A 288,358-nucleotide genomic window follows, 5' to 3' on the forward strand; every position below is an offset into this window, starting at 1 on the left:
TTTCCTTAAAGAGTATCTACACTTTTATTGTAGCACACCAGGAATCCAAACAAATGATTTTATTGCAGGTATAAAAAATGAGAAATTTAATTAAGTTATAAATAACACTATATGACATTCTACGAAAACAGCATTTTTGTGCAGTTGATTTTAACATAACGTGAGTAACTTTATTTGAGACGATGAATAGATTGCGTTTGTATTCACGAAAGACCCTTTCAGCGAAAAAAATCAATAAAACCATTGCACGCTAATTTCTCAGATAGGGAATATACTTTCTTTCACTTCTTCTTTGTTAGATTTAAAAACAAAATAAAAACCAAAAATGTTCATTAGTTTTTAACAAAGCAGTCTCAACAGTCCAGTATTGCAGGCATAGCATTGTGTGCTGTCAGTAATGACCCAATTCCCAACTAATATCTTCGAAAACCAGTGCCACTAGAGAAATATAATTCCTACTTGAGTGAGCTACAATATTCCATCATATCGAAAAGAGATTACGAACCCACAGTGCTCTATGTCTTGTATAGGGTTATTTTCCCCAATCAATACCCGCACTATAGAAGCCATATTCATAATCCGAAGGGCTGAGAACATTTCTTGGATGATAGACGTTTGTACTGGATGAGTGCTAGGGGATTTGTACGGCAATCTCGAGTTGGATTGCGTCTTTCGCATTGTAAGCCGGCTTGAGTAGCTTTTAAGACAATGTTAAACCTTGGGAAGGCAATTCGAAAGAAATAATTAAGCTCCGCTAAGCCAAGCTTAATTACTCATCATGTGTTTCACGATTTTTTCGACTACAAGTAAAAAAACCTAATCTGTGATAGTAATAAAGTAAAAACAGGCCGTTTTTTCATGGTTCTAAAAGTTTGAGGGGTTTTATGCAAACGTTTTACCGTTCAAACTGGCACCAATAGTTTTTTAGTTTAGGGAGATTAATTACAAACACATCAAAGCCCATGCTGAACTACAGATGTCATTTTAAGCGCCTCGAGTAATTAACCCTTCATTTATTTTCAACATTGTTAAACGAACGGCTTAGTGTATACACTGGCACCAACCGTTTTGTAGTGTAGGGGTAATAACAAACAGATCATTTCCTGAAAAAATCGTGAAGTTTTTTAACAAATGTTTTAGGGTTTAAGCTGGTACCAACGGTCTTCCAGTTTAAGGCGAGTAATTGCAAACAGACACTTTCCTGTGAAATTCAAAAGGGTATAGGCAACGTTATTGGGTTTAAACGGGTACAAACTGTATTTTAGTTTAGGGCTAGTAATTCCAAACAGTCCCTTTCTGAGAGGTTTTAGTATACGTATAGTAGGATTATTAAAGCCCATACAGAAGTAGGTAGCATGTTAAACGTTTCTTTTTGGCGACAAAGTAAAATCTATATGAAAACTTTCAATTTATTAAAAAAATTCAATGTATTTGCCGCACTATAGAGAAATAAGAATTTTTTATCCTTCCAAATTTTCTTAAGGTTGATTCGCAAAACGCTATAAAACGACGGAAATCAAGATTACTGGTTTGAAGAAACGAAACTATAGTCCAGTTAATTCTGCGAACCCAGAAAACACCTCTGTTAAGTGAAATAATAGTAAAATATGTTCATAAGAATACAAGTTGTATGCAAACCAAACGTGTCACTAATATGTAAAAATAGTGTTTTAAAAATAAAATTTGTGCATTTCGAATAAATCTTTGTTAATTTTCAACGTCTTTAAGCGAACGTTTTAGGGTTTAAGCTGGTGCCAACAGTCTTCTAGTTTAAGACGAGTTATTGCAAACAAACAGTTTCCTGAGAAATTCGGAAGGGCATAGGCCAGGTATGTCCAACCTGCGGCCCGCGGACCACATTGCGGCCCGGCTGAAATTTTTGTGCGGCCCGCTAGTCATTTTCACTCCCAAGTAGTAATAACTCTAAAAGCCAATACTAGGCCAATACCCGTTATAACTCTAAAGGCCAATACTTAATCTTGAAACTTAACAGGTTCTGCGGCCCATTAAATTATTTCAAGTGTCAATGTGGCCCACTATAATAAAATGTTGGACATCCCTGGTATAGGCAAATGTTTTAGGGTTTAAACTGGTACAAACATTATTTTAGTTTAAGGCGAGTAATTGCACACAGACCGTTTCCTGTTAACTGGCAATCAGCGCTAATTGGCGACAAAGTAGCGTTGCGAATTTTCGCCGCATAGCTCAACCAACCGAAAAACCTTGACCCGCCAAAAAGGAACAGCGGCCGGAGCCGGTTTTATATTGTTTTACACCCCCCCCGTGAAATTCACCCCCGCGTTTCGGCTCCGATTCGGCTCCGTTACATTGTTTCATCCTTCCTTTACGCTTTTAGCGGTCCGGTTCCGCTTTTTGGCTTTACACACCCTTAACGACCGTGACACTTGACGTAACGCACCCGTGCGCGAACAACGTCAGGCGCTAAGTGACGAATGTTGTCGGCCGGGGGCCTCGGCGCCCCGTGGAACCGTCCCGGTGAAACCACGGTCCCCCTGGTAAGATTCGACACGCCTACGAAAGAAAATGGAAAAAACATTATCCGGCGCGACGTTTTGAAGGAGATTTTGAATTTTTTGGCTATAAGGTTTTGTGTTAACTTTTATTTTGAGTGTTTAAAAAACGAATTTCGTCTAAATGTCGCAATGAAGCCTAAGATTATGTTTATTGATTGTTACACTCGAGTTTTCGAGAAGTTGTCCTAAGATCATAGTTGTCCTAGGATCCAAATTTCATGTTGCTTGTAATATACCCAGGGGCACAAAACAAATCCTGAAAATTTTTTGGGCAAAATTTTTTTTTATTTGATGGAACAATTTTTGCTTAATTTAATATGAATCTTCATTGGATATTTTAAATTTAGAATTTTTTGTAATGATTGAAAATCGAACTGCGCTTGAACTAATTTCAGCTCAACACAAAATAGAACGCTGTTCCTCAGTAAAGATGTCTGAAATTCTTCTAAAGTTATCAAGTTAGAAAAGAAGACTAAAAGCGATTCCTTAAAGATTGAACGTGCATTAGTTGTCAAAAGACGTGGGAATGAATTTGTCCAAATCGTCCCGACATATTGCTTCGTAATAACTCTAAAACTTGTCGCATATTCCTTTGAATTTCATGGGTAAATGTCAAGAGCCGCGAGCACACAATCCCTCTTTGCCACGTCACATTCGCGCACCATTGTGATGTCGCAATGGATACGTCATAACAGCGACGCTGTGGGAAATTCGGCGTCGCGTCAAAATAGGCGACGTCCGCTTTTCCTATAACCGGCAATGCAAATAGTGCGGCGCATGATTTAACGGCCGCCAAATATTGCACGCGATAACATTAGAAACGTCGTCGGCGCGACTTCGATATGGATGCATTGTGACGTCACAGTCGTGGGAACGCGGAAAACGCGTCGCGCCGAATGTTGTGTCGTCACAGCGAGCGTCGACGGCCAAGTTTGGATCCAAATATTGATTTATGACTCCGTGGCGATCTTATTGTGACGTGAGAATATGCGCGATTGTTTAATTGGGAATTGGCTACGCGCGTGGGAAATGTAATTAAAAAAATATTACAATTTTGATTGTTTTTGGTAAAAAATTATTGTACCGACTTAGGATTGATATTAATTACAAGAAAGTTTGTAAAAAAATGATTGCAATTTTTGTTTACTTCACGTGGTAAAAGTTACGAAACATTTTTAAATAATCGTTTAGACTAGTCGTTTTGTCTTGAATTTACAAGTCAAAAATGAAATAAAATATCAAATCTTCCATTTTAAAGCGAATGACGAAATTACGGTCTCACGATAGAGAAACAGTTTCTGATTTTTTATCCTTTCAAATTTTCTTGAGATTGATTGACAAAACAATATAAAACGACGAAAATCAATATTATTGGTTCAAAGAAACGAAACTAGTCCAGTTAATTCTGCGAAACCAGAAAACACCTCTGTTAAGTAAAAGAGTGCTAAAATATGTTCATTGGAATACGAGTTGTATCTGAATCAAAAGTTTCACTAATATGCAAAATAGTTTTTTGATAATAATAAACTTACTTTAAAAAAATGTTTTCCAGCTTGTAAATAAAACAGAACTAAAATTAGTTTTTACTAAAAAATTATTTTCACTTTAACCCCAATTTAACTTGAAAAATCAATCCGAGTAGTTTTTAATCGCTTGTATTCGATTTTGCGCCATCCATTATCTGTGATGTCATAACTACGAGACGTGTTAATGACGTCACGCCTTGTCACAATCGCGTGACGTACTACGTTTAATTGGCCAATAGCGGGTGAGAATTGTGACTTCACAATGGGCAGTATTCACACGAGAATGGGATTTGAAAGTTAATTGCAATATAGTTTCTTACGCCGCCATATTGCGATTACAGAAAATCGTTTAATGCGAAATCGATCGGCTAAGTTGGTATATTTTCCAACGTAAAAAAAGTTGAAATTATTTTTTTAACGTTATATCGAAAATGAAATAAAATAATTTGTAAAATAATAAAAATACTAAAAATAATATAAAGTAAGAAATGTAAATGATTCGACTATGCAAATTTATGTCAGTTATGTTTATACCCTTGCAAAAGTAAAGGCACATGCGCAAGAAATTAAAGCGAGAAAACTTTGAGTGAAATTATTTTCGCCTTTTTTCGCAGAAAATTATTTTACATAAAATTTAAAAAATATGACCAACAGTTGAACAAAAGTGCCTACAAAAAAGGGAGTGAAAAAATAGAATATTAGTCGTCAAATGTTATGTTCATAAAATAACAAGACACATACTTGGAGACTTTAAGCAAAATATTTAACTTGAAACAAAATAACCCTTTTAATATTTTAAAGTCATGGAAATACTTAGAAAGGGTGATGTGAACTTAACAGCAAAGGGTTACATTGGGCAAATTTATTAATTATTTTACGACGATCAAATTTACCAATTTACTTAACGACCATCGCATTTCCTTGTCTTTTCCGCGAACTTTTCTTCCTATTGCCCCTCTCAAAACCCACCCAGGGGGTAGGGTAGGTTCCCACGAGATTGATGACGCCGCCGCCATCACGCCTTGTTACGTCACAATCGGGAAAGGGTCGAGCAAACTCAAATATTTGAGAAGCGCGCTCAGTAGGAAAAAACACACATATACACAAATGGACACAATGGCCACAGAACAATGGCGAGAAGTTTTCAGCCAACTCATCAAATGCGAAAGTTTAATTCGCCCGCACTAACCCTGACCCTCCCCCATTCGATTGACAAAGCGAACGAAAACAAATCATTATCGGCTCATGACGACGGGACGCCCCTTGTCTCAAGCGCTCGCATTTTCTACCTTGCCGAGCAACTGGGTCACTACTGAATGCCCGATACACTCGCCAGTCTTCGCTCGTCGCTTTGCCACTGTCCCTCCCCTAATTAATTAGGCAGTCGTTCGCCACGGTCGCGGCCCTTTTCCAATTCTCCTCTGCCTGAACCCTGCAATGCTCTATTGCTTCGTGGCCACGCGCCCGCTTTTTACGACACCCCTTTCGTTGATTTTGTTGTTTTGTGCCTTTGCGAAATTAATTTGACTTGAGTCTATTAAAGAACATGACTTGTGTTAAAATGACTTGTTTTCATTGAGCATTTTTCAGTATTGGATTATTTATCTTAAGTTTTGCACATAATACAGTTTGCTTGCTATGTATTGCGTTTTGCATTTTATTTTTAGTTTAGTTACTGCTCATCATTGGACGAGTTTTCCTATTTTATTAGATTAACGTTTAATTGTTGTAACAAGAACTTTACTTGCTCCAATTATGATCTTACCACAACCTGAAACTGCTTCCTAACGATGGCATCAAAGCCTTGGTATCCCGACATATGGCTTAGTTATAGAATTAACAAAAAAATAATCTCTCCTTAAAACGTTTAAACAATAGCAAAAGGTATGCGTGGTTTCACAGCACTGAAAACTTGGACTTTTGTTTCTTTGTTAAAGCAAGCCGACAAAAATTTAAACAAACAATTATTTTATTTGGGTACACTATACACGGATCTGTAATGTAGCTTGATAATGAATTTTAAAGCATATAAGGTCGAGTAGATCGACATCGCCTTAATTAAGACGTTTTGATACGAACTTGTATAATCTTCAGTTAATGTTACTAGACCTACAGTCAATTGGGTAATGGGGAAAGTGTTATGAGCAACCAATTTCGTTTTTCACCTTTAAAATGGCTCATACAAAAAAAATTGGAATCTTGTTTACCCGACGTGGGCCGTTCGTTTTATCGGTTTGCGCAATGTATCATTTCCTGTTCCCGCGAACATTCTCTATCGATTTGCGGCCTTCCGAGTGCGCACACCGTCGCGAATTTTCTGTTGAGCTTGCTAAAAAAATGCCCGTTTCTTTTATAATATCGATTTTCGGGCTGTTTGTTTCTTAAAATTTTGTTTGCACACTTTGTCACGATATCTTGTGGAGCACGTAACGCAATAAAATGGTGCTGTATTCGTGTTAATGGCCTACGCCTTTAGACGATAAAATTTGACGATCGTGTTTGCGAATTTTGTGCCTTGCTGATCGAGTCTCGCAATATGTACAATGTGCGACCATTTCTTTTCCATGAAGAAAATATTGACAAATCACTAGTTATCTGAACTTCCTGTCGTAAAAGCAACAACATGTTCTGTTTTGACTGCAATGTGTTACACACTATAAACAAAAAACAATATTCCCAGGGTTTTACTGGCATTTTGTACATGTTCGCTTTTTCTATAAAAACTGATGATTCCTATCCATAAGGCAATATATATATTTCTGTAAAATTTGAAGAAATGATTTTATGTTTTTAACCTGTTTTTGGTCCTAACATCCTCTGATACAAGAATCTTCTTTTATTTTATTGTCTTTTTATTGTCAATATTCAAAAAGTTAATATTTTTTGGGCTTTTCTTAAAAAGCAAAGAAATAAACTCACATTTTCCGCTTCGGCGACTTCTAACTTTGCATTTTTCTCGATCGGTGATGGATTTTTTAGATTTTTTACCTCCGAAAGTGTTTCACCTTTTTCCAGGGTCCTAGATAAAACAAATGCAGTTTTAAAATTGAAGGTGTCTTCGACCAACGTAAAAATGTCCATTTATTTAAAAATACGCAACTATTAAACATGTGTGTTTTTGGAACAGGGAAGGGAGGAGGGGGGGGGGGGGGTATTTTAGACATGTAATATATCTAAACATTGTCAGCATATGACCCATCATTGGAAATGTTGATATGTTTTCTTGATATCCAAATTGTTAATCATAAAAACTCAAAGTCCCAGAAGTGCAAATTACTTCCAAAGGTGCAGATCATCCTAAAGCAGGGGTGGCCAACCAATGAGTTACCAAGAGCCGCATAAAATAATAGCCCATCACTCCATTTCTTACTCACACAAAGCGATCGCACGAAGCGCGAAAAAGGTGCCTTTATTTCGGTAAATAGAAAAAAGTTTAACTTAAAAGAATACGTTTTAATAAGCTAAAAGGCGTCACAGACCGAAAGGTTTGGAAAACCCCGATAAATCGTACTGTTATTAGGCCCTGGGTAAGTTAAATTAAATCCCCCAAGAGAACAGTTAAAGCAGACAAGTAAAGTGTGCCTAGTTGCCCGTCCTGTGTATTGTTTGTTCAAGCCGGGAATAGGGGCTTGGTGTATCCGTCTCAAGATAAGACTTATCCACGCTCGACAAGGCTAAATAAAAAGGCAAACAACTTGGGTCGCGTGGGCAAGAGACAACAGGGAGACAGCGCCCCATCAAATCAGTGTCATCTGATTTACATAAGGGTCAGCCGAAGTAGCATGGGACATTTGTGTTGTATGCTATAAAACAAGCGTAACAGCTTCAGACTCTATAATTTAACTGCGTTTTTCGAACACCAGCCGTAAAAATATTGGTTGATTGGCACAGCTGCCCCACCTCTTTCTCAAAATTAAAATAATGAAACGCTTCCAATTGCTGATAAACGTTTATAAACATATTTTTAGCTTTCTAACTGCGACTACCCCCTTAACATTATTGGTCATAAATACTTTCCATTACAGCGTTTTGTATTTTCCATTTACTCATCTAGAAATAGTTTTACTGGGGATGTTCCACTAAATAAAAGTTCAAAATATGTGGACAAATTAACACTTGATATTGATATTGCTTTAACAGTTTCAAACTCATATGGAGCAATTTGACATCACAATTTAAAACCCGAATTCAGAAATGCAAAAATCACTGAAAATATACAAAATATAAAGCGGGATTAAACTTTTGCAGACTTCTCGCCCCCAAATAAAAAATATTTTTCCAAAAAAAGTCTACCGATTTACGTAATAAGAATATCAAAGCCCATACAGAAGTAGTCTACCGATTTAGTTTTTCGCAACACTTATATCGTTATATATACAATACAGTTTTCCTGACAGTCAAACAAAATAATTATTTTTAAAACTTTTATTTCAAAGCTGAACTGGTAACGCCTTCCTTTTTTGTGATTCATAATTACGCCGTTGGTGAAAAATGTAAACAAAACGTTTTCCTTATTTACCGAACCCAGGATAGATTGGCAAAGTGTATCCAATCGAAGGGCAAACACACCTCGCACATACTCCTCTATGACGACACAGTCGTGCGATTGTTACGTGTGGCCACGCGCCAGGCTCGCGACCGAAACGCGACATACGCGCAGCGGTGGTCACGTGACATAGGCTTCTGACAATGACTGGGCACCTCGGGCAGCGGCCAGCTTTTAATTCCGGGGACCGCGGCGCAGCTGGAATTGGGCGTACACGAGAAAATAAACACTATTTTCGATTCGTAATATTTCGTGCTTCGTAAATTTTGCGCTCGCAGAAGAAATTTTACGAACTTATTTTTAATCTTTTTGAGATTCGCTGTATTGGCCACAAAAATCTCACTTGAAATTAAATGTTTTCGTTGTTTGTAGAGTGGTATGTTTATAAACGTTCCCCAGGATTTCACTTGTTGTTCAGTGACAAAAAATTACTATTTAAGTTATTTTGTAAACAGATGTGTATACAGATGTGTATACTGTTAATTTGGTAAAACAATCTCACAACTTACAAAGAAATACAGAAAAAAGTGATTAATAATTTTGATAGTTTAAATAAAATGTCACCTTCGGAAGTCAAATGTAACATCTTTACATCTTTAACAAATGTTTTTCGTAAAATTGTAAAAAAAAACAGTTAGAAATCAAAGTGACATTTTCCACAGTTTCAAGCTCTTGTCTTAAAATTGATATCCCATTTACACACGGCTAACTAACTTATTAAATCTAGTAACTACATCCTCTACAAAGGAACAAAAACAGATTTAAAAATCACGGTGACATTTTCCCAGTTTTAAAGCCCAAATATTGCTTATATTTTTCAAAGATTGTTTTAAAAATAGAACGAACACGTGCAGCAGCAGCAGCAGAGGCCAAATCGCTGATCCACCGAGGCACGTCGGGAAACCCGCCGCGACAGAAATGCTGTTACCAGTCGAGCAAGGCGAGCGTGAAAAGCGAATATACGGCGCACGCTCTCTCGCTTCACCAACGTAAGTGAATTTGGCTTGGCACTTTGATTTAAGGCGCCGGCGGTTAATTGGCCGAACGGTGCGCCCCTGGCCCCCTGCGTTCTCCCCTGTAATTCGCTTACCGCTGCACCCCCTCCCCCGACTTTGAAGAGACCGCGCGCGCGCCGTTTTAGCTTCTTAGGATTGCGCAATGCGGCGAGAAATATGATTTGGAAAGTGCCGCGACGGATTTGTGGAGACGCTAGTTTTTCAAGTGGAACTCGAAGACGAGTTTTTGCTTTTTCGTGAGATGTTACCGCGTGAATGCAACCAAAATGGAATGGGTTCGTCAATTGGCTGCAACAATAAAAGGGCGTGTCTTTATGGATTATGAAATCCAAAATCATTGGCAGCAGTGCATGTTAATCACTATTCCGCTAACGCGTATATTAACAACACAGTTATAGGCAGCAACTAACGTCACTTAAATTGCACTGCTTAAAAATTCAAATAAGCATTCGCACAACCGTAGTACACAACTACTATAAATGCTTTATGCCAACAATATCCGTTTAAAGAATTGACACGAATACCAATAAATATGGTGTTAACTGTGCCGAACAGGCAAGGAATTTTGTTTTTATTCCAAAAGGTTTTCGCATTAGGGCCAATTAAACTCTATGCTCACGCAGCTGTGGTAAATAATCCAAATGAGTAAAACAAGCGGACGTGTGGAGATGTGAACTGTATTTGAATTCTTTTCAGGCATTTTCACATTTTCGTCTAACGCACTGTAGGAATGCAAAAGCATAAGAATAAAATATTGCAACAAGTATTGTGACTTGAAAGTGTATTTCGATTATTCAAATTTAGAAGAATACCATTTAGTCACATTTCTTCGCATTTCGATTGCATTTTGAAACGATTTTTTGTAATAAAACTTGAGTTTCATAGTCCTATAGTAAAGGCCTCAAGTTATTACAGCTAAATCCACACTTTAGCAACATTGTGTACTTTTTATGAGTGACATAATCGTTGGCCAGTACGACTCCAAGCGCTTGATCACAGAATACACATGGTGTATATGTACGTTTCAGTTCAGCAACATGTTAAGCCTTTGGTTTTCACCCCTTTTTTCAGTATTATATTGCGCACATTTTCCATTCAAAAAATGAACGAATTTTCAATCTTGTGGCGCAATTTGGCGATTTTCGGGCGGATTTGGCTCGCTCGGCGTTGCTGTTTGAAAAATCAAATTCATTCTTACAAAAAAAAACACACAAAAAAGCGACCGCATAACGACTTGTCGTTCGTCATCTCGACAAGGCGATGTCCCAACATTGCCACCCGTTGCTTACAAGATCCAGTATCAGCATTGTGCGCCTGTCACAGTCGACGACCGCGTGTCGTTTCATTGCAAAGCCCCCCTCTTCTATACGGCTTGGGCCTGTGATCCGCCACAGTCGCGATTTAAGGCCAATGTATCCATGAGCGCGAAGCTAAATGCGAACGCTGGCATCGCGCCCGTTCGATTTTCACGCGGGCCCTTTTTTAATAGGCCGTAGAGTGTGAATTGCCGCTTTTAAACAAAGAGTGTACCCCCATCTTTTTTACGTTTTCTTTTTAATGAAACAAAAATTAGGGTGAATTTGTATAAAAAGTAATTTGCCACGTGCTGTTAAAATTAAAAGTGGTTTTAAGCACTTAATAATTTGGTCTGGAAAACAGCCTTTTTAAATGCTCTATTTTACAAAAACATGGTATAAAAATCTGCGTTTCAGGGTTAAAAAAATCAGTAAAGTAGTAAAACTGGCCCGAAGAGGACAGGGGCGAGTATTTCAAGTCAAGTTTTCCAAAAAATGAACGAATAAAACGTTCAAAATCAAAACCGATCTTCAGGTTGCAATACGGGATCTACTAAATTTTGTGGGAGGAATATCAACCAAACTTTTGAGATAAAGGGCGCGACGACCCTCCCAGGGGGGGGGGCGAACTTGTCGCGAGTCGCTCGACTATTTAAAATTTAAAGAGACGCGACGCTGCCGGGCAAAATGGCTGGGCACGCGTGTGACGGAAAGCTAGCATCAGTCTGGTATCGCTGCTGCTGGAGAAGGGGCGCTGTAAATTTATTTAAAAAAACGACACAAATCGCTTCTAATCGGTTAAAATTGTTTTATTTTAGTGCTAAAAAATCGGCATTTTTTCCTAAGGATGTCAAATTTATTTTGGTAAGGCCGCTTTTGGAATTGAAAATGTTGCACCAAAGTTCAAAGCTAAAAAATTCTCAAAAAATGGGACAGTTCGACTTTTGGGAACTGCGACTATATATTACGCACAGTAAACAACCTAGTTTAGCAATTTAGGCGCTTTTTTTCTTACACAGATGGCGTTATAAAACCCTAATCCGTAACTCTCCAACAAAACCATAAATAAACAAAAACGTGGAAAATCCCAAACATGACAGCAGAAAAACGCCGGAATTTCCGCAACAAATATGGGTCATCCATCGGGCGTAGCAGTCCATGCTTAAAAATAACTCAAAGCGCATTGCGTAAAATCTAAGCCGCAAAAAGCTTCTCGCGTTCAGCAAGTCATCTGGGCGCGCGTGTCTGCGCCGCTGGCCCGACGGGGTTCCTAGGCGGTCGCGCCCCTTGGGCCAAATGGATTTTCACGGGGCCTGCGGCGCCGCGGCCTTTGAAGTGGCACCGGGCGCACGGCTCCGGGACTTTAAGCGCCCTTTTCGGGCTAAATTTTGGGACAAATTCAATCTCCCGCGGCCCGCCGAGATTCGATTTTACCCTGACGCGAAATTTCGCCCTGTCGCTTCGGCCAAAGTTGCCCCGCTAATTGTTAACTAGGTTAGGACTTTGCTCGCGATGCCTTGACGGCAATGGAATTACCGCTGCTGCTGCTGCTGATTAAAGACGTACAGCTCGCTACCGGCGTTAAAATTACTGATTGAATTTTACAGCAGAATATAGGCTAAGTTTTAACAGGCTTGCTACATTATTGAACGCTAAGCCCTAATTTTGAACATAAAGCTGTACAGCGGGCAACCTGCGTTAAAAAATGATCCAATTTTACAGCAGGATATATAGGGTGTGGTTCTTTTTAAAGGTTTGTTACATTATTGAACGCTGGGCCTAATTTGAACATGAACGAATTTGCTGAGTAAAGCTTTACAGCGGCTACCTGCGTTCAAAAAGCCTGATCGAATTTTACAGTAGGATATAGGCTGTTGTTATTTATATATATAGGCTTGTTACATCACTGAACGCTGAGCCTTAATTTAAAAACCTGAACGATTTTGCTGCATAAAGCACTACAGCAGTTAACCTATATACAAAAAGGTTTATCAAATCTCACTACAAAATAAAGTTAGCCTGTGCCGTGTATTTGGATCACAAATAAACAGCAAATAAATTTGGATTTTCTATACGTACAGACTTGATGTGTATTTTTAAACACTATAATAATTTTTTTAGCGGTAAGCATGAAAATTTTCAGAGATGAGAAAGGCGTTTTAAACAAGTAACTCTATAGGAAACATGTGGGTATCGTCTGATATCGTGCACAAATATGCTAGCAAAACAGGTCTGAATATATTAAAAAATTAGCAGGCTGGCTTATAGTGAAAAAAGACACGGCCTGATAAAAAAAAGAATATTTTAATTTTTAAACAATTATTATCTCACCGAAATGCGTTGTTTTAATTTCTGAAAGTAAGGTTTTAACATGAAAACAGCCACTTCATGCTGAACTAACGAATTTGCTGTTTAATATTCATGTTTGCTTTCATTAATCCTATTCAGAAATACTATAAAGAATCGTCGTTTTTTTTCAAGCCTAAACCTGGTCTAAATTTTACAAATGCTGCACTTTCACTTAAAACCTTGCCGAAATAGGCTTGATTATCACTATTTCCTATTTCTTCCGTCATACAACATGATTTATAAAGTTTTGTGCAAAATATGTATTCGTAAATAGCGGGAAACGGCAGTAAAACAATCAAAAAAGAAACAAAAGTTGGCTGTGTTGGGAAAACGTCAGATAGCAGCGTTGGCACAAAATGAAGGCAGCAATTCGTTAACAAGCAAAATCGATCCATGAAATGTGACTGTCAAAAAATTATAAAATGGTGGCAGTATCAAAACGGCGGCTCATATCAGTATAAAGCAAAATATAAGAAAAAAACTAGTTTTCTTACAAAACAAAAACAAACAAGAAGAGAATTTTATATAGTCAAGTAGAGATAAACGCCAAAAGCAAAAAACGACGAAAAATCATCGCATCATTTGCATTGAGTAGCTCGGCACATAGGACTTAGGGACTTCGGGCGAAAGATGCTGTTTTTGCGGGCTGTTGAAGGGAGAACTGCCGCCAAGGCTGCCGCAGTCACTTGGGGTCGGTGGCATGCAGAAGTTGTGGTAGGCGCTGTGCGGGGTCGAATTGAACTGGGTCTCCGGGCTGGGGCACATGGGTGAGGTGGCTGAGAAGGGTGGGGTGACTGGGGCCAGGTAGTGGGGCTGCAGTTGGCCAGCGTAGGCGATGGTAATGGGCGACGGGACGTTTCTCCTCGCTTGCAGAGTGTTTGAAATGGACGGGAGCGCTGATTGGCTGTTATTGTTGTTGTTGTTATTGTTCAAATTGGCGTTTTGAAACATGGCGTTCGGCACCATGTCGAAGTCACTTTGTGACGCGACAAGCGATGACGCTTGGATGCTGTCCAGGTCGTCCAAGCAACCCCCAGTATTGACGTCATCAAGCAAGTTGGCGTGCTCTGACGTCATCACGTCGTCGTGACGTAACTTCTGGTCGAGCTGCATATCGTAAGCGGGGTAATACTGTTGCTGCTGTTGTTGCTGATAAGTGACGTCACTGTGCGGTTGGGGGGCCTGGGGGTGCATGTTGTGCTGTTGGGGCTGAGGTTGGGGGTGTCCCTGATCGGCGGGGGTCTCGGGGTAAAATCCGAACATTCCTGGGTTTTCGCCGCTCATTTGAGCCATTAGGTTCTGCGCGGCCACTTTGGCATCTGAATAATAAAAAAAAGTTCAAATTTCAATTTCAAAAATAATAAAGAGCAACAAATCAATCAAACTCAAAGTTTACAAATTTTTCTTATGACCAACATTACGTTTTACTTAGTTTGCATAATCTTCGTGGTTTATTTACATTATCAGCTTTTAAAATATTCTTCAAAAATTGTAGAAATGCTTGCTTTGCTTTCGAGATTTAATAATAGCTTTTAACAACTATTTTACATGAAGAACAATTTCAAAATAAATGTCCGAATGAAATTAAGATGCTTACCGCTTTCGCTGCCGCCCGAAGAATTCTTGACCATGTCGCTGAGGCACCAGATGTAGTTGTAAGCAAAACGAAGCGTCTCGATCTTCGTCAATTTGGTTTCGTCGGGGTAGGTTGGCAGAACTTGCCTGAAAAACGTAAAAATAAAGTTAATTTACTGGTTATTAAAACACCAAAATGAACAATAGGTTGGCTGTGATTTGTGGTCGAGACAAAATAGTCCCTGTTCCATGATATAAAATTATTAGGTTTCTATAAGTTTTATCGGCAAATATACTTATTTGGTTAAAATGTTTAATATATACAGAAACCCAAATTCGTTTACCAGTTTTTAACAATATAGATTTAACGGTTATCCATAATTGTAAAGTCAATTTTCTACAAAGGAGTGGCTAGTTGTTAAATATACTAACTTATCCATAATTTTTGTGTAAATTTCAAGCAAAGTAAGCCACAAATTACCTCAAATTGTCGAGTGCATCGTTGAGACCGTGCATTCGGTTTCTTTCGCGATCGTTGGCCTTGGAACGTCGAACTTTCTTCAATCGCGTGACGGTAACCGGGCTGCGGTCGCGACGCCGTTTTTTACGGTTCTTCTCGTTCTTTTCCGGGTTGCCGCAAGTCGCGTTCTCACTCTTCACGTCGTCCTGCGTCGTAAAAAAGCGAGCCGTTAAAATGTGCAACGTTCAGCTACTTTAAAGATATTCCCATAGGGCCAAATTTTTCGATAAAATTTTCGTTTTTTTTTGTAAAAAATATTCATTTAACAATTGCCGCGTTTTCAATTGCGCTTCCAAACTAAAATAAATAAATTTAAAATCAACACTTACATTGGGCGATAACGTTTCCATATCGGTGTAGTTGCCGAATCCAGCGACCAGAGAATGGTTGTCGTTAACACTGGGAGCTTCGTTTGCGTTCTGCGGGACTTGGAGTGTCCAAACCCCGCCGTCGTTGGAACAAGCGTTCGATGCCGGTCCAACGTTGGTTGCTGCTGTGGGTGCCGAGTTTAGCATTTTCAAATTATAAGACAGTGTGGTGTTTTTCGGGAAAATGTAGACAATAAAACAGTCTAAAAAAAATAAAGTAGATTTTATTATTAAAGCTGTCTAAAAAATAATTAAAAAATCGGGCGAACGAAAAATTCTAAATTAAGACTATACTGCTATACAACTGCATATATGGATATACTATAACTTAAAGCGACTAAGCCTGAATTTCAAATAGAAAAACAGCGGCATCGGATATACTAACTTTAAGTGTATAGAGCTTCATTTTAGATACAAAAAACTACAGAACGAATGCTGTCTTTGCTGCGACTTTCCTTGCAACATTAAACCCCATTCCTATTTCCCAGACGCTCACACTCTGTGTTCCTCTTTCTTTCCTTCTCCTAGCAGCCAGCTTTGCGCTGTGGGAGAAATTTAGGAGCGCGACCAATCGATGAGGCCGCTTCGGAGGGGAGGGGGCCGTTGCCCGGCCGGAACGGGCCATAAGGCGCCCTGGCCCGACCCGCGTTTCTGACTCGAATAAATCGCCCTGGTCCCCCGGGAGCAGCGCCCGCGACACGGATTTTGCATTTGCGCATTTTCTCATATTTTTTTTTTTTTTTTGGGGGGGGGGGCGTTCCTCCGTAAAACGCGAGAGTTTGGATTTTTTCAACGAGTTAGTATGAAGCTTTCTTGTTTTTTTTTAAATAAAAGTTAAAAAATAAAAGTGTATTAATAAAGTTAAACGAACAAAGTTTTTATTTTGTTCATAAAAGCGAACATTTCTTGTAGGGTTAAAAAAAAACAACTTGCGAAAAAAAGAGACTCGGCGCTTTTTGAAATCCCGACAGCCCTGCTTAAAGTTTTCTAATCGTCAATGTCTACAGTTTTCAAGCAAATAGTTGAATATTTTGTTATACCATTATCACTTTTAATGCATTCAGACTGATCTATCAACTGAACGACCTCACCCTAAAGACACTCTCCTTGCACGATATTCGCACATAATCTTACTGAAATTTTTTCACGCTGTATGCCTCATGATAAGCACAACTAGGAAAACCTCTCGGTTCCTTGCCGGCCAAATTAATCCCCGAAAACCGTTTGCAAGGTTTGCGGTCGCTGCTCGAAGCGCAAATGCACTGCCATTCGTTTCTACGCGTCGCATTTAAATCTCGCGCGGTCGGCGGCGAGAGAAAAAAGGGAGAAAGCGAGCGAGAGAGAAAAGAAAGCGATTAAAGGCCGAGTAGCGAAAGCGGTCGCGCGCCGGCCGCGAAAAAATGGGTCGTCAGATCGCTTTCCCTCTAACCTTGTCTCTGTGTCGGGCCGCCCTTGGCCTATCGGGCTCGCGAGAACAAACATTGGCAACAAAGCTATCGCATCGCGAGTTCCGATTCCGATTCTCGCCATATTCTAGACGCGCGTCTCGTTCCCAGCTCGGACTGGTTTTTACCTGTTGTGACATCACAGACGACGCGCGCGGCACGGGGTAGGAACGATGGGAACTTGGTCGTTTTTTCAGGGGGGACCTGCTCGCCGGAACCGGCTCACGCCCGGTGCAAATAAGATCGTCTGATGCGAGGGTGCGCGAAATTTGCAAACCTGTCTCGCGAATCTCGCACAAAACGTGATACTGTCTGTTATTTGTAACAAAGAACAATCTGTTCTGTTGGCTTGAAACTCTTTTCGCAAAAAATAAGAAATTTATTCATCACCTTTAGGGCAAAAACAAAGGCGTAAAACAATAAATAACTAGGAGTAAAAACATAAAGTTGTGGAGGCAAGAAAAGAATAAGGGGAAAAGCCAATCTTAGTAAATTAAATTGACTATGTCTGCAATAATGTATCGCCTAGCCTTAGAAGAAGATTTTGCGGATTAATGCTTTTTGTGTAATGCAATTTTGTTTAATTACTGCTAAAATAATCGCAATGTCAAGTTTATCTGTTAAAAGATGCCCGTTATTTGTCACCATTTTTGCGTGACATTATTTCACAACCAAGTTCAGCCGGCTAACATACACTGACATAAAGTGTCTTGGCGCAATATTGATGACGTTCAAATGCTTGCCGGGTACACCTGCCATAAGTCGGGGATACTTCTATTTATTGTGGGCAAATATTTTTCTGAAAGCATAAAGCGAAATGACAATGGTTGATTTAAAGTTAGAAAGGACATTTTTAAGTGTGAAAAAAAATATTGACCTGCAGTTTATTCAGTCCGATTCTGCTTAGGATGTTCAAATTTGCATTCCCTTATACTTTAACACGGTGGTTCTCAAAGTATGGGTCGCTCTATGGCCATTCAATCCTGCACAAACGAACTTTTTTCATTTCATTTTTTCAAATATTTTCCATTCAATCATGGCTGAATTATTGCATGATAAGCTTTTCACGTGGCTTCAAATCCGTAACCTTGATTATTGCATCATAAGTGGTTTTATGAACGTTTTGGTGGCAACCAGCTACAGTATAGCCATAGACAACTACACTTTTAGTCACCAAACAAGTCACGCTGATATTATAAAAGGAAAAATTCAGTTTCACCAATCACACTAAAATAAATAATCATTTGTTTGTAATCAATCATTGTTTCATAGAACTGTGTAGGCTACTACATCTGGTTGTCGTGTCGTTTTCTATTTCATGCATATCAGAAAAAGTACATTTGTTGATGTTTGAGGCTTGGGTCGTGAGATGCTCCTAAAACTCAGATTTGGGTCGCGCTCAAAAAAGTTTGAGAACCACTGTTTTAACCCGTGCCGCAACGTAACGTTTTCACTATATCGAAAAAAAATCCAGTGAAACATTTCCAACAATAGAAAACCAAGCAGCACAATTTAGGATTTCAAACAAACATTTTCGGTTAGTTGAAGTTAAATTACAATTCACTGCAAAGCCTAATGAACAATTATCTGAATCGAACCAAAGTGATCATTTTCCATATTAGATTTTTTTGCCTTTGCTTAGAAAAACACTTTTATCCAACAGTTTATTAAAAAAAAAGTACACTAAAAAAATCCGTTTTTTTAGGAAAAATTCTTGCATTAGCAAACTCAGCAGGGTGCAACTTTTTCGGCTTTGCTATAGTGAGGTTGGTTGAAGCCAGCTAAAGGCCACGCCGTGCTTCGTGAATCATTAATCGGGAGGCGCATTAAAAATTAACGAGGCCCGAATTTCGCATTATTTCGACGGAAAACCCGTTCCCAACGGGATTTCGTTCATTTTCGCCGCACCAGGCCAAAACAAGCCCGGATCCCGTTGCGAGAAAACTGCTGGTTCTGTTGCTGTTTTGTGCTGCTGTATACCATCGCCTATATACCATCGCGTTTTATTCAATTAGGACCCTGGAAATATAAACGTTTGAATATGCTGTTCCTGCCAGACATTGTTTCAATTGTACAATTTTTGAAAGGCAAAAGAACAAAATAGGCAAAGAAACAAATACAATTTGCTAAAAGAACAATTGTACAATTCAAATCGTTTGGTTTAATAACGTTCGCGCAAAGATTTATTTAAAGCGTTTACCTAATATCACTTGGTCCCAAAGTTTAAACCAGTGGTTCTCAACCTGTAGGTAGTAAACGTACCTCTATAATAGTGGTACGCGAGGGCATTTTACATATGCACTTAGCGCCTTTCGTATTGCGCTAAAAATGAACGCAAAAGTAATATCAATAAACTGAACAAATTTCAATTTTGTCAAATGGTATTTAACTGTTTTTTTAAGCTTCCGCACAACCGTGCTTCATCGGGTATGAGGAAGACCTATTTTCTCTATGTCACTGTAAATCGTAATCGTAAATGTGACGCTAACGCTGGGGCGAAGTGTTTTAAATTGATTTTTAGCTATGATAAACTTATGAAAGTTTTGAGAAATATGCAACTGTAAATGGTACGCGACCAACAAATTAAAAAACAACACTGCTTTAAACTGTTGAAACACTTTTGATGTCTATATCTAATCGTATCCATTAGTGTAACTAATAAAGAGGGTTCATGTTGTTTTTGTCAGAGACAACCTCACAAGGTATGATTTATATATCTAGAGGAATTGGTTTTTAAACATTTAAATTTTAACAACGATAATATCATGAGATACGTATTTTTTTTGTTTCGTTAATATAGCTTCAGGTCGCTTAAAGTTTTCATCTATACGTTCCTTAACTTTTAGAAAACTGCTTAACCAGATAAGTTTTCTGAATCATTCGAAAATGTACACATGTCAGTTAGAGAATTTGAAAGCCAACGACTATAGCTTACACAATGTGTCAAAACGTTTTCTTTAATCTAAAGACTCGCCTTTGAAACGGGAATTCTTTTCCGATTAATTGAACCGCCTAACAATGCACTTCTCGCGTTCACTATCAAACAGCAAATAAAACAATCGCCAGGCGATAATATTATGACATCACAAAGCTTCGCCGCGCGCGCTTATGCATTGTCTTTCGCGATTCGAATCCTTCCGTTTTTGATTCCGGGCTTTGATGACGCGGCGTACCTGCTCGCGCGCCGCATTGTCCTTTTCCATTGTTACGTCACGATAGCGGCGTTTGTCTAATGGACGGATTAACGCTCCATTATCGCACCGGCTTTGATGCGAACGTGATGCGGGCAAAATGCGGAATCCGAAACCTCGTTTCCGCGGACGCCATGGTTCCACGAAATGCACGTAACGTGCGATAGCATATTATGATTGACTGAAAAGCGGAAAAACGCTATCCGGTTCCGTTTTTTGGCAACTAATGGCACGTTACGCACTTTCCCGGCATATGCGCGGAATTTTTTTCCCGCCCTGTTGGAGTTTTCGGAACTGCGCCGTCGCTTTCCATGTATAATTCACGATTATTGATAAACAATTATTTATAAGCCGCGCTTTCTAATGACCAAATCGATTTTTAGCGTTTCTGCGTCGGACGCTTATATCGATTTGCACATTACGCAAATGAGTTTGCGCGGCTTTTGCCTGGATTGGCAATATTACATAAACATAGGCGGACTGCTTTGTTTCATAACTGTGTCAGGCGTTAATTAGTGGCATCCGCTGCTTTATTAAACGGCAAAAATGACTATTTAAAGCTGTTTGAGACTTTTTAGCTCTCGTGCCACAAAATTCTGACGGATTCTTAAAACTTTCTTTACTCCGTTGCGCCGCTAGCGGAAATTTGAAGCGATGGCTGAACAGAACTAATTTAATTTTGACGAAGCTCACAAATTTAACCGCCATCTTTCAATGGGTTTAAAATATATTTTGTAAATGTTCACTCGAATATTTAGGGTTTTTACCAAAGTAATGATGTGCCCCCCCCCCCGCCTCCCTTTAAAAATCTTTTTTTTAACATTTATTCAGGTTTCTTAAAAAACTAAGCGACGCAATAACTCTCGTGTTGTCCATTGAACAGTAATCACGGAGCCATCTGTAGTACTGCAATGACCTTAAACAATAAAATGCATTTTAACAAAAAATCTAAAAAAATCATGCATATTCACAGAACAATTTTTTTTTAAATTATGCATTATCACAAAACATTTTATTTTTATTTTTTAATTTACCAGGCAATGCTAAATAGTTTTAAAGAGCTGGCGAGATCGGATTTGAATCTTTGAAAACATCAGCATCATGCAAAACCATACCTTTAAATATATTTAGCGATACCACAGAAAGTTACCGCAAATTACATAAATGACTGATACATTCAATTGTAAAATCGCTCTTTCGACTTGCTACTTATTCAAAAAGACTTCATCTGGACTTAAACTAGTTTACAAATGACTAAAATTGGACTTGAGTTATTTTACAAATGACCTGAGTTGGACTTCATTTCAAAATTACTTGTTTACAACACTGGCCCACGAACACCCGTCAGTTATCGCATTTACAACAAGGCAACGCAGGTGTGCTTCGTCGATAGCTCGAGCCTAGAACTTGCACGGATATCTCGGCGTAAAATCGCCTTAACCAGTGCGCGCGTGCCAGCCACATGACCACCAAGTAATTGTTGCCTCATCAGTTGGGTTCAATCAAGCCAGGTACAGTTAAAAAGCGGGTTCACGCCAGCCAACACCTTATCGTGTTTATCAACGCGGATTAAAGCGCCGTAAATATTTGAGTCGCGATTTGCGCGATGATGTTGGCAACGAAACGTTGTAAAAGGGGTGAAAAAAAAATACCAGAACGCTTAAAACATTGAGAGACTATAGGCGCACAAAACAAGTAACCTTGGGAAACCTGAAGTTATATTGCTCGCTGCAGTGTACAAATATGCAACTAACATCTTAGCTAAGTACATACATTCAAAAAAAGTGCCCTGATAAAACGATGCATGGCCTAGTAAAAACACGAACATTTGATTACCGATAATGCGTACTGGCAAAAAATCGTCACCGGAACGGCATTTCGGATCAGTTTCACCACTGTACTGATCTCGATTTTTTCATTTAATTGCTCTTTTATTTTTGTTCGATATTTTGTTTTGTGCTAAATTGGTGAAAGTGAAAATAAAAACGAAGTGCCTGCGCCTTTTTTGAAATTTAAACCTTGGATTTCTCCTACATAGCCAATGTTTTTTTATTTGTCATTGGCCCAGCCCTGAATATTTACGTTGACAGGTATAGATAATATCACTTTCATTTTCGGCGTAAATGTAGATTCCTTTTGGAAAATGCCTGAGCCCATACATTCAGTTTAGGGCTGGAAATTTCGATATTACAGGGACACACGCAGATACACTTAAAATAGCTTATACGCTGTGGAAAGTCGTTTTTTTAAACGATTTGTTCCGTTTTTCGATTTAAAATGATGTCTTCCGAGACACTGGAAAATTCCCAAATGCCCCTTTTTTGCATATTGCGTTTTTTTACTTATATGTTTTGAACAGAATTATATATATTTTTTGTGGCTTTTTGGCATGAACCTAAATTTAGTCAAAACTTTTAGATTTAAAAGTATTTTTGCTTATCAATGTTCCCTAAAATGTTGCCCTAAAAAATAAGGACAATACCAAATATTCATGTTGCGAATCTGCCAAATAATCAATTTGCCTGATTTGTATGTTTTTTTGCTGTTACTTTCGCCGTGTATTCGTATAATTAATCAAAAGTTGAAAGCCTATTATTCATTTTTGACCTTCTGTTGAATGTTTTGATCATTTGAAATCAAAGTGGTTGAAAATGTTGCCAAGGAAAAAAAAACTTCTTTCAATGCGCTGTTTGTTTACAACAAGAATCGATAAAACGTCATGTTTTATTCCGGTTTAGAGTCACCCAATCCAATTTGCCTCCCTATGCGCACCAAATGTCAGCCCACTTTTACTTCCCGCATTTTGGCTTTTGTGCAAACACTCTAGCGAGTTCCCACGTATAAAACTCGCTTTTAATCCTGTAAATTCGAAACCGAAAACAAAACACAACAAAGAAAACATTTTCGGTTTCCTATCGAGATTAGCAAAAGCGCGGCACAAATATTCCATTGACTTCGAGTGCATTATAGGTAAGTCCCTAATTCGGAAACCGCGCAAGGCTAATCCGTACAGTTAGCGGCTGCTGATTGGCTTTAATCCCGAAATCGCGAATGTTTTCGTTTTTGCCATTGATTGCACGCGAAATCCCAAAGCTAGGAAGCGATTAGTCCATTCGCCGATTGCTTTCAATGCTGGCGCGGTCGCTTAACGGCCGAAAAAACAATTTGTGCACTCAGGCACGATTTTGCGTTGGTAGGATCATCCGTGTCGTAAGCGCGGATACGATTTGTAACGTTGTACGGAGCGCTTCGGATTCGGCGTGTAACCGTAAAGTCACGCAATGCTGGTGCCATTGTGGCGGGCGGATTTGTAAAGGCCAAGACCGTAATGGACATAGTGAGTGCGTGTGTGATCTGTATTTAGATTACATGCCGTGCACAATCATAATACAACGGCATTACACTGTAGAGCTAATCTGTAAATTCCCAGCGAAAGAAACATTTTATGGTAAAGGAAAATTGACATGGATCTTTCCCGCTTACAGAACTCAAATTTCAGTATTTGTGCCGTAACAAGAGGTCTTATTAAGCTGTATCACATATGTTTTTTATTCTGTCTCACAAAAAGTTAACTTTTTTAATTGATAATTAATTGTAGGCCTACTAAAAGTTGCAACAAAAATAGTATACAGGCTAAGTGCGGTAATCTCTGAGGTGAGCGGTTATGAAACTCGTTTTTTTAACGCGGACAGCTGAAGAATTATTTTGGTTTGCGTGGGCCAGGGTCGGCATCATAAACTGACGTCGAAAAACTAAAAGGCTTGAGAAACTGCTGTTTTTATTCCAGCAGTTGTGAAACAGAAATGGAGTCTCTTTCAAGATGGCGCCAAAGCATTTTTTAATGGAACTATTAAAACCTATATATTAGGCCTGCATCGACCCCCTTATATAACCCACGTACCCCACGTACCCCAAGTGGCACAAGCACCCCGATTTAAGACCTCCTGTCTTAGGCCAACTGAGTAATAAACTTTTTAAAAGTACCCGGTAGTCATATTATAATGTTCTCAAATAGGTTCGAACTGCGTTATGATACTCGCTTTGGATATGGAAACGTTATTAAACTCTTTCTGACAAGTTGATCAACAAATGTGCTCTTAATCTGGTCTTCCAGCTAGAAAGCAATAAACTTAAAAAAAACATGGATGAAACGACTCTTATTTGTAATCACACGATTGACCATTTACAGTTACGTTGTTAACTACAACTTTATTAAAAGCGACATAATCGATAAAATTGGTACTCTGGTTTAAACCAAATTGTAAACTGAACTGTCGACATAAAGTTTCAGCTAACCACATTGAGATAACTTCAGAGCTCTAAAATGACTTTACCCCAAAATGCTAGTTTGCCTCCGTCCCTGAAATAAGCTTAAAATGACATTTTGCTGGTCTGGTGCAACTACAGAATTAGAGCCGACATACCGCTATCAGCCTCGAAACACGAATACAGTCTTGAGTAAAGTGCGTTTACCAGGCACAAGTATACAAAAATAAGGACTATTCAAAATTAGTTTCCATAACATTAAAGGAAATTTAAATATAGCTTGCCTGCAGCTACGCTGCCAAGTTTTCTTTATTTAATCCATCCTTACGCGCTTTCTTTCTTGTCGGCCGCATGGCCTAATGGATAAGGCGTCTGACTTCGAATCAGAAGATTGAGGGTTCGAGTCCCCCTGTGGTCAAATTTTGTCAATCTCTTTTTGGCGCATTGCAAAAGAACTATTTGTTCAACGACTGGAGTTTAATGCTTCAGAGCAACATTTTCTTTACTTTAAAGGAGTTAGGACTGCGTTTTTAGTTAGTCTCACGGCGATGTAGCCTATACGCAGCAAACAAACTCTAAGCAACGTTTTCATTGAATGTTAACCCAAAGCTGTAACGTTCAGGTTTTTCAACAAATGTCGTTTAATTTGTACCCACTTCCAAGCATGTTCAATGAAATATATTGATTTATTTGTCTGTGGGCGCCGGAATAGTGTTGTTTAATAAGGCCTTAACTTAAATATTTCCTTTCTGTTACCGTTAAGCCCACAGAATTAAAAATCTACCGATGAAAATTGAAATATTTTCAAATGATCTAAAAGCGTAAAAAGTAGCTTTGTTTAACCTGTACCCCTGGTTATTCAGGAGATAATATAAAGGTATTTCATTGCAAAGTTAACATACAATTGACAACTGTTCTAAATTTGCCTTTAACACATAAAATATATGGGTTACCAGTTACCACATCAAATATTTTTGGCTAAGTGCATCCTACATAAGAGATAGACCACCTGCACCTCTGGAACAATATTTACCCTTATAAGCACTTTTTGTTGTGTGTTTTTTGTGATGTATAACTAATAAATTTTGAATAAAACACGTCATTAACTTACCACAATGTAGGGAATATTTTTTTTTAGGAAAACCGTCCGACCCATAACGAAGGATGGTGAGCGGAGGGCACCAGGACATGTACTTCTCAAACTATATTATTTTAAGTACCACAGCCTACAAATTTTTGAGATAGGCCTAAGTAAACAATAAAATTCCACGCATTTCTGAGCTAACCTTTTTCCGTTTTCTAACCGTTCGGTCGTTTTAATGCAGCAAATGACGCATAATTCATAAAGGAATAATATGTTAAATTAAAATATAATAATCTGTTAAATTAGAATATAAATGCCTTTTTTTGATCAATAAGCGATTTTATCCAATGCCCTTATTTATGTACCGCATTCGTTTAAATTAAAAGTTTTACCAATTCGAAGCGCGATTTTTTCCATTTTTTTCGTGAAACGCGATTTTTTCGCGCATTGTGCGATTAAGCTGAGTTTTCAGCCGAAGTTTGCGCACGAGTTCGTTCTCAAACAATAGGCATTTTAGGAATATTTGTGACATCGATTGGCACCTGGCGGGTGAACCTATTTCATATAACAGAATGTCCCAAAGACAGTCCCTGGAATAAAGAACTTGCGAAACATGATGGCATTAGGGATCTCCGATGCTCGATATTTAATTCCGACAACAATACCAGATAATTTAGTGAAAAAAGTAAAACCGTCCGATCAGTTAATCGATCGAGAAATTTGTGCGGCAAAGTTCGAGCCTAGCACTTGGGTCATATCGGTACGCTCTGTTTTTTATCTTTATTAAAGCTAAATAATCGAATGTTTAAAAGCAAAGGGGCAAATTTCGTCAATCTTATAGGAAATGTATCGGCATTTACAACGATTTAATTGAAAATTTGTAATACTTTAATCATTATGTTTTTTATTAACCTCGGCGCAAATCCACTATAAGGAGAATCATCATGGTTAAGTGAGAGTATGTAAGCATTTATAAAGTCATCCTTTCCAAGGCCCGTGAAATAGAAAAACATATGCGCAAACAGCGCAATAAAATTGTGCGTAAAAACAAAAAAAATATTTTATTGTATGTGGTGCTATTTTGCTATTTCGTTTGTTTAAAATAAATATTTCGGCATTTCACAGCGGGCCAGGCCGCTCTTTCTACAATTTTTCAGCAAACAGGTTTGGCAAAAAATCTGCAAGCAAAATTATTTTATTTGCAATACATATTGAACTCTGGAGCATAATGGTTGGAGGTTGTAGTAAGACGTAATAAGAATATCAAAGCCCATACAGAAGTAGGTATCATTTTGAACGTTTCGAATAACTCTTTATTTATTTTCAACATAGAGAGAAGTCACTGATGGTAAGTGTATATATAGTGCTAAGGCAGACATCAGAAAGAAGGAAACGTGGATAGAGTTTAGATTATGTATCTATCCACGTTTCCTTCTTTCTGATGTCTGCCTCAGCACTATATATACACTTACCATCAGTGACTTCTCTCTATGTTACAAATAAATAAAGAGTTATTCGAAACGTTCAAAATGATACCTACTTCTGTATGGGCTTTGATATTCTTATTACATATTGAACTCTGATAATAAAACTTGATAACACAACGTTTAATCAACTGAATAAAAATTAAATCCGAAGCGCTACTGTACAGTTTCTAATTAAACCACGAAACTTTTATGAAACTGTTGTCTATTTTAATTTTTAATGTCAACAAAGACGACAGGTTTTCTGGTTGTGGATTATAAAGCAAAAAGAGAAAGCACCAATACAAAAGCTTCAACAAGCAAACTTTTTTTGACTGTTGTGAAAAATTTAAATGAGAAGCACTCTGTACTTTTTGCGCCATTTTACTTTTTAAAGTTACTCGACTATGGTCAGTAACGTGTTACCATACCAGCAGTGCTTCACCGAAAGAAGCCTTGCTTCCAACTGGTAGAACTCAATCACGTTACTTATTTTCAACCATCAACCAAGGTCATTTATAAACACAAAAAACATATTTTTTTTAATTGACATATATATTGCCCATATATGTTATCATATACTGTATATGATTTCCAGGTTGTTACTCAGGCTGTTATCTTTACCAGCTCATCAACGCCGGTCCTTCTCCAGATCGAAAACCTTGCTCTTACTTTCCAATTATCTATCCTCCAGAAATCCCCGCTAGCCTCATTGTACACCGCATACATCAAAAGCTTAAGTAAACTTTCTACAGTTTACATAAGGCTGTGTCACAAGGCTTAATTTGTGAATAATTAGGTTTGCCTTGCGATAACCGGCGACCAGAAGAGTAGCCGAGCCTTTTTTCGCACTTTTTCCTGACTAAGTGCTTAACCCGTCGATACTCTGCCGGATAACAACTCACGGCTTGTTCACACTGGGTAAACGTTTGCCCACGCCATTTAGCAGCAATTTAAAAGGCTTTTTAATAAGACAACAGTTGTTTTGCGTTTGTAAACCGCCTAAGGACCGCCACAGGCCTCTGGAGCACGAGTGGAGATGTGTACTTTTGCCACCTCAACAAAACCTCCTTTCAAGGAGCACTAGGTTTAAAGACCCCGAGCACCGTGGCCCTTTACTGCTACATTTCCGTCATGTAACATCTGCCTTTAATGTTTGCTTTTCGATAAATCAGCAAAACGCAAGTCGAGAAGGTCAAAAGCGTCGCCTGACAGGCAGCACCGTTCCCTGTGTGTCCTGTGACTCTTGTTGGGACGCTATCCGGTTTAAAGGTGCCCCTAGGCGACTGGTTGGTCGTAAAATGCTTAATTTTTAACCCAGGATCGATTCCTTGGGCTTACGTGTGCCCTCACAAGTGCCCCGCCATGCAGCAGATGGAATGAAAGGGCCGGTATAAATTTGCCAAACGTGCATTTTGACGAGTTTTCGCCCGGAGTGTACGCAGCGCCGTCTAGCGGCACCCGAATTTGCACCTGGCCCTGGAAGAACAAAAGGATTCCATGGTCCTTTGTCACACGACGCATTCAATTTTATCAGTTTTTGATTGATTTATTTTTACCTAAAGCTGACGGCGGTAAAGTAGGATTGAAAAAAAATGTGGGGATTTTTCAAAAATATCTTAACAAAAACTGTTAAGCCTAAGTGTGAGAGTATTGTATTAATTAAGGTTTAAATCATTAACGAAAATGTACTAAATGCAGCAAATGCAATAGTAAAAACCTTTAGTAAATATGCAAATGCAAAGCACTTTTACGTCCGAACAGCGAATCTACAGTGGATAGCATTTATCATCCGCACTAAGATGTTTATGTCGCCGATGAAACTAATAAACAACATTGTGCGGACATTTGTCAGATGTTAGATTTGACTCCAAATCTATAAACTACCTTTCAAATAGATTATCTCACAAGTCAAATACTCCCAAGAACCCTGTTGTCAGTATCAGTGTTGTAAACAAGTCATTTTGAAATGACTTAAAGGTTCCAGTCATTTGTAAAACAACTTAAGTCCCAATTAAGTCATAATTATAGCAGGTCCCTTTAAAGTCCAGTTCTTTTCATAAAAAAAATAAATTTAGTCCGATTATAAGCAATTACCTCTTCTAAAAAACAACATAAACCCAACAAACAGCAAGCAAAGTGTTTCACGTGCGACACTTGTTTCACGTGCTTTGTAAATAACTCAATAGGTTGATGAGGGCTTTATGAAAACATTTATTTCAACCCAGCAAGTCATTTGAAAACCGTAACTTATCACGTCATTTACTTAAGTCATTACAACACTAAATTATGCTCTAGCTTTGCAGGCTTGAAATGTGTAGTCGCAGCGCCAAAAAATTGCTTCACTTCTGGACAAACCTGTATCTGGGCACACGTTAGCAGTAACAAAACCAGGCTACACTCATGTTTAGTTTCGTTTCTAAATTTAGAGCAACCTTAACAGCCAACGCACATGGCAATTCAACAAGGCAAACACACAAACAAACGGCCGAGTGGCAATTAAAACAATACGACAACGACACACATGGCGACGTACGCGCACGAGAGACGCGCCGCGAAATTTAATTGCGAAGTAAACATGGAATTTTACAGGTTCCGGCAGGTGCTGTACGCCAGGCTCGCAGTACGTGCTTCAGTCAGCATTCCAGAAAAGGCAACATTGCTGTTTAGATTGTCCAACAACAAACGACGCGCGCGTGTCCGCAGTCGTGTTTTTTCCTCGAGTGGACCCCTTCTGTCCGTCCCAAGGCACGCACCGATGGGCCGAACCAAATATTTGCCAAGTTGGACGCCGTTGGGAAAACAGCCACCCCTCCCCTGGTCAGCAGTTTGTCCGCTTCTGCGCCCGGTAACAATACAATGGCTGAAGCTCTGGTGATGGTGAACGCAGGAGTTGCTTAACTGTTATGCTGTGGCAGGTGACGCGAAAATTGGGCGGACGAGTATTTCGTGTTACTGTTTTTAACACGTTACCTTTCCAATAACACCAATCATTTAACAAAAATCAACTGTTTCGGACGATTTAACAAACCAGCATGCCTTTTCCTCCAATTTGTTTGCGCTTAGCGCGAATTTTATCTTTGATTTTGTACTTAGTTTGTCCCCTGTTAAGAGAATCGTTTTCATCTGGACACCGTGTAATATTTTTACCTTTTTTATGTGTCCACAGCCAAAAACGATGTGTGGACTTTATAGGACTAATATTGTTAAGTACCCAATGCGATAAGTTTCTTCTAAGGGAAACACTTTGTCTACTGAAACCAAATACGTTTCATTTTTGCGCGAATAACTTAACTTGAGGTGAATATTTGCATGTCAATTCCTTCGAGAATAGCGCGCTTTTAAGATTATTTAAATTGGGACATCGCGTTATGACGAAACTTGCAACGTCATATCTGAAATTTTGTATGCAAATATCGTTCACCCTCAACAGACCATTGAAGTTGTCTAAGCCTAAGGTACAACTATTTTTGATGATATCATACATGTGACAATACCAATGGCAATTTACTTGAATCGATAAATTAAACTAAATGGCTCTTACTAATCCTTGTTCGACAGAGCAATCAATAATAAAAAATATAAGCCTAGCACACCTTGCGATATCCCTGCAATTAAATTGTATTACACTTCTTCAATTATACGATAAACGATCCTTGTTTAAATAATTTGTACGATGTATTATAGGCTACCAAACGATATTAACCATCTGACAGTTAATATATTCTCTGTTTGTCGATAGCCAGACGCTACTATTAGTAACACGCAGTGTTGTAAACAAGTCACTTTTAAGTATTTTTGTAATATAACTTTAGTCATAGTTAAGTCATCTACAAAAAAACAAGTCAAATCTAAGTGTAAGTCGTCAGTATCCCAAGTAAAATACCAGTCCACCCGTTATTAAGCCACCTCCAAGGCGTCATTGTTTTAAAAATATTTTCCTAAACATTCACTTTTCTATCTTTTTTATATAGGAGCAAAACCTAAACTGAAAAATATTTAAAAACAAGGGAGCTATGCAGATGACGTCATAAAGTTATGTCATATAGCGTATTGTTACAAAGTTATGTCAAAACGTGAACTTCCAACGGAACATATCATTGTGACGTCATAAAAAGTGGCCTTATAAACCCACACAGTTTATTTATTTTGTTAACGATTTAGGTTGTAGAGGTGTTACTTTTATTTATCTTTTCTGTCAGTGCCGTGAGCTTCAAGAGTTGGGATCCACTGATTTATACTATAACTATAGTATTTTGCTTTGTTTCTGTTCGTAATAATGACTATGCTAAAATGATTTTGCCCATAATTTGCCTAACCTTGTGTTACCTGTTTTTAACACCTTTTAAACGCACGTGGGCGCTAGAGAACCAAACAATCTTTAATGTAAAGCCGCCAGTAAAACAGCTATAGGCCACATTTAAAATCCGTTTAAGTTTTGTACGAGGTATTTAGACGATCTAAGTAGATCTAAGTACGGGAGCGGCTGACTTTGATGACCTAACGGTCTTTCGCTGCTCCCTGGGAACCTGCTTTCCAAACAATAAACTATCTATCTATCTACGCAGGAAAGATGCGTTGAACCCTTGTCGTAACACTTTCTGCAGCCCAATGGTCGCCGCCTCCACTATTGCGTTTATAAATGACAAATATCTTCTTTGATAAAATTGCTTTATCCCCCGCTTAGAAAGGAAGTTTGACGTTCCTCAAACGACTCTATTTGCAAAAATAGCGTTTATCCAACAGATTTTGTCTCCTCAATCCCAATTGCGTGTAATTTATTGTATTCGAATTACCAAAGAAGAAAATGAATTTGTTATACTTTTTTTTTTTTTTTTTATGTATACATTTTTGCATGTTTGTAGGTATCTACTTTGCTTTTTGTTATAAAAGATAAATGGTTGCGCTAAAAAACACATGGAATCGATTTTACTGGCCGATAAGTTTGAGTTTGGTCGCTTTAGAAAACACTCGAATGGGTAAAAGCTGACTAAATTCCATGAAAAGACATATCTTTCCTAAAATTACCTGGCTTTTTATGTAACAGCTTTATTTATGGGAGGATTTCCAGTCAATTTATCTCTCATCGTACAGTCCCTTAAAAACTTAACTTCACAACCCACTTCAGTTGCCTTCACGCTTCAACGATTGTGTTATTTGCTCGGTTTTGGGAAAATCGAGGTTCTCAGAAAATTTACGGTTTTGTTTACTTAAAATTACAGTTGCGGTTGTGGAGCTGGTTTAAATGTTCACTGCTGCTGTTTTTGCGTGTTTAGTATGATTATTTGGCGCTGGTACAGAATCCTACCACAGAGTTCAAACAATTATTAAAGCAACGTACGATATTAGGGTTAGGGTGTCGGTGAGTGTTTGGGTGAGGCTATGGTGGGTCAAGACAAGTGTTATTGTTTATATTACTTAACCTACCCAAACCCAAATAATGTTCGTTGTGGTAGGATTCTAGACCAGGGCCAAAAATGCTAAATAGAGTTTCATTTCATAATATTTACATTTTTTTTCAAAAACTACTAAACAGATTTCTGAAACAAATCATCTCATTTAGATCTGCTTATTGTTTAACTATGTTATGATTCAGTGTCATACAAAGCACTAATATCCATGAGATGCAGATTTGCCACTTTGATTCGTGATTTTAATGTTACCCCACTGTGGAAAGTATGGCAAGTGCACCCGCGATTTTTTATCAACCTTTTGAAAGTGTACCCCGAACAAAATCTGGCATGCGAAAAAAAAAACGTGCACCCTTATTTATCACATCAACGTAGGTTTACAGTGCAATGTATGCATTATCACGATGCAGTTGAGAATCATAAAGTGCAACCGAGGTGTACTTTTTAGACCTTTGTTGCACCCGGTCACCTAAATTTTTTCTGCCGTCTACCCGCAAGATCTCGTCTAAATCTGCCATACTCTCTAAACTGGATGTTACCCAAAAACAAACAAACATGAATTAAAATTCATTGTAACCTGAATGCCTCAAATCAATGGCTCGTTGGACTTGTATAGTAACAGCCCTAGGGGCCGGTTTCCTACCCCAGGCTGGAAAGTAAGGCCTGAGCGGATGATTTATCCCTCCTGCATTTTCCCGCTTGGCAGTGTTTCTAGCCAGGTAAAACCAACGTAAATGCGGTCAACCGCGAAAAATTGCTCAAGCACGCAAAACTTAGTATAGTACTCCATTTTCAATTGTGCAAATTTTCAAATAACATTATAACAGCCGCGCAAATTTCCTACTATTAATTTCATCTGTGCTCGTTCAATTCCTATTTTCGTTCAATTCTTTTCCGATTGTGTTGCTAACAATATTTGGGTTAGTGTGCGAGTTTGGGTTCGGGTGGGTCAAGCATTATTCATATATTTACTCTTCCATGTTTATTTCATCCTTGTTATTTTTAATTTTGACAACTTGTTTCATAATGGTAAACAAAGTGATAGGATTCTAGACCAGCACCTAGCCCTGCCATTAAAAGCCTAAAATGTTTGATGAACATCTACTTTTTTATTTGCATATAATTATATATAAGTGGGTTTGTGTAATTCTTCACTGGCCGACCATGTTCCACCTTTAAAAGCTATTATAACGCTCTCACGTAAAAGCATTTAAAATTTTCTAATAACTTGGTTGGTACTCTGACTGCATTCTGTGGTAGATGCACAACAAGTATTTTATTATGTTTGTAGCTCTTAATTTTACACATACGCCTTAACGCTTGGTGTTTCAAACCTGAAATCTTTGCATAACGTGACTTGAAATGCTGACTTGGGTTTATACAAGATGTACATAAAAGTAAACTGTGGGCTTAACGATTATACTATGAAAAATTCATAACCAGTATAGGACAAACTGTGTATTGCTTGTACAAAAGCCACATCTTAATTTTTGTTTTTTATCTTTTTTTTGGTTTTATCTGGTTTACATACTATTTAGCTGATTTTAAAACTTCTAAAAAAGTTAATATTTATCTGACAGATATTTGTGAAAGTAGCCGTTTGTGAAAAATATAAAGATTTTCAGTATTAGCTGTGTTCAGTATTGTTTTATTCAAGTAGATGGCTAATTTGTTTAACCTTCTGTATACACTCATGAATAATTGATTTCGATTGAAAACACGTGTTTCCACTAGTGTTAAATAAGCAATGTATTGCATCCTGTTTGAAAACTGGATTACTTGATTGTTTCCTGCTGAAATTGTTGCATAAATATTCAACTATTTCCTTCAATTATTGATGAAATTTCATTTATGTATAAATATAAAATCACAGTTATTATTTATTAACCGAAACATATGTTTTGTTGATAGCTGAACATTTACTAACCTAATATTGTTTGTCTTTGCCAGTTTTTGTTGGTAACATTTGCATATTATGCCCACGTGAACAGTGTTCATTTTTCCTTAAATATAACAGCAGTATATATTAGCCAGCTAAATTATGCAGGAAAAATATCTAAGGTTAACTACTATCTTTTCAATGTTTACGCAATCTGCATGCTGCTGATTTTTCAAAAACAAAACACTACTAGCTCCCCATTCTGATTTCAATGTACGATCAACCTGGGAGCTTTTTCTTTAGGTTTTTAGGCAAATATGTTCATGCTGTATGTTGGGAGTTGACAAATTGCCAGCGCACTCAACGGCTTGACCACATAAAAAGAAAATGAGTGCAGGGCAAGGTCACGAAGGTAAGCAAAATCCTCAAACAAAGTTAAACAAAGTTTTTGATCCGTGTTTGCTTTAGTTTGTGTGCCGTGCCATGTTCAACCCACAATTGTAAGCTGTGCTGCTGCTGTTCTAGGTTGAAAAAAAGGACTAAAAATGAAACAATAGAAGCTGTACACATCTAGAGAAAGTTTAGCAATATTAGTAGGTGATAACTGGTGACTGTTTTTAAACTATACCTTTGAAATTTAATTTGTTATACTCTGTCAAGAAAGACTATTATTTGCACACACACTTGTCTTCTTGCAACATTTGTGTGTAAAAAACGTCTATTGAATATATTAGGCTTATCGCATGTCACCTACAGTATATATTGAAAAACCAAAGGGCAATAAAAAAATATTCCATATGCTTGAAAAAAATGTTGTTATCTGCAATTAACTGTTTGGGAACGTGCTGAATAGCCAACACTGGTAGTGATGGAGTTTGGCCTGCGTATGATTTATGATTCACTGCCATTTAGTGTTTTGTAACTAATCTTATTCCTGGAAAATAGTTAATTGTATATATAACTTTTAAAGCAATTCTTTTTTAATTGTTTGTTAAAATATGTGTAATCCTCAAAACAAAGTTAAATAAGATAACAAGGTTTCTAGTTATACTGACACATTTGGTCTGGAATATTGAAAGTGAACAGTTACTTTTTTGTAGTTTGATGTCTCAAGGTTGAAAAACATCGCATAAATTGTTTTGTCATAAATCTTTCTGCATTGCTGGAAATTGTTTTGCATCAACAGGCAGCAATATCTTATCAGGTTAACTGTAAAGTTGTCAAACTTTACACCATGCCCTACAAATTTTAAACTATTGACAGTTTCTAAAGTTTGTTTTACAGTTTCTCAAGTTTGTTTTAAAAAAAGTAAAACAAATATAAATGGTTTAGTGAAAAATCTGTACCACCTGACTTGTTTAACCAGAAAGTTTTGATAGAGTAATATTTTTTTACCATACAATCATTTTTGAATGCCAATGATCAGTCAAGTTCATGTTCGGAAAAAAAAAACAGTCCCCCAATCCTGACATCACGTTGTAAGTAAGGGGGCGAGTTGGAAGTAAGCGAGCCTGCCGTGTTTGCTTTTGCACTTGAGACGAGACTCGTGCGTGAGTGCGTGCGCGCTTTGTGCGCCTGGGCTCCACCTGTTCAAGTGCACAGTCAATATGGAGAGAGATGTAGAGCAAAAGGCAGTTGTTGGCTGTTCGTGCTGCTCATGTTTTTGCAGATGACTGTCATCATGTTACCTCACTTCAGCTGATATTTTACTTTTGTTGCCGAAACTGTATTGGTCGCAATTTTCCTCGAATATATTGCTCGCTACAAATTGACTAGGAAAAATAGTTTTTGAAGTTGTTCTGTTAAAGTTTAGCGAGGTAGTGTGCAATGTGGATAATAAAGTGCTTTGTTTTATCCAAGGTTTAGTTGAACACACAAGGTTGTTTAAATGGTTGTTCACTTTTCCGAAATTAATTTAAAAAGCAGCAAGTTAGTAAACAACCGACTGAGACTCGGTGACAATTGAATGTACCCTTGTCACTTCTGACTGATGAATCACTACTTCATTTTAAAGCAGTTTTGACTAGAGGCTTGAGTTTTTCTGAGAAGCTTTTCTGCCAGACAAATTTTCTCATTGGTAAGAGGGCCTTTGTACTCTGTCAATGGGCTGTCGATTGATGTTGTGCCTTTCCAATTGTCAATTGTTTGCTAAGGCTTAATTTTGGAACCTAATTGTTCGATAGTTTTTTCAAAGAGTTATTTTTGTCAAATGTGTTTCTTAAATAGGACAACAAAAAATATATCATTATTAGAATTTTACATGTAAGCCAGTTTTCCTGTTAATGCTTCAATTGTTTTCATCCCTGTTTTATGTATAAGATATATTATGGCAAGAAACATGTTTAAAAAAACATATAAGTTGCATAAAACCAATGGCTTTCAAATTTAAAAGTGCTGCAATCAGATGCGTTTCCAACATTAGAAAAAAAGTTAAAATTTCATAACCTTGAAATACATTTATTTTTTGATCAATAAATAAACTTGCTTCCAAATCTTTTGCATTTAAAAATAAATTTCCTGCAAATCCAAAATCTCACAAGAAAAATCCTTTGGCGAAAACATATCAACACCTCTCCCAGAAGCTCAAACGTCAGACAACAAAAAAACCCGTGTTTTACGACGCAGGACATTTACAGAGCAGTGGTGAGAATGACGACGGCGACAGTTTAGCCTTCGGGACGTCGTTCAGCGCTCCGCCAGTGCAGGAGGAGCTGGCCCGGCTCAAACAGAAGCTCCTGGCCAAGGAAATGGAGGTGGCCAACCTGTCGGCGCAACACCAGGCCAGCCTAAGCGACAAGAATCTGATGGAAAACAAGCTGAAACAGCTACAGGAGGAGGCAGTCATTGCTGGGACCAAGTTAACAGAGTATAAGGTAAATTTTTTTTAGATTAAAAAATACCCACTAGGCAAAGTAGTAGGTATTTTTTTTCAAATAAAAAAAGTTTTTTTTTGCTACTTAAAACAACATTTGGGTTGATTGCCAGGACCAAGTTATCCAAGTAGTAGGTAAAAAATTCAAATGAGAAAGTATTTTTACTTGAATAAAGCAAAGGCGTTGACTGTCTTAACCAAATCAACAGAGTATAAGGTAATTTTTTCACCTCTTATTAAAGTAGTTTTGTTGAATAAAGCCCAGGAATTAATTTGTTAAATATTTTCAATAAAAATGTTAAATATTTTCTATATAAAAATTTTTTCAATAAAAATTTAAATTTTGAAATAAAAAAGTGTTTTTTCACCGAATAAAGCAAAGGCACTCCTTGAACAAGTTAGCCAAGCAGTAGGTAAATTTTTCACCTCTTATTTAAACTTTAGTATTTTTTGTTAACTAAAGTTAAGGCATTGATAGCCTCGACCAAATTACCCAAGTCGTAGGTAAAATTCTTTAAATGAGAAAAGATTTTTTGTTAATTAAAGCACAGCCATTGATGGTCTGTACCAAATTTACAGTTTAAGGTAGTTTTTTGAAAATCAGAAAGTATTTTTCTAGGTTAATGTTTGTTACTTTTTTGAAGCACGGACATTGGTTGTGACATCAAGTTGACAAAGTCTAACATTATTATATTTTTTTTTTCTGTTTTTTTTTTCGGCAGTGGTGGAGGGGTAGGGGTTCTGGTTGTAGAGAATTGTAATGGTTCACTTGGCCTTTATGTGTTTAAAGCACTATTATACTTATTGAAACCAAGTAACAAAGTGTCAGATAGTTGTTGATTCATCTTTTTGTCGAATCACAGAAATTGAATATAGAAAGATTTTAGGCATATATAACAAAACTGAACTCATATTTTTTTGTGAAATTAAAACCAAACTTGGCCGAGACATGAAATTACACAATCTTCCAAATTAGTTTTATCAATAATACTGTAATTAAACTATTTATATCTATATCAATATATATATACTGTATTTTATAAATAAGAAAGCCCCTAATACTATTTAAGTCACTTTATACCTTTAAAGCATAGTGAGAATAAAAACGAATAAAAATGAAAAATATTGTAGTCCAAGAATGAATTGTTTGAACCTGCCTTGGTCGTTTACTTTTTGTACCAATTGTGTGTGTGAGTTGTTTGACTATTTGCTTGAATGAATGAATCATCATGTGTTTGATACCCAAGTCTTGTATTTTATCCTGGATAATGACCTGTTAAGTTTGTTTATCCAGTGTTTATGAATATATACTCGTTGGCACATTAAAAAGTATTTCTTTTTAGAATTTTGTTTATCATGAAACTTAAAACTAAATTAATAAACTAAAAACTATTTTTTTGTGACAAACTTTTAGGTAACATATATTTATAGACCTTTTTGCTTGGTAATTTTTATCAAAACACACCTAAAAAATAATAATGCCCATTAAGTCGTTTGCCCCATACCTTATTAAAATCATTTTTAGAAACAACACCGCTTGTTTTGTAGTAACTGCTTATTTTGTTAAAGAATTAAGCGAAATGTGCTTTTTGAGAGTGGTATTGACTTTTTTAAGTTAGCGATAGGTCACAAAATATGGAATGTCAGTCAAGTCATTTTACAGGGTTGCCACAACGTTTTTAAATCTTGTAAAATCTTTTAAATTCTCGTTTCTAAAAACGTATTTTAATGTTTTTATTTAATTTGTGTATTAAAAAGTCTTTGAAACCTTATGTTTTTCCCAAAGTCTTTATAATTTTTTTTATATGCAGCTTCAAGCTAAACGTTAAAATTGCGGTTAAAAAACAATTTTTCAACTAATTTAAAGTGTTTGCCGTGGCATTTATAATGTTTTATTTTCGAATTTTGATTAAAAAACATGAAGTAAACCAATTTTAGGGCTTTGAAAGTCTATAAAATTTCTTTGAAAAGTCTTAAATTGTCTTATTTCATATTTTTTTTATTTCATAAAACTGTGTGGCAACTTTGTTTTAGAACACACCTTGTATATATATATGTAAACTCAGAAAAACGTTTCTTTTCTTTTTGTTGCTCCAGGCTGAAACTGAAGCTTATATGAGGCAAAGTCAAAGCAATCAGCAGGAACTTGCCATTATGCGCCGAAGGTCATTGGTGGGTGGTGGAGGTCAAATAATAACGCAGATGTACGAAACCATCCTTATAAAGTAAGTGGTTTGGTAAAAAAATTGTAAATATTGTACTAAATGCAACAGGATTGCAGGCTTAAAAGCTTAACAAGCTCTACCTTAAGTTAGCGGAAAGACCACTTGGGCAAGCTTGTGTATATTATGTATATATATATTAGATTTGATTAAAATGTAAAAGCAATAAGTTTCTTGTAAAAATTTTCAGTTATTTTAAAAGGGGTGCAGGCTTAACTGTTTAAATAGCTTTACCTGAAAGAGCAGATCACTGGGGTTAGCTGTTGTTCAGTGGGTATGAGATATGATTTAAATATAAGAGCAGTAAGTTTTTCGTAAAAATTTTCAGTAATTTTAATAAATGCAATAGGGGTGCAGGCTGAACAGTTTAACCAGCTCTACCTTAATTGAGCAGATCACTGGGGTTAGCTGGTGTTCAGTGGGTATTAGATATGATTTAAATGTAAAAGCAATAATGCAGCATACATAAAACAAAGTGTGAAACACCGTTCGTTCTTTTTGGTGAAAGTAGGGAACAACAGTAGAGAACGTTTCTGAAAAATTATTTTAGCAATTTTTTTTCTCAGGAATAGAAGTTGTTGCAATGTGTAAGTTGCTTGCAATGAAGCAAAGCAAAGCAAACTTAACTCTTTTTTTCAAAAAAAATGAACAAAATCAACTTGTAAATTAAATTTCCAATTTTACAAATTAATCTCTAAAAAAAAATGGGCCAAAAATCTAATGAACAGCGGACCGACAAAAATATCGGCTTGTGGCCTGTTAAAGATTTACCCGGGGAACAACTAATCATCGACTTGAGTTGTCGTTGGGGGCGTTATTCGCTCTGTGTATTATGCACCTTTCGGCAGACGCTCGACGCCCCAATCTTTGCTTAACTCTGTTTATTTTAGTCAGGCTAAGCTTAGAAGCGACTGCCAAAGGTTGATTTAGTTCACTCTTGAAGTGCATGGAAGCTACTGCTTTTTTATAATAAGCGAAACGTCGAACTTTGTTCTGGTCACGAAAAAACATGTTAGGAGTTTTAGTCTAGTTTGTTTTGATGCAGCATATTTTTATGATAATAATTTGAGCATAGGTTTGATATTGTTTGGTGTTTTTTTTTTATTGTTTATATTTATATATATGTTTATGTTTTTTCTGTTAATTGTACTAAAAATGTTTGATTTGTTATGAAACAGCTGACAAGAAATTGTTGTGTATATCTATGAAATATCTATAGTTTAACTGGTTGTGTTTAATTTTTTGGTAAGACTTTTTATATGATCTATGTACATGTTGTTAAATGTGGATAATTTAGTACTGTTTTTATGGCTCCTTATTTTGAAACCCAGTAAACTGTTTTACAGGATCATAAAGCAGGACATAAACAGCTTAGTCAAATATTGTCCTATACAAGTTTTGTCTGTTTGAGCAAACTTTACAATATGCCACCTTAATTTACATATAAAAGTAAGGCAAATATTTTGTTCTTTAGTGTACAGAAGTGCTCCTAAAAGTTGATGTCAGTCATTAAAAGCCATTAAATCTAATTAGCCATGCTTGGCGGCCACTTGACATTACAGTTTATCTTTCTTTTTCTATAATCCATTCTCCTCTTTGTAGTCTATATTGCTAATTTCAAGTGCACAATTAATCGTGGGTTAAATCGCGGTCGATCTTTTTAACGTGAGCCCAACTGACCCTTTTCATTTTCAAGGGTGCTTAATTTAATGTTCGGGCCTTGTTAAGTCATTTTTTGTTAATTATTGACGAATTACTTTGAGCCAGTTTAACTTTGTCCACTTGAAAATTGTATCTGATAGCTCGGTTGCACCCAACTCTGTTTATATTGTCCATATTTGGATGTTTGACCTTATTTGGCCTATAGTGTATTTTAAATGTTAACACCATCATACACAAATAAAAAAAGTTATCAATAAAAATGCAAAATAATTCCTGTTATACCCATTTTTAGTTCAACAAAAGTGTGAAAACTTTCCTAAATTCCATAATAATCCCAAAAGCTAGAAAATAACGCCCTGAAATTTTGAAAGTTCGGCGTCCATGATTGTGTCATGACTAAAATTAATATTTTTCACCAAATTTTTGTATTTTTTAGATATGAGGAACTTAATTCATCACACGAAGAATTGCGCAAGCGTTTCGCCGATGAAACTGTCAAGCGAAATAAATTGCAAAAGCAACTCGAAACAGCAACCTTCAATCACCCTGGTAAAAATTGTTTAGAAGCTTATTATATTTCATTTGAATACTTTATGCAAGGTAATTAACATTAGTTAGCATGGCAAAGATACAATTTTATAAATCACTTATGGCCGAAAAATACTTGTATTTTGACCATATTTTAAAACTAAATATTTAAACTCTTGAACTTTACCAGTATTTGTCAATTAGTGTTCTGTAAAAGTGAAATACCAAAAAAATTACAAATCCAGAGCTTGGAAATCAGTGAAAATCTTGTAACATCGATTGATGTTGCTTTACTCAATCTGAATGCTTTTAGTTTAATTATTTTTCTTTTTTTAGACAAAGAGTCGATGATTAGACAGTTGGAGCTTATGAATGAACGAATGGAATCACTTCAGGTATGATGCAATATGCATTCGTGAAAGTAACTTGCATACAACATCTTGTTACAATTTTATTAAAAAGATTATTTACGAAGATACTTGTTCCTAATCAAAGTTAATATATCAAAATATTTTTATGTTTTAATTTTTGTGTTTTAATACTTAGTGCAAACTTCAAATCTCACAAATCAAAATAGACTTACAAATAAAAAATGTTTTTTTTAAGAAAATCATCTGTTTAATGGACTTTAGTGAATTTGTTTCTATTACGTTGCTTATCGTTTGTTAATTTCAGCAAAATGTATAAATGCTGACATACAACTTTTCTAATTAAATATCACTTGAAAAATCACGATTTAATACACAAATCAACCTTATTTCGCGGTCAATATTTGCCTAATCAAACACACACCATGTACCGTTTGTATTTACCGCTCAAACTAAAAATAGCCATTTTATTGGCGAGAGAACCTGTATATTTCGGGTTTTACGATGATCCACGAGTTTGTTTTGCATGTTGTAGCCCTTTCTGTTTACAGAGGGACCTTGCAAGGGTGAGGGACGAACGAACGACCTACAAGCGCGAATATTCACTTGTCATGAGCGAACGGGACAGCGTACTCAAGGACATGAACAAACTACAGGAAGACCTCGGCGAAAAAGAATTGCAATAGTAAGACTTCTGTTTTTTCACCTTTTATCAGGTCGTTTTGTTTTCAAATTTGGAAGGTACAAAAATTGCTATCGTTCAAAAAATACCTTTGTTACGTCATAGGGAATTTAACCATCACGGAGCAAACCTTGGCGGAAAAGAATTTGCAATAGTGTGACTATTGATATCGTTCAAAATATATTGTTGTTTTCAGCGGTATTTTTAACTGTAGCAGGCCTAAAGTGGTTGTGGCAATTTGTTGATAATTCGCTTATAAAATGTTTCAGTTTCTCTAAAAATATTTAAAACTGCGTAAGATCTTATACCAAGCACAATTTTACATCTTTGGAAGTTTTGTAAATTAATTTACGAATTTGTAAACTTATCCAAACTTTTCAGCAAAGAGATTCTGTCAGAAAAGCATGGAATGTTGGAGGAAAAAGAAAAAATCCAAAGTCAACTGATGATTCTGCAACGTGGTTCAGTACGTCGCTACACTTTTAACATATTACACACTAAGCCTTAAAGAAATCTGGTCCTGTTCAGTAAATTGTCTACAGGCCATGCTGGTCAAGATATTTGTCAATAAAAAGACCTGTCTGAGAGTGGATTCGAACCGACAACCTTGTTACTTACTGACACAGACTTTTGTAGTTCAGTTGTTAAGTTTCTTTTATAGCGACAGTCGTAAGTTTTAAAGTGTTATGTTTTTCTAAAATGCCAAAAAATATTTTATAGCTACATATCAAACATTACTTTAAGAAAAATTAAACCAAAAAAATCGCCTTTTCAAACCTCGTCGGTGGACATTAGCAGCTTAAAAAAACGAAGAAGTTTAAAAAAAATAATGTTTTAGGTTTCCCTAATCAGTATTCATGCTTCGTATATGTACTAAAAAAAGATGAATTTTTTTTATTTTAGTTTCCATTTTAATAGACCCCGTCGGTTGACAAAATGAACAAAACATTCTAGCCAAATAAAAAAAAAAAACTTTTTTTAATATTTTTTTAAACCTTAAAAAGGTTAGTATTTAAAAAATTAAAAAAAGATTGTTCACTTGATAATATTTATGCAAACTTTCTGCAGCGGCCTAGTGTTCGTAAAAAGTACCTTTTTTGTTCCCTATCCAGACTTCATCTGTAGACATCGACAGTTTAAAACAGGAACTATACGCGGCGCAACGCGAGCGAAGACAGGCCTTGCTCGACAAAGAAGCCCAACTACAGGAAGCTTATAACGAGCGGAAGGCACATGACATCGCAATGCAAACCATAGAGCAGATCTCCCGGGAGAGGGATGCCTTTAGGTCCAAGGTGGATATCCTCTCGCAGGAGCTGGAGGAATCAAGGATTGAGTCGGAGGCAGCCACCAAGTGAGTTGGGAGAAATTTTTTTTTATGTATTTCCCCATTTTTAAATGACTTTCATGAGCATATATATTAAGTAAGAGCACATGGTGCAGGTAACTTATTTATGTTTTATTTAAATAATTTTTGGTGAATAATACGGGTAAAATAAAGCCACAACAGGGTCGTCAAAAAGTCTTTGTTTATATAATTGGTACAGTGAGTTAGAAGGAATGTTTTTTCATATATTTTGCACTTTCTTGTTCAATTTTTTCATGGTGTATAATGTATATGCAATGTATTTCTTTTTAAGTAAGAGCACTTTTACAGGTATTTTTTTTATTTTTTATTTAAAGAATTGTCGGTGATTAATAAGGGTAAAATAAAACAGGACCGTTAAGGAGTTGTATTTCACACTTTATTACTCAATGTATTATGAGTATATGCATTATGTAACGTTTTTTTAAGTAAGAGCACTTGCACAAGCAATTTTCAATTTTTTTTAGGTGAAGAATTGTAGTTGATGAGGGTAAAATAAAGCCAACAACAGGGTCATCAAGAAGGTTTTTTTAAACTATTTAGCACTTTCTGATTAAACTTTTTAGGAGTATATGCATCATGCAATGTTTTTAAGTAAGAGCACTGGTGCAGGTAATTTTTTTATTTAATTTATTCCATTTGGTTAAAGAATTGTAGTTGGTTAGTCATGGTAAAATAAAGCCACCAACAGGGTAATTTTGCTAATGATTTTCTTTCTAATAATTTTGACCTTTTTTAAACAATTTTTTTTTTGCCGTCAATTCTAACTTATAATCTGATAGATATATGTTTTTAAATAAAACTAAAAAATATATATTATATATACATTGTTATTATTTTTTTTGTAAGATTGTTATGCGTAAACCAGATATATCTTCAGTACAAAACAAACTCATGCGCAAAAATGCGAAAACGCTTAAAACCATTGTCAGTAATCAAATACAGTTTTCTCGTAAACAAAATTGTCATTTTTATAATGATACGTCCCGCTAAAATTGGCCATGCATGTTCAAAACATTACCAAATTAACCTCATAATCCGCAAGTTGACTGGATTGTATTTACCATCTACCCACAAAACAACTTAAAATTGTGGACTAAGATTTGTTATTTGTCGTGCTTTAAAATTTGAAAGCAACATTGCTCAGGTTTTTTTGATACAGTGTGTTGCGCTAACCAGCAGTATTTAAATATCCATGGTTAAACTGTATAGTATACCTTTACAGTTTACACAGCGGGCAATAAGCCTGTTTAAAAACTTTGTTGTTTACATCCGTTTCTACAATAAACGAATAAAAAAAACAGCCAATTTAATTGCCAAATCTAATCGAAGAAACGACGCCTCGACACAGATTAGTAGTTCTTGAGTGTCCTTTACAACCAGTTGCGCGTTATTTTGGCGACTTGACGCCATCTTAAAGCCAATTACAAACACCATGAGTCACACACACTTCAACAAGTCAAGGCCGACATTTAAATCAAGTTCACGACAACAATGTTTTCAAGGGTTGAGAGTTTAAGGAAAAAGGGAAAGGATTATTCTTCAGAGGGAAGAAATGCGTTTTTTTGTTTAAAGCCCTTGTGATTTGGCGAGTTATAAAAATCATTTGTTAGTTTGTATTTTTATTAACGTGTTTACGATAATGCTAAATTATTTGAACATAAACTTACTTCTTGGCGCATTAACGTAAAGGTAAAAATATTTGTGCTGTTGTTGAATTTAGTTTAGATTTCTCGTTACTTTGCTTTGTTTGTGCTGGAAAACTCAGTCGCAAGTTTTGCATAAAGAAAATATGATACCCGCGAGAATTGGACAAAACAAAAAAATTCATACAGTAAAATGAAAAAAAAAAAGTATTGGCTGCTCCTTATTTTCAGCCTTTTCAGAATATTTAATGCACAAATATCTATTTTTATTTTCAATATTGTTGGGAAGGGTTGTTGTTAGTTTTTCCTATTCCTAATATTTTAAATATGTAAAAAAATGCACAAAAATTATGCGCAAAAAAATGCCAGATTTGCTGAAAATAATCCATCAGTAGCCGCAGAGGCCACCAAACTTTTCTCATAAAGGGCCGAATAACTGTAAGGCCTGACCATCGTGGACCGGATAACTGTTAGGATTTTATGATTGCGGTCCGGATAAAAAAAATGTCGAACTTTATTAACTTAATTATTGTCGTATGAAGGAAATATAAATAACTCTGCAATAACAGTGGTAGTGGGCCCTAAAATTGTCGTACAGTTTCACTTTCATCAAAATTTTGTTTTAAATTTTAATGGACAAGATTTCAACTGTAATTTATCTGCTTTTGGAACAAAGTTGCGGGCCGGATTATGCCCGTGGACCGTAATTTTTTTACCCCTTAACTAGAAAACATGCTCTAACTCGGAAACATCTCCATCAGATTCTCACAACCCCCATTTTCGCCACCAGGTGGCGTAAGCTGGCTTTCTCGGAGCGCGACAAATTACGCAGCGAACTGGAGGAAAGCAGGAAGCTTTGTGACCTCATAAAGGAGGAACGCGAAAGTCTCGTCAAGCAACTCGAAGAGGCGGTCAAGGTACAGAGGTCGATGGTTCGAATCCCGGCTCGGTCCATATCGATGTTTTTTTGTTTATTTTGCGTTTATATGGGTAATAAGTGTTGTCGGGCTATCGTGATTAAGGATGTTCAAAGTAGAATCCCAGGAAGTTCAAGAATATTAGGTTTCGAATCTAGAATAACGAATCCAGAATATCGAATCCTAGTATACTTGTATTCAATTCTGTTTTGTGGGACCGAGGAATTAATCATAATATTACAGCAGGGGCGGGCAACTTCTCCAGTCGGCGGGCCGGATATGGTAAAATGAAGTACTTGGCAGGCCAGGTTCCTGAATCGATACATTAATTGTGTATTTATCCACCCATGAATAAATCGTATTTTGTTGTACTCGTTAAACAGGTCACACTTTCATTGCACAGCAGACACACTGCATTCTTGCCGACTTGAGTAAAAAAAGTACTTGGGCATCCAATCCTTGTTAATTTCTCGACACTCCTTGTAAACTTTACATCTCTTGACAAATCCATGGAAAAATATTTATTGTAAATTCTATATCGAATTTGAACCCGAAACAATGAATACAAATAACAAAAGAATAACTCACTATTATTTGACGTAGTAATCAAGTAGTGGGGGATTGCGGCAGACTGTGGACGCGGGCCACATTATCATGTAACACCGGAAACTGTCTGCGGGCCGCTCAAAATCCCATCGCGAGCTGGGTTAATATAAAAATAAAAGTAAAAAGGGTACGACAAACTTTATATCTCATTTCAGGAGCACGACTCTACAAAAGAGACGAAAAACAAGATCCTCGGAGAGCTTCGCGCGATGCAGACCCGAATCGAGCTGAGTCACAATAGCGAGAACACCACGCACAGCCATGACTCAGCAATCGATGCCGGCGACTGGGACGGCCTGTCACAAGACTGCGCCCTGCGTCACCGCCGCCTGGTGCGCCTGTTGCCACGGCAACATGACGTCACGATCGAGCTGCTCCCAGTGGTGAAGTTCTCGTCGGTTGAAGGGCTGCTGTGCGGCGACCGCCTCCTAGCGGTAAACGACGTATCCGTGGCGGAGAAGTCCTCATTCCAGGTTTGAGCAAAACAAGTTATTCTTTGTCGGGGAGAACTTGTAGGCTGTATTCTATTTTTAGAGAACAAATTAATCGGTTATTGCCTTGAATTGGTATCTTAGTAGGTATGATATTTAACGTTTCGCCCCGATTTTGAACAAAAAGTACATCCAACCCGACGAACGTTAAAAAAGTACGAAAATTATAAGGGGTTCGTTTTTTAAATATTTTTTTAATTTACTTGATGTGCAGCTTAGCGTATGTGTGTTGTAAAAGTTACCGGATAAAATCATTTTTAAACTACTTGTCATTGTGCCAACCGTGCTATTTATACCGTTTTGTTTTTAATTTGTATTCAAAGCACATGGAGCGATCCAATTTTAGGTCCTGAAATCTATAAATTATGTTTGAAAGGTCTTTGAATGTCTTTGAATTTATTTCATAAAAATGTGTGGCAAACCTGGCCTGTAATATGTAAAAAAACAACGAACCCCTAAAAGAAACAGTGGCGGATCCACAGAGAGAGGATCACCAGACCAAGGACCCCGAACTATATTTTTTGCCATCTTTTAAATAAACCTGGCAGTGAATTATGTGAAAGCCCGCTCATTTCGTCTATGTTTTAATCAGTGTTGCAAACAAGTCCCTTTAAAAGTGACTCAAGAGAGCAATTACTCCAGCTAAAAATTAACAAGGTGCGAAATTGAGATAAATAAATCAATTTTATTAAAAATATATAATTAAAACACTTAATTTAAACCCAGGTTGTTTAACACAATGACTTAAGTCCAAACCAAGTCATTTATCCAAAAGACTTAAACCAATTCAAGTTATTGTGGTCGAAAACTTAAATTAAGTCAAGTCATTTGAAAACAGTGACTTCAGTCCAGTTATAGTTAAGTCGTTGACACAAAAATAATAAAGCCATATTATGGCATGAGGCATTGCTGAAACGTCTGTAAACTGTGAAATGTCGATTTTATCGAATATTATGGCTTTAATATTTTTATTAAAATTACTAAAAAAGACGGGTATTGTGTTCCAAAATAGACAATACCGGTTTTCTAATTTAAATAATTAGAGCAAAATGCAGCTAATTCTCAAAATCAATATTTTTCTGTATTCAAAGGTCCGCGAACTACTCAACCAGAACGGTGACGTTGAGGTTCGGTTGGAGCGTTCTTACGCCTTCCAGGAACCAAACAGCAGCCACGACGAGATGCTCAAGAACCTGGGGCGGGGATTTCCCGTCAACGGGGACCCGGGAAAGTCCCCGGCCCCCGACCTGTGGGACTTGGTGAGGGGTGAAAGGAGAAAGGATCACAAGCAGAAGGTGGGTTCTTTGCCAAGGTTGCCAAAAACTCATTACCTATATTTTTTTGGCGGGATTTTTTTGTTTAATAAACTATTCGAATCTTTTTTATTTTTTTTTCATTTTATTCTTTTTAAACTCTTAGAACCTTTTTTGAAGGTTTTTGATAGGGAAGCTGTTGGCAAAGTGACAACAAAAAACTGTTTTTTTTTTCGAGTTTTTGGAATTTGGAGCTTAATGGTTGGAGGTTTTAGTAAGACTTAGTAAGGACATCAAAGCCCATACAAAAGTAGCTAGCAGTAAATAAGTAAAGAGTTGTTTCAAACGTATAAAATGATAACTACTTCTGTATAGGCTTTCATAAGTCATTGAAATAATTTGCGCATTTAAAAGTCTTAACTACCTGTAATGCGTTGAGTGTTGACCATGGCCTTTATAGTGAATTGTTTTCAAATTTCATTAAACGTCAAGCGACTCAATTTTGTAAGTCTTTGTAAACCCATTACTGCTATTTGAAAAGTTTCTGGCCAACATGTTTGAGTGTGTTTAAAACACCTTTGAACCAATTTGTCAAAAAACTGCATAAACAATACATTTTTAATCTAAATTTGTGATTGTATAGACAAAATAGGTAAAATCTGAACCAGCGGTTTTTAAACAGACATAATTGCCACAAAAGGAGTTTACTATAGTCGTTTTTCGAGCACATTTACAGCGATATATGAAAAAAATGCGTTATTTTTTTACACTTTTTTACTAAAACTTTAAAACTCTTGCTCATAAATGAACAGAGATATTTCTAGTTTTTAAATCTAATTTTAAAAAAAATACTGGTTTTAATTTTTTCATCATTCTAGTCTGAATGTTTGTTTTTCAAATCAAATAGCAAAACACTTTTTTACCAGTATAGTAACGAAAGACGATTTAATTGCATTGTTAGTTCTTTAGGACTAACTTGTTGAGACTATTTGCCATAGAACGGAGTGGAGCGTATATCACGGATACGATAAACCGCAGTTGGTAATGGTCCTTTATACTTGTGTTTGCTAAAATCGGCCTTGAAACTTTTCCATGTTTGCACGTCTGTGTCGGTTTTCAAAAAGGATCATTTTCCTTTGTTTGCTTTTCGTTTGTTTAGCGCTGGACTTTATCCAACTGCAAATACTCAACAAAAAGTATTTTTTGGTGTGAAAGGGGGTTAATACTAACACAGAGGACCAAAAGCTCCCATTTTTTTGCATTTAAAAAGTTCACTATCTTGTAAATCAAAATAGCTCCGCTGGTAATTGTTTTAGTTCTCCAACAGTTTGACTGCCCACCCAAGTACTTTTTTAGACTTAATGGCGACATTGTGTAGTTCTTAGATATTTGCGCAGTGGTGCAAACAAGTCATTCCAAAATGACTTTAGTCGCAGACTCGCAGTCAAGCCATTTAAAAAAACACTTGTCCCAGTACATTCATCAGTTGCTCAAGTCAAGTCACTGTTATTTTACTTCAAGTCATTACAACATTATACTTTATAAAACCAAAATTACCTAACCCGTGCTATTTTGATTATTATTATGCCTGGTAGCAATGATTTTTTTATTAATTAACGACAATCAGATGGCAGTCTTACGACTGAAGGTTGCGTTTTGTCGTGACACCATTTACACCAAGTAACAAAATAGTTTTCAGGCACGACATGTTAATAATAACTCAATAGTGTACAAAAGGAAGAATTTAACAATAAACCTACGAGATGAAAACAAAACTGATGTACAGCGTTAAATTAAGTTTTTTAGAGAAATTGATATCAACAGTTTATAATTAAGTACCTTACAAAACAAACTAAATTGAACCAAAATTATTCCAAAACGATCGCACCGTATTGCTAATGTCCAACTTTCAATGTAAAACCCAACCCTCACAATCGTTACAGTGATTTTCTGCATGACTGAGTGGTGCCACTCAAATCCTAAACTAAAAACACAAAACCCGTCGCTACCTTGTTGAATGTAGCGTTTATCAAAAGACCTGTCAGTTCGCCAACCGTTGTGTGTTTAAGCGGTGCGCGCAAGCCGTCTCTCTTCATGGGGAATTCCCCGCAGCAACCCGAATCGAACCTTGGATGACTGGTAAACAACGCTGTTTGCTTTTCTTGTTTAAACACGCCTCTACTGACTCGTTAAAGAGAGCTATGGTGTGAAACGGGGCATGACAACTTGGCTGAATTTTAGATGTTTTACGTTTAATATTTGTATGTTTCTAGAAAAAAAAAAGTATTATCTTACAGCTCCACAATGTTTGTTGCTGTTGCTTTTTTCAAATTCAACTGATTTTTTTATTTTCTTGAAGGAAATGTCCAGTTTTGGTCAATTTTTTTCAATTCACATACAAATGTGAAGTACTGTTCTCTGTTTCATGTTTTGTAGACACACAATTTGTAGTGCCCTAAAATTTACCGTTTTTCACTCGTAAACTTAACAGCGGGAGCTAGTTGTTTTGAGTTGTTTTAGCAATACTGTCGTGAACTAGATTTAAGGCAAACCTCCAATTTACTCGTTTTCAGTCCTTTTTAAACCCTGACCTTATTTTAGACCTATCAATAAAGGTAAAAAGCGCTATTTTCTATACCTCTCATTTTTTGTCACGATTTTTTAGGTGGTGCCCCCTTCAATGGTCTTTAAACCCTTTGTACCCCCTGTTAACGTTTCAGAAAAAAAAACGCCACGGACCATCACAAGAGAGGTCTTTAAAAGTATAATAAAACCCAAAATTAAGATGTAACTACAATAAAAATATGAAAGCCACAAAATTCGATAAAATCGACATTTTGCGGTTTACAGACGTTTCAGCTACAGCTCATTTTTACACTGATGATGGCATGAGGTATTGCTGAACGTCTAAATATAAATATTTTGGAAATTATACTAGTTAAACAACTTAGGTAACTAAACTTCTTCGTGCTAAAGCAAATTTCGTCCTAAAACCTGTAAAAAATATCGGGTATCGGTATCAGAATAAGATATTAAGTATCGGTCATCCCTAATGCCAGACCAAAAAGCGTTAACAAATCAAGCATTGTAACAAACGGCGAATCCCTAAGCCTTGTCCGGCCGGATTTAAAACAACGCTCTCGTGTTGAAAAATTATTTTCACCTTCGACAGTGGCGCTGCCAATAATCCGTGTGGACAGCGCGCCCTTGAAATGCCCTTGAAACGTCCTCGAAAGGCAGTTGTGCCACTGCAATTGAACTTTGTCGGAGCTGGGTGTTGGCAAACACGCAAGCACAAGTGCCACGATAAGGCCTTTCGTCGAGGCCGCTCCAACTCTCCACTCAGCGCATTATACTGAACGGCAGCCGTGTTGTGTAACGCGCTTATGTAACCTTTGCTAGGTTTGTGCAAAATTTAACAAAGTTCTCAGTAAATTTATTTACTTTTTGCTAGTTAATGAAATTTAAAATCATGTCGATCTACTCGACCTTTTTGGCTTTGAAAAAAAATTATTAAGCTACATTTACCTTTGCTAGGTTTGCGAAAAAAAAATAATTTTAACGAAAATTAAAACTGCACAATCACGGCCTGCGAAGTTTTTTTTTCGTTAATTTTTTTTTGCTTGATAATTTAGTCTATTCAAAGCCAACATCATTATCAAGTCATTATCAAGCTGCATTACGCATCCGTCATCCGTGCACAGTTTACCCAAGTTTATTTTTTTGCCTTTGTCAAGTTCATTTGCCATGTACATCTTTCAAAATAGTTTGAGCGTTTCCTGATTAGAAATGTTCAATCCATCCTATTATACTTCGATAAGTGAGATTTTTTGGACTTTTAAAGCTCTCGTTTTGCCCACTTTTAGCAACGGTAAAAATACTTGGTCGTCACTGCTTCGCAGTTATGAGATTTGTTTTGCCTAAAATGTTTTGATATCATCAAAATGTGAAAAACTTTTTGAATGTACAAAGTTTTAAAGAGGAGATGAACTTTAGTTGCGTGTTTACAGACTTCTTAAACACACACTATTTTAGATTATATCAGGGGTGGTCAAACTTCGCAACGCAAACCACCGGCCAGCAACCTATTTTACAAACTTATATGTTTTGTCTATGTCAAGTACATTAAAGCAACATTTTTTTGAGCTTTGTGCAAATCTTGTTCCTGCATCGAGTGTAACAAATGTTAGCACCTTTTTTAATTGCAAAATACCTTCGGCTTATTTCTGATTAACAATCGTTGCGGTTGTTATAGAACAGTGGTTCTCAAAGTATGGGTCGCGACCCAAACATGGGTCGCTCTATGGTGATTCAATCCTGCGCAAACGGAACTTTTTTCAATTCAATCATGATAAGCTTTTCACGTGGCTTCAAATCTTTAACCTGGATTATTGCATCATAAGTGGTTTTATAAACGTTTTGATGGCAGCCAGTCACAGTATAGCCATAGCCAACTACAGTAGCTGCTAAGACTGGTGTAAGCTTTTAGTCACCAAACAAGCCACACTGATATTATAAAGGAAAAAGTCAGTTTCACCAATCACACTAAAACAAGTCAATCATTTGTTTGTAATCAATCGTTGTTGCATAGAACTGTGTAGGCTACTACATCTGGTTGTCGTGTCGTTTTCTATTTTATGCATATGCGAAAAAGTACATTTGTTGATGTTTGAGGCTTGGGTCGTGAGATTCACATAAAACTCAAGATTTGGGTCGCGCTCAAAAAAGTTTAAGAAACACTGTTACAGAAGGATGCGTAATGTCTACACAGTTCAAATTTAACGGTTCGCAGAGACCTTTTTGGGTCTGGCTTTGGCCCGCGACAAGAAATAGGTGGTTCACCCCTAGTTTATACACTTAGCATATATGGGACTGAAAGAGGGTTGAGAAACACTGAGCTAAACGGGTGCAAGGGTTAGCCTAACACCAACACTGTTCGATATGTTCCAACACCAAGCCAAACTCCATGCTCCTGGCGCACACGACCCAGCCATCGAGACGGCGCGTGTTCAAGTTATTGACTGTCAAGTTTTATCGCAGGGTGCCGAGCTAGCGGATGCGGATGGCACTCGCACGCCTAACGATCAACCACACCACAACCACAGCCAGGTCCAACAACAGCACCAGCTCCAGCAGCCGAGTGCCGTATCACCAGACCTCAGACACCACCATGGTACGTGATCGACACAATTGCGTGCTTTGTTGGCCTTTTTCGCACTCGTTTGACTATGCTGTAAAATAGGCGACTTTTTTTAGATTTTCGCATTGTTTTTTTTTAAACTGTTTCGAGTCAAATTCTGATAAACGGCGTATAAAAAACACTCACGCTTGTTTTTTTGAAATTTTTTCACATAATTTACCCTTTATATGTATTTTTAGTAACCACGCATTTTTAGGTGTGCTTACCTATCAAAAGGACATTTAGAGGTGCGTAAAAATATCGGATTGGGATAATCGATAAATAGGCAATTCTGCAATGGCTAGGTATTTAACTCAGCGTTTTCTAATTTAAAACTTGTAAATTTACCGAACTGATAAATATTCTACATTCTATAGTTTCAATTATACTGCTTTTTTGACCATCAACTAACCACAGCATTTGTTTTGGTCAGTTTTTTTTGCCTAAAATATCGGTTATATTACTATCACGATAAAATAAGACCTATGTTTGAATTTGCTGGTCCATAAATCTAGCAAATAATTAAGTATTACCTTATAGCATCGAATGTAATACATTATAAGATAAGCCATATTCTGCGAACTGCGTATAGTATATAGGTGTTCACAACTAATAAACATATGAACACTATTGCTACGTAAAAACAGCTTTTATTATTGCAACGTATGTCCATAAACGGGCATTTTGTCATTAATACAAGAACTTGTATTATATTCGTTAAGCACGAGAAGCTTACATTTGTGAACATCTGTTAATTTTGTCAAACTCACCTTGATGCCTTTGCTTATAGCAGGGGTCGGCAACCTACGGCCCGCGGGCCGGATCGATGAAAATCATCCGGTCCGCCGCCTCTTTGACAAATTAGACACCATTTCACATACTTCTTGACTGTTTTAACTACATAAGTGCTAAAAAACGCGAATGATCTTTCTGCGTCCGGTTTGTTTACATTTTGATGCTGTCTTTTTTAAGTAGATCAACACTTCTTTACCGTTGCCGTGGAAGGCTGCCAAGTTCTCTTTTTAAACATTCTTCTATTTTTTATTTTCGGCAAGTAATAAAAACGTTCAAGAAATTTAACAGAAATGCCGGTATACCAAAGAAAATTGCGTTAGCTTCGCTCGCCAGGTGTGCCTTGATTTAAAAACGTTAACAGACACTGAGCTACATTAACTTTAAATGCTATCGCGTTCCCCGAAGTAGTTTTTTACAGTTTTCATTAGTAGTATCGATGACGACATGTGAACTCGAATTTTAAACCAAACAAACGCTGTTTTTCGCGCTTTGCGCCAACATTTTACTGCCTCCTTAAATACAATTAAACTCGTTTTTAAGTGCAAAAACGATCAGAGGCCCGGCTGATTCACAGTTGTTCTAATATTTTAATAACACAATTCGTAGTTATCATTTCGTGCGGCCCGCAGAGACCTTTCTGAGTTTGGTTTTGGCCCGCGACTAGAAAAAGGTTGCCGACCCTTTGGCTTATAGCATCTTTTTTTGTAATGCATAGTTAAATTAACTATAAGATATAGCATATTCTGCGAACTGCATATATAAGTATATGGGTGCTCACAAAACTATATAAACACTAAATCTACGACGTTTTGGAAAACCGCTGCAAACACTGTTTGATTGAACAGCATCGTATACCTAAGTCAAGTGCTTTTTAATATAGCCCTCCTGTTCTTATTTTTAGACTCTTAATAGCTATCTATATCAATTCGAGTTTGTGGATTAAATATAGAGTGGATGATCCTATCTAATCTTCTGAGCGTCATAAGTGTTTTGTAGGTTGTGCAAAGATGACTCTCTTTACTTAGTGACGTACATCCTACAGTTATCTGAGACTTCTAGTACATAAGCCGGCACTTAATTCGAAATCGGATTAAGTTTGGTCCAAATCGTTTTTTCCCATTGCCCATACAAATTAACTTTGATGGAAAAGATACCCGAATAACATTTTGTTAACTCACCTAAAATGTGTTTTCGTGCGAAAAGCGTCGCACCATTTCTATGCGTTATTATACATGTAAGCAAATTACACATTGTCTTATTTGTTAAATGTCGTGGTATGGGGAATCTAATACTTTTGTTGCATAATTTTTCAGTGTTGTAAAAAGTCATTTGTGAAATAACTAAAGTGCAAGTCAAGTCTTTTCCAAAAATAATAAGTCAAGTCCCAGTCCAACTCATTATTAGAGAAAGTCAAACTTAAACTCAAACCACCAATATAATAATAATATTAATAAAACGATAATCCATAAAAATTGCAAACTCGTCCTAATATGAGCAATAACTCAACAAAAAATAACAAAAAACAACAAGTAGCAATATAATGGTTCTATGTGCAAAAATTAACAAAAAATAACTCGTTTTTATATTAAAATGTTAAATATAAACACCTAGTTTCAACTTTCAACCCAAAACATTTACTCAATGACCTAAGTCCAAGTCAAGTCGTTTGTCTAATAGACATGTGTCGAGTCGAGATATTTTACCATATTTTTATATTTTAGACTTAAGTCAAGTTAAGTCATTTGAACACAGTGACTTAATAAAGTATATACTTTTCACAGGCAACTTAAGCGACGCGTCTCCTGTAAGGATGCCAGTCGAAACCTCGGTTCCAACCAGAAAAAGAAGGGTAAGTTTTTACAGGTTTTAACAAATCAGGTATCAATCGAAAAAAAATAACGAATGCGATAAAATCGTGTCAAACTTAAAAATCAATTCTTAAGTGACTTGGAAATTGTCAGCGTGTTGCTTTTTATAATTATCGATTAAAATCAATCTTTCATCGTGAATAACGCAAAGTTGTTAAAATGAGATAAAACTAAAAAGCATCATAGTCCCCTTTAAACTTTTTAAAAGCAATCACTATTTATATCCACCTGATTTACGCTCCATTAATTTACCCCCTTTTCACCCAATAAGGATTAACAACAAAAAAATGATAAGGATAACAACAAAATTATCTGGGTTTTTTTTCTTTGGAAAAAAAATTTCTTTGGAAATGTAACTGTGTAACAATACTATCCTTAACCTGTACACCGCTTGCCAAAAAAAGAAATAAAAAAGCAATCCGCATTTCACCCCCCCCCCCCCATCTGATTTTACGTACCTCCTAATCTCCCCCTCTTTTCACCCAAGGGTAAGCTCAACTCAGCCCGGTTCCCGTGGGCTCGCAAGAAACCCGTCAAAACCGCCCCATCAAGCGACACTGGCTCCACAGGAGGGAGCAACGGAGGCACGTGGCCTCGAATCGACAGTGAGTCGTTAAGCAACATCATCGCCGGTGGGGGTAAGTACCCGTTTCAGGGGTTAACGCCCCTTTTGCGGGATTTTAGCCCCATTTTGTGGTTTAGTTTCTAGTTTTGGGGGTTAGTCTCTAGTTGTCTGGTTTTGTTTCTTGTTTTGGGTTTATTTTCTGATTTTGAGGGTTAGTCTCTAATTTGGGCGTTTAGTCCCTTATTTTGTTTTTAGAGTTTAGCCTCTTGTTTGAGGTTAGGGGACTGGTCTCTTTTTGGGGGTTAATCTCTAGTTTGTGAGTTTTCAACCTAGTTGGGGACTAATCATTAGCCTGCTGTTATCTACCTCTCGCTGTTACTCCTATTCTTTTTTGTCGTTTGAATATAAAAGTTTTGGGGCCCACTCAAAAATATGGTTGGTTGTCACACTAGAGTACAAGTCGCTTTTCTTTTTCCTATTGCAGTCTGGACTTCTACGCTATGGCATTTATACTGTTTTGTTTTCGAATTATATTAAAAAATGGTCAAACGAGCCGATATTAATAAGAACACTAAAGCCATTATATTCGATAAAATCGACATTATGCCAAAAAAAATACAAAAAAAAAAAAAAAAAAATACAACTATTTTTACAACTGATGATAGCATGAGGTATTTCCAAAACGTTTGTAAACAACGATCCGATTTTTAGATCTCTCTGAAATTCTTTTGTAAAATTGTGTGATAACTTTATTCTTTGCTTTTCAAGGTCGCCTTTCCGTCTTCATCAAGAACCGGCCCCGGCCCGCAGTGACCCCCAACACCTTCACCCCTCCAGGGGGCCACAGCGCCGGCCACACTCCCCCAACCGCCATCAGGGGCGCATCGAGCATGCTCAGCTCACCACCGTCGTCACCACCTAGCGGCAGTTTAGCGTCATCGCAGCCAGGTGCGTTTTACTTAGCTTAGTACTACTTAATTTAATATGTATAGCTTAGAAATGATTTTCAAAGTCAAAAAGGTCGAGCAGACTGATATCATTTTGATAAAGGCGTTTTTATTACGAGCTTGTATCATCTTCAGTTTATCTACAAGTTCGTATCGAAACGTCTTATTCAAGATAATGTCGATCTACTCGACCTTTTAGGCTTTAATTTCATTATCAAGCTACATTACAGATCCGTGCATAGTGTACCAAAATATGTGTTTTGGTATTTTATTTATATTTTGTGTTTATGTATTGTGTTTGGTATTTTTTTTTTTGTTAAAATACTGATAGTTTAACGTTTTTATTGATTCTTTGATACTTTGTTTTCAGTGGTTTAAAACATTTGTGCGTAGGAATTTTACATATTTTTCTCTTTTTTTTCTTTATATGTTGTTGTAGTAAGTCATAATCAATCGGTGCAGTTTTCTAGTAGCAATAAGTTTGAGTGCACGTCTCGGATAATACATGTATGTATGTATAGGCATTTTTTGGCGCAATTGAGTTGAGATATGAAACGGATTCATTGTCACATACAGTTTAAGAACCATGCATTATGTCACTAGTTTTGTGAGTGTATAGAGTTGTGAATAAGATACAGCCTGAGCCCTAATGCTGACGCAACATTTAGTTATTTCGCGTCACTTGGGCGTCTAGTGCGCAACTTGGTACAAGACCAATTCAAACAAGGCAACCGCATAAGAGTTAAATGTCCTTGTAAAAGCGTTCACCTTTTTTCGTTTTTTTGTATTTTTTAACACATTTCCCTTCCATTTTTAGCCTCATTTTCTTCACCTTATTTTACAGTTTTGGCCAAATTTAGCAGACGTACTGTAAAGACTAGTAGAAGCGCTAACCCATTCCAATCACCCGTTAAAAAAGTTAGTCCAAATTAACTAAGCCTGCCATCAGGTAACATCGGCAAAGCGTAGATAGTGTTCGAAAAAAAATGTCATTCAATTTCATTACCACTGAAATCTTAAAAGCCCATAAAAATGATTTTATTCCTAACATATTTCATAAACTGTTGATTTGCTTTCCTTTCTTCAAACTTCGGTGATTTTCGCACAAACAACTTTATGACGTCACAAGGTATAATTATCACGATTCCGTCGATCGATTGTATTATGTTCTTTTCGCGTCTCTTGGCCGGCTTTGCATAGTTGCTTTAAAAGTTGGCTTTTAGTTTTAGTTATGCCGTGGCCAATATAATAACGCTTAGACCTCCTTCTAAGGATTATTTTTAAGCCTATGTAATCGCCCGTATTTTGTCCAGCCGCTTTATTGCTATTTCCTACCTATTGTTTATTTTCATGGAAGTTTGTAAATCAGTTAATTTTTTTCCCTAAACCCACAATTTTTCGGCTAGGATAAGATAAACGTACTGTCTGCTCAAAAAATGAATTAAAATCGGCCGAAAACCGTTTTAAGGCCACAATTTTTTGTGCTTTTAGGCACCAAGCAGGTTAAAAAACTAAGACCTAAAAACAGCTCAGATTGCTTTAATACGGACCGGCAGCGGTTAAGGCCACGTCAGGTCTGCTTCTCTTCAGATTTTTTTGTTTGCTGGTAGCTTTTCGCTTGAAGCATATGCTCGGCATCGATTTTTCGACAAGGATTAATCTCGAACCGCTACCATTTCCTTTCTCCCTCTACCATTTTCCAACCCCTTCTATGGCTTTCGGGCAAACAGCGCGCGCGTCGCATGATTGTGACGTCATTTTTTGTTTTTTCGCCGACTCGGACTTTGCACTTTGTCCAATGACACGTCATTGGTCGTCAGCGGTCGACTAATTTTAGCCGTCAATGGAAGAATAAAGGCAGTCAAGTTATCCTTTTTTCTTATTAGTGGTTCTCGCACGTCATTTTATATTGACTTGGCTTGGTAAACAGAACCATAGATTATGGCGCTATTATTGCACTCGAAATACGTGCACCCTATTTTAAAGCCATTACTTGCGTGACCGTGACAAGCTTGACGTCTACCATAGTCACCTGGCATATTTGAGGTGATGAAATGCGAATTCTCATCATTATTTGTGTTATCCTACAAGCCAGACCTGAGCAAAGTAACGGCCCGTTGGCCTTGACGTTTTTTATCTTGATTTTGAACCTACTTTTACCAAGTTGTCAGGGCAATGTCATTTACAGCTTTCTATTAAAATGTATCACACTTTTTAGCTTGTCCAATCCAAAACATTTTCCTATTGTCATGCATCCCTTGTCACAAATGAATGCTATCCCCTGCTATAAAATAACTGATGTCCCCTGCTATTGCTGTTTAACGCCCAATAGGCCTACAGGTTTGATCAAAATAGTTACATATTCAAGTTTATACTTTTAGTAAATTCCGTTGGATGTGCTCAATTAGTCTTGTAATTTTTTAAAAGGGTTTGTTTAGACTTTATCTGAAAGCTAAATGTGCTAGATTTTTAAAACGAGTAGGCAAATATTTCCACACAATCCATTGATAACCTGTTAAAGATAGGGATATATCGGTTTTCTGTACAATCTAAAATTTAAATGTCTAAATAGTATTAAAAACGCTTGTGAGTAGAAAAATGCTAAATACACAAAAATCGCCGACGCAAGCGTGACCGTGCCCAGTATGCCGGAGATCGTGAGTTCTAGCCTCATCGCAGGCTAGTTGTTTTTTATAGCCCGCCCTGCTTGCATTGATCAATGATCGACAAACATATTCAGTGAGTTTGCGATGGCATTCGGTGTACTAATGATACGTGAGCCGTACTCGTGGGTCAAAAGCAGCTTCAGAAGTGCTAGATCAGTTGTTGAACCCATACGTGTGTGTATCTTTCATTGTATACGAAATAATTACAAAATATGTCGTTTTTATCTACAGTGCCTGTACGGACGCGACCAAAACACGGCAAGCGGAGACGAAGACCGGTTTCGGCTCCCATGGCCCCAAATAACCTCACCGTAAGTTAGTTGTTGCCAGGTTTCGTTTACTGCCTATTTTTCTCTCCACCGATGTAGTTTTAAAACCTAGATTTTACTTTACTATAGGTAATAGGTATATTTGAAGTCGGTTTTGAAATATTGACCAATACTGGGTATTTTTGTCCGATACTGATCTGATACCAAATGACGTCTATGCTCAAGTCAAAGATAAAGATAAAATTAATACGCCCAAATTTGTTTTTTCTAGACTAGTATGCATAAATTTTCTTAGTGTTGAGATGTAATGTTAACTCAGCCTTAAAATGGTCTTTCCCGATAAAGCAAACATTCCAGATGTTTTGATAACGACATAAATTCTGTAAAAAGTGAATCATTTATGTGAAATAACGGGATTGCTACAAATCACCACTAGCCAAACCAAAACTCAAACCAAAATAAAACCTTGTGGTATAGCTCAACGTTCAAAGTCCTCCTACTATTGTAACCCTTGAATGCTTGCATTTTCAGACCTACCCCATTGTGAACGCCAACAATAACAACACTGTGAAGCACTGGAAAGACGAGGTAACGGTCGGAACTCGAGCTGAGGACAGAGTATCATCTGGAGGGTAAGTGAGATGATAGTTAAACTCATTTGGCAATTTAGTAAAGATAATTAAAGGAAATGAGCCAATCAATAAATAAATAAATCAGTTAGATGCAATTTTACCAACTTTCCAATTTAACCCCCTGTTTAATAGCCTCAATTTGTTTTCAAACCTCATAAATAAAATCGCAAAACTACCTCATAAATGTTATGTTCCTCTCTATTTAGAGTGAATAATTCTGTGCTCGGCAAAAAAAGCGAATTTTTAATTTTTGAATTTATTATAACATGTGCTTCGGGCGTTTTTCATTTCTATTAAAACGATTTATTCAATGTTATGCTAGGTTTCAACCTTTTTAACCATCAGTGTCGCATCTTTAGCAAAACAAGCTTTTTTCACTCTTTAATCTTGCGATTCTTGCTTATTGGTTACAAACTTTCAACTACCGTCGTACTACGTGTTATCTGTGTAACATTTTGTGACGTCATGCTCAGATCCACCAACCGCGACCAAGTGCACTCGCCCGTGACGCCGAGCGCCGAGAAGAAGCAAAGTCGACCGAGCGTGACCGTTACGCCCGACTTGTCGCAGGCAGCAACCCCGCTGTCGGAAAGGTACTTCCCCTAAAACTAACCTTTTATTTATGTAATTTAAGCTTTAAAATACAAACGAAAGCCTTAGTTATAAGCGTTTTTGTCAAACGTCAATTTAAGTCGCTGTAAAACCAATTTATTGAAGTCCGTGGTAATAAATTCCTTCTAAAGCATTGATTCTTGAACATTTTTACCCCGGACACCTATAAAAAAATTCAGTTCGCTAGACTAAGGTAGATATGATTTTTTTTAGACTGGCGTCATAATTTGACGTTATAAAACACGTCGACCTGAGAAACCTGCTGGTTTTGGTCCAAAAGGGTAAAACTGAAATGGAGTCTAAATACATTCAGTGCTAAACGTTTGTTTTTAAATTAAACTGTTTTGCTTTTAAACAACTAAAACCTACAGTCATACATAATTATACAGTTGTACACCATGTGTATATTCTGTTAGCAAGCCCTTCTGATGGAGTCGTACTGGCCAACGCTAACGACACACGTATATAGTACACAAGATGCCTTCGGAGAAGCTTACCGAAATCAGTCTGCCTTATCAGGATTGTTGCACAAACAAGGTCAGGCTTAAAAAGCAACCTGCCTGCGGTGAGCTTCGAACTCACCGCCTGTGGTCATACCGGGACCGTCGCTCTGTGTGTTATGTTGTTTTGAACAAATCATCACTTAAAAAAAAAAAATTAAATACCCTAATCTATCAGCTAGGCCTTTATGTGTCCCTAAACTAATTTACGTGCCCCCAAGGGATCCATGTTCCCCAGTTTAAGAACCCTGCTCTAGTGTCTTTTTTAACAAAAACACTTAATCTAGGTCGACGTTTTCGTACAAGCGACAACAGAGTTATCCCGACGGCGGATCGCACATAGTAAGTTGCACCGTTTTATAAGTTCTTTAAAAAAGACGTGTTTAAAAAACAGAATTCAAGTTTATTTTCCAACTTTCATTTAATTCATTCATCGTATTACTTAAAAATGATTAATTTTCGTTTGAAAATTCTGTTTTTCTAATCAAACTAGACTGCATTCTATGACAATGTTTAATGATTTCAGTGCAAGACTTTGACATAACTTGTCAAATAAATTAAATTAAACCAATAAAGCCTGCAATTTTCACTTTTTGTGAGTAATCACCTTTTGTGATATCCACCTGCCCCATAAGGATTTTTATAGATTGACACCTAAATGTGGTATGCAAAACTAAGTCTCATTTGAACCATAGTTTGACTGAAAAAATCGCGTTTAATTTTTGCCGAAAATTGCGAAATTGGGTAAAAATACGAAATTTTAAGTTTTGTTTAATCTATACTTTTTAAATGAAATTTATTTGCTGTGGGCTTATACTTACTTTAAAAAAAACAGTTTTGGACTTACTCAAGCAAGTTACAGAGACTGCATTATATTAATTATTAACACTAACACACATTCAGTCTCTCACAAAACAAATTTCGACTTTGTATATTTATGTTTCCCTGAACTGTTGAACTGTTGAACTGTTGAATATCCCTGTTTACCACAACTCTTAAGCATATTTTTCAACTTTCAGAGCGTTTCATCGGCGAGCATCGGACGAGTGAGTGAGCAACGACCGAGAAGCGCCTACTCATTACCGAGGCCGTCGAGGTAATTACTTGTTGAATACCATCAAAGTATCGGAATAAAATGTGAATTTATTATCGGACATCCCTATTGTCCACCATAGCTTGAGTTACATTTTTTAAACTGTTTCTACCAGACATAGTAATAAATATCAAACACAGCACCTCTGGTGATTGTAAATGTTCAAATAAGTTGCTTTTACTTACGCGGGTTCCACATTCAAATTTTGATCATTGCTTGTTTTATAAAGCGATTTTAACTTTGAATTTTCTGGCCTTGGCATTGGCGCTTGAAACTGAAAACTGTAAGCTATTAAACCTTACTTCTCAAGTCGAGTCACTTTGGTCGAAAACTTGATTCAAGTCAAGCCATTTTGGACAAAACAAAAAGTCATTACAACACTGTGTCGTTTTATAGTAAAGTCCGTTAACGAATAATAAAAAAAATCACTAAAGTCATGTTGAGTCATTTTGGTCAAAAGACTCACGTCATTACATCACTTTATCGTTATTTAGCAAATTCCGTAAACTAATAAAAAAACTCCCTTTCGCTGTTTGTGATGAGATTCTTTATTAACATAGCGTTTCAATTCTTTCCAGCAAAGGCCCAAGCCTGTCGCGCTCCCACGGGGGAAAGTCCCGGACTATCGACTCACGAAGGATTCGTATTCCATCGGAAGCATCGGTCGGTTACAGGAGTTCAGAGCCAGGTATGTGCAGGTCATGCCTTAAAACACGTCTTTCTTAGGGGTAACTAAGGTTAAGAATCACCATCTCAAATCATGAAGATGTGAATAAAACCGGCAATAATGCTGTCCAAGTTGCAAAATTTCGAGTCTAGTGCCAAGCTGACTTGGACAACTAAATGATTCGATTTGACAAAAATCTAATTTGTGAATTGCTTATATAATCGAATTTTAGTTCTTATCTAATTCGGAATTTCCAAAAATGCTACTTTGCCCCGATCTTCCGTACTTGAAAAGACAGTCACAAATTAAAACAGGTGGCTGCGTAGAATTCACGATTAAAAGTCCTTCTTTTATATGATTACTTCTCATCTAATGAAGCTTTGCATATATGCAGCAGCCTTTACCAAACCAGCCAACACAAATGAAATTTACCTTTAAGAGAAACAATTTAAAATGGGAATGTGTATCGCCAATCGCGATGTATATTAAATTTTTTGAACTTGTTAAATTCATTTTTCCTTCCAACTTGTTAAAAAAATGAATTTTTACTCATAAAATTAAAAAAGGCCAGTAAACAAGGTTAAAAATCAATCAAATTCAACAGAAGGTTTTTTGTTGATTTATGACGAGAAAGGGGCCAGAAACTAAAAAAAAACTTACCTGCCAAAATTGTTTACTTGTTTTATTACACCAACTAATGTTAGACCAATCTATATGCTAGAATCTAGCATTTAAAATCACTTTAAATAGGTTGCTGAAGAATAATTTCGTAAATTCCACGAGAACAGTTTTTTTTTTAATCACAAAAATCGAAACTTACTCGCACAACCGCCATGTTGGAAGGATGTTTAAATCTAACAATATGCATATAAATCTCACAGCCACAATCTGTAGAACCCCCTTTTTTCACCCCCTACTTTTGCCGCCCCAGGTTCGATCACCCTGTCGGACCGCAGCACCCCCGTTCACTTTCACCCCTCGAGTTCACCCGACCCCAGTGGGGGCCGGGGAAGTACCAGCCGGTCGACGTCACAAACCGACGCTTCGCTCAGTTCGCTCTCTGTCGAGTCAAGTGTATCGTCACGTGGTCGCAAGTAAGTTGTTTTTTATTTTAATGTGAAACAAGTAAAAAAAACTATGGGTTAAAAGCCGTAATTTTATTTCAGTGAAATTATAAATTACCTTTCCGGGAATGTCGACTGTTTTGTTGACGATTTAACATTTTTATCTTTTTTATTGCACAGTGTTGTAAACAATTCATTTTGAAATGACTGAAGTTCAAGTCAAGTCCCATTCCAAGTCACCAGTTGCCCAAATTAATTCCCAGGTCAAGTCATTGGCGTACAAAAAAGCCCAAAACTATTAGGATTGGTAAACTCTTCCGATTAAAATTAGTCAACTCTTCCGAACAACTCAAATAAAAAAACACATTATTCTGCTGGCAAATTGTTTTATGTGAAACATTTTAGATTTGCATCTTAATTTTATAAACAAATATTTCATAAAACACTTCATTTTAATCAAGTTATTTGACACTATGACTTAAGGCCAAGTCAAGTTATTTGTCCAAAATACTTCAGTCCAGTCAAGTCATTTGAAAACAGTGACTTAAGTGACCTAAGTCATTACAACACTGTTATTGCAACATGTGATAAAAGACAATAAAAGTTGCCAAACCTGTTTTTATTTGGTAAAAAATTATCTTAAATATATTTGTCAAAAAAACAGTCCGCGGCAATTGAGTAAAATATCCAAATGTGAAAAGCTTTTGGAAGTATTTTAATTGAAAGCAATAAATTGAAGCAGATTTCTCTCATTGTAAAAGGAAAAAATTAAAATCGAAAAATAGGTTTATTTTTATCATTTCAGTTCAACAAAATATACAATAAATATCTACACAATTTAATGGTACAACTTAAAAATAACGACAGTCCAATACTTAATTGCAAATCGCATTTTGCAGGCCGGTGAACTGTGAACCGCGCTACGTGAGTATGATCAAGGGCAGCGAACCGATCGGGATTTCGATCGTTAAAAGTGGAGACAACAGTGGAATCTACGTGTCACGCGTCACTGAGCACAGTCTGGCCGCTAGGGCGGGGCTAGAGTTCGGCGACCAGCTGCTGGAGGTACGACAAAAAAATTGTTTCGTCTTTACTGAATAAATCGGTGTTGTTTTGTAGATTTTGGCCAGTTTGGTATTTCAGATATTCCAGTCTTTGAATTTAGCTTTTTTTACTCGAGAGATTCCATTTCTTTTTAATTTTGGAATAACATTTTTGGCGGTGCAGACAGACTTCAATAAATGTGATTTATTTTACGTAATTTCTATAATATTTTGAGTTATTTTATATAAAAACACTATTATTATTATAACAAACTGGCCCTAAGGAGTATGTATTTCTGTTGGCTCTTGAAAATTTCAGCGTCCTCACTTTCAGTGATAATGGTTCAACACTGACCACTGACAGTTACCTAAACGTTTTCTACTAAAATTAAATAAGTTTCCAACTTGTGAAACATTTAATCCCTGCATACATTACGTATACGCCATCATACTGTCTTGAAAACAAAAACATTTGTTAAAAACATATACTTTTATTAGTTTTCAACTTCAAACAGCGTTCAACGTGTTATTACTAATTTTTGACAATATTTAGTGTTACTCATATCATCATATGCATTTTGGAAACCTTCTGTTGAAACGTATATTAAGTTTAGCGTGTTACCGATTGCGTTTTATCGACAATCGTCCCCAAATCGGGGTTCACCAGTTTTTTCTCATAAAGGGCCGGACAACTTAAATGCTGAAGATCGCAGTTAAAAAAATTAAAAAATTGTCGTGCAGTTTAAAATTTCATCGAAATTTAGTTTTAAATTGCATCCGACAACATTTTAACTGTACTTTATGTTGATTTAGAAAACCTTTCGCGAACCGGATATAGACTTTTCACGAACTTTATAAACCTGTTTTCAGAATCAACGATGGAAATATAAATAACTATGCAATAAAAATTGTAGTGAGCTTTAACAAAATGTATTACAGTTTTTAAAATTTTTATCAAAGTTTAGTTTATAATTGGATTGGACACATTTAAACTATAGTTTATCTTAATTTAAACATATACGGGGCCTTAGTTTGATGACCTTGGTTCGTAACGAAACGGCGTCATTCAAACCGTGCTTTTGTTACGTCACAGTACAACGGCATCAACCTGCGCAGCGCACGTGAAGAGCAAGCTCGCGTCATAATGAGTCAGTCGGTTCCTGGTGATACGATCAAGATACTGGCGCAATACAACCTCGACAGTAAGTAGATAACATCTGTATTTGCTACATGTTTGTTTGGCGTTTTGTTTTCGCCCAAAGTTTGTCTTTAACTTTTAAACTTTTTCCATCAAACGGCCCCCAAGTTTAACTTTACGCAAGTTCAGCAAAAAATTCTCAAGAATTTTCGTTTTTTTTTAACATATGAGCACCTTGACCACTCTTTATTCTCTAGAAGAGGTTTTTTAACCAGGGGTGCAGAACTATTCCAAGGGGGTGCGGAGATGCTGATGAGACACAGAAAATGTGTTGCTGTGATTCATTGCTTTATCAGTTAAAAGTTAACCTAACTCAAACTTTGGTTTTGTGTTACTGTGTTATCAGCTCCATTTAGAAAAATAAAAAACTTTGATTTTGTTATTTAAGCAATTCTAGAAGGTGGTGCGTGAATTAGTTGGTGGTTTAGCAGCAAGAAAATCATTTAAGAACCTCAGCTATAGAAAAAAAATCCTTTCACCAATAAAGCTTGTTTTTTATCGCTATGTTACTTTTACCAGAATACCAAAAGAGCCTCGGTATAAGCGTCACCGACACGCTTGGTGTCACAACGCCCACGTCTCCAGTGGGGCGTGACGCCGTCACCCTATTGGCTGCCGACGAGCGTGATAACCAGACCTTGACGCCGGACGCCACGCCGCGTGCAAGGTCAGTACAAGGTCAAAGTTATTGCTGCCAAAAGGCAGCCGGATTTTTTTTGAAATTCTCTTAAATCTTTGTCAAGGTTACATTAAAGCAAACTGTTCGCTTTCAAATAGCCCTTTTCGGCATAATTTAAATAGCTATTTTTTTAATGTCAGAGATCTATTTTTAAGTCTTGCTAAATTACCCGACGTTGTTCATTATTGAAAGCTATATTTTGTAGAAAATTTTTGCAGTAACTTTATTCGAAATTTTTCAAAATTTATTTTCAAAATCATAACAAATTTTGCATATTCTGAGCTGTAATTTGTTTTTGTTTTTCGATTTACAATGGCAACCACTGGAATGGTAGTGAGTACAAACAAGGTTTAATGTAACAGTATCGCCAATTGTTATTGATTTAAAGTCTAAACAAAACGTCTGTAATTGGTAAAATTAAAAAAAATAGGATATAATATATATCCTATTTGCTTCCCAACCAACGCGAATAAATTTGCTCTCTGCAGCCCTCACGTGGAGGACTCTCTGCGCTCGCAACGCATCACTGAGCCTCGTTACGTGTTCATCGCCGGTGGGTGTGGCAACATCAAGCTGGTCGGGGGCAACGCCTACGGAATCTACGTGGCGTCCGTCCAATCAAACGATGACACGTTGACTGCGAGTCCTTGCGATCTGAGGATAGGCGACAAAATCTTGGAATTCAAGGGGTAAGCCTCACTTTAACCTGTGTCATTTTTTTTGTAGATTTTCACCAGTGTGGTGATTGTGACATTTCCAGTCTACGATTTTTTTTTTCTTTTTAATAATTTCAGAACATTTATTTTGGTTAAATTTTCGAACAATATGGTCGGCGGTGCAGATCAACAAATGTTCAAAAATTAATTTCAAGGTTTGAACCTTACTTGAATCCAGGAGTTCTTAAACTGTGGTTTAATGGACCGCTTGGGAGTCCGTGAACTAATTTTAGGGGGCCCATGAAGGCCAAATTGAAATATTAGTTTATATTTAAGAAATATTTAATTTTTACTAGTTGGTTTCATGATCAAATTAAAGAACTTCTCAATAACAGATTCCTTTATTTTCGCTTGATAACTTTTATATATGATTAAAACAACTGCGTCTTCAAAACTTACTTTTTTACAAATATCATGTTTCCGACCAAGGATGTCCGATATATCGAACCGGTTTCGATACCCGATACCTAGATCGGTATTGTTCGATACTCTATTTTCACACATCTCTATTTTCAACTAGTTCAAAATAATCCCTCCAATTGTTTTGTAACTTGAATATAGAATGCCAGCATCTTTTTTTGTCAATCATTTCAAATACGAACACGTTAAAAAAGTTCTCTCTATTTATCAATTGTTTTCGCTTCAGTACTCGGTTCGAGAACACGACTCTAGAAGGAGCCTCCATTGTGATGTCACAAGCGAGTGAGAGCGCGTCAATGTGCGTCATCTACGAACCGAACAAGTTCAAGCAGATCTACGGAGTGCCCGGCGACCATTTCTACGTCAGGTAATCATTATTTACACTAATAATTTTCTAAATCAATTTTTTTCTTAGATCGCATTTTAAGAATTTTTTTTAAGAGCTTTTTTCCGTACAGAACTAGAAATGTCCGTAAATATCGGATCGGAACCGATACCCGATGTCAAGTGCTAGTGTCGCTAAAGATTAACACTAAAGATTTAGTAAAGCATATTTTATTGGTGCTATTTTTGCGGACAAACTGATTTGGGTTTTTTTAGGTTTTGCAGAAGGTAAAAGATACCTTTGGAATTCAATTTTATTATCTTTTTTTCGTACAGAATTAGTGTGTCCGATAATGTGGGATCTGAGCCGATACCTAATGCCAAGTGGTGGTACATCTTCTGAAGACATGCTAATGTTAACATATTTTATTTGTTTTTTCAACTATTTTTTTTTTCAAGATATTTTTTAATTTTGCATCAAAGGTGCTTGGCCTGGTGGTTATCACATGTTAAATAGGACATTTTACATGGTGTTTTGACAATTATACAATATGTCAGTGTTTTAATGACTCATCAATGACGTAATACTTTGATATTTGGGATTTTGAGATTGACTTACTATGGAAATGACTTGACTTAAGTAACTAATGAATTGACTTAGAATTAAGTCATTTCAAAACGATGTTTTAGAAACACTGTTCAGAACACTGCAAGATTTTATCTTTAAGTAAAAACTTTCTGTTAGCCTTCTAATTATTTTAGGTTTTAATCGACATTTAAAAACAAATCATCATTCTTGTATTGTTTTTACGTTAAACAGTCTTTTTTTGAATACCTAAACTTGTTTCCCGCGGCTGAGTAACAATACTGGATGTTTCGAAACTCAGACTAAAATCCTTGAAAAATCTCCACTCAACCAAAAATAGTGATAAAACAGCTTCAAAATCTGCAATTTGTTTCATTTCGCATTATTTTCAGAGCGCTTTTCGACCACATGGTGGAGCGCGAGGGCGCGCTTCGCTTCAACCGAAACAGCATCCTATTGGTGGAGAACACCTTCCCCGACTACACGCTCGGCCAATGGGTGGCCTCGCTGGTCGACGAGCAGGGCGAAAGGTCAACCAGGGGTCGGATTCCAAGCAAACTAACGTGAGTGGCTTTGTTTGTTTTCTTTAAGTACAGTGGCTAGTTTTTACAATAATACGTAAGCCGTAATCGTTGGTCAAAAAGCCGCTTCAGAAAGGCCAGATCACAGTTGTTGAACACATTGATGTGTGCATTTTTCGTTGCCGGCAAATTGTCTATCAATTTGGTAAATTCGGCGATGAGAGCGAAACATTTTTGCTTGTTGAAGTATGGTAATGACGTCATTTGTAACATGATCGGATCGCGATAATTTTTGTCTGAAATATCAAGTATCGGAATAAAAAGCCAAATATCGGACATCCCATGCAAACATAAATGTGATATCGAAAAATTTCTTAAAAAAAATTAACTTAAAACAAAATTACGTTTTATTTTCAGGGTTGAAAAGGAAAACTCGTCATTCGCGTTAGATGACGTCACATCTTCGACCGGAAGTAATTCGGGCAAACGCTTGAGCGGTTCCGGTCGACGCAGCTTCTTCAAGGTCAGTTGTTGGGTCGCCATGGTCAAAATATTTAAACCGTAACGCAGAATATTCACATATCGTAGGAGTATTTTTCAACCGTGGACCTCAATCGTATGATAATTAACTAGTTTTATATTTAAGTACAGGTAAAAAATACACTGAAAGCCATTGCAGATTCACCGAATCTGTCGATCATTGATGCCAGCAGGGCAGACTAGAAAAACAACTAGCCTGCAGTGAGGTTTGAACTCACGACCTCCGGTCAAGCCCGGACCGTCGCTCTACCAACTAAACTATGCAGGCTCAGAAGGGAACGAGTCGAGAAACAACCATATGCCAATGCTTGCTCAATCTGTTAGTACAAGCAACTTCATATTGAAGGGGATCCACAGTACCATATCATTCATACAATGAAACATGAACACATATTTGCGTTAATAACTGAGATCTAGCCCTTCGAAGCTGCTTTTTGACCAACGATTACGGCTTACATATCATTAGTACACTGAAAGCCATTGCAGATTCACCGAATCTGTCGATCATTGATGCAGGTAAAAAATATTTAGATTTAATCTTGACAAGCGTAACATGTTTGTCCGAGACCGTAACATGTTTAATTGTTTAATATCAACATTGACCAAGAAAGCGAATAACAGCTTACTTCGAAGTATAAAAGAAAAAATTCAAAATTTTGACGTGTCTTAACCTATCAGTCATTTCTAACACAGCCTTGACCAAGAAAACAAATTGCAGCTAACTTAGAATAATAATAAAAAGAAAGCTCTTACAAATTTTTTGACATGTCTCAACCTATTAGTCATTTTTAACTCGCTCGTAAAAAAAATTTAAAGCAAAATATTGTAACTTTGTTCAAATTATTATTATTTCTGTTTCGATCAAGGATTTTCTCCAGAAAAAGCAGGACACCGAATTTGCGATTTTTGCTTTTTTGCAGCTCAAGCTAAAAAAATTTGTCAAACAATACTTTTTAGTCGGTTTAAAGTCGAAAAAATTTCATTTTTAATTAGTTAAAAATATTTTTTTTTAATTTGTAAAAAAATATTTTTTTTTTGCAGCGCCGCAAACCACATCGCACCTCGTCACGCTCGAGCGGCGACGTGCAGCTCAACAAGTCGGTATCGGAAACGTCGATCGAATCGGTGGCCGACGGCAGCGCGTTCGACCACCAGGGGGCGTACCAGGTGGTGGAGAAGTGCAGCAGCGACATCAAGCGGCCGGTTATCGTCTTCGGGCCGCATTCCAACCTGGTCGTTGAGAAATTGGCAAGAGAGAACATAACGCAGTTTGTGAAGTAAGTGAATTTTTGGACGCACTGGTGTACAGAGAAATCATTTTGCAAATACATAGCAGTTCTATTTAAATAAAGTGAGTTGACCCCCTTTACAACTTTACCTGGTTAATTCACATTTTCCCGACCACATTTATGGTCAATGTGTATAACCCAACCATAACACTCACCTTTTTTCTTTACCGTCTCTTGGTTAGGTCCTATTTTGTGTCCACAACAAGAAAACGAAAACTTTAATTGCGTAGCAAATATAGGTTTCAAAATTTCTTGGTATCGTGGAGTTAAAGTTATCTTTGGACAAATAAGGTGTGATCGTCAAATTATCCACCTTGCCTTGGATGCCAATCAAATAAATGTGTTACTTTTGGAAGTTCAGTTAATCCGAAGTTTGTCCGTCTACCGAAACGTTGAGCCCCTCATTCTCGAAAAAAATACTGTTCAAGTTTGCTGAAAATCCTCAAAAGTCACACATTGACTTTCCTGCAGTGCCGTACTTCCTTTTTAATTTTTCAGCTATATATTTGGAGCATAATAGTTGGAGGTTGTTATATAACATAGTAAGAATCTCAGATCCCATACTGAAGTAGTCGAATCACTCATTATTCATTTTCAACATACTTGACAATTGTGCTGTGATTCTTAACAATCAAGCATGTAGAAAATGAATAAAGAGTTATTTGAAACGTTCAAAATACTAACTACTTCTGTATGAGCTTTGATATTTTTACTACAGAAATGTCTAATTTGACGGCAGCTCATATTCTATTCTATACACGTGTTTGAAAAAACGTTAATATGCGATTCATTTTTTTTTACCTCCCATACTTTAACGACCAAACATAAACACCTTACAAACCGATTTTTAACCTGTATGCCTTCCCGCTTTAGGTGTTCTCCCGTGCAGATGACAAACGACGACCATGAGAGCATTATAGTTGAGAGTCGAATGCACGATGCTGTTGCTGAGACCTTGGTGTTTACTGGAGACCTGCTGCGAAGGACCATGACACAGGTGGGATTATTTATAAAAATAAAATACTTCCTAAACTAAGTTGTTGATTCGGTAAAACCACGATTAATTATTAAATCAGGTTTTCTTTTGGGAGGCAACAAATTGCAATTTTTGTAATCGTACTTTTACTACTTTTGCTGTTAGGGCTTGTTTCATCTAATTTACTAGCTTAATATACATGTTTCAAAAGAAGTTTTATTTAACTTAAATAAACCAAGATATTCGACCAAAGGATTTCTGAAACACCAATTGTCATTACGCATCTAAAAATACGCGTTCAGCTTTTCTTTCCAAAATACCTTTACAACATAAATTTAAAATAGTTTTGTCGTGAAAAGGTGTTTACAGTATTGTTAATCACAAGTCTTGTAATAACTCAAATCAATGACTTGACTTAAGTGCGCTTAAGTCCCTGTTTTCAAATGACGTGCTTTGACTTAAATATTTTGACCAAAATAACTTGACTGGAATCGTTTGGACAAATGACTTTGGTTGACATGGAATGTTTTTATTAGGCATTTTTTATTTGTTGAGTTATTACTCATAATCGGACGAGTTTACCGACTTTAATAGTTAAACGTTTACTTTTTAAAGACTTAACATCAGGGGTTCTTAAACTGAGGTCCATGGACCCCTTGGGGGTCCGTGAACTAGTTTTAGGGGGTCCATGAAGGCCTAACTAAAGAACTAGTGTATGCTTAATGTACTTAATTTTTAAAAGAAAACACTTTAATTAAAAATTAACGGCTTTGCAACTCAATGTATAGTTAGACTCCATTTAACTTTCACATTTTTCGGACCGAAATAACAGAGTCATGAAGTCTATTTGTTGTATTGTGACGTCATTTTGGAGCATTTCTTGTCTACCGGAGTCCATGGAAAGCCCAAAAAAATTTTAGGGGTCCGCGGTAACAAAAAGTTTAAGAACCCCTGCTTTACATGGATTTGAATGACTTGCTCTAATTATGACTTGACTGTTTTCAAATGATTTACCATGACTTGAATGTTTTGAACAAAAAGACTACACTTGGACTTTTTTTCTTTTAAAAATTTGACTGGGGCTCAAGATTTTTTACAAATGACTTTACTGCGACTTAAATCATTTAAAAATGTTCTTGGATACAACCCTGTCAAACACTAACCAAGCCAAAATACCCCATACAAATCTAAAAAAAAACGTATTGCAAGAATATTTCGTTTATCCTTTGCTTTAACCGGTGCTTGACCAACTCGAATATTATTTCCAAAGTTTCCTGACCGCCATGTGCTGCTTGAGATGTCGGTGGATGCCATCGACCGCTTGTACAGCATGCACATCTACCCCATCATCGTCTTCATCAAGTACCCTTCCTCCAAGAAAATCAAGTGGGTTGCACGTTTTTTTATGTGATATTATATAGGGCAAACCCAGTGTTGTAAATAGCAATCTGTCACTCATGCTTAGGGCTGCGAAGTTAATAATAACCCGAGTCTGACTCTGACCGAAAAAAAAACAGCCGACTCTGGCAAATGTGCGCCTTCGTCAAGTACCGAGTACGCCTCCGACTCTACAAAACTATATTTCACCCGTTTGCGTAACTAATATAGGGCGGATATTCAGCAATCCACTCGCAGGGGTTTTACGGGGTTGCCACGTATCTTTGAATCTTTCAATTTTTTAAATGTCTTTCAATTGATTAACGTATTGAAAAGTCTTTACAAAACGCTATGTTTTTCCATAAGTCTTGGAATAATATTTAAATTAGTTTTATTTCCAGCTTAAGTTATGTTTTTTTTAAATGCTGTTAAATTTTTTTTGGTTTTTAAAGACCCTGGCATTTGAATTCAAACACTCCAGGTTGAGCGATTCAAAATGGATTTTAAAATGCGTTCCCAGTTAAAAAGAACTGAATAATATCTTGATCAGTGGAATTAAGTTCAGGTTGTTAACATTCCGAAAAAACGACCTGTGGTTCTGATAAGACTTTCATCAAGAAATGAGAAGCAACTGAAACATTCATATAAACAGTGTATATTCCGTGATCACTGTTATCACTGGTCGTACTGGCAAACGATAACGGCCACGTACACAAGTTGCCTCCGGAAAGGCTTGCCGGAACGTTTATAGCATCTCCGAATTATAAATTACTTCGGTAAGCCTCTCCCAAGGCATCTTGTACATGAAATGAAAAGGATTGATTTCAACCAGCTTTATTACTTTTTTTTAACTAGCTTCCGTTTTATGTTTGCCAGGGAAAGCCAGGACCGATCTTTCGACCGAGCCAAGCTTTCAGGCAAGCAATGCAAGGAGCTTATGGAGAGATATAACGCCGTGGAGCGAAAACTCATGTCCAAGTACTACGGAACAGGTTCGTTCGTTTTCTTTACATTTGTTCCGTCTTTGACCAAAATATCTGCTTTTTACATTAGCTAGGTTGTAGTAAATTTTGATTGTTTTAAATCTGATAGGTGACCCTACAGATACCTATTACCAGAGGAGCTGTATTTGATTACTTTTACTATGCCAACATTTTTTATTTTTAAACTGTTTAACTTATTGTCGTGTATTTTGATTATTTCAGTTTGCATCAGCGGCGGCACCTCCCACCAGGTGGCGGGCAAGATCTCCAAGGTTGTGAGTCACGAGCATTCCAAAGTACTCTGGCTGCCATCCAAGAACAGCCCCCTTCGCTATTGACCCATCATTTAACCCCTGTAACGGATTGGACCCATACTGTGGTTTTAATATCGGGAAAGTCCGGGTTATTGACCCATCATTAAACCCCTGAAACGCGTTGGACCCATGCTGTGGTTTTCTTATCGAAACAGGCTCAAATAATTAGGAAAAGGCCTTTTCCATTTTATGCTTTATCCAGTACGCGTCCAAATCTGGCATATGTTGCTTGGTTTTGGGCTCGCGTTTTAAGTTGGCACCGAAAAAAGAGCTTAAAGTCTAAAAGTTTCTCGCTGGAATGGAAACATCATCCTATTTCTTTTCGAAAGCCACCAAACGGGTTCTGATCAACTTTTGAGAGGGTGAGGTGTCATTTCGATTAGACGCGCGCAAGGCTGTAGCCAATCTCTTCAAGATGAAAAACGAAAGGAAAGAACGTGTTAGGTAGTTGCAATGTATAGGGACCTAACTAATTGGTTATTTTTCCATTTAAAATGGTATATTCTAGAACAAAATTAAACAGCATCAATCAATTGTCAGTTTGAAAGAAAAAAACGAGACTGAAAGCTTGAATCTGTTTTAATATTGCAAAGCCAATCATATATGCCAGAATTCGCTAGAAAAAATATATTTTTAACCTAATCGTTTGTTTGAGGTTAATAACTTATCGACCAAGAATGTTAAGAAAAAATCCTCCAACGAGGTTTTGAGAGTTTCATGTTCATTTCTGTTAAAGACGACTTTTTGTTTCACTCGCAAACCTATTATTATTGTTGTCTACCGTTTTTCTTTCTGTTTGTGCGATTTCTGAATACCGCGTTTTTCTACTTCTATTTATTGATACTATTTCCTTCATATATATACTTCGTCGCTTATTCCCTGCTATGTCAATAACCGCTATGTTACAACGCACAGACCGCAAAAGTTATAAAGAATAAGGTCTTTGCGCGCATATTATCGTCACAGTACCATCTTATAAAACAAACGAGTTATACGCTTAATTACAGTGACGGTTCTTGCGATTCAACCAAGCGCTCAAGACAAGAGTATAGCCAATTTACTGTTTAATTCGTAACGTTTCTTCAGCACCAAAACACTGAACCAAAACGGCTAAGGGTTCACTTTATTTACCATTGACGTCATACAAACAACGTGGTTAGATTACTTACAGCTCTAAAATACCATTTTTAGGGAATGAAAGATTAGATAACCTGTTTTTACCAAATGTTTAAGATGTGGCGTTAGATTAAATCAGTGTTTCTCAGCCTATGGGTCGCGATTCAAAATCGGGTCACCGTTTGGTTCGGTTGGCTCGCCGACTGCAGTAGTTTTCAGTGGTTAGATTCATGGTTCTTGGCAAAATATATCTAAAATACCACAAAATTGCGGGAGAAATACGGCGACATGGCGCATATTAATCAAATTTGAATTTTTTTATGCGTTTTGTCCTTTATTGTGTTCACATACGAAAAGTTGGTTTTAGATAATTGTGTCGCCAAATCTTCGCTCTTGTACTTGCGCTTAGAATTTGGGTCGGCGCGAAAAAAAGGTTGAGAAACACTGGACCAAATTAACATTTTCTAAAAATACACCTGTAAATCAACGAGCAATCAACCAAATTTCAAATTTTATCAAGCAGGATGAATTCTACTTTTCTCTTGAAAGAGTTCAGCAAGGTTCGTTTTGATCTGACATATGCGGGAGCGGTGGCGCTAGAGAGCAATATTCGTGTTTCATTTTGTTCGCTTCGCGTTTGTCGTAAGCTTTTGTGACCCCAAGCATTCTGTCGCGTCACCCGCGCATTTCGTTGACCGCAATTTGTTGTTTTTCCGCGCGCTTTGCGAAGTTACCTTATAGTTTCAGAAAAGCTTATGTTTTTGCTCAAAAATCTTCTTTTTTTTTCGAAAAAGAATTCGCTCTGATTTGATCGACACTGACTCTACAAGGTCGGTAGTGCGACGTAAAATAAACATCATATTTTTTAATACTTTTTTGTGACGGAAAACATGCGGTAAAAATGAGTCGTGACGTCACAGTTTTAAAACGCTTTTTGTTTCTAGAGGAGTGTTACTTACAATCGCAGCTGTGTTATATTAAGCGAGTCCATCGTTCTTTAAGGTTTTAGCTAAACGTTAAACCCAAAAATAAGACGAGAAAAAGTCGTTTTAGCGCCATATTGTTTCTGCATTTAAAAACGTTGAGTATTGATATAAAACGGTGCTAAACAAAATCGTGCGAATTCAGTTTTTTTTAGTAGTTCGTAATGCTGCGCTTATGTATTCAAATGGTGTCTTACCAAAACCAAAGTTTTTTTAGACAAAAAAATGATCAAAAATCGCGAAACACCATAGTGACATTTATAAATCGTCAGGAAATATCACTCTAACATCGACCAAAGTAATTTCGCTTTGCCGTTTTAGTTGTCGTCAAAAGACAGTCACGAAGTGTGACGCAAAACTGTTATATTGTAGGGTTTAATCGTTGATAGCGACCCTAGGTGATTTGTAGGGGGCTTTTTTCGTATTTTCTGTTCATTTTGTCGCCCTTAACGCTTTCGCTGATGTCCTTTTCGTTTTTCTTTTCGTGATTACGTTTCTGTGCTGTTCGTTGAAATCACGTGACCAAGTAATAAAGCACTGTGTTCTACGCTTCAGCAAAATCTGACCGTTTTTTGTCTAACAGCTATAGGGAAGGCGAAATATATAATATACCAGGTGTATCGTTTGGCAATATGGCAAGTTACCAAGTTACGGCATGACAGAGTCACTACAATCCCCTACATGTATGCGATTTGCTATATTTCCTACATTATTCACAACAATATATTTGGGTCCTTTCATAAGTAACGTTATGGTTTTAGCTTTTCTGGCATGTTATGCGCTTCTGTAATAATCAGGGATGTCCTTACATTGTATTCCGATACCGATAGCAGTCGACTCCATTACTATGCGCAAAGAAAATCAAAATAAAAAAGTTGACAATAAAACGTTTAACTGTATTATTCCAGGTTATTCGGCCAAAATTCGCTTTAGTGTTATAGAGTTTATTTACCTCCAGATGTTAAGGATCGGGTCTGGTACCAACCTAGTATCGGTGAGTTTCGATACTACCACTTGGTCATGCCATCATCAGTGATATTCGGGAAAAAAATCGAAAATCAACTTCATAAAAATATAATTACTAGTTTGTGCTTCACCAATGTTTTTTGTAAAAATACGAATTAAAAAAAATAGTAAAAATCCGAATTTAAGTTTTTTTTAAGGAAGCATAGATATTTGGTCAGATATAGCCTTGCAATTAACCCATATTCTCTAAGTACAGTTTCATGCGTTATTTTGTTTGTCCATTTAGGCATTATTCTGATGAATTTAGGAAGTATTTCGACAGGTTTAAGTCTTATTCAGACGATTTCGATCTTATTCTGTGATATTATTGCGTATTTGGCTGTGTTATGCCGTTGATCTTAATACTATGGTTTTATAGATTTTTCTCCGGTCCTATATTATCGAACATCCTTAGTAAGCGCACTTACTTCGTGGTCCGATTTATCCATCGTGTTTCTAAAAGTCGCTCGAAGTGGTCGCTCGAAGGTAGCAGGTACGCCGCGAATTATACAGTGTGTCATGTCTGTACAAATTGAGGTTTCCCGCCGTTTGTCAAAAATAAATGATAAAAAACCTGGGATACATATAAATTTAAAAATTACATGCCGAAGCGTAGGGATGCCCGATACTTAACAATTTAGTCCGATACCCGATATTTTGGGCAAAAAGTATCGCGATCCAAACCGACAGTAAATTAACTCATTACTGTGCTCATTAAAGAGAAATATGTATAATTGAATCACTTCAAGGCAATCGTTTTTCTGGGTATTAGACAAACATTTGCTTTTGCGTTAATGGCTTGGTAACCTCTAGTTTAAAGCCTAGTGGGTTTAGATAAATTTACATTTTAAAGTAGAAATCGCTTTGTTAGATCGTAAACCATGGCTGAAATTCCTATTTTATTTCGGTTTCGGCGCAGACTACTATCGAACGAGTGCCGATATCACCACTTGTCATCGTGTATCGTCTCCGATCGGATATTTCCGGACAACTCTAACGAAGCGTATAACGAGAAACTTTGAGGGGGTATACGTGTTTGCATACTAAAACTACAGTAGCAGTAGTGCTTTATTTCTATTGCTTCCATTTGGCAAGTTACGACACAAAACACGGGAGTAAAGAAAGTCTGAGCCACACAGCGACTCGGAAGCGCCACACTTGCGCCAATCATTGGTTGGAATGCGCTGCAAGCAACGTTTGTCACGTGACTTGTGACGTTTCAAGAAAAAGTTTGTCGCGTTTTGGCTGACAAGCGTTCAAATGCTGTTTTGCAACGGACGAGTGGTGTCGATTTTTAAGGTGAGTTTTAATACTATTACTAAATAAAATAAAACTTAAATCATTTGGCTGTAACCTAGGTCCTAATGATTTGGCTAAACCTAGTTAACTGTGAAAGATTTTAAACCTAATAGCGAAGTTGAAATACAAAGCCCTATTATGGCAAACGCGTTTTATTTTTGGAAATCTGTCGGCTTGGTTAAGCTTATTTAAACATGTTGTGGGTTGGTTGTGATTCTGGCTGTGTTTGAGTGAGATACGCCTGTTGAACGGTTATTGCTGGTCTGGTGTGGTTTTGGTTTGTGAGTGGCTTTGGCTATATTAGGTGAAAATGTAGGTCGGGTTATGCTTTGTTTTTGGTTAACTACTTGTGGGAGGGATAATATAGTTAATCTTACTTGATTGCTTTGTTAACTATCTTGCTTAACCAAGTCGACGAAACAATGGCACGCTTAAAACAAAATCCAAAATTTTACTGCAATTAGTTATAGTGATAACACCATCAGGCCTGTTTTTGCATTCTTATTTTTTTCAAATTTATAACGAATACTCTTATTTTACATAATGTGGGAATTCATCATCCCGTAGTACGACTGGTCAACGGCTCTTATCTCGGACGTCCGTTAACTACAATCAATAAAGGTATACTCAGTCGCTTTAGTTAATTATATTTTTTATAGTATGAATATAAAGGCAGTTTTTTTTCACGTTTATAACGCATAATTTAGTATTTTTATGTTTTATCTTTTTGTTAATACAATTTTTCGAATTTCTCTCTGTAACTGAATGAATTTCTCATATTTTTTTTTCGTTCAGTTAACCTGTACTTGTTTTACACAGTTCGAAGGCAATTCGGTGAAATCTTACGACGTCATCCGATCTACGTTTCGCTGTGACGTCATCACCCCATTTCTCCGTCTAATGACGTTGCAGTTTGGCCTTACGTCATTGCAACGTCCGACTAGTGAACAAGTAACGTAAAACCACAAGTGGCTGCCGCGCGCGTCAAATTCGGCTGATGGGGTTTTTAGGCTTAATAATAACAACCCATTCATTGCAGGGAAACCGCTTGGGGCAAAGCAAGGTACTGGCAGGGTCCCTTGCTTGTTCTTGGCGGTGCAACGTAGTTTTTGGTGCCACTGGGAGATTAGGGTGCGTTGTAGGTGTCCCATAGAAAGGCCGTGGTACCGTTTTTGAACTAACTAGGTTGCATGCATTTTCTAGTTTCGCGCTTTAAACATAGGCTTGAACCGCCATGTTTAGTTTCCGTAGGGTTTATGTAGCGACTGGCGGTTTAAAACATTAACTAGGTTTTTAAGGTTTAAGATTCCGACGGTTGTGTTCGTTGGGTTTCGGCTTTACCCGGGCAACACAAGCCAATATAAATCGGTATTGGCACCAAACCTCGACGCGTAGGGTTATAGGAGGAACCAGTCTTTAGATTCCTTAAACCAGTTGCAATTCTTCCCCAATGTAAAGCTTTAAATAAGGACTATAGGAGATTAGGGTTTAAGACGGTGTCTTTTCCGAAAAACAGTTAGGTTGCGCCTGCTAGACACTGTTCTTCAAATGCTCGTGCTAGCTTTAAAATCTTAGACAGAGTTGTTGTAATTGACTTTATTTCTTCTGGAGCTGTGACTAGTCCCCGATAGATACTGGTTTGTAAGTTAGAGCACGTATGTCAGGCGGTTAGCGCTCTGTGTACAGAACAGGAGTTTAGACTCTTCCAGGGCATTTCCACCATCTTTCGTTCGAATATTGACTATAGGAATAAGTAAGTCCTTGAAATGCCCAGGCAAGAGAACTGCTTGCAAACCAGTCTATTTCGAACGGGTTAAAACTGCATAAAGCATGCTTATAGTATTGTAATATGCGCTTTCGTCTTAACGACGACCAAAATACTGGTTTACCAGTTAGGTCCCTGGTACAGATCCACTTTTTGGATGTTAAGATGCCAAGCCTGCCTGGAGGCATCCCCCTGGTCACAAGCTCCACTTTTTTTGTTTTTTTCTTTAGTCCGACAGTGCATGAATTACCAGGTATCGTATTTAAATAAAACAACCCCACGGTCAATTTGGCGTTTGTAAATAACCTGTCAATCATAAAAGTTACAGCCAAATGAAATTTAAACGTAAAATCACCTACAGGTTATTGCATAATCGCGCGGCAGCCACGCCTTCTATATATTTGCACCTTTTTGTTCCCTATATACTCTTACAGGCAAGGTAGGGGTAGGTTTAGGTTTGTTGTGGAGCATTTCACAATGCACGCTAAAACACTGCACCGCTCCTAAACATGCAGACAAGCGTTTGACAGCAACACTATTATTTTATGATTTGGTTTTGTGACGCCGCTTGATAATATTCGAACTCGCTTCAACTGCAATAATCGACTTGTTTCGGGTGCAATTCAACAAAATACTCGCCCAAGCGATTTCTTTGTTGCTTGCTCCTATTTACAAGTTGATTTTTGCTTTTGAAAATTAACCAGGATGAGACGAAATGACGACGATTCTTCTGCTCAAAGGTGGTACTTTTTTGCACTTAGTTCAGTAAATAAAGCTTCCAACAGAAATTAGGGCTGTGGCACTGGTGTGACGTTGCTGTCAAACTAGAAAATAATAAAATTTGTCGAAATTACTTTTGACTAAACAACTAATAATATGAAGTCAGAATAGTCTAATAATTTGGATTAGGGCTAAACTTCGCAACTCGCTCGCTCGCATTTAATAAAAGATTCGCTTTTGTTTTGCGACCTTGTGTATTTTTTGTGCGTTTGTGTATGTTCTTACTTTTCGCTTATTTCTATTTCGTGTTGTACCTGGCTTGTTTAATAAACGTCGTTCGATATAGGTCGGTGTTTCAAAGCTTTTTGTTGTTTGAGTCTCAATTCTTTTTGTTTCCACACATTTCCATTTTTTCGGAGTTTTTGTTGCAATTTTCTTCCTTCTTAGCATCGTAATTACAGCTTTCTTTTCTTCTCTGTGTACCATTTGCTTTTGTCGTGTTATTTTCCTTCAAACTGCAATAACTGTACTCGGTATATTGACGTATTGGTAATTTCACTTTTCCGTGGTCGTCCCACTAACCCCCTTTTTCCCCTTTAGGTCCCACTACGATGGACTGGCACCTTGCCGTGGGTGTAGTGGCTTTACACTAAGACCAGTCTGAAGCAGATGAACCAAAAAATAAAATGCAGTAGGATGTTCGTGGCTCCATTCCCTTAACGAGTGCCAGTCAGCATTTAAATAATACTAGGGTCCTTTTTAGATCGGTACGTAAGACCAAGCAACAAAGTTTAGGAACCGTGGCAAGGGCAATTTTAAGAAGTTAAAATCCCAAACCTTAAAAATTAGATTTTTTTTCAAATTTAAAGTAGAATATCTTAGTTTTGTCAAATTAGGTTACCTAAAGCAACTTCAACTGTTGAACTAGAAAACAGTCTTTTAATTCAAGTTCTTTGTTTTGGTTGAGAGGTTAAAATTGCTGTTGACCAGGTAGAATTTTTGTAAAACCCCGAATTAGATTAGAAATTGGTTTAGAGCACAAAAACAATTCACATGATGAGAAGATGAGAATTAGCAGGTATTAAGTATGAAGAAATCGTGCAACTAAAAAGCAGGTGGCCTTCCCCATTTGGGATGGCTGATGGTAATGTAGATAATGTAAACCAAGTATCAAAACATCCTAATATAGGTGGCACTCTTAATAGATTAGAATTAAAATTAGCCGCATTTTGGTGTAATTCATTGAATAGACAGACAACTGGTACTATTTTGTTGTTCGTGCGAATAAGCAGATGGCCTTTTGCCATTTGGGATGCCCGATGATAATACATAAACAAACCAAGTATCAAACAATTTCAAATTATACGTGCCACTGTGCTCGAATGTCTTCCGCCTCGCCCGTATTCAGTTTCGACTTGATGCCACAAATTTACGCCAGATGTTGCGACCACAGAGAACCGTCCGCCATTTAAGCGCGATCTTCGATTGTAGCAAATTGACGGCAACAAAGAGAAGTGAATCGCAACCCGATAGTTGCGGACAATAGGCAATCCCGGGCCTTATTAAGCTGCGCACAAAATATGGGCGGGATGGAATCCTGTCTGCCGCGGCCAGGGACGCTATTTTGAGGGGGCAAGGGGGTGTTGCTGTTATCACTGATGAATTGAAAATAAATACAAAGGTACTTCGAAAAACATTTTTTGTAGGTACACTTTTAAGATGGGACACAAAATTTGAAACACACAAATTAGTGAATATAGTGTTGCTGTCAGGAATTGTTTCAAATGTAAAATAGTTCTTTCGGAAAAATTTTAGGTGCGACTTGTTTTTTGTGCTGTTTTACTGAAAATCTAAGAATAATAGAAACAACCCTAGATCCATGCGGTCCAAAGTTAGGTTGGAAAAAAATGAAATTCATAAAACGCTTCAAAAGTTTTTTATATCCCAGTTATATTTTCCTTTTCATTATTAGCAACAAATTATACCAATTTAGCCAGTGCTGTTTACTTGATAAAACATACACGAATAACAGCCTTCACATTGTAGAGGAGAACAGTCGAATCACCATTTTGCATGCAAAATAAAACAAATGTGCATTTTAAAGTTATATTTGTGAAACATAAAATGAAACAAAGCAAAACAAACAAACAAAGGTTATTCACAGTCAAGCGCACGGTGTTATTGTTAACTGCAGCAAATAAAAGAACTATGAAACTTGTAAGAAGTAAGAAGTGAAGAGCTTGCAGAAAAAAATGATTGAAACTATCGCCGAAATGGGAGCTTCCTTTTAACAAGTCTTTCCCCATTCCAAACCGTTTTACTCCATTCCCTCGTTAGTGACGTCACAAAGGCACGAGTGCCGCCGAAAGAGAAAGCTGGTGTTTTTTCGCCAGCAATGAAAACTACAGGCACTCTAGGCTCGGTTAGTCGACGAGTGTTTGTTTAGGCATAACTAGGGTTTGCGGCGGCCATTTGAGCCCGCATTAGGCCGCGCCTAATCGTTTAAACTCTGTGTTGTTTTTTCTTTTGAAAGTTGGCTTGCCGCGAAAGGGTTTGTGACATTCGATGTGTAACAGTAGCCAACGACCGGCAGGTTTTTCAAGTTGACACTGGTGTCTGGCGGTTTTGTGTAGTTGGTGCTGTTAAGTGTAGTTTAAAAACAGGGTGAACTGAAGGTGCATTGCCATTAAGCTGGCCACTGATACCATAGCAAGTTTTAAAGGACAGTTTTTGCAGAAGACTTGACCAACCTTTTAAACTAGAAAAAGTTTAATGTTGGACCTAGTTGAGCTAAATAGAGAGTGGTATTTTTCCAGTCAGTAGTAAAATATATTCTTTCTTAACAGGTACTTTAACAGGTACTTTCAGACCAGTGCGTAAGGGTTTTTGGTGAGGATCAAGCCAAACAATTATACCAGGGGACTTTACCTTTTTTTAACCTATGTTTTGATCGAAAATTGTTCCTTTTATTTAAGAGACCTGGCGCCTTAGGTCCGGGACATTTTGCTTGTAATAAAATTATTTTCTTGAATGATTTGCTGTAATTCCATATTTTTTGCGTCTTGTCGTAACATTGTGTGCGCTAATTGCCGTTTTTCCATAGCCTCTATAGGTCAGTGTTTCCCAACGTCGGCGGTGCCACCCCCTTCGGACGTTAAAAAGTTACAGGGGACGTTGTGAGTTTCTTGATTTAGGGGGCGCCAAACCCACACTAGGAGTGTTGATAAAATTTTATCCTATCACTAATTATGCTACGTAAATCACGCTGCAGCTACAGCTTTTTAGTTCACAAAACTAGTTAACCTACAAATATTATTATAAAATGTAGGCTGATGTCTAAGATTGTATATCGTGGTAGCCAACTAGAAAAACAATATAAGTGCGTTGTCACCTTCTTAACGTACTTCGTTAACTGTCGAGAAACACACATAACAGTTTGACAACGACTTAGGCAAGTTGTAATGTGCAGTGACCAATATATATTCTATCTATAGGCCTACATAAAAAGCAGCAGGTGCCTTATGACCCGGTTTCTAACTCATCCGTAAGTGAAATAATTGACCGAGAGCACTTTTAGAAACTAAAATAAGGCAAACTAAGCACACAACCCAAAAATAAGCACAAATCTTAGAAATAAGCACGTAATGGCAACACTGCCCATAGGTTAAGAACCGATGAATTATAGTGTTAGGTTCTTCAACGCATTACTAGTTTGGTTTAATTTCAAAACATGTTTTTTTTTTTTTGGGGGGGGGGGGGGGGGGGGGGTGGGTTACCAGAATGAATTTAAAGCAATTGCAACTACGAAAGTTTAAATTTAAGATCAAGGCAAGGCTTCCCTCCTTTTTAATTTTTAAAAAGAAATCACTTTTGTTGACGAATTTACAGAATGTTTTTTCAGCAACCCGTTAAAACCACCTCAAACTGGCTTACGCTAATAAGTAAAGCAATTCGGAAGACAAAATTCAATTTGTTTTTTGAAAATTTGTCAGCAATGCATTCACCTTTTTAATTTTAGAGTTTCGACTAAAAAGCTCCTTTTGATTGAGAATTTACCAGATTTGGTGTCAGAAACCGTGTAGAACCACCTTAAACTGGGTGGATTTCAGTTTTTTCCCCATCAAGAAAAATAGTAACGATTTCGGGGTTTTCCCCATCAAAAAAATAGTAACGATTTCGGGGTTTTCCCCATCAAAAAAAAATAGTAACGATTTTGGGGTTTTTCCCATCAAAAAAATAGTAACGATTTCGGGGTTTTCCCCATCAAAAAAAATAGTAACGATTTCGGGGTTTCCCCATCAAAAAAAATAGTAACGATTTCGGGGTTTTCCCCATCAAAAAAAATAGTAACGATTTCGGGGTTTCCCCATCAAAAAAAATAGTAACGAATTTGGGGTTTTCCCGCCTGAAAAAATAGTAACGATTTTGGGGTTTTCCCAATCAAAAAAAATAGTAACGATTTTGGGGTTTTCCCCATCATAAAAAATGGTAACGATTTTGGGGTTTTCCCGCCCCCCAAAAATAGTAACGATTTTGGGGTTTTCCCAATCAAAAAAATAGTTGCGATTTTGGGGTTTTCCCCGCCTGAAAAATAGTAACGATTTTGGGGTTTTCCCGCCTGAAAAATAGTAACGATTTTGGGGTTTTCCCCCCATCAAAAAAAATAGTTACGATTTTGGGGTTTTCCCCGCCTGAAAAAATAGTAACGATTTTGGGGTTTTCCCAATCAAAAAAAATAGTAACGATTTTGGGGTTTTCCCGCCCCCAAAAATAGTAACGATTTTGGGGTTTTCCCAATCAAAAAAAATAGTTGCGATTTTGGGGTTTTCCCGCCTGAAAAAATAGTAACGATTTTGGGGTTTTCCCAATTCAAAAAAATAGTAACGATTTTGGGGTTTTCCCAAGCCAAAAAAATAGTAACGATTTTGGAGTTTTCCCAATTCAAAAAAATAGTAACGATTTTGGGGTTTTCCCGCCCCCAAAAAATAGTAGCGATTTTGGAGTTTTCCCAATTCAAAAAAATAGTAACGATTTTGGGGTTTTCCCGCCCCCAAAAAATAGTAGCGATTTTGGGGTTTTCCCAATCAAAAAAAATAGTTGCGATTTTGGGGTTTTCCTGCCTGAAAAAATAGTAACGATTTTGGGGTTTTCCCCATCAAAAAAATAGTAACGAATTTGGGGTTTTCCCCATCAAAAAAAATAGTAACGATTTTGGGGTTTTCCCGCCTGAAAAAATAGTAACGATTTTGGGGTTTTCCCAATCATAAAAAATAGTAACGATTTTGGGGTTTTCCCAATTCAAAAAAATAGTAACGATTTTGGGGTTTTCCCGCCCCCCAAAAATAGTAACGATTTTGAGGTTTTCCCAATCAAAAAAAATAGTTGCGATTTTGGGTTTTTTCCGCCTGAAAAAATAGTAACGATTTTGGGGTTTTCCCGCCTGAAAAAATTGTCACAATTTCGGGGTTTTCCCCATCTGAAAAAATAGTAACGATTTTGGAGTTTTCCCCATCGAAAAAAATAGTAACGATTTTGGGGTTTTCCCGCCCCCAAAAAACAGTAACGATTTTGGGGTTTTCCCGCCTGAAACAATAGTAACGATTTTGGGGTTTTCCCGTCCTTCAAAAATAGGAACGATTTCGGGGTTTTCCCGCCTCCAAAAAATAGTAACGATTTCTGGTATTTCAGGTTTTCCCTATCAAAAAAAAATAGTAATGATTTTGGGGTTTTCCCGCCCCCAAAAAATAATGATTTTCGGGTATTCATTTTGTCATTTTAAATTAAAAACTGATTAAGGCATGATGATTTTACTGGATTTACATCGCACCCAAAAAATATTCTGGCGTTGTATTTGCGGTGCCAATTCACTTTCAAAATTTACTTGATTCATTTCAGAGTTATAAAAGCGAAAACGCTTTAAAGAAAGGGTTTAAAAAGTACTGGCATTCCGCAAAGACCAGAATAATTTGGACCAGGAAAAATAGATTGTAAACCGAAAGTAAAGTGTGCTTGAGGTGACATTGCGGCAGGCAGTATGCGCCCGCTGTAATCACTCACAGCAGGTTTAGTCTCCTTCAAAAGCACTTAAAACCTCAGGCGAAGTCACAGTTCAAGGCACTTGTGGTGTAAGCTGGAAAGTTGTGCTCCAAATCCGGGCCAAAGCCACTCGTCGGTGCGCCGCGGAATGGAGCCCGTTGTGCCGGGGAACCACCGGCCCCTGGACCGAAATGAAGCCCTGCTGGTCCGGAGGGTGGCCACATCGGCCAACCAGCTCGTTGTGACGTCACAACAGCAGACGCGAGCGCGCAACAGCAAGCTGCAGAAGGACATACAGCGACAGCTCAGGTAAAATGTGTGTTTTTTTGTGTTTCATGTTCAATTTTTTGGACGAAGTCTATAACTTTAGTTTTAGTGCTTTTTGTGACTTGTGGTTTGGTGAAACTTTGAAGTTTGTAATCAAAACGGTTTTAAAAGCTGAAGCACATCTAAACTGTCAGGCATCAAAAAGAAGTCAATGACTTTGGGTTTTCCCGCCTGAAAAAATAGTAACGATTTTGGGGTTTTCCCGCCTGAAAAATAGTAACGATTTTGGGGTTTTCCCCCATCAAAAAAAATAGTTGCGATTTTGGGGTTTTCCCGCCTGAAAAAATAGTAACGATTTTGGGGTTTTCCCAATCAAAAAAATAGTAACGATTTTGGGGTTTTCCCATTTCAAAAAAATAGTAACGATTTTGGGGTTTTCCCGCCCCCAAAAAATAGTAACGATTTTGGGGTTTTCCCAATCAAAAAATATAGTTGCGATTTTGGGGTTTTCCCGCCTGAAAAAAGAGTAACGATTTTGGGGTTTTCCCGCCTAAAAAATAGTAACGATTTTGGGGTTTTCCCCATCGAAAAAAATAGTAACGAATTTGGGGTTTTCCCCATAAAAAAAATAGTAACGATTTTGGGGTTTTCCCAATTCAAAAAAATAGTAACGATTTTGGGGTTTTCCCGCCAACCCAAAATAGTAACGATTTTGGGGTTTTCCCAATCAAAAAAAATAGTAGCGATTTTGGGGTTTTCCCGCCTGAAAAAATAGTAACGATTTTGGGGTTTTCCCGCCTGAAAAATAGTAACGATTTTGGGGTTTTCCCGCCTGAAAAATAGTAACGATTTTGGGGTTTTCCCCCATCAAAAAAAATAGTTACGTTTTTGGGGTTTTCCCGCCTGAAAAAATAGTAACGATATTGGGGTTTTCCCCATCGAAAAAAATAGTAACGAATTTGGGGTTTTCCCCATCAAAAAAAATAGTAACGATTTTGGGGTTTTCCCGCCTGAAAAAATAGTAACGATTTTGGGGTTTTCCCAAGCAAAAATAATAGTAACGATTTTGGGGTTTTCCCAATTCAAAAAAATAGTAACGATTTTGGGGTTTTCCCAAGCCAAAAAAATAGTAACGATTTTGGAGTTTTCCCAATTCAAAAAAATAGTAACGATTTTGGGGTTTTCCCGCCCCCAAAAAATAGTAGCGATTTTGGAGTTTTCCCAATTCAAAAAAATAGTAACGATTTTGGGGTTTTCCCGCCCCCAAAAAATAGTAGCGATTTTGGGGTTTTCCCAATCAAAAAAAATAGTTGCGATTTTGGGGTTTTCCTGCCTGAAAAAATAGTAACGATTTTGGGGTTTTCCCCATCAAAAAAATAGTAACGAATTTGGGGTTTTCCCCATCAAAAAAAATAGTAACGATTTTGGGGTTTTCCCGCCTGAAAAAATAGTAACGATTTTGGGGTTTTCCCAATCATAAAAAATAGTAACGATTTTGGGGTTTTCCCAATTCAAAAAAATAGTAACGATTTTGGGGTTTTCCCGCCCCCCAAAAATAGTAACGATTTTGAGGTTTTCCCAATCAAAAAAAATAGTTGCGATTTTGGGTTTTTTCCGCCTGAAAAAATAGTAACGATTTTGGGGTTTTCCCGCCTGAAAAAATTGTCACAATTTCGGGGTTTTCCCCATCTGAAAAAATAGTAACGATTTTGGAGTTTTCCCCATCGAAAAAAATAGTAACGATTTTGGGGTTTTCCCGCCCCCAAAAAACAGTAACGATTTTGGGGTTTTCCCGCCTGAAACAATAGTAACGATTTTGGGGTTTTCCCGTCCTTCAAAAATAGGAACGATTTCGGGGTTTTCCCGCCTCCAAAAAATAGTAACGATTTCTGGTATTTCAGGTTTTCCCTATCAAAAAAAAATAGTAATGATTTTGGGGTTTTCCCGCCCCCAAAAAATAATGATTTTCGGGTATTCATTTTGTCATTTTAAATTAAAAACTGATTAAGGCATGATGATTTTACTGGATTTACATCGCACCCAAAAAATATTCTGGCGTTGTATTTGCGGTGCCAATTCACTTTCAAAATTTACTTGATTCATTTCAGAGTTATAAAAGCGAAAACGCTTTAAAGAAAGGGTTTAAAAAGTACTGGCATTCCGCAAAGACCAGAATAATTTGGACCAGGAAAAATAGATTGTAAACCGAAAGTAAAGTGTGCTTGAGGTGACATTGCGGCAGGCAGTATGCGCCCGCTGTAATCACTCACAGCAGGTTTAGTCTCCTTCAAAAGCACTTAAAACCTCAGGCGAAGTCACAGTTCAAGGCACTTGTGGTGTAAGCTGGAAAGTTGTGCTCCAAATCCGGGCCAAAGCCACTCGTCGGTGCGCCGCGGAATGGAGCCCGTTGTGCCGGGGAACCACCGGCCCCTGGACCGAAATGAAGCCCTGCTGGTCCGGAGGGTGGCCACATCGGCCAACCAGCTCGTTGTGACGTCACAACAGCAGACGCGAGCGCGCAACAGCAAGCTGCAGAAGGACATACAGCGACAGCTCAGGTAAAATGTGTGTTTTTTTGTGTTTCATGTTCAATTTTTTGGACGAAGTCTATAACTTTAGTTTTAGTGCTTTTTGTGACTTGTGGTTTGGTGAAACTTTGAAGTTTGTAATCAAAACGGTTTTAAAAGCTGAAGCACATCTAAACTGTCAGGCATCAAAAAGAAGTCAATGACTTTGGTTCAGTGCATTTAAGTCACTATTTCAAATCACTCGACTTGTTTTAAACAAATGACTTGGGTTGAAATAAATGTTTTCAATTAGTATTTTGTTAAAAATTGGGTTATTAGTTTAAATTGGGGTATTTAGTTTATTAAATAAAGCAATTTTCTTGCTAAATGTTGCGGTTTTGTTGTTTTTAAGTTAGAAGTGTAATTCAGATTAGCTAATTTTAAAAGTTTACCATTTAGGAAATTTTGTATTACAAGGACTTGACTTTGAGTTAACTTGCTCTAGTTATGACTGGACTCGTTATTTATTCACAAACACTTTACTTAAGACTTAAGTTATTGTACAAACCACTTGACTGGGACTGTAAAAATGACTTATTTACAACGCTGACTATCAACCTAAAACTGTTTTTAATGAAAATACATTAAGACGAGACACACTTTATAATCAATCATGCTTTACTTAACCACCCCTAGAAGCCAACTTATCCACGCCTAATGAGCACTCAACGGTTTACGGGTTTTACTTCCCGGTTCAATTAGGAATGTCTAATAATATCGGAGCCGACACCCGATGCTAATTGGTAGTAGGTGCTGATACGATACCAATTTAATGTGATCTAACGTAGCATTTTTTACTTTGAAAGGTCAACCTACAAACTGAAAAAGTTTGATGGAATATATATTGTTTGTTTGGGAATATTAATGAAGTCACAGTGTTGTCAAAAAGTCATTTTGAAAGTCTCAGTCAAGCCAATTGTAAAATAACTTAAGTTTAAATCACGTCTTTTCGAATAAATAACCAGTCCAGTCATACTATGAGCAAATCATTTTCAATTGAAGTACTTGTCATAAAAGTTACACGTTAAGCTATTAAAATAGGATAAACTTGACCGAGTATGATTAATACCTTAACTAAAAAACGAAATAGAGAGCAAGCAATTTATTTTATGTCCGAAAATTAGGATAAATAATTCAATTTTACAAAAAATGCTTGTTGAAAATACTTCATTTCAACCCAAGTCATTTGCCCAAAAAATCAAGTCCAGTTTAAAAAAAAACTGTGACTTAAGTTTGAAAACACTGACTTAAGTGCAACATTGTGAAGCCATTACACTTTTTTAACAAAAAATATCGGGTTTTGGAATAAAATATCCGAAATCGAACTTCCCTAGTTCGAATCTGAAAATGCTCAACTCAACTGCTGGAATTAAGTCGAATATTTTACCAAAAGCTAAATTTCTAATTTTGCACGTAAAATTGAAATATATTTGTTTTTTTTCTTTCCTCAAGGCGAAAGGCTAACGACAACCACCGACTGCAGGTTTTCATTCGACTCATTCACGCCGATCGCTTTAATAACCACGATGACGTCACAAAGAGCGACGAGAAAACGTAAGAAGGGCGCGTCTCGCGAAAAATATACAAAATGTGGAAAAAATAAAAACAGACGACGCCATATCGTACACAAAAAATCGTTTCGCACAAAGATAAGAAAAAATCCTGTTAAACACAAATGGCGTCGTGACGTAATTATTGGTACGTAATTATTACGTCACAACAAATTCGCACAATTTATAAGAAACAAATCGCAGTTAGGGGTGTTTTTTTCTTTTAGGCATCCCTCGGCGCCGCGGACCAGCCCCGAGCCAACAGCCGCCGTTCGCAGCGGCATTGATGGTGACGTCATAAGTGGAGACGACGACGTCACGTTGGCGCGATCGCGTCAGATGGTAGGCGAACTGAAATAATAAAGTTGGACGTTTTGAGCTTGATGGTTTAACGAAAACGAATTTTGTGTTCAGGAATTTAAATCGTCCAATGGCGGGAAGCCAGGAGTTATGCTGGTGAGTAATTTATGCTGGTGGCCTAATTAATATACTTGCATTTTTTTTAGTCAGAACAACATAAAAAAACACTGTTATCTTTTTCGATAAAGTTCAATTTTTTTTACGATAAAAGTTGAATTTTTTTAAACTTGTATCGTTCACATTTTTTGATCCTAAATCCATAAAAGCAACTCCAACAACCAAATAAAATCGTTTAGGCGTTGTCGCTATGAAATCGTTTTTTTTAAATAACGCTTTTAATTACTACTTTCGCCGAATATGCTTCCTTGTACTAGAACTTTTACAACTTCATTATTTTGTGAATAAATACCAAAAAATGCTCCACATCACTTTTTTCTGCTATTAAGCCTTTTCATTTTCACATCAGCGCTTTGGAATAGTTTTATGAAAAAAATCGAAGGGCGGACGAAAAACCTCCGAGAGAAAATTCGAAACTCTCGCCAATAAATTTCTCCTGAGATCTAAACCTTACCCCCGCATTTGTCTCAATAAGACAACAAACATCATACACTTGTCATTCCAAATCAATTTAAGATTTTAATTTGAAGACAACCTAATACGGCCGCTGTTTCTTTCTAACAACTAGTTTTTCAGAACACCTGGATCGGCGGAAATGACGTCATCGATGGAAACAACAACAACAGCTACAACGACTCTTGGCTTGTAATGCGCGGCAAGAACATTCGCCTGCAGCATCAGGATCACGTCAGAAGCGTCGTGAGCGGCGGGCGTGACGTCAGAACCCACGTGGGCGTGACGCGTGACGTCAGGAGCGCTCAACCGTGTCTACAAACCACAAGGGGGCGCAGCGGGTCGGTGACGCCCAGGCTTTTGGCGCGTTACGGCACGCCGCTCGGTTACCATGGCAACGTGCCTAGCAACAACAGCAATTTCCATGGCAACGTTGCTAGCAACAACAACAATCACCATGGTAACGGCCCTCGCCAAAGCGACGCCAAGGCCCGACCCGGGTCCAACAATGACGCGTTCAGCAACAATTACACTGCTTTCGTGGGTCGGCGCGTTGCCCATGGCAACGCTGAGTCGCGTTGCTATAGCAGCAGGCCGGCCGGGCGGAACCGAGACCGCCTGGGGTTCCGCTCAGCACCCCAGACCCACCTACAGCCCCCGGAACACGTTTGGACCCAACGGACCCCGGAATCGACAAAGTCGATCGTTGTGAGGATACCAGGGTCCAGTCCGACTTAACAGTGGAAAGTTGAAAGTTTAATGAAGGTTTTGGACCAAGGGGCGGTGGTGGCGAAGTTTAATTGAGTTTTTGTTGTTGTTCGAATGTTAACAATTTAAAACCCTGATAGATGGATGTAAATAGGGATATACGATATTATTGGATCGGATCCAATACCCGACACCAAGTTATATAGTGTCGGTACTCGTCCAATCTTAAAGTCGATACCAAACTAGTGAAGATATTTTAACCATAATCAAAAACAGCTCATCTGGTAATTGTACAATGCACATGTTAACCAACGTTTCGGCAACCTATTCAAATCGCCTTCTTTACATTGAAGAATTACAATTACCAGAGGAGCTGCTGCTTTTGATTATTATGTTTTAACTATGGTTTGCGACCAACCAGGGGTTTTTGACGTTAAGATAATTCCTAAAAATGTTAAGTTTGTAATCATAGTTGTGACGTTTTTTGGTATCAGACGGCCGTACTTGTTGTTGCCCAAAATATATCTTCTTTATTTTAAAACGATTTGCACGTATAATGTGCGACACGTTTCACAATAAATAACTGGAATCAACGAAGGACTTTTTTTAAGTTAAATGAAAATAACAGAGCATTTGGTTTAAAGCGCTTCAATAGATTTTTCGAAACTTAAAGCTGGGCACACAATGCACGGATCTGTAATGTAGCTTGATAATGAACTGCAAAGCCAAAAAGGTAGAGTAGATCGACATTATCTTGATCAAGACGTTTCGATACGAGCCAGTTACTGAAGATGATACAAGCACGCATCGAAATCTACTCGAACTTTTGGCTTTGCAATTTATTCAATTATCAACCTTAAAATTTACACTGCAATCAATTTCAGACAGTTTGGGTTAAATCATCTTGACAAATTTTAGACTCTTGTGTGCATTTTTTTAATATGTTCCAACGCGACCACTTGCTCTCGTCAAACAATTTGAGCCTCCAATTGGGCAAGATGTGCGCTTTAGCGATAAAGTGTTACTTATACTTCCAAATAGTTCTTTTTGTGATTTTCAAATTTTTTTTAAATATGCTTGGAACCACGGTTTGTAGAATTTCAGCCGAAAACCGTTTTTATTAAGCGGATTGCTACAGGCCTCTTAACACTGCAATACTTACGTTTTACTGATTTGTACAAGTTCTTAGAAAGATGACCCACTGTCTGACCCATGTAGGGGGGTCAGGGGTTTGTCGCAACCGGTCGCGTGCAGTGTGATGTCATACTCGAACGCGTCGTGGGTCCCGGTCTGTTACGTATACAATACAAAAGAGTTACGTTTAAAGGTGTTTCTAACTAAAATTGATGTTTATAAAACACACAAACTAGCTTTCAAACATCAACTTAAAAAAAACATTCGTTTTTAATTGGTTTTGCTAATTTTGTGTTGTTTTTTGTAACTTTATTGTTTTTTTCAACCTTATTTTAATCATCGAGTGTAACATAACAATTTATCAAAGTTGTTTACGAAACTTTTAAACAAACTAAATTTTTTTATGATTTTTTTTTGTCATAACAACAACATGAATGCACAACCATGTTTCGAGAGTGATTCATGTATCTTTTAAAGTTAGATAGCAACCGCGCATTATTTTTACGGCAAATCATAAAAAACATCAACATTATGACGTCATATGTTATTGACGTCATAGCCACCTGTTGCACTTGTAGGTTCCTGCCGACGTCCATCGACCGATGTGACCTTCGAACCGCAGAAGGTGACCACAAGAGGGAACTCGCGAGCGCAGGAGAGTCCTAAAAATAGAAATCTTACAAAATTAAATCGAAAAAATCGGATTTAGTTTGGCAAAATATATACGCTATAGTTTGTAAATAAGTTTAGGGTTAAAAAGAGTACCGGTAATAAAATAATAAAATAAAAACAATTGTGACGTCATATCAAGTTGTGAGGTCAAACGACCGATAAGTATGCTCACTGCTTTTTTTGTAAGAGTACAATTAAATATAATATATAGTGTCAAACGAACATTTTTTTAATTTCACATAACTAAAAAAGGAAACAACGTTGGAAAGTTGCTATTTCTGAAACGTTTTGCAACTTGGAAGTTCGTCAACTCATGAACAAGAACAATAACAACAGCATCAATTTGACATACCGCCGTATAACTTCTTCGTACTCTTGCATCCGCTCCCATATTTGTGAGATCTCCCTTTACAACGTCCTCCCTAAATCATAAACATGGGGTTTAGGAAAAATGCACTTGATAATGTAAATAAAAACACAACTGTTTACGATTCTTCGTACAATGTTAAACAAGCCAGTTTTGTCAGTTTTTTAATCACAACTAAAGTTTAGGATAAAGCAAAGTGACTTAAAACTGAACTCACTCAAATTTCTCCGAACTTGGGTCTTTGGGAATGCTACGTCTGCAATCAAGAAAAAAAAGTAGATTAATTTCCGTGGAAGTCAAAGACTAGACTTATGTGCACTTAGGCCACTGTTGTCAAATGACTTGACTTGTTTTACATAATTACATACATTTTTACAAATTTCGGGTATATATCTTAATTTTTCTTTAAAAAACAATTCGATTGCTATGTGTTTTTAGTTGAGTTATTGCTCGTAATCGAGCTAGTTTGCCAATTTAAATAGTTCAACGTTTACTTTTTACGACAAGGACTTGACTTAAAAGGTTTTTTCACGAATGACTTGACTGGGACTTGTTTACACACTGCGATTTACTACGGCCTTTATCGAATAAAAATGACTCTATTAGACTTGACCTACGTTTGTTGTAAATCTTCTTGAACGTTTTCTATTGAAACGCGTGAAGTTGATTGATCTTTTAGAAGTTGAATCTCTTTTTCATATCTGAACAAATTGCAAGAAGCAAACAAAATTAACAATATTCCAATCAGACAGCGCTTCTCACAATACAATTAAAGTTACTAAACATTAACTAAAACGATAAAAGGTTTTCGTTTAATGTCACGTTAAGAGCGATAAAGTCAACATTATGCAACATAATTTAGCAGTCATAAAGCGCTTTTCTTTTTTTCTTGTTTATTTAAATTCGATGCAATTTACTCATTGGACGAAGTTTTCGTTTCCATAGGTATAAAATTATGCGGGTGAAATAAAACGGAGAAAATGATTCAAACTACTTACGAGCGCCTCATGCGGAAAAAGAGTAGCGTGAAAATAACGAGGACGATTACGAGCAGGAGAACCATGAGACACACGCCGACGCGAAGTGCCATGACGTCACTGCTGGTGACGTACTTGGTCGTCTGGATCTCCTATCGACAACAGGCAAAGGCATAGAAGTTAGACAAAGGACAACGAAACAAGAACTTACTTTCAAATCGACTTTGGAATTTATTGTTTCCAAATTTTTGGATTATTTTAATCCAATAAACTTTTTATCACATAACATTGACTAGAAATGTCGTATGCTGAAATCTTGTTTTATATTGAATTTAACAATTATTTCAAGTATAATTACACATTAAGTTTTGTCGGATGTTTAAACCTTTTTCAATTAAACTGTAAATTTATAATAAATATATTTTCAAATTCGGTTTTTCGGATGTTTAAACGTTTTTTACTTGAATTTAACTTTTAAAGTAAATATAATTTCAAATACATTTTGTTCGATTTATTGGCATTCGATTAAGAATGTCGGATCCTTGGCGATATAAAGATAACTAAGAATCTTCAAGCAAAAGAAAAATTTGTCTTTTAATCCTGAAAAAGCCCACGTTTTGCACGGCTCTTTTGTCAATTTTAAATCTTTACAGATCATAACGACATATTAGTATATTAAATCTGGCGGCCGTTTTTTGCATTTGCGAAACAAATCAGACCCGTGACGTCATCGTTACGTCACATGCTGCGTCACAAACCTGAAAAGAGAAGTCGCTGAAGAGTCGCTTCAGGTCGCTCGACCCGCGCTGTAGCTTCACGGCGATGCCTTTCACGTCACGATCGTCGCCGAACACGCGTATTGTGACGTCACTGCGGGTGACGTCACGCTCTTTCTGTGCGTTGACGTGGAACTGGACGTCATCGATGGTGACTATTGAGCCTGTGGCGTTTTCTGCAGAGGAATGTTTGCTTATTTGTTTGTTGTAGCCTTATAGGTCAGTGGTTCTTATACTTTTTATAACAGCGCACCCTAAAAATAAAATACATTTTTGGCTTTTTTTTTCCTAAAAAACATTTTAGCTTTGTGTGGATCTGGGTAGGCAAGGTCATAAAGTGACGTCACATTACAAATAGACGTCACAAATGTTCCTTTTAACGTCCAAAAAATGTGAAAGTGTAAAAGGATATAAATACCTTCAGTGCAAAAAGTTTTACTCTTTCCTTTGAAAAATTGATTACTTCTTAGATATACAGTAATATTTAATCAGGCCTTCATGGAACCCCGTAAAACTAGTGGCGTACCCCCAAGGGGTCCATGAACCATAGATTAAGAACCCCTGCCTTGGGTAAAGCAGTGCTCGCGTATTCCGGAGGATGTTGATTCGATTCTCATTCAATCACCAATTTTTCAGTTTTTAGGGATGATTGTGTCGTTTTGCAAAAGTTATGTGCAAGAAGTGGTACTAATATTTTAGCGTATTGATTTTGCATGTAAGATAACATACAACAATTTTGTTTTGTTATTTTTATAAAAAATATCTGAGGTTCGCCGTGAAACGAGTGGTTATCTAGACGTTAAAAGGAGTTTGCATTACTGGTGTCGATATTAACTTGATTATAATTTGAATTCCCCTCTACATTATTTTGGAAATATATTTTTATCTACAAAACCTGCACATATACGGATGATAAATAAATTGAAAGTAACTAACATATTTTCGGAAAATAGAACTAAAGAAACAATTCAAAAACATCGTTCATAAAACAACCACAGCAGTTTTAACGTACGCAGGATTCCGATAAATTTGTCTCTCTGCTCGGCAACGACATCTGGCGGACTGTCGAAAACGAATTTCAACTTTCGACTTTTTTCTTGGATTTCAACGAGAACTGTTGCAGTTGCTGTTAAGTTAGCAGAATCGCGAGCTTGTACCTTCAATGTGTAGTGTCTGTACAAATAAAACACAATAGTGATGAAATGCACTAGATCGTTTAACAAATTAGAGTCAAAATTGGTTTCACTTTGATCTTAATTGGATAATTAACCCGATTGAATATCAACATAATATTATCATTTAGTACTTATTTGTATACCTTTCGTTTAGATAAGGACCAATTTCTGCAAAGTTTAAAAGTACTTTTGGTTCACTGTACAGAAATAAACCATAAATGTCTTTTCCGTATCGGGAAATGTTTTTTATTTATTTTGACCTGAAAATGAAATGTAGCTTATCTAAAACAGAAAATCAGTGTAAAAAACTGAACTGTAAAAAATCTAAACTTAAGTAATTTGTAAATAAAATATACGATTATGTTTCGCCTTTTGTACACTCAGACTTAAGCCAATCAGCAGAGTTAATCTTTAGCATAGCCAAGCGACAATATTATTTAATAACAATAACCGCGCGGTGACAACCAGGAGCAGTCGCTTTGGAAACGATTAATTTCCCGCGAAGCCGCGCTGTGTTTGAATACAGCCTGCCAGTCACGCACTTCAGCTGAGAGCCGCGCTTAACAAGGGCGTGTCTAGTCTGGCGCTGCGTTACCGAGTGATAGTTGCCAGGCTAGGGTAGGCAATAAAGAGGTGTTATAAAAGTTCTGCGCTGCTTAGTTTAGCTTTATTGGGAGGACTGTAGGTTAAAATGATACAGTTAAAGTTTTCTGAAGAGATAGTGATAGATAGTACTGGTTGCATTAAAGGGCCTGTATCAACAGACTGGTCGTTTACACCTCAACCTAAATTATGTGCCACAAATGAAAGAAAAACAATATTCAAATGTTACAGAAACTACAAACTGCGAAAAGAGGGTCTTAAATTCAATGTAAGTTATACAACTGATTTTTGCGGTAACTTGAAAGTCATGTCATTAATGCAAGTTTCCCAAATAACTAAAAGCATTATATAAAACGGCTTTATAACTGTATTGCCTAAGTTTTAAAGTCCTGCGCCCTAAAAGCAAGTAAAACACAATCTTAGTCTTTTTGAAGATTATCGATTTGCGGCTGAAGGTTACATGACGTAGAATGGGCCATCTTGCAAAACGTGCATTACCAGGCTAATTAGCCCCTGCATTAAGTAGGCACACGACCACTGTTTTAGCACATTGAAGGGAAATGACTTAACAGAAGCGTCCTTCCTATGAACTACCACGTGCGTATCGAATAACGTTCGGCAACAGCCTAGTGCTGGTATTAGAAAGGACTGCTAGCTAGAAGTAGCTCATAGAGTTTTAGCATTCAGTGTGCAGCTACATTCCGCCTTTAATTGTTACTGGGTTTTTGTTTGCTTTTAAATGTGGACACTATAGGCATCGCTATATGCTTGAATGCAAAACGGGTCGGCTTATGCTCGGCTGCACACACTCTATCCTTACAGAGAAACGTGCTGTGGATAACAACTGGCAGAACTGTAGAATTTTATTATACAGGTATTGTCAGTGTTATAATGACTCAAGTCACTGATTTTAAATGGCTTGACCGGAGTCTTTTGGACAAATAACTTTGGTTTAAATGCCTAATATAGTCGAACGAGTTTACGAGTTTTAATAGTTTAAAGTTTTATGATAAGGACTTGACTTGAAGTTGACTTAACCTTTATGACTTGACTGGGGAAAGGTAGGTCTTTACAGTGCATTACCGTACTAATGTTTAAAAATAAGCCCGTGTTACAATGGTGGATTGTACATAATGCAAACTTCCAGCTGACGGCAAAAATCCACGCTAACTGAGAGCAACATACCAGCAAAAGTCCTCGAATTTCAGCCCTATTTGAAGCCATATGGCAAGAACCAGTCTAACAGCAGTCCCAGTTTGAACAACAGACGTGGAGATGAAAGTCGATTGTCAGTGGATTGTGCCGTAACAATGAGCGGGGACTTATTCATCCACTAGTGCGACTAATTAATATTTTAGCAGCAGGGCTACAAAGGCATAAAAGCCTTTTCATAAAACTTATGTGAAATATGCCGGTAAAAGGTTAGCCCTGAAAGTACTTTTCATTGTTGTACTGTACTTCTATGTGAGCGGTGCCAAGGGTTTAATTAAACATGTTGGAGCCTTTTAGGGCCTGGCATTGAGTCCAGAGTTTAGTAGTTCTAGTTTGGGTTGCAGCTGTTAGCAGCCATTTGTATTGACGTGGTGTCAGTTCACTTATTAGGCAATTTTTCATATAACTTAATAAAGCAACAATGTTGGCAGTTTAGTAGGTACAAAAACAGGTTTATAAGATTTGGAGGCTTTTGAAAACTAAACATAACCTTTCACCTAAAACGTTTTGCTGTTTTTTTTTTAAAGAAGATGGAATTGCTTTAAATGCACACAAGTAACTGTAAAATTATGAGCCAATTTGTCAAAAAATTACATATATTAGCAATACAAAGCCAAAACGTTTGGCCTCGTTATAACGCTACGTTTTGGCTTTGTATTGCCAAGATATCCCGTTAAACTGAAATGTTGTTTTAGCCGTTCTTTCCGGATATGAATATATTTTGGTGAGCAATAAAAATGCTAAGCAGCCTTAGCCGAATAAAGCTAATAACGGCTTTTTACCTTCGAGGAAACAAAAATTGTATAGAAAAAAACAGCTGAGTCATCACTTTAGCGTAGAATTTGTTTGTCATTGCAAACAGGTCCACGGCAATTTTTCTCCAAATACGAAAAACGCCTTTATTTCATTCCCATTATAGAATATAACTAATTACCAGGCATAAAAAAAACACCCACTTATGTCCTTACTACATTTGTTTGTGGCATTAACGTACCGGTAATCACGTGTTCGTGTAGTTTTTCCTAAGCGTAAACAATTCTCCTTTAAAATATTCGCCTTCATTCATTAGCAATAGGCTGTCATTACAAGCTTTTCAAAACAAAAACAAGTGTCATACAGCGTTTTTTAGGCTTTCTAAACAACTCCTTTTATATAGAATTAGCCTTCTTTACATGTTTTGGGCCTTATGGAGTAACCGGATGCATGTTTTGATGATTTTAAATCGCCAGCGCCGTGTGCTTTGACGCGTTTGTTTGACAAATGGACGCTCAGCCGCTATGCAGGTCACGAAACTGTTTTCAGTAGGTGCTATAATTCTTGTTTACTTTAAAACCTCGGCAAACCACTATCGCAGAAGAAGGATTATAATGCTTAAGTGTAGGTAATTGTCATTTCGTAGTAAGCTTGAAAACCTTAACCGAAAACACTATAGCAGTAAGGAGATTTAAAACGTCTAACGCTGTAGGTATGGTATTTGCCAAGTTATCGCATGGTATTTGCTAAGTTACCGGTATGGTATTTGCCAAGTTATCGCATGGTATTTGCCAAGTTACCGGTATGGTATTTGCCAAGTTACCGGTATGGTATTTGCCAAGTTACCCTTTGTAGAATGGTTATTGAGCAGAATTGTAAAAATAAAGCGGAAGTTATGAGAAAGCTATCGATTCACAAGACTAAGTAATTAGCTATAGACGACAAGATATGTTGACTGGCTAAGCTATTTTTATTCTTATATAGGACTCTATTTATGCTGTGCATTTATACAGGCAACAAGTCAATTGTTGTGTCACACTTTCCGCATGCGATATATATAATACTATAGTCAAGCAACCGCATAAATTTTACATTTTGCTAAAACAAGAAATATACGACAGCACAGACGAACCCATAGAAAAAACAACAGCCGGCAACATATAGCACACCTTCTAAAGACTCCTCGAGTTTTCGAAAGAAAACGAGAATTCGAGATATATTGTGATTAGAATTTCCAGATGCATTGTCACATCACAATGTTATTTTAAGATGATTGACAGGCCTACAGGACCATCAGCATACCCGCGCAAATTCTTTATCGATTGTTATTACCACATGTGGTTTTACATCGATTTATGAAAATCCGATAACGAAACATCCAACCGACTAACGGTTGAATAATTTTCGTTACACAGAATTAATTTTGCAGCAGTACTTTACAGTTAAGATTAAGTGTTCACAGAATTTGAATATTCAGTATTATCATTTTTGCAACAAGCCTGTTGCCATTTTTACAGTCGATTTTGAAAGCGGGCTTTTTTGTGTTTTCTTTTAGGCTTTCTGAAATGTGTTTTGTGTATTTTCAGGAATATTTTGCGGTTTAGACCAGTTAGGCAAAATAATGTCGTTGACAGAAACCATCACTGAACACTCGGCCACTAAAACACATCACCGAAACCGCCACAAAACCGATTCGCAGCCCAACTCGAAAAACCTAATCTTTACGCTCCGTCTCTTATGCCTTTTGGTCATTTACGTCGCCTACCTCAAAGCTGACGTCATTCAACACGCAATAAACGTGACGTGGGAGTTTCTACGTCATCAGTGGTGGTACACGACGGTCTACAACGAAACGGTGTTCGTCCAGGTTTGGGCTTACATTCCAATGTTCGCGTTTAGACTGATTCACAACTTCAAGTTGGGCGAGAAATACAAGTGAGCATTTTAAGGCAGCAAAGTTCTTTTTTGACCAAAAATGTCTATATATGGATATGTTTTAAGCAAGTGTTTATTAACCTATATGTCGCAGTTGAATATGGTTGGGTCGCTGCTGCAGTTTAATTGAGAAAGATTTCGTAAGATTGGACCTAAGCAGGATTGCTCATAAAATTTGAGAAAAATGCGTAAACAGGGGTTATATTTATTAAATTTCAATTTGCAAAAATGAAAAATATTGGGTCGCCGCGAATATAAGTTTAAGATCACTGTTTTAAGCAATTCACCCAACCATCATTCCATTTTATGTCAGTTTTAAAAAAAGTTTCGCTGAACAAAAACTTTTAAATAAATCAAATTTTAGCAATAATGCGTTTGTAAAACTCAGAAGAAACAACGGGAAAATTAAATCGGCCGACATTCAAAAACCATCAAAAGACCTGATAAGGCTTGGTTGCTGTGTTTTGTTATATGAAGCTGTTTAATTAAAATGCTGTTTTGAACATCCTGTCAGGATATGATTTTATTTAGCTTGGCAACTGACTCATTTTCAAACAATTGTAAAACAATTGTTTGTCATATAATGAAAACGCGGTGATAAAACATTAGATGTGGTTTGATTTAGAAAGAAAACTCTATAAAAACTAAAAGATACGGTGTCAGTTCGCCGCGCTATATAAATTTAAGTATGGTTGGACGTTCGACACAATCTTGACGTCACAATTTATGGCGTCATCAAACGCTATCTGTTAGTCTGTAAAAATTTTAAATTAAAAAAAAAATGTGAAAATTTTTGTTGAAACTATTTTTTCAGGGTAGAACTTTAATTTTTAATCCTATTACGTAATCAATGACGTCATCATCGTTTTTTTTCAGGGTTACGGAAAGCAGCGCCGGTTACCAGCGCACGTCGGTGGCGATGCAATTGTGGGAGGGATTCCAGTATTCGTGGCCCCTCGTTATTTTGGACACTTTACACGTCAAGGGCTACGCCGGGGTTCCCCAGGACGTCCTGGCCGAGAAGCGGACCCACTGGTTCCAGGTATGACACGTCATCATGACGTCATCGTTAGTTTGCTTGAAATCGACACGTTGCGGTTGCCTAATGCCTAAGTTGTCAACAAGCGGATTTACCGGGTTTGGATATAACGTGGTTTAATGCTATGTATAATCACCAGAATTTTTTTTTAACTCTGGTGCTTTTTTTAAATCCGAAATTTATATAATTTTATAAAATTTAAATTTTGCATTTTAAATGCTCCTCAATACATCGCAAAAACTGAAGGATTAATTTCATTTTTCGCATTTTTGTTTAGAAAATGTCCAGTGCATTTAACGTCTGAACCCATTGCGCAAACAAAAAGAAAAACGTAATTGGCCGCAATCTTGCATCTTAATTGCTTTAACAAACACAGGCCATTTCGCCGTAATTCTGTAGACCCTGTCCCCATTTGAACGAATGTGAATAATTCATGTGATTTCTATGTTTTAGGTGACGCGTGCCCTGCCCGAGGCCCCTCCCCTTCTGAGCGACGTGCTGCGACACCTGCTGGTCGCGTTGGTGGTCTATGACGCGCTTTTCTTTCTGCAGCATTTCATATTTCACAAGAGCGCCACACTTTATAGGTAAACCCAAGGCTAGTTTGTTTGTTTAAGCCGCTGTTGTTAAAAGCAATAAGTTTATTGTATATATTTGATCGCTTTAAGTTTTTATGTCCAGCTTGAAGTACGTGTTTTTTTGTAAAATCAAATTTTCAACTATTTGGTGTTGTGTTAGCCATGGTTTTTATACTCAAGCTTACATAAAATAACCCTTTTACGGCCCTTTTTCAATGTTTTTCTTCCGCTATTTCTGTAAACAGTTTCCGCTAAATACCTGTTACTGTCTTTAAAGCAGTAGGTGCATTGTTTTGTGTGCTTTATTAATTATTTAGCTGCTTTTGTAATGCGGTAAGTTTCATAAAGAAACGGCTCAAACTTCGTTTAACTCTGCGGTTTCAATGAAACGAATGAAAAAACATTTAAACCCCAAACTTAAGGTAATTTTAAATGGTCCTGGGCTACTATAGAAGTTTTAAATTAAACAACACATATTATAACTCTCGACGCATTTAGATAAGCATCGGTTTGAATAATAAGTTAGACTAGCATTTTAACAAAACAATTATATTTGCCGGCATTACCTTTTATAATATAATTTTACACAGGCTTTTCCACAAGACGCATCACACGCACGAGTCGCTAAACGTTAAAGTCACCAACCAGCTGCATTTAGTTGAAAGGATGGCCTTAGTACTTGCCGCAAACGCAGGATTCAAGGTTAGTATTTTACGTTAAACTAATCAATTAATCCCGACCGGTCTCTAATTAAAACGCCACTAGAACGGAGTTTGAATAAATTGCCTAACCTAGCCTTTTTTTAAAAGTTCACTTTTTACCAATTGGAACATTTCACCACCGAAGTACCAATTATAGTCAGTTAATGTCGAATTAAAGCCGATATTCGATGCTAAATGGTGTAGTATCGGTACTCGTCCGATACTGGGGTGGTATCGGTGCCGATCTGATGTTAAGTTTTTATAGGAATTTTAGCGATATAGTTGGCTAACCAAAGCAGTAATTCTGCCTTATAAATGTTGGGGGAAAAAATAAAAATAAACTTCTTAACGGTAAATTATTTTTGTTGCTAAATACCTAGAAGTATTTATTTTTGTCACTTTTAGTTTCTTCTATTTTGCTTGTTTAAACATATATGAAGGATCTCATTTGGTGTCAAATCGGGTCGTGATAATTCGTTCCAAAAATACCCCGTTTGAAAAAAATATTAAGTATAGAACATTCCCAGTGTCAACCCTTCACTGAATCACTTACAAGGTCGTTTACTTAATTACTAAAGACGTAACCGTTTACATAATTATTAAATATTATGTAAACCTTTACTGAATTACTTAAAAACCCAAGTATTTTACTAAACAACAGATGCAGGGTGCCCATCCACTGACGCGCACACTCTTCATAATGACCTTCATCCCAGTGTTAATGGACAACCACAGCGGCTACGATTTCCCCTGGGGCTACGACAAGGTGCTTCCCCTGGGTTTGGTTGGCGGCCCCAGACGGCACCACAGGCACCACGAATGCGGCAACAGGTAAAAGGTGGATTTAGCGGAATTAGGGTGGTTTGCGCGGAGCGGTTGTTCGTTTTAAATTGCGAAGCCGGGATATGTTTTAAGACAGTGTTCATCAACCTATGGGTCGCCGCTTGACTTGGTTTGGTCGCCGACTGCTGCAGTTTTATGGGGTTAGATTTATTGAGATTGGTTCTGAGCAAGATTGCTGATAAAATTTGAAAAAAACGAAAATGAAATACGCAGCCATGGCTCATATTCATTAAACTCGAACTTATAAGAATGAAATGATGTAGGTTTTGCTAACTTACAAAAAGTTCAATAAAAAAATGTATTTCATTGAGTTATAGGCGAAACGTTATTTTACAAAATGGGAGTAATAGATCTTAATTGTTTAATTGAATATTTTTTCCAGTCTTTTAATACCTAGATATAGTTTACAATATGTACTTGTAAAATATAGCTTTTAAACTTATTTCAAGTGCCTTATCAAATTATTATACAAAACAGCGTAAGACAGGCTTAAATAGAGAACATACCACATATTGCTAAAAATGTCGCATGCAAACCTATACTTAACTTCAAATCGATGATCAAATCACTCGTTCACAGAAGCAATGCCAAAATGTTAATAGCGCCACAGAACCAAGCCCATGTCGCCATACTTTACCAAACAACTAAAATTACTAATCTCATCAGCTTGACTAACTCTTTCTTATTTTTCGCCCAGGTACTACCAACCGATTTTCACCTACCTAGACTGCATGGTCGACTGGTGGCGTGCGAGATCGCAAAAGCATCGGCGACAGTGACGTCACGTATCACAAAAAAGTGTGACGTCATCAAATTCCGCTGCTTCGCGTTGACGTATCAACAATTTGTAATAATTTATAGGAAAATACCGTTCTTATAACGAAGTTTAGGCTATTTATTTATTATGTTTTACCCTCTCCGTTGTTTCATCGGCGATGCCAGCGAAATGACGCCACTGTTGGGGTTGATGACGTAATCGTGACGTCGAATCGTCGTCTTGTTGTCCGTTGACGTCAGTCGACATGAGATTATTTCGTAGGCGATGTGATCGTTTAAATCCGAGTCGCTAGCGTTCATCTGCGAGAGAAGAGCGTTGAAAGTTTTTTTTCGCACACGAAAACCAAGTTTGCTGTGAGATCGTCAAACTTGTGACGTCACGATGTGATAATCGCGTCGTGTGACGTAACAAAGAATGTATTCGTTGGTGACCCTTTTAAAGTAACACTCCACTGCCTATGGTTAAATTGCTTGTTCGAAGGAATAATGTCTTTAACTTTATTATTATTTTACAATAAATGTTGCAGTAAGTTAAATGTTATTGTGCGAAAGATTGCTGTTTATCATTATATTTTATTCCATGGCAATTATTGCCTGAATCACGGGTTGTTGTTTGTTATGTTATACCCTTGTGTTATGTTAGCGCAACTCTGATTTATTTGTTGTTTTTTTTCTAATACTTCAACCGACTTTGAAATGAACGCATGTTTCCTGTATGGCACATCAGCAACCATTTAAAAGACGATATATTTTGGCTCAGAATTGTTCATCGAATTCTTGTTGTTTGTTTTCTTTGTGAATGTTTACTATCCGCAGTACTTACCCCTGTTTTATGAAAGTAAATGAACAAAAATGACAATCACATGTGGGTGACCATTTAGGATCTTTAATATGCAACCCACAGCGTCGGTTTTAAATAACTTTTCCCATCTAAAACTTTTGCAAATTGAAAAATAGGTTGTGACGTTGAATATAATGAGGTAATTTTATTCAGAATGAAATACCATTGTTTGAGCGTTCCAAAAACACAATATGCATTATCAACGTCATAATGACTAAACGTCGAAATACGATAGAAAATAAATGGTTTGATCAACATGAACTGTAAAAATAATATTAGATCTATTTACATACCTTTATCACTTCGGCTCCCACTCTTGCTGACGTCACCACCGCTGTGACGTAACGATGACGCGCGAACCGCGGCGCCTCATCAATGACGTCATCAACATCGATCACAAGCCTCAGTAGGGAACTGTCTCGGGCCGGGTTCAGGGCCAGGGTGAGGGGTTGCGAGATCCTATTGGTCAGGATGCCCTGAGGTCGGGGTCTTTGTGACGTCAAAGTGGCGTCCCAGGGGCCGAAGGGGAGGGGGGCAGTGAAGTTGGGGTTGTTGGTGGCGCCGACTATCAGCACGTACCTATATAGGGGTGAAAATGTAAGTCTGTTGATCTTGCATAAAAAGCGGAACGCTGGTTTGGGATATTTTCTTCAACTTGGACTTGACGATTTTGCTGAAATCCAACTTAAGCCATATATTTGTAACTGGGAATGTCCGATTTTATCGGAGTGTAGCCGATACGCGATGCTAAGTGCTAGTATCGGTACTCGTCCGATACTAGGGTGGTATCGGTACCGATCTGATACTAAATTAATATTGGTATTCAGCCATGATTTGCAATCGATGCGATTTCTGTCATCAAGTTTAATATATTAACGAATACTTTCTCCACAACTGAAGGCAACTACATGTTCTAGTTCTAAAGTAAATTTGGCCTCATAAACTGAAAGAATGGCTTTTAAGCGTTTCGAAACTTTCTAATTTGAATATTTATGGAATAACTTTTGAAATTAAAGTCCCATATTTGTAACTAGGAATGTTCGATAATATCGGATCGGAGCCGATACCCTGATACCAAGTGGTAGTATCGGTACTCGTCTGACACCGGGATCGTATCGGTGGTGATCTGGCACCACATAATATGGGAATTTCAGCCAAGATTTGGAATCCATGACAGCGATTCTATCAGAAAAATTTTTTATCAACTAATAATTCCTTATAGACTGGAGGTAACTACATTTTGTAATGCTAAAGAAATTTGTCCTGAAAAACATCGAAATTATTTAATTTGAATAGCTAAGTGTAGTAATGACGTCATTTGGAATCGGATGGGATCGAGATACTTTTTGTCCAAAATATCGGGCATAGATATCGGAATAAAATGTCAAGTATCAGAAATGCCTATTTTCCGTTATGGAGCGGCGTATGGTTTTGTTAGAAACGCATAACGGCATTTCAGTTAATGCGTTCGTGACTCACGGAATGACAAGGCAAAATTCGTCGTCCGTAAATAGCAATGGAACGGGCGTAACGGCCATTCCACAATGGAGGCACAAGTCCTATTTAAACAACACACTCTGACAGACAGCTGACAAATCGTTGTGTTTATAATGTAGTTTGGAAAACGTCGGTTAAACGCCCGGTGTTGATATATCTCGTGAAACCAGCATAAATAATTGGCCTGGCAATTAAATTAAGTGCTTTGCAGCGTTAAAAATCTTTAGTTCGTAGAATTTTACGACTTGCGTATACGTTATACTGCCTGTGTTAAAAACGAAGTGCAAGCGATTATAGCAATGAAAGAAAAGGAATTTATTTTCATTTTTTCGTTAATTTTAAATTTTGTACAAATTGGGTACAGACACCAAACACAGTCAAATCGTTTTAAACTAGAAATATCCAAATTTAGCCAATTTTTTTACCTGCAACTTTGCAAAATGTTGTTCCTACTTGCCCAGAACAACTCGTACTAATAATATATACATATAGCTAGACTTGACAGTTAAAAACACACAGACGCATACAAAATACAAAGGGTGTCGATGTGTCAACAGCGTTTTTCTGTATTCAGTTACAAATCAAGGCTGCGAAAAGCGCGGATTAGGTGTTTACACTTTCCAGAAACCCATATAAATATTTAACTATAGGGTTAAACAAACATGCCTTACTTGACGCACCAAAGTTAAGTACAGCAAATGTAAAAAGGCTATGAAACGGTGATTTGTAAGCTTGTCAGTTTAACTACTTAGTAGAAAAGGACATAGTTGAATAACTGAGACGTGACAAAAATAGTTTTTGAACCCGCTATAAAAAAAATGTCGTAAGGGACAAAATACAGTAAAGAAAGTACATTTTTCCTAAGCGTTTAACCTATGAACACTCTGAACCCTGCAAAATAAAAACAGCACTTACCGGTCCAGTGATTCGCGGTCCAACGCTCGAGTGAGCACCAATCGGCTGCCTTCAATCGCAAAGAAATCAATCTGCTCCGTACTGCCATCTTGTGACAGTATGTGATAGTAGATTTTAGCGTTCTGGTCACGATCGAGTGCTCGTCTGATCCGACCAATCACGTCGCCAGGTTTGGCCGTCTCGAGAACGCTCATATGCTGGACAGCTCCAACTGAAAATGTCGGAAAGGTATCTTACAAAATACAGTAAAATAAACTTTTAACTGTATTAGACCAACAGGGAATCTTTAAAATGTTTTTATATTGTGTTTCATATAAATATATATATATCACGCTTTCTCCAACCGAGAGAGAAATTTCGGATTAAGTTTATTTTCTTGCAAGTGTAACGATTTTCCGTAACAGTGATTAACGAAATTTTTGCTGATGTTATTTGTGACCAGCTAATACAAGGTTTAATCTTAGTAAGTGCAACGTCTAAGATACAGCCGCCAGTAACAAATAATCACAGCTAATGGAAAGGTATAATTAGCAATCCATTAAATATTTCCACAATAAGAAACGTTTTGTTGTGGTACTATTGTCTTGCCCATCGAAGGTAATTATTGACTGTATTTCCAAAAAGTAAGGTTTTACATTGCTTTGTGGCGTAACCGCCCTGTACAGTAAACGTACCAAATCTCAGTTTATGTACTGCATACGCTAATGGGTGGGCAGCTAAAAAAAAAAGAGAGCCCCATGTATTATATACTTCAACCATAAGGCTTTTAATTTTTTTTTAATTTCTAAACAATAATTTTATTATATAATAGAAACTAATTAATATACTATTCGGTTGGACCGAAAACTACATACTTCTTTTGGTATAGTGCAGTGTTTCGCAACCTTATTCGACTTGCGGCACCCTACATATAATATAAATCATTCGCGACACCCTTGCACGTATTTTTGTTAAATGGTTAACTGTAACGTTAAAATAAAAAAATAAATAAAACAGCACATTAACTGTGCAACAGGGTTGATAAAACGTTTTTATTATTAGCACTTTAATCGTACATAAAACATTGTACCAAGAAGCTTGCCAACTAAACTTAAAGAATTTGGAATATTCCCAGGCACCCTTGAGTGTCAAAAATGAATTAGCGTAAATATAACTGCGAAGCTTTGGCGATCTAATTCCTATTAATTAGACTTTTTAGAAGTGACCAAAACATAAGACAAATAGCGTTAATATATCATAATTTAAGATCCATGTTTTCATAATTTTTCAACATTTTTTTGTATCTAAATGATTTAGTTCGTTAAATCTAGAAACGCCCCGGTTGAAAACCACTGGTATAGTGTTTTAAAAGCTGATTTATCCGAGCTATTTTTGTACCCGAGCGTCTCTTTTGCATTAATACTCATTTTATCGATTTAAGTTAAACACATTCACATAGCGGCCAGAGTTTCTGTGAAAACCTTACCTTTACTGTTGCCCCTCGGAAAAGCCGGCCTATTGTCGTTGACGTCATCAATAATGACCTTGATGATCTTGTTGTTGTGAAGTTGGGGCGAGCCAAGGTCATGGGCCTGAATGAGTAGCGAGTAGGTCTGTCGTTCTTCTCTGTCTAACCTGAAGAAAGTTATCATGTTGGTTTAAACCAGGCGTCATCAAACTTGTTTATAGAGAGCCGGATAACTGTAAGGATGGTTTAAACGGAATTTTTCAATTTTAAACAGGCCACTTGTTAAGTTTATAAAAAATCTTTAGATTTAGATTGATGGTACTTACGTGGCGAACACCTGACAACGGTCTGAGGCAACCTTATTGGCAAAACATTTTAGGCTTTTTGCCAGCACATTTTTGTGTTAAAAATTTCTCGCGGGCTGCACGAAATGGTCCTCTTGGCCGCATGTTTGACCACCCCCCCCCCCCCCCCACACACACACTATCGAATAAAACAGATAAAATATAACAGTACAAAACAAGGTTTTCGCCTAAATACCGGTAAAATTTACTGCTAATTATGTATAAACTTATGGCTTTCCAAAGGTTGACAGATCAGATTTGGAAACAAGTCATTTGTAACACCAAACACAGCTGATACCGCCACATTTGTGACGAACTTTATTTAATTGATTTTATCGTTACACTAAGGAAATATAAGTGATCATGGAGTCAAAACTGTAGTGGCTTCAATAAAATTCGGTTGAATTTTAAGCTTCAGCTAAATTTAATTTTCATCCGAAAACAATTCGAGTGTATCTTTTATCTTAATGATATGCCGCGGGAAAGGGAAATAAGCTTGGGAATTTATTTACTTAGACGAAGGCCGCGTAACGAGTAATGAGAAAATACCTGTTTAGGATTTCAAGTATTTTCCAAAAATATAGTAGGAAGCCTATTAAAACCGTCGGTTAAACAATATTTTTAGTTGTGCGGAACGCAAGTTCCTGGAACTTAAAAAAAAAGAAATTTGCTTACACACAGATTGCATGTGAAACCCAATGTTTTATCATTATTTAATATTTAAATATTTTCCTTATTCTTTAAAACTTTCTACTGCATAATTTTCATAAAAACATTTTATAATACAAAAATGTAAACTTTTTAAAAGGTTATTAACACATTAAAAAAAAGTAATTCGTCCCTTAATCGCATTTACTTCGAAAATTAAAAGGTTGCCACTACCTGCGTGACGTCACGATTCGGCCTGTGACGTCATCGATGAGAAAGGCGTTCTGGTTGGCTGCGTCGGGGTCGTGCAGCTTGTAGCGCACCTGGGAGTTGAGACCTATGTCGTCATCGGTTGCGATTGCTTGCGTCACAAACGTTCCGCCCGGCTGCTCCTGTGGCGGGAATGCAAATCGTGATCGTGTTTTTTTGTTCGACAACAGCTAGATTTAAAGTTAACTTTACCGAGCGGATCTAGTGAATTGCCATAATTTTCGATATAAATGGCAAATTGAATGTGTGGAATATTAAAATATCTCCTCACCCTTACACGTAAATAACGAAAATGACGAAATGGAGCAAATAGTTTTTAGACTTTCCTGTCTTTATTCAAAGTCATTCATGAATAAAATCTTGTTATTTGAAAAAAATATCGGTCCAAAGAATATTTTCGAGGTAAAAACTAATTCTCTTTAAAACAGATATACAAAAAAAGACCATAACACATCGGACCTCGTACTAGATTACAAGTTGTAGGTCGACTACTCGCCCGAGGTGCTGACCGATACCAACCTTATATTAAGATATGGTTTGGTTTCAGATTTAAACCTACAACTATTTTTTTCAAAAAAAGTTTCTTGTGCAGCGCTTCTAAATTAAATGACGTCACTACCATGGACAACCTATACTGTTAAAATCGAAAGGTACAAAAGTAAGTTTTCCAAGTTGAATATCCGCATTTTTTTCTGGCTTAAACAGTTGTAATTACCTTTCAATTACTTTTAGGAAATTTGCTTTTTAAAGTAGTAATCGCGGCGTTAGTTTGCAAACCATGTGGCTAAAATGTCTAAGCAAATTTCCCGTCAGAATGACCCAAAAATCAAACAAGAACTACCTGACGACGATTGTAAAATCGTAAATGTGCCAATAAACAAGGAACGCAAACGATTTGTTGTTTACCAGTTAAATCAAACTTTACCTCCAGTATTGAGATGACTCCAAACTCGGGAGCCACAAAGTTGGGCGCGTGGTCGTTCACGTCAATCACTTCTGTTTGGATCGTGACGTTCGACTCTCTGCCGCCACCGTCCGTCGCCGTCACCGTCAGGTTACCGACCGTTGGGTGGCGCTCCGACGCTACGACCTGCTTGCTTACTGTGACGTCACCGGTGAACGCGTCGATCGCGAAAAGGCCTGAAAAAAGGGTTGAGGTTAGTTGTGGACCTGTGGTAACTTATGGATATGAAAAATATTTATAGAACCAAAACAAACAAAAAAAGATTTACAATGTGCTGGATTTTGATAAGAAACTTTGTTGCTAATATATCGAGAAAAGAATATTCTTCTTCCGTGGATTTAACACCCAGCTACCTAGATATGGTATTTATTAGCAATTATAGTCGCTCTTGTTTGTTTTTACGGCAATTTGTGGGGTCACAACGGCGTTAAAGCAATAAACCCAGGTCCGATTTTAAGATAAATCCCCAAACTTAGCATTGTAACTGTGCGTCATAACTTTGGCAAAATTTAGGAATACAGGATTGCCAAGTTGTAGCCAAACTCATATACAAAGAGAATCACATTGGTTAAAGAGCGAAACAACTTAGTTCAAAATACAGGATACAGCAGATACGCCAAAAAGTCGAATGAATGGACTTAATAGCTGATCCCAGTCTACACAAATACAAAACACTATAATATGTGCATATAATATAGTATAATATGCACTATAGGCTAATGTGACTGTAGGCTATTGTGCATATTATACTATATTATGTTGAGGTCATAATACAAGCGCTGCGAACTATGGTTCATTGGTCCGCACGTAAAACCAAAAAAACTTTTTGTGTTGCTACAAGGTCCGGTAGCCACCAAACTGAATACAAAAAATGCCCAAACAAACAGCACAAGCTTAATCTCAGCAGCTGGCTTAGCAACGGACACGAATTCGGTTTTCACCGCGGACCATTTGCCAACAAAAGAAGACCCGACAATGCACATTCCCGACCCTATAGCCGCTGTTTCCGACAAGTTGATTGAGATTCGAGACACGAGACACTTCCTGCAGCTATTTCGAAACGTCTGAACCTCCTAGTTTTTTGACAATGGATAGTGGGCTACATTATATCCTATTGGGAGCATTAAGGACTAGGCGTCATCTCATTTAAAGAATTAAATTCATATCGGGGAAAAAACTTTTTCGCCTATAGTTGCAATAATACTGCCCTAAAAAAGATTGCCCGAATAGGTGTTCGGAACGTTGGTACTTAAATAAAATGTTGCCAGAAGAACAATTTTTTTGGAAACAATGCCTGACAGCAACAGCGTATTCATTTTTAAGTTGTTCTGATATTTTTTTGCGTTATTGAGATTGGGAGGAAACATTTTTAAACCGTCAACAAAAATTTCTTTTTGCGTTTTGCTTCCAAATGTTTCTGTTTTAGAGAAACTAAAGAAAATGATCAACATTCAACACAAGACGTTTCTGTAAAGTTGTGAATGTATTGTAGGTTTAAACACGAAGTATAGTAGGTATGATATTACTTGAATTTAGGACGGTAAATAGTTAGTAAAATACCCAAATGAGTAATTTTAAATTATACTTGTAGTTTTCCCGAAAAAAAACTAAACTTTAGACTTCCTGCTGTGTCAGACTATATATGTAGACTAGACATTTCGAGTTCTTGACAAGACCCCTAATAGAAACCCAAGATAGCCTACACACCATGCAGTGTAATTAGGGGTGCGACGTCACAATTTGACTGACATTCCAATAAACCCATGGTTGTTCAGAGCGACCTTTTATTTCGAGGCACAATCAAAGTTGCGTGGAAACCGGATTGTGACAATCCTAACCATGACACCTGTTCGCTGTCAAAAGGTTGACAGTAGGGTCAGAATACCAGGGGTTATTTTGCCATTTAGGTGAACAGTATCAACATCAAAAAAGCGCGGGAAAGTTTAATTGCCATTCATATGAAAATTTGTTGAAAGCTTTAAAAAATAGATGATTATTATCATTTGTAAATTAATATCTTAAATCGTTTCAATGTGTTAAATTTTACCACAGCTTTAAAATTTTAATTGGTTATAATTGTATTGTAGTAATGTATCCTTTTATTTGATAGAAGCAATTTATTATTATGGGGTTTGAATTTTATTTAGATGTGTTGTGGGGTTACGAAGATTTGATTTAAAAATTAATTGGATTATTTATAGTACATATCAAGTAAGTTTACTTTAATAATCAACACAATTGTTTAATCAGCGGTGGGCGTATAGAACACTGTTGCATTAAAAATCGTGAACTTAACAAGTTTGAATCTACCGTACGCTTTCAACGTACAAGTTTAGAAAAGGACAGTCCACCCAATTTCGCGCCACAAAACAAGCTTTTCTTTCGCAGAACAGGTCTTGGTCTAAATTACAGGCGTGGCCGTATTGTTACGTCACAAGCGAGCGATCGCAAATGGCTCAATTGGCAAAATTGCCGGCGACCTTTTCAGCAGAAGTGGCAGCAGTTTATCAGCTGAGCCAGTCGCTCATCGAAAATAAGCGCCGTATCAAAACAAGTTTGCAAGGCAAGGCCTAGTGACCATCGCGTTGGGCTTCCGTGAGGGCCAGTCAGTTTATTTAGCCGTAATTGACAGCCAGGGCTTGAAGATAATTGAAAAAATTCAGGATTTTTTGAGCAGTTAAGCCACTTTTTAAATGGTAAAGCAGTATTTTGCAGTTTTGGCCGAAATGATTTGCTTAAGTTGCTCACAGGTTTATACCGTTTGAGATTGGTTGTGAGCAAGATTTCCTCCAAAAAATTAATAGGAAGAAACTGAATATATTAACTGAATTCGAACTTTTAATGCTAATTTATTATTATTTGATCCAAAGTTCAGCGTAGAGAGTTGGGTGGTAAGGTTTTGTTGTTATACTTATATTTAGCTTAATAATGGTCTCCGCTAAATAAGGTTGAGAAACACTACGCCAGTCGTTTGGCGATTCGTGCTGTACTAAATGTCAAGTAATGATAAATTAATTGTTTTTACTGGGAATAATGTAATACTTAATCGTAAAAAATTGCAGACAATTAAAACAAACGAAAAAATGATTAATTTTAAATCAACACCATTACTGGCGTATAAGTTAATTTAAAAAAAAAATAACTACCGCATTTACGAGAAAAAGGCGTGGATTTTATCAGGAAAAATAGAAACTTTTAAAATTAGCTTTAACATTGGCTAACCGATGTAGCAGAAAGCTCTTATGTGTGTTACGACAAAACCATACCATAACTAAAAATTGTGCGGTGTTTTAAAAATATTATACAAACGCACGGCGAAAAAATCAATAACGCCGCATTACGGCACTGTTAGGAAATCGTTTAAGAACATTTTGGCGCGAAAGGTGTAAAAAGGTCATAGATCCCACAGTGTCCAGTACTTGTCATCGGCAGCATTGCCGACCAGTTTATTTAGCAGCCCCCGTATAGCTTGCACTGCTGGAATTGCTAGTTTGTACAGGGAGGTGTTTTGTCGTTTTATGGAGACGGATCGGGGGTTAGTGTCGTTTTGAGGGTCGCAGAATCCAGTACGATCGGTTTTGGATGCGATGTTTGTTTTTCTATGGTCGATGTGAGGTGGTGATTAATTACGCCGCTGAGGTGTGGTTAATTAGACTTTTTAATTAGTGTGCGGTGAACTAGGAATCTATAGGTTAAAAGGAAATTGTTTCTATTTGTTATGGAAATAGCTAAGTGAACCCATTTTATGTCAACATATTTTATATACCTGTATAGTTAATCTCTTGTTAAAATTTCCAAAGTCATCTGACGTATCAATATAAGCCAGGGCGTAAAACCTATTTTTACAAAAAATTACGCAGACATATTGCTTGACTATATACCTGGAAAGTACGATTTGAATAAAATAACCTTTTAGTTGGTCGAAAAGGCGATTTACTAAACGCAAAAGCCGCAGTTTAAAAACGCGCTGTCAAAATTCTGGCGACTAGGAGCAGATTTTTTCAGACGGTAAAATCCCATCGTTGCGCAAATACGAATTTCATTTCCGCCCATCTGAAAGCTACAGCTTCACAGCGCAGTGAAAATGCGTGGTCCAGATACGGAAATGGGAAACGGCTTGGTGCGTATTTATTGGTATATTACAGAGAGAGAGAATAGAGATGTCTGTTCGGGTCGCCTGGTGTATGTTTTATATCTCACTGACAGATCTTCGAAGGGCGTAACGTGTGCTATAGCTTATGCGTAATGCTGCGAAGATAACACTAACTTATACGCTATTCTGTAAAAGATAATAAAATGGACTACGAAAGATAGAATAAACAGCGAAATCAGATCGATCGTGAGGTTGCAATGAAATATTTTCACGTTTTGTAAAAGAATAAAAATCCAAGTTATTGAGTCGATTTATGAAATGTTATGGAAAAATGAACTTTTTGTGAAATAATGAACTTTTTTTTGAATAAATTATAGTGCCCAAAATGAAAATAACAGTTAATGCACCCTTTTATTAACAATGCTTTAAATCGGTAATAAAATCATTTCAAACTTTATAAATTTGCTTTTTGACTTTACAAAAACATTTCATTGATCTTTACAATGTAATAATTATAAGCAACACACAAAATTTGCTGACATTTTTTGTTTTTGTTAAGAACGGCAATAAAATAAAGCGTCTTAATTACCGATTAAAAACTTGTTTGATTGACACCGGCTTTGGAGACACATAAAATTGCCTTTAAAAGGCTTTCTTTTGTGGTGTGCCTGGTCTTTGTATTACGTTTCGGCAAAATCCGTTATACCATTGGGCAATGTATAAGACCGCGGTCATTCTCTTCAATGGGGTGCATTTTGTTTAATTCAAAGCTTGTTTTAGCCAACTTCAGGTCGGATGTCTTATCTCTCTATGACACTGGTTTTCCCCAAGGAGTCGCAAGTGGTTGTCTGGGGGGTCGCCGTTTAGTATTTGATAAAAAAAGAAATTACAAGAAACAACAAACACAAACTAAACGTTTAGTATTAGAAGTAGCAAAAGCAGTCGCCAGCTAAAAAACAAGGTTTATGTGGCATTTGCTGAAGGGAACCAGGCTTGTTTATGACATAACCATTATGGTTAATACAATTAATCAAAACATCAAGCATAGATTAGTTAAATAGTGTTATCTGATAAAAAATCGTGGGGCGAATGGAGGTATAAACCGTAAATTTAGCTAGTTGTGTGCATACTTTTTAGAAATTCGAGCATTTTAGCCCAATTTTCGAAACAATCAGTTTGGAAATGCGAACATTTTTCCAATTTGGACGTTTTTCTAATTAATTCTGACTTTATGTGTTATACGCCTAAATTGTGGTTGCGTAAGTTTTCGAAAACTGAAAAAGGGGATGCGGGAACCATAAAGGTTGGGAACCACTGCTATAGCATTTTACCGCAAAGCAGACACATAGTAAGGAAAGGTTTGAAAAAAGGCAAAACACCGCGACTGGCAATAACTCCATGAATGGCGAGCGGGTCAGATTCAGGTTACGTGTCATAGGCGAACACTGAGGTTTTGGAATGTAAACAAGCACAACCTGGAACCGCCTCCCAACACAGAACAGCCAAGCACTTAGCTTGCAAGCTGAGGCGAGATGTGTTCTTTGGACTGAGAAGAAAAAGTGTTTGAAAATAAGTGGAAGACGGTTTACTTGTGGATTACAGTAATGCTTTAGCGTTTGGAAACCTAAGGAAATGAGATGTGTTCTTTGGAATGAGAAGAAACGAGATTGAAAGATAGGCAAAGAAAAATAAAGAAGGCGGAATACCGTTTACTTGTGGATTACCAGCAACCCTGTTTAGCGTTTGGAAACCATTGGGAATTTCGCTGGAAATGAAAGGATATAGATTTTAATCTGTGCCTGCCAATTTTTGAAATGAAAAATTGAGTCACATATTCATAAAAGGGTTATACGCTATATAGATGAGTTTTAGAGTTAATTCCGTTACTAATGAAAGGCTAAATAGTCGCTTATACACAAAAGCTATTTGAAGTTTTTAAAATTAGAGTCAGATTTTGTCCTGTCCTTGAAGTTCCGCAAGGCACAGATGTTTTTAGATTGTTTTGCAGTCCATTCAAACGAATTCAAGCGTTAACCCTTGACTAGCTATTGTCAGGTTGTGCAGTGTAACTCTACGACGGCAGACTAAAAAGGTGACTGTAAAACTCCTAAAAATGCATTTTAGTTCAACGCATACCGTTGCAAAAGAAAAAGTCACCTTGCCAGAACGCATTGCCACCCAAGGCTCAGTTTAAGGCTTTAGTATAATCGCAAATCAATATTTAATTAAAAGTTGTTTAAATCGTTGGTGACATTTGATTGCGATGGCTTATGCACCGTAGACCCTGATTTCAGTAGAACGATTTTATCAAAGAAAGGAAAAAAATTAATAATGTCCTGTAGTATCAAGATGAGCTTTGACAGTTGGTTAAGCATTGTGTCTGCTTCGGTACTCCATCTTTCACGCGTTTTTATTGTTCTAGATTAAACCGCTAGACTCGCATATTTATATTTGTATTCGCAAATGTGTTGAAACCGCTTATACAAGATGGGAGGAAATTTCTCGAAAGGACGCAGAAAGAAACTAGAAGAATCCGACGGTAAGAGTTCACTATAAGGGATTTTTTTTCTTAAAGTCAGTGGTTTAAAAAAATTATCATTTTATTTCTTTTGCTATCCAACAATTGTTTTGCCGTTACCAAGTTGAATCTTAAAAACCTGTATATAGTTGTTTGTTGTATTTATGACGCTGATAACAATCTCACAATGTGCCTATACATTTTTACATAAATTTTATACCGTTCATGGTTTGAAAGATGGCAATTTAGCAAATATACAATATACTTCTATATACCGTTTGTATTCTTAATCGTCAGAGAATGCTTGAGATTTTCTTTTAATAGCAACGATAAAGCATTCTATATCCATATATATATATATATATATATCCATAAATTTGCTTTTTATATATATATATATATATATAAATATATACCTGCAAGTGTATGCAACAACGCAATGGTGGCTGTAAGTAAAATTATCGATAAAATTTCGTCACGTATTCATAAATGTGCGAACTAAGCCAATTTTTTTGTCCATACACCAAAAGAAAATCGCACACTCGTCGTAACGCGTTTACGAGACAAAAATAAAAAAGTTACGAAACTTGAGTTTTGAAACTCCCAAAGGGGTTTTCCTCCATTCTGTTCTGCGCTATTTTTATTACAAACAGGCGTGTAAGAAAGCTTGTGATACTTGAGTGCACAATCTCCGTTAGAAAACTAGTAATATTAATACATTTACCTTTTGTCTTGCCATGTATAGCGATGGCGATTGCCAGGTTATGATATCGTTATTTTGTAAAAACACATGTTCCGCGAATATATATATGTGATTTGCGTAATGTGTTGTAAACAAGTCACCAAAATGCATTAAATCCTAGTCAATTCATTTGACCAATTACTTAATTAAGTCCCAGTCCAATTCATCAGTTGTCCAGGCCCTAAGTCCCGGCCAAGTCAATAAAAGAGCTAATGAACTTTATTTTTATAAAGTTTATTTTTATAAACAGAAATTTTATATAAAAAGAATTAATAACAGCATTTAATTTTAACCCCAATTTATTTGATACAATAACTGACAAGTCACTACTCTAGTCATTTCGCCAGAGACATTAACCAAGTCGGGTCGTTTAAGGACAGTGACTGAAGTGCACAAGTGATTGACAAGTTTTTACAACACTGTAAACAACAAAATCACTGCTCCGACGAGTCTTAAAAACACACCGCTCTGTAGGGTAGCTCTGCCGAGACCAAGTCGCCGACGTTTCTGGCAAAAAGCAATTATAAAAGGTCCATAAACATAGATTGAAAAAAAAATACAAGCGTCTGTCAGTCTGTAAGCTTCTCTGTCGAATAAGCAACCGCCAGACTCTGTCCTTCCGTTCCCAGCAGTCACAAAACCACGTGAAATCGAAACCGATCTGACCCGACGACCCCCTGCCCTTTGGAACGGACCGCAGCGTTTTATTCACCGAGGGAATAGAAACTTGTAAAACATGGCGATTTATTAACGGCCCGGCTTTGTTCACGGTTTAGAGTGGCCTACAGCTTATGTCAAACTATTTTAGGCGATTGGCCTACGCAACTGGATTTAGTCTCGTTTCGATGTATGTCTGATTACAAATTTCGCGTTTTTGAAGGGTATTATTTTAATTAAAAAATAGACTTGTCTTTAAAAGTGGTTAAATTAACATGACATTTGGTTTTGGAGCATTTATAATATGTCGTAATCCGTTCGCGGCCTTATGCGTAGTTTTGCTGTCGTTTTGGACTATTATGAATCGCTTTTAACCCTTTTTAACAACGATTTAGTGTTGGTCCCCTTCAACTAAACAGTTTATAAAGACACATAAAAAACAGATAACTTGGTCGCCCTGATTGGTGTTTTTTTTTTATTTTTTAGCGCTTAAAAACGAGTAACCGCAAAAGAGTTCGTAAACCATAGACAAAAAAGCCGAGTGTTTTCCAGCAGCAGTGTTAACCTGGCCTTGTGTGGATTGTTGTCCTCTGATTGTCCCTGTCTAACGGTGCGATAAGCTACTCGAGATATACGCGTCGGCCAAAGCAGATTTTCGTGCGATGAGCGGCTTTGGCTAAATGTTGGGAGCCGAGTGGGTTATACGTGGGAAATTCCCCTGCCAAACCCCTGGGTTTACAGAGGTGTGAACCCGCGGTTGACAAAGTCCCTTCTTCCCATGATTGTAGTGAAATAAGTAGTTAAACTTCACTTCACGCAGTCCAACGGATTATGTATTAAAGAAAGATCTTAAAAATGCCTGATATTAATTTTATCGCCTTTCTCAGGATTTCCACTTGTATTACAGTTAAAGTAAATAACTTCTGTTTGTTTTGCGGTTTTTTCTTCACGTAAAACACTTTCAAGAACTGCACATTTTATAGTAGAGGAAAAAGAAGTATTTGAACACAGAACATCAATGTGTAAAACATTAACTCGAGAATGTTCTACGGATGTGTAATCATTCGAACAAGTGTCGCCAATTCTTAATGCCATCGTCATCAGTGTAAGATTGAATCAAGCGTTTATTATACGCCCCGAAAACAATACGTTTCGTAACGGCCAGTCGGCGGTAGGAACAATAATAAACAAGCGAAACCTTAACCAGGTTTACTTTCTCATTACAGGTCTGACTGGCGACGGTAGAAACAAGCAGAATTCCAGGTGAGCGTTTCACCACTTTCACCAAAACACATTTGTGTATAAACCCAATACAAAAGGCCAGATACTGGCCGGTTTTTGTATAGCCAATTCTAAATCATGCGTTTGTTAAATTGTATCCACCGTTGGTAGAGAACTAAAAACTCATTTTGTGCTATTTGAAATAGTTTTTCTTAAGTTTGGTAACCAGCTTTTTCCTTTAGGATTACGTCTTTCTACTTACTTTTTTGTTTAACCTTGTTTAAGCATTTGTTTACTCGTGGTTTAGTGAAATTTTATGAACACATTTGACAAACGAACATGACTTTTAAAAAGCGCCCCTTCCAAATAAAGAAACGTGCTCTTTTACGCCGTTTTTCTTTTTATGAAAGTTAAGTAGGTATTTCACGGCCTCAAAACTGAAGTAATTTTACCTTATTTCAAATTTTTAACTTATGATTCTACCAAATTAAATCTTACACCTTCCAAAAACAGCCAAAAAACTGTACTGCACTTTTTAAATGTTTTAGTTTTTTCAACTATAGGCTTAAGGATGTTTTGTCCACTAGTAGAACGTGGTTAAAACCAGCCCTGACCCCCCCAAAAATTCTTCAAGGCTATTTCTTTTTAAAATTTAAACAAAATCAAAAAGGGAGCCGGCCGCTTTTTGAAACGGCCACTAAAACTGGCCAAACGTGGTTCGTGTAACAACAACACGTGTTCCTCAACCTGTGCCAAACAATCGTCCATTATCGCGTCACAAACACCCTTTGTTGCAGGCGAGCCGCTGGCAGGCGACGTCACTTGAAACAACTGAAGCGTGACCGGCGGTCGCAGCGACTGACCAAGCAACAGCTATACACGTGAGTTGGACCAACGCTGCTTTTTGGAGCTGATTTAATCGGGAAAACACTGCCTGCTCTTGAAAGCTTAATCTTGGTGGTCACACCTTGGTTTTTAGCTTACAGTCTTCGGTTTAAAATCTTTTTGCAGTGTTTTAATGACTTTTGACTTGACTTCAGGGCACTTAAGTCACTGTTTTCAAATGACTTGATTTGACTTAAGTCTCTTGACCAAACTGGTATTCACTTCACTTGAGTCTTTTGACCAAAATAACTTAACTTGAAAAATACTTGATTGTACTTTTTAACTGCAACTTAAGTCATTTAAAATGACTTGTTTACATCACTGCCTTTGTGGCTTTCGGCCTTCTACAGAAAAAAATGAATAGTTTGGCACTATTTTATACTAGTATCAAGTGATGTCACGAACATACCATACCGTAAGTAAGACACATAAAGCTGCACTATGTCGGAATATTTATGTATTGCAGTATAATCCTACACAAGCAACCGTTGTATCAAGGAGCTTACAAATGGAGCCAAAATTTGAGTGTTACTTAGGCTAATTCAAAATAGATCTCGGCGCCCTTGAGCTATTTTAAACGGCACTCCGCTGGGACCACTGCTTTAGATGTTTGGTGCTAATCGCAATTAAAAAAATACAAAATTAAACTTCATCCAAACAAAGAAAGTCCACATTGAGAAGATATTTACCGGGCTTATGGGGACATGCCTTTATTTTGCAATCGAAAGTTAATTCTGTCACACCTAGTATAAAGTGCAATCGGCTACTATATAGTCACCGTCATTGCTCTATATGGTGTTTGTCATTTTCTGGCAGGTAAAAAAAAGGTTGGGCCTCAATTGTCAGTGCGGTGATGTTCCAAAGCCATTATATATAAAACAGTCAATGCTTTTACATAGACTTGTAATCTTTTTTACCAATTTACCAACCATGACAATAGGTTTTCCATTTACGTCCACTATTAATAAATGAGCATAATTCGGCGGCATTGAGGCAATTATAAAAGTATATATGGGTCACTTGGCTTAGAAACAGCGAATGCGAGGTTAGCAATAATTCATTCAAGTGCAAACCGTAACGTGTTGGTTTTGTATGAATTCGAGGTTAGTTTTTGGTCACTTTTTAAGTTTGTCCGAAACCCATTCAAATGCAAAGCGTGGGTTGCATTGTTTGCGTTGCATTTTATTCCTTTTGTTTGTCCGGTCTATTTCACCTGTTAATCGCAGTCCAGTGACTTTCACGTAAATTCATAACATTTTTTTAAATATTTTTCGTTGTTTTTACTAGGAGGTTATTTTTCAATTGATTTCTTTTTCAAAAAAAAATATTCAAACTAAATTTTGTCACAGTCTGTATTGTCGTAATTAAAAATGTCCATTATTATTGAAGCGAAGCCGATACCCGATACCAGGTGATAGTATCGGTAGCCATTCAACACAAGGTATGTATCGGAATTTGAACGTTTCAAAAATCTAATTAATTTGTACGATTTGAAATTGGTTTTCTATCCAAAAAACGGAAAAAATCTGGTTAAAAAGCCTTTGTGTGTTTCGATTTTACAATGGTTGTTAACTTGTCGGTATTTACATCATTTGATATTGAACGCACGGACATATGTTTGGCTGAAAAAATATCAACAAAGTATTGTTGATATACAAAAGTATTGGGCAATAAAAAACGAAGCATTCGCAAATAAAGGCGCAAAAAGAAGGAAGCATTCTTGTTAGTTTGCAACTATAGCAGTATCACACCGGTCTGAAGTTCATATATATCATGAGACTTTAAATCAGTTTCGTTAAGAAGGCTTGTTGTTAAATTCCTCAGAAATAACCGCCCAGTAAGTTGTTTCCTTGTTTCGTGAATCAGTCGCTTTCATCGCCTTCTAATAACGCAACATTTGTTTTCGAGTTTACCAAAATTCGACTCCCGGCGATTTAAGTCGCTATATAGTTTGCAAAAACGCTGTAAGATTTACTAGTTCGAATTTAAAGCTATAATACTATTTTGTGAATTGGCACAAAAACAGGGTAAAACAGAAATCTAGCATTTCAAAGCGCTTCAAGTTATTGGAATCATTCTCTAGAAGCCAAATGAGAAGCAACTTAACCTATGAAGTTCCAGAAGTAATTAAAAAAGTGCGATTTTGGGTGCTTCGGAATGAAAGGTTTTTTGCTTAACAAAAAATAAAGTTTAATAAGTGATAACGGAAGTAAAGAATCGCTTGAAAAAATAGTCTTTAACTTTTAAATACTCAATTGCTGTCACCAAAAAAGGACCAGCTGGATATTTAAAGTAGATTACCAGAACGAAGCAAGTATAGCATCACCCAATCCAATAACTACCCCTTTTCAAACTCGCGAGACGCGAATACTCATATACACCACAAAACATAAAAAATCAGACCCGTTACACAACAACCAATAACTGCCACCTATACGTAGCTTGCAATTACAATGGGATCATTTGGATACGGACGAAATTGCCCCCAAATAACCGTGGGTTTAAGGTAAATCACTGGGGCTCAGCCAATTCAACGTCATTAAAGTTTTACCCATTGAAGATTTGGAAGAACTGGTTTGACTTGATGCACTGTAGCGTGTGTTGTAAACAAGTAATTGCCACAGTACAGTTTTTAAGTTAGTTGGGTCACGGAAATAACTTTTCGCGCAGAACAAGTCCAAATCCAAAAACATTAGAAAACCAAAAAGGTTAGACCCAAAGATCGAGTGTTTTTATCAATATATGGATAGGCTTAAATATTTTAGGTAAACACAGTTTCAATTCATTTCGTTAGTAGTCAACAGGGACTTCATTCTAACATATAACCTGTAATGTGTGTTGTGTATTCATTTCTTGTTTTTTGTGTATGCAATAAGGTATTATCATGTATTTACACGTCTTGTCGTCTTCCCTATGTAGTTCAAATCAGGACCATTCTTTATAACATTAAGATGCGAATAGAACACTACCAGAGGGAAGGTGACTCGACGTTTCTAAGTATTTAAAGGTTGATGCGCCTTTCTGAAGTTATATACATTAAACCTAAAATGACTTTAATCCTATAGCCTCCCTATATAAGTCCTCCTCAATTTTGACAGACTCTCTACGGAGTTGAAGAGGACACCTTGGTACCTCGGAAGATCTCTCGGATTCAAGGAGAAGCAAGTCCGCAAAGTCCTCATCAAATTCGAGTCCTCTCAGGTTAGCAACTATTCTTTAGACCTTCATGTCTTGGTCAAAGTCAGTCATTCATAAGTTGACTTGGGTTGAAAGGAAGTGTTTTCATGAAGTATGTTTTTTAAGTTGGTTTACTTTTTTTCATTTTTTGCGTAAACAATTTGCTTGCTGTTGTTTTTATGTTAACTTTTTGCTTATAAATCGACCGAGTTTACAAATTTTAATAGTTTAACGTTAATTTTTTATGAAAACGACTTGACTAGCTTTAATTGTGACTTGACTGACAGTTGATTTGTCATTTTGTCAAAAGACTTGACTTGGACTTAAGTCGGACTTAATTTTTACGAATAACTTGACTGGTACTTGGGAGTTGAAAATGACATGTTTACACCATTGGGAATTCGTCATAAAGATCGCAAACGTCAATCCTATACAAAACAGTATTACGCAGAAACAACTCTACAAAAAGGACCACTATAATTTATCGTACAAGTTCCCCAATATTTCCCACTTTACGTGCGCCTTAATAAAACTGATTTTAAACTGTAATCTGATCTTTAGGAGCAGAAACAGCACTTCCTTCTATGGTGGCGGTCATCCAGAGGCTGGGATGCCACCGTCCAGTCACTGGTCATCCAGCTCGAATTGGCCGGATACGATTATGACGAGTACAAGAGCATTGTGACGTCACAGTCGGGCGAGCTGGACATCTACGCCAAGGCGCCGGAGTTGGACGTAAAGAAGGGAAACGCCGATTCGTTTCGATACGACAATTACGACGTGAATAAAGTTGTCGATTATAGCACGGTGAGGAAATTGGTTTTCGTATCGAAAAATCCAAACAAAAATCCAAAAAAAAAAAAATAATAAATAAATTATTATAGAAACTAAAAAAAAAAAAAAATTATAAAATTAAAAAAAAATGTATTTTCTACAATAATGCAGCACTGAAGGAGGAAACTACCAAAATAAATTTAAATACTTAGCAAGAAACCGAAAAAAAAAACTATTTAATTGTGTTTGTTTTTTGTTTTTGGAAATAAAAAACATTAAATTTCCTCTTAAAAGTTTTAAATCTTTATAATTTTCCACAACGTGCAGCATTAATATGTGAGTTGTGAATTATTTTGACGACAACTTAACCAAACTTTGCAGACAAACGACCTGAAAGCGTCTTTAGACTTTGCCTTGTTCCTTCGAAACAGCTGGAAAAAGCCGCGAAGCCGAAAAAGAGGTGAATGTTGGTTTTCTCACAAATCTCGAAGTTAACCTTAAGTTTAAACAACTTCGGTTGACAATTTTTGATTTTAACCGTCTTGCGTTGGTATAAATTCATCTTGGGCGCCACAGAAACATCATTTTTATTAATTTTTTTGCACAGGTAATTCTCACAACGAGCCGTGCACGTCAGAAGATTCAGGCATCGTGACGTCACCAAATCTGTCCATCACCGTCACGGGTCAGTGACTTGCTCGTTTAAAGTACACACGCTTTACATGTGTTTTACAAATTTGCAACTTCGTCTGTGCTTTGAAGCATGTTGGTTGGAGGTTTTAGTTTACGAATAGTAGGACTATATCAAAGCCCACATGCAAGTAGGTAACATATTGAACGTTTTGAATAAATCTTAAGATAATGGTTGGATGACGTGGTTGGAAAATTTACAGCCCAACCAAAAATTGGTAACAGTTTTTTCTAATATCTGATAAAAATGGATAGAGAGAAATTCAAAACGTTTAAAACGGGTTTCGAAATTTAAAAGAAGTTGTCTGTGCTTTATGGTCTACGTCACTGTCTGTTCGTTAACACAAAATACCTGTTAACATGAATAAGTTTCTATCATGCTTCATTATACAATACATTTGTTTAATCAAACCAACTACGCATTTACGCAAAAAATAGATTCGGCGTCTGGCGAAACCGAACCAGAAAAACCTTCCAAGCGAAAGATGACGTCATCATCGAAAGCGCGTCGCCGCAGTGATTCGACGCCCGACCATTCGGTGACGTCATCGCCACGTCACGACTCGGATTCGGAGCTTCAAAGAATCTTCGAGAACATTAGCTTGGCGGCCGAAAGCGGCTTGAAGGACGACCGCACGCTCTCTGGCGCCACCGCCTCGCCACCGATGACGTCACAAACCTCGTTACGTCATCACCACAACGCCCAGCCGTCGATCGAGTCGCAAACGGAGTCGTACCGAGGCGAGTTGGAGCGAGTAGGAGCCCAGCAGTACGAGTCATCGAGTAGAAGTGAGTTCGGAGGTAAATCCCATCTTTCTTTATTATGATTGCGTAAAGAAGGGTTTTTAAACTGGGATATATAGTATCGGACGAGTATCGATTTTAGAATTTGGCATCGCGTATCGTCTCCGATCCGATATTACCGAACATCTCTGTTCACCAGCTGTGAATTCGAGCAGTCAGTTCGGAAGCTAATATAAGCATCAATCCGGTCATCTAGTATTTGGGGTTTTAGAAAGGCCCAGTAAAATTGTGCGTAATATGAAAATGTAAAAAAAAAAAAAAAAAAAAAAAAAGGATTTAAAAAAATACATCTTGGTGACTTCTGGAATGTATTTAAACTCGATGTTCAGTTTCCTATTTACGCACGAGTTCAGCTAAAAGTAGCTTTACGGATCGTATCTTTGTCCACGCGAAACATTTTTTGTTCAGAGCCTGTGCTAAAAAGCTGTAAGAACCCCTGCGGTATAAAGGGATATATTTGTATTATTATGACCTGGAGCCGCTGACTCTTGGTAACAGTTAAAGAACACAGCCAGCTAAACGGTTAAAGAAGTTGTTTTTATTGTTGGACTTTTGGAAGAGCTTTTTTGTAAGTTTATCGTTAACTCATGAACTTTTACGTTTAGGGTCCAAGACCAATTATAACTTCTTCAAATTCGGAGGTCGGGGGAAATATCCAAGCCGATTTAAAGGTATAAGTTGTAATCAGCATGTGAAATTCATGTTGTTGTTGTTTATGTCCGAGTACAGATTAATTCTCGAAAATTGTAAAATATTTTTTAAACTTTAACAGCTCTCAGGGTCTATATTTACGTGGAAAAGCAATAAAAAATTTATAATAAATTAAATTGATTAATACAAATTTATTTCATATTAAATTAATTTGAGGTTTTTCATTTTTTGTTTATTATTAATAGTAGTAAGATTGCTTCCAGTCTGTTTGCTGTTCCAATGTTTACTGATAACTAACACTTACAAACCTAAGCCTAACCAATCAAAATCCACACATTTACCACAAAAAACTCTTAATCAAACTCTTAATCAAAGTTTACAGCAAGCTGTTGGCTTTTCACAGATAAAATCTCGGGACTTTCCCTAACCAGCGACGAGGACATCGTGCTGAGCGACAGCGACAACAAGCGGATACAAATATTCGATCGCTTCGGCAACTTCAAGCACGCCTTTGACACCGACACTGAACTCAAACCGAAGGGACTCACCGTGAGCCCAGATGGAAAGATATACGTTTGCTGCGGCTGCGAGATCAGAGTGTACACCATTAGTGAGTAATTCTGCTTAGCTTGTGATTGCCTTTACGGCTAAAGACAACGTGTTGCAACAACTAACCTAGGGCGTGATTTACAACTGATGCCATTTTTGTAAATTTATTCATTTCTAGCCTAATATAGTGCAGGGGTTCCTGAACTTTGTGTAACGAGGACCCCTTATATAATGTTTGGTTCGCGTCGACCAGGGTCGACGCGATTTTTTTAGAGATGACGTCACAAATTGACGTCATTAAACAAATCGACTTAATCTGTTTTAAGTACAACAAATGTGGAACTGAAATAAAGTCTAAATACATTTAGGGAGAAGGCGCCAAAGCATATATTTTATTAAAAGATTTTCTTTAGAAAAAACGAATTTCGTGTTTAAGTTATACAGATCTCAAAGAGGCCTTCAAGGCTCCCTAAAACTAGTCCACATATCCAAAACGGGTTCATGTACCCAGTTTGAGTACTCCTGATATAGCGGCACCATTAAAGAGGTATTGTTTTAGGTCACAGAAAAAATTCCCTTTCATGTTTTCGTTTTTAAAACTGTCCCTTACAGCAAGGGTAAAATTTGCTGGTCGAAAATGTCTACACATTTCACCATACAAAGTCATCTTTTACACAAATGTATTTAACAACAACGATTCACTCTTCCAAATCAAAAGACCTTCAGCGTTTTGTTTGGTGTCTAATTAATAATAATCCCCATGTCGTGCTGCTGTTATATAAGGTCGTCAATAAACAAGGTTGAGAAATGCATAAAAAATTGTTTGAGTTCAATGAAAGTTTTTTCACTAAAACGCCATTTATTCTTTACGTTGTGCACTCTATTAAGTATATCTCGTGAAAAACACATTTTGTTGTTTTGTTGCAGACGGCGAACTGAAAATGGCTTTTGGCCAGGGAACCTTCCGCAACAACTCCTACAGCGTCTGTTGCGACACAAACGGCAACTGTTACGTCACAGACATCGTGGGCCACACGGTCTCGGTGTATGACGACAAGGGTGACATCAGAAAGAGATTCGGATACTTGGGTAAGCGATGATCACCCACTTTGTGGTAAAGTTTTACTGATTTATTGAGAAATGTTGTAAAGTAAATACTAAAGATGTGAAATATATAAGAAAAAACAAAGATAAGCCAGTTTAATGGTATTTGGATTGGTAACCAATTACTAAATAAATATACGTTTGGGACTTGTGTGGTAAACTTACGTTGCCATACAGTTTTTTGCTACGAAAAAGACTGACGGATGTAAATACTGAGTTTTAGATGACTCTCTGATAAAAAAAAATGCTCTTTAAATGCTTGACATAAACGTTTGAAGATTGATTGACGTGATTCGGCGTAGTTTACAATCTTTCAAAGTGGGTAATATCTTTTGTAAGTAACTAGGCTTGTTTAATCGGTGTGATCATATGTGTGTTCTAGTTTTTAAACGTTAAATTACTTTTAAATTTTAGCAGTTCCATGTTTACATGCCACCACTAACGACCAAGTGTTGTATTTTCGCTCAGGCCACCGTATGATGAATTTCAACCAGCCGGTGGCGCTAGTGATCAGCCAGAGAGGCGAGCTTCTCATAAGCGACACCCAAAACCACGCGGTTAAGGTGGAACTTTTTAAAACTTATTTGCTGCCTATGTGGAAATGCTTGCTATCCATTATTTTGAAAAGATCAAGTTTCAGTCAAGTCATTTGTAAAATAACTTAAGTCCAAGTCAAGCCTTTTTAAATAAACAACGAGTCATGCCCAGTCCAACTCACAGTTGCCCAAGTCCCACTGAAGTCATAATTAAATCAAGCTAACTCCAAGTTAAGTCCTTGTCCTAAATATAAAACGTTGAACTATTAAAATAGATAAATTCCGCTGATTTTAAGCAATACCTCAATCAAAAACTAACATAAGCGTAACATATAGCAAACGTAAATTGTTATATGTGCACAAACCTAAATAGCCCAATTTACCAAAAAAAAAATAATAATGAAAACACACATTATTTTCCCAAACCAATCGTCAAATCATTTTTCCGAAAGATTGAAATTCAGTTGTCTGTAATACTTAAGTCACGTCAAGTCAAGTTAAAAGTTATTTTACCCAAAATACGAATATTACTTTACCCATCTGATCAATTATTGTCTTGAAATAGCCCGATAATGAAATTTGTGTTCACCGAATCCGTTGTTGCCAATTTATTCTGGTTTAGTTAATGTTTTTGTAGTGATTTTTCAATGTATTATTCAAGTTTGACTTATAACGATGCTGTTGTATGCTTTTAGGTTTACTCGTTGGCGGGAAGACCGCTTTACGCGATTGGTGGAAAAGGCACCGTTGATGGAAGATTCTGGAATCCTTTTGGAATTTGTTTTGATGCTGGGGGTCTGCTCTATGTGGCAGATTGCGGAAATGACAGGTTCGAAATTACAAAATTCCAACGTAAAATATTGTATAAAATACACCTGCGTATTTTGTTTGATCATACGGCAATTAAGTTGCTCTATAAATAAAGACAAAATTATTGAATTCTCGACAAGCTTTCGCACAACCGTGCTTCATCAAGTTAAATTCGTTATAGTTTTTGTTACAGCCCCTGAAAGTCTGGACCACATGTTCTTATACCTGCTTCTTTGCAAATTGTAAATAATGGGAATATAGTCAACCTGCTATAAACTAACTCCAATATTTCAATTTTCAACAAACTCAAACAGTGGAATTCTAGCAATGAACTCTATAGTAACAGACTAATTTCATTCTAGGTTTTACGTTCTTTCGTTTAATCAACAATTTTCCCTTTTTTCTCAGGATTTCTGTATTCGACCAAAAGTACAAGTTCCTACGTCATGTGCTGACGTCAGACGACGGATTACGTATGCCGAGTTTCATCCAGATCAACTCGGCAAACCAACTCGTGGTCGCCGAGTGGAACTCGCAGGAAATCAAGATATTCAGCCTCGAAACCGCCGTATGACGTGTCACTACGTCACAAAACTCGAAAGTGACGTCATGGGTTCAAATCGAATCTCGAAAAACTTCGCAGTTACGTCAAAAAAATAAAAACAGAGGCGATTTGGAAACATCTTGCTAACGATTAAAAACTTTCGAACACGTCATCAAAATCCATATGACGTCAAACAAGTTCTAACCAACTTTTCAGGAAACTTATACAAAGTGACGTCATATTTACAATAATTACGTCACATAAACAACAAAAGCAGTAACATCTGAAATACAGATTACTTATGCTTTCCACACTTATTAAAACAATGAACAGAATGACGTCACCGCTTACCTGACGTTGACGTAAGAGCATACGTCACGAAGCCATAGGTTGCGTCATCGATATCGTTCGCCGTAACCCTGGCAACCGCAGTTCCGATCGCGGTGCTTTCCGACACAACGATGGCGGGCGGTCGCGGTTGAGTGAACACTGGGGAGTTGTCGTTGACGTCATCAATGTTGATTGTTACCTGACAATGGTCGGTGCATTGTTTAAAATTGAAATATGGCCGTGAAAACGTCGACGCCAAAGCATCGGTTCTTAAACTTTTTTACCATAACGGACTCTTCCTTGATGAAATTATGGCGATCACATTATTTTAAAAAAAGTAAAAAAAAAATAGTAAAGTACTAGTTCATTTAACTTGATGCTCATAAAACCTTATTGGTGTAAACAGGATGGCAAATAATGCATTTAAATATGTTTTCCTTACACCCTCCAGCTTTTCGTGTTACCCCTGTATTTGAGCCACTGCTCGGTAAAGAGTGGGAAAACTTAAACAGTTTAATTTTAATATTGGGTGGGGGCTTAAAAATCTTGATTTTTATAATTATTTTGTAGTCAAAATATTAAATAACTAAAAAGTAATTGATGATTTTTTAATGGAACAAACTTAACCGCTATAAAACCAAACTTGCACTTCTCGTACCTTCACCGAACTTTGTCTTTGATTTTTCTCCGCGCCTTTTACGTTATCGATGGCGACCACGTGGAAGGTGTGTTTGTCCTTGAGTTCGCGGTCAAGGTCACGTAGAAGGATAATTGCACCCTGAATACATATTATGGTTAATAGACTGTTGTTATTATTGTCGCCTTGTCTAAAATGTTTATTTTAAAAATGTTTGTTTTGCATTTTTGTCGACATTCATACCTCAAAAGTATATTGCTTCCACGTCCCAATAAACTACACGCTTTTAAAAATTTGGTTACTAAACTGCAAAGAGAGAGCTGAAACTTTGGGCGTGGTAATAATCAATTAATAAATATGGAATGAATTGAGAAGAATCGAATCAAAATCTTGCGGTTTTAGAGAATTGCAATATGTTGATTTATTATAAAATTATAGTTTTTGCCTGATTTGTTCAAAGTCTTTTATCTTACTGGCATGTTTTGACCTGAAAACTGGAATCTACCCTTTTAAATAATATTGTCTTTGAACAAATGTTCTAAAACTGCATAAGTGCCCATTTTGACTAATCTTTATTTTACTGACAGGGATATCCCTGTCTAATTTGTATCCAGGTACTCTGTAGCAAAATAATCCACTTTTCGGCAACTAAATTGAGTCGAATTCCCACCGTTTCTTCGTCGACTCCGAAATACGGGTTCGAACCCGCCATCTTGTAAATGACGTCACCAAAATCGCCGTCGTCAATGTCTGTGGCGTATACTGACGTCACAATGCTGTCAACCGGAGTGTCCTCGGTTATAGAAACCTGACAATTTGAAAACTTTTTTTCGACAAAATATAGTATCAAAAAATCCCTACTCAAGTAAAGGCAAACTTCAAGTAAGTAAATTTCTACTCAGCCATGTATTTAAACTATACAATGCAACAAATGGTTAGCATTTTTTCTTTGAGGACGTCGATCATATTAATCTAAGTATGTAAACAACTGTTGGTTAAGCTCTCGTCCAAAAGAATGGGTCCAAACAATTTTACCGGCAAATTCAATTCGAATTTTAAAATTTTCAACGTACTTGTTTAGAACTATAGTTTGAATTAGAAACTTTATATTACTTGAATATGTTAGTCGAGTAACACAACCCGACAGCTCACCTTGTACTCTGACTCGCTGAACTCAGGGCTGTTGTCGTTGGCGTCGTTCACGCGCATGCGCAACAGGATCCGCGTGGGTCGTTGTGAGGGAAAGCCAAGGTCATGAGCGAGGAAGGTCAAGTTTATCCAACCGTGACCACCGGAGGGCGCAAGACGCTCGCGGTCGATCCGAGATTTTGAAAAAATGGCACCTAAAAAAATAATAACAGTAAAAATAAATTATTAAAAAAATAAACAAAAAGTTGAAATTTTTCGGAGCATAAAAATAAGAAAACAAAATGAGAAGAAAGCAAACAAATTGTCAAGTTAAAAAAAATTAAAAATCTTATATATTTTATTGTTGTGCCGTTTGCAAAAAAAAAAATTGTTTTTATTCATTGTTTTCTTTTAGTTTTCTTTTTTCTCATTTATTTTTAATTTGTTGAGAAACGTAAAATGATTTCAAAAATATAAAATATATATCCTATTTATTTAGCATTTTTTTATTGGGTTCGCTACAGTTGTTGACTATTTTTGGTAATCCATGAAACTATTTTTTGGTCACTTAATTTATCAAACTAACTAATTTTTAGCAACTATTTCTTTACCAAGTTATTAAATTAAAAATCTCAATTTTCTAATACGAATGATTAGATACTTATTACAAAATTTACTAAACTCATAAACTCTGTAAATTGATCAAAGAACTTGTCAATGAACCGAATAACTTATCGTCCCCAACCTGAAGTCACATCTTCCAACTGTACTAGGTTCGATCCCCGGTCCGACAGTTCGAAGTTCACTTTCCCATTACTGCCCTGGTCCACGTCACTGGCCTGAAACGTCATCAGCCTGCTGCCCACGGCACTCTCCTCAGTGACGTCAACAATGAAGTCATCACCGTCTTGCAGAAGTCTGTCTCCCAGTCGCAGTTCAGGAGAGTTGTCGTTCTGGTCGACGATGTCGATCTAAATTGAAAAATGAAAAGTTAAATTAGAAAAAAAGCACAGCAGTGTTTATCGAAATAGCAATGTTGTTAACAAGTCATTTTGAAATGACTCCAGTCCCAGTCCAGGTCATAATTACAGCAAAGTAACTTCAAGTCAATTCCTTAAATGAAACTTTAAACTATTAAAACAGGTAAAATGAGAAAAAAAGACTACAAAAACGCAAAAAAGTCATTTGAAAACAGTGACTTACGTGAACTTAAGTCATTACAACACTGCTAAATAAAAAGAGAAATAAGTAAATTAAGAAAAATATTAGCACATGTTTTAAATGATTTGTCATTAACCGTGAGAATAAATTGAAAGATTATGTTTGATCTCTTTAAAAAAAATAGCAATTATGCCCGGAAATCAATAAACGAGGAAGCAACACAGCAAAAACAACGAGAAAAATTAAAATTAAATTAAAATAAACGTAAGGTAATGTTGAATTTCTGGGTGGTCGCTAAATCTCTCTAGAAAATGTCAAAACACAACAAAAAATCATAAAAATCAAATGTAAAAAATATACAGGGATATATCTACATATATAAAACAGTTTATTAGGGAAACCTAAAAAGTTAATTGCATTTATTCCGTTATTGGACAGAAAAACATGTTAAAATGTTACTTACTTGCAGCGTCATCTGTTGAATGGAGGACGACGTGTCCTCGAATTGTGCTGAGTCATCTTGTACGTCAAAATTTAGCAAAATGGATGAGCACAACTCTCTGTCTACAGTTGTGCGTGCCTAAAAAAATAATTTTTTGGCAAAAAAAGACAAACAAAGACACGAGAACTGAAAATTTGAATATTTTACGCCACAAATTTAAGCTACAAATTTATTGTAGTTATTTAAATTAGCCTTGTGTGTTATTAATTTTCAAAATAAAATCCGACATCTATAGTGATTAACTATAAGATTGTTCGACTAACGGGGCAATGTCTGGCAGAAACAGTATCTTTAGTCATTAATGATGTCAAACAAGAACTTATGAGAAAAATATATAAATTTAAACCTCGATATTTTGGTTAAACTCAAAACCTGAATTAATATGTATATCGAAACTAACAATCGAAGCATTGAAATTTAACTTCATTAACAGCATCTAAATTCCAAATCAAAACTTCAACATAGCATGGTTAGCTACATCCACCTTTAAAATCTCACTTAAGCCTTGCAATAATTCAAAACCGTAACCTAAAACAAAACCGTGATTCCTAATCTGACCTGAAAAAACACGGTTGTGCGAAAGTTGGTCAACAGTGAAATACAATTTGTCAACAGTTACATTTGTTTGTAAAATGTAAATCAATTACCTTAACTTCAGTATTTTTGTATATATATAAATTAAAACACCGACAAATACCGTTTTATCGCTGGAAGCCAGTCTTATCTCTCCAGTCGTCGAATTTAGAACGAACCATCCCAGAATGACGTCATTGTCCGAGCTCATGATGTCATCAACCGGGGTATCCACCTCCACGGGACGCCCCTGCGCGTCATAAATGGTCGCTGACGTCATAACGAAGCGCAGACGGGCGTCGGCGTCGTTGTCCTTGGCAACCAGTTGGGCGATTTTTGAACCGACTGGAGAATTTTCGTGAATCTAAAATATAATTGTTTTAAAATTTCGTTAACCGATAAAAAATGATTGTTTTTTTAAACCTTTATTTTTTCTCAAAGCTTGATTTTTTTGGTAACTATGTTTATTTTCGCTTCTACCAATCATAAAGTTTTATCCCTTTTTCTTGATTTTCGACTTTTTTTCAAAAAAGTTATCGGGTATTTTTATCGGATTTAAAGCGATATTCGGAACTTTGTAATAATTATCAATTCGCATCCGATACTAGGGTTTCGGATCTAATTGTGTTCTGTTATAATATCTTTACAGGTAATAACAGGTTTATCCTTCAACGAGTGAACAATCGGCAACATTTGGAGTTTATTAAACGTTTTTTGCATGTTTCCATTTTACCTATAATTAAAGCAGGAAATTCCCCAAACTGAAATGTCTAATATCCGTATCGAAATAAAATAAAAATCACCATACTTTTAAAGTTTATACGTTGTTTTATTTTTTTTTAAATGGTTTGAAAAAATTTTAAAAAAAATTTAAATTTTTGAAATATTTGCTTTTGCTTGGGTCGGCGAAAATATTCACACAAGTACAAAATAATTTAATTCTTACAACAGTGTTTTTCTTCAAAAAAGTCTTTAAAGTTCGTATAAAAACATTCTTGGATCAACGAAATTTAATTAATCTCTTGTGACAAAGATGCAATAGTTTAAAGATACATTCAACCAAAACTGTTCTAGGCTTAAACAGAAAAGAAAAATCCAATAAACTGATTTTGTCAACGTTTTGCCTCCCAAGTAAACCTTTGCAGCTAACAATTTACTTACAGAAATCCGGCGAAAATTGTCGAGAAACTTGGGCCTGCTGTCGTTGACGTCATCAATCACTATCGTGACGACAGCGGTGCTCGACATGGGGTTGCTAGGGGCGTGGTCGGTTGCCACCACCGACAAGCTGTATTGTGACGTACTTTCGCGGTCCAGGGACTGCCCCGGCGCCAACGATATGGTTCCTTAGAAAAAATTGAAAATTTAATAGAATACTTTGTTAACAGAAATGCGATTTTTAATTTAGATCGCTTAATAATAAATCGCAAAAGGTCGAGTAGATACAAGCTCGTATCGAAACGTCTTAATCAAGATGATGTCGATCTACTCGGCCTTTATGGCTTTGCAATTCATTATTAAGCTACATTACAGATCCGTGCATACTGTACTCAATTTAGATATTAAATTGTATTTAAGTTATAGCCATGGGTTTCTAAATTATATTTAAGTAGCATTTTTAGAAAATATATACAAATATGATTAAACCCAGGTCTATTAAACGTTGGAACGTTGTGTCTTAAACGCCAACTTCCGACAAACCTTAGTGTGGCCTACAGCATCAGAACTAGTTTCTTCAGACTTGGATTACATAAAAATATTTGACACTAAAATATATTCCTACATAATTCAGTTCTGGACACATATTTTGTAATACAAGTACACAAGCGATAAAGTTCCTTTGTGGCAAATGGACCCCACAAATTAATTGAAACAATTAAACATGGTACACGAAAGTGGATGAATAGTGAATATTCTTAAGCTATTTACCTTACCTAAAAAACCCTAAAAAAGCTAAAAAAAAAATTCATGATGGGTTTACAATAAAAAGAAATAAACCAATTCGGACTAAAATCACATTTAACTTTGGCATTGCTATAATGCCCACTTTCAAAGGGTGGGACGCAATTATTATCATTCTGAGTTTCTGGTCGGAGCATTAATAGGATTATTAACTAAAATACAGTACATCACACAAAAAACGAATAAAAACGAAACAGCTATAATGGGGAAGCATTCACACATTTCACGTTTGCATTACTATAACGCCCTCACCGTCCTGCGAATTGATGGCGAACTTGTCGAAAGCCCCCCTCTGGATCCTATACATGACGTCACCATTCCGACCTTTGTCGGGGTCATGCGCACTCAAGCGTACGATAACGTGGCCAGCTTCAACCGACTCCAGTACCCGAGTCTTAACGCGACGTTCACTGAAGCGTGGCGCGTTGTCGTTGACGTCATCAACCGTCAAGGTCACTGTGACGTCAGAGTAGAGGCCGCCCGCGTCGGTGGCGCGCACCACGAGGTCGATGACGTCATTACGCATTGATTCTCGATCTGACAAAAGAAAATAGAAAATATAATTCTATTGTTTATCATTACTGAGTAGTTTGGGAAAACATAAGTAAAATATATTTTAAAATTTTTCTATTATTGATCTATTTTAAATTCTTTTACGTAGATAAAAAATACAAGAATTTGGTTTGCAAATTTTATTTAGAAATTTGGAAAAAAAACTATTACAATAAAATACATTTTTCGGTAGACTGACTTAAAATAATTATTTAAGTCTTTTTTTTTTGTTAACTTCAAATGATTTTAAGCCTTTTTAAAGTATTTAAAAAAAAATTGTGTACAATAAAATACATTTTTCGGTAGACTATACTGCTTTCTTGCCATAGCGAAACACAAGAACAACATGTCGAAAAACTTTCTCCTAACCGATGCCAGTTGTTGTGTAGATGCGGGCGTTCGACGAGTCGATGGCGAAGTATGACGTAGGGTCACGTAACAAAGAATACGTCACTTCCGCGTTCTCCCCGTCATCCGAGTCCACCGCAAGAATCGGGTCACCCTGGAAAAACAGGTCGTAGTAAATTTTATTATAACTCTGTAAGAAAAGTAAGAAACGTGTAAAGTTTATATTTAGCACGATTTTTGTTTGAAAAATACTGGAGAATACGGAAACCGTGTTTTCCACTCACCACTTATCATTATCTGTGACAACGACTTTTTCTATACTCATGGTCAAACAAACAGCATCTTTTTTTTGGTATTTATTTTCACATGTTTACCTTATGTCTCAATTCAATAGCCGTAAAACTTCTTTCCAAATTAGTTAGGCAATGTAAGTTTTTAGGTACATTTTACAGAGAAAATTTTGTAATCTTGTAAAAGAATGTGGATACGTGCAATATTTGTGATTATAAATGTTACGACCCAAATCATCTAGTTAGCGGTATAACTATATTAACAGTGTCAGCTTTCATAATTAAGTGTCGGTATCGACGCTTAAGCAGGCGCACCTACTAAACCAGGGTTTTTCAATGGTGGCCCTCGGCGCCCGTGAGGAGCCATAGTGCACTAGTGTAGTTAACGGAGGCGACGAGAATATAATAATTTGTTTATTTGTGTGTTTTTGTTATGACTTTAGGGACCTTTTTCGTTTCGTGACGAAAAAGTTTTTGTTTTTTCGTTGGTTACAATTGTTAAGGGTTCACGGGAGGTCGAACCAAACCAAGTAAAATCCTCAAACAAAAGAAAAACTTACCGCCATCTCAACAGCGCTGCCTGCTGGCGAGTTTTCGGCGATGAAGGCTTTGTAGGGAAGCGAACCAACGAAGCGTGGCCGCTCGTCGTTGACGTCATCAACCGATACCTACGTCATAATAAAAAGGTTGTATAACTAATGCAAAGCGAGGTAATTTTACAATGGTACTTTGGGACCCAGAAAAACTTCCAAAACAAAACAAAGTCATTAGATTGATTTATTATTATTATTATATATTACAATAATGGCCTGTTAGGAATAAATCCGGTTTGAGACCACGATTATCTAAACTACAACCAATTTTGGCTAGATTAAATTTGTTTTACAGTTGGATAAGTCTCCACTAAGGCTCCTATGTTACAGGGTTAAGAATTTTTAAACTTTTAGAGGATTGCGTTTTACCCATATCAAAAATTGTTTAAAAAACAACAACATATATTTAAAAGTTAAGTTATGGAACTATCGTTTATGTTTCAAAAAAAGATTACAAACGTTTAGACGTTTTTTCAAAGTATTTCTTTTAAACCAAAAAATATATCATAATTTTTTTTAAAGGAAAAACATAAAATGAAAAGTTAAGCTATGGATCTGTCGTTCTCACAATCACAGTCTTAGTTGTGCTGCGTGAGTTTCTTGGGTTCCTTGGATTGTCTTTGGCTGTGACGTGTAACACGTATTCGCGCGTAGCTTCACGGTCCAGTGGCTTCGCGAGGTACACAGCTCCCACCTTTAATATATTTTCAATATGTACAAATATAACAACAGTCGCTTTAACTTATTTAACATTGTGCTAGAACTTTATTAACATTGTGCTGGGCTTCAACTACGGTCATAAGATCAAAATAAGAACAGCATTAATGTCGGAATAAAACACAGTTCGGAATAAGATGAAAATAGGAAAAAAAAGTCGCATTTATTTTTTGACAGTAACCTTATCATTAACGACGAAGACATTTTGATCTCGGTTGAGTGAGAATTCGACTTTTCCCAGATTCCCTGTGTCGTCATCTCTTGCCACTAGTTGGAGCACCTTGTAGCCGATTACAGTATCCTCACTCAGGTTGACGCACGGGGGGAGTCCCACAAACACGGGGGAGTTGTCGTTGACGTCATCGACCACGATGGTGATGTTTAGCTGCGAAAAAAAACATTAGGTTGAAAATAAAAATAAAATCAGCGTCGTATTACATATTTGAAAAAAAAAAGAGTTTCTCCCATTGCTACAATATCTGAAGAAAGTCTAAACAAACTGACGACTTTCTAGTGTAAGTTGAACAAAAAGGTATATACATTCAAGTGTAGATTCTCTTTAATAAAATTAACAACCTGATTCTATGATTGTCTGAAGTACAACTGATGTATACAACTGGTGTATATTTAGCGATTTTTTATAACAAAGGCTTTCAAACCTTTTAACCGTTTGGAACCTTTGGATTTTTTTTTTGAAACGGGAGTAAAATTAAAAAGCTTGCGGTTTAACAAATAATCTCACTTTCAAATCATTACTATAATTCTATAAACAAGCTGTTAAAATGAAAGCTTAAAACCCTAACTAATCACTGGTAAGTTTGTCACTACACCGGATTTGTACCTGGTCTACTTATAGTTGTTTTCATAAAATTCTTACTAAACACCAAGTTTTGCTCCAGACGCGTTGTATCCTACCGTTGTGTTGAGAGGTGGAGTCCCAGAATCAGCAGCCATAATACTGAGCACGTAACGTTGTTGCTCTTCACGATCCAGTTCCACTCCGTTGGACACACGCAGTTCGCCCTCCAGCGGCGAAATACTGAAACGACCTGAAGAAAGTTCTTTTAGTATCAATAATAAAATGTATCAGAAAGGTCGATTTGCCGAAAATACGTAAAATTATTGTTAAAAAAATGCCGCATTGTCCTTTCTATTGCGCTAATAACTATGTGACAGTAAGACTTTTTTTATTTTAGGTCCTAACTTACTCCATACTTAAATAGTGAACAAACATGTTTGAGGGATGTGACAATTTTGCATTGAAAGTCTTTTGTTTTTGTCATTTATTTGAACAAAAAAAAACAGCTGTACGATTACGCCTTGTTCGTTAAATATATCAACCACAGCAAAATTACATATTTTGCAAACGTTATTTCAAGCCTTTGTGTTAACTGTCATCCAGTAAGGGAAAGGTAATGTTATTGGCGGCAATGCCTATTCGCGTGGCATGGTCCAATCGCGGTGGTGGAATCTTGCGGTAATGTCAATTTTCAGGGTTGTTTATTGGCGGTAATAACATTTTGTGAACATGCCAGTTTGTGAATTTGCTCTACGCAACAGTTCATTTTCGATCAAATGTGGGCGTTTTAATAACTTTTAGTGGGCCACAAGCTAATTTTTAATAATTCATTTATTTCTATATAGTTGGGGATCATTTATTGAACTGTACTTTCAAAGTTAAGAGTGGCTATGAGTTTCTCAAAGCACTCTGTATACTATGGCATGTTGCGCTTTACGACTCAAAGTGTTCAAATTTCTATTTCTGTTAAATTAGCTAAAAATATCATTATTTTAAGAAATATTCGAATCTATAATACGTGCCTCAAGCATCACTTATCCTTTTTGTTGAAATTTTACCAAATTACAACAAATAAACGCATTTTTTCCGCGTTGCGCACGATCAGACTGGATTTCAGCTGCATATAATTGGGTATTAGTTCGCTCATGAACAACATGTGTTCTAAATTGTTTATGACGTCACGTTATGACGTCATGTATTCGCCCTACTGTCGTAGTGGTTTTACGTAGTGGCCCTCCAAAAGCTCTTGAAAGACAATTTTGGGCCGCGACAAAAAATGACGACCATTGCTATACAAAGTCGTGACCTATTTGGCTCCTAGCGAAGCGACTTGACACAAGATTCAATTTTCTAACCTTCCTTATTTCCAGCCACGATCGAATACGTCACTCTTCCGTTGCTGGCGCTGTCGGCGTCAGTGGCACCGAACTTGGCCACCACCGGGCCCACGAGGTTCTCGGGAACCCGGAAGTGGGTCTGGGTGCCACGCGCGAAAATCGGGGGATTGTCGTTGACGTCAATCACCTTGATAACGACCTTGAAAAAGGAGGGTTTGCTTCAGCCTAAAAGTATCTACTTTGCACACAGTCATATTTTGAAGTCGAAAAAATCACAGAGTGCATCAGTGGTAATAAAGTGTTGTTATTACGTCACTAATACTACTAGTGTGATGTCATTAAACTAGGTAACATCTCTTGAATAAAAAAACAGTGTTTTTGGTAAAAAAGGAAAGTTACATTTCAACAAGAAAAAAATCAGGAAATCGGATAAATTTATAACAAATAAATTATGTCACTAAAATAACATCTTAAGCTATGAAGTCATTCAGACTTAATATTGCGATGTAATCCGATTTTAAGACTTGATTTTAAGCGGTAGATAACAGAAATTTGCCACAAACAGAGTTACGATGTCAATAAAATCTCAACATCCACTATCAGCCCAAAAATGTGACGTCAATAATGAAATCGCGACGTCACTCAAATGGTTCGGTTTTAGGCAAACCTGTGCTGTGGAGGACAATTGGCCATTCGCACCCGCGTCCTCTGCGCGAACAGTCAAGGTCACCGAGTCGCCAACTTGCTCGAAGTCGACGTCACGCCGCGCTGTGATGTCACCACTGACGTCACCGATTGCGAATAGGCGGTTGTCATTTCCTGAGTTTGAGAGGCGGGGGGTTAGTCGTTTAAGATGCTCAAAACTTGCAAAGTGCAGTTCTAGATGGTTTTTTAAAACAGTAACAAATTTCCGAATATAAAAGACCTTCTTTTAAAATTTGTTTGATATTTTTTGTAAAAAAAATGCGCAGTTTGGCTGTTTGGTAATATTTTGCAAAGTTATGTTTTTGGTGGGACGGGGGCCACTTACTTGTTTTTATACAATTCTAAAAAAAAACGATAAGAATCATGTTAATATTATGTAAAAACATATCTATAACAAAAACTAAAGCTTCACTAAGTTTTATAGCACAATTTAAATAACAGGAATTGGCGAGTGTTTGATTTTATTATTACGGAGATATATAATTAATGGACTGTCAAAGATTTCTCATCAAGTACAGCAACTATATTTTTTCTCGAGCAATCAAGTGGCACTATATAAAGACAAATTGTATAGAATTCTCGACAAGCTTTCGCACCAGCGTGCTTCATCAGGTCAAAGTAGAAAACTTTATATAGTGCCAGCTGATTATCCGATTTAGAATTAGACAAATACGACCATTTAGTATTTATTTCCTTAAAACCACTTACCCCCTACAATAGTGTAGGTAACCCGGCCGTTCGCTCCTCTATCAGGATCCAACGCTCGCACACTCATGTTCAGCCTGCTGTTCTCCTCTATTGTGACGTCATACACATCCTTTTCGAACTTAGGGGCATTGTCGTTGCTGTCTATGACGTCAATGCGGATTAGCACCTCTGCCTGTAGGAAAATTAGTCGATAAGGAATAAATATGCAAAATTGTTTATTCAAATGGCCGCTTATTTTTTAGTTACCTTTCATTTGCATGAACTTTATTAAAATCTTCAATCTTTTAATTGTTGAAGATTTAGAAAAATAATTTCTTCGAAAAAAAATTTTTTTTTTTTTTAATTTTTTAAAAAAGAATCATAATATGTTTTAACGAGGGTCGATATACGCCAGTGTTTCCCAACCTTGTTTTGCGGTGACCCAAATTCTGTACAAGCCTAAATAAGGCGATCCAATGCTTTTCAATAGGAAAAATGAAGTGCGCGTTTTGCAAGTTGCTGCTGCAATCACGAGGGTTTTTCTCCCTTGGAATGCAACCTGACCTTTTAACATCGCCACGAAACGCAGATTGGAATGAATAATTTAACGATGTTGATTCTGGAAGCGAGTCAGACGTTTCTGTGTCTGAGCTGTCGAGCAAATGTCTGGTTTGTTTCACATAAGCAACCAGGACATTTCTAATTGTCTTGCCCGTGTAACAAAGCTACACACTGCCAGCAAATCGTAGGGATTGATAAAACTTTTTAAAAAATCTTTTTAGCATTTTCAAAAACTGTCAAAGTGAATTTTTATTCCTTATCCTTCAATCACTTAACCTTTGTTGTAGATGTGAAAACGACCAATATCACTAAAAGGCAATTTACACGGAGGCCAACATAATTCTTCATCCAGCTCAAAACTTAATACGAAAAGTCCATCAAAAACATAAAAAAGGACAAATAAGGTAATGCTATCGACAAACTTTCTTCTTATATTTACATCAAGGTCGAAAATAGATACGTCGACATTTCGTTTCAGAGAGGTTAGGGAAAAAGACCAAACTCGGCTTAAGAATCTCGTGCTATAGACTTCCAACCAGAAAGAGTCATAATAAAAAAAAAATTCCAAAATTTCCTGAATGGTATATTAGAAAAGACAAAAAAAAATACTGGCTTTATTTATATTTTAAATTTGTTTGGACTTGCCGATAATTGGGGATTTCCGTTATCCTGCGCCGTCACTGTTATGTCATAAACCGATTGCGCTTCGAAATCAGGGGAGATTCCCGGCTTGGTTGTGATGTCACCGGTTTGCTCGTTCAAGCGGAACACCAAACCTGAGACGTCAGAAGAAAAATTGTTTTTTTCAGTCTCACGTCTAATTAAAGCGTAAAATTAAAAAAATGGTGATTTTACGCTGTGTTATATTTTATAACTAAGGACTTATTTGCACTTAACCTTTTTTAATTATCGTCCAATTTTAGGTCTACTTGGTTTATTTTAAGAAGTTTGACACCAGAATGAAACATTTTATTTTGTTCGTAAATGCTTGATTGGAAGACAAGGTTATACCGAAAGTTTCTTGTCCTTTTGTGACGTAATAATTCACGCGTCCATTGTTTCCAGAATCTTGATCTGACGCGTGAACTGAGCCAATCAGAATCCCTCCACCGATGTTCTGAAACAAATAATGAACGATCATCACAATACGGGAAAATCGGTACAAATACAAAATGTATAAATAAAAAACACGAATAAACTTGAGCCATCCAATATTACTAATGTATATACCTATAACTGTTTAGTAATATCGGGAAGGGGTCAATACCTGATATTGTAGTATCGGTACTCGCCCGATAATATGATGATATCCGTGGCAATTCGATCCTACATTATAATTATTTGCAACTTTTCTAGAAAATTGTAAATAAAGAATCAAAGGAAACTTTTTTCTAATTACCCTGAAAAATATTACCTTTTAACTACAATTTAATCAATTGTACTCACTTAATCATTTAAATGACGTCATTGGACGTATTCTGCTCCCAAAATATCAAGTAAATATAATCTTACCTCTCTAACGGTCAAGTTGGACACTTTGTCAAACACGGGAAAATGATCGTTCGCGTCTAGCACCTTCACCACCAGCGGCGCTGTGGTGCGCTGGAACCCGGCGTCAGTTCCGACGATCGTGAGTTCGATTCCGCCCTCGGGAGAAGACTCGAAATCCAACGGTTCTACGAGATTTATTTAAGGGGTTTATTTCGATATATCGAATTGAAGCAGAAACCGGACGCCAAGTGGTAGTATTGGTACTCGTCCGCTACTATAGAGTGGTACGGGTGCCGATCCGAGACCTAATTGATAGGCCTTTCATCCGTGGTTTTCGGATGCAGTTATTTCGACTCTCCAAACTAAAATCTGACTGTCTCTACCGTAAATAATATACCTGTGGTAAAGCTGTAAAAAAATAAAGAGTCTAAAAAATCAACATACATTTGCAAGATCGTTGATTTCTTAACAGTTTTCTTAGCAGTTTGTTAAATGCAAACTTCTTAAAAAAAACGTGGATTAACCTTAAGGATTATAATGTCTTTCTAACGTTTTAGCAAACGTTCGGTATAGAAACTTAGATAAAATACTGTAAAACGTTTATTTTTATCAAGTTTTTTTATTTGACCATTAAAGTGACGTCATATGACATCATCACACCGGACGTACTTGTTAACCAAGTAATGGGGAATCGTTAAAGCACGTCGCAATAAATACTTGCGTAGCTATGTGCGTGAAAGCGAGGCGTGTATATCCGAAAACTATTCTTTTAACGGAAAATATGCTACGAACGGTTGTTTATTGATAAGGAATTTCAAGCTCATGAAAAATTCATAACCATATATTTTACACGCTGACAAAGATAACCGGTTTGTCATCGATTCTTGTGCTTAAAAACTCAAATGTTTAGAACTAAAAACGACACACCCGAAGGTCGACTATAATCGCTGTATATTTTTGTTTGTTTTTTATTCTTACCGATGACACTCAGAATTGCTCCCCCGTCTTCTGATGTTTCCAAAGAAAACCGATCGCTCATGGGACCTTCGTCGATCGAGTAACTAATGACGTCATTCGGGAATGAGTCAGCATCGGTCGCCTTAAAAACACAAAAAGCTAAAATTACATTCAGTCTTATAATTTATTTCGAATTTTTAAGCAGAGCAATGACGTCATTAAGTATCCGATCGGATCGCGATACTTTTTATCAAAACTATCGGACATCGGTATCGGAATAAAATGTCACTATCGGGCATCATTCCCAGGGCACCTACACTTCGGCTTCAAGTTTGTCAGTATACGACACGATACTATAGGAGCTCCCAGTTTTATTTATACAATATCAGGTTCTGCATGGCTGCGTCGCACTTAGCGCTTGACCTGCGCAGGGTTTAAACTTAAAAAACGCAAAGCGGGCATTTTTGAGCCCTGTGGAATCGGTTCCAAGCGTTTAGAATCGTAATCAGAGAGACGGTGGTCAAACTGGTCCAGTGTTTTCTATTTTATAAAGCGTGGAAATAGCTAATAAGAAGAGTTACGAAACAAATAGAAAAGTGTAAAAATATTATTTGCACGCATACAGTTCTATTTATGTTTCAAAATTTTATCAGTTTAATTTCAAAATATTGTTTAAACTATGTTTTACCGCCTGTTTTCATTTTGATTGTTGATCACAAGTTATCCTTTAAAATTATTTCAACTTGAAAGAATTACAGGGGAGTAAAATACAATTTGTCAACAGTGCTACATGTTTTCAGTTGCAGCGGAATTGTGTCAAAAAAAAAGTTTCTTTACATTTTCTGATTTAGAAAATCGTTGCTTGTTCGTTTTAGTTTGTTCTTAAAAATCCGAAACCCATATTGAAAGTAATGCACAAACCTTTATTGTAGCGATGTTCGTGGCCAGTGTGTTTTCGAAAACCTCAGGCGTGGGCAATTTATCCTCGAACACAGGGTAATTGTCGTTGGCGTCCATCACGTTAATGGTGAGGATGGCCGACGCACTCTGTGGGTCCGGACCACCGTCTCTCGCCGAGATAATGTACCTGGAAATAAACAAAATACGTTTTTAAATGAGGATGTTCGATATTATCTGTCGATACCTGATGTCAAGTGGTATCGGTACTCGTCCGATACTGAGATGATATCGGTGCCCAGTGTATTTTTTAAGGTGTTTTGGGGGACCGAATTTTGGACTTGCAACTTTTTGGTATTTAAATGAAACACTTGCGGTCTCTTAAAACTACTTAGCGGTCACCCAAACCAAACCTTAAAAAAACCCTGTCGGTGGCGATCCAATACCAAATTAATATGGGAATTTCAGTCTTGATTTGCGATCAATATCAGCATTTTCTTGATTAACAACTGACCTAAAGCAATATTTGGCAAAATAGCCTGGAAAATATTGCCTTTAAACGTTTTGATTTTCTCTATTTTGCTTAAATGAGCGTAGGAATGACGTCATTTGGAATCGGTTCGGATCGTGGTACTTTTTAACGGGTATCGGTTTCAGAAGTATTGAACTTCCCTTTTTTTGACTACGGGGATTGCGAAATGCTGCAGGCCTAACGAAAGTGAGCTGTTTTATTTTGGAAGTTGGTGAAAAACTAAAAGAAGATTAACCTGGGAAAACTGACTTCAGTTACCATCACAGAAATTTTATGAAAAGGTTGATATTAAGTGATCAATTTTGACGTTTTGCCAATTAACATACAGTATTCCATTCATTGCGCTAAATAATATTACTATATACTAATTGTTTAAACACTAACACACAGGGTAAATATATTAAAGGTTGTTGTTAGAAGTTTATAGCATTAAGATTAATGCAAAACGTTCAAACAACGCAACCTGGTATATATAAGATTTAATGTTTTTGTTTGCCAATATAGTTTTACTCTAACTTAAAATTAAATTCATGTCGCAATTCACTCACTGTTTTTTTCTTTCACGCTCGAAATCCAAGCTCTTCAGAAGCGTGACGTCACCCGATCTTCTGGCCACGCTGATTTCATCACGGTTCGTGTCGACGAAGTAGGAAACGCGGCCGAGCCTGCCCGAATCGTTGTCGGTGGCGTCCACGCGAAATATCGTCGTGCCAACGGGAGCTAAAAAATTAGGTTATTAAATAATATTAAAAAACACCCACTTTCTTATAGATAACGGGACAAAATTAAGAGTGTACTTAAAAAAATAGGTTATTAAATAATATGAAGATGAAGAATCAATATGAAAAGTGTATCTAACAGAAAAAAAAATCAAAAACGACATTTGTTGTCCTGGCCCGAAATCTTGCGAAAAAATAGACCAAAACCCAACTTAAATAGCTGATGTGCAAATTAAGATAAATAACCCAATTTTTTTAATTTGCAAAATGAAAACACTTCATTTTAACCAAAGTCATTTGTCTCAAAAAATTACAGCATATGCTTTTGGTGTAAAATTGTTTCTGTTGTTTTGACAACTGCAGAATAGTAACTTACTGCTTTCGGAAACGTTGACAGTGTAGTGAGTTTTCCCAAACACCGGCGCGTTGTCGTTCTCGTTGATGACGTTGATGGTGACGTCACAATATGAGAAGAGCTTAGGGTCGTTGCTCTCGTTGGCAAATATCTGTAGTGCATATATCTTTATAGGTAGGCTAAAAACATATGAAACGGTTGTTTGTTTTTAAGGACCCTAAGGTAAATACTATGGAAGCTCAAAGTTATTTTCCTTAAAACAATGTGCACTTTACTGTCGTTACTTGTTTAATTTCAAGTTTGAAAAGAGGATTTTTCAAACGACCGTTTTTTCACCCATCGGAATTGTCCCTCTTATTTTTAGACCAGTTGTGGGTGATGCAAACTTTATTATCTTTTTTAAGTGACCGGATTTTTATTTCTATAGTCATGTGTTTCATTTTTGTATATACATTAACTTATGGTAGATGCTTAGCCAATATGTAGACGATTTGTCTTTATATATAAACGTTTTATTCGATTTTGTTTTTCGATTGGAGATGTTTACTTCCTATTGTATTTTACCAATTAAAAGTGTTTCGCCAATATTTTTTTACACTGCAGAAGTGTTTCCTTTATTACGAGGTATTTACGGCCAAAATGCTAATTTTCTACCTTAAACTGGACCCTCCTGTCGCTCTCGTAATCCAGAGGTCGCTTTAGCACCACTGTGACGTCAGACTGACCACGAAACGTCACCGGACTCACAGTGATGAGGTCACTGACGGACCAGCTGACCGATAGCGTTACGTCACTATTTGTTCCCTGGTCGTTATCTGAAATAAAGAATACAGTTAGCATTTCGCGAAAAGATAAATTGAAGTGGTAAAAAGTTCCGAAAAGCCTTTATATTATTTTAACCAAGCTACATTACGTATCGTTTTATTCTATATAAGCATCCATTGTTTAATTTTTGTAGAAGACAAGTTTATAGAAACGACTAAATATTAAATGAATAAAATACGAAATAAAGATAGCAGATAAATTAAAGTAGGTTATAACACGTTTAAAAATACAAAAATCAGATACAAAATACTTTTTAAACATTTACCTTTCACGTGTACATCAAGTGGCAGGGCAATGCCCACCGGTGTATTCTCCGAAACCGACGCCCTGTATGACGTCATATCGAATCTCGCTCGCTCGTCGTTGACGTCATCAATTATGACGTCAAAGCTCACTTCTCGAAAAGCCCCTCCCCTGGAACCCTTGGTACTGATCTCAGTGGCGCGAACCGAGAGCGAATAGAGGCCCGGAAAATTATTGACGTCACGATCGAGTGATGACGCAACTCTGACGTCACCGGCTGAATTGAGAAGAAACTTGCCCGCCTCGTTTCCGGCCACCAGCGAGTAAACGATGTCATTCGGAGAGCCGGTGTCGCCGTCAATAGCACGGATGGTCACCACTTTTGTACCCTTCATTGATTTAAATAAAAAAATTATACCGAGGTTATGGATACAGTCTTATTAAGTTTAAATCCTAAGTAATGTTTCTTAACCTTTTTAGTGTCGTTACACCGGAGAAAACTTGATGGATTTCCTTAACTCTTTATTGTTAACTTAAATTTCAGACTTAAAATATCAGGGCATTTATTTATTTAACAAACAATAACACCAAAATAACATATATTTTTCCTTCTAAATTTTTAAATTCTACTGCAGCTTAATATTTCAATCATTATTTTTTGTACTCAATAAGTATAACTTTTTTTTTCCGTTTTGTTGTGATGTTTTCTTTGTTTTTATGTTTTATTTTTACTGTGACACAATAGTATTCCTAAAGCTTTAGCTGTCAGTTGAATAGGTGGCCATTATTTGGCCTTTTTATTGGCTCCTTTAAGATTTCTCATTTTGTGTATTCTTGTTTCTGCACAAGTTTGTTTTGAAAACTCATAGAAAATAAATAAATTACATTACAATACCTTGCTGGGGGTTTTTAACACAGGTCACAAACCACTGTTCCAAAAATAAAAAAATAAATGATTTGAAGGCCTATGTTAATTTAACAGTTAATTTGACCTTCAGGCGTTAATACAACATTTTAAACACGAATAACAATCATGTTTAGTTTTCACTTGTAAAAAATAAAAATAATCTTTGTTCACGTACCACAGGCGCGTCTTCTGTGATCGTTCTGTCGTAAGGCAGGTCCAGAAATTTCGGTTCGCTGTCTTGGACGTCCAGTACATTTACAGTTACTGTAACTCTCGAAGAAAGCGACCTGAAAAAGTAATTAAACACTATTTACAAACATTTAACAGGATGTCGTTCTGTTAAAACATTGTTGTTTAAAATTGTTAATATATGTCTCGGAATTAAAAAAACATAATGTAGTACAGGCTAACTCAAATACTCGTCTAATATTCTGCACAGTTTTTATTAGTCAGTTATAGAAATTTAAAGTGACCTAAATATTTGAATAAGAAAACCAAGTAAAGGTTTATTTATCTGTGGGCTGTGAGGCTTAACTTTTCCATATTTGTTGTTCAAATTAATCATACATATAAAAACTTAATAAGTTTTAAGTTTAAACTTATAAAACTGCACAGGCAAACAAAAAATTTACTAACTGGTTAGAAAAGGCTACTAGATTAAGGGCTGTGTTACATCACAAACAACAAACAAATAATCAATGACTTGCTAGGAAAGTGTCAAAATAAGGCACAGCAAGGAAATAAACTAGCAAGGGAGGTTTACTGTTTTTAGGTAAATGTTAGAATGTTTGTCTAAACATATTTATGTTCAGAAAAGCGAAAGGTATGGACACAACTAAAACGTTGCGTGTCCGTTATTCTACCTTTGAGGACTGCGATGCAGATATAGAAGGTAAAAATAAGATTTTTTCGTTGTCAAATTTAACCTAGTATAGCCTTTCGTTATTTTAAGAAAAGTTTTTTTTGTTTTACAAATAGGAATGTAGCCGAGCATGTGAAGTTCAAAACAGACTAACCAATAGAAAAATAAAAATATTAGTAGCCCATTTTTAACTAGTGCCTTGCTATTTACTAAATTCTTAAGTTATAAAATAGTGGTTTATAGAAAGTGGGACGCCAATTAGCCTACTGCTTCTAATCAGACGAGTTTACCAAGTTTAATAGTTTTGTGCCAATGACAGGACTTCATTGACTTGCTCTCATAATGTGACTTGACTGGGACTTGACTTAGAAAACCGATGAATTGGGTTTGGACTTGTTATTTTTACGAAAGATATGACTTGGCCTTAAGTTATTTAAAAGTGACTTGTTTACAACACTGCAGACTACTCCCCCCGTGTTGAGGAAGACCACGATGAGAACCTGTTCGACGTGCAGAGAGTCGAAGCCTCACAGACGCTCGTGTTTCGAGGCTTGAGGCGCAACAGGTCAGGAAGCACTGACCTCAGAAAACTGGCAAAAGGTACACAGAACAAACCATTTTTGGCCAAAAAGCGACTTAAAAGGGGCTAGATCACAGTTGTTACACACATATATGCGTGTCTATCTTTTCATATCTTTCTTTTTATCATTTCAGAACCCAAAAAGGTCGAAGAACCGATTGTCACCGCTTTGGAGCACCGACCGGCCGGGGTTGGAACCAAGAAGCCTCGAAAGTTGAGCAAGGCCGAGCGTTTGTGCGTGGCTCTGCTGAGAGAGAGGATTGCCGATGTTGTGGGAGAAATGCACAAAAAAAGTAAGAGAAAGGGCCGAAATTTTTAGCAGTCTCCTGTCAACTTTTCTTACTGTTAAAAAATGTGAAAGCAAATTAGGAAGCAAGGTCAGAAGAGGAAGCAAGGTCATATGTTTGTGCAAACTTCATCATGCAAACTATGCAAAAAATTTCTTTAAAAAGCTTAATTTTGGCTGAAACTGTACCCTTCTTTCTATTATTGGAATGAATCAAGATTGTCAGATAAAAATAAAATAAAAAAAGTTTGGTAAAATTTCGGAATTGTTTCCTTTGTAATCCTTCTTGTTACCATTTTTCAATACGTATACATTTCTAGGCATCAATGCAGAATTTCTGGCCAACTTAACTTACTATCGAATGGAAATGAAAGAAAATTGTGTACCTATTCCTCATAAACCGTTACTTTTTGCGTTAAATTTTATCCGCGAATACTTGACTGTAGAACACATTTTTTGTCAATAGAAGCTTTGTAGTTTGTTTACTTCAGCAATCCATACTTTCCACAAAAACTGCCTGTTCGTTTACAACACATAGTAAGCCCCCGGCTATTTTCACAGGGGTTCGTCCTCACACGGTCTTCGAATCATCCAAGCCCAACAATGACGTCACAAAAGGTAGAGGCCCGAAAACGGGGCGCCGGCCCACGACCCAGGGCGATCTGGTCAGGACGGGTTCGGCCACCAGCGCCTTCAGTAAAGACCTGACCGACGACGAAAGCAAGATGCTTAAAAAAGTGCTCAGCGACATCTTGCGGCGTAAGATGAAGTATGAGAGTCAGTCGCAAGGGGGCGATGTGAGTACGTGAAAGTAGGCAGGCGTAATCTTATCGTTTTTTAGGTTGAAGGTTTTTAATGATGAACATTTTTAGATTAATTTGTCAGGTGGAATAACTCAAAAATTAGTCCTTTCGAAATTATGGAAAACAAACTTAGTAATGTAAATTTGCTGAATATTTTTTAAAAAGCGGTTTCTAACCTATTATACTCAAGGCACACTATAAAAGATAAACAGATGTTTTTTGTAATTGGTTTACTACTATGACACAGTTAGCTTAGTTCAAACAACACATATAACCTGTGCACTGTGTAGTGTATGAGCAAAAAAGGTTTCTTCCACTTTAATAGTGCGCAAGTAATTGTATTAAAAAGCTTGAAACAAGTATAGCAAAAACTAAGATAATTTGAAAGAATTTAAAATGTCTTTTTGGCACTCAATAAAAACGGCACCACTGTTTGGCAAAGCAGGAAATTAGTCGTGTGTTCTTGAATTCAAATCTCGCTTAAATCGCTTTTTAATAATAATAAATAAAAATGTTTTAACTCTTTTCAGAAATCCGCGGAACCAACATCATCCTCCCTTCCCGAAGTGGAAACGGGGAAAAATAGTCAGGTAAACACAATGACGTCACTTCTCATTACGCACTTCAAGTGATGTCACCAAATTTACAAGTGCACCATTATTACGTCGCAGGACGGCAGTCGCAAATCGACCACCGAAAAGTGCCTGGGCGTCATCAAGGACAAGGTAAAGAAGAAGCTCAAGGGATTTACTGATGACGTCAGAAGCCGTGATGGCGTCACGAGCAGCGGCGACATGAGCCGCGGCGCCAATAAAAGGGAAAGCACCAAGGTTGTATACGCGCCCGAAAACGCAAAAGCGAAAATATGTACTCTGTTTTTTGAGATCATGCAAGTTGGCGTCGGAAAAAGATAGAGCAAAAAAAATAATAATTGTATATCGTTTTCAGTTTGATTGAAAGACCGCCAAAAAATGCAATATGATCAAAAATTCAAAAAATTCAACATCTTACGATTGTAAGTATAGCCCCGCCGGTAGCGTTTTTAGAGACAAGTCATTTGTAGGGTTAGTTTTGTCTAGGAGCGCCAGTTTTGTCTAGGGGAGTATTTATACAGGACACATTACAACTGGGTGATTTTTCAGATTAGGCTGTGCTCCGCGTAACCGGTTTTGTGACGTGTAAAAACTGGCTCTATAGAGAAATTTCCATGGCTATAAGAAGGTGTTAATTATATTAACCAATTAAGGTAAGGGTTTGTCTACGTATAGTTCAACAAACCTAATTATGAAATTATCCTTTTAATATAGAAAGGTAAAAATAAGTAACGTTTTGGAACGATTGCAGCACTATCTCATGTTGGAATACGCAACAATAGCAAGGCATAGGGCGTGTCAAAATCGCGATGGAAAAAAACTCCGAACAAAGATTCCGAAAAAGTCGAGATAAAAGACTCGTCGGCGCGCTAATAATGCGACGTGCAGCCCAATTATCGTGGAATCGGTCGGAATTTACGAGCTTGTTTACCGCGCAATAAACTTATTGTGGCATATTGCGGCATCGATTTGGGGGGCGTGTTATTACCGCGATATCGCCTTTATACCGTGCGATTAGTAGAATTTTACTGCACGTCGGTTATGCGTATATGAATGCGGCCGCTCGCGGTATTCGGTAGATTTGCTTGTATCGTGACTTAATTGCTTGTGTGGCATTTTTTGATCCGCAACTATGTGGTGTAAGTAAAAATAAATAATCCGTTTTAGATGCTTCTTTTGACAATTAGCGCCAAGAAGAAACTGCAAAGATAGCATACCTATTTTAAAACGGGATTTTTTTTCATAAGAAATACGAGATTTTAAAATAAACACATTTTTTTAATGAATTTAAGTTAAACCTATAGTTTAATTGTTCTCGATATTTTAATGTATCGATGTAAATTAACGAATGTCAAATTATCGTGATTTTCCTTTCGGCCTGGCTAAAAAGTAAACATGTTGTAATATTAAAGAAAACACATGCTTATAAACAACTATCCGGCGTACACCAGTTCCGGCGTACACCAGTTGTCATAACCACTATCCGGCGTACACCAGTTGTCACCATATTTCCATTAGCGTCCACGTCAAGGCGGAGCATCTCTAAATTATACAACCCTATAGTAATTGTGTTTTCCGCATTTCGGAGGGTATTTCCATCCTGTTGAACCGAATTTAGTTCAAACTTCGGAATAACAACGTTGCGAAGCAAAAGCAAGGCCGAATAGATGGCGTTTGGGTTCGTGTTTTTTGCATCGACAAACCCGCAGCTTGACAGCAATCGATACCACGCTAGTCATCATAAAAGCATTAGACGAAGCGTGCATTACGCTCGACATAAATTCACCCGTACCAGCGGGCCAAGCTTCGAATGTAATAAACTCAAAAGTCGCCGTGCCGCTTTTAATCGTGGACTCTGGTTTGGCATGAAAGTTTTAAACTTGATATATTGGCATTTAAGTTGGCGACAAGGTAGTAGTAATTGTAGTAATTCGCGTAATTGGCGCTTTGCTAGATTTGGGAACAGTTTTCTTGGCTTTCTATGAACTGACACCATTTAAAACTAGGAAACTTATACTGAGAAAAACAAAAAAAATGAACTTAATGTATTCAGCATAACGTAAAACTTATACTTTCTTCCTTTGGTTGCTTGCAATGCAATGTTTTGAACATATTATGTAATTTACCATCATCAATTATTCCACGTTTAATTTACTATCACCGATCATCGTAAAAAATGTAAAAACATCCTATATATTATCCAAACTAAAGAAGTTGTCAGCCCCCACGAACGAATGCTGCAATTCCAACATGTTGTTTAAGTGCCGTCTCTTGTTAGAAGGGTATTTAGGCTGTTTGGGTCACGGGGTCGGATAAGATCGGTCTATAGGTCGTGCAATACACGAATGACATTTTCAAACAAAGCACAAAGCACAGTTTAACGACCACATTTGCCAAGATAGAAAGTATCGGTAAAATACAGGCTTTAGGCGGCTGATATACCACGTTTCAAAAGAAAAGCCGATTTACATGCTTGCGCTGCATTCAAAACGTATAGAACCACTGAGTTTTGAAAAAGTATTCCCACTATACTTTTTCAAATGGTTTCCCAAGATACAATTGTTTTGTTAAATCTGTACCGCTATTCTTACACGTTTGTTCAACAATTCTTTTCTTGCAGTGTTTATAAAAAAACACGTTTTTGTAAGCGGTGACTAACACCTAACAACAAGGGTACTGCTTACTGTTACAATTTCTGATTTGGTTAATTTAATGAATAATAGTCAGATCAAATAGCGAGAATAGCGCAACATAATAAGAAGAACATTGATGGAAATCATAAAAAATAATGGATAATAATACTAATAATTTTAATAGAGAGAAGTAAAGATAAAGATATGTTTTTAAGAAAAAAGGATAGGAATATTTCGATTAGACTATTTTTTCCGTCATATAATCGTTTTTTTGAGATCCAAAAGAAAATGTACCTAAAGTGATGGCGGACTGTACCTAAACTGATGGCAGACTCTTAAACTGATGGCGGACTGTAGATTGGTTATCCCCGGATTAGACCATATAGAAAAATTCATACAAAAAAATAAAAACAACTTCACCCACTTTTTCAGGACCAACGCGGCCCCAACCTGGGTCTATTCTCCCTGGCATCCAGCTCAAGGGGAAGCACCGCAGAGTGGGTGATCAAGCAGCAATTCGAGGAGCATCGGGGTAACGTCCACTGACCCCCAAACCCAACCCCCTGACCCCTGACCCCAAACAGGCCTCACAAACGACGCACTTACTCAATTTTAAAAGCTGTTCTTTATTTGAAATGCCTAACTGCAAAATGTCTTGAATGGAACAAGATTACAGTTAAAAAACGTGTATTCATTTTTGACATATATAGGACAAGCTAGTGGACACAGAGATTTATTCCTTATAAAACAGGGAAATATAGATTTCGGCTTTACGAGGGAAATTTAGCACATGTCTATAACAATGTTATAGATCTTAGTAATACATTTTGTCCCAATGCTAAGTAGACGAACAAATTTTTTTTGTTATTTTTATATTTAGCATTTAAACAAAATCTCAGCATTGCTGTTGTTTTATTTTCCCTCCACAAAACCCATTATGGCAGTATTTGCCACCCTTTTTAGTGTCTTTACAAAAAGGACCTTGCAGATTTGAACTATACTCTCTGGATTTCTATTTAAATAATTCGTTGAAATGTCAATAATTTTACGACTGCTGAATACTACTTCTTGGTAATCGACGGTCTAACATAACAGCTTACATTACTGTCAAAATCAGCCCCTTAAATTGCCACATTATCGTTTCGGGGTTAATTACCACAGGTGAATACCAACCAGGGTTGTAAACAAGTCATTTTGAAATAACTCAAGTCCCAGTCAAGTCATTTGTAAAAAAAAAAAACAAAAAAAAATGGCCTTGTCATAACAATTCAACGTTAAACTATTATTATCATTGCTAAATTAGTCCGATTGTAAGTCATTCCTTCTACTAAAATATAAACAAAAACAAACATATTGCAGTCATAATGTTTCTCGTGCGAAGCTTAAGAAAAATAACCCAATTTTATAACGAAAAATGCTTAATGAAAACACTTTATTTTAACCAAGTCATTTTTCTAGAAGACTTGAGTCAAATCAAGTCATTTTGTCCATAAGACTGATGTCAAGTCATTTGAAAACCGTGACTTGACTTAAGTGCACTCAAGTCAAATCATTATAGCACTGAGTACTACAGTGTATACACACACTCATTTACCTTTGACCATCTCTGTCAGAAGCGACCACCGTCAATCTGTGTACTTTGGCTTTTTCGTAATCCAGCCTCGACGTCAAAATCAGCAATCCGCTGTCGCGCCGCAGTTCGAACGGGATTCTTGGCGGTCCCCGTGTGGTGACGTCACTGCCGGGGTTGTCCTGCATTTGTGACGTCATAATTAGGGTTTGATTGTTATATATATATCATATTGATAGGCCTATGTCCAATATTGAATTGAGGGATAATACGGCTGTAAATACCGGATGTTGGATCAATAAAGATACTTAAGTGGGTTTAAATCCATTTCAAGTATGCAAAAGCTTTTCAATCACATTTAAATCACTTTTGCAATCTCCGATGGTAAAAAATACAGCGTTATATGAGAAATATTAGTAAAAATGATATAATTTCAGTCAAGGGGTTAAAAAAGGGATAAAAAGTTAATGTTGAAATGATTACAATAGATCGCAAAATAGGTTTACGACAGATAATAATTATATAATTTTATTAAAGGAACTGCTCGCTTAAAACCTTTAGCAAACATAGTGTTAAACCTAAAATATTTTACTAAATTCCATTTCATTTTTACAGCTGTTGAAAATGTCAATAAGGTGTCATGCGTGACTCTCTCAATTAACTATAGACTTTACGCTTTTGTTTTGTACCAAAACAGGTCATTGTTTCGCAATTACGCGCCGACAGTCTCTATTTATGACGTCACGATGGGACGGGCGTTTGCGATCGAAACCCATCACGGAATGTTCGCTTGAGCGATGGATTACGGTCATCGGAAATTGTCAGACAGTCGCGTGTATTTAATACATGTGGGTCGCACTGAGACATGTTATGATTGTTATGGATTTGGACTGCCAATTGAACGACACTGTCCTACGGAATAATTGCTCCTTCTAGAAAATATTATTCGCAAAACGTTACTTTTTGATAATTTTGGACAGTCGATTAACAGCTGTAGGCCCTATATGCACGGTGAAAAATAACGCAAATATTCCATTGTTTCAAGGTATAACGCTTCATTTTCGTATTGCAGGGCACAAATTTGATTTACAAACTTTAATTCAATCCATGTTAGCATTTTGTTTAACTCTAAATTTGGTGTAATCTGGCGGCACTGTTCAATATTGCAGTACGATTGGTCGTTCAACAGTTGCAGCAGATTTAAAAACTCTGTATTAATATTAGTTTCAAGCGACTGTATCCCATAACAGGTTTTTTGCAAAGCAAAACATGTTGTAAAGAAACAGTAAAATGTTATCTCGTATACATAAGCGATTTGCAGTACGTACACATTTCGAAACATTGGTTATAAAGTTTTTATTAAAATAATTCAATGCAATAACTGACTTTAAGTTTAAAGTTGGTTTAACTGAAGAAGAAAGAACGTACAAACTCTGCCTAAAACAATGGTTTTAAAATATGTATTAGATAGTGACCTATTGTTACAGATGTGTCTGTCGATTATAATCTCTTGCAAGCGTTCTACTTTCCATTACAACAGACCAGCGCTTTACAATCTGTCGATAATAATCACCACCGTGACCAATCTCCCCTTCCCCTTGGCGTTTTACCTTGATTAACACGCCTTGGCATACCGAAAGGTAAACGTATGGAAGTAAAAGCGTAAACAACGTAAACAAAACCGGACGTCTTACAAATGGGATGCACACAATTATTTTTGCATAAAATATGGTAAAACTATAAACACATTTTCTAATTTCACCAGCTGCGGTCCGGAGCGACAAAGGTTTTAATTTGCACGGCCGTATTTTTCGCTTATAAAACTTAAAACTTTCAAACTGACATCAACTACCGATTTTCCTCAAAAAGGCACTTTGTCTAACAGCTATTTCTCAAAGATAACTAAATTTCCCAGTAGACGACTTGGGTAACTCACGACTTACAATGGGACTTTCCTTGGCAAATGATGACTTGGACTGGAACTTGACTTGTTATTTTTGCAAAAAAATTGACTTGAACCTAATTTTTTTCAAATAACTAGACTGGAACCTAAGGCCTAAATTTCAAAATGACTGGTTAACAACACTGCTGTTAGTTACCTCTTGTCGGATGGAATAGCGCACCAGACCGCCGTAGCCCTGGTCGGGATCGCTCGCCGAGATTCGCGCAACTTCGGATCCGATTCGCGCATCTTCGGAAATCGTGACGTCGTAACTCGGCTTAGTGAAGGCGGGAGCATTGTCGTTCACGTCCAGAATTCGGATGTCAGCCTCGTGCTCAACCTGGTGAAGACAGCTTGATTTAAGAACAGCAATACGTCACTGATCTGCTCAGCCAGGTGTACTCTTGTAGGTTAATAGGCATAGACAGCCTTTGGTGCGATAATGTAGGCTACATTATCTAAGTCTCTTTGAAAATATTTTGGTCTGGTAGGAGAATGGTGTAATTGTACTTAAAACGAGCGTTTAAAAAACAGACTTTCTTATATTTTGGTTTACGTTAGTTACGTAGACTTTTAGTCCGAGACAACAGTTTTATTCATATAGCAACAATGATCATATTAATGAAGTTACTTACAGAGCATGCAACACAACATACTCTCTACATTGACATCAAGTACTTCTGTTACATCAACAGCAATACCCGACTAATGCAAAATACATCAAATGATTTTCTAACTGTTATCTAAAGTTTCAAATTTTGGGCCATATTATTCACCCGAAAATGGGACCAATTAAGTACAACTGGTAATTTTTTTCAAATTGACGAATGGGATATATCGCCAACATTGTTGAAACATTAGCTAAGCCCTTGTCGCATAAATTGATGCAAGTGGTTTATTCCATGGGTAACAATAGTGCGAATTCCCATGGGCTAACTTTCAACAACGTTGGTACTACAAACAACACAACGCTGGTTGTTTTGAATATCTGCTTTTCAAGCAAATCCCAAAGGAAAATGCGTCAGCAAAACTTTGCTCATAAATTTGCCATGTATTTAAGCTAAGAATTTCTGTTTAAATGTTGTCTCGAGTAGAAAAACTAAGGCTACACATTGGCGCTGTGAAGTAGAATATAGATGTTCGACAGAGATAATAGGATAAATGCTGGTTAAATCAAATTCGTTTTTTTCTCTACAACAGGGATGTCCAACCTTTTTTGCAGAGGGCCGCATTGCAACTTCAAATATTTGAATGGGCCGCACAATCTATTAAATTTTATTTTACAAATAATGACTAGTAGTGTAAACGGGACTTTGTAGCTATATACATATTTTTTTTCTACATGTAGGCCTACTATACTATTACTGCCCCCTAATAGCTGATTGTTATATTTTTAATTAGGCTAAGATTCAAAGTTCAAAATACTACTTGGAGTCGAAATGACTAGCGGGCCGCACAACAATTTTAGGTGGGCCGCACTGTGGCCCGCGGACCGCAGGTTGGACATCCCTGCTCTAGAATATACATAATAGTTTCGAACTTACTGTGTTTATTCCATCGGAAACTGTAAACTTTGCCGTGTACTTGTTGTCCACCTGGAACACAATACATTTCTGATGACGTTAACAAGCCACTGTAATCTTGCTCCAAAAAAGCTCGGCAGGGGATTTGTGATCAACCTCCCGGGGCAAGTAAAAAGTCTATCAGCGTTCCGTGCCTTCCGCTACATCGTTAGATAGATATAACGCTTTGGTCAAACATAGTGCGAGCTAATCCTTACTTGGTAAACAATAAACAATGCAAAAAATATTGCATTTGCATTACAAACAAACGTAAAACAAATCACGCAAACTGTTATCAACATTTTTAATATGTTGTATAATTGTATATATTCTTCATAAATATATGTATACTATTCTCAACATAAAAACTTATACATGTTATTATCAACGCATTTTCGTTTAAATGGCATAACTTACTAAAATTTTAACCTTTCACCTTATAGAATCGCAAATAAACAACTCAGTCAAATAAAAGTAAATGCACCATCATGTATTTTAAATGGTTCAAGCTGTCTTACAGTTTTAACACGTGCGTAAGAACCAAAAAAGCACACATTGAGATTGCCGGGATTCGAACTCACAACCTTCAAACTTCCACCAACCTCGCGATCGAACGGGCTCTTCAGCTTGACAGTTCCCGAGTTGGCGTCAACCGTGAAATACTTCCGGCCGATTTCACCCCTGACCCCGTAGGTCAAGGGGTCACCATCGGGGTCAATCGCGCTCAGGCGAATCACGTCCTTTTCGTTGATAACCGATCGCGGCCTGGCTCCTGTTACGTCAAGGGAATGATGGTGAAACAATGGAAAATGTTGGAATGGACGGAACTCGGCTATTAGCCTTTGGAATGTAATGTCAAGCCGCTGGACATTAATGTTAAGCGGGGCCTCAAATTAACAAGGAGAAAAAGTAGATGAATCCATTGAGCTAACTTTTGAGAACCTTACAACAGTATAATTGTTTTTTTCACTTTAATTTTGGGTTGTGGTTTAAATATATTTTGCCGTGCTATACCTACGTAATTTGTAGGTCTATGTATTTACACAAAGTTTAAACATATTTTTATTTAAATAAAAGTGGTATAGACTCGCGTTTTTCCTTGATTTACCATTTGAATGCGTATAGTGCATTTACCGTTTGCAGAATGTACAACATAATTCACAGTAATGTTTGGTTACAATTTATTTGACTGCTTTATAACTATATATATGTTCACACAGATTTTGGCTTATGTTTAAAGTCAATTTAAGAGTCAATGAATACAATTTGAACATACATTTGCCCATAGTTTACTATTAGGTTCCCCCAAAACTATACAATACTACCACAACTTTCGACTTAAGTACAGGCCTTTTTAGTCAAGCCAAAAACATGTTCAGTTTCTGTTTAGTTTCAAAGTGTATCCCAAACAAGTTTCAAGTAGCACGTGCTTATAATGAAGAAGTTACAATCTAGGACGTCGCAAAAATTTCGCTCATCACCTACAATTATCCATTACCAAGAGAGAACTGTCAAATTCCTTAGTTAACGTAATAGGGGACAGACAAGTTGGGCGCTTTTGCGCTTTTGCAGTGCAGTAACAACTCGCCATCCATATAAAGGCGTCCATTTACAAGAGGCCCCCAATCAGACCACACAGGCTTTATATCGAGATAAGAAAGCGCCATTAACTTGCTGTGCCTCGAATATTATCGCTGAAGTGACTTGGTAGTGAAACCGCATTAAGGCAAGTGCGATTGATGTCAACAGAACGCTGATGTGCCGCTGTTTCTTGCAATCTTTGCTGATAACACCAAGTGTGCCAGTGTAAATACAAAGATTTTCTTTGTAAAAGGATGGCAGTTGCACATGTTATATAGACTTTGAAAAACAACCGACCTTATTTCTTAAACAAAAACTATTTTCGACCATATTTAGCGGGTTTGCGAATTCAAAACAGAATGGATATTTAAAGCTGTCGGAACTATAGCTATAGTAACCATGTGTATATTCTCTTACTAACAGTTTATGCCAAGCGCAAACATTGAGAAAACGAAAATGTCGGTTGGCGTGCTTTGGTTTGCATATCTTGCTTTAATGCAATTAATACAGTTGCGTTACGACAGGACGTGAAATTAAACTTTGAAAAACCATCCTAGTATCGGACGGGAAGCGATACCACCACTTGGTATCGGGTATCAGCTTCGACCCGATATTATCGGACATCCCTCACAGGACAAACTTTCAGTTTCTCAGTCAAAAAAAAACAAGCTCAAAAAACGACGAATTTAAATGCGACGAAAGATGACAAGCGCCGTCACAATCGATTCGACAATACGAAGAACGTGAAAATCGCGGCCGCAGCGGCGCATCGAGACATACGAAACGCGAGAAGCATCGCGTCCCAACGGGCCGGGTTTGGTCTCCGCTGCAGACCGCACGTTCTACAATTTTGCCAAGCGCTGATATCGATTATGACGTCACTGTTGATGATGAATCTGGCTCCCCAGGCTTAATATCGGCGCCCCCCTGTTTTTTTTTTTCGAGACGCGACGTTTGTGTGTGTGGTCGATGCTAACAAAGTTCGAACGCTATTAGCGAGAGACTGGGCGGAAATATACGCCGCAATTAGCTGTGACTCGGGTCTATTAGTGGTTCTTCTGGCGATATTTTTTAGGGTTCTGTACACTTTGAAACTTAACAACTGAATCGCGGCTTGTTTTTGCTAAACCATAGAATTACGAATTACCAGTCGCCTTAATGGAGTCAAGATATTAGGTAAAACACTAGAATATCATCAGTTATAAAATGGATAGATTGCACTTCAGTCTCGCATAGTTTGAAACACCATCTGAATGTGGTTAGGTTAAAGTCAGACTGAATTATTGGAATTGTTTCTACGTTCGAATACAATAATAATCATTATACACGTCATAATGAACAAAGAGCTTTGGTAACATGCAGAACAGTGGTTCCAAACAATCCCGACAATTTCCACGATAACTTACCCAGCGAATCGTTCTCGCTCATTGTCCAGAACCACTCGTTGTCGAAGTACGGCGCCCTGCCGCCCTGTGACGTCACACTGACCACCGATGACGTCACAAGCACGAGAAGGCAGCGCCCGAGCGCGGCGGCCATCTTGAATCGAAATCCAGCCAAGTCCTGTTTTCGGAAAAATCGATGACGACTTTGTCGATTTGGGGTCGCGGAAAACCAGCTCACATCTGCCGACGTTTCGACAACGACGCGCGACGGCTTTATGACGCAACAATGGCCGGATTAGGGTGAAATCCGTCTTTAAAAGTGAGCAACCGGGTCTCGGTAGCTTTCGCCCGGCAAATTTGCTCGGTCAAACGTTGCGAATCGCTACTTTTGACACGCCCGATGATCAGCGATCGGGCAATTGAAATTAATTCGCGAGCAATGTGATCTTAATTTGCCTGTGAATACACAAATTGGATCATTGTTAGCGCCCGGCTTGATGCATATTGTTCGTGGGAAACTCTAACCCTTAATCGCAGACAATATACGAGTAACAAGATGTGTGAATCTGGTCAAAAGTTTTCATTTTTGGTTCCGTTTTAGTTACACTCAATCGTATACAGGTGGTGTCTTTCTCAACGCAAAATTTAACAGTCGTCGAAAGTGACACGTGTTAAGCTGGTTTAACTGTTTCTACATCTTTGTCGGTCATTAAACTACCACAAATTATTTATATCTATCAGCAAACATTTTTTAAATGTTATGAAACAGAACCGAAAAAAGCAACTAACAACACGTGATTTTGCTGTGATTTTTTTTAATTCTTTACAGTTAGGCTTACTCATAAACAGGTATTTTTTTTAAGAAAATCTTAGATATTCGCAAAAACACACGCAAAAGAGTTTAAAACAATAGCGGTTAACAACATGCCAATGTGTTTGCAAGCTTTATCTTATGTAAAGGGGTGTGAAGGAATTGCACGCATTACTGCAGGGCGGCCTGAACAAAAACAATTCGTCTTTCACACCGTAAAATCCCAAACAACGATGGATTTAGGTAAACAAGTGCGCGTAATCTTTTGCAACACGTGTTGAAAGTGTAAGGTGCTTAACGCGTTAGAACAGGTGGACGTTTCTTAAGTAAAGAGCTAAAACTATTACAGTTTGCATGACAACTTTTTTATTTAACAGTTCAGCACGCTTTTTAATCATTTATGTTAATCCCAGTTGTGCTCTGTTACACGTATCTCCAAAGAATTGTGTTTCTTGGTAGTAAAAAAATCATCTAGAATTAAAGATTTGTATGACAAAAATTCAAGAAAATGAAATTGCATTATTAAGCAACCTAATAAATATTATTTATCATCAAAACATAACAGCAAATACAATGTACTTATATAGTTTTCATAAATCCATTGCTATTTTAAAGTTATAAAATGTTCAATGCAATAAGCCGTTGGAAACGTACGAAAAACAGCTCTTAATCAAATGCAGACAAGTTCACACTATATAGGGTTCTGATTTCGATTTTGAATTGACATCAGGCACAAAAGTCGTAAGAAACCAAATATGCCGCGCTTGCATTATTGAAACGGGGCGTTTGCCATATGAGGCCAAGACCTCGTTATTTTAACTGCAATAGGCAATCTTTAAGAACGCCTTGCTACAACTCAAATCAGTTTGTCATTACTACATCTAACCTGTAGGATGCTCTAACCTTAATGAACTAAAATGACACTGATTTCTCAGGTGAATAAACCTATCATAACCTAATGTGCATATCATTTTTCAATTAGCTTAGTGTTTCACAACCTTTGTTGATGCTCTTTTATAGTAGTTGTTATTGAAAAACTTAACGGGGATTAAATGATATTTACTTAAATCAAAGTGAACACTAAACAAACTTCGGGTAGCTTATTATTTAGAATTAAAATTCTAATCTCAAAGGGGCCGAGACATTTCAACAGGTTGGCAAATGAACAGAAAGTACATCCAACCGCGTATCATTTCTTATCTCATACGATCAACAAGTAAGTCCCTGTGGAAAAAGTCTGACCAAGGATCTGCTATTTATGTTCAAGAGAATGAACAACACCACAATAAGAAGTTTGTGAAACATTTCAGTTTGTCAAACTACGAACGAACCGTTTTGCTATCGAAAAAAAAAAACTTTTAAACAGTGTTGTTTGGTCACAATTTTTTGCTCGGCCATTGTTTACAAATATCAACACAAAAACTATAAAATTGATAGGGGTTAAATAAACCCAGTCGATATTTAACAGAAAAAACAAACAAATCGGAACACACTATTCGCGCTACAACGACATCAAACAATATTCATGTATTTGTAACTTGTACAGAGACATTTAAAGCTAACCACTCTAAAACCCTGAAAGCGTACCGTCTCTGGCCGTCAAAATCAAGTCTGCAGAATTCTGCAATTTTTCGGGGAACCATTTACCTTTACACAAAAAACGTACGAAACGGCTGCAACTACAAACTTATTCAAAATTGAGTAAAAAATTCTGGTAGAAAGTAACAAATTTTAGGAGTCTGCCTTTGCGAAAACGAAAGAATTTTCAATTCTCAAAGCGAGTTTCACAACTTAAAAAGAAACGCAAGCAATGCAAATGTTTTATGCATTTTTTTCAAATGCTCTTTACTTATGTAACTCGATACTTTGCGACGAGTAAGTATACCTGCCTTTGACTAACAAATGAAATAAAATGGACCAATACTTGCAATTCGCAACACGTGATGGTGACTTTAACAAGTCTTCCACGAAATTAGCCTGTTGCGTCAAAAAAATAAGAAAAAAGCTCATAGCCAATACCTCACAAGCGGAGTAAGAACAATCTGGTAGATATGCACGCTTCTTCAAACAACTGAAAGAACAACAATTTTAGGGTAAACTCCTTTTTCGGGTAAAAAAGTCCTTTTTTCCGACACTTCTACCAGAAACCTTATATATTCCAACTGCGGTATCTTCTACTCTCTCTCTATCTCTGCTATTTAGTGGGCAACGCAGCGACAGGCAAAATTTCCCCTTGTCCCTAGTACTCGACTCGAACCCTGAAACTTGCGACATCAATAATTCATTCTGGAGTGGCAAATGCGCTCCTTAGAAACGCCGGTCTCTGCTATGAGCGCACACAGAGAAAACAAAGAAGGGAGTCTTTAAAAAGCGATAAGGGGCCAGTCGATAAAAAAGCAATGGACCTGACCGGTCAATTTCGGCACGCTTATAAAGCGTAATGATCCTTGTTAGCATTCCACCGGCTTACGCAATTTTATTGGCACGCTAATTACAAGTATATGGTGTCATGGTTCGGATGATTTAGGGTCTCACAATTATTGCTGTCGATATACTGTTCGTGTATTTGTAACTAGTAACTGAACTTTGAATACGCTTTAGGAATTACTTTGCAATTGTTTGGACTTTGGATGTCAACTTAATGTTGTAAGGTTACAATTGTTTTACAAATCGTTGTAAATGGGCGTATTTGTCTAATTCTAAAAAGGGCAACCAGATGACACTACATAAAGAGAAATTGTATTGAATTCTCGACAAGCTTTCGCACAACCGTGCTTTATCAGGTCAAATTGTTTTACAGTTCTGCTATAGTTTACTAAACAACATTATAAAGAAACGTGCTCGATAATTCTATAGCACAGCTTTTAAGATTTTATTTAGACGTGAACAACTTATAAATAGGTTTAAAAGTTCTTTCCTTACATTAAATAAAGGAACTTAAACAACGATATTGGGCAGTAGCTATTGTTTTTGGTCTTTTAAATTGTTTGATGAAAACGATTAGTTGTTGTGTAGTAAAAACAGGATTCGCGGTAAAAAAAATGCAAAACAACAAGATTGGCGAACATTTAAAAACAATAAAACTCAAAACTTAAAAACCCGAGTAAAACCAGGATCAGACAGACGCCTGCAGTCAATGTTTTTTGGATTCCATAAAGATACGCCTTTTATTACATATCCAGACCTTTAATGCACTAAGTGTATCTTGGTTTATGTGCGAATGTGGGATTGAAATGCTCAAATTAGTTTTGGTATTAACCAACAGAATTTATGACTTGCTAGCGCTGCACGCGGACGTAGTTCTTTGAAATATATCTCCATAACGGCGCTGTCGAGTCATATTACTTTGGTTGCAAGTTGGGCAAGCGAGTTAGCCCGGTGTCTTACGGTGTATTAGATTAACCTTAATTAACTCAAGAGGTATGGAGACCATTTTATATCCATATTTAAAAACGAACATGTTGGTATGATAGAATTAAATTTTAAGACAAGCACCGGACTGTTCAGCTTAGCATTTAAAAGATTAGTCTCTAACATACAGTCACATATGAGCTTTCATATTGATGCAACAGATGTTTAACTTAAACCATATTTAAACCGTGAAATTCAGGATATTACACACTTAACCGAGGCGCTGTTGCAGATAGTCTAATTTGCCTTTAAATTAAATATAATTAGGTGGCGACGAACAACATTGTATGCCGCCTGTTTGCCAAACTTCCCAAGAGAAAAGCGACGCGATCAGTGATCAGTTGTATCCGTTATTGAACTCATATCTTCTGTCAATCTTTCAACGCTCGTGTAATTGCGAAATGAGAAATGAGATAATCGATGTGAATGCGACATGTTCTGCTGTGTAAGGTTATCGGGTACTTGTGCATATTATGTCGATAAAACGCATTATATTTGGTTTGAAATAAGATTTTGTTGACAAATGTATTATATTGCTTTGTATCTTTAAAAAGTGCTAATTACAAAGAGAAAAATTCAACTTTAAAATAAATTGATACTTTATGGTATGACGGATATAAATGTCTTTGAGATTTAACGATGCTGTTTACCACTGTGAATTTTGCGGTATTTTTTTAAAATAGGTTATAAATTTGAAAAAAATAACTTTTCTCGCAACTGGGATTTCGTGAAAAAATATTTTAGTAGGCAAAAAATATGTTTTGATGTATAAGGACGTTTGAATGTACTCAATGTTCAAACAGTCACAACGTTATGCGTGTGATAAGATTTACCGCCCGCACAGAAGCAGGCTATACTGTGTTGCTTTCAATAAAATTTGGTTCAAAATAAACCCTTGTTTTGAATTTGATTTTAGAGAAGAGGCCGCAAAGTTACGTTATTGAAACGGTGGAAATTATTGATCGGGGTAATCTAGATTTTAATGGTATCAGTAATACGGATTTATAGTCTAGTTTTTCGTTTCTATTTCCTAAAATCAATGGCGCTTGATTTCGCCAACATTTACGCTCTGATTTTATATTTTAAGTCGCCAATCGGCCTTAGGATAGACAAGTGTTGTGTTTTTAAGTCTATACTTTGTAGATACATAGATCTCATGTGGCTGGCTTTAATTGTTTACAACTATACTGCAGTGTTGTTTTAAATTAAACCTGCCACTAAAATAAACACTTATAGTTTAAAACGACCATGAAAATACCGGCCCGCGTACGGGCTATAGCTTTACGACATCATTCATGGAACTACCTATGGCTCCACCCCTTTATAGATCAAAATGCCATCTTTGCTTTGGTAGAGATAATAGCGGCCAATAAAAACAAAATCAGTTTAAAAAATGTTGATGCCGTACAGCCAAAGGCGTGGAATGTAAGTGGGTGGTTTTATATGACCGCTCCATAAGCCAACTATACGCACAATTTCCTTGTTTTGTTTGTTGGGGGCCTAATTTTTTTCAGGGATGACGTCACAATGTTACATGTAAATATGACGTCACAAATTGGTAATCTTAAGAACACTTCACAGTTCGTTCATTTTTTATTTTGTTTTAGTTTAAAGAGGAGTTACTTTCAATACTAAAGCTATATTACAAGATGTTATGGAACCTCGCAAAGCAAAATACGCCCTGTATATTCTTAAGGTTTCCAAAACTTTATTTTATATGGCGCGATAAGACCAACGACGACTAAGGCTAAAACAAATTAGCAACATGGGGTAAGACACACTACAAACGTAAGGAAGATTCGCATTTACGCTTACGTATAGTGAAAATATATTTTGCATTGACGTTTTTTAGGGCGGCCATTGCCACGTATTCCCCTTGATCCGCCACTGCCGGCTATCCAGGCCCTATTTTGATCATATAGGGCAGTGATTCCCAAACTGTGTGCCTCGAGAGATTGTTAGGTTTGCCACGAAACTTTATGTAATTTTGGAAAAAAAGTTATTGTATTACTAATAGGCAGCCATACATGCAAGCATTTTAGACTTAAATACACACTATCCATTAGGTATAATAATATTGAAACATTTACATACAGTTTGTTGCGTGTAAAGGGCGGTTGTAAAATTACTCTATTTAATTGTTGTTCCTTCTGTTAAAAGTGTGCCGCGAAATATTCAAGATTTTTTTAGCGTGCCGCAAGCTAAAAAAATTTAAGAACCACTGATTTAGGGTCAATTTAGAAGGTAAATATTTTGCAAACCCGAGAAGGATTCGACATCAATAACACCTGGTTTTGAAAAGCATCATATGATTTGACTCAGAGGTTAAAAGCAAAGTGCAAAATCCACGTGTTTTTGTTATTGGCCCTGTTATCCAGCGAGTCAGAGGGACGTCTCAAAACAACCACCTTGACCACAAATACACAAAGTGTGCGAGCAGAGACGGCTCAAAGCAAACGGAATTACAAGGTGCTCAGCTGCCGATGATATCAGACCTTTACTGTGTGTGCACAATGAGTTGGATCAATTGTAATTTATGCAATTAATTACAGGTTTAAATGTAATTGTAATGTAATTTAGGCATTTTTATTCTGTGTAACTATTATTGTATTCGTAATTTGCTAAAATTTTGGCTCAATACATTGATATTGAGAAAATTGAAGTTTAAATGCAAAAAACTGTATTTGTTTAATTAATTACAGTTTTTAATTTAATTGTAATTGAAACATTTAAGGGAGTAATTGTAATTGAACTGAATTAGTGTAATTGATCCAACCCTGGTACACATTGGTATATTGCAAATTTAACGCATAGAGAATACACTGTGAAAGGCCGTTTTCAGACTTGGTTTCACAATAAACTAAACTTTTTACGTGGTTGTTAGAAATCAGTAGTTCTTACCCCGTATCCTATAATCATATATCTGAAGTTGCTTGTCTTTGAACACGAGGCTGCTTTATATTTCTTTAGCTCTCGGCTGTTGAGTCAACAATCCCAGCATGTTGTTTTCGCGTTAACCTGCGTGTATTGACGTCAATCAACTTGCACGACGTACAAGTTTACACGGCGAGGCATTGGTGGGGTTGGTTGGGTTTGTTTTCCGCCAAACGATGGGAAGGCTAACCAGGGAAGGCGCTTGAAATTCACGTCACTGCAACGCCAACTGTTTAACTGTAAAATTTCTTCAACGGCTTTTCAAGCTTCTCAGGCAAATTTTACTCGCAAACAACTTGTCGAGATCGTGCCCATAGTTTTAATCAAATTCCTTGGCATGAAAAGTAAACGTTAAACTGCTAAAATTAGTAAACACACCCCCTCATTTTTAACCAAATAATTTGTCGGAAAGACTTGTCAAGTCAAGTGATTTTTCCCAAATGAATTGAGTCAAGTCATTTGAAAACAGTTGTGACTTAAAGCTTACAACACTGAGGACCCCTGCTTTAAAACGTAACAACAGGCCAATCCAGATCTAGTAACCGGAATAAATTTGCTTCATGGAAAATTCCAGAACCTCACATGCAAAATCACCTTACAAACTCCGTTTCCGAACCGTTGGGCCAATAAATCCCAAATTCCGCGTATTCAAGGCCTAACAATCCTTTAAATTAGCGGTTAACAATGTGTGGCAGCTCAAATAGGTTAATGTTTTTGTTTTGTTTTGGGGCGAGGGGTCGGAGATCTTGACAATGCTATAAAATTCTGTTAATGAACTAAAGCCAGCTTTCAAGTATTCTAGTCCTCAATGTTTTACTCAATGCAAATGACTAGGTCATATTTCCTAGGTATGTGTTGGTGTACCCACAATAAAATGATATTTATTGCTTCAAGAAACAAACGATAAATCGGTACTTTCTGGTGTCCCTTCTTTCAAAATATATACAATACAAACAAATCCGATAACGTGTGAGGGTGCGACCAAACTCCACGATTGAACCGTATGAGACCCAGTGGCGTAGTCAACCGAAAAAATGTTTTTTATTTTTTTTTTTTGGGTGGGGGGGGGGGGCAAGAAGTTGGAATTGTTTGTTTAGCTTTTGTCATAGTATTAACTGCCGTAACGAACACAAATAACAATACTAGCAAACCGTTTCGAGCAGCAACTGACTGAGTGTTAACGCAATACTAAAAAAACAGTGAAAGAGGTAAAAATGTCTAAAAGTAGTAAAACTACATTAATGTATAGCAAACGTTATATTAACTACATCGTTTGCGACGTAACAATGCATGACAATTGAAGGTGTGACATGCCTGTGATCGACTGTTGTGGTGCTGCTCATAAATGCTAAAAAAACAAGTTATTAGGAGTAAAATATTTATAAATTTTAGGCGGGGCATGTCCCCTCAAGCCCCCCTGGCTACGACTAAGATGAGACCGCTGCTTTTGGCTTAAAATTCTTCACTTAAATAACACATTACAGATGGGATGATTTATTTTAACAACGCAGTTAAACACGAGACGCAAAACAGGAAATTCTGGACAACTGACGAAGCGCGTCCATAGCAGTATGCTGACAGGTGAAATAATACACAAAGGCAAGGCATGTGGGCGTCACATGTTTGAACAGAATAATCGGAGTTTTGCCCGATCACGTTCTCCAGCTGATACACAGGTAATACTTTTTCAAATTTTTCATATTTTGACAAATCAGAATTCTCTTTCTAATAACAGAATCTGCCTGAATCCGAATGGTAAAAACAAACGATTCTGGTTGCACATGAATTTATTCGAATTGCGATACTGTAGGGCTACCATATTTTCAGCACCCAAAAAGAGGCCATTTTTTGCCGGCAAGTTAAACGAAAGTAGAATTGTTACGTTTTAGTTTGATAATGTTTTGCATTTCCTTGGTAGTTGCAGGCAAAAGTTATAAAAACGAGCCAAAGCAAAAGTTAAAAAAAAAAAAAAACAGACACAAAAACAACAAATCAAATTTTTCAGATTAAATACTTTGCGGTTCCTTTAACTTTTGTCAATAAGGAGTGATCATTTTTAACGAGATCGTGAAATTGTTTACACGACATATCATTGAAATTATATACAACCGCCAAAAGCCTAAATGTATTGTTGAAAGTATAAGCAACTAACTCGAAACGCGAAAAAAGAGGACATTTAGGCATTTTTGAGCGTCCTCGGAGGACCATTCACTTTTCTTGAGAAAAGAGGACAAATCCTCCTAAAAGAGGACATATGGTAGGCCTACGATACTGATGATGCTTTCAATAGCGAAATATATTTATCCTATTATATAAAATCCAAACAAACAGATTTTCGGTTCAATAAGTTCTGTACTTCATTCACTCTTTGTCTTTAATTTTTGAATAGTAGTAAAATAAATCTATTAAAGTTCTTGTTAGGGGTAACAACGCGAGTTCGAACGGTCAATAAACTCCGGTTTATATCAACCTAACAATCCTAACATGTTGTCTGCTTGAGTCAGAACGGCGTCAACAGGATAAGCTCGCTCAAGCGTGCTACGAAATCTGGAGGTCACGCGTCACTGCGTCGGAAAAAAAGCATCACGCATGAAATGAGACTGGTTCGCAAGTGCAGAGAGTAGTTCGAGGCTAGGGAGTAATGCCTGTTGAACGTGTATGTAAAAATACTTAAATACGCATGTACAGTAGGGTAAAGGGTAGTTTCCTTAGAGGATGCAAAACTGCAAGGGCTGTGAAAGGACATTAGCAACTACATTGGTGGCTACACTCTCGGCAGCTTAACATATTTGTAAATGCTTGTGAAATAATACCGCCGTATTTTTGTGACATTTTACAGCAGGATGTGCCTATTTGCTTGATAGACTACACGATTTTGTGTGTTTCTTTAATTTAAAATCTCCACGGATTTTGTTGGTTACTGAGTTACTGTAACTGTATGACTTTTTTTACCTAGAACTTGGACTAAAAAAGAAACCGTTGCTAATGACTTGGCTTAAACTTGATTTGCTCTAATAAAGACTTGAATTTGGTTTTTATGACTTGGATTGGGTCTTGAATGTTTTTTGAAAATTATTTTTTCGTAAAAAAATCTTTGAAATGACAAGTCAATTTTTTTTTAACTCCTAGTCAAATTTTCCTCGGTCAAATAAACGCTTTTCAACTGCGCAACGACACTTACAACAGGTAGAAAGATGTTTTATGCGGGTTTGCTTCGAAAATGCTCTGCTCTAGTTTGACAGCGTGAACGCGCATTTGTGCTTCATTCAGAAAGGGTGCAAACCGGAAACAGTGTACTGCTGTATACAAAACACTCTATCAGGGTATGTAGCTAGTCGGCGGCAGACAGTAAAGCAATTCAGATCAGACTGTTGGCAGCACTGCAGCCATAAAACATATGTTCTTGATGCTTTGCCAATCGCTGGCATATTCGTGTGTTGTTTAAATTTGAGTCAGTCGCGCATTAGAGACTAGGGAGTTGCATTTGTAGTAGAGTAAGCGAAGAAAGGTTTGTTTAAGGGCAGACCCTTTATTTAGAGATAACGTCACAAATTTATCACCAGCGTGATGTCACAAAGTTGTATCTATATGTGATGTCACAAAGAATTAGGCTTAAGAACAGCACACAGTTATTTGTTTTGTTAAAGTTTTAGGTTGGAGAGGTGCTAAATTGCTATAAAAAGCTACCTTACAAATATATTATCGTTTCCAAAGCAAAAAAACCTTTACATCGTTTAAGTTTCCTAAAGTTTTATTTGTGAAGGCGCTATAAGACGCACGACGCCATTGGGTCAAAACGATTTTATCTTGTGCTTGACAGACTAGAAAGGTTTTAGATTCCATTTTTTTGCATTTACGTAGTGAAAAAAGGCAATATTGTCCCTTGATCCGACCTTGCTAGTCAAATAATGTTGTTCAATGGCTCAACAAACAAGTTTTCGCCAAACAGGTATTTTTAGGCAGTTAAGTTTGCTGTGATGATTCACCAAATCCCGATCATACCGCAAACGTTTTTTTGGCAGTTAGAACGGCTAAATACGGCATTTCACAATACACTTGAGAAATCGAAATATTCCCTCATAATGTTACGAACAAAAGCACGTCATTTAGCTTGGAAGATCTGCCCTGGGACCTTTTCGGAACCTGCAGCTCAGATTACAAGCACACATTTATCCGCACAGCGCCCATGGGACCTCGCGTGGCTGAAATGATAGCTACGGGTTAGGTCTTGACCATTGCTTGTTTATCTTGTACCTAAATCTGAAGCGGCTGATAAAAACGCTTGGTTCTTTGAATCAAATTCAGTACTCAGTAGTAGAATCTTTTAATTGGCTTTTCTGTTACCACAGCCTTCATGTAACGGTTAAAATGAAGTTTTGAGATTCAGTGTGTTTCTCGGTATTCGCATGGCTTTGGGCCATCGGAGGTAATGCCAGTAAATGTCGACATGCCAACGTTATCAGCTAGGCTCGGCGATGGAGTGAAGAACTATCTCGAAAAAGGCTTGGCTGGTAGTAGTGCATATCAGTATAGCTCAGCACTAGCCATCAGATGCAAGGGTAAAATCGCTCTCTAATAGAATAACAACACGTGTGACGTGCGTGGGTGTTGATGTACGTTTATGGCCACTTACGAATTGCTAGTTTTGCGACAATTGTAAAGGTGCTGGAATAAAGGATTTAGAGCGTTTTAAATGTAGTTGTGCTTAATGTTCTTTTTTTATTTGGACACTTGGTATAGTTAGTTGTAAAGTAAGAGAGTAAAAGTGTTTTTTCTCTACTTCGTGCATTTCAATTGTTTTCATTTATACTTTGACTTGATGAAGCACGGTTGTGCGAAAGCTTGTCGAGAATCAAATACAATTTGTCTTTATACAGTGCCACCTGATTTCTCTATTTAGAATTAAACAAATACGGCCCTATACAAAGATTGAGTTTCAAATAGTCCCTAAAAACTTTGTAGCCTACTACTAATTTGGTAGAAAACCTGAAATTCATGTTTTTTTTATGGAACTACTTCAGTAAAGCTGGTCAAACTTCTTTAGTTTCTTCGTTTTATTTAGTACTGCTACTAAACCTAGATATTTCGTATGACGTTCGTTTTGAACATGATCCTCACTCTTAATGCGCTGAAAATCAGATTGTGTGATAACACAAATATGTTTAACCGAACGGTAAAGGTTTACGACGAAATGTTTAAAAATACGACTGAGAATGAAACGAATTAACACAAACATAGCGCAAGTGGACGTTTTTTGTTCAAATCTGCTTGGTTTTGACTGCCAAGTCATGAATTTATCGCCATGCATAGATTCTTTATTGCAAATGTCCAATAGTTAGTTCATATAATACTTGCCCCTCCTGGCAATATTCAAACGTTATTGCAAGAACGTCGTAATTCAGTGATTCCAAGACTGCGTACCACGGCACACTAATGTGCCTCGAGAGATTGCCAAGTGTGCCGCGAAACTTTTAGTAATTTCGGAAAATAGAGTATTTGTATTACCAGTCCAAAGGCATACACATAAGCATTAAACTTAAGAATACGCACTGTCCATTATAAATTAATAATATTGAGACATTTACATATAGATTGCCGTGTGTTAAGGACAATTGTAAAATGACTTTGTTGCTGTTCTGTTAAAAGTGTGCCACGAAATATTGAAGATATTTTTAGTGTGCCGTGAGGCAAAAGCTGGAGAACCACTGCCGTAATTTTATACAAGATTATCAGCAATTTTTCGGAATATTATAACTTCGACGTTATACGTACTCAGTATTGAATTCAGCTTAACATTTTAGCAAGTGTGCAACGTGCTCGCTTACGGTGGGACTGGATATGTTTTTTATTGCGTTAAACTAAATCAGTGAGAAACTAGCAGAAAGACGTCGACGCTGGTCGTATAATTTGTCACTGCTGTAAATTACTCATGTTGGGACTCTCATGACACCTGCGAGATTTACAGCTGTAGAAACCGAGGAAGCCAATCACATGACAACTTACAAAACCAGTGTCATATGTTATGGTTCCAAGTGTCATATGTTAGTGTTACCGTCGTGATCAAGATGCAAAAAAAATGAATCCTTGGAGGTGTTACGTGTGCTATGTGTCTGTCTCCAGCACATCGCTTCGAATGGCCTTAATGGAGAGGCGTGGAATTGTAGCGTACGTAGCGAACCTTATACAAACAGACAGCTAAGGCCGGACTTACATTAGGGCAACCGCACAACAAGGTAAAAGGCTGGAATATTTTCCTGTCGGAAAAAAGCGTAAACAGAACGTTTGTATCAAACGTGGACAGTTGGACACGACGTTTTAGATGTATTTTGGTTGATAGCTTTATATCTGCTACGTAGCACTCAACACACAATGTGTTTGGTTGAAAATAAAGTCTTGTATTGTGTCAATATAGAATGAAGCACATTTTTTTGAGCTGGAATCATAATAATGTAAGGATGCAACCCTTTTTAGTAACTAAAAAACGGCTTTTTGAGAAAGGAACTGTTATTCATGAACACACTTGCAGGCCTTTTAAGGTGATTGCAGAGAAATAACGAACAGCCGGACTGTTTGTAATAGTTTTTGTCAAACGTTAGCTCCTAAAATAAAAAAAGTGTATTTCACGCACGCTTACAGCTGTTGACGAAAGCAGACGCTTACAGTCATTGGCGGAAATAATTCTTTGGCCTAATTTGATATTTCCGCTATGTTTGCGGGCTTCTGAAATGATAGAAATAACAACAATGATCAAACCCTAAAAAAATTGACCGTAAGGCGGTTTTGCCGAGGAAAAGTAGGTTGTAGTAAGACGCAGTAAGAAATTCAAATCACACAACGAAGTAGGAAGCATTTCGAAAGTTTCGAGATGTTGAAAATGAATAAAGAGTTATTCGAAATACCAAAGCTCAGAAGTATTTCTTGTTTAAATACTCTTTATTCATTTTTAACATTCAATAAAGCCAAATACCACACAGAAGTATTTATCGCTCTTTGTGGGCTTTGGTATTTTTGATCGGTAAAAATGAATAAAGAGTTGTTTAAAACGTTCAAAAGGATGACTACTTCTGTATGGGCTTTGATATACGTTTTAACTAATCTAATGTGTTTTACATAGTTCTCAGGTCGACCGGTAGAAACAACACAATAGACAATAAACTAAACTGAAACTGAGCAGCTTTCGTGAAAAAAGCAGCACACCAAATTTAACTTACGGAAAATATGCGCGGCAAAAGATAGCGGAGCGAGCGCTTGAACAAAACACATCCAATAAAAAAGCAAGATGAAGCCAGTGAAGACGATTCTTCCGGCGGAGGCGGAACGCTTCAAATACAGGTGGATTGTCCTCGGAGCATCCTTCCTCATTCGCGCTCTGGTCTTTGGAGCTCTTTTCTCGGTGGGAGTCCTCTACGTGGAGTGGCTCAACGACTTCAACGCCAGTCGTGGATCTGCGGCCTGGATCGGATCCATAGCGACAGGCTCCACGCTCATGATGGGTGAGACATTGTCGGGTTGTTTGCGAGTTAAACAGCGTTGTAACTTGTAATGACTGATGTCAGTGATTTGGATTAGGTGTTCTACGTCACTGACTTCTAATGACTTGACTTGACTTAAGTCGTGTACATAAAATGGCTTGGCTTGACTTAAATCTTTTGAACATCGGCTTGACTTGGCCTACGTTACTGTTTTCTAATTACTTTCCTTTTCCTAAAATTACTTTTGAAGTCGTTTTCACACACACGCACCTCATAGGGTTTGTCAACTTTTACTTGACTTAACTTAAGTCTTTTGAACAAATAACTTGACTTCAACTTAAATCACTGTTTTTCAATAACTTGACTTGACTAAAGTCGTTTTCGTAAATTGACTGGACTTGACTTAAATATTTTAACAAATTACTTTACTTGCACATAAGTAATTCACTGTTTTCCAATGACTTGACTTGAGTCGTTTTCGTAAATAAGTTGACTTAAGTAATTTTCGTAAAATTATTTGACTTAACTTAAGTCTATTGGACAAATAGCTGATTAGGCAAATATGTTCATCAACGAAATTTGAGCGGGCTTCAAAAACCACGCAAGTATATTGTCATGCGGATTGGTACCCGGCCACAAATCAAACTTGCTTGCTGCGCAGTCGGTAATGACTTTTGAGAGGTCTGAAGTGGCCTGCTGGAGAACCTATCCCTCTCAAGTACCCCGTGTCTAGTTGACCGACCGCTTCCACTCAAACCGACCATAAGCAAGCACAAACCGCAAACGAGCCAATTCATGCTATAGGTCAGTTGATGTGGGCGCTTCAAAATAAATCGTATTACCTTAATATCGTAGCAGTTTACACCAGTGCCTTTCACGTGTTGAAAATTGCACTTAAGCTTAACAGATTTACGCTCGTTGTAAACTTGCTATAGGTTAACTGAGTGGGAAATAACATGATGACGTCTATCTATGATATAGAAGCGACCGGTAAATGTGAAATACACCAGAAATTTGTTGGTACGACCGGCGCTTTTGAGGTGGGTCGTGCAAACTAAAATGTTTTAATATTTAAAGGTTTTAAATCTTCGAAACGTAAAATGGTTTATGACAATCAGAAACAAGAAATAGTCGGGTGTTGTCTGTTAAACATATATAGTTTGGTAAATGTAGTTTGAAAAATGGTACATCTTTCACCAGAGTCGTCGTTTTAAATTTCAATAAACAACAAAAAACAAACATAGCCTATTAGCTTAAAGAGTCTCCGCATATTTCTATGTGATTTCTTTATACCAAGATTTTTTTTCAAAACCAACCTATGTTACTTTACACGGTATTCATACTGTTGCTTAATAATCCTATTTTTAATATCTGCAAGGCTTAAAAGAAGGATAACGTAGTTTTTTCCTTGAAGAAACCAAATTTTCAACAGAGAAAATGACAATTTACATTTTGTTCGTGATGAACTGCACCAGTACAACATATTATAAACCACAGAAACGTGTTACGTGTTCTGGTGAACTTGCGATATACGTATAGTCTGTGGTTAGGGAAATTTCAATGATAAACATTGAGTCGGTCCTTGTAAGAGGATAATACCACTGGCGCCAAAGTCGCCACACCTTGAACGCAGTAAGTTGAATGAACCGATAAAAGTGGATTTGTACAACTAAAAGGCTTTTCAAAGCATTATCGTGCTATTAATTTGCCGACGAACAATTCGACAAAGCGTGGCGTAGCAAATTAATAAACTCAACGTCAATTAAAAGTGACTTTTGAAGACAAAATGCTTTTTGTACCATGGGTTCAAGTTCCGCTGCTTACTTATAAAGTTTTTTTTTTCGGCTCTGTCGTAGAATTTGTCAGGCATAGTATTGTTACAAATGTTGCCTACGTTCGATGGAGGCTGACACGCAACGTTCGCGGGTATGGCCATCTATGCGGCTTTAATAACTCATGTTTGACATTAACGTCTTTATCAATTGTGGCAGCGTAGCTTAGGTCGATTGTTCTGTAAATATTTTTCACTTTTTTTAAAAGTTACTTTTGTGGCGCCCCGTTTCCAAAAACATGATGATTGATGGGCGATAAATAAGCACGACAAACCTTTCGATGGGGGTTGTAAACGGAAAGGAAATGAGACAAAAACAGGCGTGTTTAAGGTGTATCGCAATATCAGTTGCACCTGCAACAGTTTTACGTCGTATCCGACGTGTCAAAGTGGTTTAAAGGGAAAATCCGCCACCAACGTTATATATAACTCGCTTGGCAGTGGTCGCTATACGTCAATTAAGACAATTACTGTGAGCGCTGTTCGAAACCCGTAAAGCAACGGGCGGTTGGCCATAAATTATGCATCGGGCAATTTCTTTAGAATTCGCACATTTCGGCTGTGTCGGGATCCGTAATTTATGGCATCTGTCGTGCGTAGCAAGTACGAGTGACAAGTGTGGACGTGGTTTGAGAAGGCAAGGCCGTAAAGCACGACTATTTGGCTGTGATTGTGAACAGTGTTTTTTAAGGTGTTTGTTGGGTCGAAAACGGCCTTGAAATTTTTCCACAAGTTTTGTATTTAAAGCATACCTCCTGCTGTAACCACACAGAATTAGCAGATACTTTGATGGAATAATTGAATTGTTTTCAGTATTTTTGCTTCCCCTTAAAATTTCTTAGCGACCAACCCTAATCAAACCTGCTTCTGTATAATTGAACCGCGTACGAGTACTTGCAACCGCTCCTTAGGGCTTGATATTAAACAGTCGACCTTCGTTGTAGCACTACATGCGGTCCGTTGGACTTGCGATTCTCGTTTGAACAGATACATAGCCTCATAAACGTAGCGTTCAACTGTGCAAAGTTTAATGGCATGTAAAGGGCGAATGACGATGCACTTTCCAGCTGCGTTAACGACCGCCTAAACGTCATTGACGCAATTGGTCTTAGTGAGGTGTTATGCTTAATATGCCAAATCCTTAAAAGGTAAAAAATATACTTCTGTACACCGGATGCCTTCGGAAACGCTAACCAAACTCAGTCAGCCTGATCAGGATTATATATTGGTATGTCCGGAGGTCGTGAGTTCGAACCTCACTGCAGGCTAGTTGATTTTTCTAGCATGGACTTGCTTGCACTAGAATCCTAAACAGGCTTACGGATTTGGGTAAGCCTCTAAAATTTTGTTCGCCTTTAGACAAATTCACCATGACGTGTTTAACAGCACTGGGGCAATTTAAAGGACAAATAACTTCTCAAGTATATTCTCAGATTTTATGCGGCAATGACTGCATAACTTAAACTGAACTTCCAACCAACATTATCAACGTCGATTAATAGCTGTTAAGCAGTATTAACAGAATACACAATGTCTGTACATGTCGTGTTCACAGTTCGTCAAATATTTGCCACCGGCCCTAACCTAAGTGCTTCTGAAACCACACGCACCTCATATGGTTTGTCAACTTTACCGCCGTGAACTGCGTGGGAACAAGGGGACCCTTGTCCTGTTTGGGCATCGCTGTATATTTGGTGGCGTTATGTTTAGGGCTCGGGCTCCGAACAGCCACGGTTAAAATGCGACCGTCAGTATATAGCGACCTTACAATAGCAATTCATTAAAAACAGCGACTGTTTGGGCTTCGCTGTGTTTTTTTGGGGGCGTAATGTCTAGTAGGTGACTATTGACCTACATTCAATGTACATTTCCACAGATCTGTTGGCGTAACTGATGCTTGAGCTGCCCGAAGGCTTAAAGTTCTAATTCAGAACGGTCTTGAAGAAATCGTAGAGATGACATTAGTGCAACATTTTATGGACCCGCTGAGTAGTAATAGGGGGCCATTGACACAGATACGTCAAGGCCGTTTGAGCGCAATAATAATCGACTTTGCTGTGGTAATGGAAAACCACTTTACCAAAACTGTATGTGTCGTTGTGTCAAACAGCAGGTTGCAAAGTTTTTAAACCTGGGAGAACGTTTTGGAGCATAGCAGATGTTGAAAATGAATAAAGAGTTATTCGAAACTTTCAAAATGATACCTACTTCTGTATGGGCTTTGGGAGAAAGTATTTTCCCTTCTTAACTATCATACCATTTCTTAGGGCCAGTGCCATCTTTGGGATAAAGCTTTTTAGGCCTTTCCTCCTTTGGTTGTATGGATTTGCTCCTGAATAATTTGAGCAAACATAAAAAAATCTATTTATTTTTTATACATCTTATGCTACACATGCAAGGAAAAAACATTGTTTTGGTCATAACTTCCGTTCAGTAGAATACAAGAATACAATGAAACGCCCTTAAAGGCAGCAATGCGCTTATTTAAACAAGTCAGCATAAAAAGTACACCCTCTCCCCCGGGGTTTTAAAATTCCACATATCGCACCATTTGAATTTCAAAGTTTCTCCTTGGGATTTTGCGTTGCTATTATTACCTTACTTTTGGTCAGCCAACACTCCGAAGTCCAAGTGACAACGAAAAAAAGCTGAAAGTGCAATTTGCAACCTGCCTGTGGCCTTGCCTGTATTTGCCCAAAGTTTAAACAACGCGTCGCCGCATTTTTACGACATATTCCACACGAGTTGGGTTTTACCACCATCAGTATGCGGTGGGATGTTGCGTCACGTCATTCGGGTCGAAATCATTCTCTGAATTTTGACCTCTTGAATTATTGACAGCATTTTCGGCAATTTTGTGAAATCTTCCTTCTCAACTAGGGCGATTTTTACGGCCGTAATCCGAGCTTATAATAATTACATTGGCGATGTCGCCTTTACAAACATAGAGTATATGCGGTAATTGTCCATTTTCTTTTAAAACTAAATGAACTTTCGAGAAAGATCCTCGTGTATTTACGCAAGCAGCTTTGTAAATTGTTAAATTTTTGCCCGCTATAAATACCGAACTAACAAAATACCCAACTTAGTGTTTGTCTTTTGCGCTAATTGAGCCAACATTTTTACACACGGTTTTTGTTATTTAAAAACTTGCAAAAGCATTTTTCCCATTGCAAAATTTGAGTCCAAGTAAATCTTGATTCGCTGCTTAATTTAAAGGCATTCCCCGTTGGCCCTATGAGAACATTCCTACCATACTGACACTGGCTTAGTTGTTTGGCGCGGGTGAACTCAATCGTGTGTAGAGATAAGAGCCTTAACCGCATTGAACTTTGATCCAGCAAGACGCACATTCGCGCAATCGCATGTTAAGGGCGCCAATGCGTTTAGAACTGTGTACAAATACAGAGCACAGCGCTGCAATTAGGCGAAGATTAATAAGGACACAGTGTGTTTCTTGTGGGGTAAATTAATCATTGTTCCCCTGCGTGAAGAGTGTTGCTAAATATAAACGTGGCGCGAATTGTGATTGTGTATTTTACGCTGAAGCATTCAACACTTCATCAGTTTACATTAATGAGCGCCTGGCGTTGTTTCCTTGTTGACTCCGTTTGCGCCTATTTGGCTCAGGCCTTAGTGCCTTGATATGTTCCATTTTTCCAAATTACATAAGAACTTAAAAGAAAAATGATAGCTCTAAAACGTATTAAATCAAATATTATTACATCTCCATTTATGGTCATGACGCGTGATATAGGACCTATACTTCGTCTTTTATTTCAATATCGATGAAAATAATTTTAGGCTTAAAGTTCTGCCGATCCCATTCCATGCCAAATAATGTCATTACTGTGGTCAAATTGGTTAAACAGATCAAATAACAACATGTAAACCTAATGTTTTCGGGTACATAAGCAAAAATGCTTCATCGCTGGCAAAGCTAGTTAACTTTATTGTTGATTTATTATTAAAAAAGTACTATACATATGGAAAACTCTCATTTAAAAACGCAAAACATGGTTAAAATGCTTTAGTCTTTCGGGCATCGGATCGTCACTGATAGGCAGTGCTTTTCAACCCGTGGGATGGTACGCACTTGTGCGGATGAAAAAAATTGTAATGCTGATGACTGACGTCGTGCGGATGAATGTGCGGATGAAAATGGTGCATGTTATTATTTTTTAATATGTGTAATATAGTAATAAAATAAGCTGGTGAGCCCACTTACAGGAACATTAATAGGGTCTCTCAGTGGTTCATTGCAGCTTAAGCTATTTATTTTATATTGGTCAAAGCTTAGGCTCACGGTTTTAATACACAAACCCTTTCATTGTTATTTCACAAATAAAACTAAAGGTTGCCATCTTACTGTGCTTGTTTGGTGCGAATGGAAATTTTACGAAATGGAAAGGTGCGGATGGAAATTTTCAAGGTTGAAAAGCACTGGTATAGGGTAATTAAGTGAAATTCGACAAGGTTTTGCACAACCGACAACCGTGCTTCATCAGGTCAAAGTAGAACTACTTTCTGTAACTATAGACTTCAGTAAATATGTTATTTGGACTTTTTTAATTATTTCAAATTTTGCCTATAGTCGAGGTATATAAAAACATCGGTATCGGTTGACAAAAACGTTAAAAATCGGGTGTATCGATCTCTAATGTACTAAATGTGTTGTCCTACTGACCACTACAACCCAGTCTGTAGTGTTGGCAGTTGGCACACGCTTAATATTGATCTGTAGGCTCGCCACGTTGTTAACCCAATTCGCCGTGTTGTAGTGACTCAGGTCAATAAGATCAAGTGTTTGTTGTAGAATTAGTTGTTTACGCTTTTCTGTGAAACGATTTTCAGGCAAAGCTACTTGCCTTAATTGTAAATTGTTCTTTCGACAAAATTTTAAAGTCACAACGTTTCAACCACCTATTCGGATAATCTTCTTCAGATTTTAAAATTTCCGGCTTGAAACCATCGAATGGTGCCAGCGGTTTTTACATAATTTATTGTATGTAACATGGTGGAAAAAGTAGCCCAATAACTTCACAAGTCACCAATAACGAAACGTTTTGACTCTGAAGATAAGAAACAAAACATATTTATCTTTGTGTTGAATGAAAACAAATTTTCACAAACCACTGTCGGTTAACATTCGAATCTGTTTAAAAAAGCAACAATAGTACCTCAGCGAAACGCACTTTATGGGCTGAGAGTTTGACAAAAAACTTTAACTAATGTTTTTTATTTCGTTCGACCACTTCCAACATTGACTCTTTAAAGCTGTGACGCATCTCTGATAAAGTAGTACAATACCTGGCAGAAACAGTATATTCAAAGCTATGTTTGTGCCAAAGATGTCCAGAATCCAGCCAGGTCAATGTAAAATAACTTAAGACCGATTCAAGTCTTGAATGAAGAAGAAGTTAAGTCATCAGTTCAAGTCATAATTAGAGCAAGTAGACTTCAAGTTACGTCCTTGTCATAAAAATAAAATGTTAAACTATTAGAATTTTTAAACTAGTACGGTACATATAACAGGTAAATTGTTTTATGTACAAAAATAAAAAAATATTTAAAGAAAACATTTCATTTCAACCCAATTTATTTGTCCAAAAGCCTTAAGTCAATTCAAGTAATTTGTCCAAAAATCTTAAGTCAAGTTAAGTTATTTTGCTCAAATGACTTGCCAAGTCAAGTCATTGACTCAAGTCATTACAACACTGCCAAAACCTTTGGTGTTCTATATTTAAATTTTTTCTCTTGTGTTAAGGGCCGGTTGCCAGCGCTCTACTGGAGAGATTCAGCTGCCGACAAACGATCACGTGCAGCGGTGTTGTCATGGCAACGGGTCTCGTGATCAGCTCTTTTGCATCCGGAGTCCCATACCTCTGCGTGAGCTTCGGGATCATTACGGGTGAGTTTGTGGGTCGGGGTTGTCAGGGAATTTCCCATTGGTTGGATGTTACGCCAAAGTATTTCAAAAAGTTTAACGAATACTTGCGCCGAGTGTGTAATATTTCAGGTCTACCCAAACTTATAATATTATTTAATTACGTAGTTATCAGCGAAATTATGCATAAAACAGTCGCTGTTGATAAGTAAAACTCTTGAATTTTTTATTCCAATTAACTACAAAAAGTCTTCAATACAGACAATCAACAGTTAACGTTCATTTTAATATTGTCCTAAAAAATTTGCCAAAAGTTTAATTTGACAATTTACAAAGTTTGTAAAGTTATGTGACCGATTACTCATATTATAAAAAAACTCTCATTTTTTATGCAGCTGAAATCACCTAAGCTTAAGGCTTAATTCGCTGTGAGTTTAGGATGTAGTAATTTTCTCTTCTGCTACAAAGGATTTCTAAGACTCAAAACGGCTCTTCCAAATAAAACCAAAATACAAAGTTTTTATTCCCAGGTTGTGCAGGCGGGGTTGCAAATCTTGCTGCAATCGTCTCCATAAACCAGTACTTCGACCGACAGCGCCCCCTGGCGATGGGAATCGGTTCTGGAGGTGTCGGAATAGGGGCTTTTGTTTTCGGGCTGCTGCAGGAACGTTTCGTGAAAGCGTACACGTGGAAGGTAATTGCGCGCCATTTCTTGATTTGTGACGTATCAATGGTTGTCTATGGCGTCATTGAACAGACGTTTTCTCGACTAACAAATAGTTGTTTTCTTGTCAGGCATATTATTATTTGACCTTTGAGTATTTAAAGACGGCAGTAAATATAGACAATATAGACAAGATTTTTTCAATTATGCAAACGTAACGGTCCATATTTAATTTACATGCATAAGGCATAATGCGATTTTACAGCCCTAACGAGTTTGCTGTAAAAGAAACGAATTTCGCTAAAAGCTGAATTTCGAAATGACTTAGAGAAGGCTTAGAGCGGGGATGTCCAACATTTTATTATAGTGGGCCGCATTGTCACTTGAAATTTAATGGGTCCGCAGAATCTATTAAGTCTCAAGATAAAATATTGTAACTGGGCCTTTAGAGTTATATATATATTTATTTACCCATACTATACTATTAGTGCGCCCCTAAAAGCTGACTGGAACATTTTAATTAGGCTAATATTGAACGTTTAAAATACTACTTGGAGTGAAAATGACTAGCGGGCCGCACAAAAATTACAGGCGGGCCGCAGGTTGGACATCCCTGGCTTAGAGCAATAGTCACCCATGCTTGCTAACTCATTTATATAGAGAAGACTTATTATATGTCTTCTGTAACAGGCCGACTGCGTTTTTGAAGCAGTCTTTTATCGAGACAGGTAAAATTGACACTTTTTGGTTTATTGTACCAAATCGTTGGCCATTCCATTGGTCTAAGAAAATCGAACGCTTCGAATCAAAAGTCAATATATTTATTTGCACAGTATCTTGTCAAACGCAGCAAAAGTGTGCCAGGTATATTTATATCACTAATACAGTTCAAACCCAAATGCGCCTCAATATTTATGTTTGGCTATTTCCGAGTAAAACGATCGTAATTTTTGTCAAACGATCATAGAAATATGTTAGAGTGACTTCCTAGTCAAGTAATGATTAAAAAAGACGAAACTTTTACCTCTGCTTACTGTATATTTGCCATTTGCTAGTCTTAAAATTACTTTAAAAAACTATATTTAAGGCTCCATGTTTCGTCGTTCATTAAAGAATTTCGCTACACAATGCGTTGGTGTAACATTTATCTTACATCATTTCGCGTTCTCCAGCCTTTGTGCTCTGATCTACAACCTTGCGTTTTTTGCGTCTCGCGAGTAATGCTGACTGGCAAGTTTAACCTGTCACCTGCCAACCTGGCGTGTTATACGATCGTGCACGTAAACCGCGTATAGTGTGTGCTCTTTACGCAGTTGCTAGACAAGTCGTTTGGTGTAACTCGCTCACATAACCTGCATCTGAGCGTGTATTTAACCTCCCACAGAGATTTGTTTCTTGGCCTACATATAGAACACTGACCGTTGTGATTTATCCACTACTTAACTTAACCTGTTAAAATAGCGAATCATGCGTAGGAATCTTATTGTTGCGTCCGAAAAGGCGAATTCAACACAGAATAACTGGTTTTCCCCCTCCAAAGGCCTCAAAGGTCTAAACGTTTTTTTCTTGAGTTGGTGTGTCAGGCGTTCGATGCTTGTTAACATTCAGATGTCAAAAGTTATTTGGCAGAGCACAATTTCCGTTAGTTTTAGTCGCAATGCACTTATTTAATTTGTGTAGGAGTCTTGCAACGACCGACCTCGATATCTCCCGCTTGCCGCTGTGGCGAAACTTACGTAAAAAATGATGAAACTCAATTATCGCCCTAGTAATTATTACTATTTAACCAACGTGTAGTTTGATGTGCTTCAAATGATTTTCAAGCAAATTTTTGCACAAAAAATTGTTTCACAAATTAAATAATCAATAACAACGCGGGATTTACTTAACAGTTTTATAAGACAATTAGAATGCCTATTTCCCCTTTTCCCTGCTCACCGGCAATACTACGTTTTCAAAATGTAAGGAAAACAAATCGTGACATAACTATGTCCAGGGTTCGATGCTGCTTACTGGCGCCATCCAGCTGCACGTTGTGTTGTTCGGCCTAGTGATGATTCAGCCGAAACAACTCAAGAACTTTGACGCAATTTGGAGATGGAAAACGAAAGAAACTAACATGGTAAACAGGTACTGCATGCTGTTAGCATAATGTGAAACTGTGCGGCCTACTTTTGTGTATAGACTAATGCTTTGTTATTTGTCTGAAGTTGTGCTATTTCTATTGATATTGGGTATTGTTACTTTGTCACACTTCACTATATAATTGAGATGTCGAGTTTTATGTATAGAAACTTATTGGTCTCAATATACAACGTTTTTAGACGTTACCTTTTGAGTGAAATGCGGATATCAGCTGTAGAATCCAGTAGTCACTGCACGTTTTAAGTCAGACTGTGTTGCTTCAATAAACCTGTGTTCTCCGACCTTTTTTTCGCAACCACAAAGCGTGAATATCACAGAGAAGCAAAAGCGTGAATATCACAGAGAATGTGTTGACCCAATTAGCTTCACTGAACTGTTTGTATGCTCAAAGTCAGTAAAACCTAATGAAGACAATAGCAATAACAGGTAAACTTGAATTTAAATAATATAAGGCATTTCGTCGTATTGTTTTTGCAACTTTCTCAATGTCTGAAAAATCTTGCCCAGAATTATTTTCAGTAAAACCAGCCCTGTTAACTACTGTCTCCCAACCAAATCAAACGGCGATCCAAGTTTGGTCAATTTTACTCATAGGAAAGAAACGCAGAATTAAAACAACAATTTTTTCTAGGATTCAAATAAAGTTCAAAACGGTCAACAAATCGACAATTCCAATCACCAGGTCGTGATCAGTAATCTGGATGAGGGAAGCGAAGTTGTCCAGCACAACGGCACATCACCGCTGGTTATTGTTCCGGACAAAACGGACACTTCAGTCACTAAACTGAAGGAGCGGGCGAAAAGGCGACGGAGCACTTTCCAAATCATAAGAGCAAAAATGAAGTGAGAGTTTTTTGTTTTTTGTGAAGCTATTTTTTGATCTGACAAAAGATTCGTGTTACCTTCATTTATTAAAAGTACTTCCATAGTAGTACTCGACCTAGTAGAAGACTATAAGCATCAACTTCGTTAAAAATGAATACTTCTATAGAGATAAAATAGAAATAAAGATCGCTTAATGAAGCCAGATAATGTTTTATGAAACCTTCATTTCACTTCATCGTCATGCTAATTTTAGTGTTCTACCATAATTATCAGTGCCTTCTTGTTTTTGAAAACACCGTATAGCTATGATTTGACTATGTTTGCACCAGAGTTGGATTAATTGTAATTTGTAATTGTAACTGGTGTATTTAAAGTTTTTAATGCAATTGAAACATTTAGGGAGTAATTGTAATTGCAATTGAACTGAATTAATGTAACTGATCCAACTCTGGTTTGCACGGCGCGTTGGTCACTTAAATGAAAAATCCAGATTCACAGAATTGTAAGTAGAGTTTAACGTTCTGCATAACATACAAAGCCGTTATTCAGTAACCATAAAATTGCTATCTCCTATCATGCCAACCTAATTGCTTTCTCGGTTAGAGGTGATCACGTCTAATTCAACCTATGTTCGTGTTTCCTTTTATTAGGCTCACAGAGAAGACGGTGAGTCTGCTCACAGACCCGATCTTCCTGATTCTCTTCGCCAGCGATTTCCTCTCCTGGTGCGTCCAGTTTGTCCCCTATGTTCATCTGCCCGAGAGAGCCAAGATGCTTGGTGAGTTTTGAAATACTTCCAGTGTTGTAATGACGTAAGTCAATGACTTGTTAATTAAGTCGATGACTTGTCATTTAAATTACTTTAAGGCTTTTCATAAAGCAGTTTTTAAATTGCGTTATTTGTCTTTTAAATGACTTAACTTGACGTAAGTCTTTTGGTCAACATGATTTGGCTTGACTTAAATCTTTTGGTCAAATTTCTTGACTTGACTTAAGTCTTTCTGACAAATGACTAGGGTTGAAATATAGGTTTGTCATAAAGCATTTTTTTAAATTAAGTTATTTATCTTAATCTTTGCACACAAAATAAATTGATTGCTATTCGTTGCGTTAATAATATATTTTACTTTAGTTGTTCTCATAATCGGACGAGTTGGTCAGTTACCGTTTATATATGACATGGACTTGACTGGAAGTTAACTTGCTCTAATTATGACTTGACTTAGGCTTGACTTTGGAAACCGATGCCTTGGACTGGGACTTACTTATTATTTATTCGAAAAGACTTGGACTTATTTTACGATTGACTTGACTGGGACTGAAGTCGACGTTTCTACAACACTGAGTACTTAATATGCCTCAAAAATGCGCAACAGCAAATTAATATTTTTTTACGGCTTGGTTGTCACTCCTTTGAAATAACACACAGTAAAGGTAAATTGTATACATCGTAAGCTTGTACAAAATCCTTCCGTGGTAGAAATAATAATTAAACCAACTATACAATCCAGAAATAAAATGCACTTTGACAGTGAAAACTGTCTGACATTGTAGGAAGTTTAGGCAATAAAAAATCGTATTGTTCATTCGTCCATTAACATGATTTACTGGAGGAAACTTTTATGGTACAATTTTTATCCATAGCTTAAAAAAGACAAATAGTACATTTACGTCGATTTACTACCTGGAAATATGCAAATTGCACATATCTGAATTCGCCGTTTTATTGCTGCTAAAACGACATAAAATATCACAGGCATTAAATATAAATGCCTTTCCTGTGCTTTAATTGCATCACTGTATTGTTAAATTTAAGGGATTGTTATGCGTTTCGGCCGCTTGCAAATTTTGACTGCTTTGCTCTATAATTTGCAGTAAAATGCTTCTAAATAAAGGAAATGTATATGTATTTAATATTTAAACAAACTTATTATTTTGTTTTACGTGCTATACTATAATCTACTTCAACCAAGCTTATGTAACACATATACTGAATCTACTTGGGATCTACTGAAAATCTTAACACCATGACACTAAGGAAAACATAATAAAATCAGATCAAACGTAACGTAAAAGGTTCTCCAAGCTTCCACTAAATGACAAAGAAAGGTATTGTCAAGATTCGAAGTGATTTGGGCACTAGTCCAAGTTGAGTCGTCCCTTATTCAAAATGCTGACAGCGCTTTGCCCAAAACGTCCTTTGTCGCGATGTTATTATCGATGGTTACCCTGACACTGCCCAAACATTTCACCACCGGGAAGCCATTATTTGAAATCGCCTTTGCAAATAGTTCCTTTTAAACGCTATATCCTCTCAATGAATCATGCCCTTCAAATTTGTGAAGCTCTGAAGTGAATACACAGCACAACTAAATAGGGACTCCGGCAATAATCTGAAGTTACAATAACGTCATTGTCGTAATAGTTCGGAAAACGATCAAAATAGGACTAACAGCTGATAACCGGAACAAGGCCTAAATCGAAATAAAACCTAAACCCGCCAAAATAAGATACATAAACTAAGACTAAATCGGCATAAAAAACGCCAGAATAAGATCTAAATAAACCAAGCCAAAACCCACCCTCTAACTCTATCATTAGCACCAACAATAATTTAAAAGGCCAATTTCTTGTCAAACGCCATATTTCTTTAATTAATCATTGCCTTCACCTTTTTGAAGCGTATACACAACACACCTATACAGTGTCCGAGCAGCTAAGTTCCTTATCAATCATCAGTATTTTTGCAGCTAAAAACGCGCAGTACGTGATAGCTCCTAAGGGAGCAAATACACAAAGCGCGCATACATACGTGGGTGGAGGTGTTTAACTGTACATTAATCTTGTCTTCTTGTAGGCATTGACGACGGGGCGGTGCTGCTTTCCATAATGGGAATAATGAACGCGGTTGGAAAAGTCGGGTTCGGAGCTTTTTGCACCATTTTTCAGCTTCCCACCTTCAAAGTATTCGTTTTGGCCCAGGTACAGTTTTCTATGCTTTCCTTAGACTTAAACTTGTTTACACGTGCGCGTCGTAGTTGTGAGCAGCAGTATTGTAAAGATCTAAGTCAATGCTGGACTTCAGTGCACATAAGTCACTGCTTTCAAATGACCTCACTTGAAGTATTCCGTGCGTTGGTTTATTTTAGGCAGTGTTGTAATGACTCAAGTCAATGTCATCTATTGCAAACGTCAAGACCCAATTTAGTCCATATGGGAGCAAGATGACTCAAAGTCCGGTCATTAATAAACAAAAAATTTAATTTGTTTTTTTAAAGGCATATCTAACAGAAAAGCAATATCTTCAACAGATGTGGTGATCATTTTTATCCAATTAAATTTTTTTAAAGATATAATTAATTTATGCCTTTTTTTACTCTCAAACAAGTTTCCAGATTTTTGGCGAACCGGTAGTATTTTACGAACGTATTTATTGCTCGTTCACAGGGGCGTATCCAGAAATCCAAAAAGGGGGGGTCCCGAACTTTCAACTTAGGGAATTCCCCGTTTTTCCGTCTGACATTAATGACGTCATAAAATAGTGACAGATATGACGTCATAAAACAGCGACTGTAATGACGTCATAAATAATAAAAATCGCCAGAAACAGCCAATTAACGTCCAGCAAAAGCAAACTTTTAGACGCCTAATACACCGTCACACGTGCGTCGCCGACAATCCTGCCAGGCGCCAGCTGCGAAACCGCTTAGTGTGCAATCGTTAACTTCAGGAGAAAAACGAAAACAAGTCCGTGAAATATATGTGATCGATTATGGTAAATCCATTTACGGGACTACCCTAAATTAAAAGCACGTCTTTCTCCACCTGCAATACTAAACGAAGATCGCTTTTCCCCGGTGTTATTTGATTAGCGCGACATCGGCAAAACGCCACTTCAATAGTTAATCTAGTTCAGTGTTTTTAACCTTTTCAACTGAGTGCACACCTGGCGAGCTATGCGAGCGCGAATTTTTGGGGAAAAACGGCATTTTAAAAAATTTCTTGCAAGTTTTTATTGCATTGCCGAAAATAAAAGTAAAAGAAATGTTGAAAAATCAATGTCCAATATTTTTGAATACGTTTTCCGTTTGTCCGCGACGCACTTGGCAGGCTTCCACGGCGCAACAGTAGAGAAGCGCTAATCTATTTCAATAGACAGCACGAAAACGTAAAAAGATCATTCACGCGAAGCGCGAAAATTTTTTTCACTTACGTAGTTAAAATAGTCAAAAAGTATTTAAAATAGACTCGTGTATAGTTTGTCAAAGAAGCAGCGGGCCCGATGAATTACAGAGACCGCTTGATTGATGTTATTAATTGTCGAACACACACTTGTTGATCAGCCAACCCTAACGAATAACGAAATGCGAAAGAGAAAAAATATCCTGCGTTTACGGTCGACCAAACAAGAAACGAAAAAAGTGTTTTGCGTTTAATTTTGGTTTCTCATTAGCAAGACGTGTGACCCAATTACCTAAAAAAAAACACGCAGCTTCGGACGGTGAAGTAAACCCTGACAAAAACGAACAAAAAACATTAGTGTCACTTCCGAAAAGGGGGGGGGGGGGGTCTCCCCCCCTGGATACGCCACTGCAGTCGTTCATATCTTCTGGTAAGTTAGTGCACCGGACAGTAAATGTGTTGACACAACACGCTCTTGTGCAGACTTTCTTTGGCCTCGTGACCATCCTGAGTCCCTTCTGCGTGAGTTTCTGGTCGCTGGCCGTGTTTGCGGCCAGTTTCGGCTTTCTAAGCGGATCCTACGGACTGATGATCGTGATCCCTTACGAGATCCTTGGGGAAGACAAGTTCGCCCTCGCTTATGGGATGATGCTGGCAGGAGAGGGAATCGGAGTATTTCTGGGTCCTCCTCTTGTTGGTAAGAAGAGCGGCAAACGGATTTTTTTTTTTTTTTTTTTTTTTTTTCGACATAAATATATTAATTCCAAACTAAAGACATTTGAAAGTAACTCCTGAAGCTTAAAAACTTGTGGAAACTTGATTGGTGTTTAAATAATCGTATGTTAAGTAAGAGGAGCAACGAACGGATAATTTCGTTAGCGCTTGACGCCTAGACCAGGGGTTCTTACTTTCTAATGCGGAACACCCCAAAAAGCTTGCGTGACTGATTTTGGCAAGATTTTTCCAATATGACGCAATAAAATAAAAACTTATTGCCGTTTTCAGCCCAACAAGTGTGAAACTTAAATTAAGTCTAAATACATTTGAGGATAAGGCGCCAAAGTTGTTTTTAATATACTTTTAACTTGAAAAAACTGATAGTATTTTTTTATTACACGCTAAGAATAAATTTTTATTGGAGCGACTTTACTGCGCTTCGCGACAGAAGTTTGTTTCTTAACAAGTTCCTTGAGAACTTACACAAAGGTTGAAAAAAAAACGAAAGCGTTATTCGAAACGTTCAAAATGTTTTGTATGAGCTTTTATACTTCTGTCTGGGCTTTGATATTCTTATTACGATTGTTACCCCAAATTCAAACAACTTTTTTAATAAAACTTTAGGATGGATGTCGGATGCTTCCGAGTCCTACGACTCTTCCTTCTTCGTCGCCGGATCGGTTCTCCTTCTCAGCGCGTTGCTCCTAATGATCCCAGGGATCGTGAAGATCTTCAAGAGGAGGAAGAAGAAGAAGATTTCGATCAAGAGCGCTTGGTAGTGAAAAGAGAAGCCACATTCAGAAGCAAATTTCTGATCGTTTTCGACAAGACCGTCCCGAATAGAACAATATAGAGAGATGAACATCGACTGAGAAAGTTGAGAGTCAAGACTCTAGAATCTTCTTTTTAGACAATGGGTGTTTTCTTTCGCAAAAGAGCAAAGCTAACAGTGACAGGGCGGGTTGGCATAACGCTCATTCTTGCTCAACATCACAAAAGTTATCTAAAGTTGAGAGTCTTTCATGGACTCTCGGGGCTAATTTTTTAGACAATAGGTCATTTTTTCGCAAAAGAACGCAACGAAGAGACCGTACTAGGTCAGGTTGTCATAACGCTCATTCTTGCTCAACATCACAAAAGTTATCTTACATTTAGAACTCTACTGTTATAATGTAGGCCAACTGAATAAGGTGCCTTTTGGGCTTAAGGTATTTCCGCCGCGAAAAGGCAACAATTTTCACCAATGTTATCAATCCAATACTATTTTAATACTTTTTTTACACGTTTAGCGTTGGCCTACTGTTGGGTCCAGTGTCTTTTTGAGGTGTTTTGGGGGACCGAAACGGTTCTCAAGCGGTTTCCCCAATTTTGGACTTGCAACTTTTTGGTATTTAAATGAAACACTTGCGGTCTCTTAAAACCACTTAGCGGTCACCCAAACTAAACCTTAAAAAAAAACTGGTTGGGTCCCTTTAAAATTAGCCCAGGCACAACATACGATATCTTTGGCGAAATGCAAAATAAACCAACGCCCGGCGGAAACGTTAATACGGTATTTTATTCCACAACTGTACTTAATATGTGAATCAAGGATTTCAATGGATAATAAAAAAAAATAGTTGTTTTTTACATTACAAAACAATGACAAGTTGCGATATTAGAACCCCTTCTGAATACTGCCCATAAACGACTTATTTTCGCTCAGCAGTTAAAAACGCTTTCTTTTTTATTTAAAAATTGCATTTCGGGAGGTTTCGGCTCCGAGTTCATCTCGTTTTGCTTTCTATCGCAAGTGCGATTGCGCATTGTGAACTGTACCATTGTTTGCGGCGTGCAATATTATTCCATCACAATGTGGCGCTATGCAAATTGCATTGGTTAGACGCGCAATGAAAACTGTACCAATTGCTGTTGAACAGTTAGAAGAAGGATTGGCAAAGTCATCGAAAATGTATTAATGTCAAATTAGAATTTGGCTATATTATAATAAATCTGTGTTTCTCAACCTAGGACCCGGGACCCAACTTTAGTTCGCCGTTTAATTTCGTTGGGTCGCCGACTGCACTACTTTTTATGCTTAAGTTAATTTAGATTGACTTTGAGCAAGATTACTCTAATAACTAAAAAATGCCGTCAGCCATTCGAAAACACGACTATTATTTATTTAAATTAATTCGGGACTAACATTAAATTAAATTTAACTGATTGATGCTAGTGCTCTGTGATTTTTTTTACTTACAAAAAGTATAGTGAAAAGAATTGGGTCGCCAAACCTTCGCCTTTACACTTACAATTACGAAAGTATTCTCTAGGCTGCGGCATTTCTCTTTCAAATGACTAACACTTATAAATGACTAACTTTGAACAAGACGGGAGGGTTTAAAGAAGACATTTTAGTCATTTACGCGTAAGGGTGAGGAAATATCTTCTTATTTTACACATTCAGTTCACCTTTAAGCGCCTTCTTAAAGGCCAACATTTTGGGGTTGCCGTAAAAAACGATTGAGAAACATTGCTTTAAATTAACCCTGGAACCCAAGCCCTAGTGGTACTCGTTTTGCCACAAACCTAGCTTACAAAAAAAAATTGTACCATATTTCGTAGAAATAGACAAGTGGTTTTGTTTTGACTTAGTTGTGCTTGCAGTCAGTTACTTAGACGTCGGTGGTACGCACGCTGCTATTGCATTAACACTCGTTTTGCGTCTTGCCAACTTAAACAAATACAAGCAGCTTAGTCTGCTGTGATACAACATGTGCAGTGTTTTTTTAATTTTAATATTGATAGATAGTATAAAGTAGGTTGAAAGCTTTCGTTAATAAAGCACAACAAATAAATAGAGCAATTGTTTGTTTAAAACTTTAAATCATATGAACTCTAGTTAGTTTAAATATAAAAAAAAACAATTTAAATTAGACGGTTTAAAGCAGGGGTCGGAACCCCTGGCACGAGATGAGTTTTTAGGGCACGCCAATTGATTCAACGCTCATGTTATATCACCTACGAAAGCACAACCATTACATCATTGCCACATTATTAACATTATTATTACATCACTAACACTAGCGCTAACTAAATGGTTGAACACATTTCCAGTTCGTGTAACGAATATGTGTCTTAACTCTTGTATTTAACATTATTTTGTGTGTGCGTTAAACTTGTTGTTTACGACAAACCGTTCGTATTACGTCACAATGCCCCACAAGTGGCGTGACGTTCACTGCGTTAATGCAGGGCATGCTACATCAGTGGTTCTAAACCACCGGTTCGCGCCAACTTTCCTGCCGGTCCGTCAAATACATTACAATTTTATATCTCAATTGCAAAAAGATTTTGAAAGCTGCTTGTTCATCAAATTTGAACTTCGCCAGTTCCGTAATTTGCAGCATTGTGACGTAACATAGAGTTAATATACTACTTTGCACTTTATTGTACGTCAGAATGCTGCAAGTGTTGTGACAAACTATTTAAAATTAGGCTACAACTCGTTTAAGTCTTAAACTTTAAGACCAGTTGTACGTGAAAAACTTCATTAGAACCACGTATAATACGTATGCTATCAAAATAGACAGCAGCAAATTGCACATTACATTGAAGTTTAAGTTATTTGCTTTTAAGTTGCATACTTTTGTCGTTATTACATTTTGGGTTGATTTTAATTTTCGAAGGTCCACCGGTCCGCAAAATTTGTTTTGAAATTTTACCGGTCCGTATGCTAAAAAGGTGGAGAACCACTGTTTACATTAAAAGTAAGCACGTGTGTTTTTGTGCGACTGAGAAACCAACTAAAAGCAAACTTATAGCTAACATTTCTAGGTATCGGCTGAAAAACATGGAAGTATATTCCCAAAGAGATACGTAAATTAGAAATCAGATCAAAGGGCAGCAGAGTCGAATTTCGAAAATGATAACGCAGAAAACTGTCACCCTGGTTGCCAGTGCAAAACTAAACATAGAAAAAAGTTTGGCACGCGAGTTGTTGATATTTTGATAGTATTCATAATCTGGCACACGAGTACAAAAGGTTGCCGACCCCTGGTTTAAAGAAAATAGGTTAAAAGCAGCAAATACAACATTCATAAAAAATATCTTAAAAACTTAGAATATGCGCTGGGTGGCGGTAAGGTGTGAAAGACCAGCTGCAGTACATTGATATTCTAATGAAATACTGACTAATTTATATTGATTCGTATATTCGAGGTATTAAAAACATTTTTCATTTTTCTAAACTTTGTAAATAAAATAGTTGTTGCAAAATAACATTTAGTTTGGTATTGTCGTCAATGTTTTAAAGTACTCCGGCGCTATGACTGTAACACGGCTTATTTTAGTCCTTGTTCTATAATGCGTTAGTATATTATGCCATAACAGATAAATAAAAGCTGTAGCAACTCCATTAAATAATTAGGGCTTCCGTCACTCAAAGTTAACCCACAAAAACAAGGTAGACCGTGAGGGCCCAGTGGGATTACAACAGAACTTCACAAACCAACAGGTGTTCTTTGTGCTGTGGGCGCCGACCAAAGACTGTCGTAAAAAAGCGTGGGCGGGAACAAAGTTTAAAGGCGTCTGACTCTGACCTATAAAGGTAAACCCGTGTGGCTCTAAAGGAGGTTTTATTGAGGAAACTTTTACAGTTCGATTTCCATCATGCGATTTTGTTCAATGCCCCTGGGCGGAAAAATACTTCCAATACGAAGCTCTTTTGGTACATCTTACCTTTCTAATCTAATATGAATTTGGGATACGAATTTCCTTAGCAACTTACTGGGAGCTTACTATAAAAAAGAGTTCTTAAACTTCCTAAACGTTTAGTTCAAATATGTTTCCTTTTTCTGGTACAATCATTACCTTTGGTAAAGCAAAATAACTAGTGTAATGAAAAGCATTCATCGTTCTTTAAACTCAGTCCTACAATTTATTTTGGCACAAACCGTTAGAAATATGGAATAACATAACACATAATATGTGTTAACGGTAAATACCCTTTATATTGGTCACATATAGTTCACAATCACACAATACTGTCGTAAAATTGACTTATATGCGTATTAGCATTAACTGTCCAAAATAATTTGCATGTATTTTAAAGCAACCCTCTTCCAAATACTCCCTACGAACAAGTTGGACAAAAACGATTAGAAACAAACATTAACACACTTATTTAAAAGACAACAAACTGTGGCAAAGTTGACTTCATGTCACAGAATTTTTCTTTATTTTTCCTCCAGTCCCATGACCAAATTACGTCAACACCTGGGGCTGTTTTCCATCCATCCAAGTTGGCGTAACATCATATCATGAGACCTATAGCTTTTAATTGACTGGCCCGTCGCGCTTGACTGGTTTCCGCGCGTAGGCGGACTCTTGTCCGATTTTTTTGCTATTTACGCTCGGCGGATCAACAACAAGTGGCGCAACCTTTTGGAAAATTATGGGCTAGTTGATTCGCTAACCTAACGCCCACGTAGAAATCGAAGCGTATAAGTTTTAGTGTGGATGTTGGACAAAGGCGAGAAAGGGGAAATTTTGAAGAACAGAAAGGCTAAATTAGAGTTTCACTTAAACCAGCGGTTCTCAACCAGTGGGCCTTGGATCACTGGTGGGCCATGAAAACTTTTTAGATGGGCCACAGACCAATTAAAAAAAAGCTAGATTTATTAAAGAATTTAGTCTAATTTGTGTCACTATACCTAATTTTACAGGAATAATGGCTTGGGGAGGAATTGAGTAGGAATGTAAATGAAACCTAAATTTATTGTTAATGCTTCGCTATATTTTGTTCTAAACCTTTTTTATAGTTTGTCTTTTCAAAAAAATTATTGGTCCACAAGAATTTTCATGCAACGAACATGGGCCTCGAAAGAAAAAAGGTTGAGAACCACTGGCTTCACCAATTGTCCTGGCCTGAGATGTATTTTTTAGGAAGGCGCGCAGTTTGTGTGGGTTTTTAGTGACGAGAAGTTTTTTTAACAAATGTTTTGGCTAGACGCGTGGCTTGGAATCTGTGTGCGTTGTGTAAAGGTTAATTGGAACATACGCATCGCATAAAGGTAGTACATGAAGGCTTTTGCAATAAAAAAATTGAGCCGTTAAAAGGCCTCCAGCAATGGTATTTAGCCCTTGACAAACTGAAACGAAAATATTACTACGTTAAGATGCCCAAAGTTATTAGAACAGATAAAAAATGTCGTTGTGGGAGACCGAACTTATTTCTTCTCAACTTCGACTGACCTCAAAGAGCATAAAAATAAAATTATGTTTTAATAATGTTCATTAAAATAGGCTCAACGCAGACATCAGAACACTTGATATGGTAGGTACAATGAGTATGTGGAATAGATTCCCTTTGCACTTGAAGGGGTACTTGTAGGGCTCAAACAATAAATTAAAAAAAAGAGGAACTTATAGAAACCTGTGCAAAATGTAGTAGCTGCCATTTGTGTATATATACTTCTCCAAACGAAATTTGCCTTTGTTGGAAATGTTAAACTTATAGAAATGTGCAATTCAAGCAATGGGTTGGAAATATTAAACTTCCAGAGATGTGCAATTCAAGCAAAAGTTTTCAAGTGTTGTCTTTGTCTCTCAATTCTTACCGCAGAATGCTATTGTCAGCGCCGTTGTCTGGCCTACACGTGAATCCGACTTTTTGCCTGCCTGACTGAATTCAGTTTGTCTGGCCGAACAATTCATCACCAAGATAAGAGTTCTTGAAATCGAAATATACTATACTGGATAGAGCTGTACAAGAGGTTGATGTGACATAGTCAGTTCATTCCCGTAGATTGACGCTTAACTTGTCTGGAGGAAATGCCAAGCCAGATTGACAGTGAGCGTAATAAAGCAAACTCGGAATAATAGACCGACAGCGTATACGATGTGAATCGATTTTGCCTCGTTGTTAAGATGCATTAAGTCATTTAAATATAAAATTGAAGTGTCGAATGCGCTATGAAACAGGTATAGGCACAATGAATGTCAATAAAATAATATAGGGTTACAGAAAGCAGTCGCGTTGTATGCCTGTATACTTTATGTTAAACAACATTATTTATCAGTAGAATGAACATAACAGAAGTAGGTAGCATTTCATTAAACAATTAGGAAAACTTTGTCCTACAGCAATTACGAAACGTTATTAAAATGCTACTTTGCTGTGTGAGCTATTATATTCATTCTACGTCTTGCTACAACCTTAAACCATTATCCTAAGATTTGTTTAAAAAGTTTACAAAATGCTACCTACACATGTATGGGCTGTGATATTCATTGTACGTCTAACTGCAACCTTTAGCCTTTATCTTTAGATTTCTTTAAAATATTCACAAAATGCTACTTACTTCTGTATGGACTACGATATTCGTTCTACGTCTTACCACAACCTCCAGCAATTATGCCTAAACTTATTTTAATAATAGGGCAAAGTTAAACGCCAAAAATGAGGCTTGTTATTACAGGCTGTTAGGGAATAATTTGAATCCAAATTGCCAGACGAGATATCTCGAAACTCGTTGTGTTTGTACGACCTACAGTCCTACGTTGTGTATTTAGGCGGAGCGGGTCTGCTTGCTTAGACAACAAACATTAAAAGGCAGGTGTGTTTTTGCATTCCAGTTGAATTTCAGACAGAATCTATTGAGAGTCAACATATAATATTCCAAGTTGTTTGACATTCAACTGAGTCTATAGTTGAACTATGATTTGGGGGTGCTTTTTGTTAGTATTTATACGAGAGAATATTTGATTAATACTATAAAACATTAGTCTTCGACATTTTTAAATCTTTGAAAGTGTTGTTACGTTAACACTGTGCTGTTTAGTTATGAATTTATCGCAAGTTATTATTTAGTACTTAAAAAAAGTGTGTTAAAGTCTCTCATATTTACAGGAAAGCATTGTCCTTCAAGATCTGAGTAAGTAACACAGTGAAATAAGGTATAAGTCCATAAATCAGACATAACAGGTCGACGTGAAAAAAACACATTAAAAATCGCCACATTAAAAACCAACAAAATCTGGATTAGATTACAATCGAAACTGAGCCGCATCATTGGCAATGTTAAGACTACCCCAGTTTATAAAATGTTTAGGTTATTTCGGACATGTTTAGATTTGGGTTAACGCAAAGTCAGTGTTTATTTCGAAATACGATAATTGTTCCGCCTCTCTGAAAAGCTTCACGTACAACAAGACAGTGTTGTAATGACTAAGTCTCTGTCTTTTCTTAAAAATATGTTACATAAAAAACAAAGAAGTTAAAAATAGCATTTCAGCCTTCAATACACTCAAGCAAAAGCGCCTTAAACGTATAACCACCATTTAAAATACCGGCCGTATTGTTTCTGAATTGTGCTCAACAAAACGTTAACTTACTATTGTTGGCTTTTGCAATAGCTGTTTTTTTTGGCAAATTGCGCCCCAAGAGCAGGTAAAAGCGACGGCAGGGGTAAATCCGGTTTACAACGCTCGACTGGTTTTGTGGCGCACGTCGGACACCGCACGTGCGTAAGCGGATCAAATAACGCGGCCGTGGTCGAACCTTTGACGAAAACAGCGCTAAAGTGAAATAGGTGGGGCTGCAATCCAAACCATTGCGTTTATACAGGGCCGAAGCTAGATCGGCTTTGTGGTTGTGATTTTAAGGGTGACTTGGGAAAGTCGTTTTGAAAATGGAAAACTGGCGGGAATTCGACGCGGGTGGGATTTGTCTTGTATGTAAACGCGGATCTTTTTTGGGAAATGAATGAGATTATTTGCTTTACTTGTGATGTATAAGACTTTGAATCCAGTTTAAATTAACAGGTTTTTTACGGCGACTTTAGGCTTGTTTTAGACAAAAGGGCGATGGTAGGCAATAATGTTTAATAGGTTTAGATCGGTGTTTATTAGTTATTCGTCTAGTGCTTTATTGCTGGCGTATTTAGTGTTTTGTTAATCAGATGACGTAATCTAGATATTTCTCCTTTTGTTTTTTGTAGCTTTGGAATGTTGAAATCGATTTCTATAGATTTGATTAACATGTTGCACGAATATCATTATTATTTTCAATAACAGCCGGCGTAATATTTGTATTTCTTGCTTTAGCAGTACTGAAATATGATAATGGCCTAAAACTTGGATTTAGTTTTCTATGTTGAACTTTATGTGTTTTATCGCTAAGTTTAGCAATTTGTTTTCCAACAGATGTAATCACAAAATTACTTGTTGTTGTGGTGTTGAAATTTGAAAATCGTTTGCATAACTTAAGATTACCGTTCAAGTCGTTGATAACGCAGCATCTAGAATACAACTGTTTGAGTATATGGTACAAGAGCTATTCGGTTTGCGTAATGTAAATGCTATGAAGGTTTTAAAGAAAAGACAAGGATGTAAAATACCACGTCCTTATGAATGATTCTTCATATGTGCCTACTTGCTCTCTAGAGGTTATTTGACAATTCTCAAGGTTAATGACATTTCTATTTAAAAATATTAAACTATGGTTCTTTGTTCGATTCGTAATTGTAGGTTATAACATTTTAGTTTTGTAATAGGGTCTATTAAAATCCAAGCTCCACTCTGGGATAACGACGCTGAAAACGTTAACGACACAGAAGTCTCGTTCAAAAAGGTTACGCACTTCTGTTAAAGGTGTCGGGCGTAGCTTGTATTTGGCACAAGCAAACAGGTGACTTAATCGGTAAACGTTTACACGTAGCTTTGCGTAGAGCGGAATAATTTCACCTCACCTGAGCTGCGGTCTCTAGCGCACGTCGCCCTGCTGGGAGAACTGGACTGTACTTTCCATATTTGGCGACGTTTGACGGGCGTTTTAAGCTGCTAAATGAGTCAGAACCGCCACCAAAAGGTCACCTAAAACGAAAATCCATAGTTTTACCCGACGGCTGTCTGTACAGTTTTCTTTAAACGGTATCTTACGAAATAGCAGCCATGAGTCAGCATGCATGAGCTAGGGTCGATAGATTTGAAATAGTTTCACCTCGTTGGGAACCGACCTACGAACCCACAGATTACGAGAGTGTTTACACATTATAAGCAAGACATGGGTTATATGGTGGATTGTTGTTGGAGGTTTACCTGATGTTTGTAAGCGTTTTATTTCTGTTGAAAGATATGACGATTTTGTGACTTTATTTCATTCGGGATGTTGAAAGGTTTAGCTGAACTGAACTACCAGATAATTGCCTTTAGTTTTGCAGTTGGTTTCAGATGTCTGATAGTTATTAATCGATTTAGTTTTTTAAAGAGTTTGGTTTTAAAATTCGAGAGTTTGTTTTGAAATACCTAACTTAGTTTAAAAAACAGCATAAACTTTTTGAAATTTTGGTTTAATTTCAATGGAAAAGGGTTCATATCAGACAGCAATAAAACATGACCCACTTGCTTTAAAGAGACAAGTAAACACAGCCTTTAATACAAACGTATGCTGGAAACAAAACGTGAAAATCAAGCACTTTCGTTTACAAGTACATTGCGTTAGCAATACACAAGCCAGAGAGAGGAGCGAAATCCCCAGCATTGTGAGTCTAAGTTTACAGTCAAAACCCAACATTATGGGGTTGCTGTTTTGCCGATCAACAGCCTTCAAGAGAAGATGAGTGGGAATTGGGTCAAACCCCTTTCTCTGCACGACGAAACGACCGTTGGCGACAAAAGACAGTGCCGGAAAAATAAATATGGGAATGTGGCGGTTCTAAACCTTGCTACAATAATGATGGTGTTTACGGCGAAAAGTTACAAAAGCCGGCTAATACCCGACAGCTTCGGGAATTTCTCGCTAGCGATGGCGACGTGGCAATTACGATCGTGCTGAGGAATTTGCGGGCTTCGTGTGTACGTCAGGGTTCTGAGAAGACACGGGGTTTAGATGCTTTGCGATTTCAAAGCTGTCACAAGAAAACTTGAATACTCAATAGGTTAGTCATGTGGAACTTTATAAAGAAGTTGTATTGTATTCTCGACAAGCTTTCGCAAAGCCAAATTAATTATTTGTTCTCCATTGATGCTGTGGTATTTATTTGCGGCCTAAACCCCTAAAATTATTCAGTTTATCATTTTTTTTTTCGCATAAAGGTGTTTTTAATTAAGAGGTTAATTAAATCACACTCTCAGTTTGGTATCCTGTGAGTTGCAAATTTCCAAGCCGAACACTTTGTTTTTTCAAAACGGTATTTTGCGAGAATAATCGCAATATTTGTTGCCTCAAATAAACACTCCATTACATCCTCTGGCAGCAAATCCCTAAACATTGGTCCGATATTTTTTGTTTTCTTGTGGAAAGGTTTGTTCAAAATAAATAGAAAAACAATTTAAGTGGTTAAGAAAGAGTTGTGTTATTTAATTCCCATATTCAAAAGTCGTCTCATACCGGAGGCTAAGTTTAGCCAAGACAATGTGTTCTGGTTTAATTTTCGTATGTATAACATGCAGCAATGTGTTCAAAGGAGTCAAAACCAAGCAACACATAAACTCGAATATCTTTCAAGGAAAATATACGTGGCGTTTTACCTGAATAGCGGGCGCCAGACAAAAGCACTGCAAATAAAGTGTAGCACCGCCTATATAGTTCGCAAAGCAAAATCGAGCTTTACAAGCCTTTGAAAGTGCGCGAGGCCCAAGTTTATTATCTCACTGCTCAACTCTCCCTGTATCTCTTCCCCGATTACGGGCCTTGTTTGACGCAACAAACCCCTGTATCAGTGACGTGGCAATGACAAAGTTTCACGCTTGACTGGGCGGCGGGCGCAGGCTCTCTTTCTCTCCAAGCCTCGCAAAGCAGGCACTTGTGTTTATTACTAAGGTACGTAGCAATAGACGGCGGGAGCCTTTATTACACGGGGAAAGCGAATAGAGACGAAAAGGCTTCAGTAATCCCAACTCGGGCCTTTGTATAGCTGAGCTCCACGGCTGAAGGTGTACGTTGGTTGGTTGGTTCAGCGCGCGGGATGAATAAATAATGAAAAAGCGCTCACACAATGCTTTGGCGCCTTTTCGCCCATTGAAGTTCGCTGGAGCGTTGAAAAGTGCCCGAAGCTAGCGGTCGAGCCTCGTGTTGTCGAGTTCTACAAGGGGTGGTAGACTGGGGCTGTGCGATGGGGTTGTATGGGTTTACCCAGCGGCCTTCGTGATAGAATTTTTTTGTCTCACGTGCGTTGAGAGCGGGCGGGCGCCATCTTTTTTCACCGGCGTGCTAGTCGGCTGCTGTGTCTAAGAAAAATCTAGTTTTGTGTCGTTTTTTTTGTGTAAAGATTTTTTTTTGTCAAGCTAGATACGCCGTGGAATCTTAAAATGCAATTAGTTTTATTGTATTTGTGAAGTTATATACTGCACAGTGTCGGTAACGGGTTGTTAAGGATGAATGAATAGAATAATAGAGTTTTGTCAAAGTTTTGTTAAGAATTTTTTAGTATATAGCTGGATACAGATTTAAATGGTGTAAGTGCGAAGGGTTTAGGCGATTTTTGTGGAGATTTTTAGCACTGTGCTGTGTGTAACTTTTTTTTTTAAATTTTTTGTTTGAAAGCTAGATTTAGATGCACCGTGGAATCGTAAAAATCCAATTAATTTTATTGTTTTTCGTGGAGTTTTTCAACTTTGATATCTTGGTATTCACAACTTACGGTTAAAAAAATGTAATTTTTTATTGGTATGTTTTTGTGGGAAGCAAGATGCGCCATGGAATTGTAAAAATACGAGGAGTTCCATTGGTTTTTGTTGAGTTATACTGCCGAGTGATGATTACCAGTTGTTGATGACAAGGGGATACAATATTGGAGTTCGTTTAATTTTTGTCAGTGATTTTTTAGTATAAAGCTGGATGCGGATTCAAATCGTTAAATTGCGAAAGATTTAAGAATTTTTGTGGAGATTTTCCGCCAATGGTCAGTTGTCTTGTCGTTTTTCGTCAATGATTTTGCGTTGTACAGATACATGCCAAAGGCCTTTTCTAAATTGCTGGATAATGTGAAACTGACAGCGGTTTTATTGTTTTTATGTACTTTTACAACGTTGTGCGAGTTAACGGGACTGTAATGATGTAAATTGCTCGCAACATACATTCAAACATATACGCAAAAATAATTTTCACATCAAAACTTGATGATTTTTGCTAAATTATCATAGCTTGGCAGTTAACTTACTAAACGCCCTCAGTTTAATCTGTGAAGGCTTGACAACCCCGTGAAATTTTGGGCAGCTCAGAAAAAGGAAACCGTTCTTTGCAGTGAAAGCACTTTTTCAGCAAGTTGTGCCGCAGACACGAAGGTTTTGGCGAATTAGCAAGCATAATTAGGCTTTGAACATCGTGATTAGAAAGCCGTTGAAAATCTAGAATAAACAACGAAAGCCACAGATATTATTTTGACACTAAAACGTGTAAAACGAAGCAATTATTAAATGTTAACAACGTTCCTGAAATCTGTAATGTTTTATATATTTTTAGGAGTTTCGATTTTTAAGATAATGTAGTTGCCGTAAGTTATGTGTACTTGGCACGAAACGTTCAGCTATACTGTACCACATGTTTCAAGGCTTAGTTTTGTTGACTTCAGGACAACCATGCTCCAAGATGTAAACAAGGTTAAAAGAGTTGCTGGCAAACTGAAATATTGATGATATCATAATACAGCCGCATATAGAAATGTCACGCTCGGGTATTTCAAGGCTTGCTTAGAAGTAATTTTAGTTTTATGTTCACTTCGAGGAAGTTCGTCAAATATCATTATATTTTTCTTAATTTAACAATAAACTGTCGTATTTATAAAAACAGAAGAGTGGACTACATTTTAAACTGCAGAACGAAACAACATAATCGTTATCCAGCAATTTGTGTTTTAAGTCGCTTGTTTTCGGTGGATTTTGGGGAGACCATGAAGGCATATTGAAATATTTCAAAAATATAAAATATACTTGTTAAATAAAATAGTAAAATTGCAAAACGGTTTGGCGCCTGCTCCTCAAATATATTTAGACTGCATTTAAACTTTTTTTTTTTCACTCTTTTCCCCTAAAATTCAAAATACACGGAGAACGCATAATGGAAACCCATATAATGTAATAATGTATATGTCAATATAGATGCTTTAATAATAGTGTACTGTATTTATTTAAAAATTTAGTAGAGATATTGTCAGCATGTAAAGACCTGTCCAATTCCAATATCCAAACACCTTTATCCGTTTTTTCCTATTAAATGCCATTTGGTCAAGCCTTGGATAAATAAAAGACCCACAGGCCGTGGGTATTCTATTCTGGTAACAGGTACATTTCGACGACATCCGGGAAAGTTATGATAAATGTGCTTTTTTCTTTAAAGGATTTAGTGTAGATTTTGTCACCAAAATATGAAGGCGCACGTCAATAATATAATGTGTTTTATGTGTACTTTCTCAATGTTGTAATGAGTCGTTAATCTGTTTTGAACGTACAACCGGAAAAAAGCGGGAACCTAAATTACGTCGTAAAACTGTGTGTGTGACGCAAATCTCCACGCGGAGCGTCTCTTTTCGCAATAAATCGCTCTAGTCTACGTTCGATGCCTCAATCAAGGCAGAGTGATTACAAATTCCGTAGCGCAGTAATCTGCCCTGGGCGGTATTTTAATACCGGCACGGCAGCGATTCCAAGGCCTTGGCGGTCTGCAAGCGTCCGGCAGAGCCTCTTGTAAGCTCGTTGCTCTTATGAAAATCGATTTTCGCTTGTAGGTCAAACGATAGTAGGCCCAGCAAGTATTGGATGGGGTTAGATCAAATCGCGCCGCCCGCTCCGACCGATTCGCTTGAGAATAGGATAATGAATGACAAGGGCCTCGTATTTGACGAGCCTAAATGATTGATACACGAGCGGCATATGGATGCCTCGTTGCTGACAATCGCGTCATAGACATCGATACGTCACTATTTTGGTATTGTATCGTCATAAAGTAAGGTCTACGGCAATACGAAGTGGTCAGGTTTTGTCCAATGGTTCGTAGACACTGTATAAGCAAAACATATGGGAAAGTTTGGAGCATATTGACTGGAGGTTGTAGGAAGACGTAATAGGAATATCAAAGTCCATACATAAAGAGATATCATTTTGAACGTTCCGAATATCTGTAGTAAGACGTAGTAGTAAGAATACCAAAGCCCGTACAGAAGTAGGTATCATTTTGAACTTTTCGAATAACTCTTTATTTATTTTCAACATACATAAAATAGGCCAACGTAATTTTCTGATTCAAAGAGTCTAGTCAACAAAGAAATACAATGTTTCTCGACAGTACAACCCGATTTACAGTTTATTTTTGTGATAATGATTATATAGGAAGGTTACCAGTGAACTTGCAAAACATGCGCTTCTTCGTAAGACACGTGTGTCGACATTTATTCAAATTAGGTCGAGACCTCTAACGTGGCAGTCTTTCACAGCGTTTTTATTTAAAAGGTTTGAGGTTAAGAGTAATAATTGATCACGAGTGCTTGCTTTGAAATATAGTAATTAACTGTTTTTTAGTTTGCCAAAGTTTTTACTTATTCCCCTGCTATTTTTCTAGCGACCGCTTACTTGGTCTTACTGCCCAAATCTACTCGTGTAAGTTCAATAAAACGATTTGGATCGATTTTAGTGATGAAGTACATGATGGTGCCGATGCAACATGCGTACATTCACAGGTCTTTATCTGTATAACTTAATAGAACTTAATGGGCAAATCTTCGTCAATCTTACCAGGTGGCAAAATTGGTCCTCAAATTTAGCACAGTCATTTAAAATTGTGTTGCTGGCAATTTGCATCATTTGTTCGTTGGCGAAATAATAGGGCTATTTATCGGTTGCCTCAGAAAACGACAGTGAATTTATAACTAGCTGTTGAACTTCGTATTGTTACCTTAATGCTGTCAATTAACTTATTTGAATAGTTTTAAAAGACGCGCTAATATTAACACTTGGAGGAAATTAGAATTGTATATGATGCTCAGGTAAACTATAATGGGATTCAATAAATAAGAGGAAATAATGGTCCATTGTTATCAATAAAGATGTCTCTTGCTTTTGACAATTATAATTATATACAGTACAATTATTGCCTAATAAGCGTAGATTTAAAGAATGCAAATTTCGTTCGTGCACATTTTTAAACTTTTCAATGCTTATTTTGTTGATTGCTTGTTCATGTCGCAATGTTTGATTTTACAATTAAGCTTTTTAAAACCTTCAACCAGCCGTTGGAAATAAAAGCCAACAAATTGAAAATAAAGACCCGGTTTAAACAGTAGGTTTGTCAACAGCCGTATTACACGTTGAGCTTTTGTGATTGAAATGACATCGGCTGATTATAGACAAAATGTGTTGCTTAGTACATAGATCACGTCTGTAGGAAGTTACTAGGTCTTTTCGTGTTTTTTTTTGCAAAAGCATAATTATTAATCGTTGGAGCCGCGTGGGCAAGTAGTTGTAAGACTCTAAAACATTAAACTCTTTCCCCATTTTCAAACAATCAGGACGCACTCACTTACCCACGAAAACTCAAAAAGATTCAACATTTTACTTCGTATCGCCGTACTACACAGATAGAGAGCGCAGTAGATACTGGTTCTGCTCAGTTTATACAGCAGCTCTTGTTGTATTTAGCGGAGCGCCTCTCGAAATTAGGCGCGCTACCTACAGTTTAAAACCGTAGACTGTTGCTACGGTAGTTAAACTATACCCACTACCAGCGTCGAGACGCATTGAAAGAGACCCAAGCGAGTTAATTGGATGCGAGAATTTCCAACTCTATGGCGATACTGTACAGCAGCCTTTATGCGCTGGCTCACTGTTACGCAATAATGGGACAGGGCTTACGGAAAGATTTTCAAGGGCTGCGTAATCGGATTCCGGCGGCCCTTATATGGTCAAGAGGTTTATCTGTGTTTTAAGCCCGGGCAGATAACGGCAAAGGTCCTACGTCGTGGACCAGGCTTTACTCTCTATTCTGTGTTTAATTAAAACCAAGTGCTGAAAAGGCTGATGTATTAGGTGGAGTAAAGCTCTGCTGCTTGAAAGTAGTGACAATTGTAGGCTACGTTAGCATGTGTATATTTATTCGATTAAAGTTCAGGATGTTTAAGCGTAATTTTGTTTTTTGATGTTGTTATCTTTGATACACGTGCATATTAGCATGCCTTAAAATGGAAATGTTTTATATATCTGATGGTCTGTAAATCGAATAGATGCGAATTACGACTGTTGGTGGTGAGGGAGATCTATTGTTTTTCTAAATTATTGACCACCGAATTCTGCGCATCTAGTATAAAAAGGGTTACGTTTAAGTGAAAGTTATATAATTTGAAAGTACTTTTTCGTTTACTATTCAACCACAGACATTTAGATATGATATTCTGCTTGTCGTAGTCCTTTTCATGATTCCACTGCTGGCGATCTAAATCAACAAAGAGATTTCGTCGTACAATACAAACCTGTTTCAATAACGTTTGGAGATCTTAGCGTTCAAGTTGATCGAAAAATAAGACTTGAAGGAGGGCACACTTAAAAGTGAATTTGCTGAATTTTCAATTTAACGACGAGTCACCGTGAAAAAAATGGAGTTAGCTCCACCAGGCAACATATCAATAGACAGAAATCGCTCTTCTGATACTTCGTTTAGACCAGATGAGCGATTTCTATCAATTGAAGAGTCACCATGGTTAAGAACAATTTTCTTAATCCGAAGATTGATAGACCACACAAGTAGAAACAAAAGTGCCGTGAAAAAGATGGCTCATTTACACTGCGGTAGCGTCGCGTTTGATGTTGGCTATCCTATTCATAGGCGTATACTTTAACTATGTGCAAACGGCTGATATTTACCTTCGTTAATCTGTTGGAGTTGGAAACCGCCATGTTTGGAAGGCAAATTGATCATGATCCCGTTGTATATTTGAAAAGCGAAGCGTGCAAATTTGCCCAAAGTGAAAAGTTGCTTCGCCACCGAGTTTCGCGCCCTTTTCAGACTTTTTAAATATTTATTTTGGATCAGACTTAGCCTGCTCTGCCGTATCAGTCAATTTGGCCTAAGGCCTCGGGTCATACCGGTTTGAAAAGAAAGCAGTTCGGTACAGAAAATAAGCCAGAGCCAATATTGAAGTTCAACCAACCGTTCTTTGAGCTTTTCCTACTGCTTTTTTTCATTATATTAATAGGTTATGTCCACTTTATGAGTTATGATGGATGATTTTTTATTAGTTTTATTAAAGCAAACTAATATTATTATTTTTAGACCTTAAGTGTAAGCCGAAATTAATTTCTTAGTAATCAGAAATTTAAACGTCGATATACTGTTGTCCAAGCAGCTAAAAACTTGCTGGTCTTCTAGATGCTTGCGTTGTAGATATCCTTACATAAACAGTGGTTTGTTACTGGAAACAGGGATGTGGAAATATAAAGTTAACGTCATTTAGTTTAAATACGTCATAGTACGTCACGTTGATGGAAACGTAGTTCTGACAGCAAAACGTCACTTTATTTGATGTAGTTTAGATAAGTAAGTACAGAAAATAGCAGTATAGCAATAAAGCAGCCAAATCATCAATATTCTCAAGAAGTTTGTTTAAACGTAAAAAGTTAAATATTCACTTGAATGTGAGCTTTACTCTAAAGAGGTTAAACGTATAACAACACATTCTGGTTAAACATTAATAATGAAGTACAGATTTCGAATCAAAGTCTTCATTGTTAAAAGATTAGAAATAAAAAATCGTTTTGATTAAAGGGCTGTATTAGACAACGTATTTGAGTATTGATCAACTTTTATTTCAAATGTCAAGTATTTGTGTTCCAAAAGCAGATCAGCAACAATTGTGCCGCTATTTTTCATTTTTCAGTCGATCCTTTATCCAGGACGAAAAGCAATAAAAGGCGAAAACCCGAATTGAAGCTGGTGATTTAGCGTTTTGGCCTATTCAGGTGCCAAACGGTGCGGAAAGCACTGAAAACCGCTCTAGCGTGAAACGGTGAGTGTATTTTGCGTCTGGCCGTCCCTCTTTGTGCCGAGGAAGTCTAGTCGTAAAATCTTTAACGACGTTATTTTACGGGCACCATAATGCTGCTATAGCGCTGCCAACGCTGTAGCCTGGCACGTATATTATTCATCTAATCAAAAATTACTCTTGAAGGTTTTGATTTGTTACGATCACAGAATGACAATATCGCCTCTTTCACGTTATTGTGGTTTATTTTGGGCTTTATTAAATGTTGAAAATAGTTGTTTTAAAGACTAGTTTATCAAACAGAATAAGTCCTATCACGGTTGTCTTCTTTTGAATAAACTGAAAATTGTGGAATTGTAGTAAAATTGTAAAAATTCTTGAAAATTACAAACGATGAACACGCCATCTAATAATTGTTTTTCCTAGTATGGTCATCTTAATTTGAAATCATCGCTAAACTTTATACCAAAAAGCAACAAAGTTGAATTGCAATTGTTAACATTGTGAATGATGGACAGACTGCTTTTTCTTACATTTTTCAACAGTCTACCTCATTTATCGACCCATTTCTATTTCAATGTAAATTGGATTTTCTCTGTTATGTTTTCCGACCTGGCTTTTCGCACTTTTGTGTGCTCTATTGTATCAAAAACAGCGGTAAAGGATTTGTCGAGGCGTTATTTTGCTTGAGCATATATAGACTCATGCCAGCTTTAACTTCCAGTCGGTTCCGCTGTTTAGTTTTCATATTTTCTGATTATGATTTCAAGTTTAAAGCGACCCCCAAAATCAATTCAGGCGACCCAACTTTGGGTCGCGACCCATGCGTTGGGAACCACTGCTCTATTGTATCCAAAACAGCGGTAAAGGATTTGTCCTGACATTTCTGCCAAGTTTGTCTTAGTATCAGGATGTCAACGAAATTTATCCAATGAGTGTTGTAAACTTGTAATACAACTAAAAACTGTTGATCATACCTTAAACGTCGAAAAGTTAGTTAAACTTCATAAAACTTGAAGTTACCATATATATTTATTTTATATCGAAGCCGTGAACTTTTACTGCTTTTTATGTGTGTATCTTAGCTAGTTAAACACGGTCGGAATGCTTTACAAAACGGCACGTCTTGCAAAAGTTTAGCGTTCACTGCTATTCAGCTTACTATATAAATCAAAAGACTATAAATCCGATAAATGGCAACTCGGTTTACGAGTTTTAGTGTATTTGAACGCTGGTAAACGACATATTTGTATTACACATTACTGGTTCGTACTGGTTTTAACCGGTTTATTTCATGGAGTCGATAAAGAATCTTGCGACATCAGATGTGAACACAATTTGTGTTTTATCTTTTGCTGAGATTTCACCAGTATCACACCCGGTTAAACTTCTGCCAATTTAAGAACAGAAGATTTACTCGAAACGACTAAAGTTTGGCGTGAACTTTTTACCAATGTAGGTTTTGTAAACAAAAGCATGAAAAACAGTGATGATACTGTTTAAACCCACTAAAACCAACCAAAGGTGAAAATACGGCCCACAATAACAGACAACAGTAAAGAGAAGCCTTTAGGTTGTAAGACGGTAATTTTATAAGTGCTTCACTGGAAACACTCAGTCGCTCAGCCACAGAACTTAACCTCAGGCAAAAAAAACCTGCTGGTTGTTTTGAAACAAATTCAAAAGATGCACTTCTTCTGCCGAGCTGCTGACTCAGCCTCAGCGCTGAACAGAGCGTCGTGTCGGAATATACTCAAAACCTAGCAACTTGAAACGGCCGAACGCCAAGTTTCAAGGGCCTGGGGCTACGGTTCCGCTTGGGCGCCTACGGTCTTAGGCCTGGGCGGCACCCAGAGGGCCAGTTGAGGCATGCATTGATGCGGAACGAGCCAGGCTTTGTGTGTGCCTTACTCCAGGATATGAACTTGACTGTCAGAGAAGCGTGTCAAGAGAGAATGGAGCGCTTGTACAAACTAAGGCCTCAGCTAGATGGTTATTGGCCTTGCCTGATGGCTGCGCAAAAGCGTGCGCGTGTTCACTCCGCCACGTCTCCTGTTTTATTTTACATCGCACGAGGCAGATTTTTTATCGAAAGCGAATTTTACAGGTGTATGGAAAGGTTGGTCTTAGACGTGTTTTAAGTGTATTATTTTATCTGCTGTCTGTTTTTTGTGGACCTAAACAAGTACCACAAAAAAGATCTATTTTATCTTTTTTAGTATATACGACAGTTTTGTCTTGTTATTAAAAGCAAATTTCGTTGGTGTGTGTATAGGTTGGTTTTAGTCGCGTTAAGTGTTTTTATTCGAGTGGATCTGTGAAATTAACGCCAAGTTACCACAATATATCGGTTTTAGATTTGTAGTATTGATGACATTTTTTAAAAGTGGGGAATTTAGTAGGTTTGTGGAAAAGGTTAGTTCTAGGCATGGTTTTCATTTCCTGTCGTTTTCTGTTCTTTAAAGCAATTCAAGTGGCACAAAAAATCGATTTTACTTTTGTAGTATTTGCTCAAAAGCTGGTCAAATCGGTTGTCGTTGTCAGTAGGAGAATCGGCCTGTCCGAGCTTACGAGAGAACTCTTCGAATATTGTCTATTTCACAAAACTACCTTCAGGTGAAAACAGGTGCCTTTTAAAAAAGAGCTTTCGTCGTATAGTAGTGAATCATGTGAGCCTGATTGATTTCGCGCGAATTGGCGTCATGTAACACGAAAATAGTCCGAGCGAAAGGCGAAAGGTTCGAGACGAGGTTATTTTTTCCGGTCCGAGACATTTTCTTTTCAAAATAACCAGGTTTTGTCCTGGCCTTACTAAAACGTCAAGGGTTGAGCTGTGCTAAACTTATACAGCGCTTATAGGTAACAGTCGTGATGGCTTGATATGGTTGGCCTTGTCAGTTTCGTCAGTATAGGTGAAGACGGATATTGCTGTCTGCCTTTGCTTTCTAAATATAACTTCCTAATACAAACGATGACCTGTTTTGTGGGCATTGTGTGTCGTTATTAACTTCAGGTAGTTATTAGGGCGAAACAATTTCGCTTACTCTTTTGTTCAATCTTTTTATGAGGCCTGATAATGAGTCACGGGAGAATTTATTTTGTCAAAACCGATTAACTTCGTTTAGTGGGCAATGACGACTTGTACTTTGTATCAACTCTTTATCTTACAAAACGAACTGTTAATTATCTCTATTTTAGTTTCACGGCTATCATGATTCTAAAATTGTCTTAAGCATACTTACAGTAAATACAGTAAAGATAAATTTAAATAAATTTGATTTAACGTGTATTAATATTTATTTCGTAGAATTAATGTATTGTCAGTAACACTAGTACTTCAAATATACTTAATCAGGTGTGAACTTTTAACAAATTAACCAATTTTGGGGATTTTTTGCAAATCCAGTAAACAGTTTGATTTCTAGGCTGAATACTTGACATTCTTGCGCGAATATTAACGACCAATTACACGAAACTAAAGGAAATAATAACGATTTCCTAATGTGCGCTAATGAACACAGACGTTCGTTATGATGGCCGCCCACACATGAACGGTTTTCGATAATACCTAGTTTGCCCACAACCCAGTCATTAGCAAAATAAGAGGAGATGTGGCGATTTTAAACCAGGACCTCTTCTAATCGTGTCTGTTTGTTAATTTTCCCACTGAAAGTTCAGTTTACAAAAAGTGTATTTTAACATGTGAATAGGCGTTGTTGCTTTTCAGAACCATAGTATAGTGCACCAACTTAAATCCTAAATAGTCAAGTTGCTTTTGACGAGATTTCAGATCAAGATTTCGTAAAGTAAGTTAATTCCAACAAGTTTTTATATCGAGTTAAATATCCCCAACAACGGAAATATTCGTTTTTTTTCCGCGATGAAATATAAAAAGACTTTTGTTGCCGGAAAGCGCTATATTCACCGGATTATCTCTGCCCGGGCGTCCATTGATTGCCTTGCGATCGCTTCCAAAACCTCAATTTGCGACTCTTTATTAACCCCGCGTTTTAAATATTTATGCGCTACAGCGGTGGCGCGTTTTTTTTACTTTTCGTCTATCCAGCAAAGTGTGTGGGTAGGGGGGTGTACTGGAATTCGCTCAGGCTTTCTTTGCTTGTGCAGTGCGGTTGCATTTTTTGAAGGTCGCTTGATTGTGACGTAACAAGAGCGGGTCAGGCGAGTGTGCGATTGTGAGGACGAGGGATAGGATAACCGCGCGGTCGATATTACGTACGACGATGTTGTCGCAATGCGTTTTGTCAAGTGGGCGTGATCACAGTGTTATGGTTCTTCCAATTCGAAGTCCGTTTTAGTTTGTACACTTTTGCGTTAATTGATGTTGCTACACGTTCATGCGTCAAACGAAATGTGAAAAACCTGCAACTATTTCGGGGTGGTAAATTTTTCAATTCTGACAGCACAGGCTCGGTTTACTGAAGTTGTTTGATCAATTTGTGATAAATGATTCGCTATTTGTACTTGTATAACTTGCCCAACGGTCCTTGCTCGATTTTTTTGTCAATAAGGCAAAACCAAGAGGCTAAAATGTCAACTGACTTGCGTTTTATCACGACTTTTTTGAACGAAATTACAAACCGTCACGAAAACATTTCCTATTTCCAAGTACCAACTTGTGTCATTCACGAGTATTCTCAAATGCAGCGCACGGTATCACAAAGGAGTCGGAGGTATAGAGTCGAATTTTTTAGCGAGCTAAATTTTCGAAAAGTGCTGCATGTTTTGTTTGTAAATTCCACTGCAGTATTGCGGTTCACTCAATGCATGCCGAACTTTATATATTAAAAAATATATGTACACCCAAGCAATACTGTGCGGCTTCTACGCCAAAGCCAGCGTTAAAAATCCTGACCCATTAGTTGGGTGTATTTACACATCACTGCACGGTTTCCTATGAATCCTTAGAACGGAAAGAAATCATAAAACACGAGACAATTCCAGTACAATCCTGCTCCACGACGTCGCTTCTGGTTTATTATGTCTCTTTTCAGTATGTTTTAACAGAAAGGGGGTCTATCAGTCACTCGAGTGATTTACTAAATTTGTTCAGAAGTGAATGAAATGAATCAGTGCTGTGAAAAAATCATTTTGAAATGAGTTAAGTCCCAGTCAAGTCGTTTGCAAAATACTTTAATTCAAGTCTTTTTTGAATAAATAACAAGTCAAGTCCCAAGTCAAGTCATAATTAGATGTCAAGCCTTGCAATAGAAAATGAAATTTTAAATCATTAAAGTTGGTATTATGAGCAATAACTTACCATAAATGTGAACAATGCCTTAACTTGAAAACAACAAAAGTGCAACATTTAGCAAGAGAATTGTTTTAGGTGCAAAAATAAAATAAATAACTCAATTAATTTCATTTCAAATCAAGTCATTTGTTCAAAAGCCTTAAGTCAAGTCATGTCAAGTCATTGTGATTAAACGACTTAGGTAAGTCAAGTCATTTAAAAAGAGTGACATATGTGCACTTGAGTCAATTCATAGACTAAGTCATTACAACGCCGAAAAGAGTTTGCGGAGAAGAAAAATTTCGCTGTTCAAATCACAGTGATTTACTGTTTTGTGGGCGACAGGGAATCCAACAACTGGTTATACAGCCCTGACAGTCGTAGTATATGCTTTTAGCGGAGGCGGGCGAAGCTGTACAAAGCATCGTAACTGTTCGTTCTTGACGGCAGCACTTTGATGCGTTTACCAGGTTGCAGTTTCAGACACGTGACGGAAAAGTTGTCAGCGTGGTGTGGACCTTACACCCCTATGTGTGCCGAGGTGTTGTTAAGCCTTGTACTGTACGAGCACTTTTTGTCGAGTCCTGGTTTTTTACTTGTAGACACGTATAGGCGTGACGAGGATCGAATATGTTGCGTTCCAAGCGTATCCGAGCAAGCTCTTATGCCGGTTGTATACAGAGTAATATTTTCAGCTAGGAAAGGTGTAAAAAATGCTTTTGGGCGTTTCGAATAAAGTTATTTTTTTGTTTTAGCATTGTTAGGCTTGTAGGGATCACGGGATCTTATGAATCGTGAATTGACATCTTAGAACCATTAAAGAAAGGTTTTTGTAAGTCGGCTAGCAAAACAGCAATTAAAACGCTTGGCTATGTTGTGGTAGGCAGCCCGGTACCGCATGTTGACAACCAAAGATATGCAATATAACAATGAAAACGGTTACGACGTGCATTGGCGTTTTGGCGAATGACAACAATACACATGTAGCTCGAATAAAGCCTTTCTCCTGCATTACATGCGGTAGTGGTTAAATCAAAACAGAGTCTTCCTTAACAAAAACACCTTGGTCTTATCGAAGCGTAGATAGGAATGTCTGGCACAGAGCTTTCAACATAATATTCAAAGCGTGGCAATCCAAACAATGCGGTTACTGCGATTAAATTAAAAAGTTCACAATGAATGGATAAATGGAGGTCTGAATTAAAGGTTTTTAAAGATCCAAATCCGTGTATGACACAAAGACAATCTTTTTTAAAAGTTTGACTCAAAGCGAAATATAATTTGATTGTTAAAAGCGTGAAATATTTCGTAAAGCCATTTGCACTTGAATATTGTTAAACGTATCTCAGTTGTACAACAATTCGCTTATAATTTTCCTACAAAAATATTTAAAAAAACATACAAAAATTCACACTAAGCAAGTTTTATTTTTCGCACGGCCTTTAAGGCTAGATAATCGCGAAGATTTACTCGATTCAAATGATCATTTGTAGTGATACGAAACTGCGTTATTTTTATTTAAACATTCGAAATAGGCTAATAGGCCGACGGAGCGTGTCTCTATAACATGTGTGCGACACTTGAAATAGCTTAAGTCAACAGCACAGATGGAGCCGGGTGCTAATGCTAACTGAGGATATTTGTACAGTTGGATTCGAGGCGCGGGCATGTGCATGATTCCTAAATGATAGAGCTCTGCCTGCATACTATGAAGGTTTATGCGGACAAACTGAATGCGTAAAATAAGAAGGCACGTAAGTGGCCGACGTTAAATGCGAGAAAATATTCTTTAGACTTTCCTGTCTTTTGACATTTCTTTAGACTTTTTAAACAGAAATATTTCTCTTTTAAATGACTAGAACTTGACTGACTTTGACCAAGACAGTAAAGTCTAAGGAATATTTCGTTTAAGCGGGCTGTGTAAAGGCCAGTTATCTCACTGTTTTGAACTTGTAGAAGCTTTGTTGTTATATTTTGAAGGGTATTAAATGTTTCTTACAATTTTGTTTTAACATTTAGTTCAAAATCGAGGTTTCGAGCGCTAAGCATGTAACTCAGTAGTTCTTTCATTTAACATGTGCTCACTATAGAAATATGTGTGTTGTAATTCGATTTATTTGTCATACCATTCTTACCCATTTTAAAACGTTCCGCTGCACACAGCTTGAAAAACATCGATGTTACTGGTTGATTGGCAAGCTTACAAATTGAGATTGTCAGTGAAGCATGCCAGCTTTTAGGCGAGATCTGCATTAACGCCACAGTGTTTATTCGGGGAATTTCCTAATACAGTCTGATAGAGCTCCGGTGCTAAACGAAATAGCACGTCTAACGCGCTTATATTGCGAGCCAAAGGCCTGTGTAAGTGTATCGACATTTCAGCCTAGGAATTTTCAACTCCCGCAAAATGCCTGGCCTTGTTAAGTTTGTTAGCTCAAATTTTCTTCAAAAATTGCTCGAAGCCCTTTTCAGGCTGGGTTTCTGGCAATTAAGGTCGAGTTTGTTCATACGTGAATCGATTAAATTTAGCTGTGGCTAAGTATACAATGGTTCCTGAGATTTCGGGTGTCATTTTTAGTGAACCGCATGATGTCAATCTACTCGACGCTTTTGGCTTTGCATTATCAAGCTACATTGTTGTATGCTTATCGATCATTTGAATGGCGAATCGATTGAGTTTGACTGAAGATAGAAGCGCACATATATATCTTAATGTCCCAACAGTTTAACGGAAACTCTAAGACAGTGTTTCTCAAGCATTTTTCGCGGCGAATCAAACACTTAGTGTAAGTTTAATGGCAAGCCTTTGGCCACCTAATTCTCTAAACTGAACTTTTTGTCAGCGAACAAAGCATAAGAAATTCGCAACTTCGAAGACAATTAATTAATTAACGACTTGAGAAAATCATGCTCGATATCAATGCAATAAATCTAAACATTTAAAAATACTGCAGTCGGCGACCCAACCAAATCAAACAGCCACCAAATTTTTGGTCGGTTGAGAAACACTACCCGAAGCAAATTTATTAAATATGCTGAGCAATGACATATTGGCAGTTCACATTAGTGATGTTGACCTAACAACTGCAAAACACAGTCGCCTACGTGGGAGAGAAATTGAGAACTGTGTGGAGTGTTCTACTAGATAACTCATGGTGGAAGACTCAACAAGTTCAAAATTAATATTTAACCGAGGTTACTATTGTTTACGCCAGCGGTACGTCATGTAAAAGTAGACGAGTCCCACCATAAGACCCAGAGTTATTTTTGCAAGCGTGTAAAGTAAAAGTGCACCGTTCCTTTATCCGATAATCGAGCGGTCATTATTGGGCAAGACGAAAAAACAACACTCGCGATAAGAGACAATGCGAAAGCTATCTTCGGCAATCAGCGACTTGCAGCCAAAGGCCGCAGATTTGAACAATAACGCAAACGCATTGTCTCGCTTTTCGGCACTGTGACGTAACAGTGCGAGAGAGGCGAGTACCCGTATAAGGGCGGGCAGGTGGTAGTTTACGGTGCAGAGCAGACAAGGCAGCTCGGGGAAAAAGGCGAGAAAGAATAGAGGCACTGGCGAAATAAAATTCGACGGCAACCCCGTTTGTTTACGCATGGGTGAAGAGAGGCCGATAGGTGCGGGTCCTACGAGGTTTCATTACGTTTAACAGGCAGTCAATCGTATCTTTTCTCTCCATTCACACAGGTTTGATTAGGATATTAGGTGACAAGCCCGCTCTTTTCTGTGCCCGGCTTCTAGTAACTACGGTGCCAAACACAGCAGCAGAAAGGACCAACGCCTTTTCACGGACGAAGCAAGCTGAAGGCAGGACCCAAAAGTAGAGGGAGAAGATTTTACTGTGCTTTTTCGTGGAAACAAGAAGACATGAACTTCGTAACAAGAGTTTTGCCACTGACATTTCTGGGTAACTTGATTTTTGAATGGTATATGTTTGGATAAATGAACTTTGAGTTTATAGAGACCTCAGCGCAAGTTATTCTACTCTTGTTTTAGTTTTTGAAAAGGAAAATAAGCTCACCTTAAGACGTCGAGTTATTAAACGGTTGTGTTGTTCTTTTATATCTTGGAGTCGAAATATTTAAAACATTTAGTTAAAGGCAAATGAAACCTCAATATTTCTAAGAAAGGGGGTATTAACTTTAAATCCATAGTAACTTCGGCGCAAGATAGTTAACTAATGTTTAGGTTTTCAAGAGAAAACTCACTTTCCTTAGAACATCGCTACATTTATAAACGGTATTATTGTGCTTTTATATATTGGAGTCGCAATATTTAAACACTTAGTTAAATATAAATGATATATTTTTAAGAAAATGGGTAAAATAGGGACTAATGAAGTTTTTAGTCAAACACAATAAACGTCGTAAAACTTGCAAGCGCAACGTTAAAACTTGTACTTTGCCTTCGGGCCCGATCCTTCAAAAGGGTTGAGCCAAAACAACAAAAGCCACCAGAACAAAAGCAAAGTTGTCGCGGGTAAGATTTACAGCCCATTTGGTTGTCGGTTTAGTGACGGAAGGCTATTTTCCCACTTCACTACGTGACCAGTAGCTCGCCCACTGCACTGAGTTCTTTATGACGTAGTTTACCGCGCTTCGCAAAACTTTTTGTTTACAAAACTGTTTCATGTTTGCCGATCGGGTTATTTCTTACAGTTGCATAAATGGGCTATTTTAGTCGGTTTGTTGTATTATAGCATGCAAAAAAATCTTTAAATGGCATTTAAAAACAAGGATATTTCGCTGGTTGGGACAACACTACTTTTTCATATGTTTATCGTCTTTCATGTTTTCACTTAAAACATTTTAAAAGGATTAAGCAGGTTATTTTGTTGCCTGTAGTGATTTTATAATTTGCCTTATGAAACAAATGTTACATTGAATAGGATTCAACATGTATTCTACACCCAGAAACCGAATATGCTGTTGTTGTTTAATTCGTATGCCACGGTCGGCTTCACAAGTCGCGGCCATTGTGAATTTAAAGAACAACATTCGAACATTAAGTCAGCGTCGTGCGTCGCAACCGACTAGACTTTAACTAACACGCTCTGGCGGCCGTGAACGGCTTAATTCGCCTAATGGCCTTTCATTGCCGGTGGTAGCAGCTTACGAATTTCTGCGACGCGCCAAAACAACTATTTGAATTGACCAATCGCATTTGTTCCACAGCGCACGTGATCGCCGCGGTGACGATTGAGAGTTCCGGAGTGACCAACTTTCCGATCGGACACGATGCTACTATGAAGTGCCAGATTATGCCGACTCGTAAGTATATGCTGTGCAGCGTACTTTGTTATATTTGGGTAAAAATCAAGGCTCTTTTGAGTGAACATGTTGAACCCGGAATTTTCTAATGGAAGGCAGCTTAGCCATTCCTGACTAAATGTGCCTATTTTTATTGCAGTTTTTGTTTTAATCTTTAACTCAAAATGAGATTCCAACATGTGACATGTGACGCTTGCATGGGCTAGTTTGGCTGGAATATCTGTAAGGGTCATGTTTATAGGTTTATTTACCCAAATTTAAAATGGACCGACGGTTTCGTTTTTCAGCGCCTTTTCCAAGCCCCAGTTAACATCTGTTTTAATACCTTCATGCTAGTGTGCTTTTTCCTAATGTCCGAATTTAGATGACGGTCGTGAATTATAAACCTCCAATACTGAGTTTCCAATATGAAGATAAAAATTAAATTTTGGCAAACACAGCCAGTTTTGACATAACACTTTCGAACTAATAGGTAAAATGATTGTTTTTTTAGTTAGTTAGGGTAATCGCAGCACCTTGTGATTTTACCGTAAATACGAGCACGTTAGGGTGTATACAATCAAAACTGTAATCACAAGACGTGTAAAAATTACTGACGTGATTAGGTTTAAAAGCTCAGAAAAAAGGTGTGAAACGTGTGCCTCGCCCAAACAGCGCTGTTTATATCGCATTATATTGACTATTTCACTTTTCCTAAATACTCTACGCAAGCATGAACTAATTGTTGAAGGCACCACAATAGAAATGAGTGATCGCGCGAAACTTGTGCAGCATGTCGCGAGCCATAAAAATAGCGCGACCGAACCGTAATAACCGCTCGAGAGTTTTCGACGCATTTCCTGTCTTTTATCACTCTGCCAAGTCGTTTATCACAATCGATGGCTTCATATACTCAGTCTTCGCCCATAGAGTCCCACGCCCAAGTTTAGAAAGTCGCTTTTTACGAGCGACCAAAATAGGCGTGTCACTTTGCTGATGTGTACTGCTGGCCGGTCGCGCGACCCACAATAGACGGAAGCTTAATAATAACAACAATAGGCATCTGTGATGTCACACACTGCATCGATTGACGCACAATAAATTCAAAGTCTTAAATGGTATTTATAATTATACGCCTTTGTAAATTTCGACCAGTTATATCTGACGTAGCTTTGGCATTCAAGTTATTGCATTGTCCACCCCTCTGAGGTTATTTTTTTAAATTTGAACAAAGGTTGGATTAACTGGCGCAAAGCATTTGAGGTACTCTCAAATTTCTAGGCTGACACGTTATTTTAGCTTACCAAATTTCAAGGCAGTTACGTTGCGCTTAATTATTATAGAAGTATATGCTTCAAATATTTGCTTATAAGTATACCCTTCGGTTATCTTCTCTATTTTTAACCGACGTAAAAAACTGTCTCTTAATTGTGACCAACCAGATTACAATGAAGTAAACCAAAAGATGTTTTTGGTATAAAGCCTTTAAGATTAAAAAGTAATTAACCATATTGGGCCTAAAACCCTAAAAATCATTAGTATTTCACGTATCAAATTAAACTATTTTGCTGAGTTGACCAGTGTAATGACGTCATTTGGTACCGGATCGAATAGAGGTTCCTTCCCCCTAAACATCGAGTATCGGGCAAAATGCAAAGTATCGGACATTCGTAGTTTAAGAATCAAAAAGGTTGGTTTATTGCAAATAATAGAGGAGATGTTTTAGACTCTTATTACTATGCCTGGTAGAAACACTATATATATATATATTCCTAGTTTAAATGCACGCAAAATCCAACAGCGACAAGTAGCGAAACGCGATTTCGGTGTTGGCGGCCGCAGCCATGCCCCTTTGTACAGTTGTACACCTTATTTGTGGCTAGCTTAACCAGTAGGGCCGTTCGTTTTGATACAAACCTTTGTTCGACAAGTCTCGACAGGTAAGACAGAATGAGTCGTATTACATTCCTTGCGCGCCAATAGAAGCTTCGCGCTCGCGTTGAGTTAAACATTGTAATTAGTAAGAGATTACGTAATCCGCTTGCCAAGAGAAGTTCGACAGTTACGGGTGTTCGGGAAAAGAACCGCAAAGGCTTGAAACGTCTGGAACATTTTTGGTATACTAAAAATACCGCAGTTAAGGCCGAAAATTGAAATCATTGGTTATCGTAAAATAAAAGACAAGTAAAACCTTTGAAGTTATCTTTTTGAAAAAAAGGTTTAGTTCTTCGAAACTCTTAATTCAGAGTTTCCAAAAATTTTTGCGAAAAATATTGAATGATTTTTCAAAGAAAATATGTGGGCTTTAAAGACCTAAAATTGGATCGCGCAATGTTCTTTTATTAAATGTGAAAATAAAACTGTTTAAATGTCATTGGTGGCAACCCTGCATTTGTTGGAACATGTATACATCCTAAAACGAAAATACAATATTAAATTGTCACCATCATTCCGAGTGTTCGCTTACCCTCCTTAATACATGTCAGCCGAACGGTGAACGATTTGAAATGTCGTTCACAGAGCAAATAAGATATTTCAAATACATCGCAATGTTTCCACAGTTAACAATTAATGTTTAATTTGGTTTTCGACCCGTGCTGGGTTTATTTTCTCCATACTCGAATACGGAGTAACGAGTGCCCACATTTTACCCGCCTATTTCTCGGGCCATTCAGACGAAAGTTTGTTCATTAAATATATAAAGGTTATCCTCGCTTTTTTTTTTTGTATGTTGCAATACAAATCAGCTTATTTTTGGAGCGAAAAACGTTTGATATTTAGCGTTTATTTATTTAATTGTGCTACTCGTAACAGAATCTGAGATAACAGTTTTTAATTTTTTTGGTTTTGATCTTTAAAAATCTATGAATGTCTTTGAATCTCTTTTATGTCCAGCTTAAGTTTTGTGTTTATAAAATTTCATTAAACCTTTTTTCACCTATTTCCAATTGTGTTGTCCATAGCAGTTATACTGTTTTGTTTTTGAATTAAATAGAAAAAAAAACGGTCATGCGATCCAATTTTAGGTGCTGAAAAACCTAGAAATTTTCTTAAAAAAATCTTTGAAAGGCTTTGAATGTTTTTTTATAAATTCGTGTGGCAACCCTGAACTTGGCTTACTCGTCCAGAGTCAGAGTTCGCATCCCCCGTTTTGGCCTACTCGCTTCGCACGGACACCCGGACTCAATTTCCACTCGCAATGCAGATTCACATACTTTCGTAGCGAACCAAATTTTTCAACCTATAGTACGTTCGATACTCAGGATTAATTTATTCACTTATTTTACTCCTAACATATAACTTGGCTTACTCGTTTAGAGTTCGATAACCCAATTTGACATTCTCGCATCGCAGACTCGATTTTCGCTCATTTTGCACACACCTGGAAAAATCTAAACAACATACGGTTTTTCGGGCGCGACTCTCGGCAAACGCGATTAAGGTTTAATCTGCCGCGGCGGCCCACCTTCTAAAATGTAGAGCGGGCGAGAAAAATTGCGCGTCGCGTCGATTTGGCCAACAAACATAACAACGGGGTTCCTAATGCGGCCGAAATTACAGCAATTAGACGACGTTCTTGGTCCTAGCTACAACCATATGTACGCTTGGGGCTGTTTTCCTACGGTTTTGGTAAAACAATACTTAAATTCGTCCTAAGCTTTCAGGACCACCTTCTAAATCTAAAAGAAGCCAATTGATGTTTTCGTAAATCCTAATCTGTGTTTTAAAAATCTCCTCATCACAAAGCATATGCAGTTCGAAAAGCTAAGAACGGCTACGATCTGTTAATTGTAACTAGATTGGTGTGAAATTTAAACTTGTTGAACAACTAGATTTATTTTCAAAGGCCGCTCAGAAGTAGGAACGTTATTCGAAACGTTCAAAATGCTACTTACTTCTGTATGGGCTTTGATATATTGTTACTACGTTTCAATACAACCTCCAAGCATAATGTTCCAATAACTTTATTATTTTTGCTAGATTATTTTGTGATAACCAAGTTTGTATATAGTTTTACCTGGTTATATTTTTTCTTACGGCGTTCTTGCATTGGTTGCCAAAAAACAACAAAACAGTTGGTCGTGAAATCGAGATAGATGACTTAAAATATTGAAAGATTAATAATTTCCTGGGTACCCTATGCACGGATATGTAATATAGCTTGAAAAAATTGCAAAGCTAAAAACCTATACATTTACTGAAGATGGTACATTTTTGTTTTGAAACGTCATAATCAAGATAAGTTCGATCTACTTAAGGTTTTGCCTTTGTAATTCATTATCGGTGAATAATTTCCTTCAATGATAATAAGCCATAGCACTCCCCAAACAACGTGATTTAGCCTTATCTGCTTTCCAACTTAAACCAGTGACCACATTTCACCCTCCTCTGTTGTCCTGTTGCAGCGAGCGCCGACAAACTGCCAATCATGTCAATCTCCTGGTCAAAATTTATCGGCACCAAACCGGTCAAGGTTGGCAAAAGCATGCTCAACACCAACGACACTTTCGTCTACAATAGTGCGCCCGAAGCTCTTAAGGATCGCTTCAGCATGTCCAGCGACCAGTTTGCAGGTAAGTTGTCTTCTCTTCGAGCTTCGATATAACGTTCGACCGGTAGCCGGCGTCTTCTTACACTTTCTTCAACATTAAGTGGCAAGATTGTAGTTGAGTTTTTGTAGCGATGCTTTTAAGTAAAAAAAAACTCCATTGGCTCAAATCTTTAATATGGTTTATACTTTATAGCTTCCCACTAGACCAGGGTTGGTGAAACGGCGACCATGGAGTCATTTAGCGACATTTTTAACGAGCATTTCTTATTTTTTATATCGCCAGTTTAACTTGTGTTTCCAATCCAACTCCAAAGGCCTAGTTTTTTTAAAGTTGAGGTTTTTGAAACGTAAGCTACAGGGGTACGAGTTGTTGAGAGCCAATAAAACGGGTCATACCCCCAAAAAATGTATACGCACTAAAGTTATATTAACTGTTGCCACCAGGGATATAGTAATAATAATTCAAAACAGATCCGCTGGTAATCGTGTTGTAAACCAACGTTTCGAAAACCTATTCAAATCGCCCTCGTCAGGGTTTAATGTAAAAACACAATGAACAACCCCTCCAGTTACATCATCCGCTTGAAAAGCTCCGCCCTCTCTTTCGACCTGTTCAATCCGTTTTAAAAAAAATTGCGATGGAGCAATATGTCGTAAGTCGGTAAGGATGAGGCTTACGCCAAAATCGGGACAGGGGCAGCTACAATAAGTAAACGGCCGAGGGGCGCTTAAAGCTGTTTTAAGCCCCACTTGACGCGCGCACTTGGAACGCACTTGTGCCCATTTCGCGTTGGATTTTCGACCGGCACTGCTGTCCATACAGGAGCCCAAGCTGTATAGTAAAGGGGTCTCGCCATTGAAATAACGACTAGCGCTTTATAGATGCGTTTCAGCTTAACCCTGTAATATGCGCAACATCACCTTTTATTAAGTCAGCCCAAACAACAGTAAAAATCCTTTTCAGGCATGAAGTAAAACCACATTCAACAAAATGTGAAAACAAAACATTTAAAACGAAGAGCATTCATACAAAACAACTGGGACAACCTTACTAGTGATTTGTTCAGCTTTATGTATTTGTACAATAGCAGCTATTAATAGTGATGCCATTGTTGCTGTGCAGATGGAACGGCAAAGGCAATCATCTCCAACGTTCAGATCGGAGACGAAGGCACGTACGAATGTGAATACGAAGCGCTGAAGGATTCGACCAGCACCAACATCAACGTCCTAGTTTACTGTAAGTCGATCGCATCTCTTACAACTTAAAAGCATTTAAATTAAACCGGATGAGTAAAACCAAATCTTTTTAATGTATTTTTTCTGGCCCAAAACAATCTATTTCTCTGAGCAAATATTTCACAGCCTTTCAAAACAATGGTCATAGTAAGCGTTTATTAGTCTTGTTTTAAAGTTAAATTAACCAAATTTGCTGAAGCTCTAAGTATGTTCTGTTCTCCTGACCATAAACTTCAGTTGTATGACGTCATTGTCACGCGTGATAAGCGATATGACGTCACACTTGCGGAAAGCGTGTCGAAATGCTGTTAAAAGCAACTGCACCTTTTAAACTAAAAATCGAGAAGCGTTTTAAACTAAAATATCATTTAATTTCGACAAACCGTTGGAAATCTTTCTATTTCGATTTCATAAAACGTAGATGTTGCAATAAAACTTAAAGCTCACCAGCCCTATATACATAAAACTACCCGGGACAATTTATCTCAATATATATATAATATATATATATATAAATATATGCACTGGAAAAAAGGCACTGATCAGAACAAAATTTAATTTCGCCAATTTAAAATCTTAAAGTTATCTTGGAAACATTGGCTCCAAGCTTAACTGAAAACTTCAAAATATATCATTACAAAATATCTCAATTTCCATATTGATTTTTCTGCAGCGGCCCCAAACGTGGAGATTGTGGCTGTGGAGAACACTTTGGACATCAGGCCAATTATAGAAGAAGCAGGAACCGAGACATCTGAAACCGACGGTGAATCAGCTCGAGCGGTTTACAATATATACCCTTTACCCTCCTTATGAAGGCGGAACTAGTTTTGAAAACCCTATTCTTAGTTATATGTTAGGAAATTCAGTAAATGGAGCTCCTTTCGTTTCATATTATGCTGAACAATGCAATGTTTTTCGAGGAAATAATAAGTGAATCTGTTTTTGATTTTCGATAACAACTCCCCCCCCCCAAAAAAAAAAATATATATATATATATATATATTTCCGTATGCAAAACATACATGCTGAATGTGTAAACTAAGAAGATATCTCATCTCCGACTTTACACGTTAATGACGCGAGAGTAATCCAAATACAATTTGTCTTTATATAGTTCCACCTGATTACCCCAGTTATACTTTATAGATGACTGACTTTGATTAAGACAGGAAATTCTAACGAATATTTGCCTTAATCGTTTCGCATTCCGTTATTGCAGAGTCCCCGACCGGAGCAGAATCGAACTCTACCTCTGAGATCCCAAGTACAACTGCTCCAGCCACCACCACCACAACACAGGCCCCAGCCAGCGGAAACGTGACCTTGGCCACGTGTGAAGTGACCTTCGCCTACCCTGCGCCAATCAGCTTCGAGTTCAGCCGGACCCCGACCGGTAAGAATGGTCGCTTGTTTAAAAGTTGACTCTATTAGGAACGTCTTGGCAAACTTCAATGACGCACTGTTTTTTAAGGGTTTTTACTTTGTGGATATAACGCATTGAAGGGTGTTTCTTTTAGACATTATGCTTATATGGTAAACCTTTGAATTTTTTAGAAAAAATACATTTTTTTAAAGATAGGCCTACCTTATTTATCTGCGAGAACATACTTCTACCTGTAAATAAACTATATCCGTGACTCTTAGGCATCATTTCACGAAATTGATAGGGTGGGAGGGTGGTGTTGCGTGGAAATTATGCTGTTATGGTAAAGTAATGTAAAAACGAGAACAAGCTAGTACCGCTTTTTATTGGACACTATTGTAATATGCCTGAAAAATGAAAACAAGACGTAAAAAGTGCCTATAGTAAGTGCCAAACCTACAACAATGTGGTAACGCGGTCGCTTCTTGAGCACTTCTAAATCAATGCCATAAGTTTCCAAATTTACTGTAACAAAACGTGAGTCTTTGCTTTATCAAAAAAACGTCAACTCTTCGCGAAATTAGTACGACTTAAAAACAATGAAACACTTCTGTTTTTTGCTTGAGGCGTCGACATGACAATTAAATCGAGTGTGATTAGTGGTTTTAATTGAAGAGGTTGTCAGCCCGCAGTTTTACAGCGTCATGTGATCACAAAAATAAGATCGCTTTTCAGCTGACTTAAGCAATAAAGTTCTTCGAACGCCCTTTGGACTTTGGGTATATCAAAACAGGCTTGTTTTCGTCAAGTTTGTTTTTACTGATAGTTTACAAGTCTTTGTAATCGACTGAATAGACGCCAGATTGCTAGATTGGAACAACAGACATTTCTGGTATACGTAAAATATTGCTTGTTTTTTGTCGTTGTTATTTCAACCTATAAATAATTTTACCTGGTAAACTGTAAACAGCAGCCATTCGCCTTTTCTTATTCTAAACCAGGGTGGTCAAACTTCTTTTCATTGCGGGCCAAAAACAAGGTTTTCTTTATTTTATCTTGCGGGCCAATGTTTTAAAATTGCGATGGCTTATTGCTGGCAAATTATACAAGTCTATGGCATATATACTAACTTTATGGAATGTATACCTTTGTTCAGTTACGGTAGTTATGAAATAATTTCAACACCAAAAAATTGACAAAACAAAAATTGAAGTGATATTGCCAGATTGAACCAAAGCTGACTATCAGTTCGCGGGCCAAAAAAGCTGGCCTGCAGTTGGACCACGCTGTTCTAAACAGTAAATTCCATCTTCGAGTTACTTTATTTCTAGCTTATTACGCAACCGCCTAAGTTGTTTTTGCTTGAGTTCATCATAAAATGCGTATAACAAACGGGGGACTTTTGGGAACGATAAAAGCCCCTGTAATACAATCACTACCACAAGCTGTCATTTTAAAGAGTGGGCGTAGACTGTTGAAGTTTCGTAACCCTAAATTGTGTTGGAAATTAACATGGTACAATTGCCGCGTCGGGTTATTTTACGACCAAACCATAGTAATCCTAATTGGGTTGTACTTTGGTATTCTCCTATAGTAGAATTTAAGAGGGGATTCACAAACTGTTGTTCATTTTTTCTCCAAACATGGCCTTGTTTGGTCATCCACTCTAGGTGCATTTTTTTAAAGGGAACAAATAATAATTTAAAAGTATGTTTTGGGGTTGTTGTTTAATAAGTACTTTACTTAATGCCAGAAAAATATCACACCCTTCCAAAAACGCGTCCATCTTTTCACAGCCACAGTCTGGTCGAGCATACCCGTGGAAAACCTGGTCCAGAACCCCGACGGAACCTACAACGCCACCGGAACCCTTCGGGCCATTCCCACGGCTGCCTTGGACGGGACTAGGATCAAGTGTTCCGTGAAGCTTCACCCGGAACTCGAATACCACTCGACCGGGGAAACACCGCCCTACGTCGTATATTGTAAGTCGGGCCTTGTTGAGTTTCACCTATACACATATATTATATATGTTTTTCATTTATGCCACATACTGTTAGTAATCGGATGTGTGCAGTGTTTTACAAAGCCACTCACAATTTTGTTTGAATGAGGTAACTGGCTCCCTGTGAAATATTTTGCCGATTTCAAGTATAATTCTGTTTTTTTCCCAAGGAAAACCTGCTTTTGGGGTCAGCATAAATTAAGACAAATATTACCAACATTTAATCTATATAAACAAACAGTTTGATGCTCCTTTTTGCAGTAATATTAAACAACGTTAACCGAACCCATTCGCAAATAAATACGTTCACATCTATAAAAAGGTGGTTAAATTGAAACCTGTTTTTTACCTTTAGTTTAACGTGTGGTAGCCTATAACGTAATTCTTTTTCGTACCTATTTTTCATAGTAAACTCTTGTACTTTAAACTGCACCATCGCTTATAATGGCCCAAAAAACTCGCTTTTTCACCAAATTGAAGCAAAGAAGGCGCGAAACAATCTGAAACCTTGATAAAACATAAAATTGAAAGAAAAAAGGTTTAAATTCGATTTATTAATCAGCGCATTGCGTATAACAGCCAGATTAGGCCCCCAAAGCAAATCATGCGGCCACCGACCTATGTTACAAACTAGGCACAGGGCAACTACGTAAAAACATTTTTTTGCGCTTTGCTCACATCTTGTTCCTGCATTGACGGTAGCATGTAGTCAGAGCTTTTCAATTGCAAAATGCTCTAATTTTATCCCTGATTACCAGTCGTTCCTGTTTATATTGAGATGCGTAAAGTCTACATAGCTAAAATTTAACGCCCCTCGCAGTTTTAACTTTGGTTTGGAAATGTTGGCCTCTCCTGGTGTATTACATGACCATGATGCGGACCACGGTTTCCCAACGTTTCTATTTTTTTGCAGACGAGCCGACCGAGGTGGAAATCAGCTTCAACAAGTACAGCCCAGTGGAGGACGAACTGGTTAAAATCGAGTGCAAGACAAACGGAAACCCTATCGGCAACGTAAGCGTTTCCACTTTTATGTGCAACAGCAAATCTCCGTTTGCTTCACTTTTTTCATGCCCGCTTTGCTAATCTATTGGCAAAAGCAACCCGTATGCTTGAAACGGTTAGTCATGTTCAAGGCAACATCGCAATGTCGAAATGTTACCTCGTCCAAAATCGTGAAAGCCTAATTTCGAATTGCTGCTTTACAGAACGAAACTAAGACATATTGTAATTGCAAATATTCTTTAGACTTTACAAAGTCAAAAAAGATATTCTAAAGTCTTAAGTAATTCGCTTTAATTTGAAGTCATTGTCGTGATTTACTTGCAATGGAGAATATAAATTTTGTCTATAACAGTTAGTTTGACACTTGTTTTTATTCTGGCTTTGGCCAGATAAAGCACCAGTAAAGTCGTAGTAAGAATATCAAAGCCCATACAGAAGCAGGTATTCTTTTAAACGTTTCGAATTTCTCTTTATTTATTTTCAACATTCAACTAGTCCACTATGTTGAAAATGAATGAAGAGTGATTCGAAACGTTCAAAATGATATCTGCTTCTGTTAGGGCTTTGAGATTCTTACTACGTCTTACTAGAACCTCCAGTCAATAAAGTGTTTCTAAAAACACGGGGCTGGGTGACAAAAACGAGACTTGTACAGCTAGAAAAAAATTAGTTTTTCTTCTTCAGGCAAAATTGATCCTGCCCAATGGCGGTACTGTGTCATTGCCCCACGTGTTCCACGTGGCCAGGGAGGACCAGGGAGATTACACTTGCCAAGTGGACGTAGCTGGAAGCGAACCTATCACAGACAGCGGATTCCTTACCGTCCACTGTAAGTCGGCCGTACATTATTACCAGTTGTCGTAGTTAGTACACCGTCGCAGACCCACCAAAATCTGTCCATCAATGATGTAAGCAGGGCAGGCTAGAAAAACAACTAGCCTGCAGTGAGGTTCGAAGTCACGACCTCCGGTCATACCGGGACCGTCGCTCTACCAATTGAGCTACACAGGCTCAGAGAGAAGCGAGTTGAGAAACAACCATACGCAAAAAAAATGCTTATGTCGTAGTTAGTACCACTTTCAGCGGGTCTAAAGCATATACCAAATATTACATGGATTAGAGTGTTTTCTAAATTTTTGCACCTTCTCTATATAGTTTTTCTTACTTGAATCATGATTTATAATGGGTGTCGGTTTCAAAGACCATATACATACGACTTATTAAAAACATCAGGTTCACAAAGATAAATTTATGGATGATCACCGCCTAAACAGCAACAGCATTATCTGTTTAACTGAAGAATATTTTCCGTTATTGTAACAACGTTAAGGTACCCCAAATAACTAAACAAGTTATACGCCGATTGATTCTGACAAATCGCTGAGGAATCGGACAAAATATGGCCGCCGAATGCAATTTGACATTTTCTTTGTGGTTAAACAGGGCTGGAAAGGCCGACTTTATCCAATGGAGTGGGAAAAAGGACTGAGCAGTTAGGAAGCACAATTAGCATAACCTGCAACGCCAAGGGAGAACCAGCGCCAACCTACACGTGGTACAAAAAAGGTGAGATCGTTTGGCTTTTGCTTAATCTAGCGATTCGCAAACTTGGCTCAGCGGCCTTTGTGATCTTCTTTGGTGCTTTTCGTTTTTATTTCGTGCTGTAAGCTGAAAACATTTGAGATCCACAAGCTTAAACTGTCAAAAGGTCGAATGTTAACCTAATATATTTGTGACTGCGTTTGGCCTGAAAAGAATGACTTACTCTTCCTTTGACGTTCTTTCAACAACAATTCGAAATCCACGATTGCACACGTTCATGTTCGTTTCACTTTGCGCAGGCCAACAGATCTCCAGCGGTAAAACTATGCAGTTCAACCAACTGGAATACAGCGACAAAGGCATCTACGAATGCGAGGCCCGCGGCGCCCTTATCCTTAAGACCTCGGTTGAACTGGACGTTGTTGGAGGTTGTGCACCGGTCTTCACCAAGATTGTAAGTCTTCCGTCCGAAAATTGAGCGTTTTACTGTTTTTGCGAACGAATACTTAAGAGAAGATTGGACGCCGCTGCTTTAATTTGCCTGATTTGACTAAACTGCAGGGCTGAGTGGATTGTGCGACCCCAACCGGCGTTGTAAAGTCCCAGGCCCTATTTTAGAGCAGACTGGCTTCCTGAGAGATAATTTAGGCGGAAAATGGGCAAGGTTGCTATTGTTCCTACGATAATGCAACTGCTGGAAAAATCGACAAGATTGCATTTGGTATTACATTATTTAAACAGATAATAATGCTGTTCCATGTGTCGACCAACTTGGAACTGTATTTTCTTCGGTACATAAAGCATCGATTAATGCTATTCCTAATGGTTTGTCAGTGCTTGTTGAGTAAATTTTTAAACGTATGCACAAGAATGTTAAAAATAGCTAAAATGAAAAGGTTGAAAGTAGGCGGTTTTTCATTGAACGAACAACGTTTCTACAGCGAGAAGCGTCGGCATACAAAGGATAGGGTAAACTTCACGGCCGACACTTTTTATCAGTGTTGTAATGACTTCAATCAAGTGCACTTAAGTCACTGTTTTCAAATGACTTGACTTGGCTTAGGTATTTTGAACAGAACGACTCTTAGTACGCATTTTTTATTATAAAATTGGAATATTTATTTAAGCTTTGCACATAAAACATATTGCTTGCTATATGTTGCGTGTGTTATGTTTTAGTTGTGGACTACCAAATATTTGTAATTGAAGGTTTAATTTTTAAGAAAAGGACTTGAAATTGACTTGCTCTAATAAAAGCTTGACTGGGACCTGACTTGTTATTTATCCAAATTGTCTAGAATTGGACTTAGTTGTTTAATTTGTTTTCAAAATGACTTTTTTACAACACTGCCTTTTATAAAACGACCCTTCTTTTCCAGATTTCCGGTAGCACAACACCAGATAACGACGTAGTCCACTTGGAAATGAACTGCTATGCGACTGGCGAACCGGCATGCTTAGGTAAGTTCGACGTGCAAAACATTTTTTAATTTAAGCAGATTTGGACAACTGGATTTCTGTTGCTTTACTAATTTAAATCAGGATTAAACTTAGATCTTTTCTATTAACTAAATTGAATTAAAATAAAAAGTATGTGCGAAAGATTTAGACACTAAGATTAATGACACTTTTCCCTCTGTATGAGTATGACTCACCTCCGGCCATTAAAACGTGTTCCCGTATGAAATACTTACAAATTAAGTATTTCGGTGTGAGCGTAAATTAGGACACACGGACAAATTTAAAATTAGATGAATACCAGCACCACTCTAATTCAGAAATTCCTAAACGTTTTTTACCTGGCGTGTCCTCTATTTGTTTTTTTAAATAATTGCAGTCCCTTGAATTCTTTACGATAAATGTGTTTTTATCGTTCAAACGCAATGATTGAGAAAGGGTTTCCATTTTAGTTACATGGGTGTGAAAACATAGTCGAACAACTGGTTAAACCTGTACATTTTCATTCGTCGTTAAACAGAAAAAAGACTGTTTTTAGGCACGATTTGCGTCACTAAGACGCGCCAGAAGGTTCTTCTATGAAATAACCTCTACGCAAGGTGTGAAGCTATAACGCACTGGTCTTATTACTCGTTTCAGTTCAAATCAAGGATCAAGACAACAATGAGCTGGTCAAAGGAGATCGGTCTGTCCAATACGTCAACGACTCATTTAAAAAGCTAATGTCAAGTGCCACGGTAATTATGTTTAATCTTTCGTCGTGCTCTGAGGTGTCTTGGTTTGTTTTGTAAAATTCTCTAATTCGAGACTTGTAACATACTGACAAGATTTATATAGCACCCGAACAACCTGATTTTCGGTTCACTAAGTTCCGCACTCGGTTTATCTCTTTATCATTGATGTGCAACCAGAATCGTTTGTTTTTCATCATTTGAATTCAGGCAGAATTTGTTATTCGAAAGAAATTTCTGAATATTGTCCAAAGAAACAAGAGACAATGTAAAAAGGAAAGTATTATGATCATCAGGGTTGATTGGTGGTAACGTAAAACTAGGATCAAAATGAAAAACTTTAAAATGTTTGTCAAATACAAAATGCAGCTCATCAAAGTAAATCGTATTGTTGAGATCACGTTTTTATAAGAACAATAAATTATTTACGGTCCCCCAAATTTCTCAAGCTCGTAAAACTACTTAGCGGTCACCCAAACCAAACCTTAAAAAAACCCTGCACAGGGCTATACGTTAGTATAAGGTACAATATATCTCTATATTTGGCAACAATCCTAAGAAACAACATAACAGCAATATATAAACTGTTACTGCCAGGCTCAATGTTAATCAAAATATAGATCCTCTCATAACTGCAGTTTTCGCTCTACGTTTCGACCTGTGTATGAGTAACACCGAACAACGTTGGAGAATAAATATAATTACCAGAGGATCCGATTTTTTTTCTAATAACAGAATCTACCTGAATCCGAATGGTGAAAAACAAACGATTCTGGTTACACATCAATGATAAAGATTAAACCAAGGGCAGAACTTAGTAAACCGAAAATCCATTTGTTGGGATGTTACATGATAAACCTATTTTGCACGAAGCATCATCAGCATTTAATGACTAGATGAATTATTTTTTGGTTAGCAAAACAGCATTAGGCCTACTACACAAGTTTATATAAGCAAGCAAACCTTACAAAAAAATAATAAAATATAACGCCAAAATTTAGCGGAAGCTGCAAATTATAATTCTTCTTTACTCCAGTACACTTGCACGGCCGCAAACACTCAAAATAGCACAACAGTGAACCAGACCCTTTCCGGTGATGTAATCGTCAACCCAGAACCAAGCACCTCCGGAGTTTCAACCGGCGTCATCGTTATCATCATTATCCTGGTGGCCCTCGTGGTGGTGGGTGTTCCCCTGGGCTGCTACGTCGTTAGTAAGTATCACTTTCTGATTTGCTTTTTCGTAATTCAAGCGAAGCGTTTCGGCTCTAAACTTGTGATTTTTTTATTCCAGAAGTTTGTTGCGCTTTTGTCGTTAGTTGTTTTTGATCAGGACTTAAAGCAGTTACAAAAAACGAGATTTAAACTGCACATTAAATGTGCAACAAGATTGAAAATCCTTTTTAATTTTTGTCACTTTTATTGTACACAAAAAAAAAATTAGTGAGAAGCTCATCAATAGAGCTAAAATTGGAATCCTATCGAATTTAAAATATCTCTCGGCACCCTTGAGCGTTAAAAGTGACACCCCTGATTTCGCAGTACCCCAGTTGAGAACCACTGACTTAGAGCGTTTTTTTTGCGGGGGGGGGGGGGTCGAACGAAGATTTTCGCCTTAAAATTTAGGTGTAATTGTTTGGCTTTAAATGGCAGTGGATATCAAATACCTAAATATACATTTTCCATCTCATAATAAACTGAAAAGTTTGTGGTAATTTTAACCTAATATTTTATATCCCACCAAGTATTTATTTTGAATTATAATAAAATGCGTGATGTTATCAACTTTCGCTTTTTCTCATCTTGTTTATTCTTGCTTTCAATTTTTCCACCTTGCCTTTTCAGAAAAGCGAAATTCTCCAAAATCCGTGGAAAACGACAAGTAAGTAACATAATACATATTGCTTTTTCGTCTATTTCATACTGTATTTCATTCCGTTTGTATCTTAACGTTAAACTCAGTCAATTGTGCCTCAAATACTTTTTTTGTTTTTTTTAAGATCTGTTTGGTACCAATCACATGAAAATGTTAAAAATCTCATACATTAAATCGCAAGTTTCTTGAAATATAGGTAATCTAAAGTAATAATATAACGCTGCGAGAATGTGTGAGCAGGGCATTTTTTTATTTTGCAAACTAATATTTTTTATCGCTAAATATACCGCATTATTTTTGCAGGGAGGTCGGTGTGCCTGCAGAATCGGAAAAGTTAAAGCCAAGTGAAGATGGGGTAAGACAAAAAAAGTGTATTTATTCTCGCTTTTGCTTTATATGTATGTATCTATACACAATACGACTGTACCCGGTCATTGCACATCTGCTTATATTGTACTACAGTACGCCAGTTTTTGTAAGCGTTTGGATGTTTTACGTGAAAAATACCCCTATATATGGCGTTGGAGGCTTCGTTTGATAGAGAACATATTTATATTTCCTTTTATAAAAACACTGTTGTTCATTTCAATCCTTTTAAACTGTAAATGGCTTTTTATTGTAATGCTTGAATTTTGGCAACATCATAATTTGAAAAATGACATCTCTAATTTACCATTAACACGAAAACCGCTCACGTAACATTTTGTGTCGTTAAAATAACTTCTAGATTTCTTCTGTTTCGAGTGCGTAGCTGTGTGTTTGTGTGTATAAACTTACCTGGTTCATTAGGTTCATAAAGAATCTATAACTTAACCTATTCTGTAACGATACATCCCCAATTACCTAATCTATGACGCTGTAAACGGTCTGTCCCATCCTGGGTAGACCGAATACACTTGGTCGAACAAAAGTTAAAGAGAATAATCACAACTGGGCTGTGACTTTTCAGCTGACTGTCCGATACGAGAGCAATTCGCAGTCGCAGTCTCAGGACGATTTTCGGCTAAACAACCCAAAGCCGATGCGAACTTTTTCGCAAAAAGTCAGTAGAAACCAAAAACAAGGCTGCGTGTCTGTTTGCGCGGAGATTACAGTGTGCTAACAACCATAAAAACCCTTTCCAATCAATGATAATAATCGGCTTAATTCGAAAGTCAACCGCGTGGCCGCAAGCTCGAATCGACTCAAATTCGCAACTCGCTTCCTTTGTGTTTTTACATGGCGTTTTAGCGTTGCCTTTTTAAAAGCAAATTGATGCCATTTTCGTGGAGACTAGGACCTTTATAAAGGGCCACTAAAACCACCCTTTTCATAATTACGCCATCACTAATTGCGCACAAGTGAACGCCATACGAAATTTCAATGCTTGTCGCCTGTGCAAGGTAAAATCACTCCAAAATTGCTGCAGTAACCAATTAAAGGACCGATTAACACTCATTTTGGTTAACACGCACATTCATTTTGGTTAACACGCACATTTAAACACTTGACCTGGTCCTGAGCGCCAGGATAAATACTGAGCTTGCCGCCACTGCGGCTGCAAACCTGGTGACCTCTAGCACGACCTCTAACGGTGATTGGCATGCTTGGATTGTTTTACTAACGACTGCGGCGTTGCCAAGGGACACCTTGGCGCATGCGCACATTGAAACTCTATCGGAATGTGGTGAGCAACGATGACTCGGCACTTTTTTCACACTTTCGGCTTCCGTTTGTTTTGTTTTGCACCGAACACAAACTAAACCAAGTTTGAATCACGCTATTTGACTTGCATTAACAGTGACGTTTTATGACGTAAACAATGGTGGTGACGTAATTGTTTGATCGCTTCCATACTAATTAAACCTTAATTGCGTGCACCTGTTTTGCTAAGAATGTTCAGAGGAAATTCTGTCAAAGCACATGCACTTAAAGATTTGTGCTATTTGTGAATATATTGAAATTCAATTGAATTAATTCGAAAATTCTTGTACAGCATTGCTGCTGGTTCGCATGTTGCGTTTGGCTATACCGGTTTTAACACAAATTTGATTTGTGTGTGGATAAATTATTGAGCACGTGTTATAATAAAGATTTAACCAAGTAAATTGATTTAAATAATATTTTTCATTTAAAATTACCTTTTAATGTGTGAATTCAGAAGTCTAGTTAATCGCCATTCACTTTATATATTTTTTATTTTGAAATTACCTTTTTAAATGTGAACGCGCCTACTTCGGTTTAAAAGTATAATTAATCGCAATTCACTTTAAATTATTTTTTTGGAATGTTTTTGTATTAAAGTAACTCTTTTGTGTTCACTAGGCCACCGCATAAACCAACCGAACCAAGGAGCAGCATTTGAAGAGTTATTTTTATGCAACAGCGACGGCGCCCCAAGCCTTCTTCCACTTTTTACCCTTTTCAAGCTTTCTACTTTAGAAGAAAAAAAAGAAACTCCAGCCGCTGTGGCAAGAAACGCAAAAAAATAATAATACACCCCAAAATTCCCCCGAAAACCAGCCCCCGGCGCTGATACCTTGTACAGTTCACCCTAGTTTTATTGCTCCGCGTTTGTGTAAGACTGCTTGTAACCAAAATGCTGCGCCATTTTTTGTCTCCGGTCCGACAACGGAACGTCGCATTATTTCAGCATTTCAAGTCAACCGATCAATTTTGCCCCATTTTGACTCTATTTCGCCGTATGAGCTTCAATAATAATAGAAAGACAATTGTCTTAAACAGTGAAATAGCGCTGTAAGTCGCATTTTGTGGAAGGCGATTTTGAAATGCGAGCATTTCTTGAGATACCTTTCTACATAATCGTGTACTATGATTTAATAATTATTTAAAAAAAAAAAAAATTGTTTTTTTTCGACAAAATGTTTTTTTTTGTTGGTAGCAAATGTTCAATCGGTTGTCTTTGAGCGCTGTTTTAGAGCGACGTCCTGGATGTTAAGGTGGGGGGACCTGCTTTATCGAAATTTTGTCAAAATCGCTCGCATTCGAGCGCGCGCCTGTACATAGAGTAGTAATTTTGCTAATGCCTCCGTCGCCACCGTCTATTGCTTTCGTATCGCGCTATAGTGGGCTGCTTTGATTTTATTATCACCTGCTTAGTTTGTATATTTAGTTCGTGCAGCGGCTCTTTCCATTTCGTTTCGTCGTTTATTGTTTCGCGCGGCCGCGATTTCGTCCGGCAGGGCAGGAACTCGTCGCGCCAAAATCGCGGCCGCACCTGGTGGTGGCCGGATGGATAAATTGCTGTACACTTTTTTTTCGTTTCGCCAACGCGCTGAATCGATTTTTAGACTGCTATTTTTTGTGATTTCGGGCGCTCGAAATGGATGGTGTTTGATCGCCTTTTAAACCCTGATAAAATAAAACGGATGATAAACGACGCTTACCCCTCTTCTGGTGTTGGTAGAATAGCCCCGGGCCATAGAAAATCAAGGGTTAAAATCTCTTACCAGAAGCCCCAGTGCTGTAAATTCCTGAAATACATTTAACTTAATAGAAAAAATGAACTTTTGGTCATTTATTGAATATGCTGTTGCCACCAGGCAAAGTATATTTTGAAAACAAGTTATTCTGGTATTTATTTCTTTATCGGACTCTTTCGGCTGCCTATCCAGGATGCCTTTATCAGGGAATGTAACAAACAACACGCCCAACACAATTTTTGTCCATTTAATGGTATATTTAAACCACACATTATGTAACCGACTAAAATGTCATTTAGGCGATTTGCCTTCATTCCCAGCACCCGGAGTCTAGTCGTATTTTTACCTGCTTGCGTTTGTATTCGCCGCATCTTACGCGATATTGCATTGTGTGTGTTACGTAGGCACGCGGAGGTCTGACCTACACGGATCCGACGCATGCGTATACGGATTCGACGCATGCGTATACGGATCCGACGCATGCGTATACGGATTCGACGCATGCGTATACGGATCCGACGCATGCGTATACGGATTCGACGCATGCGTATACGGATCCGACACATGCGTATACGGATCCGACGCATGCGTATACGGATTCGACGCATGCGTATACGGATCCGACGCATGCGCATACGGATCCGACGCATGCGTATACGGATCCGACGCATGCGTATACGGATCCGACGCATGCGTATACGGATTCGACGCATGCGTATACGGATCCGACACATGCGTATACGGATCCGACGCATGCGTATACGGATCCGACACATGCGTATACGGATCCGACGCATGCGTATACGGATTCGACGCATGCGTATACGGATCCGACGCATGCGCATACGGATCCGACGAGACGCGTGCAGTCGCATAAACTTTGCGAGACGTATGCGTTTCCGAACCTTTTTGCGCAACTTGAACACGATCTCTTGTAATTCAAAATAATTTCAAACAATCACCTTAGAAAATATATACGCTCGAAACTTTTACTTCACTTGAGGCGAATTGTCGCGCGCACATGTTTTATAGCACAAAATATACGGCACACGTTCTATAGTCTATCTGTTTTTCATAATAAACTTCAAGTTACACACACGCACACATGAACATGGCGTCCAAATCGTGATTGTATAACAGCCTTACACCACAAGCACAAAACAGTTATTCCTACAACAGCACAGCCCTTCCTACACAAGCCATAGAGGGACATTACACGCGCTCGCGCACCACCTAACGGCAAGATAATTTGCCATAACCATTACACTAGAGGGCGGTATACGCTGTTTGCTGGTATCGCGACATTGTGTCACATTGTGTTTAGTGTATAATGTCTTGTGCTAAAACAACGCAAGTTTAAAGGCCTGTCAGGCAATGTAATAAAAAGGCACAAAACGTATTTGCAGCAAATTGGACTTATAATGTTTGTAAATTGATAGAGAAGTTAAACCCTATGCTTCAGCATAAAATATAAGGCTAGCGTTTCGATGACCTATTTTGCACAAGTGCTATTTGTGATGACAAAGATAATTGGTCAATGTTTGCTACATATGGATAAGTATGAGCGAATGTACCAATCATTCCAATCAAATGTATATTTCGTTACAAACTGTAGCGCCTTGGATAAGCATTGCGTCCAAAATATATAAGTCGCCTATATCGTACAACTCGCATTTTATACATTGATTGCTGGCTGTCAAACTTAATTAAACAAAATCGAAGGTGTTTTTTTGAACTTACTAATTCTTCCATTTATCAACCAACTTATGATCTACTGTTAACGAAATATCGTAATTTGAATGTAATAGTGATAGCTTTTTTCATGGCTGCGATTATGTGTTTTTGATCTGCAATTGTGAAAAAACGTTTTTCGAGCAAAAGGAAAACCAATAAATTGCTTAATAAAAATGGTTTGTCAGTTTAGTTCTGGCCGCCAAAGCAAAGCTTTTAGTGGGATTCTTTTGTAGTATTTATATTTATTGGCATGATAGCGTTTATTCGTTTAAAACTAATACTGTTTGTCGCATTAAAATTCCTAAATTGGTTGTTTAGTTACATCTTTGCAACATTCACACCTAAAAAACAACTGACAAACAATTGCCTGGATATAAGCATTTTTTTTTTGTTTTTTTTAGCATAATGGTTTGATGTTTTGGTTAAGTGTATTACGAATATTCAATGCCCATGTAGAAGTAGGTAAGATTTTTAAGTTTCGATAACATTTTTTAAGACTCGAATGTCTCTTTGTTAATTTTTACATCTTAAAAAAAACGTTGGGTATAAGATAGATGGTAAAATGCATTTTCTTAATTCTTTGCAAAACGAGGACTTATTGCGAACCATTTTAATATACAAATTAAAATATTCTGCCGTAAAGGTGATTTCTGTTGCAAAATTCACAGGGTCTAAATAAAAAATATTTTCGCCATAACGAATCTTTTTTTATTTTAAATGTAAAATATTCACTTAAAGTTACAGTACAGTGTTACAGTGTTAGGCGTCAACCACACGCAAATGGGAAATTGTGTTACGTTGAAGGGATAAAATTTAAAATGAAAATCAACATTGTGCATAGGTTAAACCGCTTGAAAGAAAACTATTTTTAAATTTAGTTGACTTTTAGTTACAACTCTTCTTCCTATTCGTGTCATTTGAAGATTGCGTTTTTATTGGATTATTCAATTTAACAATCACATAGGCTATACGTGCAAGAAAATCACGATTTAAAAAACACAAAAAGAAAAAAAAAGTAAATAATGTCTCAATGTTTGGTGAGATTTTAAGTTTTACTGCTTGGCTTTTATCATTGGTCCAAAAAGGTTTGTTTTCTATAGCTCGTCTCTGCTGCCCCCCTGCGGTGAGTGCTGCGGGGTCATGACCCTTCCCTTGTGTGACGCAACAACTTCCTTTACAATATCATCGTCCAAACGACCGTCATGCTAAAAAACAAAATACTCTACGTTGTTTTATTATTTAAGAATATTTCATATCATAAACTCCATAATTACCTTACTATTACAAGCTTGTCAAAACAGGGGTTTCTTTAAAAAGGGAATTACATTTTATGTTATGTGTCCAGTTCTCAAAAAATATTTTGCGATTTCCATACATGAAGGTATGTTTTGAACGTAGAAATTCTACGATTAATCAACCAGCTGATCTACTGTTAACGAAATAGAGCCATTACACGTTTTTGATCTGCAATAGTGAAAAATGTTTTTTGCGCAAACGTAAAAACAATAAATTGCTTTACTAAAATTTTTTGTCAATTTTCTGCTGGAAGATTTCCTTTAATAAGAAAGATTTTCATACATGCCCCCTGTCAAAACTAGTTGCCAACCCTGCTCTATATACATACTGCAGTAGTATATATAGGGAAGGGCTATCCTACCTGACATTAACCAAGATATTTAAAGTGGAAAGCGATAATTAAATAGAGTCAAATGACTCGAAGAAATCTCACATTTGACCGGAGTCCGATTCGGGAGATAGACCGGGAGTCCGACTTTTAACAGACTCTGCAGGCCTGATTACAACACTGAGGTTCGGCTTTCTGTAGTTTACTCAACTACAAAAACAACTACCCACCGGTCGATGCTTCAGCGGCTTCTTCACACTAGGATCGCGGGCCCCGATGCATGCGTAGGTTTTATTGAAGCAGAACCAGTGTTTAAAGTCGCCCCAGCTCTGAAGTTGAACTTCTCTTTCCACGTCTTCCTTGTACAACTCTTGAACAACATATATTTTGTAGGTCAGCAAAGCAAAGCAAACAACGCCACGAGATTCGTCCACACAAAATGGTAACCTATATGCAGTGGTTGGCAACTATTTTCTAGTCCGTTAATTTTTGCTGTATACTAGCCTTTACGCCTTTTATTATAACAACCGCAACGACGGTCAGGGATAATACCATAGGGTATATTTCGCATATATTAAAAGTATATTGAAAAGGGTCAAACCACATGTTATACACGATGCATGAACAAGATAAACATATTTTGTTTTACTTATTTAAAAAAAGCGAAAAAAATATATGAGGAAAAAAATGAAAAAGTATGGGTCTCGTGCCAAGTTTGTAAATAGGTCGCGGGCCGGATGATTTGCGTTTTTCTGGCCTATGGGCCTATAGTGATGGTGTTTTTCAAGACTTTTTTCGTCTGAAGCAGTGATGGCAAAACTTTGTTAGCCTCACAAATCCAAATTAAGGTTTACAAAAATTCGTGAAACTAATATGGGAATTTTGTTTTGAAAGACGTAGTTAGCACTTCTTAGTTAAATTGTTTTAAATTTAAGTCGGTCTCCTTTAATCTTAAGAAAACGTAAAACATAATTGTTTGCTTTAACTTTTTGTAGCCGATAGTAACGATGACCTCTCGTCTAACCGAATTTCAACTTATTTAAAGTTATGCATTATTATTTTATTAAGCAAATAAACTTTGAACTTTGACTATTCCGGCCGTGATACATTGGTATCGAGGTAGTTTTTGTGACTGTGGAAGTGTTTTATGAGCGAAAATATATTTATTAACTGATATAAAAAATGGGTAAAACTTGACACACATTTAATTTAAAAAATATTTCAACATTGCAGCATTATTGCTTGTTTAACGCCTTCAGCTCATAAGATATACAGGCTAAAGGTGGTGGACTAATTAGATAATACCATGATAATGATGAATAATAACATTCACATTTCACCTTGTATCGAGCTTTTTTTTTAAGATGGAGGTTTTATGTAACTTTATTTGTTTGGTCATTTCTAATTGTGGGTCGCACAATAAAACTTGCATTAAAGGTAGGTCGCGAACTAAAAACGTTCGGAAGCAACGTCAAATGGCAGAAGTAATTAGAATACACATTATTAAAATCAAGTAACTCTTTTTTTAAATTACTAAATCTCTCTGTACACAACAACTTAACTTGACATTTGTAAATTACACAGTTAACTTGGCCGAGATTTAGGTCAATTGGTAAAATAGCATAAATAAAACAGCCTAACATTATAAACCATAGGTGAAGTATAGCTTGCTTGGCCTTTGGTTGTCGGAGATTTCAAAAAGTATTGAAGTCAAAAGATTGTTTAAAGGTGTTATAAACTAAGGTACGGTGTCGTTTTCTTACTTTTGTTTTTATCACATGAAGACGAGCTAGATTTAAGTCATCCGCCACATTTCGAGTTTAATTCGAAAACCAAAAAGTAGAAATCCCATGGTCAGCACAATAATAACAGTTCAAATAAAAGTTTTCCTATATTACTATTTCTAAACACCAATTAAGCTGAATATAAAATAAATTCAAAGACTTTAAAGGCTTTTGAAATGTTTTTTTAAAGACCTTGCAATATGCAAATTGATTTTCAAAGTTTTTGACTCAGTCACTTCTTGTTACCATCACCATCTACAGAAAAAGTGCTTGGGTCAGTTTTAAGTCATTTCCCACTCCCTTGTGCAAAAAAATGACTTAGGCACTTTTTCTATGGATGGGGATGGCAACAAGGAATGACTTAGGCAAAAACTCTGAAAATCATTAAAAAATGACTTAGGCAATTTGGTTATGAGTGTGACGATATGCAAATCATCGTAAGACATTAAAAGACACTTAAAAATCCAAAGACTTGGAGCCAACCCAGAGTTACCAAACTTAATAATATTTATTTAAATGATCTCTTATAAAAATCTGTCAGCCTTTGCACTCACCGAGTAAATGGTGACAGGAGTTGAGCCGATGCGAGATTGGCTGGTCACTGTCGCCAAAGTATTTACGCTGGCAAGCTTGGATATAGTCGGTACTTTTCGGCGACGCCTTGCTGTATTGCTGAAGTGCTGGTGAGCAAAAATAACGATAGAAATTCATCTTTCACTTTATTTATGCACGGAACAGTAATAATTTGGCTAACACTTCGTTATATAGGGCTATTGTAAATTGATGTAATCTAGTAACAAATTGTCTATTTTTTTATTGCGCTATAAATACCCTAAAATGTCCATTGTTGTACTACGACTTCGATTTATTTTCAGCAAAATGCGATAACATACACACGAGCTCAGCGTAACTTTGCCTTGTTAAATGCAAAAGCCAAAACTTTCGATATGATTTACACTAATAAAGGAATAAGCTTTTTCTTAAATATTTATTTCACTTTAAGATTTAATAATAAAAAAGTTACAACGAAAATATTATCCTTTAATTATTAACTGGCACCCGCCAGTGCATTTCCCGGTATGATCTATAAAAAATTAAGTACACCAGCAACGAAATGTGGAAATGTAATTTTCACGTCGGTCAAATGCTGCTGTTTTGTGAGAGTTTAACAACAAATCATTAAATTTCATGATTTTACAAACAATGTTACCTACTTACTACAATTAAGGATCTTTGAAATAATATAAAGCGGTATTTAAAACGCGTTTATCTATACTCCAAGTAACAAATATGTTTGATTGAATTTACCTGCGACGGTCGCCTTGCATCCTTTGCAATATTCCTCTGTAACAAGAAAAAGTTAATTCAGCAGCAGTGCAATAAACAAAAAAATAAAAATGCAAACAAAGCTGACCTTGTTTCATTCCTTCCGGCAAACTTAAATTCGCACTGGTCAGAGTGAGTGCAACACATAATACCACCAAGTGAAACTGCATAATTACAACCTATATACAGATCTAAAATCTCAGATCTAAAACACATACATGATTAACCGGTTAAATCGTTTCCTTAAACATTCTATAACAAGATGTTTTAGCCTTATATATCAATTCGACCATATTTTAGGATACCCTACAGTAACATCTGCCAAACGTAATTAAGTGCTAAAGACGTAATTTTTTTCTCGGTTTGTAGAAACACCACACTTATTATGGATGTATTTTGCGACTAACATAAACAGTAAAGTAGTTTATAGTACTTGACAGATTTAAGCTAAAACCTTTTTCACTATGGTCTATACAGAATGACTATTGTTCCTTATAGGAGAACTATATAGTTAGCAATACATTCTAGGGTACCTTGCAGTAGCGATATCTGCCTATAAAGACTGAACAGTTAAATACGTACTTCATTATCTGATTTGAGGTGTACCTACACTAAAGGTAGGTGCATTTTACAGCTAACCTAACCACAATTTCCAGTAGCCTTCAAACACATTGACTGAAAGACGACAGACAGCACCTGTAAAATGAACTGGTACAACGCAGCGCTGGTAACCTAATATTAGGCTCTTCTTTCATCTCCACAACAAACACTATAAATATTACTCTCTGTGGAGCTCTTTAAAAGTGCCACGTAGCTTACAGTGTTGGAATATAGCTACCACAGCGCAATACAATACGAATGATGATCAAATGCTACCTTTACGTATGTAGGGTGACAGTTGTAGCGGCCAGTATACAGAGTCACCTTTTGTTTGTTATTGTTCAAATCGCGCAACAATAACCGTCCTTGTTATGAACTGTGACGTCACAATATCAGGACAGTGCGGCGTCAGTTTCCGCTTGGGCGCCGAAATAAGAAAAGCTCAAACCGATACTAAAACGCGCAGTAATAAAGTTTAAATCTAGAACTCAACTACATATGTTATAAATGTTTTTTGGGGGGTTTTACGAGTATTTTGTAGTTGGTAAATAAAGTTATTTTTCCCGATATAAAGCAGGGTAAGATTTATGTTGTGTCTCCGTTACTGTCAGTTTATGTAATTCTTTATTTGTTCACAATATCTTTGATAATTAAATTTATTGATTTATTTGACAACCGCGCAATTGTTACATATACTGCATATAGCTGCAGTTATCGTATTTCTTTGTAGTTCAATTTAATCCTAAAAACGTAATTGTGCAATCACAATAGTTGTTTTCTACACAATTTGAATTCACGATTTTCGCTCATAAAATGTTCTGTTTTTTCTATCCGTTTAATACAAAAAACATTTTCAAATAATATAAACGGAGAATAGACCATTCGTCAGAGTTTCGCATCTTTTTCCGAGGCGACCTAAATACTCAGCGTATAGGTATAACCATGGTTACCATCTGCTAAGACCAAAAAATAAGCACGCTACTACGAAAAATAAACACGCTTTTGATAACTCGGGCGGATCCAGGATTTTGTTGGGGGGGGGCATCCAAATCTAACACTCAAAAAATTATTGATCTCTGCGCCAAATAAACCTTAAAGCACAAAACTTGTATAGTGAACAGTATATTGAGGCTTAATAAATTCACAAATAAGACAAACTAAGCACACAGCTCAAAAATAAGCACAAATCTTAGAAATAAGCACGGTATGGTAACTCTGGGTACAACAGTGAAGCTTTGTCCATCATATTATTTTCACTTAATTTTTTAGGAACTTAAAGTGAACAAAAAAGAAAAATAGTAGCATTGTTTAGGACACATTTCCTCAACATGGGTCAAGTCTTCGTGTTCCTTCCGCATTTTTCGAAAATTTTGGAAATTTTTTGCTGAGAAAAAAATAAATGTAAACCATATAAAACCTCTTTCACCCAACCAAACAAGCGGCCACCCAATTTTGGGTCGCGAACCATAGGTTGAAAAGCACTATTATTTGTGCGGAGGTATATATACTACGTGGAAAACTATGTGACTTTTTGCCGATTGCAGTCATCAGCCTGCAGAACAATGCAGCGAAGTAGTGAAGGCTGGTGCGGGTTATAAGCTGCGGAAAAGCCCCTAATCAAGCATAAAAGTAAATGCGAAAACGCCCGCTTACCTTACCCAGGGGAGTTGAATCACGTGAACTACTTGTGCGGTGCGCGGTTTGCGGTTCATAGCGGCAAACTTCAAGTTGCCTGCAAAACAGCCGAACATTAGGGCAATTGTAAACCTAAAACAAAAATAATTTCACGGCGTTATGACTGGAGAATTGGAGATGTCTGATGCTTTACATTTTTTCCGATATCGACACACGATATTCTGGACTAAAAGTATCTCAAGTCGATCCGATATCAAATGACGTCATTACTCTGCTCAAACACGCGAAAAAAATAGAAGAAATTGAAACGTTCAAAGTTTTTTGTCCAGGTTATTAGGCCATATTTGATTTAGGGCACACAATAAATTCCTCATGTTCGACACATTGATTTTATCGAGCTGATTTTGACAAACGTGTTGCGAGGGCATTGACTTAAGAGTTGTATGATGTCGAGCGCAAAAAAGGTCAAGCGCTAATATTAAACATTGCGTTATCGTGTTTCAAAAGATGTAACGAAACACAAATACAACGGCAATATTGCAAAAACAATATAGTTTCGCGCAAAAAAGTTCGATTCCCCCTGTTGCTATAGCCTGTTATCATATATAAAATATAGATGAAAAATAGTCCGAAAGGGCGATAGCTTTTATCGTTTATCTATAAGTTAATTTAAAAGGGCGGTGATAGCGTGGATTTTGTAAAAGGCAATTAGAAGATTCGCGCGCAGCGCGAAAATTTTTTGCAGTTTTAATGTCAAAGTTGGCAAAAAACAGAGTTTGTTTGTAGGAATTATTCCTAACCCAAACGAAACCATTTAAATCACTGTAAAGTATTAAAATATTGAAGTCGAGCTCGCTCCCCTCTTAGAATTGCTTGGCGCCCCCCTAGGAGGGCGCGCCCCCCCGGTTAAGAACCGCTGCTGTAGAGAGAAAGAAGTGACCTGACTTCAGTTGGACTTCTACCGCCCAAGTTTTGATGACTTTGCCATGGCTTGCGCTGAGTTGCATTTAGTAAGAAGCCTCGTGACACTGTGGTTTTGTTTCGCACCCCCAACTAAGTTCATAGCGGCCAATTAGGCTCCTCATACTCAGGACAGTGTTTTTTTTAGTTTTTAGTGCCTTTCAAACTCAAAAAAGCTTAATGGATTTAAAGAAACGCGATTTTAAGGTTTGATCGGCGACTACAATTTTCTAAAAAGATGTTTAAAAATAGTTAAGGCTAACGCTATTTGATGTCCCGAAGCTATGGTATTACATACCATTGGTAAAACTATTCGTCACGTAAATTCAAGTTGGGTAATTCCCCCTAACTTAAAAACAGCGGACTCGGGCCTTTACAATAAGAAATCTAAAGAAGAATTTAGAAGGACGTTTCATCTAGTGCAGAAGTGTTTATTTGACTGGCACGTTTTGTTTCTTCTCTCCTGAAACGTTTTTAGAAAGCTCGAGGCACGATCGAGTGTAAAAAAACGGCGTAAAAAATCACATCGAAAACTTAACAAACGGGACTAAATGTATTCTTAACTTCCAATTAAACACTTAAATGCTGGCTTTAAGACAAAAACGTAAAAAATGCAACCTCATATTCTTAACTTCCAATTAAACACATAAGTGCTCGCTTTTAAAAAAACGTAAAAAATGATAACTTAACTAAGTGCTGTTTTTTTTTCGAAAAAACGGGAAAAATGGCAACCTCTTATTCTCAACTTCCAATTAAACACATAATTCCCGCTTTTTTTAAAAAAAAAACGGAAAAAAAGACGACTTAAATAAGTGTTGTTTTATTTTCAAAAAAACGGGAAAAAATAGCAACTCTTATTCTTAACTTCCAATTAAACACATAAGTGCCGGCTTTTTCGGCAGCGGTTCGGCGCTTGGGCCTTTTGGGTCGAAATTCAAGTCGATAAACCGCGTTGAAACGAAAACATCGGGCGACAACCGAAGCGACGAAGGGTCCTTATCGATTTCGATTTTCTGGCGGCAAGCGATAATGTACGAAGGCAACCACGTCGCCTTTGCTCTGACTAAAATTCGCGCGACACAAATGCGCCGCGGGTCGCGCTCTGCGGTCTGCGCCGAGCGACAAGCGACACGAGGCGCAGCGCCGTCTCTAGATCTTTGGTAATTTTTTCTATGTGTTTAATGCTGAATGGTGAAATCGAACAGCCGAAATGTTTGAAAGAAAAACCTAAACGGCTGTTAATATAATCCATCCATATCACATTTGTTTATGTTATGTTTTTTTTTAATTTATTTTTAGCATTTTGCTCAGTATTTGATGCTGTACGGTGAAATCGCTTGTGGTTTAGAGAACAAATTTGTACTCTCGACTCGTTTAAAAGTAATTGTATGGGTATGAAATGAGTAAAAAATAAAATTATAAAACATTCCAAAATTAAATAAAATAAAACTCCCAAGACAATTTAGAAATATTTTACAAAGAAACAAAACAAACAATTAAAATGTTTAAAATACAAAGCAAAACGGTTGTCAATATAATACAACTAGATAACATTTGTTTAGTTATGTTTATTTTTTAATTTATTTTAGTAGTTTAAGGCAGTATTTGATGCTGTACAGCAAAGTTTGAAGACTGGACCCGTTTGAAAATAATTGTTTTGTGGGTATGAAATGAGTTAATATGAAATAATATAACATTTTCCAATTTTAAATAAAAAAAATATTAAGACCTAGTATTTAAAATTTAGAAATATTATAAAACGAAACAAAATAGCCTGTCCAAATGTTTAAAATACAAACCAAAACGGTTTTTAAAATACTGCACCTACCGCACTGGTTGTTTATATTTTTTCGGTATTTTTCATAGCATTTTCGCTCAATATTTGATACCGTAAGGTTTGATCAACGTAAAGAATGGCATTTTAACGTTTAATTGTTTTCCGTACAACTGCATTCTACATCTTGTCACAAATTTCAAAGTAATAAGCTAAGCGTAGTAATTGCTAACAATCTAATCATTCTAATATTTCAGCAATCGTAGTAATTGTTGACCGAGAATATTTCAAAGGTTGTAACAAATTTACCACAAAGACATATATCTGTTCTTTAATTAACACAAATTTAGTCGCAAAGGGTGCATGGTGAAATTCCTTTCAAAACTGTTATCCCAAACTTAAAATCAATATTTTATAAATTTATACCCAATCTGCGACGTATGATTTTAGCCTCCAATAAATTCATGTTTCGAGCAAGCGATCTTGACATAGCCCAAACTGCACCGATCAACAAAAATTAACAAGGCCAGAATTAAGTTACTAGTGGAACCAGCATTTTTGTTTAAATTATATATTACCAGTAAAAAAATATGGCAAGAATCAAATAACGTCTACAATATGTTTAAGTCCTCAGTAAGAGTAATTGTTACTTTTAAGTTCATTTGTGTTACTGCACAGTGCACACGTATACAACCCAACAAATTGTCCCCCTGGCAAAAAAGGTTAATTACTGCTTTTGCTATTTAGGCTACTTTCAATTTTTAAAACGAACGAGCTTTTTTAGTGAATATGCCGTTGCTGCCAGGCATTGTGTGTATTGTACAAGTGAAGTTTTTTTACGTTGTTGATTTTAATTCAAAGAATGTATGTTATTGCTTCTTTACAAACAAATAAAGTCATAAAACGAGCATTGTTGGCACATATATGCGTTTTAATGTTATTATCGTAAAACCACTATAGTCCTTTCGTTTTCTTACCAAATCAACTGCTACGGTATTCTATAAAAACTGTCCACGCTCTGAAAGTTGTTAAGGATTTTAATCTTAGCATAAACCTAAAGATTGATAAATTGTCACCGGTTTAACCAAACAAAAACCGTACGGCGACACCGATGTAGTCTATGGGGAATTTTTAAACAACCATAAGCCAAGGTTGGAAAGCCCGATTCAAATATACGCGACAGCAAACCAATGAAAGAGATAAAGAAAAAACAAGGGCGTGTTTGAATGTACTGTACACTGTAGGTCCCGGGCGATAAATAATGAATGGGCTTGGGTGGAATCAAATCAGTCATTTATAACAAGCAAGCCTGAGATTGAAAATCAATTTGGCTAGCCGAGCTCGACCGCCGGCAAGTTAAGAGAGAAATGATACTCAAGTGCACCCGCGTGGTATCTTGATCATTTATCAAAGTCATATACTTTTATAACTGGGTAAATCAATGTGTACATGGACGTAGTATTTACAACCAAATTAAACATCCGGCACCGGATGGTCAGGCCTTGCAATTATCTGGCCTTGAATCCTTGGTTAAGGCAGCAAATCTCCTTTAAAATTAAAAGTTTTGGACAATTGAACGAATTAAACGCATTTTTTAGCGAGATTAAGCTGCTTTAAGCCGATGGTCAGGCTTCACAATTATCTGGCCTTAAACCTTTGGTTAAGGCGACAAGTCTCCTTTAAAATTAAAAGTTTTGCCTATTTAACGAAATAAAAGCATTTTTGGCGCGATTAAGCTGCTTTAAGCATCCCTCCCCTCCAAAAAATCCTGGATTTGCCCTGAGTTATTAGTAGCGCGCTTATTTTTTTCTCAGCACATGGTAACCCTGGTTATAGGCATTTTTTTTTTGGGGGGGGGGGGTTAAAATCCGCACAATAGCTTGAAATAAATTGTTCGCGCCATAAAGGTTGTGATCCCTCTCTGTTCGCCACCAGCTTAAAACAGTTTCTGGCCACCAGCCGCCGGTGCTTTTCGGTGGTCTGCTATGAACTGCATTTTGATCGCGATAAAGTAAGGGTTGAAAAAACGGCCAAGAGCTGTAAGATCGATGCTCCGACCGGTCATGTCAGGCCAGCTTACGGCTACATGTCAGGCCAGCTTACGGCTACATTAAAACGAGATGGGTTACCGTTTTCTTAGCCTTGCTTCAGAACGGTGATCCCCAAACTGTGTCGCGCGACACACTATATAGTCTACCGCGAAACTGTGCGTAATTTTAGAAAATAAGTTGTGTGTGTTACCAATAGTCGTACACGCAAGCATTTTATACTTAAATACGCACTATCACTTATAAATTAATAATATTGAGACATTTTTTGAGTGTTAAAGTCGATTGTAACGTTTCTACATTGTTGTTCTCTTAAAAGTGTGTGGCAAGCTAAAAAAGAACCACTGCTTTAGAAAATTAAGAGTCTTTTTCAGTTTTTTACAGGCTTTGAGCTGCCTTTTCGAAGCGGTTTGAAACGATAGGAAGATAAGGTAAAACAATGATGACCAGTCTAACTAAGTGTATATTTAAATTGTTTTAAAGCGGTAGGCTTAATGCGAGCCATAGCGAATTCGCACTTAATAAGTTTATCGATATTTCAGTTGCTCAATGACAGGTTCTCGTTTGGGTAAATGGTAGAAAATATAGGGAGAAAGATTATAAAAGGTTCTTACAAGACAGTGGTTAGTAAACAAAAGCTTAGAAATCATTCAAAACGAATGTTTGATTTGTTAAAGTTGGGACGTTTGAGCTTTCACAGAGATACCCAAATGGTAAATTAAAGAGTCCTATAGTAGAATTAACACAGCCTTAACCAGATCCATAACTTAAATGTCTTTACATAAGGACTCCAGCAATAGGACGAAAATTGGAATAACATCAGGGCCGGGATGAAACACAGTTCAGAATAAGATTAATATAGGACTAATACCAAAACGTCGGGACAAAACATAAAACATAAGAATACAAATAATCCGCTTTAGCTATTGTTGCTCTATAGGTCTTACTAGTGTGTTCGCTTAACTAAGTCAAGTGCAAGTTTTAAACTGATTTTGCTCACTTAAGTTGTTTAAAATTATAGTATTTGCTTTTTCCTTTACATTTAAAGTGGTGAATCAAATTGCAAACATAAAAAGTAAACGAAATGACCAAAATGAATACAAATCCGTTTACAACAGGGTCGGCACAGGACGTTAAGGGTCCTACTAAGACGGCCCAGACCAGACTTGAACAACTAGATTTATTTTAGCTTTTTAAAATTGTATGCGAATTAAGATTAGAGCATTTCAGTTTTGTCAAATTCGATTAGAATCAAATCCTTTTGTTATCTTAAATTAGATTACAATTAGAATTACCGAATTCTTGAAAACCGTAGAACTACTGCTGATATATGAGCTAGAATTACATTTAATAATTATTTACAATCAATTATAGTTCAAAATTTTATAAAAGTTTTAATTCAAATTCTTTGTTTCGACTTGGTGACTAAAAATGCCAAAAATGCCGTTGGACAAAGTAGCATTTTTAGTAAAATCCGAATTAGATTAGAACTAAGTTTATCGGTATTTTGCTTTAATTCATTAGATTAAAAAACTAGAATGATCTAGTCGTCCAAATCTTACCCATCAGACAACGAAATGTTAAGAACCAACTGAGTAAAACCACCGTCGACAACTTAGCCGCCGATCAATTTATCTCGATTTTAAGCCTTGCCGCCCCAAACAGACGCAGTTCACCTTTTGTAAAAGGCTTCGGTTCGATAAATCGAACAGTCGAAGTACACCCTTGAAGAATTAATTTGGTTTGTAAGCGGCGCAGGCGATTGTTGAGGAAAACGCCAGGAAAACAGTTGGAACTTCAGAATGCACTGAAGCCTATGTTCAGAGTCCTCATTTGCGAATTGTGTCATTTAGGAAATGGTTTACTTGGTTCTAGTTTAACTTATTTGTTTAGTCCAGCGGTTCTCAACCAGGAGGATCAAAATCTTAACATTGCAGGTCTTTCTTGCAAGCAATAAACAATTTTGACTAAAGCGTACAGTTCCCTATTATAACTTCCCAATACGCTTTGTTAGGTTTTCGGTAAAATACCATTCAGCCAAGTAGATTACTAATTATTTGGTACTAATATAGCTTTTATACTCTATTTGTGGTGACAGATATGGGTTCTTGTTTACTGAGACAGGAATAGAGTTGCGAACGGCTATTAAAGATGTCCACGAGATAACGAAAAGGCTAAGAATCAATAGGTGAGGTGCAAGTTTAAAATAAAGTTTGTCAAGTTACGTTTTTTTGTCGAAGTCCTCTACACTAGCATAACGTTGACGAGGCATTTTATAAACATTCGATTTTCAACTTGCCCAGAAAAACATGTCTTTTTAACAATGCGTAGCAGCACCTAAAGAAAAGGAAGTGAAAAACGTTCAAGAGGTGAAAAAAGTGTTTGGTTTAATGGGCGAAAAAAACTTGCTGCCTATCATTTAAAAGCCTACGAAAGGTGTACATAGCCACAAGTTATCCCAAGGTGAAATCAACGTATTGTGATTGGGCAGGAAAAAACAATTCCTCGACTCTACATGGATATAATTTTTTTACGTTAAGGATTCAAAACGTCGATAGCTCGAATTAATTTTCACAACCGGAGGCGGCTATCTTTTAACGGCTGTAACTTAACGAATTCGAGTTGAAACCAAAATATTCAGATTGTGTAGAAAAAAAACCTTTGCAACGACGCCGCAAAGATTTAATTTCTTTACGAGAAGGACTCAAATCGACGATAACCCGGAACTGATTTTAACAATTTATCGCGATTATTTTTATCGCGTGAATTCGAAACAAAATTTGTACGTGTTCCTTCTAAAAAAAACAAAAAAAAACAGGGGTGAGTCACTGGGCTCTCCTTGTTAGGGAAGAGCAAGGGATAGATGGGCGGCGGTAAAAGTGAAGCTCAAGCAAGACGGAATGCAATTTGTCGTTGATATAATGAATTATTCAGGGGCGCCCAGGCCTAACGCGCCAATACATTTACGCCTGTCTAAACGCGAGGCCTGGCTCCTTTCTGAAGTCGCGACTTTGGAATCCACTCTGTCCGGCAATCCCGGTATTTATGGATGTCCGATACTTGTCATTTAATTCCGATAACTATTGGCGACGTTTTTAGCGAAAAGTATATACGGCATACACTGGGCCGGATTAAGGCTACAGTAGGCCCAAGGCTGTTTACTAGAGAAGGTAATTAATTTGAACAGATAATGGACTAATTTGACAGCATAAATGAAACGCTTTATTTTTTACTCACATACAAGTCACACAGGCCTATTGACTCGACTCAGTCCATTCGTTTTTAAGCAAAAACTGTTCTGCACTGCTACTGGGTCTGTATAACTATCAGCCTTACAAAAATTTATTCCTAAAAAAAAGGGCCGAAATTTTTTTAGGGCCTTAGGCTATAGCAGGGGTGTCCAACTCAAACATGCCGGCGTGCCAATTATTATCTTATATCTTCTTCCCGTGCCAAAGTTGCGTAACCAATTCTTTTTAATCTTAAAAGCGCGTTTTTACCAAAAATTAAAAGGTTTATTTACACATGGAAAACTGTGCCGTAGGAATTCGCAATATTGTGGTTAAGTGTTCGTCGAGCTGACTTTTGCTTCTTCACACCAAGCTAAATAAATATGTAAATGCTAGCCTCTACTATACAGTATAATGTTACAATATCAAAAGTAATTGTTAGTTGTCGTGATTGCTACGATTGTTTTATAGGTGGCAAACCAATGGCAATTGGCTGAATAACAAATTTAGTTTGGCTGAATAACAAATTCAGCTTTTTTGACAATTGGCTAAATAACAATTTTAGTGTTTTGGAGGGGGGGTCGCGTGCCATTTTTTATTAGGTCCTGTGCCACATTTGGCACGCGTGCCGCTTGTTGGACACCCCTGGGCTATAGCTTTAGTAGCTAATGGTTAATCCGGCACTGGGCATACCTAATGGCGTCATACTGTGAACAACGAAGCAATGTTGATACAAACATCGAAACGTACACGCGTGATGTTTTCTAAGATGTCAAATACCTCTCTGCATTTAGTATCGAATCGGCACCTAAAACAAACATAGTCAGTGTTAGACTTAAGTCACTGTTTTCAACTAACTTAACTTGACGTAAGTCTTGTAGACAAATCAAGTGTTTTTAATAACAGCATACATTTTTTTTATTTGGGTTATTTATTCCAGTTTTTATCACAAAGACTTAACCTGCTCTAATTTGGCTTGACTTGTTATTTATCTAAAAAAAATGACTTGGAATTAATTTATTTTGCAAATGACTTGACTGGGACTTGAGTGATTTCAAAATGACTTGTTTACAACACTGCGCCCTGTACCGGACGAGTACCAATATTAACCCATATAGCAGGGGTGTTCAAATGATTTCTGCCATGATCCACCACAGCCAAACCTGACAACATGATGATCCACCAAACAGGAATAGTAAACATACTGGAAACGCTTTAATTTTTATGGTGCTTTATTTATGTAAACGCGACAAGTTTAGTAGTTAATCTTGTTTAGTGTTTGTAAACGTTTGTAAGTGAGGGCGCACGTGGCGAGCGAAGCGAGCGCGATTTTTTTAGTATACCGGCATTTCTTTTAAATTTCTTGCAAGTTTTTATTACATTACCGAAAATACAAAATGTTGAAAAATATATTAATGCGTTTTCCATTAACGGTAACGATCGAAGCGCTGATCTAGTTCAAAAGACCGCATCAAAACGTAAACAAGCCGGACGCAGAACGATGATTCGCGCGAAGCGGGAAAATTTTTCGCACTTACGAGTTAAAATAGTAAAAAAGTATTTGAAATGGACTCGTGTCTAGTTTGTCAAAGAGGCGGCGGGCCGAATGAATTACATTGGCGGGGCGCATCCGGCCCGCGGGCCGTAGGTTGCCGACCCCTGTTTTAGACTTTAGGTCTTACAATAGCATCGAATTGGGGCTTTCTGTCGCTCACTGATATCCTCAAACGCTCACAAAGATTAGCATTTGGGAGTCTCGTTCTATGCTTGATATTTTACAAAATTGATTAACACTGACAATTGGTATTCACATGAAAACACTGTAAAAAGTTTATTTTTTTAAGACTATTAGAAGATCCGCACAAAACGCTGAAAAGATCCGGATCCGGATCGCGATCCGCCATTTGAACATGGCCGCCATATAGCATCAGGTATTGGCTCCGACATTATTAGACATCCCATACTTACAGTCGATACGATAGGATATGACTTGGCCCTCTTATTGACAAGTGCTAATGTTAATCTGAAAGCAGCTGAAGTGGAAATACGCGCGACATGTCTTACCTGAAGATGAGGTCTTGTGGGGATTCAGAATCGTGAAATCTCCATTTCACGCCCACTGCCGCCGTTCGCTTTAAAATATGCCCCGTTGCTTTGGCGGTTAGACTTCGTCGTAGTTGTTGATTTTAGGAAGAGTCGCGGTTTTGTGACGACTCTATTAACAAATGTTCTTAGTGCAGTAGAAAATTAAGCGGTTTTAGTGCTTATCTATTTAATTGTGCGTTTAGTTCAGTCTCTTTTAATCAAAGGGTCGCGACTAGGAATGTCTGTTAATCCAAGTCGGAGTCGATTGCTGATGCCAAGTGGAAATGCAGGTACTTATGTGATACTAGGATCAGTACCGATTCCATATTGGATTAATGTAGGAATTTTAGCCATGATTAGCAATCAAACAATGCGATTTGTACTTTGAAAGGTGAAAATATAAAAAAACGGCAGGTTAACACTTAAATTACTTTTCAGCGTTAAAGCAAACTTTAGCCTAATAACTTATAACTTAACTTGTAACTAACTTATAACTAACTTATAATAACTTGCAAAACATAATCTTGGACGTTTTAATTTTATATATTTTGCCTATTGCAGCATAGTTATAACGTATTCAAATATCAGAAACGCGATTCTTTTTGTCCAAAACATCGGTTATCGGAAAACAATGTCAAGTATCAGACATCCTCATATAGTCAAGACACAAAATTGAGTCACCAATTTGGCTGGGTCGCCGAGTGCAGTCTTTCGCAATGTAATTTTGATTAAGATCGGCTTTGAGCAAGATTTTTTCGAAGTTTGGAAAGATTGCGGAAGCAAGATATGACTCAGATTAATTAGGCATGAATCTATTAATGTCGTTATGTTATTCGTGCACTTATAGCTTACAAAAACTTCAGTAAAGAGAATTGAGTCCTAAGTTTCGCTGTTAAACTTAAGCTTAGTGTTTGCTTGTGTCGACGCAACAAAGTTGAAAACACTGGTTTACTAAAATACTATAGTTTAAAAGAAGGTTTGAAGTACTCAATACACTTTCATTTTTTTATGTTTTACAGAATTTTAGTTTACTTAGATTTTTGTGAGCATCAAACAAGCTTATAGATGTGACTTGATACAACTGAATTTTGCGTTTATGAGTGGTTAAAAGCTATAAAGGCTTGATTCACCCCTTAAATACATGTGAAGCAATACAAAGAGTGAAGACCAGCAAACGTGGGCCTACCTAAAAAAAAAACAGGGAAATGAAAATTGTGGTATAAGTCAAATTTCACAGCTAATAGGTAAAAAATTCTTATTGTGTCGGTTGGTTTAAGCGATTTTCTCAGAAGCCTTTCCTTTGTGTTGGCATTTGAAAAAAGACAGTTGGGAAAAAAACGATTTTCGCCGGATAATTCGATAAGACAAATTGGATCCAGATTCGATTTAAAGTCAGCTCTAAGTGATGTACATTGCTTGTTGAGAAGCGAGTAAAGGGAAAGGACTGGTCATTCCACTTTAACTGTACATTAGGAACAACCGTTTTAATGGGTTTTGGCCAGATTTTAAACAACAATTAATTGAAACTGTGGTGGCGGTGATTTCCTAGAAGTAAATCCTGTATTGGCAGTTTAAGTTGTCTTAAATTTAAAACCAATGTGAAGAGATGTTGAAAATAAATAGTTATTCGAAACGTTCAAAATGAAACCTACTTTTCTGTATTGAAATTCTTACTAATGTGAACAGTGTTGCTGTATCTCTGGAAAAGGTTTTAAAACGTGTTACTAAGAATATATATCAGACAGTTTACGTAGGAATTTTGTAGTATAGATAAGTCGATATTTATCTGCACTGCCTAACAATGCAAAAGTAACATTAATCAGCTAAATTGGTTAGAATGTCATGATAATACATCAGTAAATAACTTGATGAAATGAATCTTTTATTTATGACGTTTTGTCAAGGTTTTTGGATGGAACAATTTTTTCCAAGGGGAATATCTCGAACGCTGTGATTGTTAACAGTAGAACGGTTTTTCGGTATGGTTAATGAAAGCTGAAAGTTGGACTGTAGGTGACCTTGAAGTTGAATGCCGCCAGAAAGGTCGTTTGCCTCTGTTTTTTATCGGTGTACTTTTTCTCGAAAAATGAGTTGGGGTCACCCAGCAGCTTAAAAGTATCGTGTTAAGCAAAAAAACAGGCATTTGACTTTTCGATTTACTGCCATAAGCAATCTGAAAGGGCACGGAGAAAGAGAGTTATATTTTAATTTAAAAAGTGTTTAAGTTGTTCAACGTTAAGTTAACTTTAAGTGTTAAGATCCAAACAGAACCACAAAGGTTATACAAAAAGATCTAAAACATGAAATGAATTCATTCGAATTAAGAGTTTTAAGCAGAGCTGATGATGCAATTTGCGTAATTATACAATTCTGCTCTTTTTGAATAAGTTGTTTTTTAAATCTTTTTTATACACTGTGTGGTGTTTGGTTCTTACCAAATGAAGAAAGATAAAAAATAAGTGTTGGAACAGAGATCCCATTATGAACAATAAAATTAATAATAATTATTTTATTATTTTATCGACTTTAGGTGTTATGTGGTTTGGTGGTTGAGTGCGCTTATAGTTGTTTTTTTAGCAAGTCAACAAAAAGCAAAAAAAAATCAGTTATCTGACAGCAAAAAGGCATTGAATCCATATTTACAAACAAATTATGAGAAATGTGCTCCTTATTGAATAACACGTCTTGTAAGTAAACCTCTACGGTGTGTATACTACAATGAAGATATAAGCGTCAGACTCTGCAATTTTCTTTCAAACTAGATTATAGGATCGATTAGGACAACCCGGTGATTGTGAATCTCAGCTATAGAACAGAAAGATTAAGTAAGTTGTTACCCTACTGCCGTGGAAATGTATGACACAGTTTACTTTGTTAAGATCGGTATTTAGGCTTGTCAAGCATTTTGGATGGTCAAAAAAATGGGAGGATTGACAATGGTTTAGGTAGGGCGATTATTTTCGACCAAAAAATGGAAAATATTGACAAAGTTTGACCTAAAAATATATTTTCGACAAAATTTTGACCATAATGTTGTTTGAAATACTGTATTAGTGTCTTGGCGTTTTAGATGTTTTACTGACTTCCTTGCTCTAATGAAGATATAATACAGTTAAAATGTCGTTGAATATAATTCAAAACTAAATTTGTTGAATGAAATTTTAACTTAAGGCCAATTCCAAAAAGCTGACAACAATTTCGTTTAAAATTTTTTAACGATTTATGTGCATTTTTAATAGAATTTGACTTTAAATAATTTCGGCAAATTTTAACCCAACGTGTAAATTTCCACAAAATTTTAACTTTTTTCGACGACAAGTAAAAAAACGATCGCCCTTGTAATAAGCAATCAAGCTTTCGGTCAATTCTTCCGATTTAAACGGCATTCAAAACAGTATCACAAGGTAGCGTAGCCAGCATATTGATTAAATGATTTCTTTGCAACAACCTTGGTCCCATACAAGGCTCCCAAAAGCCGCATCAAGACGCAAATGCAATGTGACAACTATTCGATCGAATTGTCTGCGCATTTTTTGTCGAATGCCACTTCACTTGGTTATTTAGGACTGCGACGGCAATATATGGCAATTAAAAACAAGAGGTTTAAAATGCAATTTAATAGTTTCAAGTTAACCCATCTTCTATTTTAAAACGTCTGTATTTATTTTTTGTCATTTTTATGTTTTAATTAAACTATTTTCTCAGCAATATTCCAAGATAGCTGTCGTATATTTTTAATAACAAAAATCATTGTTTTAGCTGAAATGAAAAACACGACAACAAAACACTTTGCGTTCCATCGGTCGTCATAAAAACATCAAAAATGCTTCTAACATCCTTTAAACGAGTTCAGTCATTTATACAACAATGCGCTGTTTAAATCAATGTATTTTCTCGATTTGTTAAAATTATTCATTTTTAGGTTAAAAAATAGTCGCCGTTATAAAAAAAACAGGTGTTTTATTAACAGGGTTACCAGTGCTTTCTAATTTCTAAGATTAGACCATACTTTCAAGGTGTGTACATCTTAGAAATGTTTTGTTTTTTCCCTAAAAAACGGATATATCCTCAATTTTATGAAATTGTGCGCAATACAATTTATATAAGTACTTATTTTGGGTTATAGAGCGGCTGTGATAACCCTTTTGCAATTAATGTTAAATCGGAGTTAAGAAGGCTGCGAACAAAACGTTTAAATCGATTTCCGATTTTGAATTCTACTATCAGTCATCTAACGTGCCAAATTATTCCTAAAGAAGCGCTAATATGCAAACGATAAGGATGAATCACAGCGGCGGTATTTAAGTTATGTTTCATCGGGCCTGTCTCTAAGGGTTCAGTATTGGTATAAAATAAGCTCAGCGTTTTTTGTGTTTATCGACGTTTCTCGAGTTTAGAACTTGACTTGGCGATGATGCTTGTAGCCTAGAATGGATATCAAATTTCAACCAATTACATAGTCTAAGTCAGTGGTTCTCAACCTTTTTATCTTACGGACCGGTAAAGTTTCAAAATAAATTTTGCGGACCGGTGGATCTTCAAAAACTAAAATCATCCCAAAATGTAATTACGCCAAAAGAATGCAACTTAAGGCAAATAATGGAAACTTCAATTTAATGAGCAATTTGCAGCTGTATTTTTCATACATGTTTCTATTGAAGTTTTTGACGAACAAGTGGTGTAAAAGTTTAAGACTTAAACGAGATGTGTAGTCTACTTTTAAACAGTTGTGTACAACACTTGCAGTATTGTGTCGTTCATAAAAGTCCAAAGTAGACCATTAACTCTATGTTACGTCACAATGTTGCGAATTACTGAATAGCGAAGTTTTTATTTAATGGACAATCCTTGAACATCTTGCGTCAATTCAGATATAAAATTGTAATATATTTGGCGGACCGGCAGGGAAGTTGACGCGGACCGGCACCGGTCCGTGGACTGGAGGTTGAGAACCACTGGTCTAAGTCATTTCTAACTTATTTTAATAAAATTGTTGCATTCAGTGGACAGTTTCTTTTTTTTTCAAAGAAAAATATCGTGTAAAATATTTGTGAACTGTAGCATGTTTTTCAACTTTTCAACAAAATTTTAAATTGTCCCGCTCCCCTTTCTTTGTTGATAATTCATTTTATATTAGCTTTTTAACTATAAATATAAGGTTGTCACTGAGATTTTTATATTACTTGTTATCTTTCCTTGCCAAAACTTTCTTGGTAGTTAACGAAAACAGTTTCATAAAGAAAGATTCATTAGGTAGTCGTTTTTTTTGGAGGGCGATCCCTTTATTTACCGCTTCTTTTGTTGAACCGTAAGGCTTATAAGGTATTTTATCGCCAACCCCTAAAAATAATTTAAAGGGTACCTGACCCTTTCCAAGTGGCCAATATTTAATATTGTTTTGGCATTAGTTTACAATTTTGATCCAAGTCTCTTAACGTATAGAGAGAAACAAATAGTGAAATATTTAGTTTTATTAACACATTTTACTAGAACAAAACCTAACCGTCGCATTTAAAAAAATGTATTTGTTACCTATAGTCGAGCAACTTAAATTAAACAAAACGCCAGGATTTTACGAATAAAATCCACGCAAACAGACCAATTTCAAAAGAAAAAAAATGTTCGAAATTCAATTTTGCAACACGAAGAGCGCATGAGTCAGACAAAGGCGGCGACTTTCCCGACATTTGGCATTTTCGCGACCTCGTGCCTTACGGTTTCGACTAGTCTCGATTCGCTTTACTCGGGATCTAATCGATCATATCGGCGTTTTATTTCATTTCTTTTCTTTTTGTCGAGCAGACGAGTTTCGCGTGTTTGTGCTTAGGCGAAATTGAACAAGGCCGCTGTATAATTAAGATGTTATTCGGCCGGATCTGAGAGCGTGTAAAACAAGGTCGGTCGATCGCTGACGGGCTTCGGACGCGGCAAATTGAAAAAATAAAGAGGAAACGTTGGGGGAAGGATTCCTGGTGAAGCGGAAAAGAAGAAAGCTGATAAACAACAACAAGAAGTTTGCGTGTTTCGAGGAAACTTCAAGGGCTATAGTAACAGACAAAGAAAAACAATATAATTATTTAATCAAGCAACCAGACAATCTTCAGCCTGGTTCTGAAGAAAGCTGATACACAAAAAACAAGAAACCTGGGTGTTTTGAGGAAATTTTATAGGTCAATAACAGGCAAAGAAAATAAATATAATAATTCGATTTAGCAGCTGGGAAAAATTGGCAAACAATTTTCAGCCTGTTTTTTTTTAAGAAATATTAAAGGCTTACCAGACAAGGAAAAACAGCATAATTATTTGATTGAGCAGGACGAAAGAAACACTGACGCAAAAGCTATACATTCAAAAAAACATCAGAAAAAAAAGAAACATTAAAAAACCTTTTGAAAAAAACAAGTGAAATTGAAAAACCTCTATATAAACCAAGTCATTGAAAAAACTCAAAATAAAAACAAGTTATTAAAAAACTTCTGAAAAACAAGATAAAAAAGGACACAAAAACGCTGCTGCTGCGTCGCGAAATAGCATGACAGTCATGGAGGCGGTGTCGACCTCACCCAAACACCAGTGGAATTTGCTGGTGGACGAAATAAAGCGAGGCTTCCACAACGAACAACAACAACCCATCGCAACCAGCACTGTGAACCACTCGCACAATGTAAACCACGCGTCCGACACCTTGGCGGCTCCGTACCTGGCCGGCGCCGAGTGCCCCCCTCCCCCGGCCGCCTACGCACCAGTGGGTGCCAACAGGAACGCCCCCTGGCCGTATTCGCCCACGGAGCGGAACCATGTACCCGCAAACTGCATCCAAACGCGCGAGTACTGTTTGAGACAGTCGCCGGTGTCTTACCCTAGCTACCCTTCCGCTGATGTCCAAAACTGCGCTCGGGAGACTAGCTTTAACGCTGTGGTCCACTCAACGCCTCCAGAAGCGAACAACCAGCGTCGGACTGCGTGTTTGCGAAAGGTTGAGCTTCCAAGGCGGCGTCAGCAGCCTTTACAGGACTATGAGGGCGCTTGCTGGGAAGCCCCGGCCAGCCAAACGCGGCAACATTTTGACGCGAGGCGTTACTACGTTGGCCAGACGCTCGCCGCATCGCCACACACCGTTTCCCGCCTGTACTCTTCTGCTCCGACAGGAGGAGAGCCGGATGTTGCTGGAGGGGAGGGAAGAGGGGATGAGAATAGAAAGAGACGGAGGAAGAGGCGCTCGCGAGTCCGCCGCAAGACTCGTTTGCACGGGAGGAGCGCAGCTTACCGCGTGGCTCGACGGAACGCGATAAAGAGCAAGAGGAGAAAGACGGAGATTGTTAGCTCCAGGGTGGGTTTGTTAAATTTGGTCGTTGTTGGTGTTTTGTTACTTTTATTTAAATTTTTTTGAGCAGAGATAGAGATAGAACTATTTATTACGTGTTTTTCAAATATTTTTTATATATTTATTTAAAGCTGTGGTGACCATCATTTATATGGTGGTGGATACCAGGTAATGCTGATATATTACTTTATACTTAAATCCAGTTTTTCGGTTTTGCTACATTTTGTCAAGATAGAGCTATTTAATCTTTGCTTTTTTTTTGAGTGCTTTAAGTTTGTTAGCTTTTGTTGTTGTTGTTGGTGTTTTGTTACCTATTTAAAATTCGTGAGCATAGATATATAGAACTATTCATTACGTGGCTTTTTAATAGTGTTTTTAAGGATAAGATATTACTTGGCTACACTATGCACGGATCTATAAAGTAGTTTTTTTAATAATGAACACCAAGGCTTGGTTGTTCTTATTGAACAAAAAATAGTTATAAAATTAAATTTACACTTTGTGTTGTACACCGAAAGAGTTTGCTTTATTTTTTGATTTGTGTATTTGTTATTACTTAAAAGATTGCCTGAAATGTAATGGTTTCAACAGTTTTACCTTTCGGTGTTGAAGAGTTTGGTATGCTACTTGATGAAAAACAGGTTTTGATAACAACCTGACATTTGAAAACAAATGTTTCCTTTACATTGGACTCCGAAATCCACACGGAACTTTTCCTATTGGTCTCATAGATTTAATTGTACGTCAGAGATCGCGTTTATACTCAAATCTCTAATTGACGAGGGGGTCCATTCTGGTAAACACGAACCTAGCCACTGGTTTAGGAGGGCTAAACAAACAACCATTGCTTTGAAGCTTGACAAAGAGCTTTGAAGACCTTCCAAGCAGACTTAGGTTATAAATGTTTCATTTCTGGTAAGAACTCTCAGGGCAAACCGTGGCCACCTGATTGTACAGTCTTGGTTCTCATGAATTAACACGAGGGGAGGGAAGGGGTGGGCGTTAGAAATACCTTATGAGCCGTACGGTTCAACAACAAAGGGAACCCCCACAATCGAACTACAATACACTGCATTTCATGCAACTTCAAAGAAAAGCCAAATGGGCTCCAAGAGTAGTTCGTATTCAGAACAATAATTTTAATCAAGAACGCTCATTGTTCACCCACGTCGAATATATTAAAAACGATTAGGCCCTACTCTGATGGCGTCGAAGGCGAAACAATGGAAGTCAATTAAAAAGTGTTTCAAAAGTGTTTAGGGGCGAGAAACGAACATCGATTGTGAGAAGTGTGTTGCTTTAATTAACGACAACGTTAATTCGGACGGAAAATCATCTTGTTGTAAATCGTTTGTCTTTCGGTCAATAACTTCGGCTGGACAACTCTCAAGAGTTCGACTTGATCTAGCCCAGTTTAGTGGCACACAAGTCGGATAATTCGTCCGAAGCCGAATCAATTTTGTACTCAACAATATACTTTCCTATTACATTATGAGCGATGAGAAAAAAAATCAATTTCAAGAAAGTGTCGAGCAGTGCTTTGGAGTTCGCTGACTCGTGGAAATGAAATCGAACTAAAAGATACTGCACTTTATGGAACTTCAAAGAGAAGCCAAATTAACAATAAGATAATTTATCTTATTTCAAAATTTGGCAACACGGTTAATGAGTAAAACGAATGTGGCTATAAGTATTACTCGTTTGGTACAAGTAAGCAAGTCTAAGAACACACAAAAAGACAATTAAGCTAATAGAAATATCACTGTTAAAATCAGGTTTTGCATCGAAGTAGTTCGAATTTAAAACGAGTACCGATAATTCATATTACTGAACAGTCGTTACTCGCTCAAAAATATGTTGTTTTTTCAAATATGAATTCGCTGACTCGTGGAAATGAAATCGAACTAAAAGACACTGCTTTTATCGAACTTGAAAGAGGAGTCAAATTATAATAACTTTATATCAACAAAAATGAGCAGAATTTATCCTGTTTTAAAAATTTGGCAATAAGGTAAATAAGTAAAACAAAACAGTAGTAATACAGAAAGGGATTGTTCATATCAGACAATCTTATTAATAACTAATAGCCCATTAAGTTAGTAACACTCTTATTTAAAACGCCAAATTTGCTTCACTAAATATTTATGTACATTTGGCTATTTATTCATCTTGCATATAATATCGAACATCTTAACTAGAAGCTGAAATGTGGTTATAGCTATAGTATAGCCGTACAGCAATTCTCCGAAACAAACAAAAAATATATTAAGCTAATGGAAATATATCCGTTACTTGAAGTCATTAAAACACTGGTACTGGTACCTATGCAAACCTCGAAATATTATTATTAAAATCGAAGGGCAATGATGCGCTGTGTGCATATTGGTCAAATAATGATAAACATGTTTTTTAGCAACCCCCTAAAACTTCTCCACCGGTCAGCAAGATCCAAAGCACTTCTTGACACTTCTCTGAAATTGATTTTGTCTCCAGAGCTCATAATGTAATACGAAAGCTTATTGTTTAGTACAAAATGGATTCGGCTTTTGAAAGACTATCCGAATTGCTGTAGCCGCCTAACTAACTGGGTTAGGTCAAGTCTCACCCTTGAGAGTTGTCCAGCCGACGTTATTGACCGAAAGACAAACGATTTACGATAAGATGTTTTCCCGTCCGAATTAACGCTGTCGTTCACCAAAGCAACGCACTTCTCACAATCAATGTTAGTCCCCTGCGAATCCCTCAAATCACGTTCTAATTGACTTCCATTGTTTCTCCTTCGACGTCATCAAAGTGGGGGCGACAGAGGGCCTAATTTTTTTAACACATTCGTCGTTGGCGAGGAATAAGCGTTCGTGATTAAATTATTATCGGTTACTCGTTGTAAATCCGAACTATAGTTTAGACCAGGGATGTCCAACCTTTTAGCAGAATGGGCCGCATTGCAACTTTGAAAATTTCGATCGGCCGCAAAACCTCTCAAATTAAAGGGGTGACGTCATAATTTACGTCATATCGTGACGTCATAAAACAACTTAACTTATAAACACCCGCTCCTCTAGAGTAAACTCGTGCGCAAATATGCAAGTAATCTCGACCTTATTTATTTTTTTTTATTATGACGAAGCGCGAAACATTGAGTTTACATGTTTGGGCTGATATATTTCCTTAAAACGGTCCGCAAAAACATACACTTAGAAAAACACCCATCTTGCTTAGCAATGATTGGTGCACAAAGTGTTCGATGGAAGTTGAAATGCGACATTAGACTCGATTATTGTCCCAGAAAAAATGCAAGATTAGGCCTACATAAAATACTGCGCGTTCTACACGTTTTGATGATAGTCGAAACAATTGTTTTATAAAGGTTACTGAAAGTGACAATAAGTGGTGGGCCGCACGTAAATATCAGGCGGGCCGCAGGTTGGACATCCCTGGTTTAGACTTTAGAGTCTAATTTCTTTAAACATATTCGATAAGGGTGAGCAACGGGTGTAAATTTATTGTGTACTCTTGTAAATCCGAAGTACTTGGTTTTTAACTTGATATATTTCCATTTGCTTAATAATTCTAACACCTGTCATTAGCCGACCCTCTACCCCTACTAACCCCAAGCAGGAGCAAACAATGCGGTGCAAAAAACAGCAGCGTTCTAACGGCGCCTTAAACTAGGGCTTCTAAACGTCGACACCACAACGGCCGATCTCAGACCGACGGCCCCCGATCGTCCCATATACCCTCTTACCACAGCTGCAGGTGTTATTTGGGACATTTAGACCTATTCCCGATGAATTTACGTATTCCAACAGGTTTAGGTCTTATTCCGACGATTCAGATCTAATTCTGTCGTGGATATCACTATGTATTTTGCTTTGTTATGTCGTTAGTCTTAATTCTATGGTATTATAGATTAATCTGCTTTACATACTGTTGCCTAAACCGTAAGTCAAGTTAGTTGTGCATACTATTGACGCAAATTCGGACATTCTTGCCATTTTTAAAACATCCGCTTTAAAATTTAAACGCTTTGTTAGTTGAAATATTACTCTAATGGACTCTGGATCATGTGTGATGCAAATCGGACTATCGCGCAAGGTTTAACAAACTAAAAAGTGTCGCGAGAACTAAACGGTGGGAAACCACTACACTAAGTATAAACCAACGCATCTTTGACAACTGTTTATAATATGTTGGCGACCTGTGCAGTAAACTTAAAGGAACCTTATTTCCGCAGAGATCCTACTACAAAGCTAGAGCGACGTTTTCACCGGACATCGTGACCGACAGCCTGTTTCTGTCCCTACTGGCTGTACTGTGCTTTTTCCCGCTAGGAATCGCCTCCATGTGCTACACCTTCGCGGTAAGCATATAATTCAGTGTTTCTTAAACTGTTTTTGCGGCGACCAAACTAGTAAGCGTAAGTATAACATCAAAGCTTTGGCGACCCATTTATCTTCACAAAACTTTGATAAAACCTAAAGTGAATAAGAAGAAATAAGACAGTAGCATTAATAGAGTAAATTTGATTAAATATGGGTCATGTCTTCGTAATTCAATTGAGCTAAGACATTTTATAAACATAGTTCAAATTCGCGTCCCCCTATTGGACCCGCCCTGCAAAAGTTTTTTGACCAGCTCAAATTGCTTCGTAACTGTTTTTTAAACCTTTATTCCAAATTAGCTCAAAAATAAACCTAACTTAATTTCCCGGTATATTTCCAATTAAAAAAAACTCTGTGTTAAAGTTTCTCGAATGGCGGCACAGTAAGGCTTAATACCATATCTCACATTCGTATGAACAACAAACAGGACAAAATCTGTTTTGTTTGGTTTAAAAACGTCTGTTTGTCGTTCTTTTTCATCTGCAACGATCCCTTCTAAAACTCCCCGGTTTTAAACAATTCGCAGGTAAGGCGCCACCTATCGGAAAACGACAACGAGAAGGCGTACCTGAGTTCGCTGAAGGCGCGAAAGCTGGCCGACACAGGCGTCATGTTCGGCATAACAGCCCTCGCCACTGCCCTTGTAATCCACATTGTCAAGGTCAACATGCCGTACGCCTGGGTGGAGTACGATTACTACTTGCCAGACTACAACTAGTCAAGATTTGGGGAGGATTGTTTTGGGAAACAAGGATGGAGGTTTTAAGCTTTGATGCTCGCGTACAGGAATAGGGACAACGGACGATTGAAAATTAAAGGCGTACAATTTTGGACGCGACTGTGAAATCGTCTTTTGGTGGTCGCACGAAAAGATGGAAAACATATATTGCTGCAAGGAAGGTTGAAAACGTTTTTTACAAATCGGAACTGATTGTTACGTCACTGCTTTATGGGAGAATTGGCGAACGAAGGCCGGATATTAACCAATATGTATTTTGTTTGCGTTAAAATACGAAAAAGAGGGAGTTTAAATTCAATTTGTATTCTGAAAGAACTACTCGTTTAAAATGTGTTGCGGACTGAGAGATTTAAAAGCCATTGTAAAACATGTAAAACAGCTTACCTGTTTACTTACATATCAAAATTACACAAGAAACGAAATTAGTTGAGTAAAACGAAGGGCCATGAATCGGTAATACGAATGAATTATAAACCTGTTTGAGATAACGTCTTCCGTGTCTTTTATATTTTGGTCCCAAGATAAATATCCTTTTGAGTTTGATCCTGCATATTATCCACAACATAAAATGTATTCGTTTCACGCACTTGAGCACGTCATACCTGACAGTGTTGGGACTCGAACGAATTAAATGCGCTTTTTTAATCCTAGAACATTTCGCCGACGCGTGTCTTCCTACAACTGTAACTATACCAGTTTGCGTAACATTGGCCTAAGTCTTTCCGTGCCGCTTTGATAATTATTTATTTACAAATTTAGAAGCCTATAGGCGATACAAAGTGGCTTTGCAGTTCGATTCCACGAAACCCATTATAAAAAGTACACGCACACATTTTAGGTAAATGCCCGTGTATCTCGTTAATGATTTTATTGTGAGCATGTGGCGCCTTAATCAATCAATGCTTCCCTAATAAACCTTTTCGCGATTCGGGTTTGAACGCACGCGCCGTTTAGCGGTTGTTATTGTTTGGTAAGAATTGTCGCAAGGTGGTGCCACATCGCCTTGACTTGCTTGTTTGTGTTTTTGCAGCGAAAATAAAAGCGAATTGAATTCGTGAAATAACCAACCGACATTTAAGCTCAACTTCGTTCGGTTAGTTCAGTGCTTCTTACCAATGATTTACGACACAAAATAGGAGTTCAAACGGCTTATTAAGATTGGGTTTGGGCAAGATTTTCCCAGCCGTTATAAAACTCCAAAAGCAATACGAAGAATGTCTTATATTAACTTCTGTTGTCTTTTTTGTGTTTTCTATACTATTTTTTAAACATTCGGTGAAAGAGCTGAAACCCTCGCCGTTATACTTGCGATATTTAATAGAGTCAACCAACCGACACATAGTACTCTGAACATTTAAATGAAAGTCGAAGCACTGCTAAACAACAACTAAATCACGTAAACACCTCAAACTAAAACATATAAACACAATGTGTATTCTGTGATCAAACCCTCCTAGAGTCGTACTGGCAAACGATAACGACCCATATATAGTATACAACATTCCTTCGGAGAGGCTTACTAAAATCTCTCATCCTGATTTGGATTGTAGTGCAAGCAAGGCCAGGTTCGTTCCAACTTGAACTACGTGTTATACTTGAAAAAATATTCAGTTTCTAGCTTATTTTGTCACTTTTCGTAGTAAGTTTTGACATTTAAATAACTCAAGCTAGGAGCTTTAACAGATTAAACTAAGTAGTCCATCTAGATTAAGAGTTAATATCAATTTGCGTACCCAGCAGACGTCTTTAGACAAGTGTGTCGTAATGCAATTTGTCGTGGTCGGATCTAAAATTTTATCGCATTAACCAAAAGGGCAGGTTTCCGAAACGCATTACGGTAACATGTAAACGTACCACGTAATTCAGTTTATAGTTGAGTTAGTTAAACGGATTAATCAACAGTGGTGTCTACCGAGGGAAATAATATGTCGTCATAGATTTCATTCAGGGTTTCCAATAGGTCATTTTTTTTTTCAAAATTTAACTGCTCCACACAAACTTTTGCCCACTTTTAGATTTTTAAAGTATGGAAATTTGGGAAAGTTTGTCAGTTCTACAAATACGAATGTTTGGTAGTAAGAAGTGGATAAAAACTTTAATTCAGTTTAATGAAATTTCTAAAATTGATTATTAAAATGGTGATTTCTAAATGACCCAATACTACCTTCCGAACATGGTAGGCAGTTTTAAATATCATTTTTTGCTTACAGACAGACGACCTAAATGAGACTAGGTTTAACAACGACAAACATAAGTTTGCTATAATTGTTTTCCGAGCAGACGAGGCTATATATAGAAACGCGTGTCAGATTGCGACGATTTACTAAAGAGGACAATTTGAAATTAATCCGAGTAGACTTTGGGCAACTTTATGTATGAGTGTGATACAAGAATAATCAATGTGCATCCAATCTTACTTATGCTAGGACTAAACAGATCCCTGTCCACTTGCAGAAAAAGCTTTTATTTTCTTAATATTTGGTGGAAATAAGGAGTTCCGATTTGATTATACTCAGAAACACTTTTTTTAATTTGTAACAGATCCGGCGTATACTTACTACGTAAATGACAAAACGCGCAGACAGCAATAACCAATTCAACGGGTTTTCGGATTTATCCGCCACAATAGCAAACAGCATGTGAGCAAGGTTTACGGACTACATTTATCATAGGTTTCGCCAATATCCAGGCAGTTACCTCTGCCCAAAAGGTTACTATACTTTGCTAAAAAAAACAACAAGTGCGCTACAGTTTGTAATGCTTCGCCATAGAAAACACAAAGTAGTTAAGGACACAACAAAGCGAATGCGATAAAAAACGAGGCGAGATACGAAATGTTAGAAAAGTTTAGAAGGAAGGCATTGGAATACAGCTGGGTATTCGGGCTTATTTCTACCGGGCTTTAAAAGGGCCTATCAACTTTGTAGAAACAATCATTCGTTTATTATTATTAGTGCAATAAGACGTTATCCGAGTCTTAAATTTCAAATGCGCACATCAGTGGGTCTACAGCGCCACTGGTAATTGTGCAATACAATGTAGGCCGACCGACCCTGCCTAATCCGTGAAAATGTTGCCTCTGAACGACCTTGACCGCTATTGTGACAACAAACACAGTGAGGAAGCCGAAATCCGGTTGTGTGGCCTCGTGAGATGAACGCAGCGACAATAAGCAACTACAGCAGCAAGCCGAACCACACTGGTGGGCCCAAGGGGCGGATCCAATGGTACGGGTACATGGCCCTATCGCCTCCTCCAAACTGCCTTTTTTGCCTATTTAACGAAGTAAATGCGACTTTTCTTCTCATTATAGAATATTTTGACCTATTTCAATAGAATTTAAGGCGCCGTACGTCCAATCGCAAACTCGAAAATAAAATTTTGATCAACATAACCGATATAAAGGCGTTTTTCGGTTTGTGCGAAGCGATTACACCCTTCTAGCTTTTTAATTGAAAGTAACACCTGTCCAATCTAAAACTTTACCCAAACAAACGAACTGTCTGGTGTATAAGCAGGGTTGCCATACCGTGCTTATTTCTAAGATTTGTGCTTATTTTTGGGTGCAGTGTCTTAGAAAACACAAATGTGCTTATTTCTAAGAAACGTGCTTATTTGAGAGTTGTGTGCTTAGTTTGTCTTATTTTAGTTTTTAAAAGCGTTCTTTATCAATTCATTTATTATTGACGGAAGAGTGAGAGACTTCATTTATTTATATTTACCAAGTTCTTTAACCCAGGTAATAACAACAATGCATTAAATTACATAATAACAATGGATTGTGATTGTTTATTCTAAATCTAAAAAGTACATTGTAGTCTATAGAAGTGTGGTAGGTTGCTTTAGCAACAAGTAAACTTTCGGCTTGACGTGAGGACTGGCATTTTTGTGTCAGTACAGACAAAATGTTATTGAGAGAATGAGTCAACATAAGCACGTTTTTTGTGATAAACAAGAAAATGAATTTTCTAATGTCAAACGAAGTCTAAAAAAAATATTGACTCGCATTTGCCTTGCCCTTTAGGTATATTTGCGTTTTTGAGAGGGCTTCTCAGACTAAAGGCGACGTGCGCATGGTAGCGATATCGAAATGGGAAAATTTAAAGTTAATTCAACTTAATCCATCATTTTTTTCGCTGATGCATTCCTTCTTTTATGATAAAGGAAATATATCACGGCCCGTCGAGAACTTACTGAGTTTGGTTTGGCCAGCGACCAGAAAAAGGTTGCCGACCCCTGGTATAAAAGGTGTACAGGTGCGCTCTGACGCAAAAAAGTTGACAAAGCTTGCATTAAATAAGGGTGGTTAACTTGCAAATTTCGACCAAATAAACGCATTTTTTCGCGCTTCACGTGATTAAGATACGTTTTGCGAATACAAAAATACCTGTTTTTCAAGTTTTTATTTAATTTTAAAGTTATTCCTGAAAGCTTGGATTTCACCCCCGGAATCCTGGATGTGCCCCTGGTTTTTAGTAGCATGCCTATTTTTCGGTCTGAGCAGATGGTAACCCTGTGTATAAGGTTACTTTTTATGACGTCACGTTTAGATGTAAATGCCATCTCTGAAAAAATTGTGATGCAATCGCGATTATTTATTTTTTTTAATCGTGATCAATTTTCCCATTAACGAAGCATTACATGCGTTAGCGCTAAAGAATTTATAAAGAGCATTTCTTTTTATAATCTCAAACTAAACGTAAGTTATAGGCTAAGACTATATGCAAAATATACAGGACTATTTCGTTTTTTTTATTTATTTATACTCTTTTATCCCTGATCAAACTGGCGTAAAATTCATGTGCACAGAGATCAACGAATTGCAAAACATTAGCAAAAGATATCTAACAGGGCTTGCTGACAACAATTTATGCCACCACATCAACGTCTTTATCGTTCACCTTTAGGGCTCAACACAAGCTATCTTCGCACTTCGCAATCTAGCAGACATCATTGAAGAGTCCAACCGAAAAAGGGTCTTTAAAGGGGCACATTCACCTTTGACTTACTAGGTTTATTATTTTAATTTAATGTATGGCGATACAGAGGTCTATATTACACTTGGTCAAAAACATAAAGCCCAGCACGTAAACAACGGCACATTTAAACCAAAACGCGTTTATCTTGATTTGATAAGGGGCGATAGAAAGGCTAAGTGATTAGCTTAGTCAAATTACAAACACGAAGTTTGCAAAACGACACAACGAAATTGAGATCAAAACTACGCCTCTTTTTTCTGCGTAAGGCGAGACATAAGAGGACAACGTTAGGCCTTCACAGGGTCGGCTTTGGTTGCGGTCAGGCCGGTCTTGCAAGTCCGGAAGACGGCGTAATTACGGCAGAAAATTTAATTAAGCCGATATGGTCTTAAGGCAACACAAGAGCCCACCGCCAATCGCGTCATCAAGGAAAGCGACAAGCAATAAATCATATTTAAATTCTCATTTCAGATTTCGCGTTTAATCTTCTCTTAGGCGCCTTTGTGTTAAGGAATTAAAATCTTCTTTGTCGACTTAGATTTGAGGGCAAAGTCTGTTCTCGAAAATGACGTAATCGGTGAAGAATTAGTAAGTTTTTGTCATAAAATTTGAAGATGATATTCAAGTAATGACAGACATAATAGCACAGTCACCCCAACTCGTTGTGCTTTAGTATTTAACAAAAACTAAATTGTCATCTAACTGTTTAATTACCATATATCAAATAACAAATGGCAAGATATAATGATCATTTCAATCTAAGATGTTTAGAAAAACATTGTTTTTTTAGCCAATATCCCTAATATTCCAGAAATAATAAATTTACCCATGTTTAAAAAGACCTGATATCGTACTCAACTATAAGGAAAAATCTACTTTTTTAACGTTGACATTTAAATTCATTATTGTGAAACTTTGCATTTATCTTTATATTGATTAAAAAAGTTAATAAAAATTTATTGATAAAACCAAAGTCATAATAATGGTGAATTACAGTGTTGTAATGACTTAAGTCAAGGACTTGATTTGACTTGACTTAAGTAACTGTTTTCAAATGACTTGACCTTACTTAAGTCTTTGAAGCAAATCGATTGACTTGACTTAAGTCTTTTGAACAAATGACTTTTTTATGGAAATGAAGTGTTTTCAAGGAGCATTGCTTATAAAATTGGTTATTTATCTCAATTTGCACATAAAACAATATGCTTGCTATAAGCTATTGCTCATAATTAAACGAGTTTGTCAATTTCATTAGTTTAACGTTTTTTTAAGACTTGACTGGACATGTCTTGCTAATAATGACTAGACCGGAACTTGACTTGTTATTTTTGCAAATGACTTGACTGGGACTCAAGTCCTTTCAAAATGACATTTTTACAACACTGGCGGATTTACGTGTGGGCTGTTTGGAACAGTTAAGCCGTGTTTACATCAGTACATGGTTTCTGTCGAATACAGTCATAAATCGCCGAAGCCTGCATATAATCACAACAAAGGCGGCTGCTAAAAATAACTTTCCGTGGAAATTACAGTGCAAGAAACGAAATCAAACAAAGAATCAAACTTGTAAAACCGCGCTTCGGAGTATAATCTGCATAAACCGGAATGGATTAGAGCGGAGAACAACTTCGTCTTGCGTTTGTTGAAGCCGCAAATCAAACAGTCGAGCGCGTGTGTAAGAAAGAACACACGCAAAACTCTAAATTAATTTGCTCTGCGAAGGTCATATTTTGTGTTTTGACAACTCAAATGCATGCGTTTACGAAAATCCTATAAGAAAATAATAATCTGATAATCATGTGATCTCGTTTGTAGAATAAAACTTTAATAGATCTTAATGTACGTTTACCTTAGGAACAAATTAGGAAGCTACTGATTAATCACCCATCAATACCATTTTTAAAGAAAAGCATCCGGCTTGTTCATTTACATTCTTAACAAGGTGTACAACAGTACTTATACAAGTGAATATGTGTGGGGTTAGAATTTTTTTTTCGAAGCTTAGTAATTTCGACTACTTGGGACCTCAAAATTAATGCCGGTTGATGGGATGCAGTCTCGTTTGCTTGAAATATATAGAAAGTAATTTTTTTTAAGTAGGTATTTCAAATTTCGTCCAAAATGCCAGAAATGCTATTTGCAACTGTAAGTTCCGGACAATAAGACACCCGTTTTAGTAGTATTTACAACAGGATAAACTGACGGTTGCAACTTCAATCTTGAACGCAGTCGTCAAATCAAACGCAGACAAATCATTTTAATGAAACCAGTCCCATATCAAACATCTTAGTGATTATTACCAATAGCAAGCACCTAGGTTTGATATTATTTCCCAAAGTCATACTCCATATTGAAAAACCACATTCCGCAGTCGTAAGTATGTCTCTCTAGTCAGCTTAAACCTTCAAGGGGATCAATGGAAGCAAGCGTTGACGTCGTTTCGCTGATATTTATCGACAAATCCGGAGCAGCTTAGGCGAGGTAGTACGTAAGATTTTGTTGTGTGCGTGTTTTGGCGAGCCGGGTTAAGCTGCTTACGCCGTAAGAGAGGCGTGACCACCGCGTATCGCTGCTTATACAACGGGTGGGAGAATGGTGGACACGTGTCGGATAAAGGACACGACCGCAAATGGACGTGTTTTGGGCAAAACAGCGGTAGCCCGATTCGATAGCAAACCAAATCACGTATTTACTGAAGTCATAAAGTAACATTTAGAAACTTCAAACGTGCCAAAGTAACGTTTTTTTAACGTTTTTTTAAATGTTTTTTTAGATATCGGAGCTGAATCAATCGAGATTTAGTTATACTTACAGAAAACAATAAAATGAGGTGCTACATCGGCATTACCTAAATAAACTAAAACACTGTAAAGTACTGTTAGGAATTCCCGAAATCATGGCATTTGGTTGCACGCAGA

At 37.2% G+C, this 288,358-nt stretch overlaps 9 protein-coding genes and 2 non-coding genes across 12 annotated transcripts; 7 read left to right on the forward strand and 4 right to left on the reverse strand.

Moving 5' to 3' along the window:
- Positions 1 to 13,836: 13,836 nt before the first annotated feature.
- Positions 13,837 to 15,876, reverse strand: LOC146137465 (uncharacterized). The gene is made up of 4 exons (XM_083394353.1): positions 15,691 to 15,876; positions 15,323 to 15,507; positions 14,864 to 14,988; positions 13,837 to 14,585 (listed from the first exon to the last, which is right to left on the reverse strand). Exons 1-4 carry the CDS (start codon positions 15,874 to 15,876, stop codon positions 13,837 to 13,839), a joined length of 1,245 nt encoding a protein of 414 aa, XP_083250479.1.
- A 9,100-nt stretch (positions 15,877 to 24,976) lies between these two features.
- Trnar-ucg (transfer RNA arginine (anticodon UCG)) lies at positions 24,977 to 25,049 on the forward strand. The gene has a single exon. It is a non-coding gene; the product is annotated as a tRNA-Arg (tRNA).
- Positions 25,050 to 34,340: 9,291 nt separating this feature from the next.
- Positions 34,341 to 78,047, forward strand: LOC146137467 (uncharacterized). The gene is made up of 34 exons (XM_083393361.1): positions 34,341 to 34,880; positions 37,094 to 37,341; positions 39,438 to 39,565; positions 41,661 to 41,773; positions 42,089 to 42,147; positions 42,672 to 42,805; positions 43,184 to 43,268; positions 43,915 to 44,156; positions 46,605 to 46,731; positions 47,493 to 47,810; positions 48,920 to 49,123; positions 54,122 to 54,254; positions 56,837 to 56,904; positions 57,411 to 57,561; positions 58,257 to 58,436; positions 61,333 to 61,412; positions 61,902 to 62,002; positions 62,476 to 62,595; positions 63,402 to 63,456; positions 64,134 to 64,210; positions 64,786 to 64,895; positions 65,806 to 65,968; positions 66,838 to 67,003; positions 68,075 to 68,183; positions 68,699 to 68,846; positions 69,347 to 69,547; positions 70,221 to 70,361; positions 71,297 to 71,467; positions 71,843 to 71,948; positions 73,007 to 73,242; positions 74,128 to 74,251; positions 75,501 to 75,616; positions 76,484 to 76,599; positions 76,813 to 78,047. Exons 1-34 carry the CDS (start codon positions 34,856 to 34,858, stop codon positions 76,926 to 76,928), a joined length of 4,671 nt encoding a protein of 1,556 aa, XP_083249487.1. The 5' UTR covers positions 34,341 to 34,855; the 3' UTR covers positions 76,929 to 78,047.
- Positions 78,048 to 92,226: 14,179 nt separating this feature from the next.
- Positions 92,227 to 95,880, forward strand: LOC146137468 (uncharacterized). The gene is made up of 5 exons (XM_083394354.1): positions 92,227 to 92,653; positions 94,115 to 94,216; positions 94,440 to 94,554; positions 94,627 to 94,668; positions 95,266 to 95,880. The coding sequence occupies exons 1-5, from the start codon at positions 92,493 to 92,495 to the stop codon at positions 95,878 to 95,880; spliced, it is 1,035 nt and encodes a 344-aa protein (XP_083250480.1). The 5' UTR covers positions 92,227 to 92,492.
- Positions 95,881 to 97,035: 1,155 nt separating this feature from the next.
- LOC146137469 (cadherin-23-like) lies at positions 97,036 to 169,832 on the reverse strand. The gene is made up of 45 exons (XM_083394355.1): positions 169,700 to 169,832; positions 167,315 to 167,484; positions 166,695 to 166,745; positions 165,308 to 165,490; positions 163,233 to 163,390; positions 156,057 to 156,168; positions 154,997 to 155,363; positions 154,561 to 154,721; positions 153,928 to 154,057; positions 153,381 to 153,552; positions 152,325 to 152,490; positions 151,425 to 151,545; positions 150,468 to 150,631; positions 149,967 to 150,072; positions 149,597 to 149,731; positions 148,416 to 148,583; positions 147,670 to 147,821; positions 147,021 to 147,201; positions 145,782 to 145,915; positions 145,048 to 145,251; positions 144,718 to 144,843; positions 144,117 to 144,224; positions 143,288 to 143,420; positions 142,619 to 142,903; positions 141,566 to 141,750; positions 140,529 to 140,768; positions 139,793 to 139,909; positions 138,914 to 139,139; positions 138,193 to 138,383; positions 137,711 to 137,848; positions 137,062 to 137,181; positions 136,425 to 136,602; positions 116,280 to 116,494; positions 115,319 to 115,476; positions 114,117 to 114,259; positions 112,646 to 112,850; positions 110,527 to 110,812; positions 109,529 to 109,692; positions 100,789 to 100,949; positions 99,759 to 99,952; positions 99,022 to 99,152; positions 98,641 to 98,724; positions 98,009 to 98,078; positions 97,557 to 97,646; positions 97,036 to 97,140 (listed from the first exon to the last, which is right to left on the reverse strand). Exons 1-45 carry the CDS (start codon positions 169,830 to 169,832, stop codon positions 97,036 to 97,038), a joined length of 7,221 nt encoding a protein of 2,406 aa, XP_083250481.1.
- On the forward strand, positions 105,141 to 110,212 carry LOC146137470 (cholesterol 25-hydroxylase-like). Its single transcript, XM_083393703.1, has 6 exons — positions 105,141 to 105,454; positions 106,331 to 106,496; positions 106,947 to 107,080; positions 107,662 to 107,773; positions 108,434 to 108,603; positions 109,313 to 110,212. The coding sequence occupies exons 1-6, from the start codon at positions 105,141 to 105,143 to the stop codon at positions 109,392 to 109,394; spliced, it is 978 nt and encodes a 325-aa protein (XP_083249829.1). The 3' UTR covers positions 109,395 to 110,212.
- LOC146137471 (uncharacterized) lies at positions 122,832 to 136,397 on the forward strand. The gene is made up of 14 exons (XM_083393220.1): positions 122,832 to 122,950; positions 125,555 to 125,591; positions 126,347 to 126,430; positions 129,533 to 129,635; positions 130,173 to 130,430; positions 130,767 to 130,845; positions 130,993 to 131,070; positions 131,514 to 131,864; positions 132,485 to 132,550; positions 132,934 to 133,140; positions 134,007 to 134,168; positions 134,652 to 134,746; positions 135,415 to 135,548; positions 135,938 to 136,397. Exons 1-14 carry the CDS (start codon positions 122,899 to 122,901, stop codon positions 136,101 to 136,103), a joined length of 1,872 nt encoding a protein of 623 aa, XP_083249346.1. The 5' UTR covers positions 122,832 to 122,898; the 3' UTR covers positions 136,104 to 136,397.
- Positions 169,833 to 183,864: 14,032 nt separating the features above from the next.
- Positions 183,865 to 204,317, forward strand: LOC146137472 (monocarboxylate transporter 14-like). Its single transcript, XM_083393346.1, has 9 exons — positions 183,865 to 184,327; positions 191,905 to 192,048; positions 192,555 to 192,718; positions 194,685 to 194,810; positions 195,465 to 195,676; positions 196,309 to 196,436; positions 198,516 to 198,640; positions 200,324 to 200,537; positions 201,182 to 204,317. Exons 1-9 carry the CDS (start codon positions 184,114 to 184,116, stop codon positions 201,334 to 201,336), a joined length of 1,482 nt encoding a protein of 493 aa, XP_083249472.1. The 5' UTR covers positions 183,865 to 184,113; the 3' UTR covers positions 201,337 to 204,317.
- A 24,145-nt stretch (positions 204,318 to 228,462) lies between these two features.
- LOC146137473 (uncharacterized) lies at positions 228,463 to 249,173 on the forward strand. 2 transcript variants are annotated; one of them, XM_083394852.1, is made up of 18 exons: positions 228,463 to 228,678; positions 229,946 to 230,041; positions 234,427 to 234,594; positions 235,696 to 235,812; positions 236,485 to 236,577; positions 237,034 to 237,207; positions 238,974 to 239,162; positions 240,096 to 240,196; positions 240,872 to 241,016; positions 241,631 to 241,753; positions 242,029 to 242,183; positions 243,109 to 243,190; positions 243,827 to 243,924; positions 244,955 to 245,132; positions 245,764 to 245,800; positions 246,098 to 246,149; positions 246,744 to 246,836; positions 248,099 to 249,173. In XM_083394852.1, the coding sequence occupies exons 1-18, from the start codon at positions 228,639 to 228,641 to the stop codon at positions 248,108 to 248,110; spliced, it is 1,953 nt and encodes a 650-aa protein (XP_083250978.1). In that variant the 5' UTR covers positions 228,463 to 228,638; the 3' UTR covers positions 248,111 to 249,173. The 2 variants fall into 2 exon arrangements, with proteins under 2 accessions (XP_083250978.1, XP_083250979.1); XM_083394853.1 differs by lacking the exon at positions 246,744 to 246,836.
- Trnat-ggu (transfer RNA threonine (anticodon GGU)) lies at positions 241,124 to 241,198 on the reverse strand. The gene has a single exon. It is a non-coding gene; the product is annotated as a tRNA-Thr (tRNA).
- A 2,470-nt stretch (positions 249,174 to 251,643) lies between the features above and the next one.
- On the reverse strand, positions 251,644 to 255,891 carry LOC146137475 (uncharacterized). Its single transcript, XM_083394198.1, has 5 exons — positions 255,773 to 255,891; positions 255,667 to 255,702; positions 254,913 to 255,038; positions 252,805 to 252,944; positions 251,644 to 252,155 (listed from the first exon to the last, which is right to left on the reverse strand). The coding sequence occupies exons 1-5, from the start codon at positions 255,852 to 255,854 to the stop codon at positions 252,045 to 252,047; spliced, it is 495 nt and encodes a 164-aa protein (XP_083250324.1). The 5' UTR covers positions 255,855 to 255,891; the 3' UTR covers positions 251,644 to 252,044.
- Between the last annotated feature and the right edge of the window lie 32,467 nt (positions 255,892 to 288,358).

This window comes from Ascidiella aspersa, chromosome 7 (genome assembly GCF_963924565.1).
Source record: "Ascidiella aspersa chromosome 7, kaAscAspe10.2, whole genome shotgun sequence".
Lineage (NCBI taxonomy): Eukaryota > Metazoa > Chordata > Ascidiacea > Phlebobranchia > Ascidiidae > Ascidiella > Ascidiella aspersa.

Bases quoted from the DNA above. Each gene is read 5' to 3' on its own strand.
- LOC146137471 (XM_083393220.1), top strand. From the start codon at position 122,899: ATGGGAGGAAATTTCTCGAAAGGACGCAGAAAGAAACTAGAAGAATCC. The intron at 125,592-126,346 runs GTGAGCGTTTCA...CCTTTGTTGCAG, and splicing joins AGAAACAAGCAGAATTCCAG to GCGAGCCGCTGGCAGGCGAC. The intron at 134,169-134,651 runs GTAAGCGATGAT...ATTTTCGCTCAG, and splicing joins AAAGAGATTCGGATACTTGG to GCCACCGTATGATGAATTTC.
- LOC146137470 (XM_083393703.1), top strand. From the start codon at position 105,141: ATGTCGTTGACAGAAACCATCACTGAACACTCGGCCACTAAAACACAT. The intron at 105,455-106,330 runs GTGAGCATTTTA...GTTTTTTTTCAG, and splicing joins AAGTTGGGCGAGAAATACAA to GGTTACGGAAAGCAGCGCCG. The intron at 107,081-107,661 runs GTAAACCCAAGG...AATTTTACACAG, and splicing joins AAGAGCGCCACACTTTATAG to GCTTTTCCACAAGACGCATC.
- LOC146137465 (XM_083394353.1), bottom strand. From the start codon at position 15,876: ATGCTAAACTCGGCACCCACAGCAGCAACCAACGTTGGACCGGCATCG. The intron at 14,989-15,322 runs GTAATTTGTGGC...TACGTTTTTCAG, and splicing joins GATGCACTCGACAATTTGAG to GCAAGTTCTGCCAACCTACC. The intron at 14,586-14,863 runs GTAAGCATCTTA...TTTATTATTCAG, and splicing joins TTCGGGCGGCAGCGAAAGCG to ATGCCAAAGTGGCCGCGCAG.
- LOC146137469 (XM_083394355.1), bottom strand. From the start codon at position 169,832: ATGGCCGCCGCGCTCGGGCGCTGCCTTCTCGTGCTTGTGACGTCATCG. The intron at 163,391-165,307 runs GTAACTAACAGC...TCACAAATGCAG, and splicing joins GCTATTCCATCCGACAAGAG to GACAACCCCGGCAGTGACGT. The intron at 112,851-114,116 runs GTAAAGGTAAGG...TTTCAGTTGGAG, and splicing joins GGCTTTTCCGAGGGGCAACA to CTGTCCAGCATATGAGCGTT.
- LOC146137475 (XM_083394198.1), bottom strand. From the start codon at position 255,854: ATGCAGTTTCACTTGGTGGTATTATGTGTTGCACTCACTCTGACCAGT. The intron at 255,703-255,772 runs GTCAGCTTTGTT...TTCTTGTTACAG, and splicing joins GCCGGAAGGAATGAAACAAG to AGGAATATTGCAAAGGATGC. The intron at 252,945-254,912 runs GTGAGTGCAAAG...ATGTTGTTCAAG, and splicing joins CTCCTGTCACCATTTACTCG to AGTTGTACAAGGAAGACGTG.
- LOC146137472 (XM_083393346.1), top strand. From the start codon at position 184,114: ATGAAGCCAGTGAAGACGATTCTTCCGGCGGAGGCGGAACGCTTCAAA. The intron at 192,049-192,554 runs GTGAGTTTGTGG...TTTTATTCCCAG, and splicing joins GAGCTTCGGGATCATTACGG to GTTGTGCAGGCGGGGTTGCA. The intron at 192,719-194,684 runs GTAATTGCGCGC...AACTATGTCCAG, and splicing joins TGAAAGCGTACACGTGGAAG to GGTTCGATGCTGCTTACTGG.
- LOC146137473 (XM_083394852.1), top strand. From the start codon at position 228,639: ATGAACTTCGTAACAAGAGTTTTGCCACTGACATTTCTGG. The intron at 235,813-236,484 runs GTAAGTCGATCG...ATTTTTCTGCAG, and splicing joins CATCAACGTCCTAGTTTACT to CGGCCCCAAACGTGGAGATT. The intron at 241,754-242,028 runs GTGAGATCGTTT...CACTTTGCGCAG, and splicing joins CTACACGTGGTACAAAAAAG to GCCAACAGATCTCCAGCGGT.
- LOC146137467 (XM_083393361.1), top strand. From the start codon at position 34,856: ATGAGTGCAGGGCAAGGTCACGAAG. The intron at 41,774-42,088 runs GTAAAAATTGTT...TTCTTTTTTTAG, and splicing joins AGCAACCTTCAATCACCCTG to ACAAAGAGTCGATGATTAGA. The intron at 67,004-68,074 runs GTACGACAAAAA...GTTACGTCACAG, and splicing joins TCGGCGACCAGCTGCTGGAG to TACAACGGCATCAACCTGCG.
- LOC146137468 (XM_083394354.1), top strand. From the start codon at position 92,493: ATGGAGCCCGTTGTGCCGGGGAACCACCGGCCCCTGGACCGAAATGAA. The intron at 94,217-94,439 runs GTAAGAAGGGCG...TTTTTCTTTTAG, and splicing joins ACAAAGAGCGACGAGAAAAC to GCATCCCTCGGCGCCGCGGA. The intron at 94,669-95,265 runs GTGAGTAATTTA...CTAGTTTTTCAG, and splicing joins GGAAGCCAGGAGTTATGCTG to AACACCTGGATCGGCGGAAA.